Source organism: Cavia porcellus, unplaced genomic scaffold (genome assembly GCF_034190915.1).
Source record: "Cavia porcellus strain 051 isolate PalLab524CR breed Dunkin Hartley unplaced genomic scaffold, mCavPor4.1 scaffold_22, whole genome shotgun sequence".
Lineage (NCBI taxonomy): Eukaryota > Metazoa > Chordata > Mammalia > Rodentia > Caviidae > Cavia > Cavia porcellus.
In genome coordinates this window covers 38,823,038-39,111,395 of record NW_026947505.1, presented here as the reverse complement: position 1 = coordinate 39,111,395, position 288,358 = coordinate 38,823,038, and the positions used below count along the sequence as shown (strand labels likewise).

Here is a 288,358-nt window from a genome sequence, read left to right as displayed (position 1 = left end):
TGAACTTGCTTCCTGAGGGGTGGAGAGCATGCAGCAATGAGGAAGGTGTCAGTGTCTTTTGACCTCACACTGCCTGCTAACTCTGGACTGCAGATATCACACAACTAGCTCTTGATGGCATGATTGCTGAGACTGGTCCTCCTTTTGCACTGAAAGTTTATTGGACTGGGAGTTGTGAAACCAGATTTCTTATTCTTATTGACTCACACGTTTTTTTCATATACAAAATGAGAATATTGGGTTTTTCAATGTGATACGGTTTGAAAAATGATTATAAAGTACGAAGAAAAAACATCCATGCTATTTAAATATAATGTTTACTGAGTATCATTGTGAGATTCATTTTATGCGTCATGCTAGGCTATAAATAGTCTGTAACCATTTTCTCTTCATGATGAAACCTTGAAAGGAGAGGGCCCTGGATAGCTAATTTGTCTCCAAATCACCTCAATTTATGAGTAAATAACCACATGCAGGCCTCTTTTTAGAAATGCAGTGCGGTTTCATATATATCATTTTTAGACACTGTATACTCTGTTATTGAGAAATTCCAAAGGAAATGAAATGGGCAGATGTGCACAGGAGCCTAGGTTACAAGGCACAGCCTGTGGATACTACTGCCACCTTTATCCTAGTAGCAATAGAAAGGGGACCCAGTCTGTCATCTGAGTATGCATTCCCACCAGTGCAGTGAGAAGTTTGATTTGAGGCAAGCACAGGAGCTGTTTCTGCTCTCCCTCGGCTGGGAACAGGGCTTACCCACAAGTGCCAACCTAGGCCCTGCTTTGTGCTGCAGGAAGCTCTCACCAGGGGATATCTGAGCCATTCTGTTGGAGGGCAATTAACATACTATAGAAATGATCCCTGAAAGTATAGCCTTGGAGGGCAATTAAAAGGAATCACTGGAATAAAATGTTCTCTACAAGTATCTAAGACTCAGTGATCCCAAGAGGGAGGTGCCAAAGAGGAGCCCCAGGGTGGCTGATGGTGTGGAGAGACTTTCCCTGTGTGACCCCACTCTCCACGGAGGCCTTCTGGAGCAGCAGGTTTGAGAGTCCTAGGGCTTTGAAATTTTTAACTAAACAGGAAACTTTGGAGGAAGCTGTGGATTGTTAGTGACATCCTGACTTCCTCTCTCTTTGTGTTGGGCCTGTCCCGAGTCCAGAGCCTTCACAAACAGCAGCATTGCCTCCTTCCTGCTGGAGAGGAAGTCAGAGTTGTATGGAAGGAGAAGAGACTGAGTTTTCTCTGTGTCTTTAATGCAGCCTTTTCCAGTTTGGCTCTCACTGCTACAAGCAGAGAAGGAATTCAGGGTGAATGGCAAGGGAGCGATGTTGTGGGTATGTAATCTTGGCAAATGATCCCTCTAATCTCCCTGTTCTCTACCATCCCTGGGCTCTTTCTCAGATGGTCTGAGTAGCCTGGGGCAGAAGAAAAAGTCCTGGGCCACCAGTTCCTCCAGCAGCTCCCAAGAATCCAGCCCTATAAAAATAATGGAGTTTAACAGGATGCAGTTTACCAAGCATACAATACAACTAGCTACTGAAGTCTGCATCCCCAGCCCTCTCTCCCCATACACACACCAGGGCTTGCTAACTCTTCAACACACCAAACAAAATTAGAGGTTAGGGAAATACTATGCCATTTTCAATGGAGTGTTGAAATTTAGCAGCATTTTGAATAATAGCCTGAAACAGTGATCCTGAAGGTCATTATCTAGTAATAAAGCTGATTTTGAGACAAATTATCTGCAAGGGACCATCTCCTTTCAAGATCTGGCTATGTATATAAAATGCCTTCTTAAAATCTTACGGAATGTTCCTAAACTGATATGACACACAAAATTGAGCATCAAAATAATGCTCATCGTAAATCTTGTGTTTAAGTAGTCCATAGTAATAATCATTTTTAAGTCCTTTTTTTTCTAATAGACCAGTGTTAAAATTTCATGGATTTGGAAAGATAATTAGGAGAACTAAATTTTGGAGACTGGTCTAAACCTGGCTGAGGATCAGGCCTGGAAATTAACACAACCATGGGCTGCATTTCAGACTTTAGCCTAGGAATCTCTGGATTTGACAAATGGTTTGTGTAATATACAAGCATTCTTCATAGCATCTATAGAAAGGAGGATTGGAAACTGGGGATCTCTGGGCTGTGGAGATCACAGAGAAGTCCCAGCATCCTGCTACAGATGAGGAGGCTTTTCCTGGTTTTTGCATCCTCATCTGTCAATTTCTGGTTGCCTCCTTGAACTTCTTGTTCTGTTTCCTGTTTTCATAAAAGTCTATTTTGATGATGATGATGAAAATTTCAATCAGCTCAGTAACGACAGTCTCTTCCTACTCCATTCAGTTTGTTTCACAAAAGAGTCCATGAATGATTCTAACCCCCCTAGCGGTGAGGGAACATCTTTTAACCCTTGCATCTAAGTATGTGGCCTTTTATTCCTTGTCAATAATGAATTACTTCTTTAATATAGGTGCCTCAGCACTCACAGCTGTCAGTCTGCAGGATGTTCCAGGATGACAGGGTCCGACATAAGCATTGGTCTGATGAACAGGGAGTAACTTAGATCCAGTTGTCATTTGCATATGGTAAAGGACTCTTTTTTCCTTCCATTTGTTTCTTTCAAGTTGTAACCATGGGGCATACAAGGACTGAGGCCCTGTCATCTTTTCCTTCTTGATATTATGTAAGTGTGATTTAAACAAACAGTTCTGCTTTCCTTTAGAAACTGTTAATTATTTTAAATATTATTATTATACCCTAAATATGTATTTGGTTGACAATATTTGATATGGTGCTGATATTGTGAACAAAATTTAAAAACTACAGCCAGTTCTGGAGTGGACAGGGTCAAGGAAAAGGTCATGAGTCTTTACAATAGTTGCTACAGTACTCCACGCCCATCACCCAAGAATGAAATCAGCCTTCCAAATCATCTGTTTGGGCAGGAGTTTCCACCCAGCTAGAACTCTTTGTCCTCCCTCCCAGAGTCTTTCAGTGAACACTTTATTTTGAATGCCAGATGAGAAAGGCAGATGTTTTTCTCATCTCCACCCACTGCATGACTCTTGGCCAAATGAGCAGGGTTGAAACACAGCTTACTCATGAATGGGTGCTGTCCGTGTTGGCCTGAGGCTTCTAATCCCAGTCAGCTCTGTGCTACCACATGGCCCCGGCACATCTTTTATCAATTAACCATCCAAAATGAATGTGGGAATAAAGACAAGAATGGGCGTGGAGGGATGGGTCAGCCAGTTGAACTTTGACTTCAAGGCAAAGGCGGGTCTTAAGAGGGTGGAAAGAAAGTATTGCACATTTGTAAGTGCTAAATTTAAGTGCTATTTCTACTCTAATATTTTCTAAAGCAAATACAGCTCATTTTCTAGCAAGGAAGTGATTCTGAGATGTAAAAATATATGAGGATAGAGTAGAACCTATTGATGAGGGATGGATTTAAAAAGTTCTCATTAGCTACTCTTTGAGAACATCATGTCTCTGTGAATGACAGGAATTATACAGTGAGAAAGCTGGAAAAATTGTATGTTACCGCAGCCTGACAGAAACACAGCTGTTTTATGCTTGCCTACATCCTTCTTGGCAACTTGGACTGCCCTACAGCTGAGAGGCAATGCTGATGCTTAATTTTCTCTTTTCAGCTGCGTACAAATATAGACCTTTGAAAGTTGTCATCAAACCGGAGTGTTCTGGCCCATGTGCAGTCCCCCTCCTACCCCAGTACTGGAGAAAGGAAAAATACTGATTCCCTGTCGTCTCTTTCAAGGGTGGCTTGGAAGGAAGATAGGCCAGTGGCCCTTGAAATGGGCTTTGATGGAGAACTAATGGGAGTCTGTTACCCCAGGGAAAGTAAGGTGGCAGTGACCAAAAACTCTTGTTTCTCAGCAACTTGGAAGTTGTGTAGACAAGTCTTCAGACTATAAACTGTGTAGACAAGACTTCACTTTGGTTCAATTCAGTCCCCTTTATTGAGTTCAAGAGTTACTTGAGTTCTCAGTACGCACAGAAACAAACATTGTGTAAGAAAATAAAATAAACTAGATTTTTGCCCTACAGGGAACTTACTCTCTGAGAAGGAAGATCCATTGACACCAAAATGAACATAGAACTAATACAGTGATGTTAAGTACCCCGTAAAGGCACAGTCAGCAGTACCTGCTTATTTTTTTTTTTAAATTTCTGGAAGGTGCACATAGCAGGCTTATATGGGTATTCTCCTCTCTGACCTCCTTGATAATCTCTTTCTTCCATGACCTACAGCTTTTCAGTCTCAAAAATTAGATTTTAGACAGATAAAAATGAGAGATTTTCCCTTAATCCATTCAGCTGTAGCTTCTTGGTGTAGGCCACCAGTGGCAATGCTGTGTTTAGAAAAGAGAACTTGAAAAATAATCTGATCCCTATGAGGAGCGAGCCTATGGCCACACAGCAAGTTTTCATGTCTGTCTTCTTATTTCTTAACATATGCAATCTAGAGTCCATGGCACCCTGGAGCATGCAGGCTGAGTGTGTGAGCACCATGGTGCATCTTTATATCTGGGGCATAGAGTTCTCCTGTTAGGTCAGTGCTATTTCCACCCAATCTTCCTCAGGTCAGAACCATCCAACCAAACCTTCTATGGTCTGTTAATACTTCTCTCCTTCCCTGTACCTCTCCCAGGCTCCCTTCTTTCTCAGAAGACTCTTTTCCTGATTATGCCAACACATTCCACACAGGGTCCTGGATGTCTTCCTACATTTTTCTTATAGCTAAATTAGGACAGAACCTTGATTTCTCCATCCTCAGGCATCTGTTTGGCTCTTCCAACCCACAAGTATCAGTTTCAAGTGGATGTAACATGTGACTCCCACTCCTAACTGGGAGATCAAAGAGTGACTTACATTACTCCAGAGTAACCTAAATGTTAGAGAAGATTCCTATCTCTGCAGATTGCTCTCACCATGCTTTTCACTCCTTTCAGTTCTCCCTCTTTCTACTCACCTCTCCTACATCCTTTACCTATCTTCTTCTTCGTGCCTCAACCCCTTCCCTCACCCCATTCTCAGAACTGATGTCCCCAAAGAAAGTCCCGTAAAGAGGCCGAGCTTCTCCACAGAATGGCCCAAGGATCAGGCCTGTGAGGAGGCCAGAATAAGTCATCAGCTTGGCTGCAGGCTAACCCGTGTTCTCTGATGAAGATGTCCCCATTGGTGGCTATATTAGAGAGATCCAGAGGGAAGTAATTAAAATAAAGCCCTGATTTGGCCATGAGAATGTCAAGGATGACCATCAGGAGTTCAGTGCTAGTGGAAGATGAGAATGGAACCAGGTTACAGTGGTTTAGGAGGGTGTGGATGAAGAGGCAGAGGATGCTGTGGATTCAGAAAGAGTAATAATCATCATTGAAAGACTAAAGAATGGGAAAATATGGAAGGAGTTACAGAGAAGAGAATGTGGGAAGCACAAAGATGTCACTAATCCATTGAGAGTTCTTTTGCTCAATTCAGATAGAAATCCCAAATTGGCAAACACTGCTCCTTTTACATTCATGATTCTGAGCTTTGAATGACAGTGGAGCTCAGTCTTAGAAACGGTGCTGCATCATAGGGTCAGTGCACAGAAAGGAGCTCTTCTGAACTGGCCCAAGGAGTATGAAGGCACATTCCTTATACATAGTAGGAGAAGGAGCACAGTTTCCGGCAGTTTAGGGACCTATACTGGGACTTTTGAGGCAGTGATACGTAGGTGGGATCATCTGGAGGTTGCAGTGTGAATTATCAGAAGTGACTTCAGGGTGGAATCAATTGAGATAGCTTCATGTTTCAAGTTTGGTATGGCCAAGACAGACATCTCTTGGAGACTCATGGGGTGTCTAGGACAGTCACAACTATCATGGTGATATCTCAGTCACCTGCAGGAGAGGTTGCGGTTTGATTACCAGCAACTAAAGTTCTGTGAAAATGAAAAGGCTGAAGTTGTGACTGCCTCAGCTTTAGAAGTGTCTCTAGGAGGGAAGGGTTAGGGTTAGGGTTGGCTTTAGGGATTTTGAGTGTATTAGCAATGGACTGCATTCCCTCTGCAACCTTTGACCTTTGTCAGGTAGGTCCTTCCTGCATTGGTCTAAAGAGGTTTCAAAGCAAGGAAGGGATACAGTTAGCAGCCTAGTTGGCTCTGGTTCAGGCTGCAGGAACAAATGGCTAGAGGGTGGCTGTGGAAGGGACCTGCAGAAAGACTGGTGCTAGTTACTCTGGCTTACTCACTAGGAGAAGGATATGACTGCTGCCAGTCAGGCCACACTCCCTTTGGCTATCCAAGGAAAAAGGGAAAGGTTGTCTTTTTCTTTTAATACCTTAAAGGGAAGGTGGCTTTGAATAAGGAGGGTCTCTGTGGCTAAGCTCCATGTTACAGTGAGATGAAGTCCAATTGGAGAATCAGGAGCTGGACACAAGGAAGTGAGAGCAAATTGGAGGAGGGACAGGTGCCTTAGTATGATGATGTCTTCTAGGGGAAGGGGTTGAGGAACCAGGGAAACATGGATTTAAACAAACCCAAGTATTAAATCTCATCATGGTCTGCTATGATGTGAAACTCTCTGTCTTCCCAAGATTCATATGTTGAAATCTTCAGCTCGCAAGGAGATGATAGGAAGAGGTGGAGCCTTTGGGAGGTGATCAGGTCATGAGTATGGAACCTCATGAATTAGATTAGGGTCCCTTTATAGATTTTAGTTTGTATAGTGCATGCAATGCTTTTCCTTGGATCCCATTGCATCAGAATCTGGGATCCCAGACTCCCACTCGTACCTGAGATCCCATAGTTTCCTGAATTGAGTTAGCTGTAAAAAATACCTGATAAAGATATTCAAATAGTTTCTGATTTATTATCTGTTTCTTTATGAAAAAGATGTACTACTTAGAAAGGGAAAAAAAGAGGGATACTAAAATATCTGCTGGAAGTCATTTATTTTGTTGTTCTGTTACTAGGCGTTTCTGTTTAGAGTTTTGCTTATATCCTCTGTGTGTGTATACATTGGTTCCTGCTCAGTGGATGGGGGTGGTTCTTGATGTTCAAGTCTCTTGGGAGACAGACAGGCACAGAGGCAATCTGGAATTTGGAGCCTCAAGACAATTTGATATCCAAAGCCGCTGCAGGAAGCATTTCTTCAGTTCTTGTTAGTGAAAGTTTTAATTAAGTCTCAGATTACATTATTCACTGTATATTTGCATTTGTTGTTCACTGTTTCCACTCCCTGGCTAGAATCCTCTGCCATTCTCTCTTGCTCAGGGCAGAATTGATGAATAAAGAATGTAAACCGAGGCTTCTGCCACTAGCCCCATGCCTATCGCTAAGTGAAAAGAAAGATACTCACTGGTAGCTAAGGTAGTTCACCTGTCTCCGAGCAGAGCTACTGAACTGAGCCCAACTGATATGCTTGGGGACTTTTGATTGCCTTATGCTTTTCAAAAAAGCCAAAAACCAAAACCAAAACAAAACAAAACAAAAACAACTCGAATTCCCATTTCTGCTCTACCTTAAAGCACAGTTCAACTTGGGTACAAGACTCTCATCAGTCACTTTCTTATCCCTGGGAAAAAGCATTGAACATCCAAATTTTAAAAGAAGAGAGGTCTGTTTTGGCTTATGATTTTAGAGAGTTCCATCTCCAGTTGGCTGGCCCCAAGGCAAAAGTGGGAGGGCATGACAAAGGAAAGCTAGGCAGAGAAGAAGACGGGGGTCATGATCAAGAATACACCCTTCAGGGGACAGGAGTTTAGCTTTTAACTCAGTGGTACACGAGCCTGCCTGACAAGAACAAGGTCTCGAGTTCGATTCCTAGTACAAAAAGATAGAAAAGAATACACCTTTCAAGTCACATGCTCAGTGACCTACCTTCAGTCAGGGACCACATTGTAGTAGCACGTTCAGCTGCTGAACTCGCCAATGGATTCTCCACCCATGAGTTTATGACCCCATTATCTAGTCACATTCCAAACTCATGACACTTTGCAGGGCATTTTAGATCTAAACTGTAGAAGGATTTGGAGAGGAGCCTATCTAGCCACTGACAACATTAGTTGGGGAATAGGTTGCCAATGTCTACTGATAAGAATTAGAATTTAGTTCCTCATTACTTCTTTTTTTAAAAAAAATTATTTAAAGAGAAAAAAGCAAAACAGGAAAAAGGTTAGAAATAATACAGAATTTAGACAGGATAGACACTAAGAAAGCATTAGTTGATAAATTACAGATTGTCATCTTAGAAATAGTTATTAAAGTTACAAAATTGGGGCTGGGGATTTAGCTCAGCGGCATAAGTACCTGCCTTTCAAGCAGGCAGTTGTGAGTTCGATCCCTGGTACCAATAAAAATGAAAAATGAAAAAAAAATAAAGTTACAAAATTAAAGTGTAAAAAGTGGACATTCAAACAGTAAGAGTGCAAATATTTCTGTTCAGTGATCCAACAAAATCATAGTAATACAGTTATCTATGTTACACACTTAAACATACCTGCAGTTATATCCTTTGAAGCACTTTCTTTCCCTCTCCTTTTTGCAATGGCATTTGCACATTTTGGGTCTTATTATTGCTACAGTTTTTATTACTTGTTACACTAGAGACACAATGAGATATTTACAAATATGTTTCTTATATATTTCACTTATGAGGATAGTCTCAAGTTGCCTCATTTACCTGTAAGGCCTCATGATCATCTTTTTTATAGCTAAGTAATATTCCACTGCATAAAAATACATCTTTCTCATCCACTCTGCAGTTGAGGGGCATTTTGGTTGTTTCCAAGATTTAGCTATTACAAATTATGCTGCTATGAACTTGGTTTCACATATATCACTGTGACATGACATTTTCAGTTTTTCTGGGAAACTACCCAGGAGGGGAATTAGCTGAGTTAAATGGAACTTCCAATCGTAGTCTTCTGAGAAATCTCCATACTGATTTCCATAGTGGTTGCGCCAGTCTACACTCCCACCAATAGTGGATCAGTATTCCTTTTTCCCTGCAGCCTCGCCAGCATTTGTTATCAGTTGATTTCTTGATGGCAGCTATTCTTTTTGGAGTGAGATGAAATCTCAATGCTATTTTAATTTGCATTTCTTGAATGACCAGTGATGGTGAACATTTCTTCATCTGAGAAATGTTTGTTTATCTCAGATGCCCATTTTTGAATTTGGGAGCTTGATGTTTTTCAATTCTTTAATGTTGTGGATATAAGTCCTTTGTTTGAGGAGTTGCTGGCTAAAATTCTTTCCCTTTCTGTGGGTTTTCTTTTCACTCTGTTGTTGATTATTTATTTTGAAGTGCAAAAGATTTTCAATAATATGTGATCCCAGTTGTTGCTTCTTTGAAGCGTTTCCCATGTGGTTTGCATTATGTTCATGAATTCTCTGAATATCCCTCTGTCTTCAAAATTTCTATCCACCTTGTCTTCCAGTAGATTTAGTGTTTCTGTTATAGTATTTAGATCTTTGATCCATTTAGACTTTAGTTTAGTGCATGGTGATAGGCATGGGTCTAGTTTCAGTGTTCGGCATGTGGAAAATGAATTTTTCCAATACCATTTATTAAAGAGGCTATCCTTCTTCCAGTGAACATGTTTAGACCCTTTGGCAAATATCAGGTGGCTGAATGTCTTGTAGTTGTGTTGTGTGTCTTCTAGTCTGTTCCATTGATCCTCAGGAATACTTCTTTGCCAGTACCATGCTGATTTTATCACTATAGTTTTGTAGTGTAGTTTCAAGTCAGGAATTGAGATGCCTCCGGCCTTGCTTTTGTTGCCCAGAATTGCCTTTGCTACTCTAGATTTCTTCTGTTTCCAAATGAATTTTAGGAGTGTTTTCTCTAGATCTGTAAGGTATATTAATGGTATTTTGATTGCAATTGCATTAAATCTGTATAACAGCTTTGGGAGTATGGCCATTTTCACAATATTGATTCTTCCTAGCCAAGAGCAAGGAAAATCTTTCCATTTTCTAATATCCTCTTAATCTCCTTTTTTAGTGTTGCATAATTTTCAGCATATAGGTTTTTTACATTCTTGGTTAAGTTGATTCCCAAGTATTTCATTCTTTTAGATTCTTTTAGTATTTCATTCTTTTAGATATTGTGAAAGGTGATATTTGCATAATTTCTCTCTCAGTGAATTTGTTGTTTGTGTACAGGAATGCTATTGATTTTTGAGTGCTGACTTTGAATCCAGCTAACTGCTGAATTTGTTTATTACCTCTAGTAGTTTTTTCTTTTTTTCTTTTAAAGAGATTAAGACAAAAGAGGACGTAACAAAGCAGATCAGATCAGAACAATGTAAGCAACATAGCATTTTACTACAAGACAACCCATAGTTAACATTAAATACCATAATGTCTCTTTCTTTGAAATAGTTGAACATAATTTCATAAATGATATTATCAAACATAACGAAATAGTATAAAACCATTCAAGAGAATGAAAGTATCATAGGGCATTCAGAACCAAATAACAGAAAATGAACAATGGCTACTATCTCATTTTCCATAGAAAATTTGTTTATACTATCACACATAATAAAATTCAATAAGATATAATATGATAGAACAAACGGAAACAGAAGAACAAAAGCATGGTAGGACTTCAGGGTAAGATGATATTAAATCATCACTAGCTATTATAATGTCTTGTTTTCTTCAAAATAGCTGTTAATACTATGACAGATAATAAAATCAAACAAACCAGGATAAAACCATTCCAACTAATGAATGCAAACATTATAAGGCTTCAAAGCAATGTAATGGAGAATCATGATTACAATAAATTCTTATGTAGTCTTACCATTTCTTACACTAGTGAGACTATACTGTATTTATTTATTTATTTATTTAAAGAGAAAAAAGAAAGGAAATAAAACAACAAAGCAGTAGAGTGGTACAAATAGTACAGAATTTCAAGAAAAAATACAGTAAGGTATCACTAGTTAATAGGTTACATATTGTCATCTTAGAAACAGTTGTCCAAATTATAAAATTAAAGCATATAAATTATACATTCATACAATGAGATTGCAGACAATGCCATTCAATGATCCAACAAAAGCTCAGTAATATGGATTCCCATCCTACACACTCAAACATACATGCAGTTATATCCCTTAGACCACCTTCCTTTCCTCTCTTCTCAATAACAATTACACTTTTTGGGGTTTTTTTACTCCCACAGTTCTTATTACTTGTTTTGAAAAGAATAAAACCTAACGTGACTAAACAAAACAGAGTTGGTTAGAACAGAAGGATGGGCATAGTACATGATGTAAAAATAGAATATCAGGTGATCAAAAATGGGTAACATTGTGTCTCTTGCTATTTTTAAAAAGAGTTGCCTATATCATCAGGTATAATCGAATTGATCCAAACTGTACAGAACAAGACCAATAAACCTACCCTGGAGACCTTACAAGATTTCAAAAGAAGATAATAGTCAAATCATAATGGGCATCATAGTGGATCTTATTGCCTTTAAAGTGGTTGCCTATACCCTCAAATTTGATACTATCAAAGAAAATAGAATATAGTAAAATCTGACAGAACAAGATGGGGAGAGCGATACTGGGGTTCAAATCAGGTTAATAGGAAAACAAAAAAGTTACTATAATATATCCCGCTACTTTTAATTTAGTTTTCCCTTAATTGAAAAAAAATGTAAGAGAAAATTGATTAATTTAAAAAAGGGTGGAGATTGAGATAAAAGAGGACATTGTATTAGAACAACACAGGTCAGAACCGAACAATTTAAGCATCATTGTGTTTCACCCCCAGATAGTCTAACATAATAGTAGTCACCAGAGTGCCTCCTTCCTTGTATTATTTGAGTATAACTTCATACACTATAGCATCAAGCATATCAAGACAATCTGAAGCTATTCAAGAGAATGAAGAAGTTACAGGGAATTTAGAATCAGCTAACAGAAAACGAACAACGGTTTCTATATTACCTCTTTGCCTATAAAAAATTTTGTTTATACTATGGCATATAGTAAAATATGGTAAGATACCACATGTTAAAACTAGTGGAAACAGATGTCCAACAGCTTGATGGGACTTCAAAACAAGATGATATTAAATCAGCACTAGCTTTTATGATGTGTTGTTTTCTTCAGGATAGCTATTCATACTATCACTGATACTAAAATTGAACAACCCAGGTTAAAACCATTGCAATTAATGAGTGATAACATTATATGGATTCAAACCAATATGATTGAGAATCATGATTACCACATACTTTTATGTATTTTTATCATTTCTTACACTAGGGAAACTATTTGGTATTTATACATGTGAGTTTGATTTATTTCATTTATGAGTATGGTCTCAAGCTGCGTCCATTTATTTATAAATATCTCAATGTGATCATTCTTTATAGCTGAGTAGTACTCCATTGTATAAAAATACCACAACTTTTTTATCCATTCCTCAGTTGATGGACACTTAAGTTGTTTCCAAGATCTGGCTATTACAAATTGTGCTGCTATAAACATGGGTGCACATATATCACTGTGGTATGATGATTTCAGTTCTTCTGGGAATATGCCTAGAAGTGGAATAGCTGGGTCAAATGGTGTTTCCAGTCCCAGCTTTCTGAAAAATCTCCAGACTGATCTCCACAATGGTTGCACCAGTCTACACTCCCACCAACAGTGCAGGAGAGTTCGTTTTTCCCCACAGCCTCTCCAGCATTTGTTGTTGGTTTACTTGATCTTGGCCATTCTTTCAGGAGTGAGATGGTATCTCAGTGTGGTTTTAATTTGCATTTCTCTAATGACTAATGATGATGAATATTTTTTTCATGTATTTATTTGCTGTTTGTATTTCTTCATCTGAAAATTCTTTATTCATCTCAGATGCTCACTTTTGGATGGGGTCTTTGAATTTTGGGGGTCTGATTTTTTAAAATTCTTTATATGTTTTAGACAGAAGTCCTTTGTCTGAGGGGCAGTTCACTAAGATTTTTTTCCCAGCTTGTGGGTTTTCTTTTCACTATGCTGGAGATTTCTTTTGACGTGCAGAAACTTTTTAATAAGAGGCGATCTTAGTTATTGACTCTGGGAAGTATTTACCGTGCAGTTGAGTCTTGTTCATGAATTCTCTAGCTACCCCTGTGTCTTCCAGGTTTTTACACAATTTGTCTTTCAATAGATTTAGTGTTTCTGTTTTAATATTTAGATCTTTGATCCATTTAGATTTTATTTTAGTACATGGTGATAGGCATGGGTCTAATTTTAGTTTTCATATGGAGATCCAGTTTTTAGTTTTCATATGGAGAGCCAGTTTATCCAACACCATTTATTAAAGAGACTGTCGTTCTTCCAGTGAACATGTTTGGCCCCTTATCAAAGATAAGGTGGTTGAATGTGTTTGTAATTGTGGTTGATATTCTAATCTATTCCACTGATCTTCGGCTCTGTTTTGGTTTCAGTATCATGTTGATTTTACTACAGTAGCCTTGTAGTATAACTTCAAGTCAGGGATTGTGATACCTCCTGCCTTGCCTTTGCTGCTTAGAACTGTCCTTGCTATTCTAGGTCTCTTCTCGCTCCAGATGAATTTTAGGAGTGATTTCTCGAGTTCTATGAGGTATGTTGATGGTATTTTATAGGGATTGCATTGAATCTGTATAAACGTTTTGGAGAATGGCCATTTTCACATTATTTATTCTTCCTATCCATGAGCAAGGGATGTCTTTCCATTTTCTGAGATCATCTTCAATTTCATTTTTCAGTGTGTTATAATTTTCCCTGTATAGGTCTTTACTTCTTTTGTGAGAGTAATTCCTAAATATTTCATTTTTTTGTTTGCTAGTGTGAAAGGTGTGGCCTCTCTTATTTCTCTCTCTGTGACTTTGTTGTTAGTGTATAGCAATGCTATTGATTTTTGAGTATTGATTCTGTGTCCAGCTGCATTGCTGAATTTATTTATTATATCTAGGAGTCTTTCAATGGAGTTTTGGGGATCTTCTATATAGAGTATCATGTCATCTGCAAACAATGATAATTTAATTTCTTCTTTTCCTATCTTTACCCCTTTTATTTCTCTCACTTGTCTAATTGCTCCAGCCAGTATTTCCAGTACTATATTAAATAGGAGCAGTGATAAAGGACATCCTTGTCTTGTGCTTGATTTTAAAGTAAAGGCCTTCAATTTTTGGCCATTTAGTATGATACTGGCTGTTGGTTTGTCATAAATGACCTTTATTATATTGAGGTAAAGACCATCTATTCCAATTTTCTGTAAAGTTCTTATCATGAATGAATGTTGGACCTTATGGAAAGCTTTTTCTGCATCTATAGAAATGATCATGTGATTCTTACTTTTGGCTTTATTGATATGGTGGATTACATTTATTGATTTACATATGTTCAACCATCCCTGCATGCCTGGGATGAATCCTACTTGGTCGGGATGTATGATCTTCTTGATGCTTTGCTGCATCCTATTTGCCAATATTTTATTGAGGATTTTTGCATCTGTATTCATTAGGGAGATTGGTCTGTAGTTCTCTTTTTCAATTGGGTCCTTCTCTGGTTTTGGTACCAGAGTAATGTTTGCTTCAATTTCATTGAAGAGTTTTAGGAGTGTCATCTTAGGTGTTCTTTGTATTTTTTGTAGAATTCTGCAGTGAATCCGTCTGGGCGTGGGCTCTTCTTGGTAGGTAAAGATTTAATTACGTTTTCAATTTCATTAATAGAAATTGGATTATTCAGTAGTTTTACATCTTCATGACCTAGCTTTGGTACTTCGTATGCTTCTAGGAATCTGTCTATTTCTTCTGTGTTATCAAACCTTTGAGAGTAGAGGTTTTTGAAATAGGTGTTGATGATCTTCTGTATTTCTATAGGGTCTGTAGTAATTTCACCTCTTTCATTCCTTATTGCATGAATTTGAGCTTTTTCTTCCCTTTTTAAAATAAGGTTGGCTAAGGGCTTGTCGATTTTATTTATTCTTTCAAAGAACCAGTTCTTTGATTCGTTGATTTTTTGGATTGCTGTTTGGTCTCTATTGCATTGATTTCTGCTCTGATTTTTATAATTTCTTCTCTTCTTTTGGATTTGGGCTTGACTTGCTCTTCTTTTTCTAGATGTTTGAGGTGTAACATCAGGTTATTTATTTGTATTCATTCTGTTTTCTTAATGTGGGAACTCAGTGCAATAAATTTTCCTCTGAGGAGATGCTTTCATTGCATCCCACAGATTCCGGTAAGTTGTATTTGTGTTTTCATTTGTTTGTAGGTATTGTTTAATTTCTTCTTTAATTACCTCTGTGACCCACTGATTACTCAAGAGTGTGTTATTCCGTTTCCATTGTTTGTGGGATTTTTGCAGTATCATTTATCGTTAATTTCTAATTTCATAGCACTATGGTCCAATAGCATGCAAGGGATAATTTCGACCCTTTTGCATTTATTTAAATATGTTCTGTGAATTAATATATGGTCTATTTTAGAGAATGACCCATTTACTGCTGAAAGAATGTGTACCCTGTTGTTGTTGGGTGGTATACTCTCTATATGTCTATTAAGTTCATCTCTTCACAGGTGTGATTCAGTTCTTTTAAATTTCTTTGCTGACTTTCTGTCTGATTGATCTGTCCATTGGTGTCAATGGTGTGTTATAATCTCCTGTTAGAATTGTGTTACTGCTAATTTGGTTTTTCATTTCTGTTAGTACTTGTTTTATATAACTGGGTGCTCTGGAATTTGGTGCATATATACTTAAGATAGTTATCTCTTCCTCTTAAAGTTTTCCCCTAACCAGTATGTAGTGACCTTCTTTATCCCTTCTGATCATTATTGGCTTGAAATTCAGATTGTTTGCAAACAGAATAGCTACCCTTGCTTTTTTTTGGGTTCCTGTTGCATGAAGTATTGTTTTCCATCCTTTGACTTTTAGTCTGTGAGTATCCTTTTGGGTTAGATGGGTTTCTTGTAGACAACATATGGTTGGATGTTGTTTCTTGATCCATTCTGCCAGTCTGTTTCTTTTTATTGGTGCATTGAGACCATTTATATTAGTGGTTATAACTGTTATATATTGGTTTATTGTTGACATGTTATCTTTCTGCTATTGCATCTTTATCTTAGCATTCTGTTTAATTGTCTGCTTTGCTTAGTGGTTTTTTTCCTATGTGTATCTAGACTGTGTTTCAGTATTCTTTGCACAGTTGACTTGGTGATCATGAAATTCTTCTGCTGTTCTGTGTCATGGAAGTATCTTATTTCTCCATCCATGTTGAAGGACAGTATTGCAGGATACATCAATCTAGGTTGAAAATCATGTCCTTTAGGTTCTAAAATACTTCACTCCATGCTCCTCTTGACTTCATTGTTTGTGGTGAGAAATCTGCTGTGATTCTGATAGGTTTTCCTTTATATGTGGTCTGTCTTTTGTCTCTAACAGCCTTTAATATTTATTCTTATGTGGAATTTCTGAGATGGTGATTATTATATGTCAGGGTGTAGTTTTATTTTGTTTATAGCTATTGGAGTTCTATGTGCTTCACTAATCCATATGTCAAGTTTCAATTCTCATGTTTGGGAAATTTTCATCTATTACTTCTGTAAATAGCCTCTTGATATCATTTGTGTTGTTGCCTTTTTCATTTATCCCTATCAATCTTACATTTTTTCTTTGCATCATCTTGAAGCTGTTGAATTGTTATTTCCTGATTCATTGTTATTTTTAAAAGATCTTTCTTTTCCTGTTCACTAGCTGCAATCTTGTCTTCGAGGTCTGAAATTTTATCTTCATTTTTGTTCAGTCAGTTTTGACAACTTTCAATGGAATTTTTGATTTCCTGTGTATCTCTTTGAATCTGCTCCATGTATTCTGTTTGCTTCTTATATTGTTTATCCAGGGATTCTACCTTTTTGTTTTGTTCCTCTGATTTTTTAACTGTGTCTTCTTTAGATGTGTTCAGCATCTCTTTCATTACTTTTATCATTTCTTCTTTTACCTGGGAGATTATTTCTAATTTGAATTCCTTTAGAGCTTCCTGGAGTTGCTTCTTTACTTCAGTTGCTATTATTTCATGTATTTCAGGTGTGTGGCATATATTTTCTTCTATGTAAATGGCTCCTAGGCTTTCTTGGGATGGGCTGGTGATTTAAGATTGCATTTTTGTCTTTCATTTTGTCATTTTCCTATAGTTCCGTGTTTCAAGTGTTGTTCCAAGGTTTTCCTGGCTGTGTTGGAAAGTGTCTCCTATGCTCTGGGCTCCTGGGACTGAGTGGAGGTTGCTGAGTATGGTCTAGTCAGGCCCTCAAGCCCTCCCGTGCTACCTCTAGTTTTCCAGGAACCTGGGAGGGCATCTAACAACTGTGGATGATGGTCTAAAACTCTTCCCAGACAATGAAAAATGCCCTGGAATTCACTTCACATGCCCTCAATACCCTTGATTGAAAATCGCTGGGCCTAATCTAGTCCGGTGGCAAAATCTCCCAAGGCTAATCTAGTGTTGCTGGAAGCTGGGCAGGTCTTTGACCACTGGAATGGATGATCTTAATCTCTCCCAGGGCTTGGGATGGTGGGCCTACCTCTGGTAATTTTTTACTGGAGCTTTTTGGGTCTTCTATATGGAGTATCATGTCATCTGCAAGTAGTGATAATTTAATTTCTTCCTTTCCTATCTTTATTCCTTTTATTTCTCTCTCTTGTCTGATGGCCCTGGCTAATGTTTCCAGAACTATATTGAATAGGAGTGGTTATAATGGACATCTTTGTTCCTGATTTTAGAGTGAAAGCTTTCAGTTTTTGTCCGTTTAGTATAATGTTGGTTTGTCATAGATGGCCTTTATGAGATTGAGGTAGACACCATGTATTCTGAGTTTCTGAAGTGTTTTTATCATAAACAAGTGTTGGATTTTATCAAAAGCTATTTCTGCATCTATTGAGATGGCCATGTGGTTTTTGTTTTTGGCTCTGTTGATGTGGTGTATTACATTTATTGATTCACATATGTTAAACCATCCCTACATTCCTGGAATGAATCCCACTTGGTCATGATGTATAATCTTGATGATTTGTTGCTTTCTATTTGACAGTATTTTATTGAGAATCTTTGCATCACTATTCATTAATGAGATTGGCCTATATTTCACCTTTTGGTTGGGTCTTTCTCTGTTTTTGTAAGAGAGTAATACTTGTGTCAAGGAATTATTTAGGGAGGACTGCTTCCTTTTCAATTTCATTGAGTTTAAGAAGTATTGACATCAAGTGTTCTCTAAATTACTTGTAGAATTCAGCTGTGAATCTGTCAGGGCCTGGGCTTTTCTTTATTGGTAAGTTTTTAATTATATTTTCAATTCCAATAACTGATATTGGGTTATTCAAAATTGCTATCTTCTTGGTTGAGCTTTGGTAGTTCATATGTTTCTAGAAATCTGTCCATTTCCTCTGCATTTTCTACTCTATATGAGTAGAGATTTTCAAAATAGGTATTCATAATCTGTTGAATTTCCATGGGACCTGTAGTAATTTCCCTCTTTTCAATCCTTATTGTGTGAATTTGGGTTTTTGTTTCTTTTTTTCTAGGCTAGCTAGAAGTTTGTCAATTTTGTTTATTCTCTCAAAAAACCAGGTTTTTGATTCATTAATTCCTTGTATTTTTCTTAGTTTTAATTGTATTACTTTTTGCCCTGATCTTTACAATTTCCTCTCTTCTATGAGCTTTGGCTTTTACTTGCTCTTCTTTTTCTAGAAACTTGAGATGAAGAATTAGGTTGTTTATTTGTGCTCATTCTGTTTTCCTGATATGAAAATTTATTGCTATGTATTTCCTTGTTCAGACTACTTTCCTTGCATCCCACAGATTACAGTATGTTGTTTCCACATTTTCATTGAGTTGTAGGTGTTGCTTTATTTCTTCTTTAGTTTCATCTATAGCCCACTAGTTTTTCAGAAGGGTGTTATTTAATTTCTATATGTTCATACAGATTTTGCAATTTCTTTGGCCACTAATTTCCAATTTCAGTGTGCTATAGTCAGATATTATGCATAGGATAATTTCAATACCTTTGCATTTACTTAAGAATATTTTATGGGATAATTTATGGTCTACTTTGGATAATGTCCCATGTACAGCTGAGAAGAATGTGTATTCTGATGTGATTACAGAGAACACTCTGTATACATCTATTAAGTCCATTTGCTTACAGGTATGATTCAGTTCTATTATTTCTTTGCTGACTTTTTGTCTAGTTGATCTATCTCTTTGTGACAATGTGCTAATAAAGTCCCATGCTTTAATTGTGTTCTTGTGCATTTGGTTTTTCATATCCGTTAGTATTTGTCTTACATAGTTGGGTGTTCCTGTATTTGGTACATATATATTTACAATTGTTAGTTCTTTCTCTTGAATTTTTCCACTAATGAGTATGTAGTGACCTTCTTTATCTCTTTTAATCATTTTAGTTTTGGGGTTCACATTGTCTGCAAGTAGAATAGTTTCTTCTACTTTTTTCTGGGTTCCCATTGCATGGAATACTGTTTTCCATCCTTTGACTTTCAATCTATGAGTTTCACTTTGGGTCAGATGTGTCTCTTGTATACAGTGTATTGTGGAATCATGTTTCTTGATCCATCCTGTTTCTTTTGATAGGTGAAGTGAGCCCATTTACATTTATGGATATCACTGATATGTACTGGATTGACTTTGCCATGTTATGTTCCAGTTGTTTGCTTTCTGCTTCTCTTCTTCATTTAACTGCTTGTCTATCTGGTGGTTTCTTTTTGTTGTTGTTCTGGAGACTGTGGTCATTTTTTATCTCTATCTAGCATATCTTTAAATACTCTTTCTAGGGTTGGTTTGGTGGATATGAATTTCTTCAGTTGTTCTATGTCATGGAAGTATCTTGTTTCTCCATAAAATTTGAATGAAAGTTTTTCTGGGTACATCAATCTGGGTTGAAAGTTGTTTTCTTTCAGGGCTTGAAATACCTCACTGCAAGCTCATCTTGACTTGAGGGTTTGTGCTGGAAAGTCTGCTATGATTCTAATGGGCTTTCCTTGATAGGTGAGTTGTGTCTTTTCTCTAACAGCTTTTAGTATTCTGTTTTCATGTTGTATATGTGGGATCTTAATTGTATGTCTGGGTGTAGTTTATGTTGGTTGTGACTTTTTGGTGTTCTATATGCCTCACTTACCTGTATATCAGATTTTTTCCCCATTTTGGGAAATTTTCTGTTATTACTTCTGTGAATAGTTTACCTATGGCATTTGCATTGACTCCTGCATCTCTACTGATGCCTATTAGTCATATTGCTTCTTTTGGCATCATCTTGAAACTGCTAGATTGTCATTTCATGCTGCTTTGTTTAAAAGTTCTAGCCTTTAATGATCGCTAATTTTCCTCAAGGTCCTCAAGGTTCAAAATTCTATTCTCAGCATCATTTAAATGGTTTTGCCAGTTTTTAATAGAATTTTTTTTTTTTTAGTCTCTTTGTCTCTTTGAGTTTGTTTCATGGATTCTGCTTGTTTTCTACATAGTTCATTCCTGGTTTCAGTCAGTTTCCCATGCTCCTGTACTTTTTAAAAAATATCTATTTCTTCTCTAGCTGTGCTGAACAACTCCTTTACTAAGATTATTTCTGTCTTTACATGAGAGATTACTTATAATTTGATTTACTTCTATTTTTATTACATTGATTTCCTCTACAGCCTCATGGATTTGGTTTTATGTTTCACTTGTCATCTTTTTAGAGATTTTCCATGTGTGACTTTTGAAGTCCTCTATTTCAATGTCTCTTGTACTTGCTCTTGATGGACTACATGTTTGAGATTGCATTTTGCTTTTTCATTTTGCTATTTTCCCCTTTTGGGTTAATGTTTGGTCTTTCAATCCCACTAGTCTCAACTGTTGGTAGTGTGTATCTTGGGTCTTACAGTAAGGTTGATGTTTGTCCAATTGCTGTGTCCCACAATGAAGAGTTGGCCAGTCACCTGATTTCCCCCTGCAGGGCCTGCTGGGTGAGTCCTATATTCTTCCTAGGCTGACAAGCCTAGGAGTATTGATGGAAATCCACCCTTAGCTCCTGTTGTTATTGTCTTCAGGTTGTTCAGAGTCACCTGATCTCTCTGTTTATAGTGTTTGTCTTGGCTGGGACCCTACTGTGTCTCTAGTGTTTCATAGGCCTTTTTAATTTTCTCCAGGTTGGGGGAGGCCTTATTGGCACCCTCCTCAATGTACCTGATGTTTTTGTGTGGTGTAAGGACTCACCCACAGTTTTGCCAAGCTCGCCAATGGCCTACTTCTGGAGGGGGCTTCACTGTTGCTCCTGTGTTTACCCACTGAAAATGCCAAACTTTATTCCTATTTTAGGGGCAAATCATCTCACTGATGGAAGCCTGCTCAGTTCTTCTGTTTGGATGAGGGGTTATGGATTCTCCCCTCAGTACAGTATGGTTAATCCACTGTAGTTCAAGGTTCTGGGGCAAGGAGTGGGAGCCAAAGATCAACAGTAATACTAGGTCCAGGAGGATGGGGGGTAGTCTCCGACGGCAGTGGTAGCACTGTGGGGATGCACACTACTGGGTGGATTTCCTGGGTATTGAGGTGGGTGGCCAGGATGGCGGGAGTGTGGGAGGCATTAGTGTCTAGCCTGGCCCTGTGTGCACCACTAGCTGGAGTTCCTAGGTCTTGTGAGGTTTACTCATTACTTCTTGAGTGCTTTCTGTGTGCTTAGTATTTTTCTGGATTCTTTATATAAATTAATTCCTTGAATCTTTAGGACATGCCCAAACTGGCCATTTTATTATCCTTCTTACAAAATGAATAAAACTTAACACAGAACTAGCCTGTCCAGGTCATAGTGCCTGTGAGTGATACATCCTAAAATTCATGACCTGGGATAAGGGTCACTTGAAATCTCTTTAAGAGACTTTATTTCCTACTAGCTTTCTCTTTTTTCTCTATTGTGGATCCACTCACTGCTGAAAACCTTCTAATTCTTTTTTTTAAATTTTATTTAAGGAGAAAAAGAAAAAAAAAAACAGAAAAAGGGTACAAGTTATACAGAATTTCAAGAAAAATAAACAGTAGGAATTCACTCGTTAATAGATTACATATTGTCATTTTAGAAATTGTTGTTCAAGTAACAAAATTAAATCATATAAAGTGGACATTCAAACAGTGAGACTGCAAACAGTTCTGTTCAATGATCCAACAAAAACTCAGTAACATGGTTATCTATCTTATACGCTTAAGTATACATGCAGTTATACCCTTTAGAACACATTCTTTTCCTCTCTTTTTTACAATGACAATTACACATTTTGGGTTTTATTACTCCCACAGTTCTTATTACTTTTTCTTTTTTGAAGAGAATAAGACCAAATGTGACATAACAAAACAGAGTCAGTCAAATCAAAAGGATGGACATATTGCATCATGTAAAAACAGAATACAATGTGATCAACAATGGTTACCATAATGCCTCTTGCTATCTTAAAAAGAATTGCCTATATCATCAGTTATAATAAAATTGAACAAAAGAGTAGAGAACAAAACCAATAAAACCAAAACATTGGAGACATTACAGGATTTCAAAGAAGATGATAGTCAAACCAGAATGGGTATCATAGTGAATCTTATTGTCTTCACAGTTGTTACCTCTACTCTCAAACTTGGTACTATCAAGCAAAACAGAATAGAGTAAAATCAGTCAAATCAAGATGGTGAGAGCAATACAGGGTTTCAAATCAAGTTAATAGGAAATCAAAGTTGGTTACTATAATATATCCTGCTATTTTTAATTTTTTCCCTTAATTAAAAAGATAAATAAATAAATAATAAAAAGGAGATTGAGATAAAACAGGACATAACAACAAAACAGCACAGGTCAGAACATAACATTTAAGCAAAATATTATTTCACCACAAGATATCCCAACATAAAAGTAGTTACCACAGTGTCTCTTTCCCTGAAATCTTTGAGTATATAACTTGATATACTGTAGCATCAAACATATCAAGACAATGTAAAATCATTCAAGAGAATGACAGTGTTACAGGGTATTTAGAACCAACTAACAGAAAATGAACAATGGTTTCTGTGTTATTTTCTTGTCTATAAAAGTTTTTGTTTATATTATCACATATAATAGAATCCAGTAAGATACAACATGTTAAGACTGATGGAGACAGAAGAACAAAAGCTTGATGGGACTTCAAAACAAGATGATATTAAATCAGCACTAGCTATTTGGATGTCTTGTTTTCTCCAAAATAGCTGTTCCTCCCATCCAACCTTCTCTCCCTCATTTCTCTTGAGCTCTTTTTCTGTCATTAGTTGTCAGTTTGTGTTCTTTATTTCGCTTTCTGCTCCATTCATTGTGGCCTCTCTGCCACTGTTTCTGGAATCTTGATATTTTTCTCTTTTAGAATGTCCTGCAGTATTCTCTGTAGAGTTGAATTGGTGGTTGCAAATTCCCCTAGTTCCTCTTTATCCTGGAAGCACCTTGTTTCTCCATTAATTTCTAGGGACAGTTGTGCAGGCTATATCAATCTTGGCTGGAGGCTATTGTCTTTCAAAGCTTGAATTATTTTGCCCCACACTCTTTGTGGTTTGACGGTTTGTGCCGAGAAGTCTGCTGTAATTCTGATGGGTGTTCCCTTGTAAGTGATCTGTTTCTTGTCTCTGACAGCTTTTAATATTCTGTTCTTATATTGGATTTCTGGAATTTTGATTATTATATACCTGGGTGTAGATTTATTTGGGTTGTAGGTGACTGGGGTCCTGTATGCCTCATAGATCTGAGTATCTTTACCTTTTCCCATATACCTTCCCCCTTAGGGAAGTTCTCCTTGATTATTTCTGTGAATAGCCTTTGCAGTTCATTTGTTTGTACCCCTGCTTCTTCCTTTACATTCCTAATTCTTAAGTTATAGATCCTCTTATCATCTTCTAGCCTTTGTATTGTTACTCCTTGTTCCCTTATTATTTTTAAGAAGTGTTTCCTTTCATGCTCCCACATTACAAATCTGTCCTCCAGTTCATATAATCTATCCTTAGTTTCTTTCAAGCTGTTATGCCAGTTTTCAATAGAGTTTTTAGTTTCCTGGTAATCTCTTTGAACCTGTTTCATGTATTTTATGTTATTCTCTATTTTCTCCATCAAACAACTCTCCCCTTTTTTTCTGTGCTTTCATTCCACCATCTGTTTTTTCTTGGGAGGTGCTTAGCATTTCTTTAACTATTCTATTTATATATTGCTTTACTTTGCTAAATACTTCACTTTTGAACTCATCTATGAGGCTCCAGAGATCACTTTATGTCTAATGGTGCTGTGCCTGATATTACATATTTTCTGTCCTCATTCTCCTTTGCATTTACCTTTACTGGATCAGTGTTCTCAGGATTGAGGACTGAAGACCCTTTCTTGTTGCTCCCTCTTCTCATACTTTATGTTCCTTCCATATAAGCATATATAGGAGGCTCAGTTTCTTTCTTTGTTGGTTACAGTTTGTTTGAATCATGCTGGCTAAGTGTTCCTGCCCACTGTGGTGTACTAGGGAGACACGGACCTGGGCAGCCTATGCTGGGCCCGCCCCTCCAGATCAGTCAACCTGCTAAAGGCTTCATTGCATTAGGGTGTACTGCCAGGCACAGGGACCTGGTTTGGGCTAGCCTACTGGGTCTTAGTCCATGTCATCACTCAGGTCAGTTGCTCCCCACCAATCCTGCTTGAGAGGGGAATATGTGATTGAAGTCACTGCAGCATTCTGTTCTGACTAGTCTGCCTGGTCCCAGAATGTCCTCTGTTGGAGCCTCCTAGTCTATGGAAGGGTCCTCATTTCTCTCACTCACCACAGGTGAATGCAGGGCTCCCTGCCAGCTCTGCTCTCAATTCAGTTCACCGGTTCCTGCTCTCTGAGCTTGCACATCTCTATCCCTGCTGTGCCGATTCAGATGCCGCAGTGGCAGCAGGAAATTCAAGCCGCAGTTTCCAGAGGTGCGGGTTCCAGTTTTGGCACTGAGACTTTAGCTGTTCCAGTTGTAGCACTGGGATTGTATTTCCAGTTGGTTTCTCTCAGCTTAGTTCGTTCCTGGGTCAGCAGGGTATGTCTCCCCCTGCTTAGGACTCCCCACACTGCACCATTCCTGGAATCTAAGCTGGTTATCTCAGAGAGCCTCCGTGCTGCTGTTATCTATCTGCCATGTTCTCCCAGAAGTTGTCCAATTCTTCTAATGTTTAACAGAGAGTCTTTTTTCCTTTGGCTGATCCCATCATTTCTGTATGCTGCTCTCCAGATCTCTAGGGCCTTCCTTTTCTCTCCAAGACACTGTTGGAACTGCAGTGAATTAGGTTGTGTTCCCAAATGTTAGTAGCTTAAAAAAATAATGTACTTCCTGCTGAGACTGAAATTGGGGACTTTTAGCACCTGGTTTAGCGTGGGCCACTATAACAGATCCTAGGGATCCTCACTAATGTCAACTGCGTTTCCATATGGGTTTTTGTGGCCTCTGCAGAAGTAGACAGGAAATGCTGGGAAGAATGGCCTATTTGCTTTGCTTCTCATTGTATAAAACAGGAATCATGGCTATATCTGATTTCCCAGGGGACTTGCAGATTACTGTGCTCTGGAAGTGGAGGACTGGAGCACATAGAAGAGAATACTTCTATCTGCCTCAAGGTTGTCTCTCTATTCAGGACACTGGAGCCAGCTTTAACTCAGAGCTCAGATTAAGCCCAGCTGACTTCCTGACCAGATAAAGTGAAATAACCACCTGGCTGAACATCATCATATCACTGATTCTCTCTCTTTTGTTTGGCACTTATTGCTGTCTGATACTTTTACTCTTTTGCCTATCTTTGCATATATCTATGTATATATCTGTGAGTGTATGTATATATGTATCTATATTTCTATCTGTCATCTGTCATTCATACATCACATGTACTATCTATCCTTTGCAATTCTGTATGTATGTATTTATGTGACCATCTACACACCCCATGCCTGTCAAATATCTGACCTAAACTCTATCTATCCTTTGCAATTCTGTATGTATGTATTTATGTGACCATCTACACACCCCATGCCTGTCAAATATCTGACCTAAACTCTCTAGGAGATCTGTTCCCTGCAGTGGCTTAGCCTCTAGCCATCCTGCCATGAAGTCACTGCTATATAATTATTGCTGAGTAATGGCATTAATGGCTTGTGTATGGTTGTAATATCAAGAGGCAGAGAGGTCAGGTGCTGTCATGCCACTGTTGCCTGTTCTTTTCTTGCCTTGTGGAGAAATTGGAGAGACTGTTCCATGCTGGAGGCAGAGAAGCAAGATGCAGTAGTAGGGGGGGGAGTATAGACAGTGACTTGAAGGAATTAATGTGTCTGAAAGAAATGAGTACTTCTGGGCCACTGTATTCTATTATTCCATGTTTGTAGGGACACTTTCAAATGCCAGAAATGTTTGGCAATGCGTCAAAGAATTTAAAGTCTAAAATCACCCCTAAGCAATTAAATACTACATGAAAGTAAAACAGTTTATTACTGATTACCTGTAGTCCTAGGCTGCTATAACACAGCACAATTGACCCAGGTGTTTTTAGGGACTAGGTCCAGAGCATCTTTGATACCAAAATCTACAGATGTAGAAGCCTCTTACACAAGATGATATAGCTTTGTAGATTGTCCCCTATATTATAAATTATCTCTAGATGGTATATATTATCAAATACAATGTAAATGCTATGTGAATAGTTTCATGCTACACTATTTAGATAATAATGACAAGAAAAAATTCTGTACATGATTATTACAGATATGATATTTTTTCTGAAAGTTTTCAGTCCTTGGTTGGTTGAATTCATGGATGTGGGACCCATGAATATAGAAGGCTGACTGAATAATAGTCTACATGTGGCTTCAGTAACCTTTGGTCTGGAAATACTAAATGGAGCATTCCAGAACTGCACAATTATTAAGTTCTAAATAATACATATTATAGGATGTTGTTATAATTATTTAACTTTATTATTATAAATCTTACACTGTACTGGCTTATAAATAAAATTTTATAATAGATATGTATGTACAGGAAAATCACAGTATATGTAGGGTTCTCTGCTCTCCCAGGTTTTAGACATCCACTGAGGGTCCTGGAAATAATGGTGGCCTATCTTACCACAGGATATTTGGTTTAAAACAGCAGAAATCTAGTCTTTCACAGCTCTGGAGATAGAAGTCCAAGTTCAGGATGTCAGCTTGGCTGTCATCTCTCTGCAATCACAAGGGAAGATCCTTCCTGCTTTCTGCCAGCTTCTGGTGTTGTTGGTGATCCTGAGTTCCTTGACTAGAGACGTGCCACTTGCATGACTACCCATGTCTTTATGTTATGTCTCTTGTATTTCTATCTGTCTGTCCTCTGAGTGTACCCAACTCTTTGTTTCCTCTCTTATTAGGACACCAGTTATTCCAGTCATATTGGGTTAAGAACCACTGATGGCATATTAAATTAGCTACATCTTTGAAGACTGTATTTCTCAACATGATCACAGTTACAAGTACTCAGGGCTGCAGCTTCAATGTAACTTTGAGGATACACAGTTATTCAGACCATGATAGCCTGCTAGTCCCATTCTTACATGTTTATAAAGCATGCTTCAGTGAGCACACTGTTTTTCTTAGTTGATGCTTGATCATGTGCCCTGAGTTGTACCCTTGTTCATTAGGTCCCCCAACTGCTCAGCTCAGTACTCCATCTGATTCATGATGCCAAAGACTCACACTGGCCCCATTAAACCATCAAAAGTTGAAAATGCCCTATGTGGAAAATACATTGAATACAGATTGCCTACTGAACACTACAATTTAGCAATCTGGCAGAGTGAAGATTTTCCTTGTCATTACCAGACTGGCTAGGAGCTGCATTTTGCTGCTGCAACCCTAGATTATGAGAGAACATTTTACCACTTCTCGGTATCTCAGGAAAAGTAGATTCAAAATCCCAACTACAGTTTCTATCAAATATGTACTGATTTTGAAAAACCATTTGAGTTGAACCATTGTAAGTTGGGGTCCATTTATAGTGAGTTTGCCTGGTTGAACTGAACATCCAAAACCTGGGGCCATATGTGTATACGTATCACATGAAAGTGGTGTGGGTAAGAACTGCTGCTGGCCTCTGTGTGTGTGTATGTGTGTGTGTGTGTGTGTGTGTGTACATAAGAACTGGATGGAAAGATGTGGTATATCTTCTGCAAACTAGGAAGGAGCTCTGCAGTTAGGGTAGGTGGCCTGACTTCTGTTAGATTTAGGGACTAATAAGTGGCTTTGGAAAGCTTCCTCAATCACTCTGGGTCTTGGTTCCCTCATCTATAAAACTGGAGGTGGGGAGACCAGAGAACTTCGAGGTCAAAGCCAGCTCAACAATCAACAAATCTGTGAATTTGGGAAAGGAGCTAGTTCCCAAAATCTTCTTAAGTGGTTCTTTTTAAAAAAAATAAAAATTCATATTTTGATTCATAGAGTCACATAATCAAATTTGAATGACCTTTTTCAATTCCTCACCTTAAATAATATATTTTCTCGAAGACAATATGACTTGGTTTCTAATAAAGGTTTCCAAATTGTCAATTAATTCATTAAATAATTCAGTTACAGAACAAATACCAATCAAAACACAAAGAGCCAAGTGACATATAGTAAAGGGGCAGCTTCTCCTGCAGCTAGGTTTGGCAAAGGTAATATTGGCGTCCTTGAAGAGAAAGATGATGTATGCTGAAGGTATGGGGCCCAGGTGTTCCTGGGGAGCTCTGACAGGACTGTGGCCTTTGTGGGCCTTAGCAACAAAGACAGTCACAGCTGCAGGTGAAGACTGCATTCCAACACAAGTGGGCCTGAGTCACAGGAGGCAGGTGTGTGAATTGTTGGTACTGTGCCCAGCTCTCCTTTCTTCCTGGAGTTCCTGGGACCCTTGTCAAGCATGCTTTCTATCTCAGATCCCTTCCTTGGCCAGAAGCTTTGGCCACGGTGCCGGCTTGCAGAAGCAGTTGAGAAGAAGTGCCAGGGACTTGTGGTGAGTACAGGACTGAACAAAGAGGCCACAGCCTGTCTCTTAAGTTTCTGCTTGCAGGTTGTTGCCAAGCAGAGATTCTTTCTGGTTTGTACATCTGTGCTGATTTTGTCTGGTACTGAGCATATTTTAGGAGTGTTGCCAGAAAAACAAAGACAACTGTAGGCAGAGTTTGAGCCAGGGTTTCTCAAAATTAAATAATGTATACACTTCTTCTAAAGGACCTTCTCTTTTGACTTAATTATGTTTATTATTTTGTCACATCACTATATATCAGTACAAAACTAACTGTGCATCTCTTATACAACTATAAAACCAAAACAAGTGAACAAGTTTAAAGCAGAGAAAATTATAAAACTAAACACATATGAACATTTATTTATGGTGATGACTGATGTTTTGCTGAAAAGATGAGTCAGTGTCTTTGCTTTTAACTGCTAGTTATTATCTTGATAAATAAATTTATCAGTGTACACCAAAATATAATATGAACCATTTAAAAAAAAAACATTTGCCAAAAATCCTTTCTTGAATGTTGACTGTTACACTCATTACTAATGGACTGTTACCAATTGGTATGTACAATGGTTGGATCCAAACAACTCATCTGCTCCAAAAGTAAATATAGTCACTAATGCAAAGTTCAGCATGTGTTACTTCTGTGTTTTGGATAATAGCTCTATTGTCTCACTTTTGTCTGCTTAAACTATTGCAAAAACTTTGTTTGTACAATGAGGTGAGAAGGAAGTATTCACACATGGAGACTGTAGGCTCTATTCTTTACTCACTAGTCCCCAAAATGATAATTAAAAAAATCATATCTTACTGGATCAAAGATGCATGGTGATTTTGTGGATTATTAACAAAGAAATATTACTGCCAATTAAAACACAAAACACCATCAATTATAAGATGTGAAAATGCAAAAAAAAATGTGTTAGAACAAATCCAACACAGCAACTTTTGCAAATATTTGTAGAACTTTATATGCTAGTATTTTAAAGTATTTTTGTACACTAAGTCATTTAATCCTCACAGCACCCTGGGAGGAAATGTATCAGCCAGAACAGATCAGTTTATTCTACAGTGCAAGCACCAAAATCTCCATGGCTCAGCTCCACCAATGTTTGTTTCTTGTGCATGTTAAGTAATTCGGTGGTCTGGGAGACTTTCCAAAACAGCACAAGAGAAGGCTTAGCTTCCTTGGCTGCTTCCCACTTATATCACCTCCACATCAACATCTGCCTCCACAACTGTCTTTCTTGGGAATGAGAGCTTAGAGAATTATGCACCAGCTCCTAAATATTTCTCTCCAAAGTAAATCATATCATTCCCACTGATATTTCAGTGGCCAACACCCTTCACATGGCTATACCAATAGGACATGTACTTGGACAAGAGGAGAACTAGAAATATTTTTCTGAGTCATGTCAGCCACAAGCAAGTTACGCTCATTTTATAATTAAAAAAAACTGAGGTACAGCAAAGCTAAGCAACTTACCAAGGTCTCACATCTAATATGGGCAGCCCTGGGATTTGAGAATCCTACCTCCACCACAGTAGTTCTGGAGTTATGCCATTGCCCATAATTTCTCTCTGTAAGGCTGGAAAGCACTTATACTCACGGATTTCCTAATATCAAATGTAATTTATTAAATAATCTAAGAATTCAAACTTTCAGGGTTTGAGAGTGTTTTTCAGACAGAATTAGCACTTTAACATTGAAATTTCATTTAAAAATTGATCAAGAAAATAAAGCTTGAGCTCAACAGTCAATGTTGGATTTTTGCATGGTTTGACATAAAGATGTGGAAGCCAGAGGCGCATCACAGCAAACCCAAGGTTAGATAGAGCTAGATTATCAATGAGCTGACAGACATAGACATAAATGCAGAGTTTGAAGCACCACAGTGAGACTTAACAATCACTCATCTATATTGTTTGATCCAGATGCTACATTATTATGGTTGTTTTTAAATTTCACAAAGAAGACATGTATTAACTTTTCTGTTTCTGGGATACAATGCCTGACACCCACAATTTAGAGGAGGAGAGGTTTAATTTGGCACCTGATCTGGGACTCTAAGTCTATGGTCACTTTGGTCTAAGTCAGAAACATCACGGTAGAAGGACATGGTGGAGGAAAGTTGCCCAACTCGTGGCAGCCAGGAAACAGAGAAGGAAGGGAGGAATCAGAAAGAAAGTTACACCCTCCAAATGCATATTCCCAGTGACACACCTCTTCCAACCAGGCTCCGCCTTCTAACATCACATTTAACTATGAACTCGCCAATGGGTTAATCTACTGATGAATATGGTACCTCCACGATCCAACCACCTTTCAAAATCTCTGAATACACTAGACTTTGGGCCGATAGTCTAGATTCAAACCATAGTAAAACACAAAATAGAAAAAAAAAAATTCATCCCTAAGACTGATACAGGTGCTTTGGTTTGGAATTTATGACTTATAAAATTTAATCAAACAGATAGAGACTCTGAAAACTCTCTCTCTGACTGTGAGGTGTGGCCAGTATGATCTATTTTCATGCGCCAGTTGGTATTGTCAACTAATTACTATTATTTGATTTATGTAGACAGCACTGTTGATATAGGATTGTCAAAATGCTGAGTACCAATGATATTTTCTTGCTTGTTCCAAATTTGTCATTCATTTATCAGTGCATTTTTTATAGAATTGTCAGGTTGGGGTTCTAAATTGATTTAGAAAATCTCACACCTTAATCTCATGATGCAGCAAAATGACGCGTAGTTGTTATTCTTGGTTGTTAGGCTTTTGATACTGAAGTTCAGCTCTATTCTATTATTATCTCAGAAGTTAAGAGATTTTAAAAATAACTAGTACATATGGAAAGGATAGGCGGATGACAGAGGGTGTGATATGGGGCAGGGAGACCTGTCAGGAACCTCTGCGGAGGGGTAAGCCGAGGACACTGTGGAAGGGAAGGGTGACTACAGGGACCGCGGGACAGAGTGCTTCTCACCTGTTGCTTCTCTGTCTCTAGGCAGTGCTGAACCAATACATGATCCTTCTAAACCAAGCAAGACCAGTAAGTTCCTGTCTTGGGCCTCACAGGCAGATTGTTTTTAATTTTGCTTTAAGAAGGTACCCAATCAGATGATCTATCTTGCAGTTTATAGAAACAAAGTGTGCTATCCTGTGAACAAGTCCCAAAAAGAGGAAACGTACCAGTGTGATTATAGACTATGGTGAATATTTAAATAAAAATTTAAAAGTTTATTACAATATAAAACACATTACCACTAATCTCCGCTAAAATACTCCCTCTCACTTTGAACACCCTCATTCCATGTTGGAGCCAGTGAAGCTGAATACATGTGCAGGGCTGTGGCATGGCCCAGACATGGCTGAACTGAGAACAAGGAGGTGCCTGGGATGGGGGCAAGATAGGCTACAGCTGAGGACACCTAGAGACTTTCTCCTATGATAATTCTCCTTAATTAGCATAGTCTGTTGCTTGGAGGAGTCCTTGAATCCCTCCCAAGGTCCTGCTCAGGTTTCCTGCATTTTCCAATCTAACCCCTTCCTTATTTGAATACTGAATAAATATGGGCCACCCAGGGACACTGTCTGTCTCAGCCACCAGAGTTAAGAACTCTGCAGAGGGTTTTGGCCCTCTTAGAGCCCTAAAGATCATACCACTTGTCTCATTCATTTGGGCTTTCACTGTACACTTGTTTGAGAGATTGGGGATCGAGGCACAGATCTCAATAATTCCCTTGTTTTTACCACTTGCTGAAGCAGTTCTGAAATTCCTCCTGTGTTGTCATGGATGCCTCAATGTGCTGAACAGATTGAAAAAGTTTACTTCTTATGGTCATTTTTGAGACACCCTCTAAAAGAGTTATAAGTTGCACAGTGTCAGATCTGTTGAATAAGGTGAGTAAAGACACCTTGTAATGTCTTTATTTGACAGAAATTATTGTAAATATTTTAAATTGACTGAGGACATTGAGACAGTCATGAAAAGACACTCAGGAAAGAGAATTTCTAGAACTGCTTCAGAAAGTGACAAGAATGACAGAGTAAATGTTTTTGAAGTGAAGGAAACTATTTCGAAGGAGGTTAATGGCAATGTATCTTTTACAGTAGTACATTTTTAATTTATGTATTTACCACACTTTTTGATCACATCTATGGATAGGCCACTATGGTTGGTTCATTATTTGAATCCCTGTTGTGTGCCAACTCAGAGAATCCTTTAAACTCATAATGAGCCTAAAAAGCAGGGGCTATCTTTATATTTATACTACTTCAGGGGAACTGAGGCACCAAGAGGGTAAATTAATTGCACAGGGATGCCACTAAGTGACCAATGTCATGCTTGAAAAGAATACGTCTTCTTATCAATAATTGATAACTCAACAATAACTTTCAAGATATTGCAGTTATTAATGAAAGGCATACTGACATCTCATATAATTCATGCTACAGAATTGTGGGTATGAGTGACATACATATGCTGGGAAACCTGCCTTGGAAAGATAACAGTGTAGTGAGGAGAGGGACATTATACATATATGTTATTATGGTCAACATAGTCGTGCCCTGAAATCAAGTGTTCAGAGAGAAGGAGAGGCCTCTGTCAGCTGAGCTGACCAGGTTTTCTGCACAAACAGGTGCAGGAGTAAGACTTCTGGGGAGACAGGACATGCAGGGTTGTGGTTAGTGCAAGGACATGTGCAGATAGGGACTGAGATGGGGCATTTTCACTCACTACCCTGTAGTTGTGGGGAAATGCAATGATCTTTGGCAGGCATTTCTGGAGCATTCTCCGGGGACAGTGCTAGACAAGGCTACTGCTGTCTAACTGGAGCTCTTGTAGATGCTAAGTGCAGACAGATGATGAAATGAGGGTGGGGTGGGGTGGCCCACTAAGGGATGTAGGGGAAGGTACCCTGAAGAAAGAGTAGAGTGTGAGTGTAGCGAGCTCATAGGGCCACTCTATTGAATGAAGAAGGAGAATAAACCACTGAAAATCAATGTGCTGATCTGAACACATATTCAACATGGATAAGGTGATTATTCCCCCTGATCTTTAGAATTTAGAAGGGCTCTTATAGGGGTAGTTCAGATGATTTGTCTCACTTAATAAAGTACTGTTGAGGTGAGTTTCAGCTTTATTTTCCTTCTTCCATCCTGCAGATGGACAAATCATTTAATGATCTTCTGTTGACAAAATTGTTCTTCTTTTAAAAATGTGGACCGAGCTGTTATCTTAGCCTGTGAAGACACACAGAGGTGGGCTTACCTTGAGGAAACTGAATTGAGGAGCTGTGCATACCCCATGAGTATTGAGTACTGGACTTGTAGGGGGCCCAGGAAGGGTAGGTAGCCAAGTCAAAATCTGGAAGTCTTTCTGTGAAGGCATGAACCACCATTTGATTAAAAATATCTTCTAGGAGGTTAGTAGAAGCTCAGAGCCTTCAGTAATGTGTTGTTTCTTTCTCTTTCTAAATAAACTCTCATGTTTAATTTGTATGCATCATTTTGTGACCTATTTTTTTTTCCAAGAGATCCTCCACTTCTATGAGATTCAGACCCCACTAGATTTGGACATATCTGTGCTTAGGATGTTTGCTGGGATTTGAGGGGCATTTCTTGCCTTATGCTCATGGGTCATTTTATTTAATTTTTCTTTTGTTTTGATGGCAGGGGAGATGAGGCCACAGGGTCTCATCCAGGCAGCAGGGGCGTGTGGGCCTCCTGGGCCTGGAGTTGACATCATAGCTAACTAAAGTCGGGCTCCTGGAAGGCTGGGTCTTGTCTTCATCTTTCATGGACAGAGGCATAGCCTCCCTGCTTGTTCCCATTTTGCCCCATTGAGTCTTTCTGTCCCTTGGTGGCATCAACAAAATAAAACTTCTCAGTGAAGAGTGAAGAGGGGACAAGTTGAAGGTGCCCAGAGCTCAGTGGGCTGAATGTGCCGCTCTGCTGTGACAGGAGCTCTGTGGTCTGCTGCTGCACACACTATTATCATGATGAATTGCTTCTTAGATGACAGTGTCTGACCCTTCTGCCTTCATTTCTTTTGTATTTGTTGGCATGTGGTACAGTATTATCAATAAAAACCTTATCAATAGGGAGGCATCAATAAGCCAGCCGTCAGCTCAGCTGCAAATACAGACATTTGAGAATGCTGGCCAGCCATGTACCTGAGAAACTCACTGCAGCCTGGGAAGTAGCTATTCCTTTCTTCATTACTGATGGGGAAATTGAAGTGCAGAGAGGTTAAATGACTTGCCAGAGTGTGTGTAACTAGATTAATTCATTTATTCAACACATTTTGAACTTCATGGGGGAAAACACCAAGGAATCATAATGCTTGGAACAGGGGCTGATCATGCCTGGTGGTTACTGAGCAATGAATATTCGGCTCATCTGGACCATGGGGATGTCCCCGTAGGGTTCATCTGGAGGGACACTGCAGGCTATGGGCCTAAGGGGAGATCACGTTCAGGCTAGGGCAATGTGAAGAGACTGAAAGTGTGTGGTGTGTGTGTGTGTATGTGCATGTGTGTATACATGTGCCTGTGTGTGTGTCTGCATGCATGTGTGTTCACTGGGTATCTGCATGCATGTATATCTGCACACACTTGTGTACATATGTGTGCTTAGGTGCATGTGTAGGGAGAGAAAGGATTGGAGAGGCAGGTAGCAAGAGGGCACAAGACCATACCCTGCCACCATTCAGGGAGGCTGACCTGTGAGAATCCAGGCTTTCTGTTCACCATTGCATTCCCTCTGATCTCCTGAAAGTTCTGGAAATAAAGGATCCAGGAAGGGATTGTGACTGAGATGTTTGGCTCCTTTTTTTGACACCCTGAATATGATACACATAGTGGGTAGAACTCTGGCCAGGTGAGAGCGAAACGAACCACGAAAAACAATTACTCAGTGTGGGCAGTGAGGCCCAGAACCTGCAGGAAAACCAAGATCTGCCTGCAAGTTTAGGGAGGAGATTTCTCAAAACCAAGTAATAAATTGGAGAAATTGGGCCTGCGAAGCAATCTGTGTGATTTACCCATAGTGCCTGCCAGCAGCACCGCCGAGCTGCTGGTTTGCACTTTGCTGAGCATATGGAAGTGGTGCGGTGGCTGGCTGCTTTCCAGACATCCAAAAGTGAAATTGATGGGTCCCGCCATGAGGGGTGCTAGCTAATGGGAAATGTGAAGAATGAGGCCTTCTTCATTTTTCCTTGTTCTCTTTTTTTGAGAAGAGAGTTTTTTTCCCAAACCCAAGCCAGAAGGCACCATGTTCACCGTGTCTCCTCTGTCTCTTCCTTCTGGGGAAGACTCACGCCAACTTGCTATCTGTTTCGCAGTCTGAGCTCATCAGTTTATTCAACTAGCTTTGTAAATGACCTCATTTTTCCTGATGTGGGGAAGAGGCAACAGTGTATTTTTAGGAAAATGACTGGAGGCCCTTGCCTTGAAGGATACCATAAGCCCTGCTGATCATCACCATGGCCACTGGGCTTCTCTGGGTGCCTCTGCTTCTGTGGCAAGTTAGAGTATTAGTAGGCCAATGTGAGGTCCTTGGCAGCTCAGAGGGTCACATCAGGCTTTGTAAGTGTCATCCCTAGCCTCAAACTGAGAGTCCTCCACAACATCACTGTGGGCAACAGGCTCCGTTTGAGCTGGAGGCAAGGAGTTAGGCCAATAATACGGAAAATTTGAATTTTCTGTCTGACTTGGCTTTCTTCCTTTCTTGGAAATACAAATATGAGATGTGACTAAAAACTATGGTGAATACATAAATTAAAAATTTATCACATTAAAAGATGCAAACCTTTAACCCTCCCTTGAAATACTCACCCTTGCTTTGAAACTCTCACCCCCACCCTAACCACTTTCTGAAGCAGTTCTGGAAATCCTCTTTCCTGAGTGTCTTTAGTTGCTCTGGCTTGACTCCCTTGGTGTCCAGAATCAATCCAGAACATTTACCTTTTATGGCCAATTCGACTTTGTGGAAGAGCCAGAATTTGCACGGTATCAGATCCACTAAATGAGATAGATAAGGATATGTGGTAATGTTTTTACAACCTTGCCTTTCTGTTGGGCATCAGCACTCACTATGTAAATATTTTTAATCACACCTCATAAATACACTCACAAAAAAGTACTTCCAGAATTGCTTTGGAAAATGGCAAGGATGTTGGGATAAGAGGGATTAATGACAGTGCAATAGCTTCTTAAAAATTTTTAAACATTCACTGTGTATTTTTGTCACACCACAGACTGCCTTAGAAGGCAAATGAGAAAAGTGAATTGGTGGCAAGTGCTGACACATGGATGCTATCAGAGTCAACCTTCTTGTTGCTGAGAAACTGCAGGTGAGGTCCTGCTCATATCTTTCCATGTGATTTTGTCCCAGAACTCAGGTTGCCTTTTCTTAGCATGATAAAGGCTATAGAAGGCAGTCAGACTCCAATATTTCAGACTGAAACCCTGCCTTGCCATTTCTTCCCCAGGTACTACTTGGAATATCAGCTTTCTTATCTAAAAATAGCAATACTAATGTCAGTTTTGAAAAGTTGGTATAAGTTGTGTAGATGTGCACTGCCCACAATGGTTTTGTGTTTTGGAGCAGATAGGCATGCATAGAAAAACTCTTTTATTCTTTTTCACAATACTGAGGATTGAAAACAGGGCTTTTGTGCTGAGCCATATCCCTAGACTTTTAAGCAATTTTAGTTTTGTGACAAGGTCTCTAGTTGCTAAATTGTCCAGGATGAGCTCGGACTTGGTGATCTTCCCTCAAGAATGCTGGTTTATAGGCATAAGCTACCATGCCCAACATGAACAACGTTAAAAAAATTATATGGGGGAAAATATTTCCAGAGATCAAAAGGCTCTGTGCATTCCTGAGTAAAACTCGGGCAAATATTCTGTTAAACAAACAGTATACACTACATAGATTCTAATCTACCTTGAGGAAGACTTAGCATCAAAGCAGGCAAAGACAGACAAATTAGTCTCATATAAATGGGTGTTTACAGGCACATCTCAAAGGCTAGCACAAAACTCTAAAACAGAGTCCTGTTTTTCAAAATAAACTATAATGTCTTATTATGAAGGCCGCCAAGCATGCTTTTAAAAATCTGTAACTTTATATTAAAAAATTGATCATTTTGACAAAATGTAGAGGCTTCTATATTTACTTACACTTCTGATTTATCTAAAAATGAGGCAGGTTCTACAGTTTAATAGCTCCTTATAAATATACTTTAATCTTCTTCCTTTTAATTAATTATTAGTAATTCTGATTCAGTGTCTCATATTTTTATCCATAAATATCACACAGAAGCCAGGCAAGGTGGTACATATCCATAACTCCAGCATTGAAGGAGGCTGAAGCGAAGCAGGAGGATGGCAAGTTTGAGTCCCACCTGACAACTTAGCAAGACCCTTCTCAAAATAAAAAATAAAAAGACTGGGGATGTAGCTCAATAGTAGAGTGACCTTGGTTTTGATGCTTTATATAAAAAAATCACACAAAGTGAAGAGCAATGTTTAGGCAATAGAAAATAGGTTTTATTGGTCTTGTACTCTACTGTTTTGTTCAACTTTATAATACCTAATGAGACAGACAATTCTTTTTAAGGAAGCAAGAGGCATTATGGTAACCATTGTTGATAACCTTGTACTCTGTTTTTACATCATGTGCTATGTCTATCCTTGGTTTTGACTGACAGCTTTTTTTTGCCATATTTGACTTTATTCTCTTCTTAAAAAAAAGTAGTAAGAACTAAGGAGTAATAAAACCCAAAATGTGTAAATTTTGTTGTTAAAAAGAGAGGAAAAAAAGTGCTCTAAATGATACAACTGCAAGTGTGTTTAGGGGTGTTAAATAGCTGACCATATTAATGTTTTTGGTTGGATCATTGAACACAACTGTTTGCAGTCTCACTGTTTGAATGTCCACTTTGTATGCTTTGATACTGTGACTTGAGCAACTATCTCTAAGATGATAATGTGTAATCTATTAACTGGTGAGTTCTTACTTTTTTTTTTTTTTGTAGTTCTGTATTACTTGTACCCTTACACCGCTTTGTTTTGTTTTTTCTCTTTTTCCTTTTAAATAAAATTTTCAAAAAGAAAATATGACACACAAGAAATTTGTTAATATACAAATAGATTTCCATTTCAGTGAACAAATTAAGATTGAATAAAAAAGATAGCTGCTAGATAAAAGAAATATTAACCTGTGAACTACAAACAAATAAGTAATTGAGAGTTGTGGTTTTCTGGCTTACCAACTGTGTGAATAGCTAATCTTATCCTGTTCGTATTTTAGGTCTACCTCCACCAAAAACCAAGTTCATGGTGCCAGTGATAGTGGTGGAAATTATTCTTTCAGTTAGAGGTTATTAGCAGATTGTATTGTTTATTGTGTCATTATGGATTAATCCTGAATAAGTATTCATGATTAAAGTTTAGTCACATAAAACTCACCAAATGTTTCAACTTTGTTTATCGAGAATTAATCTGTACCCACTACTTCAAAAATGCATTAAATTTAAAACCATGAGACCTCAAGGCTGATACAACTGGGCCCTGTTGCCAAGATGCTTTTAGCAAATTGCCTTTTCTCGTGTCACCTTGAAGCATTTTCTTTTAAAGATGGTCTGAGTGTTTCCTAGTTTACAGATGTACTTCTTTGTGGAGAAGGGTTCAAATTAGTGTAATGACTAAGAAAACGTTAGAAAAGCTCTGCACACTCTAACCCACATTGTAATTACATAGAAATGGAAGCATATCATAAACATATGTGCCTTGCTCTTCTTATTTAGCAAGGTCTTGGGGCCCATAGCATATACAGGCCAGGTGCAACAGGAATCTTGTTACGTAGTACAGGCTGTCCTTGAGTTTATTTTGTAGCTCAGTCTGGCCTCAAACTAGAGGCAATCCTCCTGCTTCAGTCTACTGCACACCAGGATTACAGGTAGGTGCCACCATACTCAAGTGGGTCTGATGCATTTTTATAATGGTTTCTAAGGTAGTACTGGATGTGTGTGACTAATTTTAACAGTGTCCTTCAGGTAGGCAGGCAAATGTATGGTCGCCAGTCTGCTACTACAAATAAGGCTGCTATGAGCTTGCATCTTTGCCTAGTTTATTTCAAAGTGAATTTAGTGTCCTGAAAAAGCCTTTCTCTTTGTGTGAGGGTACCTTGGTTGTGGAAGACTTCCAATCAAGAGAGACATCAGGATGCTGAGTTTACTATGATTGAACACTGGGTGGTACCCTGTGGGGAGCCCATGTTTACCTTGATTCCTCCCCAGAAGAACCTTCTCCCTTCCTCCCTTGCCTTGTACAGTGGTCTGTGCAAGTGCTGGACCTAGGACCCATGATGGTCATAAAGATCCTGAATCCAACATCTATGAGCTCCAGACACTACTGTCTGGTTTCTTGGTCACATCAGGCAACATTTTCTATTTTCTTCTCTTTAAACAAGTAGTTCTCTGCTGGTATAATTTTGCCTTCAAGAGACACTTGGAAGTGTCTGGAGACACTACTGATTGTCACAACAACAGGGGACATGCCAGGGATAATGTAAAACATCTGTTGTAGTCTGGCTATTGGCCCTTTCCAAAATTCAGGTTGAAACTTAATCCTGAAAGTCATATGTTAATGGAATTTGGAGGTAGGAGCTCTGAGACATAATTAGAATCAAGTTAGGTCATGAGAATAGGGCTTCTATGATAGCATTTATGGCTCTATAAAAAGAGGAAGAGAGACCTTGTTCTGTCTCCAAATATGATGCGTTCACCATGTCTTGATGCAGATCCTTCATATTGGATGTCACAGCCTCTATAAACATGAGCTACATAAACCTGCAGTTTTTGTAAATTACCAAATCAGTGATATTTCATTATAATAAAAGAAAATGTAGCAAACCACATCTGATAATGTGCAAGGTGACACTTGCCAAAAATAATCTGGTCTCAAATGTCACTGGTGCTACTGTTGACAAGCTTTGCTCAAATCTTACTAACAGACAGATGGAGAACTATTTGCAGATCCAGAGGACACCAGGAACTTGGGATTCAGGTCTCAGTCATTAAAAAAGCAGCTGATCACTTCCAGTGTTAACAGTGGCTCCTAGGGTCATGGTTTGGACACCTGAAGTGTTACTGTAGAGTCTTGCTGACTAGTATGCTGTAGGAACAGGGTTTAGTGATGAAGAACACTATTCATTTCAGGCAGAAGCTCCACCTTTCTCCCAAGAATAGGATGAGAGTAAAGAAGAGAGACTCTCAGATCTTGTTATTATAGCGGGACTCTCAGCTGGAGCTGGGGGAGTTATATGGTAAGCACAGGAGAAGGGTAGGAGGAAGGAGTGGGCAGCAGAGGCCAGGGGGTTGTGCTTGTCCCCCATTCGGAAGCACTTTAATTCTCAGAGAAGGGAGTTATAACCTTCTGGGTACTGTTTTGACAGGGCCGTGGAGAATCTTAAGTGGAGAATTTAGGGCCCAGGTGGCAGAGAGAAAGATAAGGCATTAGGCAAAATCCCCAAGGGCCTCTTCCCTTCCTAGGCTTCTCAGACGAGGGAGGATTGCAGTTGCAGATTGGATGTGGCAATGTGGGCCCTTTCTGTTCCTGGGGGAAAAATAAAAAGATTCTTCTATTCTCCAACTCACCTTCTTCACTTTTCATCTTTCTTATCAGAGGTAATTTTCTTATGAGATTTTTGGGGAACCTGGACAGCCTCTCCATTTATAACTCATATAAAGCAGCTGAGTTGCTAATGATTACTAAAAGCTAGATCAAATCTCTTGGTGCCTATTTTGCTTTGTTTATAATTATACAGAATAAGCTCTTCATTGGCATAATTGGACTGTGTATTTAGGTTTTTGGTGGGAAGAATTGTACAGAACTGCAAGGACAAGACTGGGGCTTCCCAGAATGTAGTATCTGCATGATTCTGAATTGCAAGATATAGCTTTCCGTTCAAAATATGTGAGGGTCAGAGACTAATTAGCACTCCCCACAAGGTAGGGAGGTCATATGTGTACCTTTGCCTGTATAACCTGCTGGAAATTATTCAAAGATGGAAAATTTATTAATTGTTTTTCAGGAATGTTCTTGCTTTCCCCTAAAAGTGCTCAACTGGAAGTAGCATTTGATAGGTTACCCCAAGTGTGAGATAAATCTGTTTCCTGAGATCACCATTAATTATCCTCAGGGTTCTGGTTAGGGAGACGAGATGAGATAGACATGAAACAGTTTCTCTCTTGCTCTTCTGTGGCCTTCAAGCCCGAACTTTGCACTGAGGGAACAAGGAGAAATAGATACAGTGTTTGCAGGGTGTATTAGCTGTGTTTCCATCAGTGGGGCAAATTATCTGACACCTGTAATTTAAAGAAGTCTATTTGGCTCACAGTTTCAGTGGGTTCAGTACATGGTTGATGACCCCAAGATAAGAACAGCATTGTGAAAGGGTCTGAGTAGAGGAAAACTGTTCACTTCATTACATCCAGGAAAGAGAGTGAAAGAAGGATCTAGCTATAAAGAATGAACCCTTCCAGGGTATATTCCTAGTGATCCACCTCTTCCAACCAGGTCTCACCTTGTAACAACACTTCGAGCACCATTGTGATCCAGTCATCTTCCAAAAGTTCCACTTCTGAACACATGGAGCTTTAAGGGGACAATATGATCTATATCATAGCACAGGGTTTGGATGAGAATCAGCCAAGTATCTGGAATCTAGGAAATGCAACAAATGTGTACCACAAATATCTTCAAGTATACCAATTCTTTCATCAAAGTTCTAGGAGAAGGCTGACAGAGACCCTGTTGACTATGGCCTTGAATTTTGGGTTTTCTTCATAGGATTCTTCAAGAATTGGATAAGATGACAGTTGCAGGGTTCTGGTTGGTTTTTTGCATCTATCTCTGCCTCTTCCATGGCCCTCATCACTTTCTGGAGTCCCTTCTCTGCTTGGCCCAAGGGACACAGACTGGGCCTTGGTTTCTTCCTGTGGACTTCCCTGTGTCCAGCACAGGCCCATCACTCCATGCCCAGCACCTACATGCTCTGCTACCTCCACCTCCTGCAACCCTTCTCCATTCTTCCTTCAGGCCTTCTCCTTTTCAAAAGTCTCCTAGCTGGTCCCTGAACTCAGTAGGACCATGCAGAGACCATTGCAGAAGGTCTGCTCAGTGATTCCCTTATCAGTTTTGGGGTTTTGGGGTTCCTCTCCAGTACCATCTTCTCAGAAGGGCTCCCAAGTAATATGTTCTAAGGTGGTGATGTCCACCCTTCTTCCTCTCCCTCCTTGTTCATTGCTGCCCTCTTTCTACTTGTGGTGGACAGAATAAATTCCAAAAGTCATGAATTCAACTCCCAAACAAGTGACGATGTCATCTTACATTGCAAGTATGATCTGGTTATGGATTTGAGGCATGGTTTATCTTGGTCCTCTGGGTGAACTCTATGTATCCTTAGGATCTTTATAAGAAAAAGACCAGACTCTCTGTAGGGCAGGATTTCAGAATAGACATATAGGCCAGAGTGATTGGGGGAAGATATTCTGAGCCTTGGAATGTAGGTGACCTTTAGAAGCTGGAAGAGACAAAAGAAAGCAGATTATTTTCCAGATTATTAACTTCCAGAAGTCTCCAGTCCTGCCAACAATTTTGTTTAACCTCCTGAGACCCACACTAGACTTCTGATTTCCAGAATTTCAAGATTATAAATTTTTGTTGTTTTAAACCAGCAGGTGTGTGGTAATTTGTTACAGCAACAATAGGAACCTATTACACTGTTTTGTTTGTCTTCTTACCACTTACTTCCCTGCAGACCTCCTGATGCTTGCCTTGTAAATCCTGTTACCCTGTCTCAGTCGCCAGAACACACGCTGCCAGCTCCCCTTGTCTGCCTATGTCACTGTGACTCTTGTGCAGTGCCTGTGCAGTTAATGCTTGGTGATGAATAGAAACTGCAGCAATGATTTACTTTCTTATCTTTCTAGCTCATCTGCTGACTACCTGTCTGAATCTGAGGCTATACTTTGGCATGGGAGAGTCAAAGGTGAATGAGCTGCCAGCACAGCCAGGGAGAAGCTCAAATCTGAGGGGTCAGGCATGGACCATCCCTGTGGAAAGTTGTCCTGTGGGCTATGTGGGAAGCAGCTCCTCCTCAAGGGCACTGAAGTGACAGAGGCTGGTGTGGCTTGGGTCTAAACTAGGGCCACAAATATGTAGTATGTGGGACTTGACCATATCCGGTAGATGAACCTGGGCCCCTGGAATAAGAGGAATGCCGGGTGCAGGAAGCAAGAGGAAGACTGACCGTCCTGCAGAGCCACTGCTTGGGAAAGCTGCAGCACTCTACAGGGCTAGGGCGGGTGATGAGACCCAGGTTGGAGCGTTGAGGAGGCAGTCCATAGAGGACTGGAGACCCTGTAGATCAAGACTTATTTGTAAGCAAAAGAAACCTCTTCCTGGGGTTGTGGGAAGAGAATGTAGGCTCATAGGCATGATCACACCCTGTGTACAAAGTGAGCTTGTGTATGGACATCTCGAAGCCTTCAGTGACATGCTCTCTGCACTGCCTGTGAGAGAGAAACACCGCTGTCATCATCTTCTGTTAGGAGATGGGAAACTGAGGTACAGTGAGCTCAGGCCACTGGTAAGTGCAGTCCCTAGAAATGTAGAGGTCCAGGGTCAGATCAGAGAAGGTGGCCTAGATGCTGCAGAAGGATGAAGTCTGAGGCCAAACAGCAACAGTCGAGAGAAGAGGGGGAGATAAGTGAATAACCAGGAAGCACTGGAAAGGCTGCTTATCAATTAGATGGAACAGGAGGGCCACAGAGGCAGCTGTTCAGCTCCTGGCCCTCAGCCAGCACATACATCGCCTTCCAAGGAAAACCAACTGGTGTGAGCTTCAGAGAAAGAGGCTGAGTATTACTTATTTATGAATTTACTTATTTATGCATGAGTGCACAGTACTGAATTAATTTTTTCCTACCCCATGAAACAGAGAGCAAATGTTGGTTCTCTATCCAACCTCTGTTGGACAGCCAGCGCTTCAGGCCTTGTGTCTATATTGGCCATGTGCCCTCACTGATTACATCTGAGAACAGTTCTGTCTGGACTAAATTAATGAACTGTGAGAAAATCATGTTGGTTAGAGTGGACTGGGCACATAGTAGGCATTCAGTTTGCTAATTTCTTTCAGTTTGCTTGCCTCTGAACACTTGTTATGTTAGTTTAAAAAAGATCACCTCGGTTATTGTAGAAACAAGTGTCCTTTACTGCCAAAGTGGGATACGGGTGGCTGTGCTGTTTCCTCACTTGCCAGAGCCCCTTGGATGGTCAGAATCAGATTCTGTGCTCAGTAGCTCAACCCATCTTCCCCATAGCTCTGCATGCTGCTTTTTCATTTGATTCCTTTTATTCCTTGTTTTTTTGCCTTGTCCTAATTATTTTGACCTAAGCATCTGAGTATTTATTGCTGCCTCAAATCTCTTTTGAGAAGTAGAAAGAACATAGAAACAAAAAATTTAAATATAGTTTGACAATCAGTTCTCTGTCCCACACATTCAGTAAATTATATAATATTAGGAAGAAAAAAACAGTGAAAATATTTGTGGACTTTTGTGTCTCATTTTTCTTATTTTGCTCCCACTGAACTATTTTCCTCTCACGTGGCACATGTTTAAATTTGCGATGGTATTAAATGAACAAAGACAGAGATCTGAGTGCCCTGATTTACTGAGCAGATTGGAACTATCCTGATTCTTTTCCACTTATCTCTTTCTTTCAACTACTATTGATCTTGTTTTGATTTTGGTTTTCTCTTCTAAAACATGGAAGAATGGATCTCAACCATTCCCACGTTCTTTCCTAGGTCCATTGGCTTGAAATATAGGGCCAAAGTTTGTTATTTGCCCTACTTCAGTTATGTACTTCTGAAAAGGCAGAGTTAGAGTCTATCTTTCTGTGACTTTTCTCCAGGTGAACCAATGGAATTCACCAGAACTGAAGCAAAAGCACCCTGCCTCACAACTCTGTTCTGAAAGATGGGGTCTGTGCTGTAAGACTGATGGTTAAACTCTTTATTTTAGATGAGAGCAAACTTGAATTTGGAAGGTTAACAAGTCCAGGTCACCTGTTCAGAAACTTTAAAGGAAATGAGCCCAAACTTGCTCCAGACCTTGCTTTATTTTGACCCTCACAGTTTCCACTTCTGCAGAAGTGACACAGGAGCCACCTCAGGTTTCATCTGTTTACAGGTTGGGGTTCCGTAGGAGAGTTTTGTGATTCTTACAGTGAATCATCAGCTTGATGGGTTTGGCACCTGCTTGTGAGATAGGTGAAGGACACAGGTGTGTCTGGGTGGGTCAAAGGCTGTGATCCTCAGGTCTATGTCTGGTCCCTGGCCCCTTCCTCTCTGGGGTTCCTCCCCTCCTCTGCTTCCTGTCCTTCAGAAACTAGGCAGCTTTGTTTGCCAAACCCTTCTGGCCTTGAAACCTACCAGCTAAGGGCTGAATCCTCTGAAACCAAATTAAGCCTCTTTTTTAAACTGTCATGTTGGGTGTTGTATCTCCACAGTGAGAAAGCTGACTGATACAGTTTTGCTTTGAATATTCTGAAAATAATCATATTGCATACTGGTGGCTCCTCATTTTCATTTCTGCTGGAATTAAATTAAAACTCACAATACCAGGTAGTGTTCATTTTTCCTCCAAGCTCACCACCCAATGCTACTGTTGGGAACTTCTTGTCAGCTCCCCGTTGAGACCTGCCATCCACGGAGTCCCACATTCCCATCCTTCAAGCCTTGTTGCATTCTTTATCCAGGAAATCATGACACGTGTTACACATGTAGCCTCCTGATAATAACAACTGTCCTGCCTGTACCAAGAACTCCTTTGCTTATACACTGACATGCTGACATCAATTCACTTTGGAGTTTGTAATTCTGACATTTGATATGCTTTAAACAGATTTTGAGATAATTGTAGACTCTCATGCAGTTGTAAGAAACAAAACAGATAGATACATATGTACTTTACTCTTTACAAAACAGTTAGATACATATGTACCCTGCCACTATGTTCCATGCACAATTGCAGTTCAGTTGGAGATTGTATTGATACAATCTATTCACTTTCTTAGACCTTGCCAATTTTACATGCAGGCAGAAATATACGTGGGTGGTGTGCAGGTGCACCCGCATGTGTGTGTGTGTGTGTGTGTGTGTGTGTGTGTGTGTGTATGTATGTATGTGTATGTATTTCTATATGAGCACTGCACAGACGTTCCATATGAATTGTTGTGTATCTTGAAGTGGTTACACACAAACATATACATGTGATAAAATCACATATGCAATGCAGTAAAATGTTGGATTGTGAGAAACTGGGTCTGCGTGTGTTTTATAAGACAAGCAAATATTTTTAATAAATTTTTTACTTGATAAATAATTGATATCTTGCAGTATGAGGAGCATGTGATGCTGAATGTCATATGACCACAACTGAGCCAATTATTCTCTTTTTCTCTCTGGCTCTGTCTCCTCTCTCTCTGTCTCTGCCTTTCTTTCTCTCTCTCTGTTTCTCTTTCTGTGTGTCTCTCTCTCTCTCTTTGTCTTGCTGCGGGGTTGTGTTTGATCATCTCCCAACAGAAGAGGTATGGTGATCACATCTGAAACGGGTAGGAAAAAAGGTGAATATGTAAAATGTGAGAAAAATGTAAAATTTTGTAGAAAAGTACCACCCAAATGAGGTTGTAGCAGTGTGAGTGATTAATTTAATTATGCAATGTCACATTTCTACAAAATCTTCAAAAGGAGGCAAAATCCAGTGTCATTAGATAGCCTGCTTGTTAAAGTTCCATAATAAGAAAAATGATTCCACTGAGCCAATAGATGGAAGTGATTCCACTAGTGACAGTGAGAGCTGTCCTACACAGTAACACTCCTCTCTTTTTTTTCTTCCTAACTAGCCACAAAGATTTTTAAAGGTAAATGAAGGTTAATCTGCTTATTTTTTTTATATTTCAGTATTGTAATCTTTTCTATATGAGTATTTTTGGGTTGTGGAATGAATCATCTGAGTTTCCATTATTTCTTATGAGGAAATTTGCTTTCATATATGAGTGTTTTAGATCACACGTATGTTTCTTGAACAAATTATTCTCTCAAATCAAGGTTTTACAGTATTTTTATACTTCTCATGCTTACGTCTTCCTTCTGATGTCAAGGGTTGCTAGGAACATTGTAATGCTTAATAAATATATATTACAAATAGATAACAATAGGTATGTTCTCCTTAGAAAAAATTGCAATGACTCATGATCTCAAAAATTGCATCTCTCTGGAGAGGCCACTGGTCCTGGAAAAATGAATTCTACCTGCAGCACAAAACTTTCATTCAAGGACTGCTTTTGTTACTGTCCAGTTGAAAGGATTCATTCATACATTAGGCTTACGTACCCGTGATCTGTGAAATAAGGAAGATGGATTAATAAGTTTTCTAATTTTAAAGACTTTATAATTCTATAAATAATGGCATCCTTTAACATTTTAAAATTGTCTTTCCCTTCTTAAATATTTCATCCTGTTATTTGAATTCACCAGCTCTTAGTTTAATTTTCATGCTTTTGAACCATGTATTAAAAATTACCTACTTGATTTTGTACTAACTCAGAGATGACATAAAAAATTTCATTTGTGTAAACTGTCAAGAGCAGGGTTTCAGACCAGGAATGTCTTAGTTACTTTTCTTGTTGCTGAGACAAAATACCTGATGCTCAAAGGTTTATTTGGCTCACAGTTTGTAGAGGTTTCAGTCTATGGTTGACTGGCTCAAAGGCAGCATGACATGGCAGAGGGCATTGTAGAGGAGCTATAACTGTCTATGGCAGGCAGAAGGCAGGAAGGCAGCAAGCAGCAAGCTACAAGTGATAGTGAACCTCTTTCTGTCCTTTAGATCCTATTCAAGCTACCTCCTTAGGAAAGGTAGCACTCACACCCAGAGTGGAGCAGCTTTAATTATAGCATTGAACTATAAATCAATCCCAGGATCACATCTTTGATCCCAGTATCATACACTCTAGATCCAGCTACCTCTGAAAAGCCCTACCTATGACTGCATGAGCCTTTGGGAGAACATCTACATATAACGCATAACAAAGCATCATAGGAATATTTGGAAACTTTGGAGATCTGTGTGGACTGTGACCCAGCCTGTGAAGGGGTAGGTTTTTGTCACTAGGGTGACCTCAGTGCTCAGTGCTACAGAACTCTTCCTCCTTCCCATGTCTCAGAGGACGTCTGGGCCTTCTTTGAGTAGTTGTCCTCTGTTCTTGGCTGCTGTGACTGTGAGGACCCTCCATCCACAGATGCTTTCCTTATTTCTGTGGCAGGAGGAGAGACTGATGGTGAGTATAGCATTTCAATTCAATGCTCTAGATTCAGTGATCACATGGGGCTTTTGCTTGTGTTTTTCTGGTGAGCTAATTTCCACTCCCATGCTAATTTCCAGGGAGTTGAGACCAGTTGGCAAATAAGTTTGCCACAGAGTTCCTTCTGTGCACAAGAACAAAGGGCCCTCTCATGGATAGATTCCACTTGGGCTTGCGTGTTACATGAGAAACTTCTCAGAGTTGGGAGCCTGTATGATGCAGAAGCCAGGATGAAGCAGAAGCGTCCAAGCAAAGGGAGAGAAGGACACTTCCTTGCTTGAGAGGTGTGCTCAGCTGGCCCTGCCTTTAGAGAGCAATTCCATCCTCCTCTGTTTCCATTACCTAACCTAGAGGGTGGGCATGGTAGTGTTTCTTCCTACAAAGGACTGTGAGATAGTTCACCGATTATACAAGGAAAGAGTGTGGAATAGTGTCTGAGGTACTGATCAAAGATACAGTGAATGTTTAAATTAAAAAAATTGTTAAATGAAAAACACATTGCCAAGAACAACAGGATAGTGGTTCGAGCAAGATGGAATATTTTGAGGGGGATTAATGGCAATGTGGCTTTTTTGTAATATATTTTTATATTTAAGAATTCACCATATTTTATGAAAAATCCTTATTGATGAAATGCCTATGGCAATTTCTGTCAGATAAAGCAACAAGGCATGTGTCCTCATCCACCTTATTCAACAAATCTGGCACCATGTGACTTCCAGCTCCTCTCCAAAGTTAAAATGATCATTAGAGATAAAAGATTTTAGTCAGTTTAGCACATTGAGGCATCCATGACAGTGCGACTAAAGATGCTCAGGAAAGAGGACTTCTAGAACTGTTTCAGAAAGTGGCAAGAAAGATGAAATAGGTGCTCTCAAAGCAAGGAAGAGAAGTTTGAAGAGGATTAATGACAAGGTCCTTTAATGTAATAAATTTAAAAAGTTTAAAAAACATTTATTATATTTTTATCATAGTATGCGTATCAAGTACACAGTAAATGTTACCTAGGAGCATTATACTTTCTGCTTTACTTCCTAACTTGGCTGTCATTCTTCATGCCTTCCGCCTATGTGCTTGGAAATGTGAGTCTCTGGGGGTCTCCCTCAGGGGAAGAGCGTCATCTAGAAGCTAGCACAACACATTTCATCTCACCTTTTGGCTTTAATGTGACATTGAGCCCTGATGGAATGGCAGAACTCTGGAGGGCGTGTGTGTGTGTGTGTGTGTGTGTGTGTGTGTGTGTGTGTGTGTTGTGTGTGTGTGTACACTTTCTGGATCGCTCAGGATACAAATCCTTCCCTCCCATCTTTGACCTGCGAGGGTTCTTTCACAGACTTGGAGACTCTGACAGCTTTAAGAACAGGATCCATGGAAAGGGCTCATCTAAGAAGCCTGGGAAATGGGCCTGTGTACTCTAGAGAGGAATCTTGCTGTGTGTTCCTATAGGTAGGAGATTTAATGGGATTTTGTAAGTTACTTGCAGCATCTGAGCACCTCAGACTCTTAGATGAGCCCTGCAAATATGGGCTTTCATACTTTAACATTCTCTACCTAGGACTTTCATAATGTGTGCATTCAAATGTTGCTGCAGCAAAGCTATGAATTTTCAAATTTTGTCACATCTTGATAAAATTAAAAAAACAGTTTTATGCACCCTTGTTGGCTGAACTGAAGACATAATTTTTTCATACAATTGGTAGATGCCTTGCTCAGTGGGACAGGAAGTAATTTATCAGTTCCCATTAGCTTCAGTCAACAATCAAGAGAGTATTTTTGGCTTGAGTCCTTTTGTGAACATGGAAAATTTACAGCTCACTAATTTCTCAGGCTGAAAGAGACTCCACAAAGCAGAGTTCTTGATGCTGATCCTTGGGGCCCCAGTCAGCAAGAGATCTTGGATCCAGTAGGGGATGCAAATTAGTCCTGCCTCCAAAATGTTTGGAGGGAAGTCTACAACATTGAGGAGGAAATTAGATCTTTTAAGATTTAAAGTTGTAAGTAAACGGGTGACTTTCCAATTTTTTTCTGTTATCAGAAACATCCAAGAGAAAATTTCTTGTGGTTATAAATTTTCAGTGGGAAAATCCTTGCTAGAAGTCCTGGTATACATTTTGGTTTATATTCCCTGATTTACAAACAAGAATTCCAGACTTGCCCAGGTTCTTGCCTTCATACTGTAGATTTTTCATCTCCCTGAAGATTTTCCCTTTAGAATAAATCCATGTGATAACTCAGTCTTCTATCAAACAAGACCTCGATTTGAGAATGATTTTCCATAAAGAAACTTGGGTTACGTTTACTTAAAAGTCTGCATAGCGAACAGTATTCTAAAGCAGTGGTGGCATTGATTTCTGCCTTTAAGGGAATCAGTAGAAAGCATATATTTATTGAAATACCAGGGATTTAAAATAACAGATTGGAAAGGTTTCATTATTATTGCTTTTAAAGATCTCCTGTACTTCTTTTAGAAAGGAAGACAGAGGCTCTTTTAAGGAGAGATTTTGTGTGCTTTGGGGGTAGCATGTATGACATTAAGTGAAGCATTAACACAGCTGTCTTTTTGTGAAGAGCCTCCTGGTCTCTGCACAGGTGGGCAGGTCTCTGTGCCTTTGTGTATTCCATGTAGGCCTTCAATACTTTGAAAACAATGTTCTCTGGTTTGTTCAGGGCTGTGGTGATGACACATTAGACATGAAATGCTTGAGGCAAGAGTAGACTGGCAGTGTAGGTCCATATTTAGAAGAATTTATTTATATTTCAATGAGTTTCCTTAGGCATGATCTCTCTGGGAGATGCTGAGAGTTTGCATGCCACGTGTGGCTGAAGGACTTGGCATTTAAGGCCTGAAATGGGGAATCTGTCCCCACCTTAGGCATCATGCCTGGATGATCACAAGTTCTTCTGATGAACATGCTGATTGCCTAGTGTATATGAACATATGTAATTCTAAAATGATCACCTGAGTGAGTCGTGAAGGACAGCAGTGTGTGAAGGTGTGGGGCTGATCTTCATGACTTCTGTAGGGCTATAGGATAGAAACATTGCTGGCCTGTGAGGAGAAAGAGAGGCTTGAGGAGTTTGGTGCTCTGAGGATGGTCAGAATTGGGGAGAGTCAAGGGCAGCTGCAGTGTGGTACCTCCACCAGGTCTGCTAGGGAAGTCAAGGGGAGACTCCTGGAGCAGGTCCCAAAGTACAACATTAAGGTGATAAGGATGAACACAAATCCAGGCAAAGGTGACCACTTAAGTCTAGGTGTGTGGTCACCCACACCAGCTTCTGTCACACTAGGATATGAAAAGGGGTCTCATTCACACCAATATGTGTCACACTGGGACATGAAAAGTGAGGTGTCCACAGCAACATCTGTCATCTTTGAGGAATAAGAAGTGGTTCAGCCACACCAGTTTCTGTGATACTAAGGCAAAGTCTCAGAAGCAGAAACAGCCTAGGGTCCTAGGAAACTGGCACTCAGAATGGGAGGGATTTGCTGGGCACCAAGTGAGCAAGGTGGGAGAGATCTGGAGCAGTTTGGTTGCTCCTCACAGGGCTGGATGCCTGGTTCTTACAATGCTCTCCTGTCTTCCACCCTGCAGTGGCCTCATGAAGCCCTCCTGTAAATGCCAGGGCTCAGCTCTTTCTACCTTGGCAGCTACCATTTGGTCTTTACTCAGTGCTTCACAAATGTGATGTGGGCTCTAGACCTCTTCTTCCTTGAATGCTTCTAGATACTTATTTGCTTTGATGATTTTCCCTGTAAGACAAATTAATGTGGTAACTATTTTGGGCATCAGGGGTGACAGGAGAAGGAAATAATGTTGAATTAGACTTAAGGGAGACCGAGAAGCTTCTTTGTCATCTGGAGAATTCCAGATGTCTCAGGATTCTGTTCAAGGTCTTCCAGGAATCCTAGCTTACAATTCAGACCAAGGCTTCTGCAGTGTGGATGTGTGGATACAGTGTACAGAGCCCTGAAGGTCCTTATGGTGAGGACTTCTTCCTAAGAAGAAGTCTGGAGGTGGCCCATGAGAAATGGTGGGGCATCATGTGTGCACTCCAGCGTTCTGTAAGTCATGCCTAGTTCTTGCTTCCCAGTCACCCTGCAAACTCAGATTCCTCTTCTTTTTAGACTCCACGTCTTAGCAAGTACCTAATACATAACTGATGCTTATTATTCTTTAAATATGTGCTGTAAGTAAGAACTCTATAGAAACAAGGCTCACGCTTTTATGTGTCAGAGCTTCATTAATTCACTTTTACTCAATTCACACCTTGATTAGAAACAGGGGTCAAGATACAAAGCCTCTATGGACCCCACTGTTTTTAGAAAGTTTTCATTTTCACTTAGTAGACAAAGTATGTCTTGACCTGAGACCTAGCCAGGGATTCTTGGAGGAGGGCAGGATGGAGTTCAGACTCCTGGGTGACACTCTGAGCTGCTCTTTCCTCCAAAGACTAGGTATTCTTAGGTGGCTCCACGGGGCCTAGAGAAAAGTGATTTCTACAGTGGGACAGGCTCTGCTATTCCTTGATCTATCCAGAAGCATTGCAGGTCAGATGTTTGAGATCACAGGGCAGGCAATTCTAGAGATTTTAAAATAAATGATACAAAGTAATACAGTGGTGTCTTGGTTGACGAATTTTGTCCCACGATTTTGGAAAAGTTGACCACGTTGTTGTTTGTGTAGTAAGATTGCTTCAGTTGTGTTTGTCATCAGACACAGAGCTCATGAACAAAACCAAAATTTTTCCAAAAGCTTCTGTTTGCAAACCGGATTGTTTACAAACAAAAGGGTTCATGAACTGAGGCACCAATACACTGGTATTTTAGAATCTTGTATTGTGCCTGACAGGGAGAGGAGCAGGGCCATGTCTAGGGGAAGAGAGCAAGGGGTTTGCACATAGATCAGTGTTCAATTCAGTTCTATTAAAAATTTTTATTAATGAACTGGAAGTGGAGTATAAACAGAACATTAATTAAATTCCAAATTACTAAACTGGGAGGTGTTGCCAAAAATGGCCTAATCACTTTATCATCTACTTAGCACACAAAACTTGAACAGTTAAGTATATCTAATGATTAAAAGTGGGTCAGACCTATCTTTGTTGAAAATATTTGCTCAATTTGTAGATGCATTCCAGTTGGCTTTCTTCACATGTATATTCTTATACTTGAAGCCTTTTGATTTATCTTAATTTCTGAATGATGAGTCATCCTACATGTACATTCAGAACTCAAATACAGAGAACATATTTTTGAAAGAATGGGGTGTCATAAACAAGAGCAAGGACAGGGAATAACATGAAGGGAGACACTGGGCTAGCTAACCTAACTGTGTGGAGACCAAAGTCTTATGTCCTGACCCTTGTAGAGTCTGTTTCATTTTCTCAGTGTCTGTCTAGCAGGTTATCTCTTTGGAAGAACTTGGAAAGAACAGGCTTAGGACTTAGCATGCCCTTTATAACCAATTTTTAAGTCTAGATTTGAGATCAGAAGACTTGATTTTAACCTTGTGCTGAATTTTTCTGGTTATGTTGTGTGATGAAATCGTTGAATCTCTGAGTCTTGGTTTCTCTATTCATGAAGAGGGAGTAGATACATGTTTGCCTGGGTCATGCTGTGATATGAAATGCCGTGATATTCTTGAAAGAATTTTGTAAAGGGTAAAAGTGTGCAAAAGTTTGGATGATGTTGGATTAATTCTCAAAGAATAGGGAGTGCTATCGGTGATGCCTATAAAGCATTCCAAGTAATTATTAGCAGAATGGCTAAGAACATTTAGAAATATGGTTAGGATATTCAATCTGGAAAAATGTTAGTAAATACTCAGAGACAGTAAAAAATTGGCAGAATATTGATCTGGCAAAATTAATAAAACTATGTTTCAAATGCTTGGGTTCAACAAACTAAAATGAGTTCACTAGGCACCTTTCCTTGTAAATTTTGGATCCTTTGTTTCAATTAGAACATGATTCATAAATTTCTGATTCATTTGTGCTTAATTTGCTAAAATGCTATTTTTTTTCTTTTTCTTTTTCTTTTTTTTAGCAGTAATTAGATGTCCCAGCAGCTTTCTGGGTCTATGAGTTTTCAGATTTCTTTCTTCAGAATGTTTATTACCTAAATATAAAGGGGATATGAGTTCTTTAGATTCCATTTTATTTAAAATCACATTATTTAAAATTTTTAGTTATGCTTCATGTATGCATCAGTCCCAATATTTCCTAAGAGAAATGTTATATTTGTGTATATATAGGATATATTCTTATAATAATACAATATTCTATATTATAGAAGATGATGAATGTTGGCTAATTAAGATGAAAATTACTGCTTGATTTCTATACTTGCCCTTTTCTTCCCAATGATTGAGACTAGTAGATGTGAGCTCGTTATAGATCTGATCATGACCTTTTCAACCGGAAGTTAAGTTGTGAAAGATAGATTGAATGCAGAGACCAGGAAGACCTGGCTGTTATCTGGCCTCTATGGAAAATGCCTTACCAGCCCCTCAAAGGCTGAGTTTATAAGAGCCGTGTCCTGGCCAGGGTCTCCATCTGTCCTTCTGCAGTTGTGGTTGATGGAATTGTTTTGGTATTTCCCACTTATTCTGGCCTGTCATTTCTCCTCTCATCTTCCAAGGAGAGGGGGATATTCAGGTGGGGCCAGGAGGCAGAAAGCTTTACTCAGCATTGTTCCATTTACCTTAGCTGCATGCAGAGAAGGGTGGAGTAAAGAGAGGCAGAGAGAGTAGAGGTCTTCAGGGGAGGCTTTGCTGGTATCACCACCTCTTGGGAGTCCATAGGTATCTTTCCCTGCTTTGGATCTGCTGCTGCTTCCATTTTTCCTCATGAAATGGCTCAGGGTTAAGGGGCTTCTCTCCTAAATCTGAATATGGCACCCTAAAGGCAGAGTACCTGAAGCCAAGGATCCAGCCTTCAGACTTGCCTCACGGGAAGCTACTTGGAAAAATCAGGAAGGAGAGAGATGGGCTGGAAGAAGGGCAACCTACTTGTATTCCGTGTCTCCTGTGGCTGGACTCTGAGCCAGACTTATGCTACAAATTAGGATTTAAAGTAGTGTCACTAGCTTTCAGGTGTCCTCCAAGGGATCATGTAGTATTTTCTCTGTCCCCATCCTGAAGATCGGAGGAAATCCATACTGTGAGGACTTTCTTCACATCTAAGCCCCCCACCCTGCCTTAGTACCGGTTGTTAAACCCAGGACTCGCACACACAGCTGTATCCTCTGCTCTTTAAATTATTTTTTCTTATTATTTTGACACAAAATTTTACTAAGTTGCTAAATCGTCTAGGCTGGGCTCAAACTTGCAGTACTTTTGACTCAGCTTCCCACAGTGTTGGGTTATAGGAATGTGCCACTGTGCCCAGCTACACTGCGAAAATTTCATTATTTACTTATTTATTCTTTACACTGTGAAAATTTTAGAGAATGCTATAAAAAGAAGTTAATTAATTAATTAATTAAATACTGACCTATAACCTACCTGTTGACTGGCATCTTTATTTCTTTTAAGACCAGTTGCTAGTAGTGTGATTATCTTAGGGATAATAGCATAAATTTACATAAAATTAGGCCTATGCTATGTAAAGAGCTTTGGTTTTTATAGCATGAGTCCTTTGCTACATCTTTAAATATTTCTCAAAAGCAGCTTAATATTTTATTTGTTAGGTTGCTTCCAAGTTTGCAGTGCTATAATAGCTACTTAAGTAATATCCTATATACATTTAGTATGAGTCTCTTGTCTTTTTATTAGTATAAATTTTTAAGGGTAGAACTCTCTTAAGCTCCTCTTCCATAGCACACAATTAACTTGACATAACAAGGTCGCTACACTTTTGTTTTGGTACCAGGAATCAAATCAGGACTTTGTGCTTGCCAGGCAGGTGCTTGTGCCACTGAGTTATATCCCCGCAATTTTACACTTTGATTTGACAATGTGTGTTTCTCTGCACACTGGGTAACATTGTGTATTATCTTGTATTCAGCTTCTAATATTAAAGACGCTAAGATAGTGAGGTCAGGATGATGGGCCTGAAGAACAACCAGCAGAGGGAACTGGCCATGGCAAGCAAGCTCCCTCCAATGGGCCTTGGAAGTGCCATCTGCTCCTGGGAGCAGGAGAGGTCCCTCTCTGCCCTGTGTCTGGTGCAAGACCAGCCCAGCCTACTTTTCTTCCTGTGGCTATTTACTGCGTGGCCCCATATCTGAGCAGGTGAAGGCCCCTGGGACATTTCACATTCATGCATCCCCTTGGAGCTCAGGTTTGTTTGCCCAACAACCAGGTCTCTCTTTTCTGGAGGAAAGAGAGCTGGTTTGGAGAATTATATTTAAGATGATGCTTGGAGGCCCAGGAGAGCAATCTGAGTTGTAGCTGTCCCCACAGATGCCCTGCCAGCAGCCCGCAGAAGCACCCTCATAGAGCTTGTAAATCAGGGTCCATCTGTGAGTTTAAGTGGCCTCATCCATTCTGTGCCTGAATTTTGTCATGTAGGGCGATGCTGGCATCTGGAGACCACAGCATCTGCAAGTCCTGTGTCCCTTCCACCTGGATGATTGGAGGAAGGGAGTTGCAGCTCCTCCTCCCACCACCCCTAGCCTGCCAAACACAGAGCTTTCCTTCTACTTTGTATGTGAAATTCTTTGCAAAATATGACAGAGCAGCAACTTCAAGGAAACTCATCCACCCAATCAAATCATACAAGTATCTTCTATATATTAGGTGGGAACTAGATTTAAAATATATTTGCATGTAATATGTATAAATATGTATATTTACACAAGTAAATGGGACATGGTGAAGGCTGCGATAGAAATTTTTTCTCTATTTCCACTTGGATTCAAGGGCTTCACTTTAAAATACTACCCCTTGCCAGACTGTGCTCCCCTTACAAGCTGTGCATCTTATACCTCTGTACTCTGGGCAGGACTGTCAGCTTTCCTTACTCTTTCTGGGAGATCCTGTGTGGCTTTCTGATTTTGTCACAGTCCTTCCTTTCTCTGTCATGCAAAGAAATGCACTGTGGTGACCCTGAGCTTCTGGCCTGGCTTCCTCAGCCTTCACCTTCTGAGTTCACCAACATTTCTCCCAATTCTGTTGTGCCATCTCTTTCTCCCACCCCTGCTGGGGACTGAGGATGGGTGAAGGAAGACGTATGGATTCTCCTCCCTTCTTTACTTTTTAGTAAGTGTGCACAGAATACATTTGATACCTATCCCAAACTTCTTCCTAAGGGTATGAATAAAGGAACTGGACTATTTTATCTTTGTGACTCCAAATGAATTATGCATCTGGCAACATTTCTACTTTAACTGTCCTACTTAACTTTCCCAATGGGGAAAGAATTTCTAGGATTCCAAATCAGAAAAATAGTTTAAGAGGCTATTACAAAGTATTACAAAGAAATATCGAACTTTTAGATAAATGAAAATTATATTGGTGGTATGTGGAACTGGAGGGTTTGGGGTGTAAAACTGTAACAGAAAATTCCCCTAACCCCCAGCCAATATACTGCAGTTCCTTAGTTGCCCAGGTAACAGTTCCTGTTGCAGTTCCGGTGGCTTCTGTCTACTAGAAATGGCTGGTCACTGTGATGTATAGCTGGTCACTAGTATGCATATTGTAAGAACTGATCCCCAATTGGCAAACCACTCTGCTTTTGTACTTCCTGTTTGTTTTTTCCTAGACCACCAGAGATCAGGGCCTGATATTTTGGGAATGATCCCGATCAGTACTCATTAGTGTAAATAAATGTGCCTCCAAATCCTGGGTGTCGTTTCGATGTTTCTGCTTGCTACTGCAAAACCACCTGATTTGTCTTTACCTATATTCTGGCCTGGATGTAGTCTGACTCAAGCCACAAGAGTCCAGTCCTGTGGTGGAGACATTGAGCCATTTTAGGATTCCCTTGGGCAAAGATGCTGGATTGCTTGGAACTCCTTATAATTAGCTTGGAGCCCATCATTCAACAGATGGTCCTTGAGACAGGAGAAGTAGCCCTCCTGAGCTTAATATCTTTTAACAAGTAGTTAACTACAATTCATTCAGGGTAGAAAGCTTCATCTTCATTAGTTGAATGCTCCTTGAAGTTTATTTCATTTTTATTGTGATAAAATATGCATGGCATAAAGCGATTTTAAGTCTCTTTAGGTGACAGTTCAGGGGCATTATGTACATTCACAGTGGGCAGCTATTACTGCAATCTATGTCCAGAACTTTTTCATCATCCCAAACTGACACTTTCTTCTCACTAAGCAGTAACTCCTGTTCCTTATACCCCAGCCCTTGCAACCATTTTATGCTTTCATTCAATAGTTTCTGAGGCAGTTGAATTAAAAGTTTGAGCTCAGCCAGAACAACTTGGTGACTTATTGAAATCTCATATGAAAATAAAAATTAAAAAAGGATCTGGGAATTCAGTTCAGTACAGAGGTCCCAGTTTCAGTCTCTAGTATTGTATAATACAAACACAAGCAGGAAAATAAGCAAAAAAAGAAGACCTTTTAAAATGAGTATAGATATCCAAGATTTTGTCTTGTCTGAAACTGCAAGGCCATGGTAACACTATGCCACCCCACGCTGGCACCCTCGCCCTTAGGAGTGTGCAATTACCAGTGACTGTGGAATCCTTATTTAGTAATGTCCAGCTGGGATTTGCCTACCTTCTCTCCATTTTCAAGGGGACTTGGACCGTGATGTGAGGTGGGCCTGAGTAGTCAGATTTGGCTTTATGACCATATCCTCGGCTCTCACTTAGAGATCCATCAGCTGTGACCCTGCCAGCACTGGTATATGAATGTGGGTCCAGCTTTGGAGAATCAATGGATCCATCAGTCTCTTCTGGCAGGAATTTGGAAACTTAGAGCTTGAGCCAGTTGCTGAGGCTCTGAGGTGAAAATTCTAAAAGGAAAGTGTATAAATCAGTATGGGCTTCCATGAAAAATTTCAAAGACAGGATGGCTCAAACAACAGAAAACTATTTCCTCACAGTTCTGATAGCTGAAACTCAAGACAAAGATGTGGGCAGAGTTGGTTTCTCCTCAAGCCTGTCTTCTTTGTGTGTAAGCTGCCTTCTTCATGTGACCTTTTCCCTCTGCGTATCCATGTCCTGATATCATCTTCTTATAAAGGCAGCAGTCAGGTTAGATTAAGGCCCATCTGAATGACCTCATTTAACCACAGATTCCTCCTTAAAGGTCCTTTCTACAAATACAGCCTCATTTTGAGGACACAATACAGCTTGTGTGGAGTTGGGCCCAGGATGCTGTCATGGCTGCTGCAAGTTTGGAGGACACCAGTCAGGTGAGAGGAGAATGGAGTCCTCTGATGGAGAACAAAGATGGTATCTGTGACCCAGAGACCTCCAGGAAATAGTATGGGGAGGGCACAGTTCCTGAGAGTTTTCTGGAGCTGGTTCCAGCTGACTTCTGAAGAAGCCAGGAAATGGATCTATCTTTTTCTCCCAATGGGATGCCTAATAGGTACCCTGCATAGCTTGCCCTGCAGAGGAAGCTGCAGCTGAGAGGGATTTAGAAAGTGATCTTTTGGTCCACAGAAATGTGCTTCCTGGTTGTTTTCCTGTGCAATTCAGTGTGTGCTGAGAGACGAGATAAGGTTAGTCCACAGACCAAGTCTCCTCAGATGCCTCAGGTCTAATTTGTGTTCATTATGCTTTGGGATCAGGGTGATTAGTGCTGTTTGTTGAAGGCTCTGCAATAATTCCACTTTTATCCATTTTTCCTGAAATTTAGTCTTTCAGCCAAATAGTGTGGAACTTTCCCTCATGTTTGTTAAAAAGGTTAGGGAAAATGTCATCCAACCCCCAGCTTGGAGAGGAGCTCTGAGCTGTTGGCAGAAGCTCAGTGGGTGTTTGACAACAGGCTACAACAAAAAGAGACCATATTCTCACCCATATTGGAAGTGCCAGAGCCTTGTCCCTGAAGTCACACACTTGGGTCTTCTATTGCTTTGAATTCTCTAGAAGAACAGACTCAATAGAATATATGTGTAATTATACAAGGGGAATACAAGATCAAGAGGGATCAAGGAGGCAGCACCAGTCCAAAGTCAAAGGCCTGGAAGTTCACTGTAGGGTGAGTGGCTGCTGGTTCAAGTTTTCATAGAAAAGCTGAAGAAACTGGAGACCGATGTTCACAAGTGATGGCAACAAAAGAGATGGACTCACTCAAGCAGAATGAGGCTTTCCAAAAATAGGCACACTTGCTGGACATGGTGGCACGTGCCTGTAATCCCAGCACTTGGGAGGCTGAGGCAGGTAGATCATTGTGAGTTCGAGATCAGCCTGGGCTATAAAATCAGCTCAAGGCCAACCTGCACTGCATAGTGAGACCGTCTCAAAAGGACAAAACAAACACATAAAACAAAACAACAAAAGAAAAACACAAAACACCCTTCCAAAAACAAAACAAAACAAAGCAAAACAAAACAAAACAACGAGAATAAGAAGGGGCACACGTTGTCCTTCTTACCTATTCCATCCAGGGTACAAGGTTACTGATAGGTGCCAGCCGTGACCAGAATGGCTCTTCCACCTCAGTTTGATAGTTTACTTGCCAGTCCTCTCTTCACAGACACACCCTGAAGTGTGCTTTACTAATCTGTTAGGCATTCCTAGTCCAATCAAGTTGGCAGAGTATCATTATTGGACATAAATCTTCTGCACAGAGTTCAGAACCATATGCCTATGTTTACTGTCCTGTGTCCATCATACCCTCTGCCTGGTTGCCTTTCTCTTGTTCCATTGTTTCAACTGAACTTCCTTATAAAACCTTCTGTTAGATTTGAAAACCATCAGTGAAAAACATCTATATTCAAAATTTTAAGAAGAAACTATATTTTATGTTGTTTTAATGAATATATAACATTCTGATGCTAGAGTGAGAAGACAGGAAGAGATGTCTATAGACAATTATTAAATTAATAAATGAGAATGCTAGCATGTGAATATCTAAAATGAGCATTTTCTGTGTGATGCTAACTGTATCACATACATAGCAAATCTGTTTTTCAAAGAGAGTTCAAAGGCATATGGCAATCTGGTTCTCAAATTATGTACATACATACATAAACAACTTCTGAATGACTAGAGCATGCATTAATAAGGTTTTACTAATCCTGGCTATAGACAATATTTAAACCAGTTGTGTTTGACCTTAATAACAGTGGGCACAAAGAAATCCATTTAAAGTAGTGTGTCTAAAAATGATCTTTTAAATGGGTTGCATTAGGCAGGCATGTCAAATGCATCTCATTTTAAAATGGGAGCTCTACCAGTGGGACACTAGGATCTTGAGGTAGAACTTTGGAGGATATTTAATTATGTTGATTGCAAAACAAGCATCAGTTTGATAGAACTGGCTTGGAAGAGGCCCAGGCCTCCTGCGAGGGCAGGATTAGTGGGCAATGGGCAGCACCAGGCTCAGTGCAGCCACTGAGAGTGAGTGACAGTGATTTCCATGGGTGATCTATGTGCGGAGCTATGAGTGAGCTGTCACCAATCACAAGGACACTTGCCAGATGTCCTGCATCTCTGTCCTATTTTCATTCTGGCATGCTCTCATCAAGGAAGAATGCTATCCTTTGTGATTAAGCCATGTATGTGTCTGAAGGTGATGAAAGGCAAGAAGTCACGTACAAGTGACTTTGTCATTATCTGGGCTCAGGGCTTCTGGCCCTGAGGTGATGAAGTGGTGCGGGGGACAGTACTGGATGAGACCCTCAGCTCTGCCATCCTGTCAGTGTAGGACTTTAGGGCACTTATTAAATCTTTTGGAGTCTCAGTTTCATAATTTAGAAAGTCTAGAGCAAATAGATAAGAAGCCCACCATGACTATTTTGTTATATCATAGATACACAGTACACCCCTACCCTAATGCCTAAAATATGGGTGGCGTTCAGCAAATGATGTTTCCATATCACTTGTTCAATATGGATTCATGTTGTTTTGTGTCTCTTTCTATATATCATTTTCCTTGTTTCAAGGTTGAGACTCCCTTCCTGCAGAAAGAACAGGTCTGGCAGTTGGAGAGCACTCTTGGGAGTGGGTTTGAGAAAGGAGTTCTTGTCCCTGAGCTGGTGTTAGGGTGATGAGCAGGCATTCCAGATTCCCTGTACCACCAGACAAAGGCAAGACCACTCCAAGGATCCACTCTGCCCTGAAAGCCTGTGAGAGTCCTGCAGTGTGTCCTAACTGAGATTTTATTTAGTGTTGGATAATCAACTGAAAGTTAGTAAACTGAACCGTGCCATCTTGGTCTGCAGTGCTGGAATGTGGTGGACTGTTTTGTCTGAGAGCCCCCTGGGACTTGTGCTGTGGTTGTACCTCACAATTTTGTACCTGTTCATCTGTGCCATCTCTTATGTGAACCCCATGCAGAAGAGGGCATCAAGCCCCAGAATGGGAGCATCTGCTTCGTCTCACAGGAGGGAAAATGTAGTACTGCTATCTCTGTTCACTTGGTTTCACAATGAAGGGTAGTCTTTAAAATTCAGAACATTTCCAGGTGAAACACATAAATTTTGTGATTCCCCAGAAAACTTCAGCAAAAACAAAAACAAAAACAAAAATGAACAAAGCCCACCACTTAACTTTGAAACAAAAATGTACCTGTCTTCATCCTTCAGTCTGATCATGCTGGAAGAAAGAGGCAGGCAGTTTTTATTTTCAAAGCTCAAGGGTGAATGAGAATTCCACGATGGTTATTATTTTAAAATGTCCAAAAAGTTATTTGTTCCATTTAGGACATTTTGAACTTAAAATTCAGGAGAATGGTAACGCCATGTACAAAAGAGTCCCTTGGGATAAGGGCTCCAAAGACTGCAGCTTGGTGGGTTGGAAACCTTTTTGTCCCAATCACCCTCTCATGCTTTGGGGATGCTGACCTGTGAGAGAGTCCTGGGTCAGGAAAGAAGGGAAAGTAGTGCCATTTTCCCCAATGTGAAAAGGGACCTGAGTCTTGCTGGACCCCAAATTACCACAGCACATGTGTCGCCTAGGTGGCTTCAAAAAGTATATCATACACAGGGACCATTATACTGGACTGCCACTTGGTGTGGCTTCCTGAGTTACAAACTCCTAGCCTAATATGTCTGTTTGGTTCCAGGAATCAGCTGGGATTATAAGCATACTGTGACAGAGACACAGAAAACAGGCATGAGAAACAAGCTAGAAGACTTCTTAGATCTTTCCTGTGGGGATGAATGTGCACTGATCTGTGTGTGCATACATTGCTTCAGATAGTGTCTGTGTAAGACCTCTTAATCCCCCAGTTTTTTTAACCATCCAAGTAGAATAGAGTAGCCTCAGTGGTGTCCCGGACTGTTGTGAGAACTGTGTCAAGTCGTGAGGTACACGATGGCCTGTACACCATAGGAACGCAGCTGGAGTGCGGATGGGGTGGGATCTCAGTTGAAAGCTAAGTGTTTATTTGAACACTGCTGCTGGGAAGAAACAAATCTAGTTTTCTAGGGCTTTTGGGGTGTAAGGTTCTGCAGGGAACTCTGCAAACTCATTATAAGAAAAGAAGGGGTGCTAGAGAAATGTCATGATAAGCTAAGGGGTGACATAAACAAGGGAATTCAGAATGTGAGACTTGGTATGTCTCTTCCCAGGGCCTTTGCTGTGCCTTGGTTCTACAGCACACTTGGAGGAATGGCCTCAGCAATAAAAGAGCAGAGAATAACTTCTTTTCCTCCCTACGGTGGGAGCTAGCACACCACTGGTGGGGACCCATTGATGGTAGAGTGCTGAGATGGCTCATTTAGAGGCTCCCACAGGGCACAGCCTGGAAGACAGAAGCGAGGCTGTGCCTGCCTTCTATGGCACACCAAGGAGTGGCACTCCCACACCAAGGAGGAGGACACTGAGCAGGGATGGAGGGGGGTCTGACCACTCCAAAAGCAACAAGAAGGAGTAACTTGGGCATAGACATTACCGTCCTTAGAGGAAGTAGAACCAGAAATCTTAGAGTTATGTGGTGTGATTGAAAAGTCCCAGAAAGGTTTAAATTTTAAACATTTCAGCAAAAGACACATTGTCATTAATCTTCTTCAAAATACTCCCCTTCTCTTCAGACACACCCATCATTCTCGGCACTTTCTAAAACAGTTCTGGATGTCCTCTTTCGTGAATGTCTTCAGGAGGCATGGTCCAAATGATGATGCATGCTGCTCCACTGCCAACCAAGGAAAAGATGGGCCGGTAAAATTACTACTGTGTGCTCTTAGTACCTTCTTCCTAGGGTCAAGCACCGTGCCACTTGTGTCTTTTCACTAAAGTCAAAATGATCATGAAAAGGGAACATTTTGAATGAGATCCAGGGTTGACGGTGCAATTAAAGACACTTATGAAAGAGAACTTTGGAACTGCTTCAGACAGTGGCAAGAAAGATGACAGAAGTGTGTTAGAAACTGGAGGGAGTGTTTTGAGGGGAATTAATGAAATAGATCTTTTACTTTAATAATAATTTAAAAATGTTTTAGATGTTCATTATGTATTTGATCATCGCTTGTGTAAGGGTGCAGGTGAGGTGAGGGGCAAAGTGAATATTCCTGCATTAAATGGCACCAGAGAAGACCAGGGAGGCGGAGGAGGCAAATGGCAGTGCTGTTTTAAGAATCTGCTCACCCTGAGGAGCAGCAAAGGAGGGCTGGAGAAGACACAGTAAACGTTGCTCATTTCTCTTAAAAGCATTTCTTCCTGTGAGCCCTGCTTGGGAAGCATAGATTATATATCATTTGTTACAAATACCAAAGCTCCCAAAAATACTTTCTGCCTTTCAAAAAGACATAAGTATACATAACATATGTATCATCATATGTTCTTGTCAGCATTTGAAACTTCCTGCCTTCCAGTAACACACAGACATCTGGATGGCTTTTACTTAACTGGCAGGGTTGGAGGATGGCTGAGTAGTGTGATGTCATGGGGATTCATGGAGAAACTGACCAGCAAGGCCTTGACTGCTTTCACTCAAAAGGAAATAGAGAAACTTAGGGAGTAACTGATTCTTTTTGCAATCTGGTTGGGAAAAAAAACTGTATTTGCAAAAATCAGTTGACATTTGCTTTGAAATTCAGACCTGGCTGGCAATATGAAAGTAACCACCTAAGTGTTGTTCAGCTAATGCTATAGAATTTAGGGAGGGTGGTACTCACCGTCACAGCCTTCCTAGCTAAGAGAGACATATCCTTGCTGCTCCCCTGTGCGCAGAAGGCACAGTTTCCAAGGAATTCTAACAGAGTTTCAATGAGGTTTAAATACTTTTTTTTTAAAAAAAAAATATTGTCATCGATCTGTTCCCAAATAATATTGAGAATTAGCTGCATATAAATGCACTTGCATCACATATTTCTAATAATCACGTTGTTTCATTTCTAGTTTGTCATTTTCTCTCTGCTCCTCTTTGGTGTATATTTAACATTCACGTTATTTCACAGCAGCCGGGGACGAGCCACTTAGGATCATCTCTGTTCCCATTACACTTATGTCTCTTATTTAAGGATGCTAATTTTCCTAGCAACTCCTCATCTGCCTCTTTACTCCTCTGGATTCTAAAAGCGATGCTAATCAGCACTCTCTCCAAGCAGCTGTCTCAGCATCCTAAATGGCAGTAAGGACATCCTGTATTAGTGACAATCCTTCAGGCTTGCTTCCTTTCCAGCCTCCCACCTTTTTAATTTCTCTCCAGTCAAGACTTCTTGGAGAATTTCTTAGCATCCAGTATCCACTGGCCTACTGCCTTGCCATTTTTTATTGCAGGTTGTCACTGATTGGCATTATATGTGGCTGATATTTTCAATAATAAAAAATGGAAGGGACTGAGCAAGTATAGTATAGTGAGACCATTACAGTGTATGTAACAGATAAACATGAATGCCCTGTATCGGTGTAACAAAACAATGCCAGCAGAACAAGGATGTTCTATATTAGTTCTTTTCCTGTCATGGATTCCCAATACCTGACACCAACAATTTAAAGGAGAGAAGGTTTGTTTGTCATATCGTTTCAGTGGGTTTAGTATTTTACTAGCTGGCTCCAAGGAAAAAAAACAACATGATATAAGGGTCCGGTGGAGGAAACTGTTTTCTCCATGGCAAATAGGAAGCAGAGAGTGAAGAGGGAACGTAGGGATAAGGATATACCCTTCCAAACTACACCCTCCATAGCTTACCTTCAACCAGGTCCCACCTCCAACCAGCACCACTCAGCTACAAACTCATCAACTGACCGCTGATGAGTACAGCACTACAATGATTCAATTGCTTTCCAAAAGATCCACCTCTAAATACATGAGACATTTGGGAAGCGTTTTAGATCTAAACTATAACATGCCCTCATTGCTGCCTGCCTCTGTGTCGGCTTCTTTCATAAAAAGCCCCAAATCGCTGGCTCAGCACTTGTTGCTGAGACTATGGGTTCATTTTCTTTGGAAGCAGGTCCTTCGTTCTCGTTTTGTTTCTGGTTCCCATCTCTTAATGTTTTGCTGACTTTTCACCATACTAACAACTGCAAAAACAGTATCCACCAAATAGATCCTAGGCGATTCCTTCTTGGAATGTTTCAGGTCATGACTGCAAAAAGGAAAAATAAAGCAAATAAGTTCATGTATTATTCAGCTTTCCTGTCGTTGGGACTAAGTACCTGACACTCACAATTTAAAAGGAGAGAAGTTTCACTTGACTCATGTTTAGGGAAATTGAGTTCATAGCCATTTGGCCCTCTGGCAGAAAAGGTACAGTAGAAGGAAAACTGTTAGATAATGTTGCCCAGGAAGCAGAGAGAGAAGGGAGGAGCCGGAGAGGAGAGATACTTTTCCAGATACACTCCACTGACATACCTCTTCTAGCCAGTCTGTTATAATTACTTTCTCTTAGTTACTTGCTAAGACAAAATACCGAACATCCAAAGCCCGAGGAGGAAAAGTTTATTTCAGCTCACAGTTTGTAGAGGTTTCAGTTCATAATCAGCAGGCTCCAGGCAGAGTGGCATAGTAGAGTGCCTCACAGAGGACAAACAGTTCATGGTGGGCAGATGGGAGTGAAGCTATGAAGGAGCAAAGCAGCAATGGGTAAGCAATAGCAGCCTTTTCTGTCCCTTATGTGAAATCCAGGCTACACACTGTTAGGGTGGTTGCAGTCATACCCAGGGTGGGCCTTTCCTTTATCACTGCTTCCTGTTTGCTGATTTTCCTGCCTTCTGCCTGCCATGAACTGTTTCTGCCCTGAGATTCCACTCTGCCAGACCCCCAACCCCACGCCTTGGAGCTGACAACTATGAACAGAAACCTCTATACACTGTGAGCTAAGTAAACTTTTCCTCCTTTAACTTGGTAGTCAGGTATTTTGTCTCATCAACAAGTAAAGTAACTAAGACAAGTTGTGGATTCACCAATGGGTCAACCTGATGAGTACAATGCCCCAGGATCCAGTCACCTCCCTACAGCCCCACATGTGAACACATGAGACTTTTTGGGGACATTCCACATCTTAATAATAACAATTTCTTACAGAGGAACCCAAAATGTTGCAGTTGGGTGACAGGTCATTAGATGATGTATTTATGAGTCTAAACATTTCAAGGTTATTTGCAGATAAACATAAGAGGCATGGGAGGGGAGTGAAATTATCAACCCAGGCAGACCAGTGTTCAATGAGTCCACACTTCTAATCTGTGACTTTTCTTGAATACTAGAAGCGTTTTCCCTGCTTGAGTTCCCACTAATTTAAATCAAAACTAAAGTTCATAGTGTCTCTTCTCTCCTGGTAACATTTTCCACTTCACACGTTGTCAACCTCATTTAACACGTTGTTCTTTGGGTTCAGTCACCTCGTGAGAAACTGTACACCCCAAACAGCAATAGCTCTTCTGCCTGCCAATGACTCCTCTCTCCCTGCCATGCTCCTTTTCCTGAATCTACACCATCTGCCTAAGCCCTGAGCCAGGTGTGATTAGTGACCCAGCTTGGCAGGCACTGACACTGTCAGTTGTGGAGCCAGTCCTGTCCAGGCTTGGCCTCTCTGTGCTTCAGGGTGTTGCCACTAGTGAGCCACTGTAGACTCAGCAATGACTGGGACAACCTGGCCGCGACTTTGACTAAAACAGCCAACTTATGCCGTAGAATATACCCTGCTAGGAGAAAAAGACTTTAGTAAACTTCAAGGAAGAAAGAGGGGAGGTTAGAGTCCTAATGAGCAGATAGCCCATGGGCCAGAATCACATATTTTGCAAGAATTCATCTTCAGTTTTAAAAAGTATGTCTGGGGGCTGGAGGTTTAGCTCAGCGGCATAAGCGCCTGCCTTGAAAGCGGGCAGTCGTGAGTTCGATCCCCGGCACCGATAAAAAGGAAAAAGACAAAAAAAAAAAAAAAAAAGTATGTCTGGAGACTTATTTAAAAGTCCAGATTTCTAGGTTCCCTGGCAAGATTGCTTTGTCAATCCAGGCCAGAGTCTCCTCACAAAAATGGGTAAGCTGCTCCTCAATGGGCTGCATCCCACACAGAACCCTCCAGTCCATTGTGGACTGCAGTTGTCCCTTAGGCATGTAAGTCTTGGATTCATTTAAGCCTTACCTCCTACCCATCTCCATGTTACCTTTGTTTTGGGTCCAGAAGATTTGCATGTCATGTACACTAATTATATATCTAATTATAGGTGCATCTAATTATACATGTGAGAGTTAATGCTACCTTTGGATGTTTCCCATATGAAGAAATACCAGAAAACCAACTTCAGGAAGCAGACTTGGTTTCTTCAGGTAGCCAAATGTCCTACCAGGAGCAGAATTCAGTGGACTCAGCATCCAGGCACTGATGGGAATTCTCCACCACTCTGATTCAGGTGCTTTCCCCCTTCTATGTCACCAGGATACTAATTTCCCAAGTCAGCAACTTTGTCTCAACAACTGCCACACCCTGGAACTTTAGAGGGACACACATAGCTTATATGTTGAGTGAATAAGAACATGTCAAGTCTGAGAGAGCACCCCTGAAAAGGTGGGTGTCGCACCTGTCATCAGTAGGCAGCAAGCATCAGGGTTTCTTCCAGCACAGGTGAGAGTGAGGAAGGTGGGACAGAGCATGTGAAAGTCCTGGAGTTTGAGCAAGGGACATATGTGGGGACAGCAGGTGCTTGGGGTGGTGGACGGCACTGGGGATAAAGGATTGGCTGCCAGTGAGGAATGAAAGATGCAAGTTTAGGTAAAAAGCAGCTGGCCTACATCAGGGGATTGGAATGGCTCTGCAAGGAAGGTGCTGGGTAGTGGCAAGAAGGAGAGAAGTCAGGTCAGGAGAGAAATAACCCAGGGTGCAAGGGGAGAACATAGAGAAAGACCTCTCTGCCTTCCAAGAACCCAGAAGGCAGCTTCTCTGGAAGGTAGAGGGTACCCATTTCTGGGTGAAGTCTGGGTACGGGTAAGACTAGAGCTTGAGAAATAAAAACTAGGGGACCATTTGTAACATGAAGAAAATTATGCTTACCTTCTGTAGTGATGGTGAAGAATTATGAAATAAGGTATATACTTCTCTAGTAGTAATGAGAAATGAATATGCATGAACTTTTTCTCGGGACAGACAGCTCCTACTACCTTGCAAAGCACTCTTCAGAATATGAGAAAACTCAAGATATTTCTGTTCTGTGAACTCAGAGATGATACCTGAGAAGATAAGAAATCTGGGTCTGAGATGTACATGGTATGATCTAAAAATACAGTATTTACATTTAAAAATTTATTAAAGCAAAAGACACATGATCATTAATGCCGCTCTAAACAACAGCCTTTTACTTTGAACACTGTTATTACATAATTTTTGTCACTTTCTGAAATCATTCTGGAAATTGTCTTTTGTTAGTTTTTAATTGTGCTAAAGTGGGTGACTTGATATCCTGAATGGACTCAGAATGTTTACTTTTCACAGTCATTTTGATTCTGCGAAAAATGCAGAAGCTGAATGGAGAATTAGATAAATGAGAACACATTGTAATGTTTTTAGGATCAGCCTGTCTTTCTATTGGGTGACATTTAGCTGTATTTTTAAAAAATCATATTGTATAAAGACATTCACAAAAGACTTTCAGAATTGCTTCAGATAGTGGCAGGAATGGTAGAATTTGTGTGTTCAAAATGAAGGGAAGTATTTGAGGGTAACCATTGGCAATGAATCTTTTATTACAATACATTTTAAAATTTAAACAATCACTGGGTATTTTGGTCACATCTCATACACTCCTCAAAGTTGTTTTATACAGTAGGCTTGACAATAATATGGTACTGCAGATTGGGTGACCTAAACACCACAATTTTGAGGCTTCAAGCTCTAGATCAAAGTGTGCATCAGGCTGGTTCCCCCTGAGATTAAGGGGTAGAGTCTGCTCCCAGCCTTTCTCTCAGCTTTTCTTAGTTAGCTGGCAGTCTTTGGGGTCCCTGTAGACTTGTCACCATGATCTGTGCCTTGATCTCCTCTTTTTGTGTCTGTTTCCATATTTTTCTCCTTTATAGTGACATCAGTCATTCAGAATTCCAGATGCATAGTATCTAATTGTCCTTTTAACAGATCCATGTGTCTATCTTAAGGATAAAGAATTGACTTGTTATCTATCCCTCAAAAGTTGTCCCTCTATCCTGATCCTTCATTCACAAAAGGCACCATTATCTATCAGGTCACCATACATCTCAGAGTTTGATATCATTCTTTTGCTTCCTTACTCCCTAAGTCCTGAGGCGTTCATCTTCCGAGTATGTGAAACATCTCTTGAGGATGTCTCTTTCCCACTTTTTGAGTCAGCTCCACACATTACTCTTCATAGCATGTGTAACTCACAGAGTGATCTCTCTAGAAACACACATGGGACCATCTTGGTCTGTTCTCTAGGATCCTGTTCTCTAAGCTCTCCTGCATTCTTAAAGCCCAGTGAAGTGTCTGCTAGAGAAGGGAGATAATAGAACACAGCAGTTATGGGAGGATTGAACTCGAGAGCTCTAACTCTGGAGGTGTAAAGAGCAGGAGGACCCAGGAGAACTTGAGATAAAGAAGGTGAAGAAAACTGGGAAGGAGGGAACGAGGGCCAGTGCAGAAGTGATTGAGTAAGAGTAGGCGGGGCAGCCCTGCTCCTCAGATGGAGTCCTCACTCAACAGGCAGAGAGAGGAGGACAGGAACATGGCTGCCTCGAGTAGGGGATGGACAGGAGATGAGTATGCTCATAGACAAGAGATGCCATTCTATCTTCCTCTGCAGAAATTTGGGGACCAATCCTGCTCTTTTGTCTCCCAATTTCCCACTTTCCTTTAGGTCACTTAAGACGTCAGCTCTTTAGACATCACTTCACTCATCGCTGGGCTAGTTGTTACTCCAGCATGACAGTACGGTGCTACAGCACTGAAACAGGTTTCTTTCATGGCTCCAGAGAAGTTTCTGTCCCTCCACTGCTCCTGTGGCCAGCTGCCCATGACTCAACATATTTTTGTCTCGGGTCCATATTTTGGTAAGTTCTATGAATGCCCAAGTTTTCAGTAGAAACCAAGCTGTTCGAACATCTTGAAAACTGACTCAAGTTATTTTAAGTCCTTCAGCAGCTATCCAATTTCCAGGAGACCTGGAAAGTGAACAACCAGGAGTTTACATGTCCTTGTCACTTAGCTTCCAGGAAGACCCTACATCCTTAAATAAAGGAACTTCTGTGGAAGCTGAGATGAAGAATGACATTCATGATGTGAAAAATGTTTTAGACTTCCTTGTTAAGTGAACTCATATATTTATACATATGAGGGACACTGCATGTGACAAAATGAGTCTTATTTGGGAAATTTCCTTCACACTATAACCTGCACATTTTGTGCCTTCTGTACTATCTGTGGAAGACATTATCGTTTCCAGTAATAGCTACAAGTCCCTCCCTTTTCCCTAGAAATAGGAAGGCTTCTTCTCATTCTCCTTTCCAAGTGGTTGAGCTCAGTTAACTTCTTCAGGATTAGAATGTGACTCACTGTGTCGTCTTCCTTATTTTTGATAACACTGATGTAGTGTGTTGCCTGTATTTGCACAGCCTGAGACTGTGCTCACATGGCCAATATTTTATCATTAGCAGCTTAAGTATATTCAACAATCTCAAATGTAAAATATCCTTCAGAGAAATTCAAATTGTTTAACTTCACTTGTCAAGGAAATATCAAGGACTAGGTGGAGAGTACACAGAGTACACTCTCAAGACACAAGAAAGAAAATATTTTAAATTTCTTTCTCACCTGTTTTCCAACCTCCATATTTGCCACAAAGAAAGCACATGCTTTGTAAACTGGAGCTCTCTTCACTTGCTAGCAGGTATTTGTCAATGTGTAAACACTGAATTGTCTCACTACTGTAAAAATCTGAAACAGTAAACAAAATCCAAGAGTTTCAGTGGATATCATAAAAGAGAGAGAAACTTCTCAAAGGAAAATTTTATTGTTCGATCAATCTTGCATGGCCTGAGCAATTACTTTGAGGATAGCAATATGTAGTATAACAACCACATTAAATTTCTATCATCTTGTTTTGAAATACTTCGTTGTCATTTTGGTTTTTTAAAATTATTTGCTTCTTAATTTTTCTGTTTTTTCCCTTTAAAATAAAAAAATTAATTTTGCAGATAAGAACCTGGAGGAAGTAAGGAAACAAGAAAGAAAGGAGAGACAAGAAAATGAAGTATGGAGAGATCATTATTTTTCTTTGAGTTGAGAGAGCAAACTAGCTTTCTGCTCCATTTTTCTTGAATATTCCGTTGAACAACTACCTGCTCTTCTTTGTTTTCAGGCTCATATTAGGTATCAAGTTAGGTCTTGATTTTTAAGAGTTAACATGAAACGATTCGGAAAAATAAAATATGGGTGGATACAGTCCAACAATATCCTTGAATATAATTAATCGAATTTGAGCATTTGGCTGATGGATTGATATTTTCCAAACATTTTTCTTACTTACAGAAAATGAGTGGCATATTAGTTTCCAAGGGCCATGACAAAATATCACAGATTTGACAGTTTATACAAGAGAAATAAAATGCTTTGCTTTTTGGAGGTGGGAGGCTCAGGATCAAGGTTCTGGATGGAGTGGCTCCCTCTGGGAGAATATCCTTTTGCTTTAGATGGTTGCCTTCTTGTTGTGCTTAACCTAATTGTGGGTCTGTGGGCAAAGGCCTGGGGTCTCTGTATCTTGAGCGCCTCTGTTTACAGACTCCAATCAAAATGGATTAGGATTCACTCATGGCCTTTTTTTTTAAACTTAGTTTCCTCTTTTTGTTTGTTTTTCCCCTTAGTTTTAATTTTTTGCGACAGGATCTTGCTTCAGGCTTACCTTGAACTCACTTGGTACCAAGCTTGACCTCGAATTCACATGATTCTCTTGCCTTTAATCACCTCTTTAAGACTGTTTCCAAATGTAGTCACATCCTGAGTTCCAGTGGGTTATAGAATACATTTTGGGAGTCCAAAATTTAATGCGTAGTAACTACAAAGCCAGAATACACTTTGTCAATTTAGTAATGTGTGGATATTTTTGAATATAAGGAAATCCATTGTTTTGAAGTGCAACAGGCTCAACAGAAACTCAGTAACATTACTGTGAGCTTGAATCACATTCCATGGAATTGGAAATCACTCTCCTCTGCTGTATTAGGAGGCTGCAAAAGTAGACCTCATTATGGTTCATTTTACTTATGATTTAATGATGAACCAATGCTGTATCACTAGCTCATAAAGTCAAATGAGCGAGTTGAACTTGGGATGATTTTTTTGGAGCTTGGCTATTAGAAGCATGCCTTGTGAGGGAAATTAATAATGCTTTCAGGAGAATAAACACCATACTCTGAACCCAATTTAAAGAAGAAGAATTAGCACTGAGTTTAAGGCAGAAAGATTTTAGTCTACAACATGTTCCAAGGCTAGAGTATTTACAAATGCTTTGCCCTCAATATATCCATGGGTTTTTTTGACACCACCTTTGTTAGAACCTACTGGATATTAAAAAAGGAAGACTTCAAGCTATTTTCTTCCTACTGAGCACTATTTCACAGTGATATCAGCCATTTTGGGTTGGATATTTTCTGCTGCTGCTTCTGTCTTTGAAAGCAAAAATGAGAAGCCTAGGAACTCAAATTGTTATGAGAAGTGAGAATCTCAGGTGGGATGACCAGAGTTGATTATGACCTTTATTGTTCTGTTGGCAGATCTGGACCAACATGCAGGCCAAGGTGTGGATAATGATGTAGTTCTGTGTCCCCTTATCTGATAATCTCACTTTCATGGAGACATCTTCAATCTTTAACCACTCTGGTAATGTGGTTAAAGTGGCTGGGATGAAAGATGAACAGGAGAAGAGATGTTTTGGTTAGGGTTAGAAAATGAAGCTTAAAAGGCAAGGTCCCTTTTCCCATGAAACAGTGACCTGCATCTGAGGGCAGAGACAACCAAGCATCTGGTTCTTCTTGGCCTTCAAAAGTATCAGTTGAAATTTTGGATACTTCTGGTGATGATTTCTTCCAGACACAATTTTTGTAGCTCCTGAATTCTGTTGAAAATTATCTTTGGTTCTGGTGAATAAAGTCTTTCCCTTTAAAAACCTTTGTCAGATTTGTTCAATTGTGGAATTTTAAGTTTATTTTGAAATTTTCTGTAATGATTTTATAATACATAGCTTTGCTAAAAGTAAAAGGCTCTAAAAATAATACTCACATTCATGGTTTATTCCTACTGGCATCCCTAAGTACCGAACAGCTCTTTCCTAGCTCCTTTCCTCTCACCTGACATCTGGTGGCTTTTTGTTTATAACTGTGTTATCTTTCTTGGGATGCACTCACTCTGATCTCTTAGGTCCTTAGTCTAATCCTTGGAGCACAGAATGGTTTAAACTGGATGATCTGTCCCCAACACATAATTATGATAAAAAGCCTGCATGTTCACCTAGATGAGTTTAAGGTATCATTTTGATCTAAAATTTCTATAAACCATTGTTTCATTGTGTTTGTCAGCTTTCTGTTACTGTATCAGACAACTGGGATGGTCTTCATTTTGATTTACAGTTTTGGAGGTTGCAGTTCATAAGTGATAGGCTCAATGCAATGGATCTAGCAATGTAATGCAATGTGGTGACCTAGCATGGTGGGAATGTGTGGCACAGCAAAAGCGTTCATCTCCTGGGGTGAATGTGAGAGAAAAGGAAACATCTGGGTCCCACAGTCCCATTGGAAGGAATGTCTTCAAGGACTGGAAGAACTTTCCTGGAAACCTACCTCTTAAAGAGTCTACCACCTCCCAATAGGGTAATACTGTGGTTCAAACCTTTAATACATAGGCCTCTGGGGACATTCCAAATCCAAATTACAGTGACCATCTTCACATGCATTTCTCTGTCTCATCCACCAGGACAATATGAATCTTTCATTCATTCTTTATTCAAGGAAGCATTAGTGTCCTGTGACTGCTTATTGGTCTTGTTTGATCCCTTATTTATTGCCAATGCTACCAGAATTGTTTTACATAACATATTCTTTGTTTTTTTCTTTTAGTTTTATATTTTTAATTTTTTTTAAATAAAGTAAAACAAAAGAGAAAAAAAGCAAGTCAGAATAGAACAGTGCAGGCAACACAGCTCTTCACAACAAGACAACTGGACACCAACAGTAGCTACCGTAGTGTCTCTTTGCTTCTACATAGTTGAGCATACCTTCACACACAATAATATCAAACATAACAAAATACTATAAAACCATTCAAAAGAGTGAAAGCATTACAGGACTTCAAAACCAAATAACAGGAAATGAACAATGGCTACGATAATATCTAATTTTCCTCAAAAATTTGTTTATACCATCACACATAATAAAATCAAAACACAACAGGATAGAACCAATCAAAACAGAAGAACAAAAGCATGATAGGGCTTCAAAACAAGATGATAGTAAATCAACAATGGCCGCCATAATGTCGTATTTTCTTCAAAATAGCTGTTCGTACCATCACATATAATAAAATCAAACAAAACCAATCAAACCAATATAATAGGAAAACATGATTACCATAAAATATCCCATATAAATAGCTATCTCTACCATCTGACAGCATAAAAATGTAACAAAACAAGACAGAACAAAGCCAAATCTAACAAAATTATGTAAACAATGCAAGAGTCTAAGATAAGGCTATAAGAAATTGACAGTTTTCACCTTTTCCTCCCAGGTGTTTCCTCTCCTTTGCTCTTACATCAACTATTTTGCTTTTGGATCCCATTAACTCCTTCTGTTTCTTATGCTAGGGTTCATACCTATGAGCTTGAACTGTTTTGGCCATGAACATGATCTCTAGTTGCATCCATTTACCTACAGGAGCCTTGAGGTTATTCTACTGTATAGCTGAGTAGTTTCCCACTGCATAAAAATACCGTATCTTTCTTTTTCATTCTGCAGTTGATGGGCAAGTTACTCTTGCTTTGCCTTCTTTTTTTTTTTTTTTCTTTTTTTTTTTTTGTCTCTTGTCACATGGAACAACTGTTTTCTCTCCTTTGATTTTCAGTCCATGAATTTCCTTTCCAGTTAGATGTGTTTTTTGTGTACTCTATATAGACGAATTCACTCTCTCTGTTTCTTGATTCACTCTCTCTGTTTCTTTTTATTGCTGACCTGAGGCCATCTACATTAATGGTTACAATTAACATAAGTCTTGGAGATACAATCATGGAAGAAATTGGAAGTCACACACCTGTGTCCTGCTATCCTCCTGTTGTTGTCCCTCCTCTTTTCTCCTGCATTCAATTGCCTGTCTTATTTGGTGATCTTCCTCTGCTGCTGTTCCTGGAACCATGATCATCTTTGTCTCTCTCTAGAATATTCTTTGGCTTGGTAGTCATCTGTTCCTTCAGTTGATCTTTATCAAGGAAGTATCTTATTTTTCCATCAATTTTGAAAGATAGTTTTTCTGGGTAGGTCAATCTGGGTTGGAAGTTCTTTTCTTTCAAGGTGTGAAGCACTTCACTCCAGACTCTTCTTGACTTGATGGTTTGTTTTGACAAGTGTTCTGTGATTCTGATTGGTTTTCCTTTATAGGTGATCTGTCTCTTTAACAGCTTTTAATATTCTTTTTTATTATTATGTCATTTTTTAAAAATTTTATTTTGAAAGTAGTAAAAATACAACAGAATAAGACAAAACAAAGCCACTCAAGACAATGCAGTGAAATTGGTACAGAACTTCACAGTACGATACTGGCATGGTAGTAATAGGTACTATAGCATATCTTGTTATTTTCACAATAGTTGTGAAAATTGACTGAACAGTCAGTTAGGTATAGCAAAAGCAAACCAAAAACAGAACGTTATAAAACCAATTGAGACAACTGAATAGAGCAAAAGAAACATAACAAAACAAAAAAGTAAAAACAATCTTTGCCTTCAAACAGAAGATAGAAGGAAATCCTGCATATTTGCTATCTTGCATATGGTCATCCTCCCAAGAGATGCTCAGATATCTATCCCCAGTTACTATGGGGTGGGGGTGTTTGATTTTCATCTGTGAGCCGGTAGGCTTATGGGAGCCACTGAAGCTCCTCCTGGCCCATGCTGAGGGTGCTTACCAAGAGGGTGGGTGAATAAGCTGCCTAAGTTTCACCATGTCTGGATCTTGGGAGCACTGCTTCTCCTCCTAGCCCATGCTGGGGGTGCTTACCCAGCTTTTAATATTCTATTCTTGTGCTGAATTTCTGGGATCTTGATTGTTATATGTCTGGATGTAGATTTACTTTGGTTATGGCTATTGCATTCCTATATGCCTCACTTATCTGCATGCCAGATCAATTTCCTGTGTTTGGGACTTTTTTTCTATTACTTCTGTAAATATCCTTTTAATTTCATTTGTGTTGACCCCTATTTCTTCATTGATACCTATCACTCTTTTTTTGAGATTTTTTTTTTTTTCTTTTTCCTTTTTATCGGTACCGGGGATCGAACTCACGACTGCCTGCTTGCAAGGCAGGCGCTTATGCGCTGAGCTAAATCCCCAGGCCCCTATACCTATCACTCTTAAATTATGCTTCTTTGTATCATCTTGCAGCAGTTGAGTTGCTATTTCCTGATTTCATGTTATTTTTCAGAGATCTTTCCTTTCACAATCACTAGCTGCAACCCTGTCTTCAAGGTATGAAAGTCTGTCTTCAGTTTCTTTCAGGCGATTTTCCCAGCTTTCAATTGAATTTTTAATTTCCTGTATCTCTCTGTGAATCTGTTTCACGCATTGTAATTCCTTTCTACATTCATTTAAAGTTTCCATCATTTTCCTATACTCCTCTTTATTGTCTATGTCTTCTTTAGACCTGCTGAACAATTCTGTCAGTATGTTTGTGATTTCTTCTTTTACCTGAGATATTATTTCTGATTTGACTGCTTTTACAATCTCATGAAATTGTTTCCTTCCTTCAGTTTCTATCTTCTCAGAGATTTCAGGTGTGTGGCTTTCATTTCCTTCCATGACCATATCTCCCAGGCTTGTTCTGTGTGGGCTAGAGGTCTGAATTTGCCTTTTGGTCCTTCATCTTGACATTCTCGTGGTTCCTTCCAACAAGCTGGTTGTGGGGTCCCGGACACTTCCCATGTTAGCTGCCCCTAAGCAGTGTAGGAGGATGGGATAGGCACCTGGGTTCCTCTAATTCCAGATTTACAGGGAGGCAGCGGGATGTGGAGTGGGCTTCTCTAGAGCTATGCAGCCACACTGGGGCTTCATTGTCAATCAGGGGTGCATGTAGGTGGGGCTGCTTCTCTCAGCCTGTGTGTCTATTCTGGGATTCCCACAATGGTGGCAGACACACAGAGTTGTGTTTGTCTGATTCTGCTAGTGGATGATGGCTGTCTGAAGGAACCAAGGGCCTCAAATGGTGGCCTTCAGATACACAGGGCTTACCTGGCAGTGTGTCCCTGTTCCTGTTGGCTACCTGCAGGAAGGAGCCTTCTGGTGAAGCTCCCTGAAGATGAATGTGAATCTGCTGGTTCTCTCTGCCCACACTGGCCAAATGTAAGACATGGCCTTTTGGTGGTAACACACAGTAGGCAGAAGTGGATCTGTCTGTCTCCTGCGGCCTGTGCTGGGCATATGGAGGAAAGGGCCTTCAGGTGGTGGCACCTGGCAGGCAGAGGCGGGTCTTCTCCTGGTTCTCTCTGCCTCTGCTTTTCTTGTAGTTTTAAGGCGAGGAAAATTTTACAGCATTTCCAAACAAAGTTAGTCTCTAGTATCTCAATGGGCAAAGCATTCAACAAATCCCAAATTTAAGATAATCTGTGAAATATGTTCTAAATTTTTCCTTGTTTCCCTCTTACCCTGTACTAGTAAGCAATTATTTTTGCTATCCTTTCATCATATGTTTCCCCTGAGGCTTGTGGCCAGACATTACAAAGGTAGTTTTTCTGAATGATAGCCTGTGAACTGTCAGTGTTTCCCAGGGAGGGGCTGTATTCTCTTTACAATCCAAACAAGCAACCCAGAATAAAATGTCAGCAATGTTTTTAGCCTATAAACAGAATACCTTCTTTGGTTCACTTCCTGACACCTCCCCAGGCTGTTTGGGTTTTTGCAAACATCCTTACTGGCTTCAGGAAGGGTGGGATGAAATTGTTTAGTAGTTCAAGAAGTTCTGAAATCTCTCTCATCAGTCAGCAGGGTTTTTAAATAAGCAGGACCAAAAAGAATGGGCAGTAATGAGAGGAAGATAAGAGCATGAAGAAGATGGTGACAGAGATGAGATCTTGCCTGCAAGGTGCAGACTTGGAAAGATTTGGTGAAAGTGATTGTGTTTCACTTCTAACTGTTGTGCTCACATACAGTCATTAAAGGAGACAGCACAAGCATGTTCTATATATCTGCAGCCCACTCAGCCCTTCAGTGTTCGGTTCAGAAGAGCAACACTGCAAAAGCCACACTTACCAAACAGCAGTAGGTAAGTGCTCCAAGTGCAAGGGCCAAGTCTGTCTCTGTTAAAGGGTGATGGGAGACAGGGAAATCTCTAGCTTAGACCATGCAATGCTGCTTTGTGGGTGTCAAGATTAGGCTAATATAAGAACGTATCATATGCAAGAAAGAACACATAAATCACACTTCAAGGAAAAACAGGATCCCTTTTCCTTGATTTTTTCTGTCCTTTTTCAATGGAAGAGCAAAGAACAAAGACTACATGGGCTGTCTTTTTGTTCTTTGTCTTTCTTGTGACAAGAACAGCTGTGACACTTTAAATGACAAAGAAGGAGCAATTTGCAGAGACACTCAGCCAAATTATCAAAATTGAGTTCCTAATTTATACATGGAAAAAACGTGACTTTGAGGAGGATTCTTGGAACAAACACAGATTTGCACATGTGTAGCAGGGAATTTATGTGTCCTGGCATTCTGCCACTGCTGTTCTTCCCTTGCAGCAAGGCACCTTCAAAGCCACCAGACAGGGCACAATTACCAACCATGCGAGAGTTTCCAGATCTCTTATATTTCACTGTTGAACATTTCTGCACTGATAACTAATTTCTAAAAACACAAGATGATTTATAAAACCATCCACATGTATCTCTTCATTTTCAGTGTGTGTCCATAGAATTTTTTTGTTTAAACGGGATTGAACTAACAACCTTATACTTACTAGGCAGGCACTGTGCAGCTGAATTATAACCCTGGCTCTGTGGCATGGTTTTAATATGATATTGCTGTACAATAACATCTAACAAATTGATTTAACACCCTTGCATAAGTTTATAGTAAAAGTGCCTTTAACATTCATGAATCTTAGAGGTCTAAAAGATAGCTCAGAAAAAAGCTCAGAATGGTTTCACCACAGTCAAGCAGATGAGTTCTCCTCCTGGTTCATAAGCCACTTTGAAGTAGGAACCCGTGTGTATCAGTGATTGCTCTGGTTGAGTAGTTTCCATAACACATACTGAAAACTTCAAAGTAGTCTTTGTTTTCCTACTTCTTGAATTCTAAAGATAACATTGTTTAGGGAGAAGTTGTCAGGTAACTAGTATTGAACCATTCTCCCAGAGAAAGGGTACACTCGGCCTGAACTGTAAATGCCATATCTTTGCCAAAGTGAGCACTGGTCTCCGGGACTACTAAGACTTCATACGAAGAGGCAAGCTCAGCCATAGAACACTTAGGTCACACTATGTTTTAACATTGTCACTTTCACCTTGGCCAGTGGAACGGATCTTCAATTCTTTCTAAGAATGCTGAAATGATGATCATTGCTTACAGCTCACAGGACAGAGTCTGCAGAAACTTGGCTCAAAAGCCATCACTTTACATATCTGGGCAAATAGAAGTTCTCTGTATCTCAGAGCTAGTTGGAGGCTTTGGCTGCACCATGGAGTGGCTTATTGGGAAGTCCTACTGGGCCCTTGGTGGCAGGGTAGTGAGAGAGTGCAGTGGACACTAAGCACAGTCACGTGTTCTCTCAGTGGAAACCAGGAGGGCCATGCTGCTCTCCGCTTCCTCAAGGGTTTGAGATGGGAGGAAAATGAATGCACAGGAATCATCAGTAGACAGACAATTCAGGATCTGGGCCCATTCCTTCTGAATGCCGTTACAGGTGTGTTATCTCTTTACTTCTCACCAGAGCTAGTGAGTCTTAAATAGACTATAATGTTAGGTTTTACTGGTTTTCAAATACTTTGATGTTGGTCTTTAGTAAACCTTCTCCACTCTAGTTTTGTAGCTTTTTTCCTGTTATAATATTAATAAAAATGATGATCTCCTCCTGCAAGTCCTGTTCTTATCAAAATTGGTTGGCAATTTTCATTATTACGTAGGTAATTATGTCCTTCTGTATTATGTTGTTACTTTTCTGGTTGTCACTGCTTTTATGCTGAATTTCCCAATAGACGAAGTTCTTTTCCATTTGGATTAATTAATATTTTTCCAATAATTCAATATTTTTGAGTTCAGAATCTCATTTGATAGACTGAGACATCTGTTTCTAGTAATATCTCTGACTGACAGAACTTACAACAAAAAAGTCCCAGATATATGATAGAAACCATGACTTTTAAGGCTTCCTCGAATTCAGTAGAAAGTCAGCTGACTATGTAAAGCAGGATAAAATACCAAAACCAAAGAACAGGCAGACAGAATCATAAGAGAGAGCAGTGAATAGTAAATGACATTTGGGAAGTGGTCTTGAAATCAAATGCCTAGCACTGTCCTGCCATGCAGAAGGTTTTGAGACCATGAAAGGAGGAGGCATAATATTTAAAATTTCCATATTAGCATTGTCTTCTTAATTGGGACTAGCTGGCAGATATAATTGTTTTTTTGGAAGAAATATACACAACTCTCCACTAGATGAGGGCCTTATGAATTAAAATGGTGAAATCATTTCATAGTAAGTGAAACAAGACATGGGTTCATAAGTGAACAGCTGCGCAGGAAAGACATTAAACCACTGTCAACATTGTAAAGATGTGTGTTGTTTTTGGATCAGGGTTCGAACTATTGACCTCACATTTGCCAGGCAGGCATTTGTGTCGCTGGTATAAATCCTTGGCCCTACGCCATTGTAAAGAAAAACAAGCCAAAAGAACAAATGTCATATAAAAACTTCACTTTAAAATAGTAAAATATGGAAACATGAAGAATAGAATAAAGAGAATAGATATGTCTAATTAGTTTGAAGGAGAAAATAGAATTGAAGAAGGGTAATGTTCATAAAATCTTGATTGGTAATTGTTTCTAAGAGCTAAGAAAGACTCAAACCCGTGACAATTCAAAACAGCACTACGTAACACTGAAGGCAGAATGAATTACTTAGAATTTCAATTTTAAAAAAGTAAGAGAGAAGAAACGAAACTTTAAAAAAATGAAAGCAAATAGAATATCTTATAGAATATCTCTATTCTAAGAGATAGAAACCAGTTCTTATTTATCTGTAAACACAACAAACTTAAATGAGTTAACCTCACCAATTATATGACATTTAATTAAGAAAAATACTATTTGGTTGCAAATATATACTATTTGCAAAAGACAATCCTACAGTGTAAGAACATGGAAGATTACAAAATGAAAGATGTAAAAGATATTTCAAGGAGATGCTCAACAAAAGACATATGTCATCAGATAAAAATATACAGTTTCATAAAAAGTAAAGATTCTTTTATAATTATAGGATGTATAATTGAGCAGGAAGGTAAAATAATTTTAAACTTATATACTCTTAATAAAATAGACTTAAAAACATATAAAGCCAAGAATGGCAAATTTATTAGAAGTAATCTACATATTTGACTTCTACTATGAGAACGTGTACTAAATTCTCAGTCATTGATAGGGTGAAGTAGATTAAAATTAATAAAGTCAAAGAAAACTTAAGCAACCCCCTTGGCAAGTTTGATTTAACAGACAAATAAAAAACTTGTCTTTGAAAGTTCAAGGACATACATTCTTAAAGCGTATATGGATATATCTTCTTAAAATATTAATAAACGTGGAGCACCAGAAAGTCATTCTTATTGTATCTCAAATAGTTGCTCTCACAGGACTGGACCATGCTTGCTTACAATGTAATTGTATTAAAATCAATGATAAAAGATAGAAAACAGCCCCTAATATTTAGAAATTTAAAGATATTTTAAAGTTATGAATCCAAGAGAAACAAAGTAGAAATTTAAAAATTTTTGGAAGTAAGTGATAAGCTGAAATACACCTAGAAAATATTTGTAGTCTTAAATGTGTGTATTTTAAAGGAAGATAGGTAGAAATTTAAAGAGCTAATCATTCAAGTTAGAGAGTTAAACAAAGAACAATGGAGTGAACTCAAAGAGAATAGAATGTAGTAGATACTAGTGATAACATCAGAATCAGTGAAACAGAAAACCCAGATATAATGAAAAGGATCATGGAAGTCAAGAGCTGACTTGGAAGAGAAATAAAATAGAACAGTATCTGATATGCAAGGGCAGAGAGGGAAGGAATAGGAACACATAAATAATATTAGGAATAAAAAATAAGGGAAGAGAAGAAGTGCTTACTGCAATACAACCATATAAACAATTGTATGATGATCATTTTGGAATCCATGATGAAATGTACATATTTCTAAAATATATACATACATATATAATTTATCAAAATTAACTAAAGAGATGATATTAAGAAGAAATAATCCTATAGGTATTGTAGATATGGAGTCAATAATTGAATGTATGTTCATAAAGAAAGTATCATGCAATATGATTTTACAAATGATTACACCAAAAATTTTTAAAGATGAATGATTTTAATGTATCATTTTTAGAAACATAACATTGAGAGGGAAAAGATGTCATAGAAAATGTTATTATATGTAGCTTTTTAAAAGTTAAAACAGAAATAATAAGTAATTTGGGGGTACAATTCTGTATGAATATTTGTATGATTCTTTTAGAGCATACTGTTGACACCTAAATTAAAGGATGATAAGGAGCTCTGAGAAGATATATCTTATCGCTCTAGAAGGCTTTGTGTACATTACAAAGGGCTGTAAACAATTATTGACATCCTCTTCTTCCCTAGAAACATTTGCTTACATGAGATAACAAACGTCTCTCCATCCAAGGTGAGAATGAGCACTTGTGCCCATCATCCTACATAAGTCTATGATAGGCACCTTGGTTGCTGGCTTGTGGTACAAAACTTTCTGTGTGTGCTGCCTGTATCCTTTTTCACCTTTGAGTGCCTCAGGTATGAGGGCTGAATGTCTTATGAAGTCTGTGCCTAATCCAGAAACCTCCTGTTTCCCACAAAAATGAATAATCAATTAAATATATATTGAAAGAAAAATAATTGTAACCCTAAACAAACTATATGTTAATGCATTTCAGAGAAACATATGCTTGGGTGATAAAACTATGAAGTTATAAATGCAAGTTATAAATTCAGAAGTTCAGTACATAATTTTTTTACAGACTACGTCTTCGTTGGGCTTTTGAATTTTTATTATTTATAGTTGACTCTGGAAATGTAAATATTTTACATAATCAAGGTATAAAATTGAAAGGAGGAATCAGCCCCTGGAAGTCAAAAAAGAAGAGTTTAATTAGTAATTGTGTTGTTATTGCTGGCATAATAACACAACAAAAGCTATTTCAAGTGATCTAAAGTACAGCAATTTAACTTCACTTCTTTAAGATGTAAACACACACACACACACACACACACACACGCACATATATATAGGATGCAAACTTTATTTGGATTATAAATTGTACTTAGTAATCATTTAGCTAGTGAAAATGATACCATTTTAATACAAACTATTCTAGCAGTATGGTATGGTTAAAGTAGGTGGACAATTATGTGATATTTTACTATTTCCAGTATCACTATGAACAACTATACAGTGGAACAAAGATTAGACATATAATACAAATAGTTAAAGAAAGATAACTGACTTGCAATATCAATATGAATACAGTAAAGATTTATATTTTAAAAACTTGCTTTTCTCTAGATCTGGTCACTTGAAAATTCTAGAATGAATATGTAATCTAGTAACAACAAGCAGCACTAACACCTGGTTTGTGGTCCCTGTGTACTGTGTCCCTAAATTTTCCAGAAGAATGGAGCTGATGTGTTAAACTATAAAATAGAGAGAAAGCTTGTGAGACCATATGGAAAGGAGTCTGTAGACTAACAACTTTAGAGATTTACATATGGACCAAACATACATGTGAATCATATTAGATCTTGATTCAAATCAACAGTTAAAGAAGCCAAAAAATAGTATAAAATGATTAGAAATTTGAGAACTTATTGTGTATTAGTATTCAGTGAATAATGATTAAGGCATATTTCAATATAACATTAATAAGGAAATACTGACTATGTGATGAGACTCTTGTTATGTTAAAAAAGAATGTACTTATGTTTTTGAGAATTACCCTTTCACTGGTTATCTATAACCACAACCACAAAGTATCAGTGGCGTACCACAGTAGGACTGTATCGTCCATCACAACTTAGGGATATTGGTGAGAAGGCTCTGACATAGGCTTGGAAGAACAATTCTTCTTGCAGCTTGAATTGTAGCGGTGACAGATGGCTGTCTACTAATCTAGGATGGCCTGAGGGCACAACCAGGAAAACCATGTTGTTCTTCTTCAACAGGGAAAGACGGTCATGTCTGAGTGGGAGCAACTATGTCTTACAAACAAATTCCAAGGGAGCCTCTGCCTGTGTCTCATTCACTAACATCCCATTGGCCAAGGTGAGTCACATCGCAGAGCCCAGTGTTAGAGGGCAAGGATGCATGGAGAATGTGGCATCCTTTTGGTAGCATGCCATCATGCTAAAGTAAAGAAAATAGAGATTTCTACAGGGAGCCAGATTATTTGTGAACTGATCATTGTTGAAACTGGATAATGAATACATTGAGTTTGATTGTGTATTATGTGTTTGAAATTTTCCATGGGGAGATTCTAGCCCCTCCATTAGGAAAGTATATTTTCTTGGGAACTTTGATCTTCAGATCTTTCTTATCTCCATTAGGTTGAATCAGAAGTCTAGGCACTGTGGGGAGGCGAACATGGGTAAAGGGTAGCTGGGAAGGTAGAGGGCTCTTGAATATACTGATATATTTTTTCTTTCTCTGGGAAAGACATTTCAGAGTAGTTCAGTTTTTATTCACTAAGTTTCAATAAATGCCTGCCTGTCTTCTCTTATAAAACTTTGACAGAAAAATTGGGTCCTTTATGTGTCACATACTATTGGATAGACACGAACAGATGTTTGTTTGGGCCTACAATTTCATCATGATTAGTTTGATATTTCCTTCCTCCTTTCCTCCTCCTCTATTTCTTCCCCTCCCTCTTTCCTCCTCTTATCTCTCTTCTTTTATGCACTTATTTTAAAAATAGTGACTTAATGTTTACTATGGTCAGGAACTATGCTAGATACTGGTGATGAATGAGTGAGGAGAAAAACAGATTTAATTAAGCCTAAAATTTATTGTACAAGCTAAAATTCATAATGCATGCAAAAACTCTAGTGGTTTACATTCATCAGAATATGTTTTTATGATATTTAAATGATAATTGTCCCTTTTTAGCAATAGAAATCCAGTGTAAACTGTTTTAAAACTAAGCAACTACCTCTTGTAAATTCCAACTTTTAATTATTCTTGTCTTCTAAAGCTTTGTGTTTCTAATTATAAATAAATTATTTTCTAAAGATAATTTTTATAGCCAAGTCTCTGCAAATTGCATATTTGAGCCACACTAAGCATTTCATATAAGTGAGATAGTATACACTCAAAAGCGGAGTGTAGCATTTGAGAGCATATGAAATTAACTGTATCGTTTCCTTAAGACAGGTTCAGTCTGAATTGTTTATACATTTTCTAAATGTCTTGACCAGAAAATTGCATTTGTGGCCTTTTTTGTCACAGTAGTATGGTGTCTTCAGCAAGTAGAGTTATCCTATGGAGAAACAAAGGGCTTGCCAGAGATGATAAGAGTAGTTTTAGTTTACATTTGGCCTCAGGATTCACTGCCAATTTATTGAAGTCCTTGAAGAGTCATTCTGGACTTTGGGAAAATGAGAAAGCCTAGTTTGGGACAGCCAGCCCCAGCGAGACAAGCTAGACTTGTCAAGGAGAATTGGGAGAGTAGCCAGGTCCTACTGATTCCCAGGCATCTCACTGGAATTCAAATCCCCTTATGACAATTTAGACGTGTTTGCTTGCTACCATTATCTATTTGAGACTGCTCATAGGGGCTGGGAAGATCAAGGACAACTAAAATGACTTTGCATCACTTAGAAAACCGAGACTATTGGAGATTCCAGGCAAAGACTAGTGTTTTTGCAGTTTTTATTTTAAGCTGCATTTTACTTCTGGCGGTCTATGAAGAACTCAGCCTTTGTGATTGTCTCCAGAACAGATTCTGTTTTGTACTAGGGCTATTTTCAAGAAGAAAGACAGTTCCAGATGAGAGCCTTGAGTGTGTCTCTCCCCACCCCCAGCTGACTTCTTCTGTAATCTCCTTGGAAAGAGAGGGGAAAAAAGTCCACAAAAACAAATGTAAGAGGCTGGTGAGGTGATGCTATACATATGCATTAAAAGTGTGAGGGCAGTAGGTCTTCCCAGCTGTTCACTAAATGCTTTGGCTGCAGGCACGATGGGTGAGCTTGTTAACCCTTCACCTCTGCAGAGGGGAATTTGCAAGGGTGAAGTTGCTAATGTCCTTTCAAATCATCAGCTATTTGTGGTACCAATAAAGTGCTCATGATGAGCCCATATGGTGACAAGGGCTTTGGCCGGAGCTTCTTTGAGCAGCATGCATGTGCCATGTTGCAAACTAAGGAGAAGCACTGGAGTTTTACTCATGAGAATAGACTTTGGATGATAAAGTCCCTAGGTTTAAATATGGGCTTGCGAGTTTCCGGTCACATGACTGACATCACTGAGTCTCAGCTTCTCCATCTGTAGAATGAAATAGCGTTGCACATCACAGGAATGATGTGAAGATGAATTAACACTATGCAATGTGCAGAGGATGGTGAGTTAATTAGAGTACCTTTAAAATGTTGATGATGAAGATAGTGAAGAGGAAAAGGAGGAGGAGGAACAAAAGAAGAAGAGGAAGAGGAGGCTTTTGTATACACAGTTAGGTCCCCTGGGAAAACAGCCCAGCAGAGGGGAGACAAATGTTCCCCGGCACCCACATGCCTCTTATTTGTTCTGCAGCTACTCTGCTTTTCATCTGCCAGGGTTGGCTTCCATATCTGAGTCTCTTTATAAATTCCCTTTTCATGATGTTAGTGTGTACAAATGAGTTCTTCCAGCCAAGGTCGGCAGGCTATTGACACAGCTGTTGGTATGTCTTCTATAATCGTCTCTTTACTGAATGTTTCTTCAACTGCTTCCTTTAACTTGAGTGATTGATTGATTGATTGTAATGTTGGTAACTGAACCCAGGGATTTATGCATGGTAGCAAGTACACTGCCTTTGCATCCCCAGCCCTGACAGTCTTTTAAAATATAGTCTCCAATAACTTTCGTAGGGGTGTATCCTTTAGGATGAAACTTCATCTGAGTATGTTCTTGTGCTTTTGCAGCACTGTTATATGGATAGTGGTGGAGGTTTGCACAGTTGTGATTCTTGCTGGTTATGATATGTTGGTTTAGACCAGGAATCTGAAGTCTCCTCTGGCTGTAGCCTGCTTCTTGTTTTTGTAAATAAAGTTAAGGAGAACAAGATTGGCCTATTTCTCACATGGTCTGTGACCATATCTGCCTACTATCATAGTGTTGAGTAGCTGCAATATGTACCACAATATGTACCCTAAAACAACAGCATTTACTACCTGGGCCTTTAAAGACAAAGCTGGCCACCCTGGAAATAGAAAGGGTAGTTAGGTTTTCTATCACAGCTCTGGGACTTTGTGTCCTATTACTTAGTATTGCAAAATGGGAATTTTTTTTTTTAAGGTGAGAGGAACATGGATAAAAAGTTAATCACTTTCAAGTTAGGAGGTAGAAATACTGCCCATTTTTTCCAATGGAGAAGAATAAGTATGCTTAACAAAACATTTTATCAGGAGATTTATATCCAATTTCTTTAGATGCTTTTGTGATACTCAGTTTTCAAATAATTTGGCTAAATCCACTAAGCTGCTAGGGTGAGTTAATAAAAGCTTCAGTAAGAATCACATCACTGGCTCTGTGTCCAGCTGTCCCTGGAACCAAATGCTGCAGCTGTGTGTAAGTAACAGAATAGAAATAAATCTCAGCATAGAGTTAAGTCTGGTAATATGCAAAGAGAGGGAGATTAGTGAGATCACATATAGAAGACGTAAGTGAAACAAAGAAGGATCAAAGGAGAACATCTTTAAACACAGGGAGAAGCTTGTTGAAACATGAAAAGAAATCTCAAATTCTTATATGTAATAATTTCCTGAGGCTTCTTAGATGCTGTAAAAATACTAAGAAACAAAAGAGAAGGGAAAATGACAATAATGGAGATGGAGGGATGAGGTTGAAGAGATACAGGATGGAGGGAAACAAAGCACATGGCTGGCAAGGGGGCGGCAAGAGCTCACTGTGTGCTAAGAGAAAGCCTAGCAAACAGTGCTGTGCAATTCATTTCTGTTCTGAGGCACTTTTGGAATGGAGTTTCATTCAGCTGGAGCCAGAAGATGCACCATAAGCTCTGTGCCCCATTGGAGGGACAATAGCACAAGGCCAGCAGAGGGTAATTGGCTGGTGAGAGCTGTTTAGTGGTTATTGGTTTAGAAGTTATTTTCGTGGCTGGAAGAGGAGATGATAGGGAAAAATGGAACCATTCTGGACAGTAAGAGTTCAGAGTGGTTATAGGAATATTGAATATTACACTGATGAGGATATGGAAATTGCTAATATAAGACTTCAGTTTATGAGAGAGAGAGAGAGAGAGAGAGAGAGAGAGAGAGAGAGAGAGAGATGAAAGGAATGATTTCCAGGTCCCATTGGTTCCTAATGATCTGTGTGGAAAGGACAGTCACTTAATGTCTGATAGGCTTAGCTTTCTGTGGCATTGGGTTATGTGAAACAGGGCAGAGATGTGAAAGAATCCAATGTTGCTCCCAAAGGTGCACAAATGCTATAGCTTTATGTCAGTATTATGTCTACATTTAAATGCTAGAGGCTCAAGTCTACCATCTGTCTGTCTATCCATCCGTCTATCTATCCATCAATTTATCTATTAGCCTCTGCCTTATCTGTTTACCATCAATCATCTCTCTGTAATCTATCCTGAACAGTGTGGTCATTTTTTTGTATTGCCTTAACCAAAATAAAATGCTTTTGGGGGATTTGAAAATGTTCACTGACTTTAAGCGTCTGATCTGTCTACACAGCCTGGTGGTGGGGAAAATTATTATTGAATGATTTATGTGTTAACTCATGGTAGAGATTAAATGTAACAAGCAGTGAAAAAACTTCTAGCAAGTCATAAATAAAACCCAATAAGATATTTGACATGTTTTGTTAAAAAGCATTTATACTCCAAAAATCACAGAATGCATGGTTTGGTAGCAGCTGTGGGCAGAGGTGGGTTGGTGGCACCAAGATGGAGGAAGACATGTGGGCATCTCTCAGGTGCCGAGTGTGGCACCTGCATTCCTGCCTTTGGTCCTTACAATAGCTGCAGGGCCATCACTGTTCCTTTCCCTGGGGAAGAGCAGAACTTTAGGTTTCAGGGAGTTTGCTGCTTGCCCGATGAAGAGTTGAAGCTCCAGATTCAGGCAGGTGGCTCCATCTACGTCTGCCTGGTTTCCATCAGCTCCTCAGTGGAGTGCTCCCTGACTTAACTGCCACTACATCCTCTGATTTGGGCTTTGGTTGGTGTGGGAAGTGAGAAGAGCACAGGCATGGCTGTCCCCCAGTCTTACACTCAAAGTTCTGCTCTGTCACCATCAGCAGAGTGAATTTGTGCAATTTACTCAATGTTGTTTGCTCATTTATCAAATGAAATATGGACTTTACAGGACTCTTTTGAGGCTTAAAGACATCACTTATTAATTGTGTGGCACAGAACAAATGTCCAGGTACTGAAATAATATCTTCTTTAGTCTTTGTGACATCCAGAGCATCTGCAGTACTGTGCTGGGGAATATGGAAGGAATGGCAAAGGCTGGACCACAGGGCTCAGCAAGTTTTCAGTTTAGCTGAAAAGAGAAAAGGCTCATGCATCATGACAGGCGGTATTGATCTGTGCCTGTGCTTTATTTATCTTGAAACCTGAGGTCTGAAGCTGACTTGATTTCAGTAAGAGTACGTTTCCTCAGATCATTGGTAAGTTTTATAGGTGATTTTAAGTGGCTTCAGAATACTGTCTTTCCTGTTGCACGCATTGATATTTGCTTTGTTTTAGCTTTAAGTGTGTGTGTGTGTGAGTTAGCGACTCTTAAACACAATGGAAATTTTTCTTTTCAAACAGAGGGAGATATTGGATTGGGGAGTCTGCTTCACAGCGGTGTTTAACTCTTAACAGGTTAGAGATTAAAGAGCCGATGCTCAGAAAATAAAACCTTCTAAGAATGTGAAAAAAAACTACACCCAAGGAAAGAAAAAAAAATGTATTATCGCGTGGTTCTCATGAAATTCAATGTGACTCAAAGCAATATTCAAATTTGCAGAGGTGCTTTGAGGAGTCTCATTTTGCTTCCCATACATCCACTTCAGGTAAGATGACCTCTCATTATCAACTACTGGATAGGCTGAATATGTTTCCCTCAGTGAAGGTCATCCTAATTATTAGGCCTCACCCAACCAAGAACTTCTGTCTCCCTTTGTGTTGAAATAGCTGACCACTGAAAACTCTCTGCATAATATCCTTTGTATTGCCCTTTTCCTGCCTGATATAATCAATCACCCTGTTTCTTTGGTTTTTAACTAGGAATATTTATAACTTCTAGCAAGTCAACTGCAGTGGGAATACTAAGATAGGCGAATGTTTGATACTTGCAAAGCCCTTCTAGAACCTTAAATAAACAATGTTTTATAAAAGAATAGTATTTTCCTGTTTAGGTCAGAACTTTCTACTTTAATGAGAAATCAATTTTGCATAGTGTATTTGGACTCTGATTTCATCTCTCTGCTCTCATGGCTTTAAGGAAATAGCTTAGTGTGTATTCTCGTCCTATCGCAGAAAAAAGTTTCCTTCTTTTTTTTTTTTTTTTTTAAACACATAGGGGAATTGTGCCGTAGTGGGGGTAGGCAATGGGGCTTTAGGTAAGGACAGCTGCAAGTAAGTGGACTCCATTTGGTCTGTGCTTCAGATGTATTTGCTGGTCTGGACAGACAGCTGGCCAGTGGGTGCAGTCTCTAACAGCAAAACTGACTCCAGAAGTCCTGCTCCTCAGAGTCGGAAAATTCTGGGCAGGCGGAACATTTGCTTTAGGGAACAACTGTTTTGAAAGAATAGCCTGTTTGACACTCCCAGCTGTGAGAGCCATTTGTGAGAAAGGCTCCACACTAGGCCGAGGGTCAGGAACAGCTGTTGCCTGGAGCTTAGATTTCCAACCAGAATAAATTGTTGGCTCTTGGATGGAATTTTGATCATATATGGATTTGTTGAAATTCAGCTGTTGGCTTCTATAGGATATGATTTAATATACCAGTCCTGAAGTCCCTGGTCATTTCAGCCTTTAGCAGCTGAAAGCAGACCCCCTCCTATGTGAGACACCTGAGCTTTGCTCTCTCACTGTTACAACTTTGTATGGGATGTCTTTGTATACAGGTTCCTGCTGCCAGACAGATAATGTCCACAGCACCTGATACAACACATGTTATCCAACAGTCTTAACTATACATTCACCAAGTAAAACAGTACTTATCTAATCTAGATAATTATTTTTAAAAAGACCTATATAGGATGAGAAAGGGAATTTCAGAAATCAAATGATCGAGTAAATAATATGGAGAACAAAGAACACACACACACCCACATCCCAACTTTGTGAAACTGTAAGAAGCTAGCACACAAAGAAGCTAAGATATAGAAAGAAATACAGCATGTCAAATATGCAGCCTGAAATATACGGTAAAGATGAAGTTTCAGTTTCTAGCATAGTGTGGTTCTCCAAAGCACAAGGAATACTTCAAGAGACAAGCCCAATATTCTTCTTGGAAAAAGGAGCTCCTTAAAAGATTTTTGCCTGGGGAAATCAGGAATATTGGAAACAAACTAGATATTACAAGGCTGGCTACAATTTCCAGAAAAAAAGTTATTATAAATCTCAGTGGTGTCGTGAGAAACAGAAGCTCAAAGAATTTAGGATGTATCTTAAAAAGAATTGTAATTAGTTTATAGTAAAACCTGCCTTGTGAGCCTTCCACAAAAAGCTAGTCTGTGACAGGAGTTTGGAATCAATGAATTAAAAAAAGGCATATCTGGAATGCTGTCACTGTTTGATTGTATGGCCATTTTTTTATGCTTTGATTTTGTAACTTGAACAACTACTTCTAAGATAACAATATGTAATTTATCAACTAGCGATTTCTTACTGTTATTTTTTGACTAGTCATTTCTTGCTGTTATTTTTTGAAATTCAGTATCATTTCTATCCTTTTTTCTGTTTGCTTTTTTTTCTCTATCATCACTATGCAAATACATTGTAAGAAAGGCAAATTCCATATAAAGGCAAAGGATAAAACAAATGGTAGGTAAAAAGAAAAGGTCATAAGGAAGACTAAATTTATACCAAAAATGTTAATGGATTTAAAAACATAGAAGCCAAATGAAGATAAAATACTGTAAGCAATAACCTTTACAAACTAGAGCAGGAAGCAGAGATCTGAGAAGCCAAAGAAGATACGAGGCAGTGGAAAGTGAGGAGCAGAAACTCTGAGCTCAGGCTTCAGGGAAGAGACAAGAAGAGAAAACTGTCCCTAAAACAAGGGATGGAGTACAATGCTAAGGATGATGTACAATAGGAGAGAAGGACAGGGTTGGAAAGCACAGGGAACCAAAATGCAATTGAAGATGAAAGGTCAGGTAGAGATTTACATATTTTGCAAGGCACATGATGTTCAGACAGTGTATGAATATTGGTACTCCTGAAGAAATAAACCTAAATAAAGGAGTAAAATACTTAAAGAGGATTCTAGAAGACGTTCCATAAAAAAAATGAAATAAAAATCTGTAGATTCAAAGAGCAAATGGAATTCCAACAGAAACCAATAAACTAGATATATCCTAGTAACGTAATAAAACTTAAAAGAAAAAATTATTTTTTGGGAACCTCAGCAAAAATATCCAAGAACAAAAACATTCACAGTGGTCTTGGGTCTCTCCATGACTGTATTTAATGCAGCTTAGAGAAGTGGGTACATTAGAGACACAACTAAAATGAAGGAAATCGTAAATGTTTAACATAACAGGAGGAGTACATTCCTGGGAGGTTCAGACAAAAATAGATCCAGAAAATATGATTTTATATCAGACTTTGGGGCAAAGGCATTATACAAGCATTTAAAATAGCAAGGAATACAATTAACAATGGAGGTTTCATAGAATAGGAATACGGAAACTACAAATTTTAACCCAAATCTGTAAGCTTTACATAAAAATTGAATCATTAATTTTGGTTACATAAAATCTTAAAAAATTTTACATTGTGAAAGTATCACAAGTGAAGTCAAAAGACAAATTAAAATGAAAATATTATTTCAACTCACTTGACAAAGACCTTAATTTCATTACTATATAAAGAAGTCCTATAGTTAAGAGAATTATCCACAACCCATTGTAAAATGAACCAAGGATAATATCTGTCACAGTGATTTAAAAAAATCAGGTGGCTCTCAAACATAGGAAAATATGTTCAACTTTACTGATAAGAAATACTCAAGTTAAATAGAAGATGATATAACATTGTCCTCCTATAAATAAGCAATGACCACAAAATTTAGTCTCAATATTTTGACAATTAGATACAGGCATTATTTTGAAGAATGAATGAATGAATATATATGTATATATATGTATATAATTTTTTACACATTTTCTAGAGAACAAGTAGAGAACATTCTAGCAAAATTAGGAATATGCATACCTTCAGTGAACTAATAGTTTATCATTTTTAACTTTTAGGAATTTATCCTACACACATTGTCATCCTTATGCAAAACAACATATGTGCAAGAATACTTTGCTGCAGGACTTATTTTTATGGGAACAAAAGTCTCACTTGAAGAGGAGACCATCTATGGGAAACTGGGGAATTGGTGAAATGGATTATAATATATCCCCATAAGGGAAAACTTAAACATCTGTTACAAAGAATGACACAGTTCTATATGTGCTAATAGGGAATTATCTCCAAGAAATATATAAAAAGGCAACAAAACAATATGTTTACCTAGTTACCATCTGTAAATATTTATTGGTTTTGTTGAAGGAGATTATTTGTTTGAAGTGATTCATAAGAACCTGGAAGCAACAGTTATTTTGATAGGGAAGGAAATGTTATTTTTCACTAAGTCTGATTTTGCATCTTTAGAATTTTGAAGCATATGGACATAATGCCCATTGCCATGGTTTGGATGTTTTGAGTTGTATGCAGGGTCCTCAGTGTGGTGATGTGAGAGGTGATGAGACCTTTAAGAGGCAGGGCCTACAGGAAGAGTTTTAGATCACTGTGGGCATTTTTTTTTTAATAAGGAACTAACACAGTGTTGTGGAATCCCAGTCCTTTTTCGGCTTCTTATCAGGTCTCCCTGTCTTGTATACTCTCCTGCTGTGGTAGTGCCTGGCATCTACCATGAGGTGATGCAGCCAGGAGGCCTTCATCAGAGTGAGTGCCATAATGTTTGCATTTGCTGTCTCCAACTGTGAGCTAAGTATACCTCTCTCCTTTATAAGAATCCAATCTCAGATTTTTTTTTAAAACAAGAGGCTGACTAATCTGCCCTTTGACTATAAGTTCCAGGAATACTTCTTTTTTTAAAATTTAGATTAAAAAAAAAGCAAAACAGAAAAAAAGAGTAGAAATAATAGAGATTTAAAAAAAACAGTAAGAAATCACTAGTTGATAAATTACATATTGTTATCCTAGAAATAGTTGCTCAAGTTGCAAAATTTAAGTACAAAAAGTGGACAATCAAACAATGACAGTATAAACCATGCCGTTTGATGAACTAACAAAAGCTTCGTATGATTATCTATCTTGCACACTCACTGGTCATTCTAGAAATGCAAATTCAAACAGCATTGAGATTTTATCTTACTCCATAAGAATGGCTGTGTAAATTTTGTTGTAAAAAAGAGAGGGGAAAAAAGTGCTCTAAAGGATACAACTGCAAGTGTGTTTGGGGTGTTAAATAGCTGACCATATTAATGATTTTGGTTGGATCATTGAACACAACTGTTTACAGTCTCACTGTTTGAATGTCCACTTTGTATGCTTTGATATTGTGACTTGAGCAACTATCTCTAAGACGATAATGTGTAATCTATTAACTGGTGATTTCTTACTGTTTTTTTTTTTTTTTTTTTTGTAGTTCTGTATTACTTGTACCCTTACACCGCTTTGTTTTGGTTTTTTTCCCCCTTTTTCCTTTTAAATAAAATAAAAAGAAAAAAAAAAAGAAATCAACTGATGACAAATGTTGGCTAGTCTATAGAGAAAAAGGAACACTTCTCTACTGTTGGTGAGAGTGTAGATTGGTGCAGCCACTGTGGAAATCAGTATGGAGATTCCTCAAAAAACTAGGATTGGAAGTTCCATTCAATTCAGCTTTTTCCTTCCTGGATATTTTCCCAGAAAAATTGAAAAGGTCATATCACAGTAATACATGTGCACCCATGTTTATAGCAGCACAATTTATAATAGCTAAATCTTGGGAACAACTAAAATGCCCATCAACCACAGGAATAGTTCTTTAATCGTTTCTTTTGAGGCTCATTCTCAGAATTAAGAGGGCCTTTGTCATACTTTAAAACATTCTATGATTATGGACAGCATCTCTACATTTGACCAAGTATCAGCAACCTGAAAAGATGTACAAATGAGCATATTATTTCTTTGCTTTAAAACTCTCTCAGTTTCTCCCTAATATAGACTCACATTGAAAACCTCCAAATACGGACTTGCAGGACTTTGCTTCGTACTTTGTATCAATTCCCAGTACTTGCTATCATCTTTACTCCAACTTCTAGCCTAGGTGAAGCAGCATGGGTGGGTCGGGCAGAAGATGACCTGAGAAAGAGAAGGGGAAACTCTCTCCTTCCCATTTAATGATCTTGCTGTTGGCTGCTGCTGATTACATATTTAAAATGATTCACTTTTCCTCTCTCTGAGTTTTATACATTGTATATTATTACATTATATTCATAATTATATTTTATATTATAATAAGATTAAAGGCAACCTTAATCAGAAACACTTATCTATAATCTCTCCAGTGTATTCATTGTGGGTATTTTTGCATTCTTTGTCCACTGGTCAGGCTGTGTCCACAACCTTTTACCAATTCCCAAATTCCCTACATTTCTAATCTCTGAGTTGAGTCTTTAGGTTTAATTTACAGGCTTTGATTGTCATTCTTCAGACCACGATGGTACACTGTTTAGTACCTGGTGCAGAGGTTGGCTGGTTTTATGTTGTTACTCATTAGACACAAAAATAATTGCTTCTTGAAATTTTCATTTAGTATCAGGGGAAGTTAATAGACTCCTTTAGTTTCTCATATGGCTATTTAATGAGCTGAACTCTAAGGTCTATTGTGTTTGTTGTAACTACATTGGCTAATAATATGCCTTCCATTTGTTCAGTATGCAAAATAATTATTTATTGTAAATCCTCACCTCTTTTCACTTTCCTTTCAATTCCAGTACTTAGATAACAACAGACAATTCATAGGGAAAATTATTATTGCTTTGACTGAGTGTTGTAACATTTTTTAAATAAAAAATGTATCGTCTAGAATGTCTGAAGAGTCAAGCTAATGTGCATCATGGGGAAAAACTTGTAGGCTGTGGATGTCTTTTTGTGTAAATTTGATTTAAAAGAAAAAGCAATAACTTACAGGCTCAGAAAAGAATAAACCTTATATTGGGAAGGATCAATCATCCAGCATACATAAAAAATCCTTACACAACAACTGTAAGAGACAATCCAATTAAAAAGTGGAGAAATTTTGAATAGATACTTTTCCAAGGACAACATGCAAAATAGTCAAGTGAACTCAAGGAAAGACAGTCACCATTGCAAGTTATTAGAAGAATAAGCATGAAGACTACAGTGAGAGATCATTTCATACTCACTGGGATAGCAGTGATTTTAGCAGCAATATGGCATTCAGACAGTAAGAAGTACTGATGAGGATATGGAGAAATGGGAACTCTCATGCATTCCTGTGGGAATGCCACTGTAGAAGCTTGCAAATTCCTCAGGATGTGAAAGAGAATTCCCATGTGACCCAGCAGTTCCTGTCTTATATATATCTAAGAGACTTGAAAGCTTGCTGATGAAGAAATTACACATTAATGTTTATAACAGCATTCATAACAGCAAAAAGTAGAAAAAAAGACTCATGTTCCCATCATCTGATGAAAGAATAAACAAAATTTATCTATTCAATGGGATGCTCATCTATAAAAATGAATGAAAATGAATAAAGATGAAGTAGAGATACAGGCTACTTATAGATGAACCTTAAAAACATTAAGTTGATGAACAAAACTTATATAAATGTCTTTCAGACATATCTGTATATCAATATATAGTCACATATATAGATATGTCTGATGGAAAAATCCACAAAACCATCAAGAAGCTTAGTGATTACTAGCAGATGGGTGGGAAATAGGAATTTGAAATGACTAAAAATAGGTACAGGGTTTCTCTTTGGTCTCATGGTAATATGGAATAAGATAATAGTGATGATTCCACAACATGGTGAGCCTATTAAAATCCACTGTAATTTACCCTTTAAAATGAGTTTTATGATATGTCATATCTCAATCTTACGAAAAGCCTAATTCAATATGACTCTTGTTTGAGAAACTAGTACCTTGTTTAAGATACTAACAAAAACTGAAAACAGAAAGGACATTAGAAAAAGAAAAATTACCCTGCAAGAGCTAAGAAACTGAAGGAAAAAATGAAGTGATTCTTTATCCAGACTTGTAAAATACCCTGTTAATTAAGGAATGAAATAAGGACCAGAAACAATAGTCAAAAGCTTCATAGAGAAAGCTTTCAAGTCTTATACCAGTTCTTACAACACTCCTATCCTCCTAATAATATAAGTAGCTGTGATTGTACCAGAAACAAAACCAAATACAAATGAACCAAGAAAAACCAATACAGGTGGCTCCCAATTTAAGGTAATTAATTTACAATTTTTCAATCTTACAGTGGTGTGAAAGCAGTAGAATTAAGTAAAAACTTTATTTTGGAGTTTGGAGTTTAACCATTCCTGGATTAGTAGGCACATATTATATGGGTCAAGTTAAAACGTGCACCTTTAGAAAAAGATTAGAGGCAAAATCTGTTCAGATCCACATAATAAATCTGAGAAGGTTAATTCTATATATTAATACTGCTAGTAACTATTCATCAGGGGAATGCTATTGTTATACTGCAATTTGATTAAGAAATATCTGCCAAAACCTTCAAGTGTTTGGAGATAGGCTTTTGGAAGGTGATCATGGCGATCATGGTGATCATTACTGATGGGTGCTATACTTATCATTGATAAGTTCTGAGTTGAAAGTATTATTAGGAGATGGGGCCTGATGGAAGGAAATTGGCACTGTGGACATGACTTTGAAGGATATATTCTTATTTCTAGCCATTTCTTTTCTCTCTCTGGTTCTTGGTATTCTCTCTGTTTCTTGCCTGTCATGAGGTAAGCAGCCTTCTACACCCTTCCACAGTGATATTCTGTCTTGCCTCTGGACCTAAAAGCAATGGAGCTAGCCAGCTGATCATGAGCTGAAGGCATAGCTAAAACAAGCCTTTCTCCTTTCAATTGTGTTTGTCAGGTATTTTCCCAACATACCCATGATCATGAGATGCTTTAAAAACAAAAAGCCTGGGATTTAGCTCTGCAGTGAAAGTGCTTGCTGGCAATCTCAAGGTTGTGAGTTTGATCTCGGGTAGAAAAAACAAAAAACAAAAAACAAAACCTCAAACCAAACCAAACCAAAAAAAAGTTCTTGACCTTAGCAGAAACTCAACTAAGAATAATCAGAAAATTAAAGAATGTTTGTGTGTTCTGAGGGTCTTACAAAGGTAACCTTCATACAAAATAGAATAACGTGGAAACTCAAGGGAATGTTGTGGCTTTGATATCAGATCTATTGAGATCTTAATCCTCATAATATACCAAGACATTAAATCTTTGAAAAGGTCCAAAAAGACTATTGTAGTCAAAAGAGTAGCTTTAAAGTGAAAAAAAAAAAAAACCCTCAAAGTTCTAGAACTTTCAAGACCTAAGATATTATCATTGGCTTTAATGACAATGATTATGTACTGTACCTAGCACTATCTGTTATGCCCATGAATCAGTGATACGTAAGCCACGTATCTGTGTGTGTTGCTTCCAACTCTGGACCCCACTCTACTGTAGGCAGATAAGGTCAAGGGTTATTGAGCTTTTGCATTACACCCTGCTATTTTATCAAAGTGTTTAAGCTGACTTTCTCCAATACCTTTCTAAACAAACTTTACATGACTTAGAAGTCAGCCACTCAGTCTTCTGGAGGAGGCAGCCAAAGACAGCTCCCACCTCCTAATGGAAAGAATATTATCAAGCACTATTAACAACCAGCACAGCAGTACAATTTTTATTCATTCTTCATTCATGTGTTTCTCAATTAAAGAGGCAAAAACTATGCTCAACTCCTAGCTAAATTTCCCTGTTTTAGACGTCCAAATGAAGTTTCTTAGGAACACTGAGTAGCAGATGATCTTCATAAGGAAACCTCTACTCTTCAAAAGCTGAATAATTACATCTCTCACCTAAGGTCCACAAGAGTATAGCCATTTATGCTTTCATCTCCATTCTTTTAGTCTTTATTTTTCAAGATATGGTCTTTCTTGTCTTGCTAGTTAAAGACTACTTTGGTCTATGTTATACATAAGGCTCAGTTCTGAATGCTCTCTGAAGCCAAATTCATTATTTTGTGTGGCTCCAACATTTGACTACAACTTAAATGTGAGCTGGCTAAAGGGTACACTTAAACTGAATGCTGGGTTCTATACATTTTTGGGAGCTATTCACTTCTCTCTTGTTGCAAATTCTTGTAATGAACCAGTGGGTAATGGGTCCAAATGATTAATGGATTACCTAGAATGAACCCCTATATGACTCTAATAGATAAAATACCATGGCAACTAGAATCTGAAAAATAAAAATAAAAACTTTTCTCTTGTCAACTAGGAAAGGACCATATCTCCACTATAGCAATATTTGGGGATTTTTTATGTGGTAAGTACAGAGTAGTGCATCTGAAAACGTAGTAATAGGAACAATAAAAAATAGAGCACGAGGGCAAATACTAGAATAAAAACATCAGTGGCCTGGGAATAAGCATCAAGGAATATAATGGATATTTACTTGGACTCCCCAATGGGATAAGAGCACAGATAAATATATTTAAGGTGTAATAGTAAACCATAATGAAAATTATAAGTATGCAGATTCAGGAATCATAACAAACTTCAAGTACAGAAGAAAATTGCTCCAAAGCACATCACCATAAAATTACTAAAATCCAATAAAAAAATCTTAGAAGCATCCAGCAAAAAAAAAGGACACGATATTTCCAGAAGAACAAAGATAGGATGACAATAGATCTTTCAGTGGAAACAATGCAAATGACAAGATAGTGAAGCAATACTTTCAAAGAACTGAAGGAAAAACTCCCCATAATTTGAAAGTCTAAACCAGTAAAAGTAGCTTTAAAAAGCAAGCGTAAAATAAAGGAATTTTACGACATATAAAACCTGAAAGAATTCACCACCAGCACTGACCTGACAAGAAATATAAAGGAAACCCTTCAAGAGAGAAAGAAAATGATTGTGAATGAGAATCTGGACCTATAAAAAGGAATGAAAAGAACCGAAAATAGTAGCAATGTGAATGAACATGTAAGAATTTTTATTAATATCTTTTTGATAGAAATTTAACTAAAAATTATAAAGCACGTTGGGTTTATGATATGAAAAAGTAAAAATGTATTAAAGCAGTAGCATAAAGTTAGAGAAGGAAGAAATGGAGATATATTATTTGTAAGGTTTTTAATATTTTACCCAAAATGGCATATTATTATCTAGAAATGGATGTTGGTAAATTAAATATGCTTACTCTAAGCCCTAAAACAATACATTAACATAGCAAATAGTTAAAGAGCCAACAAAAGAGATAACATGGATTCCTAAAAAGATTCAGTCAAAAGAAAGAAAGAAAGAAAGAATACGGGCTTAAGATATAATCATGAGTAATGAATGGCAAAAGGATAGATTAAACACTAATCAAGTTTTCAGTTTTCATAATCACATTAAGTGCAAAGGAGTTTATAAACTTAATTATGAAGCAGAGATTGTCAGATTGGATGGAAACGCAGGGCCAGTCAAAAGAAATTAATAAAAGGGACAACTAATTAGTCAAAAGGATTTTAAAAAAATAAATACTATACCCCTAAGAATAGATTGTTGAAATATATGAACTAAAATCTAAAAGATCTGCAAGAAGAATTACAAATGCAGAATTATAATAAAATTTCAGTAGCCATTTCTCAAAATTAATAGCATGAATAGACAGAAAATTCCACACAAATACAATCAATTTGAATAGTACTATCAATCAACATGAACTGGTTAACATTAACAGAGCATACCACTCTATGGTAGCATAATGTTCAATGTTATTAGTTGTTAAGAAAATGAAATTAATACTATAATGAGAGATCATCACACATCTTGTACAAGGGTTAAAATTTTAAAGTAGTGATTATACAGGTCAGGGTGAGGATGTGGTGAAACTGGAATTTCATATGCTGCTGGTGTGAATGCAAAGTGATTTAACTTTGAAAAATACTTGGGCAATGTCTTAAGAAAATAAGCATCAAACATATTATTCAATCCTTCTATTAGAAGGTTTTTGTCCAGCAGAAAGCATATGTCCTAACAAAAAAGTGTATGCAAATATTCAGTATCAGCTTTATTAATAAATGCCCAATACATGAATGGATAAACAAATGGTGGTATATTTATATAATGAAACATTTTCTATCAGTAAAGGGTATAAACCACTGATACCTCACTCTAAATTAATTTCAAACAGTTTTGTTAAGTGAAAAATATTAGACAAACTGTCTGTAGTATATGATTCCACTTATGTCAAATTGTAGAATCTATTTACAGAAAGCAGAACAATGATGAGGAAGAGCTAGAGAGAAGGATTACCCACTGTGGTGGATTGATAACTGGTGGTCAACTAGTAATACCAGCTGAACTGAATCAGTGTGGTGTTAAGGGTGGATGGCTCACCTGAGGACTGTTGCCAACATAAAAGGGAGGACTGGAGAGGAAGAAGGGTACTGTTGTTGGTTCTCTGTGGTGGTATTGGTTCTCCTGTTACCATTGGTTCTCCTGGAAGAGCTGGTTGAGCTTCTTTCCTGATATGAACTTGGCTGTTCTCACTGTCAGAGGAGCTCGGGACCTTGGTGTCATGGCGAATGGCTGCCGTTCACTTTGGGGGAGCTCTGGTCTTTACCACTTGCTGTCTCTGGAAGGGAAGATGGTGTCTTGTTCAGTCTCCAGGTAAAGCTTGTCACACTGGCTTCCTGATATGAATCCAGCTGTTCTCATCATGGGAGGAGTTTGGGACCTTGTCTTCACTGAGGATGGTTGTGGTATTTTTCAGGGGCGCTCTGGTTCTCACACTGAACATCATTTCCTGGCTCCAGTGCAGAACCCTCGATTTACTGGCACAGACTTTCTAGCTTCCACTGCTGACATTTGGGACTTCCCACCACAGATCTGTGAAAAAGACTTGAATGAGTCATTGTTATGGGTCCAGCCTCCTGCTGGATTTGTAGGAGATATTGTCATGGGCTCTAGATCTTCAGCTGAACTCGTGGGATATTGCCATGGGATCTAGGGCTTCAGCTGGATTCTTTGGGTCTTAGCGTATGGACAGATTTCCTGCAGTCTTTCTTTCATATTTGACTCTTTAGGTGACTATTATAAAATAACACTAAAACTTGTGTGTCCTGTATATAATTGTTTTCCCTGTGGTCCCTGACTAACACATCTGGAGATGATAGATATGTCCGCTATCTTGATTGTGATAATAATTTTATGGGTGGGTTCACAGACCAAAACTCATACAATTGCCCAATTCAAATATATGGAGTTTATAATATGCTAATTATATCCCAATAAAATGGCCACAAAATGAGCTGTTTTACAAGGCCTGAAAACAGACAGTTTTAATTTTCAGATCCTCCCCTAAATGAGTCAAATCTCCAAATTAAAAGACTCATCTTGAAAAAAATCTGTTGGAAGACAAAATAGATAAAACTCTTAAAGACATAGCTTAGGCAAGATTTTCTGAACAGAATCCTAATTACACAAGAAATAGTAAAAGAATCAACAAATGGGAACATGTCAAATTAAAGAGTTTCTTCTCAACAAAGGAAAAGGTTGACAGAGTGAAGAGACAACTTACAGACTGGAGAAATTTTTCCAGTTAGTCCTTGAATAGAGGACTAATATCTAGAATATATAAAGAATTAAAAAAAACCTCAGACTGCCCCCAAAATAAAAGTTGGGCAACTGAAACAATAGTTATTTCTCAGAAAAAGTAAAGATGACCAATAAATACATTTAAAAAGTGTTCAACATGGCTGGCCATCAGAGACATGCAAATTTAAACAACGATGAATTTCACCTTACTCAAGAAAGAATGGCTGTCATCAAGAAATCAAATAACAACAAATGCTGACAAGGCTGCAGGGAAAAAGGAACCCTTCTATATTCATAATTGGTGAAACCATTATAGAAGTCAGTATGGTGATTTTGCACAAAACTAAAACTAGAAATTCCATTTGACCCAGTTGTTAAAGACATAATATTATAGTAATACATTAATGCCCATTATTAGAACAGACCAATTCAAAATAGTTAAATCATTCACACGGCTTGTATGCCCATCAATGGGTAAAATGATAAAGAAAATATGGTATTTTTATGCAGTGGAGTGCTACTTTGTCATAAAGAACAATAAATATGAATCTTTTGCAGGAAATAGATGCATCTAGAGACCATAAATTTAAGTGAAATAAATCAGACACACGAGCTTAAATATCTCATGGTTTCTTATATGAGAAACTCACAAAATAAAGAAAGATTAAAATAAAGTAAAATATAGCTAACACGAAGTAGGGAGATAGATCTTGTCCAAATGAGATGGAATCAAGAGATGAAGAGTGGTCTTGGAGGGGTAGGGCAGAGAAGAAGGATGAGGAAGGGAATGGGATGCATTGTGTACCTGTACCAGCTCCCCACAAGCACTGTGGTATAGTGCAGTACAAACATGAACTAATAAAAAGCAAAAGCTGAAAAAAAGAAAGACTCATTTTGAACCAAACTCCGAAAGTTCACTGAACACCCTGACTCTGCTTTTGCTTTTCTGAGATGCGGCTGGTTCCATGGAGGTGACTGCCTGCTCCAATTCCATCTTGCTCCACACAGCAATAAACTCATTTGATCAGCAAGTTGGTTTGGTGATATTTAGCCAGAATTTGATAGTGCTTTATTTAACATCATAGAATATCAGGCAGATATTAAAGTAGAGATTTAGGTCAGCCGATAGAGAAATTCCAGGATGTCATTTAAGTGAGAAAATCATATGTAGAACAAAGTTACCAATTTTTGTAAAGAACTGATCACATAGGCCAACATCTCAAATGAAAGTACACACATAGCCAGGTGTGGTGTCTCATGCCTGTAATCCCAGCACTTGGGAAGCTGAGGTGGGAGGATCTTTGTGAGTTCGAGACCAGCCTGGGCTACAAAATGAGCTCAAGCCCAGCCTGAACTGCATAGCGAGACCCCATCTCAAAAAGACAATAAATAAATTAATTAATTAGTAAATAAAAAGAAAGCACACACATAGAACCCATGGAGAAGACTATGACTTGAATTTTGTCAGTTAGTTAACATTAATGACATATTTTGAAGTAGGAAAATGGGAGGCCAAATGAAAGAGGATGTTTAGTAAGCAAAACACAAGTGAATAAGCCAGAAAAGATAACCAGCTATTTCAAAAGCAGGTGTCCATCATCAAAGCAGTATTTGCATTATGAACCATTTCTATGTCTAAGGGATAACTGCCAACTGCTAATGGAGATAAGGTCAAGTTTCTTTGATTTATAAAAAGTATTATTGTGTTACACTCTGTTACCTCCATCTTTAGCCATACAGGCATAATATCTCATTAATTATAATAATTCCTATGTAGTAAATATTAAATTTTGGAGTAATCAGATCTCCTTATAAGGACCTTTTTCGCTAAAAAATCTTAACTTTTGCTTTGCCATTTGCTTTACAGAGTTTCATTAAAATCTTAGTGCTTGATCAATGTTTCATGAATCTTTAAAGATATAAATCTTCTATTATATTTTTAAAAGCAGACTGTTCAAGTGTTCATGTTTTTTTCTGCTACAAAACTAGCCCAATTCCATACAAATTGAAAAGACCTTGGTACCGCCTTTGTCTTCAGTGAAAAATGAGCCTCATTTGATGGCTGACCTTCCACACAACTGTGGCTTCCACAGAAATACAGAGGCGCGATCGGCCCACAGCTGTTACCTGATGAGAATCATTACTTGAGTGCTCAAGGGAGAACTCGTTCTACTATAAGGCCAAGCTGATAGAACTCTCAAAAATACGATAAAACAAAATAGACACATATAAACTGTAGCGGGGACTTGGATTAGCAGTGAAGAGGCATATATTTATTACTGAAGGTGGCCTGAGGAGTGTCAGTGTTAGAGAAAGTTGGCCATTTACAATGTCACTTATGGGAGAGACTTACAATGGATGCTTTTTATGACTCTCTCAAAACAGATGAGGGACAATTTCAAAAAGGAGGAAATTTACAAAATAAAGTAGAGCTGAAAATGTTTTGGGTTGTCTGAACAGGTGAATTAGCATCTTTTGTCCACTGATGGTCTCTGGTGGACATCCAAGAGGGCAGCGGGAGAAAATAGCTGAATTTCCTCAAGAATTACTTCTTCGTGCTGTGGGGATGGTTTGACAGCCTTGCTTCTCATCCCCAAATGAGCAGACTTCCTCATCCTGTAGCTTTGCCAAATAGCTATCTGCCACCCGGATGACAAGAAATCAGTGCTCCCGCATTTCCATTAGAGGAAGGCATTTGGAGTTCGATAGAGGAGATAAGCAGATTCATCTGAAACCCTCCAGTTTCTTAATTTCTGATGCTCCAATCACATCACAGTTGTCACCTTGGGAAGTTTGAGCAAAACGCTTTATGTTTTGTTGGAATGAAAAGTTTGACTAATGCCTTTTTAATCTAAAATGAATCATCTGTCTCTTGAGTGTCATCTTTATAGCATCTTTTTTGTATGTTCCAGGTTCTCGCTCCCTAATGGACCATTCAGGTGATGCTGGATATTTGTGTTATTGTTCAACTTCAAAGGGAAATCATATGATGCAGGGAATTCAAAGATTAAATTGCTGGTATACTGGCAATCAGCCCTTGTAGATAAGCATTGGAAAAAATTTAATTAAAACCAGTTAACATGAAATTAGAGTTTCTGGTCATTAATTGTGCACAGTCTGATTTAAACTTCTAAGGCTCTTTGGGTTTTTGTACTGGTAATTGGATCCTGGGAACACGGATGTTCATGGTTTTTGTCTTTGCAAGTGACTTTGCTCAGAATTTCTTTGAAACTTTTATTTCTACTCTGGAACTAGCCAGAGGAAATATGCTTGGGAATGAAGTAATTAAGCACACCAACTATATTTCCCTGGACCTCGTAAACAAAACCTTTTCTGGTGTCTAGTTTTCTTTCACCTTGGTAAATAGGTTACTCGCTGAAGTATTCATGGCCTTTGTAAAGATTTTCCAAAGCCATTTTCAAAGGGCACATGACTTCCCTTTGACCTCTCCAACCTCTCATGCACAACAGTGTCTCCGTAATGGGATGGAGGGAGTGCAGAGCAGGGAACACAGGCACCTGGGTACAGAGATCAGGGAGGCACAACTTCAAGTCATGGCCCTGCTAAATTAGGGTGGTCATAATTCAGGGCTCTGTGGTGTGGAGAGGCTTAGCCAAGAAGTCACAATCCCCAGAGGTATATGGGTACCTAATGCAAGTCTTCATACTTCATGATCTTCATTTTATATCACCAGTGGAAGACAGATAATAGTGTTTATAAAGTCTACACTAAATAAGTCCAACTGACTTGTTGGTTCTACTGATAAGAGTGAGAACCGTGCCAAAGTGACTTGGGGAGGACAAATTATTAGCAAGAAAAACTAATGAGTTACTGGTGAATTTAATAGGAAAGTCCAGGGAAAAAGAACTGATAGACTGTACCGATTATACATCATGTGTTTATGTATGTTTGCATGTATAGTGTATGGCTAAACTATACCTGTGTGTATACATATATATGTATATATAAAGTGTGCATATATGTGTTTTGTATATTGCATATGTACGTGTGTATATATATGTTGTGAATATACAGTGCATGTGTATGTATGTGTGTGTAACATGTACGTGTATACAAACACAATTTATGTATACATGGTTTCTTTCTCTTTCTCGCTTTCTTCCCTCAAATATTTATGGTAAAGAATTTGTTCACATAATTGGGTCCGGCAGAGTTGAGCTTTACATCTGCCAGACAAGTAAGCAGGCCACAGTTCTGGGAAGAGCTGATGTTTCAGCTTGAGTCTCCATCCTCTGTGAGGCCAATCATCCTTCTCTTGAGATCTACATCTGATGAGATGAATTCATTCACAGATGATCTCCTTACTCACAGTCTGCCGATATAACTATTCTTCTCATCTAAAAATAATTTTATTGCATCAGCCAGCCTAGTGTTTGACCAAAGATCTGAGTATCTGGAGGAGCCAAGTTGACACACGAGAATCTACCTCTTGTACTGTCTGTTTCAGAAGCATCTCTATGTGGGAGGGCTAGCTGGACATTTAGACACATGGAGGAGGGACCCTATTGGTCACTCTGTCCTCTTCTGCTCTGTGGATGTTGATGCCACCACAGCAGTAGTGGTCTATGCCCTTCCCTAGGCTTGGATCAGTGGACTTGTGGGATTCTAGCAATGTTCTGGGTGAGCCATTCTAATCTGGAAGTGATTCTTTGGGAATCCTTGGTTTGTAACCAGGTCATACAAGTGATTCTTTGGGAATCCTTGGTTTGTAACCAGGTCATACAAGTGATTCTTTGGGAATCCTTGGTTTGTAACCAGGTCATAATCTGGAAGTGATTCTTTGGGAATCCTTGGTTTGTAACCAGGAGGGGACTGTGATTTGTTTTTTGACCCATTCACCTCTGAGAGTTTCTTTAATTTCTCATTCCAAGCCCAGTTTACTTAGGAGACATGGCACAACACCCTCTTTGTCAAGGAAGGGTGCATTTGAGGCTTTACCCTTGCCAGGATTCTCCAATCTTCTCCAACATCTGGCTAGGGAAGACTCGTTCCTTAGTACCTGGGCTGTCTAGGAAGAGATCCTGGGTTTGAATAGCCAGAAATGTTTGATATTTTTAAAACAAAGATATTTACCCCTGAATACTTCTGGCTTTCTAGATCTGGGTGGTGTTATAGCTTAAGAATGGCTCCTTTTTTAGTAGCTTAAGACACAATTTTATCACATATTTGCCTACAAAACATTGCATGATACAAACTAAATATTTTTATTTCACTTCACCCATGACACAATTTTTTCTTGATGGATACATCCTTCTACATTTTCAAGTTAAAAAACATAGGGCATAATGGCTAAATATAAACCTCCAGCAGTACTTGACTATATATAGCCATTTATGTGATATCAAAATTAATATTGAATAAGGAAAGGCTAAAAGAAAACATATCACAATATAAAGGAGAGATTATTCCTGAGTGGAGAGATGGCCAGTGTCATTATTTTATAACTGTTTTGAATTTTACTAATATCTCTATATTGGCATGTGTTACATTTATCATTGGAAGACTCTTCTCTATTCCACTCTAAAACATCAAGCCTCTTCATTTTTAAACTCAATTGAATAGAGTGGTCAATTTACAGATTAAAATGGATTCTAGCCATAAGGGACCTGTTAAGTCTTTTAAATAAATTATCCACAAGGTCCAAGCTAATAAGAGGAAAAGCAGGCTGAGTGCCAAAAACAACCCAAGACCATTTAGAAATAAAATTCACTTTCATTTACAGAAAAGGAAATTTGGACTCCTTTCCCCTTCACTTGACAAGGCTGTGCCTTCTGCTCAAGTGCAGGGGAGGGCAAGAGAGTAATAAAGATGTTAACAGTTAACATTTCCGTAGGATGCAACATATGACATTCAAATGTCCTCTGGTAACTCAACGCCTTCTTCAGATAATCCTGTTTCTAGCTTTGTGTCTCCTTTCCCCAAACACCGCTCATTCTTCACATTCATATTATGGCAAGAAGCCCTTGGGTTTCCTTGGAGTTTTGTTAAGATCTTCAGTTTCTTAGAAATAATTTTCAAGCATCAAAGCTTCTGCAAAGAACATGTGCAGCTGAGGTCATGTATCATTTATCTGATACAACCATTAGGTTATATTTGTACATTAAAAAGCACTTGGAAATGGACTTTCTTTTTTCTGGGATGCTAAAATGTTGAGAGTGATAGATACCTTGTGAAGATATAACAGATGAGAAGGAAAGAATGGAACTCGCGTCAACAATTACAAAATGGTACTGAAATCTAGTGATGATTTTTCCAGTCTTTTATTTTGTGGGTAGTAGGAAGAAAGAATCATCCACAGTGTCCAACCTATTAGACTTCTAATGGATTTTTCAGGTAGGTGAAACACAAGTGAATTGAAAAAATGTATACTCAGCTAGTTAGGAAAGATAATGATCTTTATTTTCTCTCTGGGTTTTGACAAGTGTGCTTCAGAGTGTGTGATGCATGGGGGAATTTCTAGTGGGGCAGGCAGGGAATGTTGTTTAGCCCTGGACATTCTGGAAATTTTATTAATCTTTGGCAAAAAGTTTTACAAAAATATTTTTGAAAATAAATTGACAAAAAATAATGTTTCCGTCATCCTTCTCTGTCTCAGTTGCATGGTACCAACAAGGCATGATCTGACGAGGAACAAGTGTGGAGAAACCTGCGGTGGCTGCTGTCCCAGAGGATATGGAGGGCTGTGCTTGGAGAAATGAGTTTTCTTCCTTCCTTCTCTGAAACAAATAGACACCAGAAAACACACAGCCAAGAGAGAAAAATGTGGCCCCCAGACTCTGTAGGAGACTTGTATGCACTTCTTTTTATAAACAGAGGACTCCGCAGGCCCAGCTTGGTAGTGTTGGCAGCAAAGGCTGAAATTTTTTGAATTATTCTAGGGATGGTACATCATGGCTATAAATGTTCTAAAGTGCAGTCCTCAGTAGAGCTATGAACAAATCAAACACTTTCAGACACGTAGGTCTCATAAATATAGTCTTCTCTCAGTATTTGCAGGAGATTGGTTCTAGGACCCCTGAGGATACCAAAATCTGTGAATGCTCAAGCCTCATATAAAATGATGTCAGATTTGCATATAACCTCTACACATCCTGCTTCGTATCTTTAATCATCCTGAGATTACTTATAATACCTAATACAATGTAAATATTATGTAAGGAGTTGTTATACTGTATTGCTTATGGAATAATGATAAGAAAAAAATCTCTACATGTTCAGAACGGATGCAGTTTTTTAAAAAATACTTTTGACTTGAGGATGGTTGAGTCTGTGGATGTTGTACTCAGAAGTATGGGTATTTCACTGTAGTTAAAAGTATAGTGAAGATTTATTCAGCCAAATAATCTTCCTTTTGAGCCCTGAGTGCATACAGCAAAAGCAGTAGTTAATATTGATGGTTTATGAAGGTACTGTTTCCTATATAGGATTAAAAGGAACTATTTGTGCAGATTCTGTAGAATATGGACAAATTACATTGGGTGATATCTTGGTAATTTTGATGCAGATGGCACTTGGTTAAAGTTAGAAAGGCAAATAACATCCAGTAGGGTGTGTGTGTGTGTGTGTGTGTGTGTGTGTGTGTGTGTGTGTGAGAGAGAGAGAGAGAGAGAGAGAGAGAGAGCGTGAGAGACAGACAGAGAGAGAGAGAGACAGAGAGGGAGAGAGAACTTTGATGGAGGGAAAGGAGGCTTTGTGCTCAGATCACTAGATAATCTCAGTCTTTAAAAGTAGTAGAAAAATCTATATGAAGATTATTGAGATCCACACATGCATACATGTGAAACCTGAGTGTTGTTTTGTTTACTGTCATGACAGCAAATGCTTCTTTTTTCCACCCTCAACAGTGTAATCCTCTCCAAAGATCAAGCCTAGGACAAGTGATCTGGTATGTCTTACGCTGGGGCTGGCATTGCCAGCAGGTGTGCAGCTCCTTATAGCAACTGCCTTTGCACACATGCTTATCCACTGCTGCCCCTGTGGTCCTCACAGAGTTAGAAGTCCGGAGTGGGGTGGACTCCTGAAAGTGATGTTTAAACCAGAGCAGCAACCTGGGTGACTGTTTTTAATTGCTGGAATGTATACAGGAGAAATGATTTTACTTTACAAAGTTAAGGACTTGGACAGCACTTAAGAGAATGGGCGTTCTGACATTTAGGTTCCTGACATAAATTTAATATTTTCAATTATTACTTTGGGGAAATGACTCCTGTAATTGAGGCTAATGGAGACTATAAAATTTTACCCAATATATAAACAAAGACTTTATGGTATTTATAGTTTATGTTTACTTTTTCTCTGTTCTCTAAACAAAAGGAATGAATTTCTTCTTGGCTTTGACATTTAATATTAGTCTGATCTTTTTAGGCCATTTTCTTTCCCCACATTTACACACACACACACACACACACACACACACACACACACACATACACACACACACACACACACACACACACTTTTTATTAAGTCCCAGCCATGCACAGTTAGAGGTCAAGGATGAAGTTCTGGAGGAATCGTTCACTATTCTCTCGAATCATACTGGTCAGCCTCATACTGGGTAAAAATAAATGATGCTGCAGATTTCAAGGACTGCAACTTTTGGTGCCTCAGATGCTATTTAGCTACTCAGAGGAAAACTTTTCCTTATGGCTGAACAATTTCTTGTTTTTGAAGCAAATTTAAGTGATTGAAGGCTAATATTTAAGTGTGATTAAATTAAATTTATTATTTTTTTTCAAAATTTTCAAAATTCTTCACCTTGTCTATGTGTAGGATTAGTGGGTGACAGAAGTCACAGAGTCTGACCTCATCAGTCCAACTTTAGTCTTTGCAAAGCTTATTTCTGCCAGGTTCTCTGGGCTCTTACTAAAGTAAGATTGCATTGCATACTTTATTAGTTGATTCATTTAACTTTTTTCTCACTTGAATATAAGAAAATGAATGAATTCTATTTTATTTTTATTCCCTCTCTCTCTTTTGATCTCTCTCTTTAGTATTTGTTAAGTTCAGAGCTTGGCAAAAATAACAATCATTGAACATGTGAAATGGAAAAATGAATCTATCTCAGCTTTTACAAGCTGTTACTAATTAATGTTATGCAGAAATAAAGCTCCACTGCCAAGTTAACCTAAAATGTATCAGATTATATTAAGCATATGGGTTTCTTTGCTGTGGAACCTATCAGAGTCTAAAATGCCAATGTGTGTGGTGTGAATAAAAGAGATATACAACTGCATAAAATTTGTTCTCCCTGAATTCATTTGGTTCTTAGAACAGTGTGTGGTGGCTAATTTTGAGATAACCTGACTGGAATAATGAATACCTGGATGATTGGTAAAACGTTACTTCAGGGTTTGCCTGCGAGTGTTTCTTGAAGAGATGAGCATTTGCATCAGTAGATGGAATGGAGGAAGTCTGTGCTCCCAGGGTGGGAGGGATCCTCACCACTCCACGGAGGGCTGTGGCCTTTAGACTCAGATTGAATCGTGTCACCGGCTGCTGCTTCTCCACTCTGCAGATGGCAGGTTGAGGGACATACTGCCACCATAATAATGACAGTCAGTATTCATGATAAGTCCTCTGATTTCTCCCTCTTTTCCTTTTTCAGTTTACATATACACATGCACATTGTATGTGTACATTTATATATGTACATGTATGTACATATGTAATATATATGTGATCCTGTATACACACACATATATAGATAATATATATTTTCTATATATTATTGGTTATATTTCTCTGGGTAGACTAATATACATGTGGTAATATATGTGTTTTTGTTGTTATTACTGATTTCACTTTTTTAATTGTTACATTGTCTCTAGAACCCTTTTTTAAAGAATTTCTTTGGACTAGGTTTCCCAGGAATGCAGGCATGGGAAAGGCTGGCATATCCTGTCTATGTGAGGGAGACTCATTGGTTTATAGTACATTAATTAGGAATTTGTAATAATATATTGGAGTTAGTCTGATGTTTATCTTTGTGTTCTCTAAATAGTGTGATTTGTTAAGAAGACAATATGAAAAGACAAGCTTCAGGGGGAACACTCAACTTCAAGTGATGAAGTCTTCAATTGGCTCCTGAGATCTTCGGCAGCCCCATTTGTTTCCTTAGAGGAGTTGATGGGTCAAAGACATCTAATCATGATGGGCTCTCTTCAATACAACATTTTATTATTTTCATTTTTTTTTGTATTTAAAGTAAATACATAGCATATGTAATTGTCTCTTGTCAGTGTGAACTAGTGATAAAGCCCTCCAAAATTTTTCTTTGCTCACTGTGCTGTGTCAGTATTGCATTTCATCGTGGCTTTGAGAATGATTCATTATTTTAACCAAGCATGTCTTCTGGGTTGCAGCATGTGGAAGTCTGTCATCTCTTATAAGCATGCCAACCATCCATTTAGCTGGGTGATCTCTGTGAGAAGGACCTATTGCCCTCCCTGACTGCTCCACAGAGAATCACTACTGACCATGTCTTCACAGGCAGTGAAAGTCTTAATGTCATAGACTATGGGCTTTCTGCTTTATTTCCAAGACTAACATTTCTCCTGGAGCTTAGGTAGATCATGCCCATTTCTTAGCCTCTGTCTTGAGGTCCTTTCACAGGAAGAGAAGGAGCTACCATTATCTAATGGGATTTGTTCCGTTTAAATTGTTTTCTTATTTTAAAAAAGCAAAACAGGCAAAAGGATAGAAATAATACAAAATTTTTAAAAAACAGTAAGAAATTGACACTAGTCAATTTATTGCATATAGAAATAGAAATAGTTTGGGTTACAAGTTCTAGGCATAAAATATGATCAGACAATCAAGCAATGACATTACAAACTTTTCTTTTTGATGAACTAACAGAATTATTAGTATAGTTATCTTGCATACATATACATACATACATACATACACAATATTTTCCTTTCTTCCGTTTCTCATTTTCTCCAGCCTTATCCTCATTTGGGAAGAAATTTTCATTTGGAATGAATTCTAATATTTCATAGACTATCAGACTTGATTGGCCTGTAATTAATTAAGTAGGTCTTCACTCTCCTTTCCTTTCTCCTCCTTCCTCCCCCTCTTTTTGTCCTTTCTTTCTTCCCCATCATACCATCTGCTCTGTTTGAGATCTCAGGGAATCTACCTGTCCTCTATATCAAATAAAATAGTGCTTGAGTAGCAGTTAATGATTTGCCAGCACCACCCCCAATTTTCAGAGTGTTTCTGGTGTTCTCTATCTGTCAAGAGAGAAAGGCCTTTTATGTTCTGGCTTGATGTTTGGTAACCTCAAAATAGTTATAAATTCATACGTATGATTTTGTAAGTGGGATTTTAACACTGACTTCCTCTTGTTAAATTAAAAAAAATTGATTAAAGTTTGGTTGATTGCTGGTATCTTTGGTATCTGAGAGAAGCTGGAGAATCATTCAGGACAAATATTTTCAGGCTTGGAACAAGTGTGAGGTCACTGTGCCCTCTCAGAAGCCGTGTAGTGGTGATGGTGACTGGTAACAGGAGACGGAAATCTGGAGTCTATTCCTGGAAGCGTCTCTGCTCTGACTCATCCGTTATCCAGGGGACCAAGCATCTGATTATTTCTGCCTTGCTCTTCGTTCTATAAAATGTGGATGCACATTCAGGCTCTGACCTTCAGGCATCATTGAATCTGGAGATGTCTGCTGGAATCTGTCCTTTAGTAGCTGACTGGAATTGAGCCTAGGTGGATAGGCCAGCGGTCAGAGGTGTGAGGCGCTGGTGGGGTCAGGATCTTGGCAGCAGAGCCTGGAGCATCACAGTGGTTGGCGATGTTCACTAGGCTCTTTTTGGAAAAGCATTGGGATAGGGTGCTCTGAAATGTTTCCTGAATTTAGTTCTAGGGCATCAGCCAAGTGATTAATGTGTGACTTTTTTTTTTAAACAGTTTAGAAATGCTAAGTACATGTGCATTTTCAAGCTTTTAAAGAATTGTAGTTTCACTGACTTACAGGAAGTTGGACAAGGAAAAGAGATAAGGCCCAAATGGGTTCTTGCTAGGTGGGTCATTTGTGCAGAAGTCCAGCTACACATGCTCAGACATTTGAGATCAGCTAAGTGGAGCATGACCAGATATTATTAAGCTGAGTCCTGCCTGTTTTCTCGGTGTCTCTCTGCAGTCTTGAATTGTGGTTCTACTAAAAACTGCCGATAACAATGCTGGAAATTCCTTCTCAGATGCAGTGGTGAAGGGGGGCCTTAGGAAACAATGTTTGATTGGAAGGGGCAAGAGACATGCACATAGCCATTTGCCTGGCAGCACATGAGTGAAGATTCTTTGGCAGTGAGCGATTTCTGTGACATGTGACAAGGCTACCTCTAAAAATAAAATGATGCGGATAAAAGATACCACAATATACTGTTGTGTGTTGAGACCACACATCAGCATCTGCTTCATGAAATGAACTATCTCTCAATGGTAGAAAAAAAAAAGGAAAAGAAAGGAAAAATCTATGATTTTAAATGGTCTTTTAGTATTCTTAAATATATTTGATTAAGAAGTGAGTACAAGAGAAAAAATTGCTATTTGTTATTTTTCTTGTCTTGCAAGAAGTGATTGACTCCAAGACTGGCTCTGAATCATTATGAAAGGATAAGGAGGTGGGACTCATTTCCAGGGCCCAGGTATTTGTTCTGAGCAAATGATGTGCTGTAATTAAGTACTAAAATGCAGAAGATATGGACTTCAAAATTATTCCTCTGGTCAGTTCCAGTGAACACGTGAAAGCAACTAGGGCAGGAATCATTATCCCTCCCACTCTGCCCAGAGAGGGTGTGCCATGCCCAAGAGATACACATTCCCATTAAATGTCTCTCCAGTCTTTCTCTGATGCTTTCTTCCTCCACAGCCATGAACTTTAAGATGCATGAAAATGTGTGGTTCCTGCCAAGGGAAGTAGTTCAGGGACCACACATAGGAGAGGATAAGAGACTGAAGAATGGCAAACAATGAAGTCCCTGAGGATCTGGGAGCTTCTCTGCTCCTGAAGCCCTGTCTAGGAATTTTAATAACAATGGTTGATTTTGTTATCATTGAAAACTTACAGTGCACAGTATCAGGAAACACATGTTATGCATCGTTGTCATATAGTTCAATGACACTGGCAGTGTTAAAAGCCTGTGTGGCATGGTGTACATCACAGCAAGATGTGTGAAAGCTCTCAGTCAGACCACTTTGGATTTTAAATCTCAGCTCTGTCACCTATCAGTGGTGTGCACACTTCTCAATCCCAGCTTCTCATCTACAAAGTGGGGATATTAGATGTTCTCTGTTCCTAGGGCTGTTAGAATGAATTCTTCAATAAATGTCAAGTGCTTCACTTACTGTCTGATACTCAGGAACTAATTTCAACATGCACCAATAGAATGCCTTTTACTGTGCTTAGGATTATAAATTGGGACAAGAAAATGATGCAATTCTGGTTCTGCCGGCTTAACCAAAGACTTTCCAAGGAGATGTGAGGATAGAGTTGGTTAAACTTCGTTTCTTCAGAATCCCTTTGAGGCTGTATTTGGCAACCATCCAAGATGCTTGCAACTGGACCAGGGCCCCTGGACTCCAAAAAGTTCCTTTGGCTAGGAATGAGTTGCGAGTGACTTGTTATCCACTGACCAATTTTTTTTTTCTGGATCTCAAAGTACTTTGGGGACTTGGAGAAAGGCATATGCACAGCCATTTCTTCAGGGTCTGTGTTGCACTTTTGGGGTTCTTTGGTTCCATATGTGTGCCCTCAACTTGTAAGTCTACAGTGCAGTAAATTTTGGTGATGGCAAAGAGCATCCATTCCAATTTTCACTGAGGAATCACCTGTTGCTTTAACAGATGCTACCTGTGAGCACAGGTTCATATCACAACCAGGTACCAAGGGCAGGCTTGGGGGTCCCAGTCAGTGATGTACCTAGTGGGCCATGAGGTCAGTGGGGCTGTGTAGGAAGGGAGTAGTAGTGGACACATGTGCCATGACTGCTTTCTTGAGGCAATTTTCACTTTAGTATCTTCAGAGGTTTTTTGAGTTGAACAAAGGGATAAAATTCAATGATTTTTTTGATGAATATATATGTTAATTTAACATTTCTCCTTTTCTTAAAATACTCTGAGAATTAGAGGAATATATACTCACTGAAAAACATTTAGGGGAAATCGAAATTATAAAAAGAATGTTACAAATTCTAATTTTGCTACCACAATGGAATTATTAATTTTTGGATGAATTTGTTTAAATTTTACTTTCAATACATGTACATACATTTACTTTTGTGTAAAACAGGAATTATGCAATATGAGAAAATGGATCTTGTTTTTATACTAATAACAATTGTAAACATTTCCCTGTATCATTCAACAGTCATTGAAAGCAAATCGCTTCCCTGAAATGTTTCTATAAAACACTACATCATGAGCCTCCACCTCCAACCAGCTCTGGGAGAGTGTTCTATTCCCATGTCCATCTCTGAAGCCCATCCCTCTGTTTCCCTGTGCCTGATTCCGAGAAAATGCTGAATTAACTCAGGAATGGGTTGACAGTTTCTGTACCTCCCCTTTAACAACCGTGTCTTTATTCACATCGTCCCCTTAGACTGGGATTCTCCCCTGATCTCTGGTTCTTTTTTCAGAGAACGTTTCTGTGCTCCGTCCTCCTAGACCCTTGAGCCACATGTGAAGCTCCTTTATGTGAGTCTAGTAGCACCCTGTGCTTGACCCTACATGTAAGCTTTGCTCCATATTCTGCGGTGACTGCCTTTGTCTACCTTTTTCTGTTTTCTCATGTCAGTGTCCTGGGGATGCAAGTGATGTGTTTCTTCTACTCTTCCAGCCTGCCTCACAAGCATGATGGTGATCTATAAACACTTGCTTAGTTGAACCCATTCCTGCCATCCTGGTTTCATAGTACTAATAAAAGCACTTCATGAAGTACCTGCTGTTCTAGTTCTCTCTCTTTAAAAGAAATCTTCTGGTCTCTCTGTGGTTAGACCTTGCCAGCCTCCCAGTTGTGTGCAATGGAGGAGGAAGGCTCTGGATTCCATCTAGCAGCAGGCTTGTTCTTTTTTCTGAACTCAATGCTCATTAGAATATCTATGGAAACAGTCCTCTGGCCTTTAATTTTTTTAACGTGACAAATGCCCATGGGCTCTGCTGGTCTCTGGACATGTACTCAAAGGCTGTCATATTTCTAGCTTTTGATGAATCTAATGGCTTGCATCTGACACCTCAGAGCTTTGCAGTTGGTGACATCACCTCAGAGTGTCTGGGTTCCATCAGAAATGACAGGCCTGACACTCAGTCCACCCCTGAAGCTGAAGGCCTGGGTGGGAATGCCTGCAGGCAAACCTGGTGGGGCAGGGTATACTCAGGGCTCCCAGGGGCGACGAGTGTTGACGACTGGGCAGTTACAGGAGGGGAGAGAGATACTGTGACATTTTCAATTGCTTCCCTGAAATCTTTCTATAAAACACTACATCATGAACCCCCACCTCCAAACCAGCTCTTTGATTTTACTAACACTTTAGCTCTTCCGCCAGAAGTGATCTCAGCTCTCTCCCAGGGCCCCTGATCCTAAATCCAGGCCTTGAAGAAGGCAGCATAGATTAAAAACAGTGTTTTCCCCCCTAATTTCCTTTGTCATACTTGACTGTCAAGTTTCAAACAATATAATTTTATCTGCTACCAAGATGCCAATGTTAAAATTACTCTTTTTGACACAGTCATTATTTTAGGCCTTGGTAGAGAATTTACTTCATTTACACATGTCATAGAATTGACTTTTGCATTCGTGAATGCCTCACACTTTGCACTTACATCCTACTGTTTAAAAGAAAGGAACTGTGACATGTATACAAGGCACGACAGCTGTGGGCACTGGAGGAGAGGCAGGTTGAGGAGCAGGTGTGTGTGTGTGTGTGTGTGTGTGTGTGTGTGTGTGTGTGTGGTGTCACTGTTGTCTAAGACATAGATTGGTAATGGCTGATAAAGTTTTGCTTCTCACTTTCTCATTCACTCTTGTAGAATCTCCATTGTTTAAAAACACCTATTTCATGTGTGTGTGTGTGTGTGTGTGTGTGTGTGTGTGTCTAAGGAAAACCACTAACCTGGAGGCAATAAGCAGGCTGGTGTGTGAGAATATTAAAAAGATGCATCCATCAAAAAGGTACTGAGGGTAGCATCTGTCTGGTGCATGGGACTTGGAGCAGTTCTGTGTGGCACACTCTGGAGCCCTGAAAGCTTTGATTACTCAGAGGTCTCAGAGGATTATCGATTAGCAGCACAAACCCAACAACAAAGCCAGCTTACGTTACCTAGCATTTCCAGAAGCACCTATGATGGGCTCGGTGCTCACTGACAGGGAACTTGGGTCACTCACGATGTGGAGGTGCCATCACTTCATTTTATAGAGCAAATGCTTAGATTTGAGTAAAGAGATAAATCATCCAAAGCAGCCAAGGTACCAAAATGATGGAGCGGAGGTTCAAAGCCAGGTATGTCTGATTAAGAAATCCTTCAAATTCATGACCACAGGAAGTGTCTCAGGCCAAGGAATCAAAGAAAAATTCTGTCCTTTTGTGTTTGGCATCATCAGAGACAAATAACATTTTCTGGACTAGTTCATGGAAAGCAAACAAAACAAAATCTACACACCAGGGAGAGGACTCCCAACAGCACCCAAATGGAGAGACACCATCATCTTGGACTTCTGGCAATTTGGAGCAGAGTTTCAGGAGTACTTGTACAATGAAGTGTTCCCATTAGATACTGTCTTGGCAAAGTCTCACTCAATCAATAACTTAACCACCTGTGTCTGAGCCTTGAGACACCTCATGTGACTGTTGTTGCCACTGTAACCCTACCAATATATACAAATGTGTAGTAATAATATATATTAACTCAGGCCATTCCAGAGCAAACTATCCTTTGTACAGGGGTGGAAAGGATCACGGTACTACACAGGAGGAGGAGCTCTTTGTTTTTACACTAGTGGGTCAGTATGGGGCGGATTGATAGGGAGAAGGTGCATGTGGGTAGGACAGAAGAGTGCTAAAATGGTCATGTTTGGATAACAAGGCTGGGAAGCAAAATGCAAAGTTCTCAGAGAATCTTTGATCTCAGGAGTAGAAGATAAGGCTGGGGAATGCAGTGATCTCAGGGAAAGCTGATACCTGGAGGCTGATTTTCAGTTGACCTTTACATGAATTTTTCTACTTTACTGGGTTACATTGTCAGACATCCACAAGAATACACATGATTGAATCTTTTCACTTAGAATGCACCCTGAAAAACACCAAATGCTTCTTGAAAATTTAATGATTTATTTATCAGGAACACATTAATGAATTTGCTCAATCGAAGGACTTTTTTCCTAAAACTTAGTTGTTATTGACTGCACTAAGAAGATGGCACTTTTACTTAGGCAGAAAAAAAATGAAATCTTCAAACAGGTAGATAGAAAACTAACCTTGACCAAGTGTTTTCCCTTGTACTACACCCTCAACAAAACCATCTATGTAAAGAAGATGTTGTCTTTTATGTGGCAGAGGAAGAAACTAATATTCATTGAGAGGGAGAGCAGCCAACCAGGAGACAATTATGACACAGAAGCTTCTAGAGGGTGAGAGAGGTTTCTAGGGATCACTCTTCTCTCTCTCTACATCATGAAAGTACCCTCCTGAGCTGCTACTTTCTGTCAGTCAAAATTCAGTGACTGTTATGGGCTAAACATTTGTTTTCTCCTAGAGTTTTATGTCAAAACTCTCACTCACTGTGTGGTAGTGTTTGGATGTGGAGATTTTGGAAGATACCTAGGATTAGATGTGGTTACAGGGGTAGAGTCCTGTGATGGGATTCATGCCTTCATAAGAGAGGAAAAGATAAGAACTACCTTTCTCCAGCATGCGAAGACATAGGGAGAAGGCTACACACCAGGGAAAGGACTCTCAACAGGACCCAAATGGAGAGACACCTTGGCAATGGTGTCTTGGACTTCTGGAAATTGGACTTCTGGCAATTTAGAGCAGAGTTTCAGGAGTAATTGTACAGTGAAGTGTTCCCATTAGATTCTGTTTTGGCAAAGTCTCACTCAATCAATAACTTAACCACCTGTGTCAGTAACTGTGCCAGAGTTGTGGGGCTTATTGCGAGCCACACAGTCAGAATCCATTAAGAGAAGCAGGTGTGTAAGTACTGAAAATTGGAAGCAAAAGGTGATTACAAAGCCTACTTCAGGTAGAGAGGGCTTCTCAACTGCAGCATATTTGCCATTTGGGGCCAAATCATTCCGTGCTATGAGGCTGTTGAGGGATGTTAGCACAATCCCTAGCTTCCATCCATTAAAAGTTCATAGTATTATCCCGGCTTTGATAACCAAAAATATCTTCAGGTATTGCCAAATGTCCCCAAGTTAACCAGATCCTCCCTGGTGAGAACCCCTGGATGAAAAAGGGGAAATTTTGAGGACTGTGGAGGCATCAAAGAGGATATATGTGGGGAGTGGGGAGATGGGGAATGAGAAGGACATGTGAGCACCGATGTGGAAGCCAGAAAGCTCTTTCCAGGGAGCAGGAAAGCTCAAGAACACAGAATCAGAGGTGGAAATTGTATGTAAAAGAAGTAATTTTGAAAATAAAATTGCCACTATGTATTGAATGCTAAGTTTTTGTCAAATGTTTTAAGTGCATTAGCTCTTGTAATCTTCATTATCACTCAGTTTTTAAACATAAAAATCTAGTCTTGGAAACATGCAGTGGCCTGATGGATCTGCAGCTTGGCATCAATAGACACAGTAGTTTCCATCTGGGCTTATAATCAATATTCTAAAAATGGATCTAAGTTCTGTTCTTGGCACTATTCCCACCCGTTCCTTGTCTTTCATAGACCACTAAGAAAAAAGCACTTAATGGAAAATTACACAATTGAGGCAAAAACTTCATTTGTCACTTAGGAGATAGAGGTAGGAGCAAAGTTTGTTAGAGAAATAGTAACTTCTAATAATAAGGGCTGGAGTTTTAGCTCAGTGGCACAAGTGTCTGCCTGGCAAGTGTGAGGTCATGAGTTTGATCCTTGGTACAAAAAATAGAAAAAATAAATTAAAAAATAACCTTCTAGCCCCTTCATGGTTGTCTGTGGGAGCTCCTCAGTGGCCTGCTGCCTCATGCAGATGAAAGCCTCTGTCCTTAGAGGGACTATCCTCTTCTCAAACCCTCCTCTGACCAACCATCTGCTATTCAGTCACTTCTGCTTGGTGGTTCTGAAACCCCCGGGCCATGTTATGGCTTTTACATATGCTGATTCTTTCACCTAAAATGTTCTTAGTAGCTTCTTGGCTAACTTCCTCATCTTTCCCAAATATTTATTAAAACAGCACCCTTTTTTTCCTGTACAACTTCCCTTTTTTCATAGCAGTGATTTACCACTTATTAGTATATTTTACTTATTTTATTTATATTTTGAGTTTTCTTCTGGGAAAAGAATTCCATGCAGGTTAAATGTGTGGTCTGTTATTCTTACTCCTTGATATAGTTTGCATTTAAAACTTCTTCCAAAGGCCCATGTATTAAAGGATTTGTTCCCAGCAATTGTGCTGTTGGATGATGGTAAGGCCTTTTAGAGGTGGGGCCTAGAGGGAGAAAGTTAGGTCACTGAGGATGTGTCCTCAGAGAAATTGTGGGACAACGCCCTTATTTTTCTTCTTCTTTTGCAAGAGGTGATCATTTTGCTCTATCCTGTACTCTTTGGTCTAATGTGCTGTCTTTCCACAGCCCCAAAACAATGGGACCCATCAATCATGGACCAAAACTTTTAAAACCATGAGTCCAAAGAAACTGTCCTCTTTTCAAATCTATTATCTCATGTATTTGATTATAGTAATGGAGAGCTGACTGCCAGCTTTCTCATTGCTGGAACAAAATTCTCGATACTCACAATTTTAAAAAGGAGGGGTTTAATTTAGCTCAAAATTTTGAGGATTTTAATCTATGGACTGCTGGCCCCAAGGCAGGAATGTCATGTCAAAAGAGTACCATGGAGCAAAGATACTCATTCATGGTGACTGGGAAGCAGAGCAGAGGATCAGTGCTGGCAAGAATGGACTATAGACCAAGTCACACCTCTGTGGCCAACCCAGACACTCTCAGGAACACGCTTTACTACTCAGCTAGGCATTTCTTAACCCAGTGTGGATGATGAGTCAGGATTAATGATCATACTGACTAATGCCTTGCTGAAAGCTCAGAGACCTTAAGACAGTGTATGGAACCGAGTAGGTTCTATGGCAAACAACTTTGAATCAATGGGTAAATTTCCTTGTAGGATGGTTTGTTGAGTGGAAAGGAAACATGTGGCGAAAAGAAGGGTACATTTGTGTGCATATGGAAGGCAGAATGTCATCCCAAGAGCCATACTTACACTGCCTGAATTCAGTTGCTACTCTTTTTTCCTGGTCCTGAACAGAACCAAAATGATGTGACTTTGTGCTTATTTGAATAGTCATGGTCTATTGGATCCTTGTGAGACTGAACTTGTCTTGGTATGGAAAGAATGATCGCATTGGGGGAATAAAAGTAATTACTCTGTATTGCTTAATATACTTAATAACTGTTTAATAAAGGATATAAAAATTTCTCTGCTTTTCACCTTTGTAAATGTCACTCAATCTATAACCTAATTACTTCAATTTTCCATTTAGAAATTAATTCATTTTGAAGGCATGAAAAAGCAGCTGAGGAATTTTCCTTTCTGGCCAAAGACTCAGAAACTCAGATGAGTTCATAGACCTCTCAGTTCTTGGAGGTCAAGAGCAGAGGTTCCGAGTCAGCTAAATGGACTTCCACTTGTGTTCCTGCTCCTTGAGTTTGACCTGAAGTAAATCAATTAAACCAAACACAGGATTCTCAGATTCCCCTCCCTCTTTCCCTTTTCCCATTTCTTCTTGCAGAGGACTTGCTTGATACAGAGAGATCTCAGAAAGTGCAAAACAGGAGAGAACTGTGTTTGAAAAGGGAAATGAGAAATGAAATAAATTGTGTTATGCACCCTTTTATGTGTTGAGTGTGTATCTTATTGAAATTCTTATTCGTTTGTTAGAAGAATAGAATGAATTATGATGCCATTAATATCGTCTAGTATTTAATACATCTTCGTATATTCCAAATGTTATGCTGAATAGTTTGTATTAATTATTTCAATTAATTCACAAACTAAGACTATAAGGTAGCATCATAATTCTGTCATTGAACCAATCTTCTGGTTCAGAAAGTGACTATTTAGTGAAGGCAAATAATTTGCCCCAAATCTTGTAGCTTATAAAGTACATGTTGATGATAAAATACATGTTGTTTGTTCCTAGTTTAAACAAAGCTCAAAAATTTTTAATGACTTTTTTGAAATCACCATGTTAATATGTTAGTGTGTAGTAGGTCACACTGCAAAATTGCCTTCGTTGCATTACAAGCCTATCTTCCCCAAAGAGGTTTCATCCTTCTTTTGTGACACTCCATTTAATGCCGAGATAATATGTGGACACAAAATTGAGAGTGATTGGAAAGATATCTGCTCAGTGCAGTGCACATGTGTGAACAGAGTGGAGATTCTATGGTAGGGGCCTTCCTGCAACATGGTCCATCTTCACCCATGGGGCTGGACCTGCTGTACTTCCCAGTTAGAGACTTTCTCCATCCTTTGAAGTTCAAACCTAGAGGCCAATGACTGAGGGGAGAGCTGGCATAGGGATTGCTGTGGTTCCCTTGGAGAAAGTCAGACACAGAGAGGCCTTTGGAAACTTGTCCTTTGGAGGAGGATGAGGTGTCTAAGGTGCATGAGACCCTAGGTCTGGGAAAGTGACATGAAGATAACCCAAGTGACCAAGGCCTACAAGGTGTTTTTGTTTGAAATGAAACCTATGTCCTTTTTTTTTTATTTAAAGAGAAAAAAGAAAGGACATAAAAAAACAAAGCAGTAAAAGGGTACAAGTAATACAGAATTTCTTTTTTTTAAATTTTATTTAAAAGGAAAAAGAGAAAAGACAAAACAAAACAAAGCTGTGTAAGGGTACAAGTAATACAAAACTACCAAAAAAAAAAAAAAAAACAGTAAGAAATCACCAGTTAATAGATTACATATTATCATCTTAGAGATAGTTGCTCAAGTCACAGTATCAAAGCATACAAAGTGGACATTCAAACAGAGAGACTGCAAACAGTTGTGTTCAATGATCCAACCAAAAACAATATGGTCAGCTACTTAACACCCCTAAACACACTTGCTGTTGTATCTTTTAGAGCACTTTTTTCCTTCTTTTTTACAACAAAATTTACACATTTTGGGTTTTATTACTCCTTAGTTCTTATTACTTTTTTTGGAAGAGAATAAAGTCAAATATGGCAAAACAAAGCTGTCAGTCGAAACCAAGGATAGACATAGCACATGATGTAAAAACAGAGTACAAGGTTATCAACAATGGTTACCATAATATCTCTTGTTTCCTTAAAAAGAATTGTCTATCTCATTAGGTATTATAAAGTTGAACAAAACAGTAGAGAACAAGACCAATAAAACTTAAGCATTGTAAACATTACAGGACTTCCAAAGGGGACAATAGTCAAATCAGAATGGGCATCTTAGTGAATCTTATTGCCTTCAAAGTAGTTGCCTATACTCTCAAACTTGATACTATCATACAGAATGGAACAGAGTCTAATCAGTCAAAACAAGATCGTGGGAGTATTACAGGACTTCAAAACAAGTTAATAGGAAATCAAAAAAAGTTACTATTATATATCATGCTAATTTTTAAAATTTTTCCCCTTAATTAAAAAAATCATAAAAAATAACTAAATTTTTTTAATGAATAAGGGAGAGATTGAGATAAAAGATGACATAACAATATAACAATACAGGTCAAAGCATGACTGTTTCAGCAACCTAGTGCTTCACCACCAAATAACCCGACTTAATAGTAGTTACCATAGTGTCTGTCTTTTTCCTTGAAATATTTGAATAAAACTTCATATACTATAGCTTCAAATATTTCCATATCATAAAGCCTTTCCAATTAATAAGTGAAAACTTTATAAGACTTCAAGGCCACATAATGGGGAATCATGATTACCACATATTTTATATATTTGAATCATTACTTACATTAGGGAAACTATTTGGTATTCACACATGCGAGATTGATTTATTTCACTTATGAGTATGGTCTCAAGCTGTGTCCATTTATTGATAAATATCTCAATGTGATCCTTCTTTATAGCTGAGTAATACTCCATTGTATAGAAATACCATAACTTTTTTTATCCATTCCTCAGTTGATGGACACTTGGGTTGTTTCCAAGATCTGGCGATTACAAATTGTGCTGCTATAAATATAGGTGCACATATATCACTGTGGTATGATGCTTTCAGTTCTTCTGGGAATATGCCTAGAAGTGGAATAGCTGGAATAAATGGGACTTCCAATCCCAGCTTTTTGAGAAATCTCCAGACTGACCTCCACAAAGGTTGTACCAGTCTACACTCCCACCAACAGTGTAGGAGAGTTCCTTTTTCCTCACAGCCTCTCCAGCATTTGTTGTTGTTGGTTTTCTTGATCCTGGCCATTCTTTCAGGAGTGAGATTGTATCTCAATGTGGTTTTAATTTGCATTTCTCATATGACCAATGATGATGAACATTTTTTCATGTATTTATTTGCCATTTGTGTAATACAGAATTTCAAGAAAAAAATATACAGTGAGAAATCACTAGTTAATAGGTTACATATTGTCTTCCTAGAAACAGTTGTCCAAATTATAAAATTAAAGCATATAAAGTGGACATTCATACATTGGAGACAGTTTCATTCAATGATCCAACAAAAGCTCCGTAATATGGTTTTCCATCCTACACACTCGAACACACCTGCGGTTATATCCCTTAGACCATCTTCCTTTCCTCTCTTTTTTACAATAACAATTACACTTTTTGGGTTCTGTTACTACCACAGTTCTTATTACTTTTTTTGAAGAGAATAAAACCAAACATGACCAAGCAAAACAGAGTCAGTTAGAACAGAAGGGTGTGCATAGTACATGATGAAAAATAGAATAGCAGGTGATCAAAAGTTGCCATTGTGCCTCTTGCTATTTTTAAAATGAGTTGCTTATATCATCAGGTATAATAGAATTGATCAAAACAGTACAGAACAAGACCAATAAAACCTACACTGAAGACCTTACAGGACTTCAAAAAAAGAAATAGTCAAACCATAACGGGTATCATAGTATATCTTATTGCTTTCAAAGTGGTTGCCTATACCCTCAAACTTGATACTATCAAACAAAATAGAATATAGAATAATCAAACAGAACAAGATGGGGAGAGCAATACTGGGGTTCAAATCAGGTTAATAGGAAAACAAAAAAGTTACTATAATATGTCCTGCTATTTTTAATTTAGTTTTCCCTTAATTAAAAAAATGAGAGAACATAGATTAATTTAAAAAGGGGGGGGGAGATTGAGATAAAAGAAGATATTGTAACAGAACAACACAGGTCAGAACTGAACAATTTAAACATCATTGTGTTTCACCACTAGATAATCTAACATAATAGTAGTCACCATAGTGCCTCTTTCCTTGAATTATTTGAGTATAATTTCATATGCTATAGCATCAAGCATATCAAGACAGTGTGAAGCCATTCAAGAGAATGAAAGAATTACAGGGTATTTAGAACCAACTAATAGAAAATGAACAACAGTTTCTATATTATCTCTTTGCCTATAAAAATTTTTGTTTATGCTATTGCATATAGTAAAATATAGTAAGATACAACATGTTAAAACCAGTGGGAACAGATGTACCACAGCTTGATGGGACTTCAAAACAAGATGATATTAAATCAGCGCTAGCTTTTATGTCGTGTTGTTTTCTTCAAAATAGCTATTCGTAGTATCACAGATACTAAAATCGAACAACCCAGGTTAAAACCATTGCAATTAATGAGTGAAAACATTATATGGCTTCAGACCAATATGATTGAGAATCATGATTACAACATACTTTTATGTATTCTTATCATTTCTTACACTAGGAAACTATTCGGTATTTATACATGTGAGTTTTATTTATTTCACTTATGAGTATGGTCTCAAGCTGCGTCCATTTATTTATAAATGTTTCAATGTGATCATTCTTTATAGCTGAGTAATACTCCATTGTATAAAAATACCACAACTTTTTTATCCATTTTTCAGTTGATGGACATTTAGGTTGTTTCCAAGATCTGGCTATTACAAATTGTGCTGCTATAAACATGGGTGCACATATGTCACTGTGGTATGATGCTTTCAGTTCTTCTGGGAATATGCCTCGAAGTGGCATAGCTGGGTCAAATGGGGCTTCCAGTCCCATTTTCTGAGAAATCTCCAGACTGACCTCCACAATTTTTGCACTAGTCTACACTCCCACCAACAGTACAAGAGAGTTCCTTTTTCCCCACAGTCTCTCCAGCATTTGTTGGAAACTTATGTGCTTTTTGGCAAACAGAATTTATCTGTATTGAATTCAGAGTTTTAAATCTGGTTCAAATGATTTCACTGATGACTGGGTTAAGCTCCTGATGCAGGGATTTAATACAGGAAGCCAACTCACTGTGGGCTGGAGTGGCATTATCAGACCACCACAGTCTCCTTACAAAACTGACTCACCAAATACTAATTACAAGTTTTCTATGAGTCAGAAGACTTTAATAGATCCTTGGCTTTTTGTTCTTTTCCACTCAGTGATAAAAATTGATTGTGACTAAATCTGAATAATACTTTTTTCCTTGCTCTTGCTCTTTCTAGACAGTAAGGGCACAGCTACTGAAATGGGCAGAGTGGCCTGCAAGATGGACCTTATTCTAGGCTAACACCTTTTCCAGGACCAGCTGACTTTCCTGCTTTGAATGTTATGCCAACTGAGGGCCACTGCTGTGTGGATGGTGATATCTGGTCACCTCTGCCCATGCAAAAAATCTTAATAATCTTTCTTTGCCACCTGATGCACTTTCCAGGGAGGATGTGTACGCTGAAGGAAAGAGGCATGAGATTTGTGGTCAGGTACCACAGAGTACAGCCTATGGCCAGCCTGCAGTCTTGACAGCCAACATAATTCAACCTCCAGGTCTGGAGACTGGATATGACAACTTGTTTCACTCTTGAACCCCCACTTTTGTGGGGGTTTCTAGGGATGGACCCAGTACCTTTGTACTCAGCTACATCCCCAGCCTATTAAAATATATTTGTTTATTTTCTTTTTAAACAGGTCATGCCAAGTTACTAAGTTTCCCAGGCTCATCTCAAACTTGTAATCCTCCTGCCTTGACCTCTGAAGGTGCTTGGGTTACAGGCATGCACCACCAAGCTAGGCTTGAGCTGCTCACTTCAAACAGATCAGAGAACTATTGTTAAAAAGAAAAAGTGTTTTTTCTTGAAGAGGAAAGATATTTTCAAAGTTTGATGGGTCACTTGTTTTAAAATTACTGGTGAGGAAGACAAGGAAAACTCTCTCTTTAATTATTCAGCTGTAAAACTTCAAGATTTATGACTAGATGCAGAAGATGAGTGGAAAGTGCTGGTGGGCTCTAAGGTTGCTGAGCTGATTCACGCTGCCCAAGGCAAGCACTTCTTTGTCCTAGTCTGGTTTCCCAAGGTTCTCTATTGGTGATGCTCCTACCACACTTTGAAGAAAAAAACCCACACAAAATGGCAGTGAAACAAGGTAGATGGATATTGTTGAATAAGAAAAATGTTCTTTACAGTGGCAAAGATGAGAGTGCCACACCTATCTATCTGTAACTGTTATATTTTTGGGGAAGCATATGTCCAAAACACTATAAAATTTTAACATTTTAAGGCAAACAAAATACTTGTAATTCATTTTCATCAGAATTTTAACCTTTTCAAGAACTGTGTTGGGACACACCTATAATCCCAATATTTAGTGGGTTGAGAGAAGAGGATCACAGCAAGTTCAAGACCAGATTGTGAGTTCAAGGAGAATCTGACCTACAGAGTGAGAAGAATCATTTGAGTCATGGGAATAGTGTCAAGAGTAATAAGAAATTGGTTTCCAGTTTTATGTAAAAGCAATCAGGAGCCTGGGTGAACACCCAATAGGGTCAGTACCTTACATGTGAGATTATTTAAAATTGTTTCATTTCTTGAGTACATTTACGTTATATTTTATTCCTTGGTGCTTTAAATTTCTTTTTTTATTAGTACCTGCTTGTGGAACATAAAGGTTACATTTATTGTGCATAGTTGGTATGTGTCCATAACACATCTGAATTCTATATATCTCCTTTCTGTCTGCTCCCTCTCAGCTCCCTGTATCTATTGGACTCCCTCCCATTTGCAAAAAAATTCTTTCCATTTTGTATGATCTATCTTTTATTTTGCTCTTTATACTTTGAGTTTCTCAAACAAGAGAAACCATATGATATTTAGGCTGTTCTCATTTATTTCACTTGACGTTATGGTTTCAAGATACATCCATTTCCCTACAAATGATTCAAGTTTGTCCTTGTCTTTCACAAAGTAATATTCCATTGTGTATAAATACCACATTTTCTTTATACATTCATCTGTTGATAGGCATGTAGGCTCCTTCCAAGATTTAGTTGTTATGAATTATGCTGCTATAAATATGTAAAGAACTCAAAAAATTAGATGCTTTGAGATAAATTACTTTTTATGGTGAGAATTTATTAGTTTTTAAAAGAATAATTTGTTATATAAAATATATGATACATATTTTGTATCTATCTCAAAATGTATGGTGCACATTTACATGTGGATGTTTACAGTGAAGAAGGGGGCAGTGGATCTGGGGAAGGAGGATGATTCCTTTATCTATGTGACTGTGGCACATATTTCAATGCTCAAGATGTAGCAGGAATTTAATGAGCTGTAACTGTCATAACGTAGGTATCTTGTCTTCCTCATTTGTAACTATCTCACATTTCATATTGCAAGTCAAATTTTGTGAAATTGCTTGTATTTACCTATTTTTTTTGTCTAGAAAAACAACAGTCTTATCTGATCAGCTTCATAGAAATGGGCCATAGTAATGGCAATATGTAAATATGGTACTGTAATTGGAAGATTGTTGCCAGTGTCTGAGGAATCCCGGTAGGAGAAGGTGTAACTGGAGAGAGTGGAGCCGGGCTAGTAGAACTGTAATTTTTGGTAGTCCTCCATGGGAGAATTTCCTGATGCCTGTGTGTGTCCTGAGGGCACACAGAGGGTTTGAAAGCCTCAGGGGGAGGAACTCTGTGGGTGGAGTCAAGAACCCTCATCCTCCATTGGTGGAAGAGGCAGGACCAGGCTTTGTGGACAGTGAGGCTGAGGTTCCTCCCTGGATCTGATGTTGGTGCAGAGCCAACGTGAAAACAGCTCCATAAATGAAAGGAGGAGAGATTTACTTGGAAGCAAGGCTTCCAACTGATAGGACAGTTGAGTCCCAGTCGGTTTCTAAAGACTAACATTCTATGTCCCCCACAAGATGCTTCATAGCATCCTTGATTATCCTCCTCATCTTGTAAGCCTAACACGAGCTTGAAAGTATTTTGGTGCAATGATAACTCTGAAAATGACTCCCCCAGTATTCTAAATCTCAGCTGATATACACGAAGATCTCTTGAGAATTATTGTTTCCTAATCATTACATTGCAAATAATACCATCTGAGCTATGCTTTTTTTAGCAGCATTTTTCTGAGTTGAAATTTGGAGGATTTGAAGCTGATTTTAGAAGGTATCTTCTAGGAACAAGATGTTCTTCCTTAAAAAGGTCCTGTAAAATCAATATTGATTCTTAGGGTGAACCATATGTTCTGCACCTTTTCAGCCCTTTCTGTATCAGAATCAATTCCAGGACAAGAGACACAATTTTGAGCTTTAAAGATTGGTGACCTTAATAACTTTGGCAAAAGAGCCTGTGAAAAACTATTATAAAGGATTTTTTATTGCTGTGCACAACACATGAAAATGGCAATCAATTCTCCCATCCATGTACTTATGAGTATTACTGCCAAAGCCAAAAAGCTGTCAGGTGTGCTTCTCTTAATTTTTTGAATATGTGCTTTAAGTATGATAAAGCTACCAACTATAAAATGTGAACCCTGAAATTTCAGTTGCCCTGCACATTTAAACTGATTACTTATATGGTAGTCCAATGAGTATGTTGGCAGATGGTCTTTTTAGGCAGTGCAAGAATCCAAGCTTCTTCCCTTTATGGTTCCACTGTCTTCTATATGTGGCTTCATGTTGTCTTTGAAGAGGGAAAAGGCCAGAGATGGTGCATTAGCTTCTTAATTCAGCCCAGAAAAGGCATTCATTAATTCTTACAGTCTTTTAGCAAAAACTAGTGTCATGGCTCCATGCAAAAGAATTGAAAAAATATGGCTCTTACCCAGACGTTCACTTCCTTATATCATAGTTTTGCAAGAAAGAGCATATCTTTGTTGGACAGCTAGCTGGCTGTCCCTGTTACCACACACTTTAACTTTTCATCTATTTTGTTGTGATTAGATAATCAAGATTTTCTGATGGTATATGCTTGAAATCTTTTTCTGAAAGATTTTGAAGTGGACCCTTTCTTAAGAATATGGTTCTTGCAGAATCTGCCATATCCCCCAGGAATGGATAATCCACAAAGGCACAACCTCCACAGCCTCTTCTGGCCTTGCATCCTTGACTTGAGTTCTTGTGACTCTGTGGAAAGCAGTCACCAGCCCTCATATTATAGGCAGCATTTCTATTATAAATGTCATCTTTGATTTCTGTGACACACAGTGATGGGGTATCATTTGGGAGAGGCTTTTCCCGGGCCATTATAGATGTCAAATTTGGTTGGAGGAATTCACTGTGAATGCTGCATGCAAGGCAATTCCACACACTCATCTAGGAAATCTCCAATATTGCACGGTGCAGGCAGTTGACATGGCTTTTCAATAAGCCAGAGATGAGCTCACACCAGGCTCTTGGTTTCATTTGTAAAATTTAAATCTTAAACAATGATTGATGGCTCTGGCGATTAGTGGGCCTTGATTTCACAAGCATCTTACAATTTTTATTCTTTAAAATAGCAGAAGCATTCAGGCATCCTTGGGTAAAAGTGTAAGTGAGAAGGAGCTGGAGCCTTTCAATCAAACCTTGTGATTAAAGCAAACTTGGTTTACTCTATCAGTGGAGATAATAGTAGTGCCCACTCCATGGGAAACTGTGATGACTAAGCTAGAAACTCAACCCAGGAATTGGCACATTAAATAGCCAATAAATTGCAGTTCTTCCTTTTCTGCTTCTCCCTCCATTTTAATTTTCTATTGCTATTGTTGCCTTGCAAGCAGGCAGTTGTGAGTTCGATCCCTGGTACCGATAAAAAAAAATTTTTTTTCTATTGCTGTTGTAACAATTGTCAAAAACACACATGTTATAGTATTTTCCAGTCCTATCAGTTAAAAGTTCAACACAGGTTTCAGGGACTGACATCAGGGTGTCAGAGCAGGTTCCTTCTGCAGGGTTTAAGAGTTCCGAACGTCATCTACAGTTCATGGCTCAGGGATGTTTCTTCCATCTGCAAAATTGGCATCAGCAGATCAAACCCCCTTCTATCCCACTGCCCATGACACTGTACTTACTTTCCTGCTTCAGTCAGTCTTCCTTGTTAAGACCTCTATGATTTCATTGGCATCCTTGTATCATCCAAATAGTTGCCTCACTCCAAAGCCAGCAAATGAAGAAGCTTCCTCCATCCGCATGTGTTATCCAATCTTTATCCTTCATCCATCCAAATTTTCATCCTGCCTTTCAACCTTCCTTTGCCCAGTGGCCTGCTATATTCAGAGAGTTTGAGAACCAGGGTGCAGACATCTGGGGTTGAATGGTGATCAGTTCTCTGTCTCTTCAACTTTTTTTGTGGGTTGTAGTTACTGAAACATTGGGATCTTTATATTCTGACTTATTTGTTGCTTTACTCTGTCTTTTTTGCTTTTAAACTATTCTCAGTTTGGAAATCTTACAAAGTAGTTTTTCTGATGCTTAATTCCTCCTTTTGCTCCAAAGCAACAATTTTAAGCACGATGGACCAGAATAGAAATAATGTTCTATTATTTACCAGTAGCTATTAAGAACAAAATAATAATGCATAGTATCACTTTTTTTTTCTCCCTGGAGGCTTTGATGTCACTAGAAAACATTCCATGATAAGAAGCCAGCACAAGCCAGGAATGAAAGGCATCTTTCCCCCAAATGATTCTAGAATGACTATAAATTAACTCTCTGCCATATGATAAATATGCAAAAGGAAGAAAAAATTAAAATTAAATTATACTGTTGTGAAAATTGTTGTTGTCTCACACATGCTGTCTTCTTGGGTTATTTGTTCTAGTGTTCTAGTTGGTTCTTTATACAACCAACATCTTTGGTTGTATAAAGGATGATTTGAGGGACCTTTCCAAGCTGTGGGTGGAAGATCTACAGGCTCTAGATCATGAGTTAGGGATGCCTCAAGGGGCTCATGCATGCCTACTCCATTCCTCTTCCTATCCTATCAGGTCTCTTCTAGAATGTTGACAGGTATCTCCTTGTACAGGGAGCTGGTTCTGCTCAGAGGAGAGGAAGGCCATGTTTCCCAGGCTGTAACATCGTTCCCATACTCCATGCCCAGCCAGAGTGCATCTATTGCCCGGCTAGGGTTGAGCCTACTTCCACTGCTCTTTGGGCTGACTCCTCACATCTTCTATGCAAAGGTAGAGCTGTGCATCCATACCAACCACCCATTCAGTGCTTGGAGAGCAGACTGAACTCTGGGAGGAGGGTACAGCCTGGGCCTTGCTGGGAGGTACTGGGCAAAGAACAGAAGGTTAAAAGAGGGGCAGAGCCTTGAAGAAATAGGGAAAATTTCCATTTGGCAAACAGCACAATATGTGTCTGGGCACAATGGCTTTTTCTACAGGCAGATTATTCCAGCCAGTGGCTTTTCTGTGTGCAAAACCAAAGGAGAAAAGAGCTGGGTGCTGCAGAAAGAGAAGGGCGGGCCAGGCGGCAGCAATCAATGCTCTCCTTTGTGCCGCCTGACATTTGAGGGGCTTGTTATCGGCAAGTGCTGGCTGTTTTATCTAAATGTATCTCCCTGACTGCCAGGCGCTGCTGAGAGGTGGGACGTGTGATGGCCCTGGGAGATATGACCTGCAGCTGCTGTCACACTGGAGAGGCAGCCTGTCCCTTTCTCCAGGTCTTGGGAGGGGCAAAGAGAGGCTGGGAAAGCATAGTACTCCTCACTATTAAACGCAGTGTTGTTTCTCCTGGGGGCTCAGGGAAAGAGCCAAACAGGAAACCCTAACTCCAAACCCCTAGTTACTCTCCCAAACCAACAAAGCCTGTACAGGGGCAACCCAAGTCCACTGAGGGACAGATGAACAGGACAAGGAGCCCATGTGACTGTCCTTAAACCAGACCCAGTGCCTACTGCTTGTCCTCTTGCCATGGGCCTTGCAAAGGCTGTCTCCCTAGTGCTCAGCTCTGCTCTCCACTCCTCAGACCTGGCCATACCATCCTATAAGGGGGATAATCTGCCCTGCAAGTCCTTATTCTGGATTTTCTTTTCAAAATCTATACTTTATGCAGGTCAGCACTTATAAACATATTTACTCCACCCAAAACCTAGCACCAAACCTAGCATCAAAACCTGTTGATGCTCGATACATTGTCCTCCACTGAGTATGTTTTGAATGATATTTAATGCTTATAGGACCAGGCAATGCTTTTATGGACTCACTAGTCTGACCTGAGACAGTGCAGTACTACTAACAATGAGGCAGAACCTCACCCCTGCCAGGACAGCTGTTATTAAAACAGGACCAATGTCAATAATGGCGTGGAGAAACCGAATCCTGTATGCACTACTGGCGGGAATGCAAAATGGCATAACGATAATGGATAATACATGGGGTTTTATAGTAAAGTGCATTCAGACATTTATCCAAAAAGATTGAAATCAGGATCTCAAAGAGATGTTATTTTTCCTGTGCTCAAAGTAGAATTATTCATGATGGAGAAGATGTGGAAACAAACTAAATGTCTATTGGCAGATAAATGGATAAAGGAACTGTGGTATGTTTATGCATAGCAGAATATTAATCAACTTTTAAAAAGAAGGGAATCAAGGCTGATCTTTGAAGATATTATACTAAATGAACTAAGCCAGTCTTAGAAATACAAACCTTGCATGAAATCTATTCATTTGGAGAATGTGAAACAGTCAAATTCATGCAACTCAGGGTTGGAATGCTGGCTGTCAGGGCTAGAGGAAGAAGACCCAGAGAATAGCTGATTGCCAGACATAAAGAGTCAATCAAGGAAGATGAACCAGCTCCAAACCTACTGCTCAGTCCTGAGGGTAGGTTCTTGGTTACCTGTTCTTCCCACAATAAATACGTAAATCAGTAACTTGACTAGGGCCCAGAAAGTTTCTTGTTTACAACTTCTCACTGTGACTTACCCTTGAGTCTCAGGTAGTCACTTAAGCATCCAAAACCTCAGTATTTCCATCTGCAAAGTTCTCATAATACCTGCAGTTCTAGGTGTTTATGAAAATTAAATGAATCTTCATTTTTCCTGGTGCCTGGCACACCAAAGTTTCTTAGTGTAGCTACAGGATTATGATCTTGCTCGTTTTCTTAGGAAAGGTTACATGGAGGAAATACTCTTTATCCAAAATGCTTAGGACAGAAGTGTTTTGGTTTTCAGATGTTTTAGGATATTTATATAGATGCAAATGTTTGCACCTATACATAAAACATTTTAACAAATTAAACAATTATAATTTTTCTGATCACCCTTGTTGGAGTAATTATTTTTTATTTCTTCTGGATATTTAGCTTTCTTCAGTTCTAGTTTGTTGAGATTATCTATCATAATAATATATGCCATCTTGAGAATGGGTCTCGAACGAACACATAACTCATTTTTATTTTCAAGTATGCATCATATCCATAATCTGAAAGTAATTTTACACAATATTTTATATAATTTTGAGGATAGAACATATTTTCCTGATGTGGAATTTTCCATTTATGGCCTCATATTGATGCTCAAAAAGTTTCTGTTTTTGGAGAATTTTGGATATTTTGGGTGGTTATGAATGCTGAAGCTGCACTAAAATTCTTTGAAGCATGTTGTTAGATGTCTGCTCATCATTTGGCTACTTCCAGCTAAAGAAGCTTTTCCAACCCTATATAGATAAATCTCTGCAGAGCAAAAGTGATGGAATTGTACCCTGCCCAATTTTCTGCCTTCTCTTGCCCAACATTTGACACTTTGTCCATTTAAATTATGCTTTGTCATCTGGGTGTAGTGGCGCATGCCTGTAATCCCAGCACTCAAGAGGCTGAGGCAGGAGGATTGTTGCTAGTTTGAAGCTACATAGCAAATTCAAAGACAGTCTATACTACATAGTGAGACCTTGTCTCAAAAAATAAAAATAAATAAAAAGAATAAAGTATGCTTTGTGTATCATTAACTTGCAAATTGTTATAATGTTAAACAATATTAGAAAAAATGAAGAGATAACGTACATTACAGAAAAATATCTGTCAGGTACATAGAAGGTGAAGGAGGAGGCTGAGAGTTTATAGCTGAGATGTCTCATAGCTGATGGCTTTTTACCTAGAAGGGCTCTTCCTGTTGCAGCTGTTGATGATGACTTCTCCTTTGGAGGTATGATTAAAAGCACTTCTACCACTTAAAAGTTCTGAGAAGCTGCATAGAAATTGCAGCTTAGAGCCCAGCACAGATATACACTAGCCTAGAGGCAATGGATTCATCAAAATGGTTATTATTAGCGAAATTAAGCAATTTTTTCCTAATATGAGTTTTTGTTATGGTGTCGTTTCAGAAAAGCATCATTTAACAGCAACAGAAAGTTTCACAAGTCCACAGACAGAGTGGTATTCATCATCTCTATTATCTCTAGCTACACAGTCTTCTTTGCCAAATATGATAATTAATTAGCTCTGTGCTTCCAGCTCTGGGGTGATTGTCTCTCATTAGAGGCTAAAGTGGCCCCCGTGTGTGGCTGTGCACTTGGCTCAGTTGCATGGTGCTTGGGAAGCTATATAAAGAAAAGCAACATCAGTATAATTATAAGCCTCCAAAATCAGATGTTTGTCATGTGATTTTATTTATAAGGCTGATGTTTCTTCTTGAAACCTAGCAAACGGAAGGCATGAGACTTTGGCTATTATTGAAATAAGAAAATAATACCCTTAAGATCAATATCAGTGACAGAATCCTGAATTCAGGAGAAAAATAAAAACCAAGCCCTTTAAAACACATGTGGCATTTTAAAATGTTCTGCTGCACTGTGCTCTTCCGTAATTCAGTTTTTCGACGGGGCTGTAGGATCTGATTTAGTTTGGAGCTGGTGTTTGTATCATTTTGTTATTGCTAATGCTATGCCTAGGACAAGTGGAGCGTAAAAGGCCATCTTTGTTCTCAGGGCAGCAATGATTTCTATGTCCTTAAGGTAGAAGAAAAAAGAGTGTATTCTTATTTTTTTTTTTCTGCAACACTCAAAAGAATAAAATAAACAAGTAGTAAGAACATAATAGTATGAGTGTGTGTTTTAAAGAGCCAGAGACTGATTGCACTATTTTTTCCCCTCTTCTGTTGGTGTTTAGTCACTTCAGTGCAAAATCCATTTCTGGGGGGCCCTACAAGTCCCTTTCCTCCCTGCCACCCTGTTCAGACACATCATCTTTGTGAAGCTCTCTGTATCAAAGCCAAAGGACAGAAGGGAGTCCACTCTTTCTGGGATCATTTTTCTATCAACCTGAGTTTCCTTTCATCCTAAATCATTCTGATTTTTACAGTGGACGTGGAAGCTGATCAGGTTACCCCCAGCTCCTGTGCTATATCGATGGAGTTTGTGACCCTCCCCTTATCTATTCTCTTGCCCATCCCCCTGCACTGACATCGACATTTGTCCCAAACCCTCTCTTAATGCTGTAACATAATTCATCAGGACAGCCTTAATGAGCTGATAATTAGTCTGGTGGGAGGAGGTGATGAGGAAGGGGGACAGAAATGCCAGACTCAGGGAAAGTTGAGCAGGCGGGGGCACTTTAAAGATCCCTGAGAGAGCTTTTTGTCAACAAAATGGATCACACTTGCAGGCAGTAAAACTTTCCAATGACCTTCATGTCAAAATATTAGGCTGCTATTTTTCGCTGGATGGTAGTTTCATAAACATAAAAAGCACACATATCTTTCAGAGTGCAGCAAAATTTGTCTCAAATATGTGGAGCTCCTTTTTTTAAAGAAAGACTAATGTAGCTCTGTGTGTTGGAGAAAATGACATAACATCCCAGCCTTTCACTGCTGCTGAAATAGATATTTATGGCAGACTTGTGTGCACCCTTCAGCCTCTCTCTCTCTCTCTCTCTCTTTCTCTCTCTTCTTTAAAAGGAAACACTTAACTATACTCACTGATATATAAATAGATATAAGACCAATCTTACAGAAATTTTCTTATTTTCATTCAGGAAAATTGCTCATTGAGATTTGCAATTTACAAAAAAGTCAAGGACATTAATGGTACATACACAGAAGACACAGCCACGATGAACTGCTGAATGTAACTCTTGAATAAGTGAGAAAATTATTGGAAATATGGACAATACATATTTTTTTCTGAGATAATTTCTTCTCAAGGTTAAACTTCAGGAAGTCAGATAAACATTTGAATTTGTACTGTCTAAATGACAGGAAAAGTAAATAAATATGTCCCAAAGAGTCTGTAGTTTGTCTTCTGCCAAAGTTTTGGTGCCCTTCCTTATCTCAGGAACAGCAGCCTGAACGGGTGATAGGGAGCTAATAAGGTGTCGTGATTTAAAATATCAGGTTTAAGCAGCAAATCCTATGATAAGTAACCAGTTTGGAGAACTGAGAGACAGCACTGAATGGAGAGAGATAGAAAATCCAGTAACTGATAGAGATTAAAATAGTATTTATATGTCATTTTCTAATAGTGTTGTGGTCACCAGTCAATAAAGATAATGTACATTTAAAGTGCTTTGCCAAAAAGAAAGCACAAGACAAATGTTGTGTTTTATTGTTGCTTTTAGAATTAAGAGGTGATTACTTCACTTGGGTTTCGGTGGCATAAATAAGAGCAGGCCCTCCTCTTTATGTCACCTTTGTCATCTCTGGATCAAATGAAATTCCTCCCTGCCCTTAAGATTTGAATGGGCCAAATGTACTGCTAAGTAATCATGACTCACAGTCTTTCAGTTAATCTCTTGTCCTGCCCAATGCTTCTCAAACTTCTCAAACAGAAACGACAGCAGTCGTTTAGTGGGCGCTGGGTGAGGTGCCCAGGCTTTGAGCTTTTATCAAGCTCCCAGTGATGTTGGGCTAGGGGTTGAGGGAGAAGCCCCTGATATTCGCGGTCACCTTGAAGGTTTCATCTCAGGAAATCAGTTTTTTTCTGGGCTCCAGTTCGGACCCTGACAGCAGACACATGAGAAGGATGTGGCTGATTGCTTACAGTGCCACATTATGCATCAACATGAGTGCCACATATTGTTCATGATGACCCTATTTTACTTTTATAAAATTGTAGTATAGTCACATCTTATTGTTTATCTACTTTTAGGTTTTAAACAAGAATATGCATTTCTTTGATGTGCCTAATAAAGTTTTTAAAATACAATATGCCTCTGTTTCCAGTATTAGAATTGAATTACTTTTATTAGATAGAATTATTATTAGTTAGAATTATTTTATTAGTTAGAATTATTATTAATTACAATTGAGTACTTTTCCACAGCCTGGGCCAGTGTCTGAGTTGTGGGTCAGAGTAGGGATTGTCAGGGGAAGGGGATGCTAGTCTAGGCACATTCACAAACTCAAGCTGAGACTGGGGCTTCCCTGGGGGAAATATGACCTTTAAAAGACACTGAGATCCATGGATATGTAACACCGTGAAAGCCAATACAGATTTGTAACATTGTTCATTGACTGGATCATGTTATTAGAAAAGTGATTTCACATCTGGGCAGTGCCATGTTTTTCTCCAAGTCACCCAATATGCTGTATATCTTTGCGTTTAGTTCATAGGATTGCATGTAATCTACATTTTGGACACAAATGACATTGAAGGTTGCAGAGATCTTGGAGCAACTTCCCGGCCAGCTCCCAGGCAGAAAGCTGAAGGACACTGGGGTGGTTACATGCAAGAGGCTTATTCTCCAGCCATTGTCTGGGCATCCATCATGGCCTCTGTACAAGGTCTTCCCCCATGACTTCTATCCACTGTTGATGATCCAAAACATCTCACGAAGAGAAATTATTTTTTGTGACTAGATATTCAGCCCAACTCTTTTCAGGATCTTCCAAGTATTTTAGAAGCACCATTTACCTAAAAACAGTAGAATCAAGTGGTGCATGTCTATCATCTCAGCACTCTGGAGACAGAGGGAGGACTGAAAATTCAAGCCCAGCCCTGGCAACTTATTAACTTAATGAGAATTTGTCTTATAATAAAATTAAAACAAGCTGGGGATGTAACTCAGTGCAAAGGACTGAGTTTCAACCCCAATGTAACCATAAAACTAAAACAGAACAAAAACCAGAATTGTTGGGACTGGGAGTTTAGCTCAGTGGCCTAAGTGTCTGCTTTGCAAGTATGTGGCTGTGAGTTCAATCCCCAGTACCATAAACAACCAAGCAAACCAGAATTGTCAATAAATATCACTTTAATATATTTGTAGAAATAGTTCACTCTAAAAACCTGAGTCATCACCATATGCATCCTTGAAATGCATTAAGTGTATCTGAAAAAATAATAAATTTGCATATTTTGAAATAGAAAATGCAGACTTGCTTCTCTTGATTCCGACTCTTCATCTGTAATTGGTCCACACTTAGCTCTGTTTGCTGTGCTGCTGGTGGCTTTGTTTCAGAGCTGAGAACTGTTCCTGTAAAGTGCTGTTCTCCTAGTCCTCGGCCCCAGCAAGTTACCAGTCGTTGGAGATGGAAGTCTACATCTGAAAGGCAACAGGAAGCAGGCAGTTTTTAACAAACTCAGAGCAGATAAAAAACATTGAAGACATGTATTCTCCCCAGATTTTACATTTAACCCAATGTGACCCCTGTTACGTATGATCCAGTAAGATGCTTTAATCATTGAATGGTCTTTGGCCAGGGACATTTCACTCAGTCCTGTCTGAGCCCCTTGAGGTACCCATGTTCACTGTTATTATAGTTAGAGACTTGGTGAAGTCAATAGGACTTTATTAACTAGACTCAGCCAATTGCCCAAGCTGGGATCAACCTTGTAATTTAACTTCCTAATCTTCTGAGTGCTGAGATTTAAATTTATAGGAGCGTTGCTCGCCAGTAATGACAAATAAGGGCTTGGAATATGAGCAGATATGATCAGGACCTCTCTTCATTAGGTTGGTGCAAATATGCTAGAGATTTTGTTTTTGTTTTAATGAGGTCAGATGTTGGTTTCAAGAGAGTGCTTTTCCACAATTCTCACTACATGAAACCTTAATCTTCAGCAATGAAAGTCAAATGAGAAACTAACCAAGTGAGCATCAAATTCTGTGTGACCCCTCAACTGCAATGGGAGTTTATTTGTTCCTTATCCACTTCAACCAAACCCCACTTACTGTATATCTGGGCACTCCAATCCTCACCTAAATGCATTTCTATTATCCAGAATTTCTTTCTGGTCGTGTAAATCTTTTTAAGTTCATCTTATAAAATCTTTCCATACCTAGCTTCTTCATTGAGCGATGATTATATCCAAGCCACCATGACACTGACTTGGCTTTGTTAGATGGTGGAACTTCTGTGATATTTCAGTTAAGAATCTCCCTGACATTTCATGAGTGGAAAAGGACAATGGAAATCTGGCCATTCTGGAGAGGGGAGCAGGTGTCATGGACATGTCTATATACACACCTGTGTGTGGGTACTGTCTCCAGACTATCCTTTTCTTCCTTGGTCTTGCTAGGTGTATCACAGATTCTCCCAAAGGCTCTCTCTAAAGCAGGAACTAAGTGATTAGAGAGAAGAGACCATGTGTGAATTCATCTGAGGATTGTCCTCGCGTGTGCCGTCTAGCTGAGGAGCTTGTGTTTCTGCTGTTGTTACTCCTTCATTTTCTCTGTGTCTTTCCTCTCATTCATTTTCATGAGTCACAGGATCTTACTTAAAGCCTGTGTTCTGGAGCAAGTTTTCTAAGTTACATAATATAGGGAATCAGGGTTGGAGCTTGAGGACAGTGTATGTATTGATGTATTCCAGGCATAGAAACTCTTTTTCACATGGGCCTGTGGGGAGAGTTACGTTTAGATTGGGCCATTTCTTGCTTTGGGACTTCCATACACATAATTTCCCTTGTCAGTAGGGCACAAAAGCCTGTACAATCTGCAGAGACAGATTGCATAAGTCATCTCAGATTGGATAAGTCACTGCAGAGGATTTCTGCTGGCCTGGATCCTACTCTGTGGTGTGAGTGTGTTAGTCAGAGACAAATCTACTTGACATCAATAATTTAAAGGAGGAAAGTCTTGTTTTGACTCATGGTTTCAGTTCATGTTCTTTTGGCCCTATTGCTGTGGTCTTTGGTAACATAACATACCATGGTGAAGCACATGGCAGGGGAGGCTGCTCACCTAAAAGGGGCCAAAAATCAATGAAAGAGAAAAAGGGACTGATGTTCCAATGCCTTCCTTAAGATCGTGCCCTTAATGACCTAAGTTCCTTCAACTAGACCCTACTTCCTAAAGATTCCACTGCTTCCCCAAAGTGCCCCAGGATAGTGACCAAACATTTGGCATGAAGCCTTTGGGAGACACTTAAGAGCCAAATCACGACACTGGGACTCTTATGACTGTACATGAAGTCTAAGAAGTCACTAAATGTTTTCTTTCAGAATGTTTTCAGTCATGATGATGTGCTGAAAATGGCACTTTATGTACAGGTAAAGTTTTATGGCATGATTATAAACCCCTGGAAGTGTGTCCTTTAGTAGTGATGTTGCTTACATCCTATTTCTCACAGTATAGGGGCTTAAAGAAGTCTGATGGTGGGAGTGAAGTGAGAGGAAATCTTCACAAAGCAATAGAAGTATATTAGTTTGGAGATGTTAGAATTTCTCAGCTGGAATGCAGGTATCTGACTGAATACAATACATAAATTACATAATAAACAGAAATTATAATTTTCAAGCACTGAAAGGCATAACTAAGTTACTCTCCTGGTTTTTGCTCCACAGGCTGCATCTCACTCTCAGAGGAGCTATATACACTTAATGTTGAGTAAAAAAAAATATAGGAAAGCCTTCAATGGTCAGCTGTACTAAAGTCAAAGGAAGATTAATTTTGTTCAACATAGAGATGGAAAGAAGAATCTTTGCGTAGTTACTCCTTACACAAAACCAAACCAGAATTCTGTATTATCAATTCTCAGAATTTTCACAATCCTAAAGAGGTGTCAACAGCAGATTGATTTTGCAAGTATGAAATTATGGCTAAGTTTTTTATTTTATTTTGTTATGAAAAGACGCTAGAGGCCTGAAATTCTATCATTTTGCAAAGACTGATATTTTTTCATTGGACTTTGGAAGTGAGAAGGGAAGGAGGCACTTTAAGGCCTGATCCAATGGCCATGGGTACTGAAGTGAGACTTGAGCTCCTTGGCTGACTGGTCAAACCTTTGTTGCATTTGTTATTTACATATGCCTAGTTCTACACAAAAAGAGATCCACTCAAGTCCAATACAAAATTGTAAAGTCTTAAATTCTGTTTAAGGTTTGTATTTAGTATATTAAGGGAAATTTATAGGGGAATTTTTGTGTACTCACCTTTTATTTGCTCACCATGTGCGGTTACAGAAACTTTTCTTTTCTTTATAGTTGAGTAGTTATTTCTTCCTGACATGCATGTATTGTATCACATATATCTGTGGAATTATCTGTCCACTTAGACTGGGAGGTCTGCCCATTAGTTACAAGTATAGGATTATGAGTTTCCAATTCCTCACCAAATTTGTGTTTTATGCCATGCTATAGGAGTAAGATTCAGGGGTACCATAAAAACTTTTGCATGCATTTAATGTAGTGAATATCCTCTACCAGGTAAAACATAGAAATTACAAATGTTTTTCCCCTAAAGATATAGATTGAAAAGCAATCTGTAAATTTTACTTGAAAACTAAAGGAAAACATTTAAAACCATACTTCATGTATGACTGATATATGAAAACTATATATATTTAATGTATATATCTTTATGAGTTTGAAGATAAATATATACTTGTGAAATTATCACTACCATCAAAGCCATAAACATTTCTATTACATCCCAAATTATTTCATCTTACTCCCTTTATATTTATTTATTTATTTTGATTCGCTTTTTTATTGAGAAAACTCTTAATACAAGTTCTACCTTCTTAGCAAATTTTAGAAATATAATCCATTCTTAATAGCTACAGGCTCTATACATTTACAAAAATCTTTTGCCAAGACTGACAATGTGGAAATTTCTTCCTGTGATTTTTCTAGAAGCTTAATGATTGACACTCTCAGTGCATCTCATAACTGTTTACTTGCATGTATTTTGGATGTTCTTCTTTTATAAAGCAGAATAATATTCTGTCATGTATATATACCACATTTTTTTATCTAGTCTTAGCTGACAGACATGTATAATGTTTCCATATATTGGCTATTGTGATTAATATTGCAGTAAACATGGGTGTGTTCCTTTGGATATATACATAGAATTGTATTAAAACAAACACGTAGAATAATTGCCTCATTAATTCATTAATTTTCAAGAAGCCTTTCTATTGTTATGTACAATGATTGTACCAATTTACTTTCTTACCAACAGTAAGACTGTTTTGCCTCATTTTGGCAACACACACACACACACACACACACACACACCCCATCTGACAGGTGAGGTAATATCTTGTGGTTTAATTTGCATTTCCCTAATGCTTAGTGATATCAAGAGTCTTTATATACCTGTCTTTTGAGAAACGTCTATTTAGTTCTTTTACCCATTTTAAATTTGAGGATTATTTTTGTCATTCAGTTGTATGGGTTACTTGTATATTTTGGCCATTAAACCTTACCAGGTATATGGTTTTCAAGTATTTTCTCCCATTATGTAGATTTCATTTTCCTGATTATTTCCTTTGCTATGCAGAAGGCTTTTTAGTTTCATGTATTTCTAATTGTTTTAATTTTCCTTTTGATGTAGTTCTAAGTGTTCAATTTCCCTTTTGTTGCCCATGCTTTTGATGTCATTTACAAAAATCTTTGCCAAGACCAACACTAGGGAACTTTTTCCCTGTGCTTTCTTCTAGTAATTTTATGGTTTCAGCTCTTAGATTAAAGGCTTTAATCTATTTTGGGTTGATTTTTGTATATGGCATCCAATTTCATTCTTTTGTATGTAAATATAATTTTTTCCCACACTATGTATTGAAGAGACAGTCCTCTCTCCATTGTGTATTTTTGGCAATATTGTTGAAAACCAGTTTGCTGCAGTTTATGTGGATTTATTTCTGGGCTCATTGTTCTGTTCCATTGGTCTCTGCATCTATTTTTATGCCAGTACCATACTGTTTTGCTTACTTTGTATTATAATTTGAAAGCTGATGCCTCCAGCTTTCTTCATTTCACTCAGATGACTTTGGTTCTTTGAGGTTTTTGTTATTCCATTTAAATTTCAGACTTGTCTTTTCTGTGAAAACCATCATTGGAATTTTGATAGAAACCACAATGAATTAGCGCATCACTTTATATAGTATGAAAAATTTAACAGTGTTAATTCTTGCCATCCATGAACATGGGATATCTTTCATTTGTTTCTTACTTAATTTCTTTCATCAATGACATTGTTTACAATAATAGAAATTTTTCTCATTTTTGGGTAAATTTATTTCTAAATATTTTATTTTTAATGCTATTATGAATGCAGTTACTATTTTAATTTTTTTTGATAGCTTTTCACTAGCATGTGGACATGAGACTGATTTTTATAGTAGATTTTGTGCTATTCAACTAAATTCATTTATTAATTCTAAACTCCTTTAAACTTTTTACATGTAAGATTATGCCATTAGTACACAGATACAATTTCACTTCCTTCTTTCTGATTTTGATGTTTTTTTTTCTTTTCTTTTCTTACTGATTTGTCTGGAGAGAACTTCCAGTGTTAAATTTCATAGAAGTGGTAAGAATAGCCCTGAGAACTATAACTAAAAGAGAGCATGGGTGGTTAAACTTTTATAAGAGAAAATAGATCTTATGTTAAAAGCTTTCATAGGTGATGACAAGGTCATAATATAATGATAAGAGGGACAATTCTTCAAGAGGATATAAGAATTATAAATATATATGTACTTAACACCAGCACACCTAAATATATAAAACAAATATTAACAAAACTGGTGGGAGGAAAAGATAGCACACAGTAACACAAGGGTAATTCATTACCCTACTTTCAATGATGAATAGATTATCTACACAGATTTTTTTTTTTTTTTTTTTTTTTTTTTTTTTTTTTGTACTGAGGATTGAACTCACAGCCACACACTTGCCAGGCAGGTTTTTGTGCCGAGCTGTATCCGTCTTTCCACACAGAATGCTAATAAGTAAATAGTCTTAAACAGCACACTAGATCAATTAATGTAATGGACGAATATAGAAATTAAATCTAATAGCAGAATTAACATTCTTCTGAAGCACATATAAAATAATATTCAGAATAAATGGTGTTGGAAAAATTGGCTCTCCACATGCCAAAGACTGAAACTAGATCCATGCCTATTACCGTGCACAAAACTAAAGTCAAAATGGATCAAAGACCTAAATATTAAAACAGAAACACTAAATCTACTGGAAGACAAGGTAGGTAGAAGTCTTGGCGACGTAGGAGTAGGCAGAGAATTCATGAACAAAATGCAAATTGCATCAAAAACACTTCAAAGAATCAATATATTATTGAAAAGTTTCTGCACTTCAAAAGAAATCACCAACAGAGTGAAAAGAAAACCCACAGAATGGGAAAGAATTATAGCCAGCAACCTCTCAGACAAAAGACTTATGTTCAGAACATATAAAGAATTGAAAAACATCAAGCCTCCAAATTCAAAGACCCTCTCCCAAAATGGGCATCTGAGATAAACACAGAGTTCTCAGATGAAGATATACAAATGGCAAATAAATACATAAGGAAATGTTCACCATCACTGGTCACTCAAGAAATGCAAATCAAAACAGCATTGAGATTTCATCTCACTCTGGAAAGAATGGATGCCGTCAAGAAACCCACTGATAACAAATGTTGGCAAGGCTGCAGGAAAAAGGAACACTGCTCCACTGTTGGTGAGAGTGTAGACTGGTGCAACCACTATGGAAATCATAATGGCAAATTCTCAGAAGACTGGGATTGAAAGTTCCATTCAACACAGCTATTCCCCTCCTAAGTATTTTCCCAGAAAAACTGAAAGGGTCATATCACAGTTACATATGTGCACCATGTTCATAGCAGCACAATTTGTAATAGTTAAATCTTGGAAACAACCAAGATGCCCATCAACTGCAGAGTGGATGAAAATGATGTGGTATTTTTATACAATGGATTATTACTCAGCTATAAAAAAGGATGATCTTGAGGCTTTCATAGGCAAATGGAGACAACTTGAGGTTATCCTCCTTAGTGAAATAAATAAGAATCATATTTATAAATATCACATTGTGTCTCTAGTGTAAAAATTAATAAGAAATGTAGGAGTAATAAAATCCAAAATGTATAATTGCTATTGTAAAAAAAAAAGAGGACAAGAAAGTGCTCTAAAGGATATAACTACATGTATATTTAAGTGTATAGGATTGATAACCATATTACTAAGTTTTTGTTGGATAGTTGAACAGAAATGTTTGTACTCTCACTGTTTGAATGTCCAGTTTGTATGCTTTACCTTTGTAACTTGAACAACTATTTCTAAGAAGACAATATGTAATTATCAACCAGTGATTTCTTACTTTTTTTTTGAAATTATGTATTATTTCTACTTTTTCTGTTTTTTTTCTTTCTTTTTTTTTTTTTTTTTTTTTTTTTTTTTGTCTTTTTCCTTTTTATCGGTACCAGGGATTGAACTCAGGACTGCCTGCTTGCAAGGCAGGCACTTATGCTGCTGAGCTAAATCCCCAGCCCTTTAAATAAAAATAAAATAAAATAATATTCAGAATAGACTAAGTCACAGAATAAAACTTAACCAATTAATCAAGATAGAAATCATGAGGCATCTTCCCCAATCATTATGGTATGAAAGTAGAAATCTTATTGAGTCTTGAAAAACCAGAGTCAAATAAGATATCAAAATATAAATTTACAAAAATTTCTGAAGCAAACAAAAATAGAAACATGAAATGTCCAAGCTTGTGGAGTGAAGCAAACATTTCTAAGAGAGAAGTCTACAGTAACAAATGTTTGCAATAAGAGAAGAGAAAAATTTTAAATTAACATTCTAATTTTTCACCTCTATGAGTGAGAAAAGAAACTAAGCCCTCAATTAATAGAATGAAGGAAATAATAAAGTTTGGAGCAGAAATAAATGAAATAGATACTAGAAAAGCAAGAGAAATGGTCAAAAATTGAGTTGACTTTGTGATGATAAAATAAGTAAATCTTTATATAAACTAAGAGAAAAGAAGACTCAAATAAATAAAGTCAGAGATAAAATAGAGTGCATTATAAATGATACCCTAGAAATACCAAGGATTACAAAAGAATATTATGAACAATTTTTCATCAGTAAATTGGACAGGTCAGAAGAAATGAATAAATTGCTAGAAATGCATATTATAGCTAAGATGGAACCATGAAAAAACAGAAAATCTGAGCAGAACAATAATGAGTAAGGATATTGAATTAGTAATGAAAAATTTCCCCCCAAAACAAGACTTCAGGATCAGATAACTTTACTTATAAATTAAACTAAAAATTTAAGTGACAGTAACAAACTTTTCCAAAAAATTAAAGCGGAAACACTTACAAATGTATTCTCAAGATCAATCTTAATATATAAATGAGACAAAGACACACACACACACACACACACACACACACACACACTCACACATTAGTCCTGATGAACATAGATTCAAAAATGTTCCACTAAATACTGTTAGGCAAAACTCAATAGCACATTAAAAGAATTATATACTGTGATCAAGTAGAGTCAATCCTTGAGATGGAAGGATGGCTCAACCCTTGAAAATCAGTAAATATTGTGCTCCATATTAGCAGGATGAAAGCTAAAAGTCATGTAATCATCTCAATAGAACAGAAAAAGCCATACAAAATTCAATATTCACCTATGATAAAAATTCCGAACAAATTAGTAATATAAGAAACGTACTTCAAAATAACAAAAACCAACCACGAAAGACCCACAACTAACATGGTAGTCAGTGATAAACAGTTGAAAGCTTTTCTGCTAAGACCAACAACAAGACGAGGGTGCTCATTGCTGCCTTGCGGGGGAGAGCAGACACGGTAAAACTCCTCTGCAGGGTTCTTCTCACTGTACTCACTCATCTCACCTCTTAGTTGGACTCTGGGAATTTCACAAGACATTTTCTTTCCCTTGAATGGTTGCCAAAACCAGTGCTTCTTTGATAAAGGTGTAAAAAAAGGACTTCCATTTTCCTGATATTCCCAACAATTATTAGTTACTAAAAGAACATGACTCAGAGGGGATTCTCAAAACTTTTAGATAAAATGCTCCATTGTGAAATAAAAGTTACCTAAGGACCTTGCTATAAACTGAATGCGTCCCCTTAAATTTATACTTTTTTTTTCTTTTTGGTCTTTTTCGTTTTTTATCAGTACCAGGGATCAAACTCATGACTGCCTGCTTGCAAGGCAGGCGCTTATGCCGCTGAGTTAAATCCCCAGCCCCTTAAATTTATACTTTGAAGACTCCCGAGCAATGGTACTTGGGGACAGGATCTTAGGAAGTAATTAAGAGATCTCAAGGTTGGACCCTTATAAAAGGAGATAAATTAGAGTTATCTCTCTCCCATGTGCAGACACAGGGAAGGTGGCTAGCTGGAGTCATAAAGAGAGTGCACCCCAACCAGGCTCGTACCTTAACCACAGACTGAGTGGCTTTAGCAACAGAAGTTTATTTTCTCACAGTGGTGGAGGATGGAAGTCTAAGACTGTGGAGTCTTCAGGGTTGATTTCTGGCAATACCTGTATTTCTGGCTCATAAATAGTCATCTTCTTCCTGTATCTTCACATGGCCTCCTATGTGCGTGTGTGTGTGTGTGTATGTGTGTGTGTGTATGTGTGTGTAAATTCTTCTTATAAAAACACCAGTGTGATAAGATTGAGTTGCACTCTTATGATTTCATTTAAATTGAATTACTCACTAAAAGAAGGAAAAACTACACATATAGAGAAGTCTCCAAATATAGTCGCAATGATGATTAGTGCTTCAATGAATGAATTTGGGGAGACATCGTTCGCTCTATAACAAAAGGAATTGACTGCTTAACTCATATGAATGACATGATATTTAAATGGGTTAATGCATTAGAAATACTTGGAATAGTCTTGTAAAAACTAAAGGCTTAATAATAATTATTTTTATTATTAGAAATCATATTGGATATTCCATCCTTATTACGACTGTGCCACATTTTGAAAGACAGAGTTGATTTCATGTGATTTAATCCAGAGCTGCCTTGGTAAACATTCTAACTTTTGTCCTTTTTTCTTGTAGCCTAAGCCTGAACTCTAGGTCTCTGACTCTCAGAAATTATAGATGTATTAATATTGTTCCTTGGCAGTTGAATAGGTAGCTCTCTAGCCATCATCAGCTTTCACTCGTAAGCAACACAAGCTGCAGGACATCATTAGGAAACTTTGATGTAGGGCTTGTCCTTGTCTGAATCTTACCAGAATAACAAGTCTGGCTTAAGATAATTGAGAGTAACAAAATCAGGAAAGAGGTAGGGGACAGAAGCTGGGTTCATTAACCTCCGTAGACTCACACCTTTTCTAGCACCTGGTAAACCTAAGCATTCAATAAAATCATGAATAAGTGAATGGATGATGGTTGAAAGCACTTTTCTTTTAAAGGTCTTGTGAGACACTAAACTTTGCCAGCTGCTTCATTCCTGAAAAAGAGTAAAAGTAACATGGGGGGAAAAGCAAAGGAGAACCCAAGGATAAAAGAGAATGAGAAAAAAGGAATGAAAAAAATGTGAAGACAAGAATAAAAAAGGAAGACAGAAAGAAAGAAAAAAAGAAAGAAAGAAAGAAAGAAAGAAAGAAAGAGAGAAAGCAAGAAAGGATAAAAGAAAGAAGGGAGCAGGCAGGAAAGAAGAAAGAAGCGAGAAAGAGAAAGAAAAAGAAAAAAGAGAGACAGGAAAGAGCTTAGGCACAGTCACAGCTGTCTGGGGAGACAGACACATCCATTGCTTCTGAGAACCTGGCTGTCGTCGGCTCACACCTGCCTCGCTTATCATGTGTGTCACCAAATTAATTATTCTCCACTGTGACATCTACTCTTGTATGCCCCTCGGCTGAGCCAAGACTGGCCCCACCCAGGTCCTCCTGACAAGGAAGATTGACTGGCATGTGAGAACACACACTATGGAAGTTAATTAGCCCAGGCAGGAAAAAATAGACACAGAGAGCAAAGCTGCTTTACTGTTTCCATCAGCAGTCTTGTCATTGCTCTTTCCTTAAGCTCCTCCTGGGCTTTTTGCAGGAAAAAGAAACGTGACACAGGTAGAATACATATGCAGGAGAATCAAGCTGGCCATGAAGTAAGACCAGTGACTTACATGTCTGCTTCATGTGGAGTGTCCATTTTTTTGGTCATGCTCTGGGGGAGCTGGACTGGACATGGAGCCCAGGTACGCCAAAAAAATCTAGATTAATATGCAAAATTTCCAGGAAGTTTCCTCGTAAGTGGTTGTAGGAAGAGCACGTCTCAGAGCCCAGAGGATATCAGGTTGAACACAAATCTCTGCTCCTTGTCGTTCAGATCTTTGGCGTCTAGTGTTTCCTTAGCATTGTTTATTTTGGCATCTTAATTTTCTCACTGAAGATAGAAAGGTTGGTCCATCCCAGGTCTCTTCTGGCCCCTACATCCTATGATATCCTATGGCCCCTAGTTATAAGGTGTGGCTAAAAATTAATGAATGTGAACATTTAAAAAATTTATTACAGTAAAAGACATATTGCCATTAATCTCCTCAAAATACTCCCTCTTGCTTTGAACACACTTATTGCGTCGTTATTGCCTCTTTGTGAAGCAGCTCTGGAGTCCTGTTTCATGTCTTTAGTTGCTCTGTCCTGGAGACCTTGGTGTTCTGAACTGATTCAAAACATTTCACTTTCACTGTCCTTTTGACTTAGGTAGTGCTGAGGGGTCACCTGGTGCAAAATCCCACAAATAAATTAGAGGAGAACGTACAGTCATATTTTTATGAGTCTCTCTTTTTACTGGAAAGTACTCAGAGGTGGCTTTCACTATGTTTTGATCACACATCATAAAGACACTCAGGAAAGAAGACTTCCAGAAAGTGGAAAGAACACTGGGCTAAGTGTGTTTGCAGAGATGGTGAAGGTGAGTATTTTAAGTGAGATTAAGGGCCATGTGTCCTTTGCTATAATAACTGTTTTAAATGTTAGCATTCCCTGTATATTTCAGCCATGCTCATGCCTTTGCTGAAAGGATCTTATCACTACAGAATCTATGAAGGAGGCAGAGGCTTTGTAACAGCAAATGGTGGCAAGCAGTTGAGAACTGGCATGCAGAGTTCCCTCAGTTCAGCCTCCCCAGGACCACTCTGGATATTTTAGCTAGATGATGAAATGCTGCATCCCCAAATGACAGATATTTTAGTGACCAAGTCAGGGAAATAGAATCCTGTAATGTTTACTTAATGGACTGAAATCTGTGTAAAAGGGAACTGTGAAGAATAAGAATGAATACATAGAGATCAAAGTAGAATCCCTGAAGATTATGGGTGTCTGCCACCTCTACCAGTGGCCATGAGGTCAGATGCTCAGATAGGGGACTAGAGTAGTAGATTATCACTGATCAGGGCCAGAATATACATGAATTGTTGAGACATACAAAAGCAACTTGCGATTTAAAAGGTTAAAATTTCCAGTAGCTTAAAAAAATCTTCCTCCAAATGAATAATAATAATAAAAAAATGGCCATTTGGTCATAAGTAGAGCAACCCAATGCACAAGAAATCATGCCGACCATGCAGGGAAACATCAAAGCTCTGAATAATGTATTAGCATGTCATCTAGAAAGAAAAAGTGCTGAAAAAATAGTGTAAGAAAAATAAATATAACCATATTAAAAATAAACGTGTCCCATTTGGTCAGTTATGTCAAATGTAAAACAACAAAAGGCACCATTTGGAAGTTAACAACATTTTTAATTTTACAGCTGCCTTCTCTGTTATAAACTATGTGAAGGTATGAGTGGTTCCCAGTCTGAAATACTGATTTCTATGTCCACATCGAATATAAGTATATTTTCAAAGAATTTGCATGGTACAATGCATATAAAATTATTAAATTAGAGCCAGCAGTCCTTTATCTACCATAATTTCCTTTAGGAAATAACAGATTTTGCAGGGACCTTTACTCAGCAGATATTCAGAGGACTAGACTCCAGTTCTAGGCTAGAACTTGGGCTTTAAGTATATCTTATTTATTATTGCTAACCAAGTAATTGCATGTCTCTGACTACTATAAAAACCTGCATACACTGAACTGAATATCACCCTGTAGTTGAAGGGATAAGATCGCAAACATGAGGCTGTTGTGTCTTTGCTGGAAATATCTTGCTTTTAATCATTTCAACGAAGAACAAAGTTTTCATATTTAACTTTGTTGCTGTCATTCTTATTGTGACTGGTGATGCTTTTGAGTAAATCACTGAAATTTTTTGTCTTGCATTTTAAGGAGAAAAAAGTCACATGATTATGAAGAACATCACATTTTGAAGTACTGAGTTCAGTTGCTGGTACAGTTTAAGATCAGGGAGTAGGAATCATGAGAGGCAGAGGAGAGGATGGTAATCAGCATTTTGTCACTGTGACTAAATATTGGAGACAACCTGAACAAGAAAAGTTTCCTGTAACTGATGGTGTCAGAGGTTTCAGTCCATGACCGACTGACTCCAAGGCAGAACAACATGGTAAAGTGGTGTGGCGGAGGAAAGTTGCTCACCCAGTGGCAGCCAAGGAAGCAGAACACAGCAAAAGAGAAAGAGCCAGAGACGAAGGGCACAGGGGCCAGATATAGAACCTGTGGTCATACTTCTATGACCTGTACCCTTTAAGTAGGCTCAAATTTCTAGGTCTCTTTCACCTTCCAGGTATGCCACCAAATCATGGTGTCATCACTAGGTTACTCCACTGATGAAATTAGAGTCTTTGTGCTGTAACCATCTCCAAAACATGCACGGATGCACTCAGCAGCTTGCTTTACTAATTTACCAGGCTTTACCAATTTCTCAATCCAATCAAGGTGACAAGATTGTCTATCACAGCAATGTCTTCACTGATTTTTTTATTTTTAGGCTTTTTGAGACAAGATCTCATGTGACATGTAGTTTATGCTGGCCTTGAACTCACTATGTAGCCCAGGCTGGCCACAAACTCACAGTGCTGGGATTTTAGACTTACACTACCAGGCCTAGCTTTTCACTGATCTTTATCCCAGGAACCCTTTTCTCATACCTTATCTCTATTTTTCCTCTCATTTCAGTCAGACTTTGATGAGCAGAGTCAGTATGTTGGGACTGATTTAGATGACCAGAACTTTAAAAACATGTTCTGTACCTTTGTAACTATTGCCCCAAGATGATGATGGTGTTTCACCCTCTACTATTAATGGCTCAAATTTCATTATAGATTTCTTATGCACTGACATCTTGATTAATACTGTACACCAGTGATGGCCTTTTAGAGTTTTCAATGATACAAATAGCTTACAGCAGCATGAGTGTCGTAAGTTTGCCACCACTCCTTGTGATGCTTTAACTGTGTTGTGATTAAATATGAAGACCTTATCCAGGTGCTCAGCTGATGTTGGCATCATACTCTTCTTGGACTGTCCAGCCAACTAGAAATATAATCAATTAATATTTATTCTTTATACTCAATATTATCTAGTCTTGAGTAAACTGTGATAGCCACGGAATGAACTAAGATGAATAAACTTTGACTAGACTCCAAAGTGTCATTAATGTCTAGAAATAGTCACATTCCCATTAATTGTCTATGGAATAATGACAAATGGATGTTTTTCCTGGTCAAACTCCTGGAAATATACAAGCCACGTCCCTTTCTTATAGTTTTAATGGCTAATTGTGATGAGTAGAAAGAATGAGATTTTCACTCTTCTAGTGTCAATTGCCCCATCAGTTTTGTGATAGAGATAATTACTTCACTTGTTCAAATTCTTATAATTCACTCTACTGTAAGAATTTGAAGACATCAACTTAACCTTGACTCTGGTGTTAAAACAAGCAAAAGTACCTATTATTTTTAAAATCAAGAGTCAGAAATACTTTTTTGGAGGTTGCTATAGTGCTGTTGTAAGAAGGCGAGATTTGAAATAAGTTCAGGTATTTGAACTCTCGTATTGAATAGGTCACATGACCTCTATAGTAGTGTCGTCCTCTGAGTGAAATAGAATATTTGTAACTACCTCAGTTATGGAAAATTGTTGGCATCCTTGTTGAGATGAGAAATTCATCATCAAGAGACACAAATAAGATATGAAGCTGGTACTCTAATGATTGGGTAGGGTGTATGCATGGGTGTTGTATTTACCTTGATTTACATTTGACTCTCATCTGGCTCTTTTTCATTAAATCAGTCACCTGCCCAACCAAATCCAATTTATTTCTTTTTGGAGCACTGAATTCAAAACCTTATGTTCTTATAAATAGATAAATATGTAAAGTATGTACAAATATACTCATACTGATTCACCATGGCAACTTACTTAATGGATATCACTGTTTATCTATATGATATTACTGAGTCCTCACGACAAACTCTGGCCCATTTATCACATTTGCTACTATTTTCATTGAAGATAATAAACAGATGAATAATGGAATTGGTCTCTAAAGTCTTTCTTTAAAGATATTATATCACCTAGACAGAGCATAGCCTCACTGGGTTCCCTCAGCATTATTTATTTTTCATTCCTGCTGCTGCCATAATAAGTGTGTTTTGGAAATAGAAACACTGCAATCAGGTAAGTGAGTTAATTAATAACAGCCCTAGTGTGTGCTTCAAACTAAGGAGGATGCTGTGATCACCAAATCTCCTGATCAAAATCCACATCTGTCAAAGCGAGAAACATGATGGTCAAAGCAGCAAATCCTCATTTGTTTTTCTAATAAACATAGTGTTGAGTGTTTTGCTTAAGATAAAGGAAATCATCCCTAATGGCTGGCATCAATCATTCTGTCATCTATTGGATGTCCTTAAAAGGGAAAATGCAAGATAAAATTTTGTTCAGTTGTAACAAGAAAAGCAAATGTCTCATCTGAAGTTTTATTCACCCAAGAAATATCTTGAAAGTTTTCATTTAGCTGACTAAAGAAAAAAATGTAGTAAATAACTAACGGAAAATTACTGAGAAATGCTTAAAGAAGGCTTAGGTTAGCTGCTTGGGGACTAGCGAAATAGCAATTAAGTTTATAGAATGAAAGGATTAAAAGTAACGTAAGTGAAAAGTAGAAGGAAATGAACTGCATTCTAATCTCTAAAAATGGCTTAAATAAAGTGCTCATTATAGGGTGGGTTTATGAGGCACGTCACTAGCTGTGAGGATTAGGATGTGTAGATTTAAAAAGCTAGGAAGTGACTTTTGACGATGCTGGCAAAATTCTGTGTAGTGTGTTCCTTTCTTGGGATCTCTTTAGCCCTTCAGTGGGAATTCTATTTGAAAGCAGGTTACTTTTCAGTTTGAATTCATTTTATGAATTCAAAACGTTTTTCAACTGACTCACGCTGGGTGAAATTCCAACATATATACATGTATGTACACACACACACACACACACACACATACACACACAGTGTTGTTGAAAGAAGATGAGCTTTGAAATTTACTTTAAAGGTTACCAAATAATATACTGTAGAATGATTCCTGAAATAGAGTTCCTGCAACTCAGGGCCAGAAAGTAAATGAATAACCAAATGTACCTCTAATCTTGACTGGAAGGCATTTCCATAATTGACGCTCCCCAAGCCTTCTGTGAGTGATGGGCTTGAGAGCTGAGGGATTTAACTTGAAAAGACTCTGACACTTAATGATTTATGGCTGTGTTGCTCTCTGAGCAGGGGCCTAGTGTTTGCTCTGCACAGAACATAACCAGGGCAACAGGAGTCCAGACCTCATTTAGCAGTACAAGGAGCGTAAATGGTGTAAGCGCGCCAAGATCAACCAGATTTAAATGGGAAGCCAGTGCTCCTGGGAGCAGCCAGTGGGGTCATTGAGGTCACCAGGAAGAGCTCTGGACCAAGGCTGGTACCTCCGAGGTGGAGGAGACAGGCCCTCCTGTAGTTTCACTACCTGGAGAAAAGACCTAGTTATCAGCAAGTGCTGCAGATTCCTTGGGTAGCTATTTTGCTGTCTTGAATATTTCATCACTCTACAACCATTTTTCCTTTGGTTTGCTAAGCACTCCTATTAAGCAAATCCCTAGGTGCTGGAAGATCTGAAGCCAACTCACCACCTTGTGAACTCCCTGTTTCTGTATCAAGAGAAATTTCTGCCTACTGAGGATATATTGGTAACATGTACTAGTGCCAAAATAACCTCAAAGTTGGTAGCAAATCCAGAAATCTACCAATCTAGAAATCTATGATTGAATAAATGGTAAAGCAATTAGATGCACAATTTGATTCAATTAGATTTTCATCTTTTGGAATAGGTGTCAAGCCAGTGACATCGGGACCAATTTTATCTTTTTAGTCTGCAATGAGAAGTCTTGCTCAGTATGTAAATCAAGTTTACCGGGAGAATTTTAAACTGTTAAGGAAAAAATTTTGCAATTTAAGGAGCATCTAAGCAGTTATTAAAGCCCATGTAAAATTCTGCTAATCAATACTTTAAAAACTGAGTCATGATTATTTTATTATCTAGAAACTATGAAAGATCATTTTTTAAAATAGTATTTTAAAAAAGTTCAAATTAGCCTTCTGGGAGGCTGAGGGAGGAGGATTACAAGTTCAAGCCCAGCACGGACTATTTAGGGATTATGGAGAAACTGTCTCAAAATGCTGTTCAGTGTGAAAGACTTAGGTTTAGTCTCAGGTTTAGACCGTCTCCATCAAATTAGTGAGGCTTCACTGAATTGATATTGACTGTAATCAGTCCATTTTTAGTCACACAAATAGTGCACCTAAATTAGGTTTTATTTTAGTAAAAAAGTGAATATTTATTGTTTATTTGCTATTTTTTATCAAGGTTAGGCACACAGCTGGATCAGTAGTGATTTCTGGGAGATGTTCACAGTTCTGCACCTTCTTCACTCCCTCCTGCACCCCATCTCATTGGGACATCTCATGGGGACATTCTCCTGGCTCAGGATTCCAGAAACCCAAGGCCCTTTGAACACAAAGCATTTACGTGCAAGAAGCTTTGTGGATCAGAGCAAGGCTATTTACTCCAGCGGGGAGAGGCCATCTGGGGCCGCACTGGCGAGGAGCCACAGTGGGGAAGATGGAGTGGTGCTGGGAGAAATCTCCAGAGAGCTATAGGTGTAGTTCGGTAGTAGAGTCTGCACCCCACCCCTGTACTCCGTGTCCACAGAAGATGAGCAAGACAGACAATAACTGGAGAGTGTGTGGCAGGGATTTATGTCCCTATCACCACCCAGAAACCAGCTCTGAGTCTGCAGAGTTTAAAATCCTGAGGGGGAGGCTAACAAAGCTAATGGGCGTCAGGGTTGGTGAGATGACAGTGTGGGCCTGAGTGAACATGAGGAGTCCCGGTGGGACAGCCAGTGACCTAGAAGACGGCCAGCTGGGTAGCAGACCTTCCAGACTAGAGTGTTACTACACTCAACACACAGAGAAAAGTCTTTGGTATCATACAAATTGATACATAAATTCCATCAGACAACTGAGACTTTGAGTTGCTTAACTTTGCAAATTTAATCGACTTAAGTGTGAAATATACTTTAAAAAATTCTAGTTCTTTATATCTGAGTTAATGGATAGACACACAGAACTGCAAAGGCAGTTATGGAGTTACTTCAAATGCACGGCTTCTCTCTTATTATTGAACTGTGTTTCTAAATTATTACTCATATGTCAGAGTTATTACACTCAGTACTTTATTTGAACCTAAGGCTTTTGCAGAGGTGACCAAGGAAGTCTAAGGGACACATATTAATCCAGTATGAATGGTGTCTTTATAAAAATGGGGAAATTTTTGGTTCAGAGAGTCACATACAAAGAAGGAAAATGATGTGAAGAGACACGGAGAGTACCACGTGAAAAAAGAAGTCAAAGTCCATGTGTCCATCTACAATCCAAGAGACACAGGGATTACCAGAAACCTCTGAGAGTCAGGGATGGGACTGGAACTAGTTCTCTTTCTGAGGCTTGAGAAGAAACCAACTCTATCCACACCTGAATTATAGATGTTTAGCCTCCAGAACTATGATAGGGTGAGTACCTGTGGCTTAAACCAGTTTCTCTGGTGTAATTTGTTATGGCAGCTTTAGAAAAGTAATATTAGCCTATTTTATGGGTTTGCCAGAATTCAATTTTTTTTCTAAGTAGACTACTTAATTAGTACACATTATTTTAAAAAATAATTCATTTTAAAATAATTCCACTCTAAAAATAATTCCACTCCAAAATCTGTGAGGCATGGAAATGTGCCAAAATAGAATAGAAACTGTTTCGTGACCCAGATCTCCTCCTAGATTTTGGGATTCCTGAAGAGTCATTTGAGCTAAACCCATGTGCTGCCCCGAGGCGTAGGTGCTTGCTTCTGCCCCTCTCAAGTTCACAGACAACAAACCACCCCTGTCCCACTTTCGTGGAGCTCAGGTTTTGCTGTGATACTGGAACAGAGGGACGTGGCTTGAGAGTCTTCCAATGTCTGCTTTTGTGTCCCATGGGTGCTTCTTTGCTCTGCAATCTGATAGTGTCACCCAACTGACAGGAAAATGGTCATATTCACCTTGATCTAGGCTGTTTTGAGAATGGTAGACACAAAAATACAGTAAGCTATGAATATGAGATACATATAGTTCTAAACTTTCTGGCCATGAAAAAACAGACAACCTATTAAAAAGGAAACAGGTGAAATTAATTTTAGTACTACTATACGCTCACTCATTTCTCCTTCTTCATGATGGCTTCCTCCAAGATTTCCAGAGGATGGCCAAACCTGTACATACTAAATGTTTTCATATAGACCCAAATCTAAGGTAAATAGACATAAAAAGTGGTTAACAATAACTAATAATAAAATGCAACAATTACAACAATATACTATAATAAAGTTTACATGCCTGGTCTCTCTTCCTCTTTCAAAATCTTACAGTGCTAGACTTTTATGGTTTAGATCTGAAATGACCCTGTATCTTCATGTGTATGAAAAGTGCTTGGATTATGGGGGCACTATATTCTACTTGCCATTAAAGGTGGGATCTGGATAGAAGAGGTATTGGGTCACTGGGTACTTAACCTAGCACAGTATATCTGCTTTCCTGGCTCCTCTTTTCTCTCTCTTCTTCCTATCAGCCATGAGGTAAGCAACTTTCCTTTGCTAAGCCCCTCTATGCTATTTCTACTCTGGAATCAGCAGTCTGTGGACTGTAATCACGAGCCAAAATAAATCTCTGTTTCTTTAAGTTATTGTTGTCAAGTATTGTCTCAGTGAGGATCAAACTGACTGAAACATAGCCCACCCTTGTGATGTTCTGTGATGAGGTGAAGTGAGGTTAGTGACACAGGCACTGTCACCTAGTGTTTAGCTACCATGACGGGTGACTTGAATACAAGCATCACCAGAGCATGACAGTCTACCTAATACCTTAGACTGCTGCTTTAAGCAAGTTGCACATCCAGGATAAACATACTGGACAGAAGGTGAGTTACAATGCAAGACAGCATGAGATTTCATCATACTTCTTGGAATGGTATACAGTTTAAAATTACAGAATTGCTCATCATTATGGAATTTTTCATTTAATATTTTCAGAGTACAGTTGACCTGGGATAAGTGAAAGCAGGCAAGGTAATGGTATGGGCAAGACAAGGACATCTGCATTATCATTTATTCCCTAGTCAACCAATACAGGAATATTATTGAAACATTTAAATCTTTCTTGTTCAAATTTCTGTGTGCGCTTTACACTGACATCTCATTACTGTTCAAATAGCCACATGTCTGGAGCTCCATAGACACACAGGGAATTAGTAGCCAGCATGGATGAGTGAAAGCCACTTCCAAACTTTCTGCTTTATCCCTGCATGTCTGCAGAAGTCCTGTCTCTAGATGTGAGACCTAGCCTCCATTGCTGTGATGAAATACCTGAGATTATGCACTTGTAAGGAGAAAAAGTTATTTTGGTCCCTGGTTTCAAAGGTTTCAGTCCATGGTTGTGTGGCCTTGTTGCGTTGGCCCTGTGGTATCACAGTGTATCACAGCAGGAGAATGGGACAGAGGAAGGCTGTTCAACTCATTTTGGCCAGGAATCCAAGAGCTAAATAGGAAGGGGCTAGGTACCGAACATGTTCTCATTGATCAGACTGTTTCTACCAGGCCCCATCTCTTGACAGTTCTCCTCCCTCCTCAAAGTGCCATAGGCTGGAGATCCAGTTCATAGGGCCTTTGGGGACAAGGGCTCTGGCAGGAGCACAGAGATGCTCTGGCAGTCTGAATAATGAGCTTTATCCTATAGGCACAGCTCTACTCCAGTCAATGACGTGGGGCAGGCTCAGGCCGTTTTTTCCTTTGGACAAGTGCTTTTCTGGTAACTTAGTTACCTATCAATTAAAGCACCCTTGGTGAAATGGTTTCTTTATTACTTTCATTTTTTTAAACTTCTATTTTTACATGCATTTAATTTTGCTCCCCAACAAAGTTACTGCTATTATTCTGTATCTCTAAAAATATAATTTCCTAGTTAATTGATTTTCATTGTGCTAAAGTAACAGTAGCCTGGCTTCTTGTTACCTGAAAGAATCACTTGAGTAGAAATATTTGACAAGAAGACACAAGGCTAGCTATGACAGTCTCTACCTTCCTAAGCTATTATTTGATCTACCTCTTTATTTTCCATCTATTTAAAAGCTTCCTTGTATGTTTCACTCTATCAGGAAAGACAGTGCTATAGATTCATCCTTACATGTGATTTCCTCTCTGGGATAACTCAATTATTCTGCCTTCTGGTACTTCATTCCCTATTAATAGGGTTGCTTGAACTTACTGTGGTGTTTTTCTTAGTTTATTTCTTTGATTTATTGGCACTATTTAAGTTCCTGTTTCACACTAAACTCGTCTTTCTGATTCCATCTTATGTCTTGTCCCCATAACTTTGTTCCCACCAATAAATGTTGACATTTGTTAACTACTGAGACTCCCAAAGCAAAGCTACAATTCATGTCACCCATTAATCAGTCAGACTTAGGGATGAGATTTGTTTCTCCAAGCTTAGTTTTGAAGCAGAGGATGGTGCTTCTCCATTCTATTTTACTCTTGAATTCTGGCAAGTTTGATATGATTGTACCTTGACTGGCTATTGTGTGTTGTGCTCATTAGATGACTAAGAAGTAAAGTTTTGGAAGTTGATTCCCATATCCGAGGGAATTCTTTTCTCTTTGCACATCGCTCTTGTGATTGTCGGTAGAAACTGGTGTGTCTCTCTCTCCTCTTGTAACTGTGATGAAAACTCAGATGATGTGTTAGTTGCTTTGCCGAATCTGGAAAAGAATACATACCACCTGTGACTTAAAGGAAGAGAAACTCAATTTGGCTCATGATTTTAGTGGGGTCATTCCATGGGCAGCTGGCTCCAGAGTAGAAATATCACAGTGGAAAGGCTGCTGGAGGAAAGTTGCTTATTTCATGACATCCAGGAAACAGAGGGAGAGAGAACAAAGGTGCTGGTGACAAGAATATAACTGGGTCATATCCCCAGTGATCACCTCTTTTGAGTACACTCGGCTTTGAATCCATGAATTGATTAATCCTCCGATAAATATAATGGAGTCTCCTATCTTAACAGAGGAGACCTTCGGAAGATGTTAGATCTAAACTATAAATAGGTAATTTTTATCTTCTCACCATGTCAGCAGGGTACAGGATGCCTCTGTCAGTCTCCTGTACCTCCTTTTACAGCAAACTGTGAGTAAAGCCATATCTCCCTAAGTCACTGTTCCCTGTCACTGCTTCTGCAGTGTTTCAGGTCTGGGGATTGTGTGCTCTTCACAACACAACACTGCCAACATCCTGCTTTCCTGAATGAGTAGTGCTTTGTGGAATCACAATAAATTTATGCATTTGAAAAATAAAAATGTGCCAGATACAGGGGGCTGGGGATTTAGCTCAGTGGCATAAGCACCTGCCTTGCAAGCAAGCAGTTGTGAGTTCGATCCCCGGTACTGGTAAAAAGGAAAAAGACAAAAAAATGTGCCAGATACTAGTATTTTTATATTTTTCTCCCTAACACTGGCAAACCATTATGCTGTGCAATAGTAATTTACAGTAATGTCACTTTCCACTTATTGCTGTTTTCATGTGTATATTAGGTAACCATGAGAGCTGTAGGCAATAATGCCCTCCGCTACACGAAACTCTACTAAAAGCTCAGTCCATCAAACTCCAAGGCAGACAGGACACTCAGCTTCCATGGGAGGATATGTGACAAAGAACTGTACAAAAAGCAACAAGTAACAAAGAAGTTTGTCAGTCTTAATTTCCTTAGATCATCCTTGGGTGGTGCCTCAACTTCCAGGCTCACTTTCCTGGCTATCTAGACTTTTTTGTGTAGTAGACCTGACATGTGAGTGAGCTTACCTGGGTTAAAACTACACTCACTGAATTTTGGCTTTGTCATCTACTAGCTGTGTAATTTAGGCAAATTGCTTATGCTTCTAAATGACTCAGGGTCTACATCTTGAAAATAGGTACAACAATGCAATTCCTTGTAGAATGTAATGATGGGGGGCCAAGAAGTGTCATGATTTGCCATCTAAAAGATGGAGCACCACAAAGCTTCATTGAGGTAGTTACCTTCATTGAGGTAGTTACCTTCATTGAGGTAGCCATGCTTGAGAATTAGGGTAGATGTGGTAAGGAGCAGCTGTGGTATAAACCCAGGAGTCCAAGGCTTGACAGCTTATGAACACTGATGTCCAAGGGCAGAAGAAGATGGATGTCCCAGTTAAAGAGAGAGTAAGAGAATCACACTTCCTGTGCCTTTAGTCTGGTCTTGGTCCTGGATGGATTGGATGGTACACATCTGCACTGGGAGGGCTGAGAATTACTGTATCTACTGACTCAAACCATCATCTCTTCTAGAAGCACCCTCACAGATACCCCTAGAAGTAATGCATTACCAACCTTATCAGTGTCCCTTATCCTATCATGTTGACTTGTAAAATTAACTCTAAAACCAAGGGCAACTTGGAGAGAGCAGGCCATCCCCCTACTCCCAGATCTTTAGAGAAGGAAAAAAGACAAGAGGAGGCTGGCCAGAGGGAAGGCCATGGATGCTTGCTGGAGGAACAGAGCACCGAGAGATACATGACTTGTGACTACAGCAAGGTTCCTGTGAGCTGATTCTTTTACAGGGACTTGGGCTCATGCAGTGAGAGACAAGAGATGATCTAATGCAGAAGCCATATGCATCTAGTGCATATGGACCTTATCAATGTTTCTGTTTTAGCTAAAAAAAAAAAAAAAATAGAAATAGGTGGGACTTCCGACAGTCTCAGAAGGCAGTCAGAGGTCACATAATCAGACCCCATGGAGATATTAATGCCTGCAACTTATATTGACATCAATACACAGATCCCCAGAATTCTTACGACAAATGGCTTGGTCAGGAACACTTGGCAGCTATATTGCTCTCTCTAACTCTATCAGAGTACCAAAGGCATACACCTTAGCCTTAGTTAATAAATACTGTTCTGAGACCATGTAAAAGAGCTGGGGAGTTACTTCACTGGAATATGTACAAGCTAAGTCTAGTTTTAAAAAATTCACAAGGCTCTTGATACAAATTTATTCTAAAAACAAGCTCCACTCCATTTCCTTTCAAAGTCCACGCTTCCTGTGAGAGGGGAAGGACAGGTGAATGAGGGAGGAGTCAGCAGGAGCTGGGAGGGAAGTGGAGGCAGCCCAACTACCTCTGGAGTCTTCACACTAAGAGCTGGGAGTGGGCACCATGAATGGAGTCCTGAGAGTCTTCAATTGTGTGATTTGTGAAATGAAAAATAAATGTCTTTTCTGAGTTGGGTATGTGCTTGCAGACTCAAGGTGTTTTCTTGTATTTGAGATTTGACCAAACTCGTTAAGTCTCATCTCTGAATACTTGCACATACATGTAACTCTGTTCCACATTTCCACAGAAAGTATTGGTGCTTCAGAAAGAATCAACATGTATAGTTTCTTTGCATAATCGTTGCCTTTTTATATGTTATTGCTTGGGGTTTCCTTTATGAGAAAAAAATTTGCATAGCTTTGTGCTTAAATTGCCCACTTGGGAACAAATCTGGGCATGATATTTTGGCATGAGCCTTTTTATTGTAGACTAATTCTGGTACAAGTGATGCTTCAGAGCACAGATTTATATATAAATACCAAGCTACATAGAACAATGTATACATGATTCTGAATGTATTTAGTCAGAAAATGTGGAAATCTAGAGGGCATGAGGGGCTTCTATGGTTTTCTTTGTTTTAAATTATTGTTTTAAATAAACATACCATGTTTTGTCTGAAGAATTTTGCTTTTCTATTCAGTGGAAATATCTAATTGAGCAAAAGTTAATCTTCTGTTTATATTTGTATAAAAGTTATTAATAATAAAACAAACTAAATTTTCTTGAATACTATCTGCAGGTTTTACTTTGCAAGGCAGAGACAAATGTTGTATTTCCTTTTAATATTTTAAAGAAATTTATTGTTAGGATAGGACATCTTCAAATTTTGAAAGCCACAGTATCTTTAAAAGTTTCAGCAAGTAGTTGGTGAAGAACAGGGATAGTTCTCAACTTCTGTTGGAAAACAAAAATTCACACCAAGCAGCTAACAGCTTGTACTTCCAAGTCATGAGACTTCATTGTTCATCTTTGGAGCTTTAAAAAAGATAAAAGTAGTCTTTTGTTGTTTTCAGGACTGAATTTCATCTTTGAGAGTCCTCTAATTAGCTTCCGGTGTCTGAGTTGGTTCTACTCTTTCTCAAAGTGGAAAAAGTCTTGGAGGAATCCTGGCCATGCAAAGGAGTTGAATAAACCTAAGTCTTCTCTTTTCTCTCCTTTCCTCTATGTCCCCAACACTCACACAAACCACATCTCTCCACCTGAAAATAGTACTTTCATAGTGCAGAAGTCACTCAACTCTCAGAAGGACTTAGAGGTCTCTGCCATAGTTTCCATGAGGTAGTTCCTTGTCATTACCTGATAGGTACAGAGACTCTGAGACTGGTAAGGAAGCCAGATGCCATCAGTTTTTCACTTTGGACAACTGTTACTAGATTCATCACAGTATGGGGCGGCCTTTTGCAAGTATTATTAAGATGGTGAACTAGACATAGAACCATATGTTGTCTGAGGCTGTGAGCACTACCAAGATTATCAGACACTCACCAGACAACACATCACACCTGTATAGAGTGGGAAGTATGTTGCATCTCTTCACCTTTTTCTATACCAGACATGGACTTGCTTTGGAAAGTCGATTCTCCCAAGAATACCTCCACATGGTCGTGGCTGGCTCCAACTCAAGCTCCAGGAGTGTTGTTGGTGATGAGGTCTAAACTAATCAGCACACATGCTTCCCAAAGCATAACAACTGGCCTTGGGAAAGGCAGCACTCTAAGGTGACCCAGTTGCTTTGCATCTTGGGACTTAGGGATCACGAAAGGAGGATCTGTATTTGAGAAGGTCTAAGCATCTGCAAAAGCCTCCTTGTCCATACTCAGAGAGAAAGTGTAGCAGGGAGTAAAAGGATGGGGAAGTGAGTCTTGGTGATATGTTAAGCCTCTGGAAAGCTTTCTACTCTGAGCTTTTCACCTACATATATATGTTTAGGTAACTTGGGTTTGGATGACTTGTTGCTTGTATACAAAATGTACCAACTAATCAATATTGTAACTTCATTATCATATGTAATTGAAAGAATAAAGGCATCATTTCATGGGGTTTTGCATAATCTATGCAATCAAGATAGTCTTTGGTTCCAGCCCTGGGTTGGGGGAGAGTGGCAATCTAAGGTACTGAAATTAGAATAATCACTCTATCAAATGGTTAATTCATTTGGACTCCTCCAGCTTTATTGAGACAAAGATTTTATGATTCTTTTCATTTTCTGTATCCTGCTGTCTCCAGTGATTGCTTTTGGCAAGGTTTAGGTACATAAAGTGCTTGTTGGCATAAAGTAACAATTTTTGATAATGTGTTAGAGTAAGTGGCTAATCAGCATTTAAGTTTCCTCTGTAGGAAAATTGAACACAGTGACATATTTTTTGAACTCTCAACTTTGTGAGATTTTGCTAATAATTAGCACCTTTTCTTTCTCCAAAATGCAAAGCATTATGGAAGGCAGTAGGCTGTAGGTTTTAATGGTTGTGATCATGGTTCAAATCTCAAGTCCCTTCTTTCAGTGATGTGACCTTGGCAAGAGCTCTTAATCTCCCTGGGCTCCAGCTTCCTCCTAGGAAAAGGAGGCTAATAGTGTTAATCTCATGGATTTAGTATAAGGATTAAATGCTTTAATGCTGGAGGTCTTCAGCAAAGTGTCTCCTGTGAAGTGATTGCATAAACTGTAGACTAAATTGTGATAGAACCAGACAAATCCTGGAATCTTAATTAATGGGAATGACTTTTAAAGTTATAAAAACATCTCATTAGCTACTTACTCCTTTTTTATATCACCTTCCCAATAAGTCACTTCAAGTTATTGTGACATTATTTATATGTATTTATCAATTAAGCTTTACTTACTTTGAATCATAAAACAATGCATTTTAATTGCAAATTTATGCAATATAAAACTTGTAGGGTAAAAAGTGACAGCTTCTTAAAATCTCTACTCAATGCCTTTTCCATATTTCAGATATAGCACTATTAGTAGTTGGAATTAATTCATCTTGATATTTTTGAATGAATTTAGAATGTATGGGTGTGTGTGTGCACATATGCGTGTACATGGATGTGTGTCTCTTACTAAATATGTAAATCTCTAAGTTGTGTTCCCCAAAATAGCATATCATAAGCATTTATAAAAATGGAATATACATTGGCATGTTTAGGAATTCTCATTTTGTTGAAATTTGCAATGAAGATGTCCTGGCATCTGACAGTCACACTTTGTCAGCAATGGAGATAACGCCCTGGGAGCTTGGATCAGCCCTAATGTGGAGCACTGTGCCAACACTGAGGACCAGTTAACAGATTTAAATGTGGAACTGCTATATTCTTAGGAATACATATTCCAGTTTAAAAATATATCTTAATTTTCTAAGAGGAAGATGTGAAACATAATTTTTTTCTTTTTACATTTAGGAGGACTTTTTTTCCTTGTTTGCTCTGGCCATGTTTATGAGAAGCCTAGTTTGTTGCAGTTTCTTTTTTCTTTTTTTCTTAAGTCGCATAAGCTTGTACTAAAAGTGAAACAAAATAAACAACAACAAAACAATAAGGCTTAATACAGACAGTTTTAAACATGTGGTAAACTACAGATACAGTTTTAAATAAGTGTACCATATTAAAAATTTAAAAAATAAGAATAAAGAAAAATTTATATTAGTTTAGAAGCATATTCAGAAAGACACTGAAGAGTCAAAATTAGTTATAGCTGATCAGATATTAAAGAATTATGATTTTAAATTAATGTCACATTTTATACCTGTAGTGGTTTGTGTTGGGATGTCCTCTCCAAGCCTCATGAACTTTTAAATGGGGCTTTTTCAGAGACAGTTGACTCTAGTTTGTGACTGACTCATTGTGCAAGACTGGGATTAGAGGTGTTGGGATGAAGGCTGGATGATTGCTGGATCAGTCTGCTGATTGCGTTCGCACCGCCTTTTCCTCGCAGTCTGGATAAGATAAAAGGGGAAGAAAGAGGCTTGTTTCCCCCTTTTGCTCTTGCTACTTTTGCTGTCATCTGCTGCCATGAACTGTTTACCTCTGTGGTGTGCTGCTCTGCCTTGAAGCCAGCTGATACGGACTGAAACCACTGCAAACTGTGAACTAAACAACCTTTTTCCCCTTTAACTTTGGGTGTTGGGTATTTTATCTCAGCCATGAGAAAAGCAACAAAGACAATACCTTAGAAAATCTTTTTAATTTTTGTATTTAAGCCTGTTCTATTTATGTTAAAAGAACGAAAAAGACTGAAACACGTTATGTTATTAAGATTCATCTAGCAACCCACTGATTCAATTGACAGCAAAGCCTAAATTACTAGGACAATAAAGATGATGGTGATCATAGTGTATGATGTGGAGTATAAATGCAAATTATGGGATACATTACTACTGTACACTGATCATCATCTGAGACTTTATATTCAGTTTACATTTCATGAGTACTCTGAAAGGGAGATATTGTTTTCCCATTTTTTGAGAACGGGAGGCTGAAGATATGATGGAGGTGTAATGTGTGGTGGTATTTGACAGGCACTGCATTTGAACCCAGGTCTAATTAACTATAAAACATGAACTTTTTCAGAACAGAAACTTCCCATGTAGATAAGAAGGTGTTGAAATAATAAGATATTTTTTCCTTCTTTATATTGTTGATATGGTCATTATCCATAGAAACAGTTATTTTCGCACATTGGGGTGTGAAGTTCTGTGCCTTTCATTATTCATGTGTCCTCGGTTGTATCTAGAACCAAATATTCTGACATAAAATGGAAATGAGCATGTAATTCTGAGATACAAGAGAAGAAATTTATATTCAGAATAATATGCTTAGAAAGTTAAAAAGATTTCCGCTTCACAGAGAAGTACCTGAAAGGTAACTCCTTTAGTGAAACACACAGCTGAACAGGTGCGCCCCACGCCTGCCGGGCTGAAATCTTGTCACGCTATCTTTTCTGCCTGCGATCACCTTTATCTTTTTCTCTAATTTTCTCCCAGCCCTTAAGATTCTAATCCCTCATTCTCCATCCTTTACTCTTAAAAACGTCCCAGACACAAAAGTGTATCAGAAATGTCAGATCTTGTTGCTGCTTCAGGGAAAAGCTCCGCTCTTTCCCTCCCTTCTTCCCAGCTATGGAAGCACAGTCTCTCTCTCTCTCTCTCTTTTTTAAATTTTATTTAAAGAAAAAAAAAAACAGTAAATGGGTACAAGTAATGCAGAATTTCAAAAAAATAAACAGTAGGAAATTACTACTTAGTAGGTTATATATTTTCATCTTAGAAATAGTTGTTCAAGTTACAAAATTAAAGCATAGAAAGTGGACAAACAGTGAGACTGCAAACAGTTGTGATCAATGATCCAACCAAAACTTAGTAATTGGTCATCTATCTTACCTATCACCTAAACACGACAGTCTCTCTTTTAAAGCTGGTCCTCATCTCCACCTTAGATCAATCAAATTTTCATCTCTTTTTTGGTCCATATTTTCATACATTCTTGTCCATGTTGTCACAGCTTCTTCCTGCAGCACTTAAATTTGTTCAATTCTCTTTTATTTTAGCCCCAACAATTCCACACACAGAACTGCCCTGGCTCTTGTTCCCTCACACAAGTAATAACCACAGTGTCTGCCATGTCTGTACCTCAGTCCTGAGGCTCCAGGACTATCCCAGTCAGGCTGAGCTTTTGCCTAGTTAGTGCTTCAGTTCTACAGGCACTTACCCTTCGAAGGACTGGTACAGCCCCTTTCCTGCAAAGCCAAAGGATGCCTCTCCTTTCTGTGATACTACATATCCCCTCTCCATATACATGCAGTGGTACTAGGAACTGACCCATCATTTTGGGCTACATTCCCAGCCCTTTTTACATTTTGAGACAGGCTCTAAGTCACTAAATTGCTCAATCTGGGCTTGAAATTGCAATCCTCCTGCCTTAGCCCCCCAGAGTTCTGAGATTCTTGGCATGCATCACCACACCTGGTTTCTAATTCTTGAGCCACTTCCTCCTGTTGCTTCCATCAATCCAGGTCCTCCTGTTTTCCTTCCTGCAAGTGTAAAGCGCTGTTGATGTCCTTCCTTCCCCCACCTGTCTGCAGAATGCGTTGGTGGCCCCATTTCATCTTCTCATCACTTTTGTCCTTATCTCCATCCTCAGAGGTCTCCATTGCTCCATGACCGTCAATTCCTCCTCCTTCAGTCTAGCCCTCACCCAGGCCCCCAGCTGCCAAGCAGGTGTCTCCACTCCAGGAAAACTCTGCAGAATTCCTAAGTCAGCAGGTTTCAAACTATTCTTCCTTTAGTTTCCTTCTCAAATACAATGCTGAGTCCCTAAGCTTCATTTTCTACAAAGTTCTCTTTAATCATCATTTGTCAACTTTTCTTGCTGTTTCCCCTTTTCCTCTTATTTTTAAGATAACCATCATCTCTTTGTTTTCTCGCAACGTTGAAACTGTTTAAACCACTGTAATATGAAAAAATAAATTAAATACAGAAAGTACATAAAACAAGAGTATAGAGCTAAACAAACGATCACCAAGACAGGAACGTTGCCTGGGACCCTCATAGCCTGTTCTAGAAACTAAACTTGTCTTTTCCTGCTCTTATGCTATTTTCTTCTTTCTACATGATTTGTGTACATTTTGTGTTTTCCTAACTTACTTGAGATGGATGTTTAGCCTCCTGGTGTTTTGTAGCCTTTTCTCTGGACGTGATATGCTACGTCTCAGTGATTTACCTCTCCCAACACTGTCCAGAAGTAGGAGTTTCCCTGGAACTGGGCTCAGACAGAGTTGTCTCTGCACCTGTTTAGAGCTGCTGGCAGCTCTTGGAACACCTATAGGGAGAAAGTGTCGCTGAGCTTCAGGTGTTGTCTGGTAAAATGGTCTGTTACCATAGTGTTGTCATAGGGGCTAGTCTTGTCTGCTTCCCTCTGATCTGTCCAATCTTTCGGTTTGTTTTGACTGTGGGCAGATCTAGTAATATCTCAAAAGGGACAATTTTGCAGTGAATGGATATATTTTAGTGCTGGCAGGAAGTTAAGAGAAATTAAAGTGGAAAATGTCAGCATTTTGCTTGGGGTAGGCATTTGGTGATGCAGAAAACCAAGTCGGACCCTCTCCTGGAACCCTGAGGAGTCTGCACACGTCAGCGTGCTGTTTCCACAGTCGCTCTCTTCAGCATCTGGTGTCACTGGAAACAGGAGCCAGCAGGTATCTAGTTTTGAACTAAACTGTCTGCTGCTGCCCAAACACTGACTATGAAGCCGATTTGCTGTCTTTTGAGGAGTGCAGTTTTGTAATAAGAACAATATAAAGTTCTGAACCAACCTATTTATTATTTATGCAAGCATTGTTCAAATGCAAGGTCAACAAGTTAAGCCCTTTTGATGTATCTGTCTAGTGTGACTTGGTGAGATTCTCTTCTTATGCTTCCAAAAAGAATCTTTGAAATTAAATTTTTAATAGCAGGGCCAGAGAACCTTTGCAGCACAACAAAGTAGATGAAATAGGAGCCACAGTATTTATAATATTTAGTAGTAAGGGCTGGGAACTTGTGAGTGACTTAATAGGATATTCTGATTCTAAATGGGCTCTGGCATGCAGTTCACTCTGGGATCCCATAGGAACCTCCAGCCTCAAATGGCTACAGCTGAAATGGCTTGCCTTTGGAAGCCTTTCTTTTTCTATCAAGCTAGGCTGGTCTTGCCTATCTGGTGGCTGGACAGAGCTCTAAAATAATAGATGGACTCTTAAAAAAAAGTGTCTAGCATTCTAAACCTGAAGCCAGTATGCTATCAATTTTTTTTAATGGACCAAAGCAAGTTCCAGGATCAGTCTTCCTTTAAAAACAAAGGAATAAATTCTAGTTTCTAATGGAAAGAGCTGCAAAATGATTTTAAAAATGACAAAGACACAAAGAGGAGGAAAAGGACTTGAATGTTTTTGTAATACACCACAGATGTAAAAAAAGTCATAATGCACACATAAAGATAAAGATGGAAAAATGGAAATAAATTTGAGGTTGACTGTGTGTGTGTGTGTGTGTGTGTGTGTGTGTGTCTGTCTGTCTGTCTGAATAAATGTATTGGTTTTTGATATTATGTGAATATCCACTAAAATGACTTAAGCAAAAACATTACAAGGTAGAGGGGAGAAAGAGCAGAGCAAAAAAGAACAAACTTGGGAATATAGAAACAAATGAATTTGTGGAAGAAAAAACAAACATTAATTGACCAATAAACAAGAAAACCAGAAGCACAACATGCAACAGCAGCAGCCGTGGAGAAAAGCAGATAGCAAGCAGAGCCACCAGATTTTTAGGGATTGAAGATATCAGAGACCTCTGAGAGTGGAGATGAGAAGGGAAAAAATCAGGAGGGTCAGTGACCTGTTCCAGGTCCTCCTCTCCTGTCTTGGGCAAGTGAAGGGAAAAGACATTTTCTGGAAGGCTCACAATAAGTATCTGGACTCAGAAATGTCAGTCCATAGTTCAGGTGCTACTGACACAAGAAGAGTAAAGGAAAATGAGCCCAGGAATGTACAACACTTTCCCTCCCTTGACTTCTAGAATGGTGGCAGACACTCAACTCTAGTAGAGAAATTTATTTGCCCTCCCCTGGGAATCTGATCTGTCCAAGAGAAAAGACATCCCCTGCCCCTGCCAAGTTAAAACCACTGACACTGAACCAGCTTTTTATTTTTCCAAAGACTTCAAGATTTATTATTATTATTATTTTACTCAGGATCAGACTCACAACCTTGCACTTGCCAAGCAGGTACTTACGCCACTGAGCTAAATACCCGGCCCTGACCCAGCTTTTCATAACTCAGGGCTTCCATTCAATTTGTAGAGTAAACTTGCATTATAAGCAGATGGCCAAGATCACTAGATATCTTAATTAATCCTGTAATATGAAAGATAAATACCAATATAAGCATAAATACACACACATACACACACAGCATGGGCTGGAGAGAGAGAAAGAGAGAGAAAGAAGAGAGAGAGAGACTTTAAGGATATATAAATTGTGACAGAAGAAAATGCTGTAAAAACCCAAATATCCTCCATTAATATCTTCAGAATGATGAAAAATTGCACAAAGCTTTTACCAGATTCTAGGGCTGCTGTATACTGCTTCTAGAGATACTTTCTATCATGAACAGAAAAATCAGACAAGCCAAGCAAAATACATAACAAGGACTTATATCTATTGAAGGTATAAGTCATAAAGAAGCATACTCTGCATGGTGCCTGGATGCCAGTAAGAAGTAGGCAAGGAAGCATGGTCCACAAGTGAGAGTAAACCACAGCAAGAGAAAGAACACAGAGGCCAAGAACACAATGGTGGCTATCTTTTGTACCCCTTACTACCTAGACTGACATCAGATCTCAGTCATCCTATCAAAAACCTGCTTGAGTTCTCGGAAGAATAACTGAATGCAGCATTCTCTGTTTGGTTTAAAGTACAGAGCTTGAGTGTATATCTCCTGGATGTCCACTGATGGACAGGTCACAGCCAATTGGCCAACTGGACAGTCATACCCTAATGTACCTCATTTCCCTCTGAGAGACATAAATCCCCATAATTCTATGACTAGAATCCTCAGAAAGTCAGCCTAGTCATTTTATACATTGATGAATATATGAAACTACAAAAGGGACTTGGACACCAGTAGTCCCCTTTGCCACTAGGACTTTTCTTAGGGGCACGATGAATTAAGAGTTAGAGGAGTAGGGAACATCACTCTGAGTGCATCCTGCAGGGTTTAAAGCTATTGGAGGAGCATGATGATGGGCTGGGGGATACTGAGCTCCTCTGGGGTGGTAGGATTTGGGGGAGTTCCTGAGTGATATAGGGAAGGGATTGAGGACAACTCACAATGTGATTGTTTTCTTCAAAAGAGAAAATTTACATCTGCTGAGAGACAGGTAAGGGCCTGAACACAGGATCACCAATGATACCATCCCTTCTTCTGCAGTCTAAATACTGTAGTTCTTGTGGTATTCCAGAGATAAAGAGACACAAAAGCCTGAACATAAGGGAATTCACTCTACCTTTTCTGGTTTTATGCAGGAATGATTTAACTGAAAGCTAGTATTGTAATTTAAACTGCCATCCTGAATGCATCTTTTGTCACACTCCAGCTCATACTAAACCCAAACCTTATTAGTAGATCAGGGTCAAAACACTCCCAGTGTTGAAGAACATAACCTAATTTTGAAGTTCTTAAGATCTGTGGGATGTTATTCATTGTGTTTTCCATGGCTTAACTTGGAGCCTCTGGAGGGAGAGAGAACTACTTCCTGAAGATGATGTGCCATGCAGAAGTAGGAGCCCTGACAAGTTCATGAAGTGTCCCTTGTGAGACTCAAGTACTACTAAGCAAATCTGCTTGAAGCTGTGGCAGCACTGATGCCCCCAGGAGGTCACTTAGCTTTAGGACTGTCTGTACTGTAGCCTACTAACTCCCTGGGGAGAATGGTGGAGTCCTGTGGGGACTCCCTTGGGTCAGGGTGGAGTGCCCTCCTCTGAGTCTCCCTTAGCCACTTGAGAAACAGTACACTCTTAAGGAACTAGGGTGCAGCTCCTTGGGTTTACCTAAGAGCATGATCCACTGACTCCCTAGAGAGAAAGGTGGAGCTCCCTAGGGCCTCCATTCAACAATCCTAAAAAATCAAGGTGGAGCCCTCTGGGGCCTCCCTTAGCCACTTGAGCCCGAGAGATCAGGGTGGAGTGCAACCCTTACCACCCAGAGGCTTCTTAGCTGCCTGAAAAACAATATCCTCCACAATTATCCCAATAATAAAATCTTTGGTACTTTGTTTAAAGTAGTGAATATAAAAATCTCTTTTTAAAACTTACATGAAAAAGATCTAAATAAAAAGCTCTGCTTTTACACACTCACAGACCTTTACTAGTTGTTCTTTTTTTTTTTTTTTTTTTTTTTTTTTCTGCTCAGGCCCTCAGATACATATTTCTAAGTTCCCTGAATTTCTGTCAGAAAAAAATAGGGAAGGTATCTGACCTGATTCTGAAAAGAATTCGCCAAGAGGCCCATATATTTCCTAAAAGTGGAGGCTTTAGCTCTTAGCTATAAGGATGAGATTTCCTAGTGATCATGAATTTAGATGAAAAAAAGAAAATGTGAATAAATATGGTACAACCATGTGACCAACTCATTTGACCAACCAAAATTGCCAAAAAATATGTCTGAATATAGTTGACTAACCCACAGGGTGACCAAAATGGCCAACAAACCTTGGACAACTTATGTGATTAATTCATGTGATGAGCCAAAATGACTGCCACGCATGGTCACCCAACATAAAAGGACTTTGTGACAAAATGGCCACCAAACCTAGTGAGATTATGTAACTGACCTTCATGATGACCCAAAATGACAGCTAAACTGGTAGAAACATAGACTGGGATCAAACGAGGTCCTGAGAACGTGACTTACAAGGATACCCAGAAATAGAGACCATGGAAGGGAAAAATGTAGATGATACTTTGAGCACCAAAAAGGGTGAATTGGAGTTGGTAGCTATGATGTGGTAAATAAAGTTACCGATAGCTATTTTTCCTAAAAGAGTGAAAAAGCTAATAAAAGTATCATGGAGTATAGAAACACAGGGGCAAAAAGTCCTCCTAAACTCTAGGTCACGCGTGCAACATGAATATGTTCTGCAAACTGGTTTAATTACAGTCTCTCTGGCTGCTCTTATATGCTTTTATATGGGGATACAATGAGTGACCAAAATGGGAAGAAGAAGGAGGAGGAGGAGGAGGAGGAAGAGGAGGAGGAGAAGGAGGAGGAGGAAGAGGAGGAGAAGGAGGAGGAGGAGGAGGAGGAAGAAGAGGAGGAAAAGAAGAAGAAGAAGAAGAAGAAGAAGAAGAAGAAGAAGAAGAAGAAGAAGAAGAAGAAGAAGGAGAAAGAAAAATGGAAATAAATTTGAGGTTGACTGTGTGTGTGTGTGTGTGTGTGTGTGTGTGTGTGTCTGTCTGTCTGTGTGCACATCTGCATGGGTAGAGGAAAGAGTGAATGTATGTTAAGAAGGAAGCAAAGTGGATGGAGGCCTGGGTGCTCTCAACAGAGCATGTATGTAACTGACCTGAGGTCACATGAGCAGACTGCAGCAAGGAAAAAGAGAACACTTCAAGAAAATGAAATTGATAAGAATTCTGCTTAAATTAAGATTTTTAATATGAGGTAGAAAGTCTAGCCCTGTACAACTGATAAATAGGTAAAAAGAAGGTCAACATCAAAAAATTATCTACTCAGATATAATTGAAAGTGGAAAATTTATCAATACCTTGTCTCTGAGTCAAAAAATATGGTCTGGGGATTTGGACTGGTAGCTCAACATGAAGTTCTGAGTTCAATACCCAGTACCACAAAAAAAGTACAGAAAATAAAATGGAATCATCTCTGTATTATGTGATTAGCATTTGTTAGACATCATGATGCACACATGTCATCATGGTCTGATACCAGCATGTTTATACTGAGAGAATGGAGATGAAAGGGTGGAGATTTGCGGAAGGGATATGAAGTTTCCCCATGCCAGTCCTGGCGGGATTTATGTAGGGGTGGATTTCATAGAGCACTCATCTGAGAGGATGCTTTGTTAGGGAATGAGGAGAGGCTGGGACTTGCTTGGACTTGTACCATGGGAGTGGAGAGGAGACTACATATTCATATTTTGTAGTAGAAAGTTACTTATGTTGACTAAAGCTAAAGATATTTATAATGAAAACAAAGAAACATTAATATGTTTTAGAGATACAGAGCTAAGTATCAAAAGACTAGCATGAGAAATTTTAGCATGTTTCCTAGGAGATGGAAAAATAGAGAGGGAGAGTTGCTGTTCTGCAGTGAACTTGAGGACTCTAACTTTCTGTGTGTATACCATGTATAGGTATAATTGTGATAAAATAAAACCTTGAGAATGTTAAGAATGAACTGCACTATCTTTCAGGGAGCAGTGCATGTTTGGATAGAGCTGGGGGAGACAAGTCACAAAATTCCCAAATCTGTTACAATGTCTTGCTCTGAGCAAATGTGATCAATATGAAAAGAATTAGGAATATGCTGTCTCAGGCACTAACTTTTTTTTTTTTTTTTTTTTTTTGCTTCCAGTTAAGCTGGAGATGATTAGGTAAAAAGGAGGAGGGAAACAGACTCATTTAGCTCTGTGTTTTGGTAGCAGGAAATTCCAGTTGCAATTGGCTCAGTCCTATTTAGGATGACTGAATCATTGAGGGCTTTTGGCAAGGTTCCTTGAGGTCAAATACATCTGTAATTCAGTATTTCATGCCCTCTGAACGAAATCTCCACTTTCACAAACTGAAAGGTAGTTTTTTGAGGAATTTCCTTTGTACAATTACAATAACTGCCAACAATAATGTATGAATATGAAGTAAAACTAATATTTTTCTTCTCTAAAAGCTTATAGTTAACATCTAAGGATTGTAAAAAGGAAAAAGTTGTAAATAAAAAGTAATTTTGAGTACAAATACACACTTTTAGGGAAATAAAATATTTTACTTTTTACTAGTAACATGCGATATGTTCTTGATATATATTATTTTTCTTAATGGTACCACTAAAGATATGGACAAATACATTTCCATCTGTAAATTTTGATAAGTAAATAGTTTTACCATTTTAATCATGGAATGCAGCTATAAACGCAGTCTATAAACTATGTAAGTTTATGTAACTATTTTGTTTTTTTAAGTCATGCACATGAAGAAATTCAAAATAGAGATCAGGTTGGAGCTCAGTCAGCCACACAACTCTTACAGGGGCTCAGTATCTTCCAAGGACCTTTATAGAGTCAGTTTAGTGACCATGTGGCCTGAGGTCAGATATCCTTCTTGAATACTTGGTAAGCTGACCTCCTGGCACAAGAACAAAGGTTATACTTCCAGTGCAGAGGCTCACTTACCAAACCCTGAGACCAGATGTAAAGTCTGAAGGCCAGTTTAAAATAAACAAATAATTTTAAAGACACACTGATTCTTCTACATTTGGCTAAGATGAAATATAAGACATCTGATATTTTCTCCTTCAAGAAAATGAAAAACATGAGCAAAACATTTGAAACTGTGGTTTTTTGGTATTAGATATGGGGAAGCACCGGCAATGATTCCAAAGAAAAGAGAAACTAGCAAGAGTATCCTTACGGTTAACCTGGACAGAGAGCTTCCGACCCATTGCACAAAGAAAAGGAACCCATTTGGAGCAGGAAAGACTTTCTGTGCTCAGGAAAGGCAGATGACGGGAGTCCACACAGACCAAGGCATTTACAGTCCACAGAATAAAGCACTGATGGCAGAAAGTTGCATACAGAAAGAGCTCTAGAGAGCTACAGAAGAGCCCTCTCTAGGTTTCTTCTAAGTGTTGATCAGCACATGTGTGTGAGAAAATTATCCCCATCTGAGAGCGTAACCACATAAAAGAAAAAGAGGGAACAATCCTTGAAGCTCATGCAGGGTCAAGAATAATGCTGCTCACACCAGGCCAACTAGAAAGCCTAGGAATTCACAAGGCATTTAGTAGTGTGCTCAGAAGAATTATATTAAAAATACTCAGTTCTTGCCTGCAAAACTTAAAAAGCAAAGCTCAAAAGAATCAAATTATTGCCAGATAACCATGTCTCACACAAAGCTCAAGTTATTTATAGGAATGAAAAAATTATATAGCATTCAACAAAGAAAAAAATCACAGTATTTTGGCATTCAATAGAGAAGTTCTAATCACACAAAGAAGCAATCCTTGTGAGGAGACAAATCAATTACTAGGCTAGATAAAGAAGTATAACTATGTTACACATGCTTAAAATTTAGAGGCAAGCTTAAGCATGGTAAACAGAGATACGTAACATATAATAGAGAACTTAATTGGACTTTTAAAAAAAATGTTGGGAGAGCTGAGGATTTAGCTCAGTGGCATAAGCGCCTGCCTTGCAAGCAGGCAGTCATGAGTTCAATCTCTGGTACTGACAAAAAGGAAAGAGACAAAAATAAATAAATAAACAAATACATAAACTGAGTAAGAGTAACAGTAGAGTAGATATCACAGAAGAAAATATTCAATAACCTGCATGGATTAGCACTATGAACATATAGTAAAGAGGTAATATAAAATAAAGCACAAAGTGAACAAAAAATCTGGATATTAGTGAGTTGTGGAACTCTGGGACATCATAAAATGGCCTAATGTATGTGCAGTTTAATTGATATCCCTGAGTGAGAGGGAACAAAAATAAAGACTGAGAATTTTCAAATTTGAGTATATCTATAAACTTACTGCGCCAAGAGTTTCAACAAATCTCAAGTAGAAAAAAATGTGAGGAAAATTGCAAGGAGAAATCATAATCAACTTGTTTAAAATAAGTGACAGTGAAAGTGGCAAAGGAGAAGGAGACGTATCATGCACAGAGAAACTCTGCTAAGAATAAAGGTTTCCTGCCAGACACAAAGCAGGCCAAAGACACTGGGGCAGTATCTTTAAATGATTAAAGGAAAACAGTAACCAAATCTATAAATCAAGAACAGAGAATCTTTCAAAAGCAATCAAAATAAAGTCTTTTGTAGTTAGTCAAAGACTGAATTTATCAAGCAGAATTGCCTTATGGAAATGTTAAGAAAGATTGTTAACAAAAGGAAAGGGATAGCAGATACAAATTTTCATCCAAAAAGACCAACAGCAATGAGGAGCACAGAAAACAGTAAATATTGGGGTAAATATCAAAGCTTTTTTCTTTAAAAGACCCTTTTAAGAGATTAATGTCAGCAAATATGATGGCGCATGCCTATGATCCCAGCTCTTGGGAGGTGGAGGTAGGGGGATTGCTGTGAGTGTGAGGCCAGTTTGGGCTACATTGTAAGTTCAAGCCCAGCCTGGAATACGTAGGGAGACTCTGTCTCAAAAAATTAAAATTGGATAAATAAATAAAATTTTTAAAAATACATGTCTCACCAAAAATATATGTGCCTGAGTTTTAAAATAATATCCTGACAAATATTTAAAAATTGGATTTTTAGGGAAAGAAGCGTTAATTTGCAACGTTTGCCTATTTTCATTTGCTGGTTTGCCTACTTCCATGGTACATTTGTAGCATTTGCCCTTCTCACAGTACCTGATTTTTAAATACCAAATTGAGATTTGTAAGGTGTAGCACAGTTGACTTTTATGAGATGACAAAAGTAGCCACAGTGTAGTCAAAACATATGTGACGAAAATAGAACAAAGACTGAGAGGGAGGAAACAGATACTTATTATTTGCAAAGCTCTAAGGCAAAATATACAATGCTATAAGGCTATTTGAAGATAGATTGCCACTAAACAGAAATATTAACACTTCTGCAATGAATATTATGATAAAATGATGAGAAACAAAAAATATAAATAAAGAACATGGGAGATCTTTTCAAGTGGGAAGAGATGGAGGAAGTGGGGAGGAAAGGAAGAAACATAAACAAGATAACTGAATTTAAAAATTCAAGTAGGGCTTCTGTGAAAGAGAAGAAGAAGGAGGGTTGGAGGGAGCATGGAGGGTCGGGCAGGGAGGAGCACAAGAAAGAATTAAGTTGTTTTATGTACATGAACAAACTTTCCCATGATAAATGAAATAATTACCTAATGTTAACAGGAACTAATAAAAATAAAAACAAAACAAAGAATTATAGCTAACGCGGCAATAAATATGTATAATCAAGAAGCAATACACAGCGATGCTTTTATGGGAGAGTTTTAAGCAGTCAAGAAGCAGATAGTCCTGAAGCCATGCTATCTACATTTACAATGCAGTAGTCTCCCCTTTCCAGTGGAGGACACAGCCACAGACCTGCACTGAGGGGCCTTAAACACATTTATTAAGGCTACATGAATCAATATGGAGAAACCTCAGGGAAAAAATATTGGGGAAAAAGAAACTAGATCGTAGTGGAAAATGTACCATGTAATACTGTGTATATGAAGTCTTTTAATATGTAAAATACTATTATGTGTGGTATGAACACATGAGTATTTCTTGTCTTGTTTTGAAATCCTGTGTTGCTTGCATCGTTTTGTTTTGTTTTATTCTCTTTAAAATAAAAATGCTAAAAAAATACATAGGTACTGCTAAAATATATATGGGAAGGCCGGGGATTTAGCTCAGCAGTATAAAGTGCCTGTCTGGTAAGCACAAGCATACAAGAATAAATAAATAAATAAATAATAAAATATATCTGGGGAAAACAAGCATGAAAGTCAGAATAAGCACTTCCTGTATTGCAGGAGGAGGAGGAGGAGGAGTGGCTTGGGAGTTTTGTAAACAGAGGGCAAACCTTATCTGAAATATTTTAGTGTCTGAAGTCTGCAGCAGATGTGAGGGCGGTTGGATTTGATAAGTGTTTATTATACTGCATCTGCACACTTGCAGCGATTTAGCCTTTCATAATAAATGCACACCAATGACTGCCTCCATCCTGAGTCCCTGCATGTTTGTGCCTGCAGGCTGTCTCCTTGCAGGCAAGCGTGTCACAGGCAAAGCCTGGACACCCCGTGCAGTTCCCATGGACACAGGTTCTGGGGAGAGAAGGTCAGTTAGTGAAAGGAGCTGAAAAATTTGCTGGTTTTTACCTGAGAAAAGCTGATGTAAAGAAAGTCTTGTTGCAGGGACTGCCATTCTGCAAATTCATTGTTAACTTATTACTTAATATCTGCAGTAAGATATTTTAGTGTATCCAGTAAGGTTTATGCAAAACCTTGTAGGTCTACCTGGTCTTTCTCTTTCTCTCCTTTCTTTTTCTTCCTCTTCCCCTCCTTCCCTTCATTTTCCCCTCCTTCCAGCTCTCTCTTTCTCCTCTTTTTCTTCTTTCCTCCCACTTCCCCTCCCTCCCTTTCTTTCTTTCTTTTCCTCTTTCATTTTTGTTTTGCTCTTTCTTTTCTATATTAATTGCCAATAATTTTGGCATAACTGTAACTGATTCATTTCATACAAATATTTTCAATGTAAAGCTCATAAGGGAGCAACTTTTCCACATTCTTAGCACTTAAAATATGAAAGTAGTTTATAAGATGCAGTAACTTCAAGTATTTGCCAAGTACTGACAATATAGTCTATAGTAGATTTAAAATTCTTATTTTATTTTAAATTTAACTAAAATTCTATTTACAGCTAGATTCCTGTTTATATATGGTTGCTTCTCTAGGTTATATATTTTAGCATATAATTTATTTTTAAACATAAATGATTCATTTTTTGGACCTAAGTTATAATCTGTACCTAAGTTATAAATGAAGAATGTAGAGTTGAATTCATCATAAAAACATGACTAACTGTCCACAAAGATATTTTCAGTGAGTATAAAGGCTTTGAGTGGGAAGATACAGAGGTTCTGGGATTGCCTTTGCTCTATTCTGAATGTATTCTTTAATCCAATTAACTGTCTTTTATTTTCCTCAGTAGTAAAATGAGCAGGATAGACCTTCTAAAATTCTGTAATACTAATATCACTCGTTTTGTGTCTCTAATGTCTCATGAACAGCTCTATGTCTTGACTTGTCACACACCAAATGAGTAGAGACACGTCAGCCAGTGTATAGGAGTCACCAAACGTGACCCTTGCAGATGATACTCGGTGTGCTCTTACCTGAATACCACACAGCAGGATCTGGGGTAAAGCTTTGTTGCTAAGGCTGTTGCTAGGATGGAATTCCAGGGAGTGCTTTCCAGTCTCTGGTGAGCTACACCAGAAATATCTGGTGATATTTTCACTGGAATCACTTTCTACAGTTTTTACTTTTCACACTAAGAAAAGAGGAAGCAAATGTTACACTGTTTCCAAAGTTTCAGAGCCCAGGGAAAACGTGATGGACCTAAATACTGAACTCAATTTTATGAGAAATGGAAACATGGGCTACATAGTTCCATGTTATTAAAACACTGTATGCAACTAATTTTGAAAGTTTCAAACTTAAAAATGAGTAAAATGTGTATAAAAGTGGCTCAGCATCATGCCTAGTGTCTGAATATTAGAGCAATACTAAGGACTAATTGAAAGATACATGGAACAGACATCATACTGTATTTTCTAATGTCCCAATAGAAAATATCTGAGAAATATGGGCCGCATTTATCCCTTCACAGAATTACATTTGGATATGATTAATATCCAAATGTCCCATCCTACGCAAGATCTAGGAAACCAAAATATACAGGTAGAACTTCCGTGAGTGTCTTGACAGAGCTCTGGAATGAGTGGGATTGCACATCACAAGCTGGCGTCACACAGCTGACTCCTCCTTCAGGAAGGAGCAGGTGGCTCCAGAATTGAGTTATTTAGATGCCTTTGTTGCTTTAACTCCAAACGTAGTGTAAGAAAGAATTCCCCCTAGATTGTCAAAGTCACTGGGCTGGGACTATATCTCAGTCAGTGCTGTGTCACTGGAGTTTAAGAGAGATCTGACATGTTGTGTCTTTACAAGATGTGATAAAAAGTGTATGAATGCTGCTCCTTAGTGTCATCCAATGGAAAGGCAGGCTTGTTCAAAAGCAGTACAGTTTGATCTTATCTACTTTATTTGCTGGCTCTGGCACCATCCTATTTCTGAATCTTCCCCAAATTCAAAGTGACCATGAAAGATAAATATTTTGAATCAATTTAGGACATTGAGGTAGCTGCAAGAGCACAGTTAAAGATATGTATTAAAAGAGGACTTTCAGAACTACTTGAAAAAAGTGCCAGGAAGAGTGGGAAGTGTGTTGGAGGTGAGGAGGACTACTTTGGAGGAGATTAGTGATAACTGTCACATACTGTGAGACATTTTCTAAAAAATTTAAACACTCATCCAATTTTTGATCAATCTTACAGATTATCCTTTATACTGCCTTTATTCCATGTAAATAATAGTTGATTTTGATAATGATAAGCATTTTGTGTGAATCTTCTAACAACCTTATAAGTCACATGTTTTACAAGTTTCCTTTTTACAGAGGAGAAACTTGGATAAATTCGGGTATAACTCTCTCCCTTGTGTTCTGTCCTTGTGTTTATATTCCAATAACTTGAATTACTGAGCTATTCACATGCTAATATTGATGCTGGGCTGACCTTGTAGATGGTTCCTTGTTCTTACAGCCTGTCTTTCTGGGAGACTAAAGAAGCTGGGTAACGTGGTAAAATAATTTGATGGATGTTTGAATGAGACTGAAAAAGATGAAATGCAGTAAAAAATAATCCCAGAACCCAGCTTTTAACAGAAAAGAAACCAGTCAGTTTAAAAGTTTGGTGGTGATGAGGCTGGACAAGTTTCTCTGCTATCTTTTTTGACCTGGATTCTTGTTTTCCAAATGCCTTAGAAAAACAGTCCTTTTTGCTTAATGCTCTATTTTGAAAAGTTCATTCTCTCCTTGGCTTTATAATTTTAATTATTTGCATTATAAATCACCTTAGTGACCATGGCTATAGATATCTTTCCAGAGCTTATGAACTCTATGTAGTCAGTAATGGATTAATTTATTCAAATACTTATACCATTAGTGCTGAATATTTTTGTTAATTTCATTTGACTTCTAACAGAGGAAATTTCTCTGCACAGTATGGTGATACTGATTTTTCTCCCAGTAAGTTCCTCTAATTAATGTAGGACCATTACAATGATTACTTCCTTGTACCCAAAGAAAAGAAAGTACTATTTATTATGACCTTATCTCCCAGATTTTTAAAAACAGTTCCAACTTTATATAATTATATTCATTTCAATTAGGGAAATTCATTATATGTCAAAAAATCATTATCTAATTTTGTGCTCCTTTAGGACTTTAATATGAACAATTTACTTATAAAAATAATATGATCTCTTAAAAAATAAGATGAATTATTTATGTGAAAAATCAAATGAATAATTTATACAAAAAATCATGTAAGTGGATAAAAATTAAATCATATTTAGTTATACATTTAATAACCCATGATTACTGAAAAGAAGAAAACTAGCCAATATTAAATCTGTCTTGGCAAATTCAAGACATACAGTCCCCATACATAATCTTGCATTTGGAAATGGGTAAAGATCTATGTGGGATATATTCCCAGGTGAACCACTGTGCAATAACAATCATCAGACTGAGTGTGATGGTTCAGTCAGAAAGAAAACTAAAGCAAAGCACTACAAAAGTTACTCAATTTGAGAAAAATGAAATTGCAAAATTTCATTAGAGGAAAAAGACTCCAAAGGGATGTAATTTAAAAGCATGTAAATAACCAATGGAAAATGTAGAGGTGTCTTAAGGAATACCTTCTTTTCCTCAAAGGATTGAAAGGCAGTGAGTTCAAATCACCAAAATTGTAGCTTCCTAACTGGGTCAATCAAGGAGGTCATCAGAGGGGCAAATAGCACGTAAGCCAGAAGAAAGACAGCTTGAGCAAAAGGGAAAGAGAAACAAAAATATTGTGGGTTGTTCAGGCCAAGCAAGAGGAAATTAGTATTATTTTGAGCACAATTATTTTCTAAAGATTCAATTATGGGGGACTTAGACATATTATTAAGGTTTAATTCTCAGAATTATTTTGCAAGAAAGGTAAAATACCCTCAATGATCATTGTTACCCAAGCTATGGAAACAGAATTTGAGTTTAGGTCAATAAACCCCAAAGCCTACATTCTTTCCAAGATATCATACTTCTTCTCTACAGACTTGTATGTGTCAGATTTGTTTTTATAGCCACTTTCTTGTTTAGTCCCCGGGAGAAAATGATGACTTATTGTCCTTTATTTTTTAGAGCAACATGTTTATTTATATACTATCACAATCTTAATTCTTAAAACCTGTTTCTTTTTACCTTACTGTTCCTTTATAAAATGTTTAGTTTTAATGATAAAACCAATACTACATGCAAAGCAAAATTAAAAAGAAATAACAGAGAAAGACTGAGAAAATCATATTTGTATTAGAATGGGACATTTAGCTGATTGATCTCAATAGCTGATTGATCTCAATTTTAACCTTCTTCAATAATGTGGCCCAAACTGTGATTCCAAACATTGGCCATACCACAGATTTGTCTGAGAGCTTTATAGCATTGCAGTGTTGTGAATCCCTCACTGGAGATTTTATTTCAGTAATTTTGCAGCAAGATGTTTGCTTTCTCAACTTCCTGCTTTGTCTAAGCTTCAACTTTTCTCATCTGCAAAATAGAAACGAAAACACGAATTGCACATTAGAGATGCGGCTGATGAAATGATAGACATAAAACATTTTGGTAGCTCTCAGCCATCAATGCCTGATAACATTTACTATTCAAAGCATGTGTCCCTCCTGATTTATGGAAATGTGCCCTTTTTGGTAATGTTTAGTGGTAAATGTTATCTTCATTTCTTCTAAATTTTTATTTACTTTCAGTTTTGATTTCCTTCATTTTTTTGTTAGTATATGTTTGTAACACATAATAGCTGCATTCATTTTGAGGAATTGGTGCATATATATCATTTCATGATCATTTTTGCTTTCCTCCCCTAGTTTCTCTCGTCTTTTTCTCTTGGGTTGCTTTTTCGAAAAGATTGCTTTTCTTCCTACAATATCTCATTTATTTTACTCTTTAATTAAGTTATAGTTTGGTTTTCTCTTATAAGAAAAACCATATGATATTAACTTTTATGGTCTCAAAATGCATTAATTTTTCTGAAAATGATATGCTTTCATTCCTCATTTCCATATATTCCACATTTTCTTAGTCCAGTCATCTCTCAGTGGGCATCTAGGCTGTTTCCAGACCTCAGCTATTATGAATTGCGCTACTATAAACATGGGTATCTGCTTTCTGAAATCTAGCCCTTATAAAGCATGAGGCTTATCTTTTTTTAGGCTGACTGGATGCTGCTTAGGCTCTATCACTTGTGATGAACACAGAAATATCCTCCTCCCCCTTAAAGTTCTTGCATTGAATCCATGGCTGCAAAGTGTAAAATTTCACTGAAATGAGTCCTTTCCAAGAGATTTTTCAGTAGTGGGCGCAAGTAGCAGTAACCGATCTCCCCAGAACTTTGGGGATCACTTCCTTGTGCCTCAAGTTGCAGCCACACATCCCTCATGCCAAAGGCCAGACAGACTCCTCAAACAGCATTCTTACCTTCTTACCCAGAAGTAACCTAGCCAGGAGTCCCCAGTGCTGGCCTTGAGGATTTATTAAATTGGCTTTTTTTCTTTCTTTCTTTCTTTTTTATCGGTACTGAGGATCGAACTCACGATTGCCTGCTTGCAAGGCAGGCGTTTATGCCACTGACCTAAACCCCCAGCCCAGATTGGCTTTTCTTGTTGGGAGTGAAATGAGAATTTCCTCTTCTTTTTACATTTATATTTTATTTTATTTTTCTTTACTTTTTAAATTAAAAAAAAAATTTTTTTTGAGACAGAGTTTTGCCTTACAGTTCAGACTGGGCTTGAACTCACTGTGTAGCCCAGGCTGACCCTGAACTCACATACTGATCCTCCCGCCTCAGTCTCCTGAATGTTAGGATTACAGGTACATTTATATTTTATTAAATAACATAGCGATGTAGTCAAGTAATGTAGACATTACTTAAATATTTAAATTATTAAATTCGCTCAGTTTGTCCAGGGCTACCTACTTCTACTATTCCCCCTATTCTAGATAATTCTTTTAGCTTTCACTTCCATATTCTAAATAGTATGAAATTATCTTTAAAAAAATTTTTAGATAGTACATGTTGATTTTTTTGTCAAGTGAACCATAAGCATCCAGTGCTTAGTTCATTCCCTGTCCCTGTTCATTTCCCTGCTTCTCCTCTTAATGTATTTGAAATCTGATTTGTGAGCATTCAGTATTTATGCTAACATGATGTCAGTTTCTAGATGATTGCGATGTCATTTGTGCATGGCATTTGCACATACAGGGGGGACAGCATGTGTTGACAGAGACGGATGTTGGAACAGTACAGCTGCAAGCCAGGGAGCTCCAGAGGGCACAGAAGCCAAAAGCAGTAGGGTGAATTCTCCCCTAGAGCTTCCAGAAAGAGTATGGACCTGCTGAAACCTGACCTGTCAGATTCTACCCTCCACAGTTGGGGAAGAATAGATTTGTGTTATTTTAAGCCACCTCATTTGTGATAACAAAGGAGGCAGCCCTAGGAAAATAATACAGTCCCATTGATTCAGCCTCTTTAATCTCTCTCTGTATCGATCCCTTTATAATCTAAGACTAATGTTCTTAGGTAAGGCCCTATTATTTCCTACCTGGATTACTGCAGTGGAAATTTACTTATTCTAGAGCTGTTCTTGCTTTATCCTTCCATTTTGATTTGCTACTCTCTCAACTCATAATTTTGTGAACTGTTTCAGTGTTCTCTGTAGTGGCCTATTATACACTGACGGCTTTCAGCAGTGACTACATTCAACAACATTTATATGTACTGCTGATCTCAAGATAGAACCATGAACGGACATAAGCATGGAGCACCAGTTGAGGAACCCTGAACCCTAATCTCTCAGGCTCCCTGGGTGTGGAAACTGACACTTTTGAGGTGAGCAGTGTTGTAATCTTCTGACATTTAACTCTGTGGCTTTCCATCTGCTAGGCTGCCATGATTAGCAACTTCACTTGTGTATGAGTCACATCCTGAGTAGAGCATAATTGTTGAAGGAGCCAGAATGCCTAGATCAAGTGTCTCAAACTAGCTGAACCTGGGGAAGTGCACACAGGTTATCTTCTCTGCAAAAGGAAGAGGGGTAAACCCAGTAACCACACATCCTCCACACTCCAGCCTCAGACGAAGATGGTGATAACATGGATCAAAACAGCAGCCAGTGTTTGCAATGGTTCTATGTGATGTACAGGTTGTCTGGCTTAATTCCAAAGCCATACACTCTCTCACCCTGTAATAACATTTCCCTGAGGCAGGCTAAAAGTTTGCTGAATTTGATCTGTGTGTGAAAGTAGCTCCTTTCGGGCAGCTAACATGCTTATCTTATGGATATAACAAGGATATATTTTTAGTCATTTTGTCTAAATTAGGAATTGCAATAGCCAGCATTAACTGAATAATTACTGTACTGCAGAGTATGCTAAGGGACTCATTTGCTTTGCCTCTAGTTAATTCTTATCAAAATTTATTCATTAATTCTATACATAATCTAGTCTCCCCTGACTTTTGGCAAAAAAAGTACCAATAATAATAATAATAATAATAAAAGTGGCATTAAGACTAGTCTCTTGGAGCCTTGTAGCTATTATCTCCACTTTACAGAGCAGTATACTGAGGTTTAGCAAGGTTAAATAACTTGCCCTCAATTTTGCAACCAGCAAATGACAAAAGACAAGACCAAATGCTACTCTGAGAATAAGCCCCATGCATTTTCTGATGAGCCACAATTATTTATGCAATATCACAGAACAGAAAGAGAACTATTTGAAAACCCAGGATATAGGCAACTAATTGCGAATCAAGCATTCTGAGTACTCAGTTTCTTTATTCTACAAAAGACTTGTCAAAATGTTGGTTTTCAGATTGTAGACGTTACGAGGTAATATTCTGGCTAATATTTAAGGATGACTTTCTAATATTAGAAGCATAGCTATTCCTTTTTAGAGTTAGTAAAGGCAGAATTTGAACCTATAATTGATGGCAAAGGCAATATATACACTCTCTCTGCTCTGGTGTGAAACTTTATATTTTCCCCCAATCTTCAGTTCTTGTAACCTATGCCTCGATGAATATGACCTGAAGTGATCCAAGCAACATATTGTAATTTGGGGTGGTATTCCCTACGGATTTATTTTCTGGTCAGTCAAGTGAGACAGAAGGTAGGTTAAGATTTAGAACATGCATGTGAAAATATAGACAAATATAAGAGGGAAAATAAGCATTGCTTTATATGTCAGAGCAATAACTTCTGAAATAACCACAATTACTCTTGCTTGGTTTCCCAGAATCAGACCTGAAAAGTGGAGTGAAAATATCCTTGGTGAATAGACATTTCTCCTTTTTATTTTGATAAAAACTACACTGGAAATAGTGGTAGTTATTCTTATTTTTGGGATAACCTTAATTTGTCCTCATTCAAAGCGTTAAAATTTATGAACAGTGTTAATGGAAAGCTTTTTAGTCTAACGATGCAGTTGCTATCTCTTTAACCTCTAACCTCACCTCTGTGAAGGGAAATCCATCTTCAAAGCTTTTAGAAGAAGGAATATATTTCTCATGAATATTCTTTTTCCTCCTCTCCCATATTTTTACATGATTATTTTGGACACTGTTCCATTAATAGCATTAGTATTTTGTTTTCTGATATAAAAGAGGAAAAATCGGGCCCATTATATCTGTAATTTATCAGTTTCTCTATCTCAAAGAATGCCCCCCCCCCCGTTTCTGGCAGCTTGTCTCACCCTGCCAAGGGGAGACAGAATGCTTTATTCTTTTGAAGAGTTCACATCAGAAGAGAGCACCACATGCCTCTAAGATTTCACCTCATGAGAAATTCCCCTTCAAATCTGTGGTTTTGCCTCTTCCCAGGGCCTTTTGAATTCTGTAATGGAGTCATGTGTTGGCTGTGGAGTGGGCCCCTTTGAAGCACTTACAGATGCTTTGAGTTTCTTTTGAAAGAAAAAGGGTTGGTAGTGATGCTGGAGGAGGGGTTGGAAATCCTTGGGTAGCCAGAAACCAGTCTCTGAATAATTCAGGGCACACTGTGGGATGGTGTTAATACCAAGCCTGCCAAGGCTTTGGGACTATTAGCACTGGTGTTTCTGGTCTCCGGAGAAAGAGATTGTAGTAGCAGCAGTGGGCTCTCCTCTCCTGGGCAACACAGCGTGATAGGCTGTCTCTAACTCTGGCTATACATTTGCTTGATCTAGAGGAATCTCAATACATTCCATCTCCCAGACAGCTCAGCAGGCCAACGAAATGAGAACTTCTGATTGCTAAGATCAGGGATGAGTCTTTTTAGTGGACCTCAAATGATTCCAATACACATCCAGGATAAAGGATTCTTGCTATAGGCCCAGCTCATTTTGTTTCATGGTGCTGAGAAGGTTCTGGGAAAACACAGAAGACAATGTGTTATCTTCCTGTCCCTCCACACTGACCTCTCTTTCTTGGGCCCTTTATACATCTCAAGCCTTTGAGAAGAAGTTGCCTAGAGAAGGGAGCAGGTGGGTGATCAAGGTAGAGAAGGCAGTTGGATGACGCTTAGACTGAGACCTGACAGGCCTTTCAGTGGCTGAAGAGTGTGCAGGGTGCTCCAGTGGGTCATCTGTAGGAGGAGGACCTTATCTCAGGTCTTAGCATTTCCCTGGCTTCTCTGTAAGCAGGGGGCTCCATAGCAGCTCTGCCTCTGTAGTTCTGAAGGATATTTCAGCCCACGTGACGTTTGGGTGCAAAGCTCTTCATTCATGGTCACCTTTACCAGATACAACGTTGGCTGGCATCTGCTGTTCCATTTGGAAAGACAGCATTGGAACATTCCTGCCAGTAACTCCATAAATGTATTCTACAGTGGAAGAAGGGCCTGGAGAAAAGGGTGAGGGAGGTAATATTTCCTGTTCCACTGGGCTGGTGCTCAGTCATGACATAAAGAAAGGAATATTTGATGAGAAAATCAAGAAATGTGTTTATTTGGTTACTTTGATTATACTACTTATCTCAGGTTTATTGCTTTTTTCCTAGATTGAATATAATTTTTTATAGATTACAGTGTCACTAAAGAATTTCATGAGCCTCGGAAATAGACTTCAGTATGCTTTCCCTAATACTTCTTTATGTTGCTGGCCTTTGTTGTCATTGTTTCTCTGTTATCAATTTCTCAGTATTAAAAAAAAAATGCTACCAGGAAATAATGTAGACTCATGCAGGTGGTGATGAGGACCATAGATGAGCATGTCCTTTAAAATGAACCCATGATGTTTTCTTGGTAAAGTGATGTACCTTGTAGAAAAGTTAGCAGATATAATAAACCAAAAACAAATAAATAAATCAAAAACTCATCCAATTGAATGTTCCAGCTGAGTTTTTTCTCCTATTCTTACCCACCTCTGGGACAAAAATGTATTTATGTTTTAGCAGCTACTTAGTGACATGATTTTTTTTATACCAGAAAGTCCTGTAAATTCTGTTTTTCCCTTCCTATGATTTTTAGAAGTTGTGTAATATTCCTGAATAGATGTTTTATAATTCATTTAATTGGACATTTATATTGTGCTTTTTAAAAAATCTCATTTTTCTCTTTCACCTCTAATATTCTGCAGTGAGTTCACCTGCACTAAATATCTGAGTTCGTGAAATGTGTGCTAAAAATGTTTTGTGGTGCTCTAGAGGAAAAAGAGAAAAAAGCCCCAATTGTAGCCACTGCTGCCTTATTGACACATCTTGTCCCACCTGGACAAATGTACCCTGCCAATGAGACTGTCATGCCTGTGATGATTAGAAGGACCCCTAGCTGATCTCGGGAGCCTGTATGACCTGGCTATATCATATATGTGAATATTCAGAATAAATTCCTGAAAGTGTAATTTTGGGGTCTGTTATGGTTGATAAATTGAGTCAACTTCAAAAGCTTAGAAGTTTAACTGAGAGACTCAGCAGGGAGCCAGGATCCTTACTTTGTAAATATCCTCATCCTGTGCAAGAGGAAGGCACAGAGATTTTTGTGAGTGCCACATCTGCCTAGGGGCTAAGGAGTGGCCTGCACACGATATAAGGGAGGAAAAGAGGCTTGGTGTCCCTGCATTTTGCTCTTGCAGCTTGCTAGCTGCTGCCTTGAAGTGTTGTCCCAGTGTCATGCCACCCAGCTAGTTATGGACTGAAACCTTCCTAAACAGTGAACCAAATAAGTGTTTCCTCTCTTCATTTTGGGTGTTGGGTATTTTGTCCCAGCAACAAGAGAAAAGTAACCAAGCCAGGGTCAAAGGGTATGAACATTGCACATGATTTACATGTTTTATCTAGTGGTCCCCTGAGGCCTTTCTGACTTAAAATGGAATGGACCTCTTCTCAGAAGTGACACTGCTGTCTCTGCAGTCTTCTCACAGAAGCCAGACAATCACCCGAGCAGCTGTGCTTTCCAGCAGGAAAAGGTAGCTGCACTGAGTTTACAGAGGTCACTTTCTACACTCAGATTTTAGAATAAGTTAACTCATAAAATGACAGAAGCAAATGAGAAGCCAAAAGGCCATTCACAGTAACTGCCAAATGCCAAATGCTGTAAGTGTTCTAAAGAGGGAAAGAGACTTCGTGGGGCCTGGTTAGGGAAAGCTTCACGGAAGAAAAGGTCCTTCCAAAAGAAAAGAGAAGGCTTTAGCTGGGACTTGGATTGCAATTCCCTCTCCTTCAGGGAAGCCTGGGTTCTTCACATCAACAACAGCCTGGGTAGAGGCAGAGGGAACCATGGAGGAGCTCAGGAGTTCCTCCCTGCAGGGTCTATTGGGAAGGCTGGTGTTGCCACCATCTACGGCATGAATGTGAGTTAAAACTCCAGAATTGTCACCCTGCTCATGTTTTAGTCCCTTGCTCTAGGCTGACCTCCACCTGATTACCTTCCCTGATACCTTCCTCTCCATATTGAGATGTTTAGAAAAATCCAAATCGTAATTTATTTTTCTGTTGCACAGAGGGCTATGCTGATGGGCAGAAGTACAAGGTACCAATTAGATCTGCACTTCAGTTCTCTGCCTGGGATTAGACTTCTCTGAAATTCACTTGCGTTTGTACAACTCAAATATCAGATAACATTAAGGCTTACATTCTCCGTGGAAGGCTGTCCCCAGAATTTATTGATGTTTGCAGCATCTGATTACTCTATAGCCAGAGAAGGCCAAAAAGAGAATCTTATATTTTTTCCTGTTGACCTTTGAAAAGTAGCATCCTGTGACCTTCTCCATAAAACCTGTGACCTTCAAGCATCTAAACCTTCAACTTTTCCACAAATTATGCCTCTTTTTCTCCCAATGTTGTCTTTAACAGACATTAGGATGGCACCAATGTTTGCTTGTACTGAGAGGGAGGGGAGCAGCTGGCAGCCCTGCTCTGCCCTCCCTAGATGGCCCCTCGCCCTTGCCTGTGAGGTACTGGGGTTGCTTTCAAATGAGACAGGAAACAGTTTAGGGTAAGAAATGCTTTTCAAAAATCATTCTCATGCCAGATGAAATCTCAGATCTTGCAATTTTGTTTGTTTTCTTCCTTCTCAGCTGTTTCCCTTTGAAGTCAAAGACTGCTATTTCTTTGTGCAAATGCAGCTGTGACTAGTTGATCATGGTTTATTTTAAGACAAGAAAAGAACTGGAGCAGAGAAATACCTATTGTTACTTGTCACCCATTAGCAAAATTCAGATGCAGCCAGTCTTGTTCAAATATGCAGATGAATTCTCTATACATCAAGACATTTAGGAGGGGTGCCTTGCCCAGATGAATAGGGCAGTGGGGGCGGAGGGGGAGCACTTCCTGCCAGTCCTCACTTAGGCATTGTGACGACAGTGTAAGCCTGGATGTTTGCATTATCCTTTCTTATCCATGCTATGCCTGGTTTAGAGCTTTATTTTTGTGAGTCTAAAAGATTGCAATTACTTCCTAATAAGCTTTCTTTAGAATCTGTATTTCCGACCAATCTTTTCTGGGGACTGTAGCTGGACAAATCCTGAAATGTGAAGACAGTAGTGTTATTTCTTTACCTAAAATTTTCAGTGGCACCATGTTTTCTATGGGATAAATAGTAATTCTATTGTTTATCGTTTAAACTGTTTCTTGATTGGCACCTACCAACATTTCCTCCCTTACCTACCAGTTTTCTTTCTAAATCACTCATGACCACCAAAATTATGTGCTCACCAGCAAAGCATCACGGGCCAGGTCCTCAAGCAGTCTGAGACAGCCATGAAGTGTGTGTTGGACTGTGACCCATGGGAACTCTCACTCGTGGGGATGCTTTTCCTGTGCTGAGTTACTTTTCTCTCCATTTGTACTATTTATAGATTTTTAAGGATCAATGAGGTCTTTAAGATTTCTGTCTGATCTTCCGGCTCTTTACATGAAAGAACAATGTTCAGAGATGCAGTAGATGACCCAGAGACAAAAATAGCAAGGAGAATGGCTACTACATATTGACAACCTTTACACAGGGATGATTGAAACATATGCTAAATCTTTAAATTAAAAAAATCATTAGAGTGAAAGACATATTTGCATTAACCCCCACGGAACTCCCCCTTACTTCAAACACACTTATGTCATCTTTCTTGCCAGTTCTTGAAGAAGTTCTGGAAGTCCTCTCTCATGAATGTCATGAGATGCGATTAAAAAAATTTAGTGAATGATGCTGTCAAGTGCTATCCAGCAGCAGGCTCAAAAACATTAACAGTGTGTTCTCATCCTCCTTCATTACTGGACCTGGAATGATGCAACTTCTGGTTCTTCCCAAAACTCAAAGTGACCATGAAAGATGAATACTCTGAATGGATTCAGGACACTAAGGCAGCCACAACAGCACAATTAAAAATAGTCACAGAAGAGGAGCTGGGGAACTGCTTCAGAGTGGCAAAAACAAAGAGATCAATATGTTTGAAGAGAGACGGAATATATTGAGGACTACTAATGGCATTGTGTCTTTTATTATAACAAGTCTTAAATACTTCAGCATTCACCATATATTTTGATGAATGCTTATACTATTATGCTATATTTATGAATGTTTCATATTTATTCAACTACATTTATAAACTTCTGGGTGGAGACCTTATGTTATCACCCCACCGTACAGATTTTTTAGCACATGTGTTAGTACTGGCCCTAACTCAGAACGTGGGGATCCTCGGTGAGTGGACGATGCTCTCAAAGTCCCAATCTCTGGTGCAAATAGATTAGCAATGTGCTTTTCCCCTCTCACATACACAAGCAGGCCATTGCCCAACTCGTTACCTCTAAACATACGCTTACCTTTCACCCTTCTGACGCTTGTCACGCAGAGGCTTCTGCCAGGGTTATGCTTTGATTTATATACATTTCGAGCTTGTCCCTCCATACTGAAGACCTAAATCACTGGGGAATCACTATTTAAAGACCTAAATCACTGGGGAATCTGCTTTCACCTTACCCACCACCATCATAATTCCCAATATTATAGTATTTATTCATCCCCCTTTACCAACCCTGGGCCTTATCTCTAGTGATTCCCAACTTAGTGTTTTGTGCACGTATGTGAATTTTATCCTTCCAATAAAACTATAAAGTAGATACAAACCAAGAAGCAATTATCTCTCTCTACTGTCTGAGACTATGGAAACTGCCTAGTGGTGCCTGCCAGGGTCAGGGGAAAAGTGGTATTTTGATTTCTTCTTAGAGTCTGTTCTGTGCCAGCATCGTGTGAAGCAGTGACACATTACATCATTTTGTCCTCATAGCAACCCTGAATGGAGTGGGGTGCTTTTTATCTTCACTTAACTGAAAAGAGAAACTAATGTTTCAAAGATCCATGACTCATTCTGGCCACACAACAGCTAAGGAATAGTACCAAGATGTCAACTCATCTTCATTCTAAAATCCATGTGTCAGACTCTCACATATCCTCAAGGCTCTGTTGATGTGTCCAAGAAGAACGTGAAGTCACACATCACTGAGTGGCTGACTGCTGTGCTCCTTCAGCATTGGATGAATTAGGGATGGGTGAGCTTAGGGAAGCTACAGTGTTGACAATGAGACAATTCCTGTGCTCCTGGGTAGTCAACCAGGAAAGTGGGCAATCACCAGGTGGATGACGGGGACAGTGAGAACAAGCCACTCAAAATTAACTCCCGTTCATTCGGTGTAGGAAGCATAGGCCAGTCTGGGAAGTGCCGGGAACACCTCATGATTAGGCTTTACCAAATGCCTGTGATTACTTTGTAACTATGTGAGAAAATAGAGTCCTATGATGTTACATCTAGAAGTTTTCATAATTGTGTCCATAGTAGTATTGATAACAGGTGGTGAGGATATTGATGGGATTTACCTTTAACAGATTGTTGTTCAATGTTGTAATTAGATCTTGGAGGAAATACTGGAAGTTATGCATAGCTTATTGATATGGGTATATAAATTGGCACTTCTTCAAAGTCTCCCCTTATGGGGGATCCATGGTGTAATTACCTTACTTTTGTGAGCATTAGCCTTCTTTGATGTCTTTGCAAATTCTATCTCTTTTGCTTGTTCCTATGCAGCCCGATCCTCCAGGTCCCTTCTCTAGTCACTGCCTCCGGTCACACTGTGGTTGTGTCCATGTTCTCTCCTGACTTCAGTTTATCATCTTTCAGGAGGACTCTTCCAGACATCTAAACGTAAGTGACTGCTGGATATCTCTGTTTCCCTGTCTCATATCTATTTCATTTTCAAACAAGCCCAGCTCACCTCTTTTTTCCCTCCAAAGCTTCTCCACCTTGTAGATGGTAAATGTACCTCCTCTCTGCCATTTTTTTTCTTGCTAAATTTCTGGTCATGGTGTTTGATTTCACTCTCTTCTCCAAACTCTCATAACAAATGTGTGGTTTTTAATTTCTGCAGACTTTCCCAGCATGTTCGTCCTCTTCCACTTCCATTACTATGGTCCTCATTCTTATATCATCGTGTTCCTAAGAGGTTACAGGACTGTCTTATCCTGGTATCCCATGTTGCCTCCTTTACACCCACTGCTGCAGCCTGAGCGATCTTTCCAATACAAAATAAGGAAATCCAATTGTTCCGGTACTGTCTGACATCTGCTCTGTCTGTATTTCTGTACATGTGCATTTTATAGATTCATCCAGCAGAATCTCTGTGTCCAGACACAATGGATTTGCTTATGTCTCAAGTAGCGGATGCTTTCTCTTGTTTTCATGACTTTGTGTATTCTGTTCTCTTAGTCTGAAATATTTTTTCCTCCATTAGGGCAGGTCATTTCTGCTCATTTGTTCCTTCTTATTTAGATTTCCTTTTCTTCAAAGCCTTCTTTGATTCTCCAAGCCTGAATTAGCTGTTCCTTTCATGTGCTCAGCCAGCTGTCATTTATGAAGTGTGATGGAAAAATACAGTTTTGTTTAAATTTTAAAATGTATTATAGTACAAAACGTGTTACTATTATTCTCCCTCAAAATACTCCACACTTGATCCCATCGTTCTTGCCATTTGTGTTTTTAATTGTCTGCCTCAGTGTGCTAAATTGATTCAAAATATTATCTTTTATGATCATTTTGACTTTGAGGAAAACCCAAAAGTCATACTATCCCAGAGTTGGCAAATAAAGTGGACAAGGACACACTGTTTTATTTCTGAGCTTACTTTTCCATTAAATGGCACTTGGCACTGACGTTTACTACATTTTTATCATAGTCAGGAAAGAGTACTTCCAGCACTACCTTAAAAGGTGGCAAGAACAATTGGATAAGTTGTAAGTGAGGGGATTAATGGCAATGCATCTTTTATAGTAATAATTAAAGAAATTTAAACATTCATTGTATTTTTGGTCACCTCCTGGATATAGAGATAGAATGTCTAGAAAATTACGTAACTAAAGATTGATGGGGGACGATACTTTGGACTCAAATGCTCAAGAGATAAACAGATTTGACAATGTTTGATGTCTTATTAATGAGAGGAACATCATCTACCTAAGTGGGAGGGCCACCTGGTAGAATCATTCCCAGATGAAGGTGATGTACCCCAGAGATTTTTATATTGCTCCCTGGCAACGTTCCAACGTTTTTGTCAGATTCTATACCTTTCACACTCTTCAGAGTTTTCTTAATTAAACAGATTTTCATTAAACCAAGCAGACTCTAACCCTAGTATTTAAGTACTTTACCTGTTATTCTATTGCAATATGCTCATGACTTTGATTCCTCATTTTGTTCTGAAGACTTTGGTTTGTTTAATTACATACATCACAAGGGCTGTAACTCTGGAATTGGGAAGAAAATGAAAAATTAACAAAAATATGACAAATAAAGCTGATGGCTCATTTGTCAATGCCAGTTCTATTGTCCATTCCTGGTTGGTAGGTGAAGAACTCCATAATTCACATTTGTAATTTAAGGCTGGGAGGCAGTTAATATTCATATTTCTAGTTTGTGAAAACATTCCTAAATGATTCTTTTTTTCTTTGAATGTTCATTGATATTGTGCCAATGTTATTATTTTGTTAGAATAACATTTAGAAAGACGTAGATAAAATCACATTATGTTGAAGGGCACACTATGTTATAAACCATCTTATAGTAACTAAAATAACACACTCGTGCCTTGTAGGTTCCACATAATGTTTGTTAAACTGAATAGTATTAGTCAATGTATTAATTGATTTTTAACTTCAGAGAACTTGGTTTTGTTTTGTATATAAGCATTTATAATTTGCTTTTGTAGTTAACAGAATTTCATTTCAATGTATATTAGCTCTTTTCCTTTATATTAATGACAAAAATGCGTGCAAACATTGTCTTGACAAATATAAAACCACATATTAAGAAAACATGATGTTGATGATCTGAGGAGAATGGTTATTTTATCCAATTTCACTAGTTAAATCCCAACTGTAGACCATTTAATTATTTATTCTATTGTTCTATCTTAGCTGAGTCTTAAATAATCAAGGAGGAACAGACTTGTACTATTTTATTTAGAATAAATAGCTCTTCTCCACGCAGGAGAAGCACGTAAGAGAATGTAATATTCTATTGCTAATATAAAAGAGTTATTAGCTCTGCACAAAATAACAAGAAAAACTGCATCCTATAGAATCATGTTAGTGTATATGCTACCTTAGCAAGATGCAAATGGTGAGTCCAGAAAGAAACGTACATGACTAGAAGTTTCTGGGTGTGGCAGAACGGCTTCTCAAGCACAGTATGATTGTACGTTATGCTTTCTGTTCATTCATGAAAATAGACCCATTTTTCAATCAAGGTTTTAGTGGATAACTGAGAAACTTTAAAAGTAATTCTGGAAAGAAATCAGTTTGGAGTTTAAGGTGAACTAAAGATGTACTTTACTTGTAATGTTTAACTGTTACAGGTATTTTGGGAACTTAGGAGGAGTCCTAAAATCTAGATATTTATATTACTGCAAGTGTTTTATTGAATTTGGATAGGCCCTTTGCTAAATATATTACTAAATATTGGAAGTTTTCAGTCATTATTTCTTCAATTATTTTCTACTACCCCATTCTTTCTTTCTTTTGAGACTCTTGGTATATGTATGTGCATATGTCTGTATGTATATAACAGTCCAAAAGATGTCTGAAGCTCTGTTTATGTTTATTCAATTTTCCCCCCAGATTTATAGGTGAATTACTTGTCTATCCTCAAATTTACTGAATCATCATCATTTTTAATCTGTTATTAAGCTAAGTCTATAAATTTTCTTTTTGATTATATTTTTTTAACTCCAGAATTTGCTTTAAAAACATGATATCTATTTCTATTTTGGACTTACACATATATGAATGTATTATTAGCATCCTTTCCTTTGAGTCTTGTTATTGTTTATACTTAAATGTCCCCAAGCACTTCACGAATTCATAGGTAGGGCTTTTGACAGGATTATGACAGCATCATAGCTAACTTCTGTAGGGAGGTGGATCCTGGTCAGAAGAGACAGGTCACTGTGGGTGTGACCCAGGAGGGTATTGTCTTCCTGCTCTGTTTTTCTCTCTACCCTCTGCTTCCTGTCTGCCATGTTATTAACAACTTTCTCCTGCTGCCCTTGTACCATGCTATCCTGTCTTGGAGCCAGTCATCTCTGGACTACAGTATGAGTCAAAATAAACTTCTGCTTTCTTAAATTATGGGTGTTGAGTATTTTTTCCTAGAAACTGGGAAAGTGACAAGAGTCCAGATATATTTATGATAATTTCCTTGAGATCTTGTCTGCTGATTATAACATGCAGATAATCTTGGAGTTATTGCTGATTGTTTTTTCCTCTTGAGTTCTGGCCAATCTTTCCATTGCTTTAGAGGTTTAGAGATTTAAACTCCAGTTGGATCATGTTACAGAGAGCATGGATCTTGCTCTGCCCTTCTAATGAGTATTGACTTCTGTTCTTGCAAGCAGTTCAATTGTCTGGACTTAGACTCCAAACTCTACCACCTGTAGTGGGTGAAGCTGAAATCTCTCCCACACTATTTAAGCTTCCGGCTGCCATTTTGTTGTGAGCATTGCAGGGATATTTTTGCAAAGACACAGCTCAGGAGTCAGCACTGCTCACCTCTGCAGCTCCTTTTTCCCAGGATTGCCTTCTATTTTTGCAGCTGCTTTACGTGCTCTCTTCTTCAACACTTTCGTTTTGTTTTTGTGATAAGACAAATCAAACCCAGGATCTTCACACTACATCCTCAACTTTTTTTCCCTAAATTTTGAAACTAGTTTTCTCTAAGTTGCTAAATATCCCTGGTTGGCCTCCAATTTTTAATCATCCTGCTTCAGTTTTCCAGAGTGCTGAAATTACAAGCATGTGCTACCACCTTTAGCTTGTTGGCCTCTAACATCTTTATTAGGTTGAGAATTTCTGTCGCACAGAATGCATGGGTGGAGAATACCTTTATGCAAAAAGCTTCAATCCCACCCATTCATATTTCTTTTAAAGCGTCAACTCTGATCCATCTTCTGCTGTTTTTTTTTTTTTTTTTTTTTTTTTAATAAAAAAATCGTATCTGTACTTTCTATTTCTGCAGGAAGGATATCTGATCTTGCAACTCCACTATTACTGACTTTTGGTTAAATTTTGATGACTCAAAGTGTTTCCATAATTTGAGTAGAACATGTTAGTAAGTGATCAATCTTAGAAAAAGAGGTTAATTTATCGTAGGACTAACAAAGCCCAAGATTATAGTAAAAAGAAAATGTGGTGGCATTTTCTCTTGTTGATAGATATTTAGGTTATACTCTACTTTTTACTTGTTATAAATAATGATGTTATGAGTGCTTCTGTACAGCTCTTTGGATGCATTAGAAGCTGCATCTCTACGTATGACTAGGCATGTCATTTCTGAGTGTCAGAGTGAAGATGTATTCACAGTGTGTGACACTGCCATAAAATTTCCATAGTAGTTGTACATATGTATATTCAGATTGGTGAATTATGAGTGCCAGTTCGTAGATTTGAAACAGCCATCGTGTCCCTATATCTTCTTTTAAGTTTTCCTTCAGACTGAAAATAAAAAGTTACTTTCGATTAACATCTTTAAACAGGAGCAAAAACAGCATCAAAGTCAAAAAATGCACTACTATGGAAGCTGAGTAATTATTGAGGACATTTTCTTATTCAATAGTTTTCAACATGTTCCTTTTTGTTTATTTTTCCCTCTTATTAAACAGTGATTACGATGTGGATTCTGGTAGGCTTATTAAAATCCTTAAGTTTCTTTTTTACAGATAATGCCCTTATTTTGTAGATCAGTCTCCTTCCTGGCTGCCAACACCTGCTGTCACCTTCCTGGGGGTTATTGTTAACAGAATGATTTTGTGGTGGGAATTTTTTAAGTATGTGACCTTGGTAGATAGCAAGATTCTGTTAAAATTTTACTTCTGTGTTTCATATTTCAAAGTAATTTTCAAAACTACTGCAACGAATCTTTTCTTGTTGATATGAAGAACTGTCACTCAAAATTTGTTTCCTGGAATTGAAGAACATTTTCTAAACTGTCCTGAGCAGACACCTCACTGTGCATTTCTACTTTTAAGAGAAAGTGAAAAAGGACTCGAAAGGAATTTGTTGATTCATGATAATGAAGGACAGTCTGGCATTGTGGGGAGGTTCTCTTAAGTGTTGAAATTTACTATGCATGAACATTTATCCATTTAATTGTCAATAAATATTTATGAAGTGTTATTTTATGTCATGCACACTCCTAAAGCATTGAGGATACTATGGTGAAAATTGTCCTCATTGAACTTACTTGGTGATTAGGGACACTGGTAAACAAGTGCAGTTTTTGAGTTCTTACAACGTACCTAATAGGCACTCAAAAAATAGGCATGCTTATTGCTACTTCTGTTACTACTATTATTACTGATGATTCTGTTCTTCCTATTGTTTCTGTTGTGCTTCTATTATTACCATTATTACCACTATTTCTGTTCTGGTTGTTACTATAACTATGTTGTTACTACTCCATCACTCTTTTAGCTTTGCTACTGAGAAAAGATATGGCCTTGGACAAATTGCTTAATTAATCCACTTGAATATTTTTCCTACCACATAAAATTGAAAAACAGAGCTAGATAAACTCTTTTCATCTACAAGGTGGTGATAAGCATTTCACTCAAAATAACAAATAAAACTGGTGAAGAAGATTCTTAAACAAATATTTTGGAAACACTCAAGCAAAGTTTGCTTGTGGAAGAATGTCTTTTTAATGTGTTAATACAGATCTCCAAAATATGCATCAAACCTGGTGTGATGGTACATACCTGTAATCCCAGAACATGGGAGGCTGAGGAAGCAGGAAGACCACAATTTTGAGGCCAGCCTGAGCTGTATAGCAGGATCTTGTCACAAACAAACATACATATAAACGTACAATATACACCAACATATTTTAGTTACAAAATAGTTTTCAGAGACAGTATCTCTTTTTCTGAGCAATACTTTTTCTCCTTTAATGACTTCTTAATCCTTCCTAACTTTAATGTTCTCTGGCTCTTGTGTTTTGTAAGATCTCTTGGTACTAGGGTGATCGTACATCTCTGTGTGAGATAACAATACTTGCTTTTCTTTAACATACTGTCAATAGGTAAGTTGTTTCACTTAATGCAGTGTTCTGAATTCATTCTCATGGGTTGTGCTTAAAGCAACACTTCAGTTGCCCACAGAGCTTTTGCATTCCAAATATCCACTGAACATTAAATAGCAAGAGCATCTTCCTTCTCTAACACCATCTACTTAATTTTATTAACTACAGGTAGAGCAGTATTTCTTGAGCGTCTTTTTGCTTATCTAGGCCTGAAATATTGGTATAATATAAGGAGAAAAGTCTGAGGCATTGTTTTTTTCATTTTAAAAATAAAAACAGGAAAAAGGTTTAGAAATGATACAGAATTTCAAGAAGTTAGTAAGAAATTAACACTAGTTAATATATTGCATATTGTTATCTTAGAAGTAGTTGTTCAGGCCACAAGATCTAGGCATAAAAAATGATCAAACAAACAATGATGGCACAAACTGTTCTTTATGATGAACTAACAGATTAGTAGTATAGTTATTTATCTTGCATATGTATACATACATACATTTATAAATGTATACCTATATGCATGTAATCTTTTTCCTTTCTTCCTTTTCTCCTTTCCTCATCCCTGTTGTTGTTTTGAGGCATTATATTTTGCCTTCAAGGAATTTAAAAATCTACCATTGCTGGGTAGTTGCATGTATTTGGCAAAACACTTTAAAATGTAATAAATGTATGGATTGACCAATAACTCCATGATAGTTAATAAGGCAAGTCAATTATATTTATCATTGCTGCTGTGAGGGTATTTTTAACACATGCATCAATAATCTGAATAGTGGCGTATGAAATGGATGATAGCTAATTGGCTCCTGAGTGACCATATTTAATTTGTGATATTGGCTTGATATTAAATTATTGGTTTCCCTGTCCTTTGCACTTCTCATCTTTCTCTGCATTTCATTGATATGCACTAGTCACTATAGGAGGGAACCAGAGTCTGGAACAAGGGAGGAACATTTAATTTTGGATAGATATTTTAAACAAATAACAGAAACAACAGCCTGAAAGCCAAAATGATTTTATTGTACAACAACAATATTTTACTGAGAAAATAATAAAATATTGTAAGAACATCTGAGATTTAAACACCAAGATCTAAGGTTAGCTTTAAAGGAAAAAGGAAATTAGATGACATTATAGTATTTTTTTTCCCCGAAAGAAAATTCAAATTCATAGTAGGCTGGTTGGAGAGAGTTGGGAAGAAATGAGTGAAACCTGGGTGCTCCTGTGCCCATGGTGACTTCTGCCTTGTACTCCTTGTCCACTTAAATCCCAGGAGATGGAGGGAGGCTGAGCAGATGTGATGGGAGCACCCAGGCAGGAATTCATATGTGCTTTCCTTGGGCAGCCAGAATCTACATTTTGATGAGCCTTGGAGCTGCAGAAGTATGAATCTGGACAATAATTGTGAGGGAGCTTTCCTCGGGCTTGGTGGTAGCCAAAGGAAGTTCTACTATCCCTAGGATGGCGCAAGGAACACACGTGAAGGTGTTTGTTGAGGGGTCAAAAATGTAAGGTTGGGAGTGTCTGATGCCGGATGGAAGACTGAGGGGCTTGAAGAGCCAGGGAAAACCCCTGCAAGTGCTGAATAGAGCTCATGCAGCCCATGGGAAGGGAAGAGAGAGTGAAGGGAGACAAATGCACCTGTCCTGACATGGGTCAACATGCGAGAAGGCAAGGGAGTGATAGCGTGGAGGGAGCATTCTGAGTCAAGATTAATTATTCAAGGGAGACTTACTTTAATCTGCAAGTAACTAAGTTTTGTTAAATTGAAAATTTTGAATAAAATTTTTAACCTCTCACTGGTTATCACATGCTATAGTTTGACCCCCTAGCTCATTTCTAAGAATAAAATTCGATGCGGGATGTGTGTGTGTGAGTGTATGTGTGATTTCTCTAGTACTCATAATTTAGCAAGATCTTTCCTCATATCCTGATTACCATGTCACTCATTTTGAGGCCCATGGATAAAATGAAATCTTTTGATGTTTCCAGTTTTCCATTTGCTTTCCTTATTCTTAGTTTGAAGGTACAGTTGCCCAGTTACCGAGACTCCTTCCCTGTCTAACATTTCCTTTCTTCTACCCTGATCTACCACCTTGAGTATGGAAATGGTCAAAATCACCATCTTTCTGTTCTTCATCTTGGAACTGAAGGGAAATTAGAGTTCTGAACTACATGAATTCAAACTGATAGACACAGCTAGTATCAGAACTGGCTCTAAGAATTAGGTCTTCAATTGAAAACTAAGTGTAAATTGAATTTTTTACAAATGAAATCACTTAAATTTATGCTAAAGTAGCCTGATGAAAGAACCTAATTGTGAGTTCTTTTGAAAAGTAACAAATTGCCTTGTGAATTGGTTAATCACCATATTTATTCTTCGATTCAGTGAAGTGCTTTTGCTAGGCACTGTGTTAGGTGTTTCATTTATCTTGGGTGAGAATCCATCTTGCTAAATACAGCTTTTGTTTGGACTAAGACATCCTTGAGGCTGTCCTCTGAATGGTGACAGTTGAGTTCCTTCTAAAGTTACCCAGAAAAATAGTGAACATTTGTATTTTAAAGAAGATGGTACTTATCCCTTTCAGTGCTTTAAAATCCCCCACTCATTATTTTGATTTTCATCTGTATTCCAAGTACCCCTCAATTTCTAGAAACTCTGCTAAGGCACCTACTTGACCTTAAATTTGTATGGCTCTTCAAGGGGCACGCTCTCAAAGGGGACACTTTCCACCTGGTATTCTTTCTGTAGGGAGAGTGTGAATGCTGGAAAGGGGCAGCACTTTGGCCAGCCATCAATACCAGCAGGTTGAATTATGATTTTTGAAATGTTAGAAGTTTTTTTTTTAATTTAGTAATTTTTTATGATAATCCTACTATGTGCTGAACACTATTAGATGAGATAGATATGTCTAAGAACAAGACTGTTTCAGAGTTCATGGGCCAATTGTTGCAGACAAACACATACATAATTTAAAAGCACTATTTATTCATCCAAAACCTTTATTGATGTTTTTGTGCATTCAAAGATAAATATTTTACTAGAGGTTATTTATAAGGTGCTTGGTAAAGAGCAACATTCACTTGGCATACAGGATGGGACAGAAATTGGAAAACACTGTTAGCATTGGCTTTTAGGCAAGACAGATATTTACACTGAAATCAGATGGGGAGCAGGATAAAGCATCAGATTCTAAACATAATTGTGGTGTGGAGAGGGAATGCAGATGATGGAGGCAAATAATGCACACCCAAATCTCAGGTTGAGATAAAGTTACGGCTGGAAATTCTAAGGATAAGCAAACAGGAAAGGGAGTTCTGCCTTATCATTATGATGATGATCATGATGATGATCATGATGATGATTAGTGTTGGCTGACTTGAAAGAAACCTTAAATACTACCTTTAGTGGAGCAAGCTTTTGTTACCTCTTATTACCTAATATATACCATTTTGCTTTCCATACAATGCATCTGGACAAGTTGAAGAGAAACTAGAAATTAAGTGTTTCAGAAATGGGTCTGGGTGAGTTTTGGTATTTGTTGCTCTTTTACTCAGCCAGATTCACTTCAGAAACAATTTCTAGTTTCTCTTCAACTTGACCAGATGCATTGTATGGTAAGCATCCATAAGCATGGTGACATTTCCCATTGAGACATTTTGGTTTCTTGATATAGATCTGAATTAGGTTATAGGTCAAAAACTTGATGGTTAATAGGCAGATTCCTGACATCTCAGATTCACTGAAACATTTCTGAGTTTTAATGGAACCAGAGCATGAGTTGGAGATACTCCTACTAACATGAGCAGCCCTGTCTTCTGCCCCCTACCGTTATCTATATTATCTGTATAATCTTAGCACGCTGAGAAAACGCTAGAAAGAAATTAACAATCAGTGTAAACATTAGAGATAACAGAGCATTTCTGTTTTTCTATGTTCTCTTTAGCTCTCACCTTTCTTCCCTGGGTAGCATCTTCTTGGCTACATTGGAACAATTTTCAAGCTATATTGCTTTGTGGTATATCAGTATAAGCCAGTGAAAATATCACCTCGTAATCAGATGTAGCATTTGGCTCCAAGGCTTGATCACATAGTCTGAGAGAAAAGTAATCCACATTGCTTAGAAGAAAGAGCTACAGTTGGGCAAAGGGAGTCTGATGATTGTGGAGAAAATGAAAGAAAAAAGGATAAAATAGGTCCCTAATGGAGATGAAGTGGAGTAAAAATGAGCCTTCATTAGTAAAGGAAAATGAAGAGACAGAATTAGTTGTCTAAAAGAGTGAGCTAAGGGACCAAGTGAGCCAGAAGTGCATGTGCAAAGGGGGACAGGTGACATGTTGGGTGCTCATGTCCCCAGTCTGAATCGGGCAGTGGACAAACGGTGGTTGTTCTTCCTAGTTTGCTATTGCACCTTTCCTGCAGAACTAAACATGGGCCTTCCTCCTTCTCTCCCCCATTACTCTTCCTCCTCTCCTCTACCTCCACTCTTCATCCTGCTTCTTCCCTCTTTCCTTTCACACCTTGTCAGTGTCGCAGTCTTTTTGATTAAAAAAGACATGAAGCTTACTTGCTCTGGTGTTGCTCTACCTATCAGATTTATTGATATACATTTAAATCTTACTTTTATTATATTCCAGAATAAAAGAAGATACTAAATTATGTTGCATATTTGTAGCTATTACATAATTGTGGCATACCATATCAGGCTTTATTACCAATTGGCTGCTTTGCAAGCTATACTACAAGGAGTTTTTAAAAAGTAAGAACTGGTATTATTAACAATTTGTTGCTGAGACGTTTAACATCATCTCAAAACAAACTTTGAATTTCCATTGCAATATTTTATTTAAAGGCGCTTAAGCATCCCTGAGTTTTGTGCAGCTGGTTAATTTGATGCATTTATGGGGGAGGTTCTGTGAATGCTTCATTACAGTGCTTCTCTCCCACTCATGAATGTTGTGCATTTAAATGGCATTTAAAATCTTCTGGTGGACCCGTGGATTGGAGGGTGCTCGGGCTGCTTGCGAATGCCTTTCAGATGGCATCCTCCAAATCACTGGGTAAGGTATGTTTCTGTCTTAAAACACAAGGCCAAAAAATTCTATGTCTGAATGGTTATGTCTCTTCAAAATTAATTTATCCCCCAAGGTGATGGTACCAGGCAAAGGGCTCTTTGGGAGGTTATTAGATCATGAGCATGAAGTCTTTTTATGAAACAGGCCTAGCACAGACCAGGTGCCTTTTCAACCCTGTGAGGCTGAAACAAGGAGATATTTGTCTGTGGGAAAACAGACTCACCGGATGGTAAATCTGCGAGGCCTTGATCTTGGACTTCCAACTTCTGGAATGGTGGTGGAAGAAATGATAACTTATAAGCCACTCAGATTCTGGTATTTGCTTATAGAACCCTGAACAGACTGCAACAACCAGTAAGAAAAATGAAAAATAGATTCTTTCCCAGGAATTTGAGGAATCAAGGAATCCCAGGAATCAAGTGTTTCTTTTTGTGATTATTAGATGACTTTTTAAAATGTATTAATTTATCCCTCATTTCTACTTTTATAGTACTTCATATAGGTCTTATCGTTGAACTTATAATAGTTGTATCCTTTATTTACTTAAAAATAAATTTTAATAGTCCTTTCTTGATGATCTTCGTGAGTTCTTGGGATGAAGGGTAAAGTTTGGTCTCATTATGGTTAAGAGGATAGGAAACAGTCTTTGAGAGATCCCAGGCAACCCTGGTGGCCCTCAGAGTGGCTGTGTGGCTTGGGCACATTGTTAATCTTACACAGAACATCTGTCTTCTGTGCAAAATCAAGCCAGTACCCAATGCTTCTGTGTGGGGTGCACATCCAAGAGGGAATCTGAGCTTCTCATCCCAGAACCTCTCCACAGTTGTTAGAGGAACTGAACTGCATTAAATGGACAATATGATTTATTCGAACACAGACCATTACCAGTTAAATGATTCTAACAACATCAGAATAAATACTGAAAATGAAAAATCTTTTGCCTTGAAATAATGGTTTATCTTGCATTTTAGAAGACTTCCTTGTTATATTATCCTGTAAGAAATTCTCCAGGAAGACTATTTGATCTGTAGTTTCAACCACCTAGCTCAATTTCTGTAACCATACTTTCATTTTTACCAAAATTATATGTCTTTTATAAAATATTTCATGAGTTGTCCTTGTAGCCTAAATATATCAGTTTTTATTAACTCTGAAAAATGCAAGTAGAGGGTATTTTACTGAGGGAAATAGGATTTGATACAGTGAGCTACGAAGCTTTGACATGCTGGCATTGTTGCTCAAGAGAAAATTGACCCTGATGTGATTTCAGCCAGAAGAGACCTCTAGGGGCCCTTCCATCTAGCAGGATTGTGGGCTGTCTGCAGGGGGTATAAAGGTTGCACCATCAGGAAAAGAGAATGCTTTTGAGAATAAGGTGAGCATATTTGCAGACGTGAGCACACTTTTTGGCTTGTTCTTTGTTTTTCATTCTGGCTCAGTAGGTCACTGTTGGCTGCTTGGAAACCCAGCTGTAGAGCTCTCTCACAGGGCAATTTTCACTCAGTGAGTTACTGAGCACTAATGGTAGCTGCTTTTGCTAGTAAGAAAGCATTCTTTCTACAGAATGTCCAGTGAGACACTGGAGGATGGCTGGCCACCGAAGAGGTCGAATCAACCCCTGAGGGGTCACAGCAACGCTACTCGGCAGCCATCAGAAGAAAACTTTGGTTAGTTCCAGATGGTGATTATGCCAGCTAATTTTGTCAATCTGAATGGATTGAGTGACTCTGGGTGAAGTGACTGGATTATAGGGTACTATACTCATTAGTGGATTAATTCATAGATAGTCAGAGTTAAACATGCTGCTAGAAGGTAGGGCCCAGTTGGACAACATGGGTCTCTGGAGATGCACCTTTGGAGGGTATAACTTGTGGTTCTTCCCCTGTGCTCTACTTCCCAGCTCCCTGAAGTGAGAAGCTATCCTCCATCGTGTCCTTCTGCCATGAGTTTCCTTGAAATCAGCTAACCAGAGACTGAAACCTCTGAAACTATGGGCCAAAACAAGCCTCTCCTTTAAATCGTGAGTACTGGGTACTTTGTCTCAGTGATAGAAAAGCTGTACTTGCTTCCTTGGTATGCCACTGGGAGTCATTTAAAAATTATTCCCTTGTTTGCTTACCAGGTCAAGACAGAATTTTTCATAGTGCCTCTTCAGTGATTAGGAGTTACAGATTTTCTTCTGTGAAATTTTCCTGTGGGTTGTGGTTTATTTGGCAGAGATTTGTTTTTCTGTGCCTTTTTTTTTCCTGGCATTTCTTTCACAACTAGTGATCTGTAAGCACTTGTCTGAAAAGTGGCAACCTTTTGTGGTGGAATTTAAATTCATGATTCTTTTTCTCCATTGTTTGAAACAGAACTACATATAAGGTTCATTTGAAAGGCATCTACAATGTTGAGTATTCCTTTCTGAAAGGGTCCAAATTCACCTATTGTGAATGGGTAATTAAAGACCAAATTCTATACAATTTTCAAGTTTATTCATTTAAAAGTCCTAGAAAAGTTCTTAGAACCAGATGCTAGATACCAGGAAGCAAGCCCCCTCTGGGAACCAGAGCCATGCATGGGTCACCACCAGACTGGGAACAGCCAGACCCAAGCCTCCCTTCATGAGTCAATGCCATTTGTGGACTAGGGGGAGAGAGAAGAAGGCCACATCAGGAAGTCTGGGAACTAGCAGCATGTGCAGGCCACCGCCAGACAGGGAACAGCCAGATCCCAGCTCCTTCCGGCCCCCGGGACCTGGCAAAGAAAAAGTACTAATTCCCACCCCGTAAGCGACCTGCTGATCCAGAGAAACACAGGCTGTGATGATTGCTATCGAGGTGAAATGCAGTTAGATACCTGTGGTGATTTGGTGTCTCACTAAGGGTTGCAAGTCTAGGGCCAGTGGTCTGATCATAGATTCAGAGGATAGTGATATGCAATGTGGCATCTAGTGGGAATCTCCTTCTGAGGGTTGTAGCCATTGTTTATTTCCTATGGTCTTATTTTGAAGTCCTATATCATTTCCATTGTTTCATTGGGTTGTGTTTTATTTTCTTTTGTTTTGTTAAATCTGATGGCAGGAGCAGCTATTTCAAAGACAAAGATAGATATATCATGGTAGAAATTTTGAACTTATTATTGGCTTGTTTTGAAGTCTTTTATTGCGTTCATTGTCTTTTTTTATTGTTTCTATTCTTTTCCATTCCATTCTATTGGATTCTATTTGACTTTTACTGTGTCCCAAGTTATCTGCAGCTATTTTGAAGACATCAAAAGGCCTTATGGTAACTACTGTTGATTTTGTAATGTTATGAAGTCCTATATCATTACACTGGTTTGTTTTGATTGGTTTTATTGTTTTATGCTCTTTAAAATTAAAAAAGAATAAAATAAAACCAGACACTAGCAAAAACCAATAAAGAGACAAGAAAGTTTCTATACCAAGGAAAAAACATAAAAGAAACAATGCAAAAGAAAAATAATAAACAATGTGTTGAAAAGACAGGAAGTCTTTCCAGAAAACCAAAGCAAATTATAAAAGGAATTCATTTGCTAAATTTTGAAGAATTTTTATCCTAATAAAAATAGCAACTAAAGAATTAAATCTGCAAGAAGTTAACTAAAACGAAAACTTGTGCATGAGCCCCACCAAACCAGATTATACAGTTGCTTATGTACAACAGAAGCTTCAGGTCTAAGGAGGTCTCAGAGGACCTGGAGATCAGTCCACCACCACAGTCCTTTCTTCCTGCACTCCCAAAATGCCAAGTGCTCTTACAGCTTATTGAAACTTGCTTGGTTGTAAGGGCTTTATTGTGTGTCTGGTATATTCAAAGTATACAAATACAACTAAGCAAAACAAGGGAGAGGAAAAAGGATGGAGAACTTTTTGCTGGGGTTGAAGTTTCAAGGACAGTAAGCCCCAGAAGGGCAGTCTAGAGTCCAGGTTTACCTGTTTCTTACAGAGCATGTTGATGAAATTCCCTTTCCAGGAGTGGGTTTCAGCTCTCTCTAAGCAACCTGCCTACTTCCTCATTAGCTGTTGTTTAATGAATGCAAGTGTAGGCTTGAGAAAGATGCCTTCCTAAGTCACCTGGGGAAGGTTATAAGTAGGTCTTGATGGGCAAGGGCGTCACAGGGTCTCCTGCGTCCTCCTCAGGTTTATTCTCCCATCCTAGTCACACTGTGTCTTGTCCCTAGAGAAGAACTATAATCAATTTCACAGGGGCACTGCTCTCAGTCATTTTGGGGCTCTTTTAGTATTGCTCCAGGATGCAAAGATGTGACGCTGAAGATAAAAATGTTATGGGGAAGCTAAAAAGAAAAAAAAAATAAGAATACAGGAAGAGCTTTTTCTTTCCCAAGCCCTCCCCCAAACCGTTGAATTGCATTCCCATAAAGGAAAATGGGTGAGCTGCCAAACATAGCTTGTTTCTTCATTTGAGGTGAGATTCTCTATGCTTGGGGTTCTAATATGAATTTTTGATTTATAGTTAGCATTTGAAGGATGATTCAAAGAGTTGACTGTACGTGTGTGTTCCCTGGTACTTGATTTTCAAGGATGCATGTGTAGTCAGCAAAGTCTGTGAAGTATCTATTTCTACTCCTGTCTTAAGTGCTTAAGAGCAGAGAGCTGTACAGACAAGGCCAGTGGGGAAAAGCCAACAGTATAGGAACAAGGCAGTGCAACAGAAGTACCAAGTCATCAAAAGAACCAGAAGACACACTGGCTGTCTATAACATGCCAGGATGTTAAAGTGGTGTGCTGGGTTGTGGCTTTTTCTAGGGGAGATGTATGAAGGACAAACACAGGACAGCCAGAAGGAATCAGCAGGGAGACAGGGGCTGTTGCTGATCCCAGGTGGGAACTATTCTGTTGAGCGTGAGGAAAGGAGTCAGGCAGGTTGATTGGGTATGAGCGAGAGGGACACAGGAAATGAGCTCAAGAGGTGGGCAGCAGCCAATCATAAGGGACTCTGTTATAAAACTAGATTTGCAGATGATGATTAATTAAAGCCATAATAAAAATCTTTATCTGGAGCTACCAATATTGGACAAGGATGGCTGTGGACAACATTAGGCCCTTTATGTTCACAACTTCTAATCTTCAGGACATCCGTGGTGGGTATTAGAAAGCTCCTTGTGCAGATGCAGAAACCGATTTTGAATTCAGTTGTCATTCTAAGTCACCTTGCTGTTAAGTAGCAGAGCTGAGATTCAAATATAGGCCTCTTTGACCTGCAGCCTCAGCTGAGCGCTCTGTAGCAAGGCTTTCAGGTCACTGAACAGCTGGCTGAAGGCTGAGTCTCGCTCTTCCCTGGAGATCCTGAGTCAGTAGGTTGGGATGGGGCGCAGAGACGAGTGAATTTTCAGATTCTCCCCATAACATAAAAAGCCAGCCACAATTTATAGCAGAACACTGGTTCACCTTTATTCCAGAAAACTTTAACAATCAAGAAATCACATAGGCAAGCAGGCAAAGAAAGCTTTTAAGTCTGAGAGGAGCCAGCAGTGCTCTGTTCCAATCTGGAGTCAGATGCATCATGGAGGATTCTGCCCTCCTCACTTAATCTGCCACGGCCATCAGATGCTCGATCCAATGATCATTATCCCTCATCTTCTTAAAAGTCTTTTTTCTGTTTTTTGTTTTGTTTTGAGAATTTCCAGGTGATGCAACAGATGCACAGGAGCCGATAAAAGAAATTTCTAATTAATGAGCTACTTTTGTGCAAATATGCATGTGTGAAGCAGTTATAGTGAGATGACAGATTTAAGATTTTCTGCATGGGGTGTCTGTTCATTTTCTCTGGACTATCACATATGGTACTAGGAGAAAAATCTCTAAATAACTGCAGATTCTTAAATAACCTTAAATTTTATATATATATATATATATATATTACAGGTAGATCTTGGGCAATTAGATGCATATTTACATATATGATTTTTACAATTCAATCTCTTATCTTTAATTACTTTGTAAATATGTTATCTCCATTATATAATAGAAAAATAGCCAGAGGTCCTATTAGTGTTTTGCACTGGGTAGAACTAGGCAGCTTCCCTATGGTGATCTATAATCACAGATTTCTTAAAGGATATGAAGGAAGATGCTGAGCAGTGTCAGAAGAGCTTCCTGTAGAGGGACCTTGTAGGAACTTCCTCTATGAGGCGGCTCTGCAATTGTTTGGATGACAGAAACTTGTGGACATGACATGTTTAACTGGTTTAAAGACTTTATTGATGTCCAAGAAGTAAACAAAATGAATAGTTTCCCTTTTCTTCAAAAAATACTTCTGAACATTGGTGTGTAAGACAGTCTTCTAAATGTTGGGGAGGGGACAGATATGAATCACTTATGAATCCTCTCAGTAACAGACAATGGTCTAAGAAGAGAAAAGACAAAATAATCACCTCCTGAGACAGAAGGCCGTGCCCAGAGAAGAGCGATTTTGGTGACAGTTGTTGAGTGTGGAGGCTGGGTCCTGAGGATGCATATCAGTAGACACCCCAGATACCCACATTCAAAGCTGAACTCTTATCTGAGCTTGGTGTCACAGGCCTATAATCCTGGCACTCTGGAAGAGTGAGGCAAGTGCATTGTAATTTAAGTGATTCATCGAGATTCTGTCTCAAAATGAAAAATAAAAAAGTTTTAGGAATAAAAAAAGTACAGAGGCTTGGGGTTCAATTTCCATATCAAAATGAAAGACAGACAGACAGACAGAAAGAACTATTCTGCACTTCCTGCTTCTCTGCAGTCCTCCTGTTACTTTGTGGGAACTCTGTCCTTCTTGTGGCTCAGGCTATAATCTTGCAGTCATCTTTGAATTCTTGTTTTCTCTTACATCCTATTTTCAATCCACCTGCAAACTGTATATGCTATATCTTCCCAAACTGTCCTGGAGAGACTTAGATGGAAAATTACCTTGTACAAACTTTGTATCCCTGGTGAGGGGGCATCTGAATGTGAGCCCCCTGCAGCCTGCATCTTCCATGCTTCTGCCCACGGCCGAGGTGGATGTGGGAATCTATCTTGTATGGTGCAGCTGCCCCAGGAGAGCAGGGTTAGGAAATCAGATACAGGATATAGGTGAGGATCAGATCACAGAGGGGTTTAAATTCCAGTTAGAGTTTGGGTTTTATTCACAAGCCACAGAGATACTTAACAACTTGGGTTGGAAAATGCTGGAATTTAAACTGTACCACAGGGAGGTTCAGCTGACAGAAGGGTGGGAGATGGGAGAAAGGCAGACGCTCTACAGGGTGGTGGCTTTTTCTTCAGGCTGATGGCAAGGCGCTGACACAGTCAGCATTGGGGCTGGAATTGGGCAGCAAGAGTAGGCATTTCAGAGGCTAATTAACATGAAGTAGCAATTTATTGGCTTTGGAGGAAAGAGAAAGATGCAAAGATAATGCCTTTCTCCCACGTTCTTTGACACATACTTTACATACATATATGCACTGAAACTGAAGATCTAAATTTGTGTGTGGGAAGACAGTGATGTCATTAAAGAATTTTATTTTGAGAGGAAATGGGAAGTTTGATTGATGTTCAGTTGCTTTGGGTTATTTTGTTGAAGTTATCAAATCAGGCTTGAAGTGGTAGAGGCTCAAGTTAAAGAGTTAGTAGTCAGTTTACTGTAATATCAACAAGATTTTTGACTACATGATCTGAAATTGCTCCTTCAGCAAACAGAATTGACTACATCTTATACGAATGTTCTTTTAATTGCAGGGTAGGGATTGCAAAGCAGTGAGTGTTGAAAACTGAATGAAGGTAGGAATTAGGTCTAAGACTATTAGCATAAGCAAGATCTATAAAACCCTGTTTAAGAATGGACAATTTCAACAAAGTAAAAATTCATCCACAAGGGATGGAGACCACTAAGAAACTTAATGCATCTTTCTTTCTGCATGAAAAACAAAACAAAACAAAACAAGACAAAACAAAACAAAACAATAAACCTCTTAAGAGTTTATCACCATGGTACTGGACTCATTATTTTTATAGTTGAAATATGGACTAGTTATAGAGTCTAGGAATTCACAGAAGCCAAAAGATTATTTAAAAAGTGAATTGAGGGTGGCAATTCTTCAGAACTGTTTGGAAAAATAAAATACAGTAGAACTATAGCTCCAAGTTTCCACCAGCCTCCCCCAGATAAAGCCCAGGTGACCAAGAAACTATGTCTCAGGGTTTTTTTTTTTTTTTTTTCCTTGTCTTATAATCTTTTCTACCAGTAGAAGAAGAACAAATCTCAGCCTTCTAGTAAAAAATCTAGGAAAGAGAGGCTTGGATGTGAATTCTTCAGGTTCAGTTCTTGATAGGTTAAAAAGGAAACTAAGGGGGCTGGGGATTTAGCTCAGCGGCATAAGCACCTGCCTTGTAAGCAGGCGGTCGTGAGTTTGATCCCCGGTACCGATAAAAAGTTAAGGAAAAAAAAAAAGGTTAAAAAAAAAAAAGGAAACTAAGGAAAATAGCATGACTTTTCTGCCTCAACAGTTCAAGGGCTGATTAAAATATAAGGTGAAATATTTAAATTCTAGAACATATTAGAGTAAAAGACATATTACCATGAACCCTCCTCAAAATACTTTCCCTTGCTTTGAAAACATTTATCCCATTATACTTTTCAGTTCTGAAAGTCTTTGTGTTTTGGTTGCACTGTTGTGGTTTCCTCAACGTTCTGAGCTAATTCAAAGTTTACCTTTCCTGGTTATTGTCCCTTTACAGGAGCCGAAAGTTACATGGTGCCGGATCTGGTGAATAAGGTGAGCGAGGACACACCGTCATGTTTTGATGAGTCTGTCTTTCAGTTGGGTAAATCCTGGCACCAGAACTCATTGTATTTTTAAATCACGCTTCATAAAAATAATTAGGATGGAGAACTTCCAGAAGGTGGCCACAATAATGAGCTAAGTGTGTTTGAAGAGAGAGGGAAAATTTTGAGGGGGACTAATGATAAAGTGTCTTTTACTGTAATGTTTTTTTTTTTTTTAATTTAAACACACCCCATGTTTATTGATCAGCCTTTGTTCATACTCATTTTGTAACCTAGAGGTCAACTTGCCAATAAAATTCTTTGTCTCATCTTTGTAAGCATGAAATTGAATACACTTATGTCAATAATTCTGGTTAATTAAATGATGAAGGACCTGTCTGTGGGACAAACCGAAAAGGAAATCAGGAATCAAGGAAACTTTAGTTGTACAACTTGTAGGTAAGGTCCCTTTGATGACCAGGAACCACTGGTTGACAGTTACAACTGCGGTTCAGAGAGTCACAGAAGCAAATCAACCTCAAATTATTTCAGCAAAGGGATCAGAATAAGAAGTCGCTTCTCTCGAATTCTTAGTTTATGGATGCCAGGCATAGGAGTTGCTTTTTGTGTATAAAATTATACTCACAGCTGGGCATGGAAGCACATGTTCATAATCCCAGCACTCTAGGAGTGCTGAGGAATGAGGCTAGAGGATCACGAGTTTGAGCAACCTGGAGACTTAGCAAAACCTTTTCTCAAACTAAATAATAATAATAAAAATATAAGTGCTTCCGGGTATGGTGGCACACACCTCTAATCCCAGCACTTGGGAGACTGAGGCAGGAGGATCCTTGTAAATTCGAGACCAGCCTGAGCTACAAAGTGAGCTCAAGGTCAGCCTAAACTGCACAGTGAGACCTTGTCTCAAAAAGACAAATAAATAAATAGATAAATAAATAAATAAACAAACAAATAAAAAATTGCTGGGGATATTGCTCAGTGTGAACTCCCTGGGTTCAATCTCCAGCACCAAAAAATACAAAAGAAAACAGAAAGAGAAAACAAAGAAACAAACAATCACAACAAAAACCCCACCATGATTCACTTTTTGGAGTAGGCAGCCACATTCCAAAGAGTTCTCAGCTCTCTGGAAGGGACCTGGATGCTGTGTCTAGTCCTGTGCAGAGGTCCCTGAAGCACTAAGAGCCTTTCTTGGGGCCGATGGTCCCTCCTGGGTTCCTGTGCTCCAGACCTCACTGGACCACCACACACAGTAACCTCCCTTGGGAGGAGCTTTAACTCATCCTGTATGCTTCTGCCTTGTTCAGCACAGACCATGTTTTCTACTCCAACCACTGCTACTCCGGCCAGCCGTAGAGTTTGCCACATCTGTGCTGAAATTTCAAGCTTGTGGCCAAAGATGCTGGAGACCGTACTTGTAGCCTGGCTTCAGGAAAGCTGGGTTGAAGCTCTGTCCCAGCATATTCTGTGCTGAGTCTACCTTGATCAAAGCCCTAGGCCTATGTCCATGGCTTCACTTTACCCCATGCCTGCCCCAGAAGCTCTGGTGTCATCCGCCATCCTGTCCTGCTGGTCTCCTGCCCTCTGGTCTATGTGCCAGGCCAGATGATTGCCGTTCTTAATACTGTAACACCTTCTACTTTTTTCTTGCATTTTAATTGTAATTGATCACTTTAAGGAGTGTTGGTTTGATTTCTTTGCCTCTGCTAGACAGGAATTCCTTCCAAAATGCTGAGACCTCATTGCATGCTTTCTGCAACTTTGTCCTGTTGCTTGCTAGTCATTGTGGCAATATTTTGTTCATTTGTTCTTGTTTTGTAATATTGGAGATTTAGTCCAGTGCCTTGTCACTGAGCTACATTCTCAGTAACTTTTTTTATTTTTCATTTTTACACAGAGTCTCACGAAGTCATGAAATTATCCAGATGGGGTTCAAAATTTAATCCTCTAGCTTTAGCGACACTGATTGTTTGGGACTACAGATGTGGCCCGCCAGGCCTAGCTGAGGTACTATTGTTGGGTGCATGCATGCATGTGTTTTAGAGTCCCCATTTTCCTGAGTTTCTTATGGATCTATGGTATGTTAGGCATCACTAGGAATTCAGATTGAGCAAAATAGACCTTATTTTCACAGACTATATGCTTCTAGTTTTGGGGAAGTGTCATATTTTGCTTTGACTGAGCTTTTGGCTGTGTAAATCTCTGTTGGGAGACCTCCTTCTTTGCAGAAGAAACAGCTGTGGGTGATAGAATAGAAGCTGAGAATGGCTGAGCAAAGACAATCCTTATTCACCAAGGTGGAAATGGGTTTGGAATTACATGAGAAGACTGAGCAAAGGGAAGAAGATAAGTAAGGAACAAGGAATGAAGAGTGCAGTGAGACAGGAGAGAAAGGACAGAAGTCCTTGGAAAGAGCCTGAGGAGCACAGAGTAAGAGAGAAAGCTAGATCTCCAAAACCCTAGAGCACACCTAGTTCTAGTAATCAGGTCCCAGCTGGGAAAGACACATGCACTGTGGGCTTTTAGGTCCCAAGACTGCTCTCTGAAGCCTTCAAAGAGCTCCCAGCCCTAACAAGGAGGACTCATTTGTGGGGAACCTGTGGCCTGTGTGCTGTAGCTGACACACAGAGCCCTCTCCACCAGCACGTGAGCCAAGTTGCCCACACAGCTGAAATCAGCTTATAATTTTTTTTCTAAAGTAGAACTTTAGGTTTAATTGCAGAGTTGGAATTTTGTGATAGATAAATGGATTTGGAGTTGAAGTCTCAGAATTTGGTCTCTGAAAGGTTTGCCATCACTGAACTAGGACCATACCTGCAGATGCATGTACTACAGAATATTTTAGGCAACCCAACGTAACTGCAAATTAATTATAACTAATTACAATTTAATTTGCATTGTGTTTTAAAGCTCCTTGATGGGCTTTGAGCCTCAAAATAATTCCTTAAAAGTGCAGATGAGGTATCCAACAGAAAGAAGGAGATGTGCCCCTGACTGGTGTAACATACTATTCCAGTCTCACCATGTAAAAACCGCAAATAGATTCTTGACACTTGTCTTCTCTAGAGCCCAGAACCCTCAATGGCTCACTCCTGTCTTTTGGAGTGTACTGATCTTTGATCATTGCTAAAAAACCATGCGTTCACTTCAACTTCTGGATGTTTTACTCAATTCTTTGTTTGGGATCCCAAGAATCTAGACCTACGGCAACCCTTAGCAACAGAAGGGTTTAGGAAGATACAGGACCAGGGACAGAGATGAGGCAGCAGAGACCATGGATATCTGGGGAATATGGAGTGGCCAGTGTGGTAAAGGGCACAGGGCAGCAAACTTGAAACCGTGGTGACTTTCAGGAATGGGGTCAGGATGGGGGCATGCTGGTGGAAATAGGAGTTGGGTTGAGATCAGCCTTGCAGACCATCCACAGGCAGTTCCATTGTGCAAGGAGTGGGGAAAGGTGGCTGCTGAGGACACCTGGGCACACGGTCAGTCTGTGTGATGACACAGTGCCCATACCTTTGTCTGGGGTAATCCTGTGATATCTAACTAGAGCAGACATAAAGGGCATGCAGTGGAGCCTGGGGAGGGGGGTACACTTTCAGATGTGTGGGGGAGAGATGGCAGCTGCTGAACCAGGTTGTGCACACAGAGGATGTAGCTGAGGGAGAGAATGCGAAGGACCAGCACTCTGGTCAGACCTATCTAGGTGGCTTCTTTCTTTGGAGTGCCTTCCCCACCCCCCTTCAGATGGCAGACTCAACACATGGAAGCTTGAGCTGATAACCCTGCTTTCTATCCTGATGTGCCTTGCCTCAAGAATGGAACTCCTACTCCCCAATCAATGTCTGTGGGAGCACAGTGTCAAGGCAGGCAAGATGTAGGGCAAACAGGTGGGTGGCTTGCATGGCTTTTGGGTTTTTGGAAAGGGTAATGAAAAATATTTGGAATTAGTGCAAGATGCAAATGGTTTATTTCTAGTGCATATAGCAGAAGAGCAGAGGCTGTTACTAATCATTGATCAATTATTTTTAACTGCAGATAAACATGCTTTCATCTTTAGAGCTCTGTGACTTTGATTTCTTTGGTCTTGGAAGGTTTGTAGGAAAAAAAAAATAAAGAAAAAAAGGAAAAGAGAGGAGAGGAGAGGCAAGATATGATGACCTTAGACCTTAAGTGGCATGCTTAAAGTTTTCACTCTGCTTAACCTGTTGTGAAATAGTGTTTCAACTGAGTCAAGATAATTCTGTGGGAAAATAAAACCAACCAACCAAACAAACAACAATAAAAACCAGAATAGGCAAGTTTTAAAAATATCTATATGAGTTTCCAGTATCTTTCTGATAAAATGAAATGTTCATAGATAAGTGGGAAAATATGAATTTAAAGATGATTTCCAGCTTTTATGAACAAATTGTATTTCTTACTAAAGGTTGAAATGACTCTCAATCTTTAATAACTTCTTTAATGCTGCGTATCCCAAGATGCTTTTCAAAACTGAGATTGCAACCCCGTGGCACATAAATAGGTTAAAGTTTTTTCTACAAGTTTAAATTTAAAGGATGAAAATTGACATTTTCATCTTACAAAAGAAAATGAATTGCAGATCTCCAAAGTAAACACAAACACAATGCAGCCGCCTTGGGATCTGAAAGTGTGCTTGTGAGTGACATTCACAGGCCCTGTAGACTTCTGTTAAGCTTTTAAAGGAAAAAAGTGTCTTTGAAGGCCAAGAAACTTGTAGCACTAAATATTTTAGTGATGATTTACGAACGATGTTAAGAAACGTGCCCTTTCTTTCATAAAATGAAATGCTGACAGTAAAATACGAGGATTTATATGCTAAAATGTTTTGCACGGCAGCTTTTGAGTAATAGATTCATAAATATTTCCCTTTTTAAATTTAAAAGTCAAAATGTTTTAGAAAAAAGAGCCAAATTAAAGGTGCCTCATCAATAAGAAGAGAAGCACTCTGGGTTTGGTTTGACCTTATAGTTTTTGAACATGGAAATACTGCTCTCACAGACAGGTAGGAGGGACCCACTTGGAGCGTCTGTCTCTCATTCTATCCTCTACGCAAGAGGCAGTCAAATATAGAGTGAATAATTAAATTTAAAAAATTGTTACAATAAAAGACATCTTCCCATTAAACTTCTTCAATAGATATACTATGGCTTCAAACATTATTTAGGCCATCATTTTTCTTACTTTCTGAAGCAATTTCTGAAGTCCTCTTTCCTAAATCTCTTTATGAGCTGCGACAAAAATGTGGAATCCAAGTGCCATCCCTGGGAAAGCAGACTCATACAAACCTGGCTATGTTCTCACCCACCTTCTTCGCTAGATCCGACACTGGGGCTCTGGCTCTTCCTCAAAGTCAAAATGACAATGAAAAGTAAAAGTTTTGAATCAATCATGGTTGTAGCCATGACAGTGCCACTCAAAGCACGAATGAAAGAAGACTTCCAGAGCTGTTTCGAAAAGGGGCAGAAACAATGGGGTGGGGATAAGTGTGTCCAAAGCTAGGGGAAATATTTTGAGGAGAATTAATGGCAATGTACCTTTTATTTTGATAGTTTTTAAATTTAACTTCTTCGAATACTACTTTTGCACACATGTACAAGCATGACAACAATACAACACTTTAAAGATTTAAAGTTTGCTTTAAACCATACTTTTCTTCACTTGATCATCTGTTCTTTAGATTATTACTATTATTATTTGACTAATACTATCTTGTGTACCCATAACATTTTATGCACGTGAAAACAATTTAAAACTTGTATTATGTGTGCTGGGCATGAAAAGTGTTAAGAAATTGTGCTTACTTACTGCTTGAAGGAGGATAAAAATGAGGCAAGAGACAAAATGATAGCCCTGGATCTCTGGCAGCGCGCTGGACTCAGTTGCCTGGATACTTTTGTAGCCTGATTTAATTCAGCCCAGATGCTGTGCTGTGAGCTCTTTTTTTCTCTTCTTTCTTCTTCTGGGGCAATGGGTGTTGTTGCTAGGGGTGGGCAGGGGCAGAGAGCGTGAATGAGACAGAAGAAAAGTTGGCCACACAAATACAATACTGGGACAGTGGGCCATCCCTGCTGGGGAGCAGGAGGGGGAAGTTGCTGGGGCCTCACAAAGCCATTCCCGTTTCCATAGAAACCAGTGTTTAGCGCTGAATGAGTAGTTTGACTCGGCAGAACCCCCTTCCTCTTTCTTTTTTAATCTCTGTAGGAGATTCATTGTTTTCTTGTTTTTCTTATTTTAATAAAACTAAAGACTAAGGAGGAGAAAACAGCCCTACCACATGGAGCCCTGTGAACAAGGTGATGGCATGTATTCTGTGCAGCTCTGAATCCGGCTGGATCTCCTCATCTAAGATCTGGTGGCTTTTCTTCCAGACGTGTTCTGACAGCCCTCCCTGAGCTGTGCCCGGCTGGGATTGGCAGTTTAATTTGAATACCAGTGCTGCCTGGGCTGGCTTCCAGGGACAAGGCAGAGCTGTGAGGGCAGGGAGGGTGGGGCACTGGCAGATTCAATAGAGGCCCAGTAGGCTCTCCCATGTCAGGGGCTTCCTGCTTTCCCAGTCCCAGGCCCTTCTCTGCTGGGTTACTGGCTCTGCTGCTTTCTATTCTTCAAGGATTAATGCCTCAGTGCAAGGGGAGAATTTGCAATTAAAAGAAAAATCTCAAAGCCTGGGATTTCTATCTCTTTATCATTTCCCAGTTAAATTCATTAGGATTCTGCTGTAGAGAGAAGTTTAGGGCTTTTGTTGTTGCCCTTGTCAGAGTTTTAAAGTGCTAACAGGATGTTTTTATCTTTTCTAGGAAAAAGACAGGCAACCTTTTGTGCTAATGGAGCCTAGCTAAACAGGGAGGATTTCTAAAAGGAAAGTCGGTTCCCGTAAGTCTCAAACAAAATAATTTGTTAATAAAATGTAAGACAGTTTCCTGTCCAAACTGCTGAACATAAGTTATTGGGTACATTTTTGTATTTGAACATTTTAAAAATCAAAGGTTATTTTTACATCCACAATAAAATGGATTAAATATAAGAAATCTGGGTACGGTGGTATATGCTTGTAATCCCAGCATTTAGGAGGCTGAGACAGGAGGATTAATCCAAGTTCAAGACCAATGTGGGCTACAAAGTGAGCTTTAGACCATCCTGAACTGCACAGTGAGATCCTGTCTCAAAAAGACAAAAACAAACAAAAACCAAAACAATAACAATAAGAATATATGTATATATTAGGTCTGGATCTTTGCATTTTGAAATACTTTTGATCTAGGAGACTAATTGAATGTCCTAGCAGATTAAACCTTGACTTGTCTAGTACAAGTGCCTTGAGAAGTCATCCTCTCTAGTGGGTTGTGTCTTGAAGAAAGATAAAGTCCTGTAGGCTTTCCTTCCCCATAAGCCCATTTTGTTACTCCAGCACCCACCTGTTGCTAGTATTTGTGACTTGAGTGGCTTATACCTGCAGCATCAGGTCGTCTCTGACTTGGGCAGATTAAATTGTTATCATCAATGAATATTTATCAAGTGTTCACAGAAACAGGGTACCTCCCAGGAACAATCAGTGTGATACCAGGAAACACAGATGAAGGGGTTTCATTCTTGAGCGCTGAGGTGTCTTCTGCTACCATGTGTGCACCAATTTTCTTTGTTAAGTGTGTAAAATGTGGCTTCTGATTTCTGTACTGTTATTCTACCATGGCTAACAATATTCTGGCCTTTATTTCAGAAGAAGAGCTCCTCTCGTTTTTTCAGAGCTTAGTTAAAAGAATTTTCCATAAAAACTGATGATAGCACAGACAAGTTCTTATTTCTACACTGTTAATAGTGATTTTACCAAGTGTTGAAGGCATGTCCAAAGGGAAGGAAAAAGTCAGGAAAAACTCCTGTTCAGGGAGTCTTTTCTCTGTTGCCATCACTGATACTGCTTTGTCTGTATCTGGTGACTTCTCTTTGCTCAGTTGATGAAATTCATTGTTTAGTGGAGAAGGAAAATTCAGCCTCGGCATTTAAATCTTTAACTTAACGGCCACACGGAGGCCCAGTATCAGTTTCACCCAGATTTCCGTCCACAGCAGCACCTGAGTCCTGAGCCTCTCTCTACGCAGCAACTTCCCAGTCACGAAAGGGTGCTGAGCAGCTGGAATAGTTCAAACCTCTATCAAATGGGCTCGAATGTAAAGTAAAGGATCCATGGGGCAGAGAGCTTACAGGTGTAATTTTATTTCCTCCAGCTGTGGCCTGTGGGTAGGGATTCTACCTCTGATGGCCTTTAGGGGACACCTTCACCTTCTGGGGGTCTCACTCCTGAACGTTTCACCACCCAAAGCCTCTATGGATAAAGCCAGTATTTTCTGATTTGCATATGTTTATTTTTTTCTGCTCAAGAGATTATAGTGCCTAAAGCACAGGGACAAAGTTTAGTAAAAGAAAGAAAAAAGACCAAAGATTTTTACTTTTCTTAGTAGTGGAATAGTAAGAATAGGCTCTTTTTTGTTTCTGATTTTTCTTATTTTGACTTTTCAGCTTTGCCCATCATATTCACCTTCTTCTGTGTGGTTTGAGGCTGGGTTATATTATTAGCGAATAGGGAGGGCAAAGGAGCAGGAACTGGTCCCTTGCTTTGCTGGGAGTGTCTGTTGGGACCAGCGCAGTTTCCCTGCGTTGCATAAGGCTGCTGTGGGGTTGTTGCTTAGTGTTTCAAGTTATTTAGGCCTTGAGATTGTGCAAACCTTTGGATCCACTTTAGTGTCATTCCACAGCATTATTTCCAACTGCTGCCCAGCGACAGAAGCTCTCCCCAGGGTTTGTTAATGAATATAATTTTACAGCAACAAAAGAAGCTATGAGAACCGAAAATTTAAAGGGAAAAATGACACTTTCTTTCTTTTTTCCAAGTCAGACTTTTTGTAACAGTTGTAACTGTCTAACAGTTGTAACTGTTTTCTCCAGCAGGCAAACATTCACTAGCATCCTGATTTAGTGAATAGATACTTCTTTGAATTACCCATCTATCAAGACATTTGCCTATACACAAGGGCTCAAAATCCTCATTTAGGATTCTTTTCAGCAATAATATCACATATTATGCAATTTAGAAGGATATGTGATTCTTTTAAAGTGTATCAAGCTACAATAATAAGAAATTAATATTACTCTGGTCACAAAAAAATAGGGCTGTATAAATTATGACAGTGCCAGCGATGTAGACCTTGTCATTCAGGCTGTTTTCATCTCTTTTTTTCTCTTGTATTTTTCCTGAACTTTAAAAAATCTTTCCAACTTTTAAAGTGGCTTTTGCACCAAGGAAAAAGAGATCAAAACATGAAAAATGGGAAGTAGTTGGACTTTTTAAACTGGAATTTCTGCAATCTTAAGCAATCAGATTTTGGTAAATACAGACAAAGGGCTGACTTGTTAGGCATGACAGAGATCTTCATTTGTGTGAACTCGCTCCCTGAAATCTGGGAATAAAAGTTTCTGTGCTGGCAAACAGGACACATTAGAGGCGCAGCCCTAACAACAAAAATCTTCACAATTCTACTTCTCTGTCCACAGCAGAGAGTGGATCTAAACCCTGCCTTTCCCACCTCAAGAATGGAGCGATGGCAACTTCATTGCTTGTGCCTAGATTTCTCACATGGCTGTGACATACCTGAGGGTTTTACTAGTGGATGGTGTGAGCTGTGTACCTGTGAAAGCTGAAGCGTGCTCATCAGAGTGTTCATGCCAAAGGTTTACTGGTTTGCTTGTAGAATGTGGGTGGATCATGTGAAAAGATCACATGTGGGTGGATCAGACAGGCCCAGGCTTGCTTCTCCTCAAAGTGCACAAGGGCTGACCAGAGTAACTGGTGCTAATACAGAAATTACTGTCATGTGGATAATCAGAGTGCTATGGAACCTAGGAAAGAAAGATTTTTGGGTTGTTATTGGGCACACTAAAAAACGATGAAATGCCTTTTACTATAAAAGTAAAGTGGGGAGAAAGCAGAAGTCGTATTAGGCTTTAGGAGAGGGAGAAGACAAGGATGCATTGCTTCATCTGTGGTCCTGAGTGATTGTACTCTCTGGTTTCTTCCTTAAAATGATTACATTAATAATTACATTGTTCTTGGTACAAAGATGAACATATTAATATTGCTTTTTAAAGAATTCTCATTGACTCAAAAATTCATTTGAGGTGTATGTTATAAACAAATTGAAATAGTTTACAGGGACTGAAAAATATGGAGGGCCTTATTTTATATATAAAATACCTATAGTATACCTACTTTGGCCCTGGGAGAAGATGCAGAAGAAGAGAAGGATGAAAGATGTGCACAGCAGAGAGTGAAAGAAGACAAGGAAAGAGCCTGTAAAAGAAACAAACCAAGTATGAGGTGAGAGGAGATCACCGAACAAAAGATAACGAAACCACCAAACAAAGGGTAATAACAGCTCATCAAAAATAGAGTAAAAATAAGAAAGTAGAAAATAGGAAAGTGAGACTAGACAGAGAACAGTCACTGAGAACCAAATGCAGTGGCACCCACAAGCTCCTTTCTTGAGCCCTCAGCCTGCAGGGAGAGTGGGAGCATCTGTCTTCCTCATGATTGCTCGGTAGCATGGATACAGCCGGAGCTGGATGGGCAGGAAGGTGAGGCCACCTCAGGGCAGTGACCTCAGTCTAGGAGGTTCTCAGGGGTAGCTCGTCTCATAATGCAGCTGGAAGTAAAGAGCCTGACCCAAAAAGCTTGACTTTGCACATAGACAGAAATAACCTGATCCTTGTACATACAGAGTCCTAACTCAAGCATTAGACAATGGTAGAGCCATGTTAGCAGCAGTATGCTTCCAGTGGAGCATTTACACGGTGGCATTTATCTATAACTCCTTATCTTTTCATATCTTGGATGCTGTTACTTTTATTTTGTTGTTGTTTCCATTGCTTTTCTACACAGAAAGCTGATCTTAGGGAAGCAGAATTTTGTGGCCTTATTCATTTTAGTGTTCACTATAGTCTTGTAAGGATGATGTTACTATTTTCACTTAATAAATCAGGTGCCAGGCCCAGAGTTTATGACTTACCTAAGGTCACACAGTTAATTTTTGAGGACTTGACTCTAGGTGTGTGTGTGTGTGTGTAGTGCATTTGTGTGTAAATTCACACCTGTGTCTGTATGATTAACTGGCACTGCTTTTCTGTTCAGATTAAGCTTAAAAGAGAGAACTGATTTCATGCTGATTAGGGTATTCTTATATACTTTCCCCATTTGTCTCATGCAGTTATTTATGCATTCTGAAATCTGCCCAATATTTTCATCCTCTTTAATGAAATCGCCGAACTCATCATCCATCATCCAGTTGACCCAGCTGACATCTGAAATTCAGAACCAAGAGTAAGTTATTCCTTTGATACTTAGACATAAAATTTGGCATACCAAATGTTTATGTTTATAAAGTTTTTCTAACACAGCTTGGAATTTTCATGTATCTGTTGATGACATGCAAATTGTTTCCCTTAGCATGCAGAAAATCCAAATGTAATTTAGGAAACGTTTCTTAGAAACATCCAAATGTACCAAAGGTTGTCACATTCAATGCATAAACTTGGCAAGTTCTGTTTTTTTTCCATGTAAAATATCATTTCCAAGGAATCTAGTGCTCTGAAAGGATCTTTATGCATTGGGCTTAAGTACAATTTTGTGGAAGTTTGCCTTTGATGAGTTTAAAGCTACAGCCATTGGCTTTGTTCTGTTTTATGTCCGAAGACAGATCCATAACCAGTTGTCATGTGCTTGGTTCAAGTCAGTGAGAAATTTCTGAGAGAGCATGAATAGGTTATTGTTGATTTATTGTCCTACAGAAAAGCAGCTGATTCAGATTCCACCTTACCACAGTGGCTAGTGACTGAGTGGTGGTATTGTTCCAACCTTGTTCTTCTTTTTTGAGTCTAACTTGACTGGGCCACAGGATGTATGATTTAATGTACTATTATTAACATGAACATTCAGTAAATCTTGGCTTCTAACTGTGGCTTTGTTGTTAATTCGCCAAGAAAAGCCAGTAAATTAGTCTAGCTTTTATGTGTTAATGTTTTCTCATGTAAAAAAATGAGCATGATAATAATATGCTGTGAATCTTGCAGAGTTTTTCTAATGCAAGTCCTGTTGATACATTTTCCTGCTTACAGAAAGAAACTGTGTGCTCAGGAATTTTTGAAAAGATACACATCATCTTTATGTCTACCATTTAATGGACAAAGTCTACCAACTTCCTGGTAGTCTATGAACTATCAGCTCTAGGGGCTTTGCATTTTTTTTTTAATCTGCAAAATGGATAAATATTAACTTCGAATTATCAAACTTGGAAATGTATAAGATTGCATTTATTTGGCTAACAAATACTGGCTGAGAACTTAATTGTGTAACTACTAAGTACAAAAAGAAATAAATTACAGTATCCCTGTGTCCCAAAGACTGCATCTAAATGGATATAGATTGGTGATGAGTATGATACACTATATTTTAAACTTATAAGCAGGAGAACTTCTAAACTTGGTACAGTCTTTCTAAGACAGCAGTGTTAGTAAAATGTGGCAGAAGCACAGAAGGAGAAGAATTAATTGTATCTGAGACAGCAGAGCAAGGAGGTGGCGTTTAGAAGTAGTTGAAGGATACACAGATCAAGATCTTTGTAGAAAAAACGAAGAAGAGACAATGAGCATGGGTGGGAGCTCATGGCATGACATGGAGCACAGTGATGTGACACTGAGTGCCATGGCTCCGAGCTTCGTGTCCAGGCACAGCACAGGATGTCTGGAACTGCCGAGTGAGTGAAGTACAGTGAGCTGGGAAGTGAGACAGCTTGGGCCTGCAGAGTGGGCCCAGTGGGCAAAGCGTGTTTATAGTTCCGTCCACATAATGTGGATGAACGCTGGAGCCATCCAAAATTTCAAGTAGGAGACTAGCTTGGTCCAAGGTGCTGTCAGAAATCTGTGCTTGCCAAGGGGCAGTGTTGAAAAGTAATAGTGATGAACCAGGGGACTAGTTTGGAGGCCTTTGTACTCCTCCTGACAGACATACGGTCACCATGATGACATAAGAAAACACTGTCCATAAGACCAAAGGGACTTTTTGGCAGCTAGATGTTGTGTTCTGCCACACACTCCAATGAAACTGTGTCTTTCCTTGTGTAGCACACAGACAACTCTGACTTCCCCATTTCCATGATGTTCTATCACTGGGAAGAGGCAGGAATACCTGGGTGTTATTCTGAGGTCTTGGATACTTAGATTTACCCTAGCGTTCACACAGAGGTGGCTACCTTTGTTGGTGTGTCTGCTATGCTATGCTATGCTATGCTATGCTATGCTATGCTATGCTATGCATAGATATACCTAGTGCTGATTGCAAATTCATGGTGGGCACAGCAAAAGGCCAATTGTGGATGCTTTGTTACACTTAGTTACCTTTTCCTTCTGCTTTTTTATGTTCTTCAGTTTTCTGGACTTTGTAGCTGATTTGTGGTACTAAACAGCTACAACAGCCAAACTCCATTAGCCATTAACTGGCAATGTGGGTTTTCTCTTTCAGAACTGTTTTAACAAATTTCATTTAGGTAAAACTTCCAGAGATTCAGAAACATGAAAAAGAAGGAAAGCAGCTACAGTGGGCTTTCACCTTGCTCTTCCACAGATGTCCAGTGATACTCCAATTGTTGTGATCTGTTTGTCTTATGAGTCTTTAAAGATGTACTGTTTACTTTATGCACTAAAAAGACAGAAAAAACTGTAACTGCGGCTCTTCCTGTCGGTTTATTTTTCATACAAACGGAATCATGTCCTGAGAACCCATTTCCCACTCAAATTTATCTTGATTGTTTTGTTCCCAAAAGTAGTGACCTTTATTGTTAATTATTCTGAAGTGAAGTAACAGCAATAGTTTGTCTCCTGGTGTTACCTTTTTATTTCCTTAAAATTTCCTTTAGGAAATTTTATTGAAAAATTGGAAAATTCTTAAATGAAGTTGGTACACTTTTATTCCCCTGTGTCACATTTAGTTTGTGACAGGTATTTGCTTGGAATGACATTTGCAATTTTATCATTGTTTCAAATTGTAGCTCAAGTAAGTAATAACAAACAGTTTTTTGTACATTCACCTAATTGTTTAATTTTAGTTCTTGATTTTTAATTCTTGATTTTTTTTTTTTTTTTTGTTTCTTTTGAAAGTATCTTTTTTGTGGTGCTAGTGTTGAAAATATTTTTTTTTCCTTGGCCAGGAATCAAACTCAAGATCCAAATATTCTTGATATATAATTATCTTCATTAATTCCTTAGTGCTTAGATTGTTACAGACTGTTTTTTGTATAGTTCATTGTGCCTTTTTTTGGACTGTTTTCTCATTTTTTTGGTCACTGACTGTAGTACATTGATTATGCAAAATCATTTGAGATCTTAAGACATTTATGTTTTATTCTGAATGCCATTGTCAAAATTCACAAAATTCATTTAAATCTTACCTTATGATCAAGTATAAAAAAAGAATCTATCACTTTGGCATGCCCAGAATATTTTGAAAGCTAGAGATTTTTTTCTTCAAACACAAAATATATTCAGGAGTATAATACAGCCATAGAAGCCCAAAGAAATGATAATTGTATCATTGTCACTTATTCTTCTGTTCAACATAATGAAATAAACCCCAGAACAATATGAATAGTGAAAAGTTAAATGAGAGTTTGGAATTTTTGTAGGCTTACTTGTCTTATTTATCATTATTTGGTGATAATTCATCGCAAACTTGCATGATATTGGTGACAGTTGATTAACAATTTTAACAAAATATAACAACAAGATCCTCCTGAGCCAAAAGAATCATTGAATATTGAACCTCAGAGCCCTTAAAAGTGTCTTTCTCAATAGCTCATCTTTCTTTATTCTCATATGCAATATTCAGTAGACTGCACATTTAGTTACATAAAATCTTTAAGAAATTTAAATGCTTTGAAGTTCATATGGCCACACAAGAGATTTATAACTGTGGGGCATAGGAGAAATTTAATTTTGACATGGCAGTGAGGGACAAGAGGGTAAAAGATTGTGGAAACTTGGAGGATGGCATAGGCCAGCATATTGCTTTGGGGTGGGTTTATTGCTTATGGTGTGGGTTTAAATAAAACTTTTATTGTACTAAAATACACATTGCTGTTAATCACCTTCAAAGTATTGTGCTCACTTCAAACACACCTGTCCCATTGCTCTTGCCACTATCTGAAGCAGTTAAGGAAGTCCTCTTTCCTGCGTACCTTTACGTGCTGTCATGAATGACTTGGTGTCCAAAACTGATTAGAAACTTTTACCTTTCATGGTTTTATTGGCTTCAGGGAGAGCCAGAAGTTGTGTGGTCAGGTCCAGCAAATAAGATGGATGAGGACACACTGTGATATTTTAAAAGCCTGAATTTACTTTAGATGGCACTTGGCAGCAGCATTTACCACATTTTTGATCACTTCTCATAACAGCAGGAAGAAAGACCTCCAGAATTGCTTCACAAAATGTTAAGAATAATGAGATAACTGTATGTGAAATGAGGAAGAGGACTTTGAGGGTGATCAATGGCAATGCGTCTTTTACATATTAAAATTTTAAATCCTCACTGTCTTTTTTGATCACTCCTGTACAGCTGTACTATACTGCTGCTGTCTTTCATAGGCCTGTTTTTCATGGTGGTCTCAGGACAGTCTCTGTAGAAACATCTTAACAGTAGTACATGGTTTGTCATGGAAAAGTTATCTGGAAGATAAAGTACTTTTAAAATACGAAATATTTTTGCTTAGGGGGCTTAATAAACACCAAGTGCTTCTTGCAATATCTCTCCTAAACAAATACTAACTTGGGATAAATAGAAATGACTCCAATGTAGAGTCAAGTCTTCTTAAACCAAATTATTTTTGAGTTCAAACAAAGTGCTCTGGAGCTGGAGTCTGGAAGCCTGCTTGAAAACCTGGATCTACCTCTTCTGGCTCCAGGGCCTCTTTGGTCTTTGTGGTGGGCCAGTGCACCCTTGACCAGCTCCCAGGGGCTGTTCACATGTGTTGTCCTCCTCATTCTGCATCCAGGGATCTTGAGCCGCTGGCACATGGGCCAGAGTTGGATCACTAAATCCAGAAGGTAGAGGCAGAAAATCCCATTTTGCTTGAAAGAATCCATGGTTAGGTATTTGCCAGCACACCTCGCTTCTTAGCTAGTATGTAGGGCAGTGTCCTCTTGAAATTTTTATGCTGATTTGATTCTATAAAATAGTTACTTATGTTTTGTTCTTACTTTCCTCTAACTCTATGACATGAACTCCAGAAAATCATTGTCTCCAAGCCCTGCAAGTGGATTGACCAGCTGGGGCTGGTAATTGGTCACATGCTCTTGGATGAGCCCTGTAACTCTGACTCTTTCCTTTAGTCAGGGATATGTTATTCCACTTAGAGTCCCATAATTTGATGCTAGAAATAGCTTCCATGTGGCCTTCGGAGCCTTGCCTGGGTGAGGTAGGCCCAGAGGAATGGACATTGCTACCCTTTCTCTGCTGAAGTCACATTCTCAGTGAAAAGACAAATCAGACAACCCATCTTCCCGAATGTTCCCCTTGTAGGCGTATTACTCACAAGTGTCACATTCCCTCCAGACTGGCTCCCCATGCAGTTTTTAGTGCTCACCTGGTTAAAGTCCAGAAGTCACTTTCCCGAAGAAAACAGAAGTTAGTAAAGCCACAAATTGTATGAAAATAGCATCTTTACATGGCATTGTTTTAAATGAAATCAAAATGTAGGGTGAAAGGAGTCACATTCTCAGAGACAGCAGCACAGGACTGTGTAAACATGAGACTGTAGTCTCTTTATTTCATTTATAGAGCTAATCTGGTGTTTCACTAAAAGAATAGCAAAGGCTTGACCGTTTTGTGAGATGTTCCATGTGCGTGTGTGCCTGTGTGAAATGTAACCTTTTTAAGAGCTGGGAAGGCAGGAATTGTTCCACTGTCTTCTAGATGCTGTCATTCATTAACTGCTTGCACCTGTCAGTCCTGCTGTACATTGCTTTCCCAGTGGGAATGCAAGCCCCTTCCAGAAACCACCATCCCCCGTGACTAAAGCAAGAGGGGAATGCTGTGTGTGTCAGTTAGACTCTATTTTGAGTCTTTGATCTTTCCTATTTTATTTGTTGTCTTTCCAGTTATTCTGGCTAAAGTGATACAGTTTACACTGTGAACCAAGTTTTTTCTTTATAATACAAACTGTAAGTTTTTAAATGTGGCTTTTGGTTTTATTTTAGTTTCTGACAGTGGAGATATATATGAGGAATAAGAAAGAAGAGGATTAAGAGGAAATAATTCAGATTATGGAAGGGAACTTCACAAACTGCTACCTACTTAAGGCAATTTCCTTCCCCACTGTGAAGATACTGTTTTCCAAGTACTGTATTTGTCTGTCATCTCAATGGAAGTAATTTACCACTATTTATTTTTAAGTTTCATATTTTCTACACTATTTTTCTTATTGTTTATTGTTTTTCTTTTTTTTTTTTTTTTGAGACATGGTTTTACTCTGCAGTTCAGACTGGCCTTGAACCTTTGATGATCCTCATACCTCAGCCTGGGGATTATAGGCATGTACCACCGTGTCCAGCTTTCTGCACTATTTTTGATGGAAAATTCACACGTGAATTGTCAACTGTGTGCAGAGACTTTTAAATATTTTTATATTTTCAATGTAGTCAATAGCTTGGTAATTATTTTATAAAAGTACTCTTTGGTTTCTGATACATATATATTTTTTTCCTGTTCAGATCTTTTTTGTTATTTGAGAATACACATACGATAAACCTAATAATAAAGCTCTAAGGACAGATTTCTTTCATGATAACATTCTTGGACCATGGTTAGAAATTTATGCTGCTGTGTCCTTGTGGGTCAGATGACATTCCTGGCTCCTTATTTGTTGAGCCATTTTGACCTTGAACCTCCTTCAAGCCTGTCACAGTCTGTGCTAGGGTACAGAGCCCCCTGCTGGAGGTTCTGGAGACCCAGCTTTCCACTGGTTTCTGAAGGTCACAGAAGGCTTAGATCAGAAGGCAGAAAACTGCAATCCTGTAAAAAGTGGATAGTGTGATCTTGATGGACAGCACATGTCAGTATACTCTCAAATTATTTTTTCAATAGCACTTCGTTTCTTTCTGAGTTTGAATAAGGAAGAGAAGCACTCTACCCATTTTAACCATTGTTCCTCAAATTAATACTTCCTGAGAAACTGTTCTTTAGATTGATAACAGATGTGTATAAGTGTGCAAGATAGGTAAACATACTACTGACTCTCTGTTGGTTCATCAACAAGAATAGTTTGATTGTCCATTTTTAAGCTTTGATTTTGTAACTTGAGCAACACTTCTAAGATAACAATGTGCAATATATTAACTAGGAAAAAACAGACATACTATCAGTGAAATGTGGAAGTGGTGAGTTAGATATAATTTACAAGATTCTTTGTTGCTAAACTTTTCAGGGCCTTTAAATGCAAACAATATTTCAAATGAGTTTTCCCTAAATTGTTTGAACATGGACCTCTTTACTTTCAGTAAATATTTTATTATTATTCACTCAAGTCTTCATTATTTTTGTGTTAATCTAATTAATAACTTTGTTTAGATCTAAGTTCATCTATTTTTATAAAGATCATTTCTCTATGTTTATGCTTTGTTTAAACAACTTGTAATTTTTAAAAATAAGGCTTAAGAATCATTTGCATCTTAGAAGAAATATTCTATCCAGGGATATTGAATAGGCCTTATATAGCTCTTCTGAGATTAAGCCCTTTTTATAAAAGCAGCAGAAGGTTTTTTTTTTTTTTTTTGTCTTTTTCGTTTTTATTGGTACCAGGGATCGAACTCACGACTGCATGCTTACAAGGCAGGCGCTTATACTAAATCCTCAGCCCCAGCAGCAGATGTTTTTAATGGCACTGTCTTAGTTACTTTTCTCATTGCTGAGACAAAAATATCTGATGCCCAGAGTTAAATGAGGTTAGGTTTATTTGGCTCACAAGTTTTAGAAGTTTAAGCTCATAGTTGGTTGGCTCTAGGCAGGGTGGCTTGGTAGAGAGGCATCACAGGTGAGAAATAGTTCACAGGGGGCAGAAGGCTGGAAGGCAGCAAGGTAGCAAGCTACAAGTGACAAATCTGTCAATAGCAGCCCTTTTTTGTCTTTTAATCTTAGCATTGTACTGTGAATCAATGATCCCATCGTCATACTCCGTAGGTCCAGCCATCTTTGAAAAGCCCCACCCATGACCATAGAAAGCTTTGGGGGGACAAGCCGTGAGATGAGGCCTATTACTATTAGTGTTATAGTGGATAACGAAGTCGGTTCCCTTTACTTTAACATGATTGATTCATGTATTGCCTTAGCAGATACTTTGGAAAATTATATTGATACCTCTAGAGGTTCCTCAAGGGATCTTTCTTAAATATCGACTGCTTATTGAGCATGCTAGTACATGCCTGAATTTCTAGCACCCTAGCAGCTGAAACAGGAGAATTGCAAGTTTGAACCCAGCCTAGGAAACTTGATAAAACTGTATCTTAAAAGTAGAGGGCAGCAAAGGATGTAGTTCTGTAAATGTCTTGGGTTCAGTCCTTGTACTGGTAATTTTTTTGCATCTACGACTTGAGATTCTCAGTGGCCAGACCACATCTGATCAGTCAGGTTCCCTCCTGGCACCTGAGGCCTCCTTACCTGAGTGAGTACCCACTCCTAATGCTTGACCTCCCATGGTCACATCCTGGAGCCTCCCCAGGCTGGAAAGTGCTCCCAGGGCACTTGGCATCTTTCTCTGGCTCTCTCCACATTGTACAGTGTTCTTAGCGAGTGTTTAATAAATGCTTCCTGAATGAATAAAAATGTCATTCCGACAGAAGTTCCAGTCATCCGCTCAAAAGATTTAGCCCTACAGCCTGAAGAATAGGTTAAAGCCAATTTTTTCTTTAAAATAACAGACCTTACCAATGGCTTTTATAATAATCCTTACAAGGGAGAATTTCATAGCTTCTTTTAATATCAAGAGGATAATCCCTCAACCCTCAAGCCCGTTCTGTGTTCCATTTGAGGCTCTTGTTCGATGAAGTCTGGCAAATGCCAGAAGCTGATATTTTGGGGGGTGGGTGGGTCCAAATGCTCTACTTTGAATCTATACATCTGCTTTTATTCCTACAAATACAAAAGGCTGCTTCAGCAGGCACTCCTGGGCTTACTACTGTTTCTCCCACCACTTAATTATGGCACCTTCCATTTCTTTTTTCTCACTAGCAAGAAGAAGCTGGGAGAATTCTGGGTTGAGCCTCAAAAAGGCTGAGTTCAAAATCTGGCTCATGGTTGCCACTGCTTCCTTGTCTAAAATCTGGACCATGGCACCTTCCTCATGAAAATTCCTCAGCCTGGAATTGCTGAGGCCCGAAGCAGCACCTTAAATGGTGCTGGCTTCATTTTCTACCCTGCTCCTTGTTCCCATTCTCTCCACAGTGCTTGGTTTGTGCTCAGGGATAGGAAGAAGAGTTGGGGCTAGGGCTCCTAGGACATGCTTGGAGAGAAGAGCGGGACTATCTGAGAGCTTGGTGTTAATCCTTCAACTGTGATACATTTTTTAGAAAGTGGTCTTTTTCTGTCTTCAATGTTTGTAGAGATGTAAGTACTGCACATACTGTCTTGTGCCCCTTCAGCATGGCTCACTACTTGGCCAGGTTACTCTTGTTTTCTGTGGTTATCCTTCCACCCCTTCTGTGCAGTCTCTCTGGACACCATCAGTCAGAAATTGGGATATGGATTTCCCAAGTTGCTCAGGGCTGGGATATGGGTTATATGTGGGAACCGGTAGTGAGTTTCTTTTCTGTGTGTCTGCAGAATACATGTTTGTCCGGAGGACCATCCCACCCCATGAGGTCAAACTTTTTACAGCTGATTCTCAGGGTTGAATATAGGGTGTCTAGAGTGTTCATTTGTCATTTTGCTGTCACTGGACATGAAATGATAGAAGAAATGATGTGACAATTTCTTTTTGCACTATTTTTATTAGCTAGGACAACTTTTCTTAAATGTTACAGCTTGCATTTCTTATGGGCCAGCTGTTTTTAAAACTTAGAAATTCAGAAAAAGTGTTCATGTCATTTGAGTTGAAACTATGATGGATGAATTGGCCATTATTGACAAAGCAGTGGGTGAGGTCTGCTACTGTCAGTACTCAAATCATTACCTCTCTTAATCATGCAACTCCTCCCAGGGAAGTGCTTCTGGTGTCTCCATCCTGGAGATGGAAGAGTCAACTGAGATTTAAAATATGTCTGTTGGCAAGTGTGGTGTAACAATCTCCCCGAAGTTTAGTAGCTAAAATAGCCACTGTTGAATTTTGAACCCATGAGCCCATGAGTCTGAGGTCCAGGAAGTGGCCCTTCTAGATGAGGTTCAGCTGATGTACAACTTGAAGTCTGGCTAGAAAGGATTTGTGCATGTGAGGAGAGCTTGGATAGGCAATAAAGATAAACAAACCTTGTCCCATATCATGTATGAAGTTGTCCTGATGTGTAACATAGTGACAAGGAGGTGACACGACAAGCTGGATATATACATCTCCTTGGACTGGTGCTTTCCAGTTCCAAGTTGTGTTACTTACTCATTGGCCAAAGTAAGCCCCTGGTCAATAGCAGAGTTAAGTGGTTAGAGGAAAGTGACCAGTAGGGTGAAGGGAGGGCCATACCACCTGGGTGCCATGACTCTAATAACCTATGACGGGGAGTTGGATCCCTTGATTTATGAGAGTACCATCTGGGACTCGAATCCAGTGCTCCACGTTGATGACTGAGAGATGATGACACAGGCCTTAGGGAGGCAGAGCTCAGGACTCTGGGGTTGCCTTGGACAGCTTGGCTTAGATGTTCCATTACCTGATTCAATCCCTTTTCTTGCTATTCAAAATAGATATCAAAAAAGATACCAAAATAGATTTGGTATGAAAATCAGTCCCGAGTAAAATCTGCTGGAAGGCTTTGTTCTAACTCATCTTGGCCAAAGCAGCTTCCAGAACCCTGTGCCACTTGTTGGTTTGACTAAATCTGCCCTTCCCCCATGAATTCTTCACATCTCCCCACTTGTGACAAAATGCAAATGTAAAGACAGTTCTGAAGACTCTGCTTGTTACCCACCTGTCTTGAAGGGCAGTGTTGGGTACCCAGGATGGGTGCATTTTGGTACAGTTTTTGAAAGACATGGTCAGGCATATGATAGGTTACCTTAATGACAAAATTTTGTCCTTCTTGCACACATTTTCTGAATCTAATTATAGTGAATGTGACATCCCGTGGCCAGCCAGGAGCCAGAGATTAATATAAAATCACAGCAGGATAGTTTACTCCCTGGAGCAGTTTACATGGCACTGGCAAATATGCTTCTCCAGGATTTGATGTTCATATTTGGACACATTCATCATGGCTTCAGGATGCATAACAGGTGATTTCCATGCAGTTGAAGCCAGCTTTTGTGGGAGGAACAGCTTTATTCATTCCCATTGGCTCCAGCAGCTTTTTTCCTCAAATTTGATGTTTGTACAAGCGTTTACCAAAAATATGGTGTATTTAAATAAAAAAATCTGTCACAGTAAAAAAATACATTGCCATGAACCCCCTTCAAAATACTTCCTTTTACCTTGAACACATTTATTCCATCATATAAGCAATTTTGGAAGTCCTCTTTCATCAGCATCTTTACCAAGTAAGATAAAAAATGCAGCGAATGCTGCTGGTACTGTCATCTAATGGAAAAGTAGACTCATAAAAATGTCACAATGTGCCCTCATCCACCTGACTCACAAGATAAGGTACCGTGTAATATCTGGCTGTTGCCCAAAGTCAAAGTGACCATAAAAGGTAAATATTTTGAATTGATTCAGGACATTAAGGCAGCCATCACAGCACAACTCAAGTCACTTATGAAAAGAAAACCTCTTCAGAAAGTGCCAATAACAAGGGAATGAGTGTGTTCAGAGTGAGGGTACTTTTAGGAAATTAATAGCAATGTATATTTTTCTATAATACAATTTTTACTTAAATATTCACCATGCTATCTGATTACTCCTTGTACTATGATGTTTGACAGACATTCTGACAGTTTTTCCCCTTTACTGACACGTTCAATTGTGTATCCCATTCCTCAGAAAGAATGTGCCAAGGACCCACTAAACTGTGTGTCACTAAGCAGGGCTGCTGGCCATTCTCCTGAATGTCTTATCTCTGCCTGGATTGTGCCTTCTGGAATGGAAACAGCTCTACCTCTCTCTCATGCAACTTTGTTTAGTTTGATTTGCTCACTGGCTTCCTCAGGATGGGATGTGAGCAACCAAGAGCTTGAGAGGTTATTATGGCTTGTATCTAAATATTGCCCAGAGCGTCATATACTCAGAAATGGAGTGTCAGAGGTGGATTTAGGGTGAGATTAAGGATGCTGGGATGAAAGATGCTCCTCCCTGGGTGAGTGCCATCTATCTAAAGTAGAAAGTAGAAAGGGAGAGAAAGAAGCCTTGCTCCTGCTTCTGCTGCCTCCTGCTTGCTTTCCATGGACTACTTCTCTGTGATGTTTCCTGCCACGTCACCCTGCTTTAGAACTATGGTGACTACAGACAAATCACTATAAACTGTAAGCTGAAATAAACCTTTCCTCCTTTAACTTTCAGCATCAAGTATTTTGTTTCAGCGAAGAGAAGTTGAGACAGCTGCCCTTTCCTTCCTCAGATGTGTGGATTCTATGGTATGCTGGCGGATTTGTGCTGATCACCCTCAAATTACATTACTGTTCTTCCCTAAAAAAATGTCTGGTGTACCCAGTCCACCCTGGCATCTACCTCAGGCCACATGTCCTCATGAAGGGCAGCCTTGTGCGAGGGAATGTGAAAGGGAAGTCTTGAAAGAGATACCCAGAAGGACAATACAGCTTAGGAAGAAAATTTCAGTTAGAGCATGTGTAAACGCTCTAGCACCCTGCAGGAGAAGGTGGGTGGGAAATCTGACACTGAGCAAAAGAATGAGAACTGGAGAGTGGCAGGTGACATCCATTTGTGAAAAGATCTAAGACACTGCCGCAATCCCAAAGCCCTGCTCTTCCTTCTCCCCCTGATTTCAGCAGAGTTTCGAGATCTTTTGCCTAGCACCATGATGATAATTAATAACAACATGCTGTCTATTTCAAAACCACTAAGAGCAAAATTCAAATGTCTTGCCACAAAAATACTGAGTGAGGTGATTGACGTACTTATTAGCTTGATTTAATCATACATACTATGTTCTGTGTCAACACAGCCCATGTTGCCATACACATAGGTACAATGACTTTTCTTTCATTAAAGCTAAGAATGAAAGGAAGCTGCTCTTCAGGCTAGTCTTGGCAAGGCTCTGAAGGTCACTCCTGTGGATCCTGAAATGTGAACTATGCAGGGACACCAGGTTCAGGCCGGTGGAAACTTGCTAATGGTTTCAGCGCTATCTATATACTAGTGGAGCCTGAACCATAATAGACTAAGCCACACTTATGGGCACTTTTGTGGTGTAGAGCTCACCCTGAGTACAGTGGGCCTGCAGTCATAAAAGCAGCTTTATGTGGAGTCCTAGGGTTCTCTGCCATACAGGTCTCAGGTCTCAGGTGCCTCAGGCCTCTCTGCTGATGAGGTTCTCCACACAGGGAGGCAAGGTGTCAGAGACTCCCCATAGGATTATACCCTGGGGTCCTCAGTAAGGTCCTTGTTGCTCTGATGCACGTTTGTCTGTTCCTCTCTTGTGGATACCTAGGAATGCTACCTAGTATGAGATGAGAGAGGGTATAAGGAAAGGACTAGCTCACACCCTCCAAAGGAACTGTAGTTATAAGACCATGAAGGGAATGGTGCTAACCTCCCTGGGTCCCAACTGTGAAAGGGAAAAGGAAGAAAAAAGACTTGCAATGAGAAAAGAAGATAAACAGGCAGTGTCTTGCTCTGGGTTAAGATTTGATGCTCAGCAAAATTGAGATGGTCAGATATTCATTCCTACTGACAGGGTCAGACCAAAAAGAAACTCAGCCTAACTTCAGGCTCCAGTCTCTGGCTAGCAAACATGTCTATCGCTTTGTCAATGAAGTACATTTGATTCAAAGTCAACAAGAGGAAAAAGAAATTCAACTTTCTTTCTGTCGCTGTTAATATAATAACACTTTAATAATTCTGACTTTTTAAATATTATTCCTCAATTTTAAGGCTTACCTTCAACCTGAGGTCCTTTGTAAATGGATATTTTTATAATTAACACTTTTAGGTCTGTGTGTGTTGTGTGTATTTGTGTATCCTCCACCTCTTTTTAAATGGCCTTAAAACTTGATGTTACTGGAGGGGAAGAGTGGTTAATGCTTTTCTAGATCCAAACTGAAGATTCTCTTCATGAGTCTTAAATATGAACTCAGATAAATTTTTATCACTGACCCAAAGGCATTCAGATTATTTTCAACTGAAAGGGCATCTGGGTTTTAAAATGCACGCCAGCCCTTGGAGGACCCTGAGCCCAGATAGGAAGGGTGAGGTTGCTGAGTATTGTTACTGGAAGACATCTTGAAATGGTGAATGAAGTAAACATCTTTTGAATGGCTAGATGCCAGGGGGCCTATGTGACATCTCTGGATAGCTTCACTGAGACATGCAACTGATTAGATATTAAGGTCAGGTGCTAAAAAATCAAGGTCATGCCATGCTGCATTTTTCTCAAACAGTTGGGCCCAGATAAGTCCAGCAGTGGGAGAAACCAGCAAGGAGATAAGGTGGCATTTTTTAACAGTCTTAAAACATTGTTACAGCCAGGGAGGTCATGATAAGATCAAAGGGTTTGGAAGTATTCAACTGGGGCTGAGATTTCTTTTGTTTTCTTTTTCCCTGTCGCTCTTCTTGCTACACACACACACACACACACACACACACACACACACACACACATGCACACACACAGCACATGCAGGACTACTGACACATCCCAGAATATGCTGTTCCACGGACAGGCTTTTGAATATGAATGCAGGAAGTGCCTGTGATTTTTTCCTCCCATCCTCAGAACGGGTTGATTTATGGCCTGGATTACTGGAAACAGTAATTCTTTGCTCTTTATGATGTTTTGGTGGTAGGTGCTGTAGCCTGCAGTCAGAACAGTGTGATTTCAGCTACGTTTTTACAAAAAGGTCTCTGCAGAAAGGGTGGCTGGGAGTTGGACAGCTTCTGTACCAGACCGGTTAATAAGACACTAGCACATTAATCATATGACAGCTATTGGGCTTAGCAGGGAAAGGCACTGGCTCTTAAAAACAGTAATTTGGGTGACTACTGTGTTGAAAGAGCTTGGCTGACCACACTGTTTCTAGCCTATAGTAACAGTTTAATTCTGTTGGTGCTTTCCGCAGACATTTTTTCATACATCTGGAATTTTCAATAAACCTAATAAGCTAATTAATCTCTTTCATTATCATTTGTCTATTACCACTTGTCAATGCGTTGAGGAATTAAGTGATTAGTAATTCTGGAAAAACTATCAACATGTGATTCTCAAATTGTGTGGACCCAATGCATGAACTCTCCCACTTTATATGGTAACTCCATCCATTTTATTTTTAGCAGGAGCAGCAGCAAAACCAAAGACACTATTTGCTAGTAAAATTGCTGACTCTCAGTATCTGAGTCAGAAATTTATTCCAAAAGTTTGATCCAGGTAGATATTGAGATCTAGAAAAATATCAGAATTTCTGTTCTTTGGACCCATAGAGGTATAAAACTTCAGAAATAAAATTAATGTGATTTCTTGAGTGTGTCTACAGGAACAGCAAATAATCAGGGTGAATCTTGTAAGAAACAAAAATACTACATGCTCAAATCAAGCAATGATTAGCTTTTGTTTTTTCCATTTATTGTATTTCAATTATGCAAATGAAGTTGCATTTCTAGGGCAATTACAGTCTATAAGAGGCTGTGAAAGTACAGTTAGATTAAATACATCTATTGTCTGAAGGAGAGGAAATTATTCTAGTGAAGAGACTGGTATTTTGATGGTATTAAAATCATGGCTGCTGGAACTAGACCTATCTAGGTACAATTTTTGGGTCCAGCGCTCACTAATTTGTTAATTTTAGGCAAATTATTATGCAGCATTCTTGTGTGTCAGCTTCCTTGATTTAAAAAAATATATAATAATAAATCCTAGTTCAAAATAATTCTCTGAAGATTAATGAGCATTTTGACATAATAGATTCATTTTTAAAAAGTTAAAACTACCTTTCATGCAGTGAAGTCTCAGAAAGTATGTTTTGACATGTTCGTATTATAGGTTTAATACATTAACCACAAATGATGGCGAGCCATCATTTAAACACAAATGAAAATGCTAATGTCGGCCAGCTGAAGGGGACCCAAGGGAGATTTTTGAGAGTGAGGTCTCAAGGTTAAAGAAAGCACATGTGCAAGACATCAGCAAAAGCAGCAGGCAGCACATAGCAGAGCAGGACAGAGGAGTGCAAGACCTCCTGCGTCTCTTTTGTATAATTCTTATACAAGTTGTTATCTCATATTCACATTCTTACATAGTGCCATAACCAGCACATGCATGTTTACTTGTGCTAAGTGGTTACATAACTGTATTGCACTGTGCACCTGCATTAGACAAACAAGGCCATGTCCTCAACTATCCTTAGAAACCTCTGAGCTTTGAAGGCTCTGAGTGGTTCCTTATGGCTAATGATGGATTTTTAAGAGAAAGAGGCTACAAAGCAGTTCTACGTTTCATGTATTTGAACTAGCCATGCATGTTTTTAAAAAAATATATAGAAAGTATGATTTACATAACTTTCATATTGGCAAAGATCAAAAAAAAAGTTCACTCTTACCAAAGGCCACAGATAATAATTAACATCTTCATGCATTTTGGTGGAAAAGTAAGTTAATCTTTTCTGAGTATGGTTGGAAATATCATTCTCCTGCAATTTGAATTTTGATCTATCAAATTCAGTTCTTCTGTTAAGAAAATTATCATTGACATACAAAAAGATTCATTTATACAATGGAATATGTACTTCAATTTAAATGAACAAAATATAGCTATATGAAATAACAGATGTGTCTCAAAATCGTAAAATTTGGCATGAGAAGCTAAGCTAAAGAATGCATATCCTATAATGAAAACCACTGAGTGATTTCATAAAGTTCAAAAGCAATCACAAATGGTGCAAAGTATTAGAAGTCAGAAGAATAGTTATTACTGGTGGGATGGATAGGGCAGAGAGAGGTTCTAGGAAGTGGTAACACTATTTCTTGATCTAGGTAGCGATGAGCAGGTATGTTGACTCTGATAATTCCTTGCACTGTGTGTGTGAATTAAGGGTAAATACACATTTTGCATTGCATACTGCTGTAGTCTCCTTACAAAAGAGAAAATTTTCACACTAAACATCCCCACTTGTCTAGTCAAATTTTATGTCTATATTTTTTATTACTATACATTAACTAAATTATTAAATTTAACAACTTGAAAATGTCTACATTAACTACTTTTGTATGTATCAAAATGGAAAACTGGTAATGATACTGTAAGCAAGAAAAATATCTTACATAATATATATATAATATATATGATCTCATTTCATTATAAAATTAATAAGTAGCTTATATATAAACACAGGCACCCCCAAACTCTAGAATGCTATAAGAAGACATACAGGATTCTCTCTTACCTGCAGTTTTGTTCTACATGGGAAATTTAAAAAGTAAATAATTAATGAATTTTGAATAAGATTTGGTTCTGAGTAGTGTGTTAGAGCTTACTGCCATTCTGTTTTTTCCTTCCTTGGATATTAATCTTCCTTCATTCAGTGTATCTACTCTGTATATACTACCAGTACATTAATCTTGATTATCAAATCCACAGCCAAGGTATCACAGTGCTTGTGCTCGAGTCACAATTATTTTACTTAGGAAAGTCTCTAAAGTAAGAGTATTAAGACAAAAGAGCCTTCCATAAATCATGGAAGGACAAATAGACTGAATACTATGTAGCCACGCTACAGTGGATGTAGGAAATTCATAATACATGTAGACTTCAAAGCTTCAGGTATGCACTGGGATTTTGGACCATATCCTTTATAGATAAGGCAGTACAATTGTATTAACAAATTATTTTAAAACAGTAGAAGCACAGATGACTTTTCAGGGGCAATTGAATGTTTCATAAAGATCACAGCACTGCCATCTTGCAGACCACTGTGGCGACCCAGAAACTGCCATGTCACTTCTGCCCTTCTCCTCATGGATACCAAAGTAATGTTTCAAGTCCCAACTCTGTTGCTCATTGTCTTATGTAAAGCTATTTGGGGGCCTCTCCATTGCTCAGCTCTCCTGCCCATAGTCAACTTCCTCTGTCCTCTCATCTGTCCCAAGTCCTGTCTGTCCTCCAGTGCTCAGTTCTATGTGGGTGCCCTGCTTTTCCTCCTGGGCTCAACTGCTTCTTTGAGGATTACAGTCAACTATTTTTGTTCTCTCCGATTGTTTGCTCTTCTCTGAGGCATTTGTTAGCAATTACAATTTTATCTTTAGTGTGGAGTTGGCTTTTTAAATGTTTGCATGACACTTTCTTCCTTTCAGCCTTCTTTTCCTTAAGATGGATATAATGGACTTTGTTCTCTGCTAGATTCCTACTGCCTAAGTAGTTATCAACAAAAGTATCAAAAATATAAAACCAAGAAGGTATTTGTAAGAATTGCCAGTTGCTTATTGAAATTAAAACTGAAACTTGAGCTTGTAATAAAAAAGAATGAAATGAATTCAATTGTCAGAGAAGAATAGCAAGATAAATTATTAAGATGATATACTAGAAGAAATTTTTACAATATCGCAATTAATTTGGGATGTATTGTTAAAGTGACAAATAAATGTGACAAATGTGACTTGTTTTTTGTGAAAAAATATCACAGTTTATCTAGGCAGAGAGCAGTCTGGCAATAAATATAGTGTTTACAGGAGCAACCTCTGCACAGCAAAATAAAGGATTTTATGTTTTAAAAAATTGGCTTATTTTTATTCTCTCAAACATGCATTGTTATAGTAATGAAAAACAACGAATGCTATTTTTAATTAAAAATACTGAAGCAAACCAGTTCACCTTGTGCTTAAGGAACAGTAATCCATTTAGAAAGTGTTTCTTCTACAGCCTGTTACATTAAACGTATGTAAGGTTATTTGGAATTCAGTTACAGCAGATCCTGTCAAAGTGAATCCACATTCTTTGAAGCAGCACTGGGCAGCTTTGGAACACCCTCCTGCAGCTCCTGGGACCTGATTGGAGCCACCATCCTGGCTTCATCGGGTCTGGGATGTTCTTGTTTCACAGGGCAAAACTCAGCCCAGTTACTAAGAAGGTACCCCCTAGAATTCCATGCTCTGAACGATTGGTAATTTTCTGAGATCAAAGATGGTGACCTCCTCTCCTCACCTCACTTTGATGGTCCTCTCAAGGAAACAGAGAGCTGTGCAAACTTCTACACACTGATTGCCTGGTCACAGTTTCCCTGGGATGAAGGCACAAGAGCAAAGTAATGTCCAGCTCTTTCTCCTCTTTAGTGCCAAAAGGGGCTTTATGATGTTTGAAGAAATTGACTGGCTAGTAAATATTGTAAAATATGAACCATTTTGACACTTTTAACCAATTACAGTCTTATATAATCAATCTTCACAAGTAATTCTCTTAAGAGTATAAAAACTGCTACATCCATTTCATGGGCCGTGATCCATTCCCTTATCCTCTTACTTCCTTTGCAGGTTTTGTTAGAATTTTCTCTTCTATGTAATCATGGAATTTGTTTATTTGTGGTACCTCTCCAAACACTTTCCTGGACAGCAAATTCTCACGACTTGTGTATCTCAGGGCTCCTCACTGGCTAGGGACATGGGACAGTATTTGCCTTCTGTATTCTGGTGCACAGGAAAAAAGTTCTTTTGTAAAGAGGGGAACAATCTGGTGTGTTTGCTTTGCTGCAGCAGCACTGTGAGCCACTCAAACCCAGTAGCCTACCAGAGTCAAGGCTGATCAGAGGTGGCACGGTGGCCCTGGAAAAGCTCATCAGCATAGTCTCACCTCCTAGGTGCTAAAAGCACTTGGGAATTTGCTTGATTCCTGAAATGCTTCCTACTAACTGGGCAATGGATTTGTGAGTATACTTGAGTGTGTCTGATGAAAAGACTTTCATCAGCTTTTGTTATGTTTTCACAAGAGCCAACTACTCGAGACAATGGAATACAGTCAGCCCTGACAACTTTAAAACAATCTTTCTCCATATCCTCTTAATCTATAAAACAGAGATATGTCTCACAGAGTCATCAGGCTAAGTTCTAATATTCCCTGATCTCCTTCTGAACACAGGTTTGTTACAGTTGAATCGGCCAAAAATAGTCCTTGTGTCTGATAACCTTCACTGTGGTAGGCTGCTGGGTTTGAGTGGCCCTCAGTCCAGGTTCTCGTGCACATCAAGGAAAGACTTGTCAAGCATGTATATTGTAGTAACATTTATTGAAGATCACTGCACAGCAGCAACAGCAGGAACAGGTACAAGGTTAAAAGGAAAAAGGAAGCAGAAGAGAGAACCTCAATGAGCTCTAACACAACTCAGCCTTCCAGGATTTAAAGGGTTAGAAACCTCTAATTCCAGGTGCTTCCCGTTGTGGACAGACACTTCTAACTCTAGGTGCCTCTCATTCCAGTCTCTCAGTGGTGCTGGAACAAACGACCTGCTGTCTCAGGCATACGATCTCTTAAGCCTACACAGGGGTAATCACCAGGGTAGAGCTGTGTGCTTAGCTGAATGAAGAGAAGGGAGAGGCTCACTCAATTCCTCTGTTCTGAACTGTTTCAGAGTCAGTGTATCCAGCAGGGGCCCCTCTCTTCTGCATGGAACTCTATCATCCTTACAGCAAATTTCAGTAGCATGGCATCAAAGTCACTTTCATCTCATTTATAATTGTATATTGTCTGAGAATGAGTCCATCTCTACGCGTCAGAGTGAGACTGTGGATGCCTGTGGAGGCTGAGGTGCACAACAACTCTAGAATCATTCAAGGGCAGGCTCCCCTAGTACCACAACCACCCTCAGAGCCACAGCCACCAGGATGTGGAGGGAACCGAGGACTGAGCAGGGCTAGAGACCACAGCAAGAAACTTTTAATTTCATTGTGAATTACTTAAACATCAAAACCTGGTAGAGTAGCAAAAAACGTAGAATTAACCTTACTACAAGGATAGATACAAAAATTTTAAATTAAAAATTAGCAACTGATATTCATGTGTCCTCTAAATTAAAATTTTTAAATAGGCTGTTTCAGAAATGTGAAATGATTCATTGTTACGTCAACCCAATTTTCCACATTGATGTAAATAAATAGCAATAAATATGATCATGTCAACAAATCATAAATAAATTATTAACATTTAGCAGATCTTCTTGTAATGTATCTAAACCCATCAAAATTAAAAGAAAATAGTTTACATTGAAATAATTTATAAAGAAGAAGACATTATTCTAAATGATAGCAAGCTAAACTTAATTCCATGATAATTGTGAGCAAGACTAGAGACATTTACTACTCCTATTACTATTTGAAATTTTTGAAGAAAAGAAAATAGTGATAAAAATACATGGAAAAAACAGATAAAATTGTTCTTTTTGCTGATAATATGAGTACAAATCCATGAAATCCAAAATGCTCTAATTTTTAAAATGCATTGCAATTCATATGAGAATTTGGTAATTAAGTTTTGTTTTTTTTTTTTTTTTTTGGTGGTACTGGGAATCCAACTCATGACCTAACACTTGATTTATTTCACTTATGGTCTCAAGTTGCATCCATTTACCTATAAAAGCCTCAAGTTTATCCTTCCTTATGACTGAGTAATCCTCCATTGTATAAAAATACTGCATTTTTAATGCATTCCTCAGCTGATGGGCATCTGAGTTATTTCCAAGATTTAGCTGCAAATTGTGCTTCTATAAACATGGGTACACATATATCATTATAGTATAATGTTTTAATTCTTGTTAAACGATACCTACAGAGGAATATCTGGGTCTAATGGGACTTCCAATCCTAGTTTTTTGAGGAGTATCCCCACTAATTTCCACAGTGATTGCACCAGTCTACATTTCCGACAGTGCAGAAGTGCTCTGTTTTTCCCACAGCTGCTCCAGCATTTGATATTGGTTGATTTCTTGATGTTACCCATTCTTTCTGGAGTGAGATGAAATATCAGTATGGTTTAAATTTGCATCTATCAAATGACCAGTGATGTTGAACACTTTTTCACATATTTATATGCTGTTTGTATTTCTTCATCTGATATGTACATATTCATCTCAGATGTCTTATTTTTTAATTGGGTTTTTTAATTTGAAGGGTCTGATTTTTTTCTGTTCTTTATATGTCCTAGATAGAAGTCCCTTTTGTGAGGGAAGTTGACTAAATATTTTTAGTCTCTGGGTTTCCTTTTCACTCTGTTGGTAATTTCTTTTAAAGGGAAAGAAAGTGCTAGAAAGGAAACAACAACATGTAGATATACACATATAACTGAATCTATGTTTAAGTATACAAGATAGATAACCATACTACTAAGCTTTTGGTAGTTCATCAAACAGAATAGTTTTTGCTATCATTGTTCAATTGTCTATTAATTTTTATGCTTTGATTTTGTAACTTGAGTACTTCTGCGATAGCAATATGTAATATATCAACTAGTGATGATTTATTAATGTCATTTTTCCTTAATGTTATTTTTTAAAAATTCTGTATCATTTCTACCCTTTTTTCTGTTTGCTTTCTTTTTTAAATAAAAAGTCTCTTTTTAATAAGATAAGATCCCAGTTGTTTCTTTTGAAGTATTTCTCATATATTATTCTCAGTAAAGGAAAGTCATCACAAAAGACAAATAAATATGACAAAGTGTACTGTAACAAAATGTAGACTAGATCATTTATAAACAAGAGAAACTAATTGCCTACAGTCCTGATATCAAGGTATCAGCAAATCTAGTGTCCCAGCATGGCCATCTTTGCTTCAAAGATGGCTTCTTCTTGCCAAATCTTCATGTAGAAGAAGAGTTAACACAGTCTCTTGGATTCTCTATCCGTGAACCACCTTTTAGATATAGCATTATTTCATTAATAATTACCAAGTCCATTAATCCTATTAACAAGGGTGCAGCCCTAATGGCCTATTTTTCACCCTGAGTCCAATTTCTCAATACTATTTCCTTGAGATTATGCTTCAACATAAGAATTTTGAGAAGAATACATACATTCAGAGTATAGCAGGATGAGTCTGTGTCTGTGAAGTGCATAAAAATCAAACTTATGGAGAATGGAATGTGGCTACTAAGACTTGGGAAAGGAAGCAAGAGGGTTTATGGCATAATGGGTATAAAATTTCAGTTTGGGAAGATGAAACTGTTGTGTGAGTGGATGATGGTGATGGTTTTACAATAATGTAAATATACTTAATGTGAATGAAAGGTACTATATGTACATAACACAATAAGACCATAAATTACTTAATACAATTGGACTGTATACCTAAAAATGGTACGAAGGGTACATTTTAGATTATTTCACCAAAATAAAAATGAAGTCATGAAGATAAGCTGCATAATTTGTGAGACCCAGTGCAAAATGGGAATGCAGCATCTCTTGTCCAAAAATTATTAAGCATTTCAGGATACCAACAATGGGATCCTGTGCAAACACATAGGTCACACTCCAGAGAAACTTGCTCAGGCCCAGAGCAATTCTCTCTTTTGATTGTGGTGTGGTTTCATGGGTTTACACATAAGTCAAAACTTACCAAAGTATGAACATTACATATATTTGTTTGCTGGTGGTCAATTATACCTTAGACAAAATTGTTTTAAAGGAAATTGCCAAAAAATGCCTTTGGAAAGGAGTTCTACCTGTGCAAGTAAAATAGCCTTATTCGCAGTATTTTTTTGTGTGTGTGCATTTATGTATGTGTGTGTGTGTGTGTGTGTGTGTGTGTGTGTGTGTGTGAGTGAATGTGAATTAATTCATATTTTTGCTTACTGGTATCTTATTGATAAATTGAATCTGCTTACCTTAAACCCAAAGAACACAATTTGGAGAAGAATCATGGTTAAAACATGGGCTTGAAGTAGAAGACTACTCTACCAAATACTGACCTACTAAATTAGCTCAGCCTTCCTAGTAAATTGGGACTCTAATGAAATAATGCTATATCCAAAAGCACTCAGACCAGAAGTGATTCAGAGTTCTGATTCTTTCAGATTTTGGGATATTTGCATACATAGTGGAATATATTGGAGATAGGACTCAAATCTAACCATGAAATACACTCATATTTTATAACTGTATAACTTTTGTGCCCAGTCATGTTAATTTTTTTTTATTTTAAAGTACAAAATGAAAAAGAATAAAAATGATGCAGAATTTCAAAACAAAATAATAGGAAATTAACACTAGTTAATATATTACATATTGTTATCCTCAAAATAGTTGTTCAGATTACAAGATTTAGGCATGAAAAAAATCAAACAATGAAAACACAAACTGTTGTTTTTGATGAACTAATAGAGATTATTAGTACAGTTATCTATTTGGCATATATATACTTACACATGTATAAATGTACACATACATGTATATAATATTTTCCCTTGTTTCTCTTCTCCTTTCCCCTATCCCAGTAGTTCTTTCATTTTGAGCACTTTCTTTCTCTTTCATTTTCATAATATCTATTGGACATTTTGGAACTTATGTCCTTGTTCTTTTTTTTTTAACTAGAGAGACAATATGATGTTTACACGTGCAAGGCTGATTCCTTTCACTTATGGGTATGGTCATAAGTTGCATTTACCTATGGAAGCCTCAAGTGTATCCTTCTTTATAGCTTAATAATACTCCACTGTATAAAAATACTACATCTTTTTTATTCATTCTGCTTTTAATGGACATTAGAGTTGTTTCCAACATTTAGTGACTACAAATTGTGCTGCTATAAACATGGATGCACAGGTATTGCCAGAACATGTTTTCAGTTCTTCTGGAAAATACTCAGAAAGGGAAACAGCTGGATTGAATAGCACCTTCATTCTTTGTTTTTTGAGGAATCATTACACTAATTACCACAGGGAATGTTCTCCACTGTTGGTAATTTTATACACTATTTTTAGTGCACTTTTGTTTGACAGTGACCTGATCACATGAGGTCTCATGGAAAATTTTCCTGAGTCATCATATTGGCATTCCAAAAGTTTCAGATATTGAAACATCGTCTATTGATTTTGGGTTTATAGATTAGAGGTGTTTAACGTATAAAACACAAAGTGCTCATCATGGTCCTAGGCCATTTATGTTTCATAAGTACCCTGCAGTGGCATTTAGTACATCTTCTTTTCCTGTTGCCTTTGGATGCAATGCCTCAGTCTTAACTGTCAGTATTGTTCTCAGCAAGGTGTGGGTTTTGCATTAGAGCTTGGCTTCATCACTTGCAGGTGTGCAATCTTAGAAATTCTGTTAGCTTCTAAAGCCTTGGTTTCTTCCTCTGTAGAGCCACCACAATAATAGCACCTACTCATCATGGGTGTCCTGGGAAGTAAATGAAATAGCATATGAAAAACATTACAAAAGAGACCTACACATAGTGAGTGACGAGGATGAGTGATTATTTTATCATTTGTGGGTGAAAACTATATTGTCCAGGAGAAAGTTTGGTTTTTTGCATAATTTCTCAAATAAGCTATTAGAGAGAATAAAGCTATAAAGTCTCAGTTTTTACCAATTTTTATTTTAAAAAATTATGTCTATAAAAAGGATCAGATCAAGGTAGCTAAATAGTAAATGTTCCATTGAGTTCAATTCCAAAGTAACAATGGAAAGCTTGAAAATAAGTTGGTGAATGTCGCAAGCTCAGTGATTAATTAAGAACAAAATCTTTGTAATGAGGTTTGATACTAAGATCACTTGCACATTCAACTAACTAGATTTTTAAAAAGATTTTTAGAGGTGGTTTTTTAATGATGCTTTGTTTGCTGTAGTTTCTGTAAATCTGACAAAGGTTCTTTTACAAACTCATTTGAATGTCTCTTTAACAGAGTGGGAGTTGTAAATGATCTGATAATTTTTGTTATTTTCATATTTAAGAATAATATGCCCTCTAAATATTTACATTCAAGATTTGTTTTTCTTCCGATGTGTAAATAACACATAGTAATTTGCATCTCATGCATAAATCTCACTCTACTGAATACAAATATTCAGGAAAGTTTGCTGATCCTCTGCTGTTGCTTATGGTAGTTCAGATGACTAATACTTCTGAGAAGATGGGGTTGGGGAGGACATTGATAGTTAAAAACTGATCTCTTACTATATTTTTCTGTAATCATTGATGGGAAATTGACATTGGAATGGCCATCTCTCTCTTATAAGATTGATAAAAATATTTGAGACTTTAACATGTCCCAAATGAGCATACTAAATATGACTGTGGGTAGTGATGTGTGTGGAGTCTGCCTGTCTAGGGATTTATCCATGATGAGCTGTCTCTCAGGTTTCTTGCAGAAAAGCACTTAATTTATTTACACAGTGTGATCAAAATATACAGTCTTGTTTAAATTTTTAAAAATTTATTACAGTAAAAATACATCACCACTAATCTTCATCAAAATAAAAAAAAATCCTCCCACTTTGAACACACTTATTGTTCTTGCCAAATTACTGAAGCAGCTCTAGAAGTCATCTTACCTGAGTGTCTTTACAAGGTGTAACACGAATACTGTGAATGATGCTACTTTCTAATCATTGAATAGAAAGGCAAAGTCTCCTGTCCACCTTATTTTAGTAATCTAGTGCCATGCTACTTCTGGCTCTTCCCCAAAGTCAAGATGACCATGAAAGGCAAGGGTTTCGAATCAATTCAGGACACATATAGCCTTGACTGTGCAACTAAAGGCATTAAGGGAAAAGGAATTTCAGAGCAGCTTCAGAAAGTGGCAAGAACGTTGTTGTCAGTTCAAAATGAGGGGGAGTATTTTGAAAGAGGTCAATAGCAATGTATCCTTTACTATAATTAATTTACAATGTTAAAAAAATTCACTGTGTTTTTTTATTATGCCTGGTAAATCAGTTCCATTTCCAGGTTCTCTGAAAGGCTGTGTTCATGCAGGGAGCACTGCAGGCCTCGGCATGGTGGCATCCTGGTCTCACATGACACCACACACAACTTCAAGTTGCTGGGACCCAAAGTTACAAGGAGTGTTCCTCACTGCTGCACTGATCAAGTTGTCTGGCTAAACTACTCTGAGGCTTGTTTTATGCTGTGAATTTTCCGCATCACTGGTTCCTTCCTACTCATTTGCTGGCCCTCAGCCTGGCAAAGAGACAACCGGAAGAGCTTCGCCCCCATTATAAAATGTGGCTGAAACATTTCATTGAGTCATCTGCCCTTGATACAACTGACTCTTTCAAGCAAATGTCTGTAATGCTTTGAATAAAAGATGCTGCATGAAAATAAATCTCAGTGTTTTCTGCATATGGTGTTTTTTATGTACACTCTTCTACTATGAGAAATTTTTCTTATTTACCTTTAAGTATTCTCTTGCTATAAAATGTGCAAAATCTGGTTTTCTAAAATTATTTATTTACTCAGTCTTTTCTCCCTGACTCCTCTAAACAATTTAACTGGTATCTTTGGAGCACCTGCTCTGCTTAGCACATGTGAGGAAGGGATGAATATGGGCAGGATTCTGTTTCTTAGGAGAACATAGGCGTTTAGGAAGACACATGTGCTGGTATAAACAACTTAGCTGCAATTCCAGGAAACATTAGGCAGAATTAGATGACAGGAGCTTTCAGACTTTGGGAAATGGAGATGGGTAGGAAGAAGACAATAGTATGCAATACCATTTTTAAATAAGGATAACAGAATAACATTAATAACAATTATCACCTGTTACTAAGTGCCGGGAACTTGCTTTGTGCATATCATCTTGAAAATGCCTATCGGGGCTGGGGATTTAGCTCAGCGGCATAAGCACCTGCCTTGCAAGTGTGCAGTTGTGAGTTCGATCCCTGGTACTGATAAAAAAATGAAAAAGACAAAAAAAAAATTAAAAAAAGAAAATGCCTATCAAAATTTCTGAGATAATCTATGGGAGAAAAGACTTACTTTGGTTCCTAATTATGGAGATTTTAATCTGTGTTTGGATGGACCAATTGCTTTGGAGTCTGTGCAGAACACATGTGTCATGGTGGGAGTGTGTAGAGGAGGCGCTGTACACTTCATAGCTAAGAAATTGAAGAGTTGTGAAAGGAGTCTCAGTATCCTTTCATTAGGCTCCACCTCCATTGGCACCACCGATGGAGATCAAATTTTCAATACAGGGGCCTTCAGGGGACTTTTAAAATATAAACTATAGCAAAAGATCTTCCTGGAGCACAGTGGGACTAAACAGAATTTCAAAGAAGTACAATGTAAGGAGGTGGGAGGCAGGGAGAAGGCATTTCCAGGGAGATGGTGGATGGCACTGTCAAAGGCTTGGCACTTAAGTATCTCTACTATTACTAGTATGTCTCTAGTGCCTGGCTGGAGAGAGGAGCTATTTGTGGGAGTTATAGTTGAGTTTGGCTAGGTAGGAGCCAGTAGGGGGTAGTAAATCTTACCAAGATGACTTTAGGAATTTGGACTGTATACTCTCAGTCTGGAGATTCTCAGAAAGCCCTGGGGTATGTGGCCACCAAATAGGAGTTTATACACAACTGTCATATAGTTCAATAACTGCAACATTGTCTTTATCATTGATTAATTTTTATTGGCTCCATCAGAACATGGATATTTGTAGAGGCCTTGAGCAGTGGAATTTACTCTGGCTGAGTGTGAGGTCTACCATTCATCTGTGTCTCAGAGATTGGATTCTGGTATCCCTTCCTGCTCTTTCACACACTCATGCACACACCACATACTCACCTGTAAATCACACAAATGCATGCATCCACACATGCCTATCCTACGGGTACACTCATGTACACCTTCTCCATAAAAGTAGCCAACAGCAGCCATGTTTCTCCTCTCACACTAACCAATCACAGCTGTGCCAGGGGCTTTCTCTCTCGGGTATTTGGAATCTGGAAATTTAGACACAATGATTCTATATGTTAGGAATTTTCTGTTTAACTGATATATTATGATCTGTATGAAAAGGGAACAGAGGAGAGCAATTACGTATGTTCCACTCTATAAAGTTAGCATCTTTGAAGGTAAAAATGCTTGAATATTGTCCATTTTCTATCATCTAAACAAGAGTACATGTATATGAGTGTGAATATGGTGGCATATGGGACACACATATAGGTGGCAAGTTACTTTTTCAGATCATTTTTCCACAAACTCCTATATTTTGAGTTATCTGAAGTGAGTTTCTCTCTCCTTGTAACCAGAAGACCCATGACAGAAACCAGATAGAATCTCTGATGATGAGAAATTTGCCGTATAATGGAGATAGGTTCAGGTATTATCAGCTCACTTTCAAACAAGTGAGGCCACCAGAAGTGTTATCGCCTATTAAGGAAATGCAAGGCTAATGTGCCACATTCTTGGTTTTTTTTTTTTCCCCCTTTTTTCTATTCTACCCTTTCTCTCTTCCTCAAGCTTAAGAAGAACTGAGTCTCACTCTTTAATTCAAGAGTCTTTCTGTCGTCCTCCTCCCCACTCAGTGCAGCACTTCCAGAACACAACCGCCCAGCGTCACCAACCTTGAGGCTGCCTTGAGAGATCTGGTCTCACAATTTGAGCCCCGTGCCCCAAAGAGAGCCTGCCTTGCTCCTTTCCATCTCAACACATCTAATCTGTCTGTTACCTAAAAGTCAGGTTCTGTGATATTCTAACAGTCTCCGTAGTGTATTAAAAATATGTTTACTCATTTTCAAAAGAAAATGTGCATTTGAATAACTGAGGAGCCCACACCAGCCACAACCTCAGTGCCAGGCTAGCAGGGGAAACATGCTTAATGCTGTAGATGTTTTTAATAGTACATCTCAACATGATTCTCCATTTTTCTACCCTTAAATCTGATAAGAAATGAACAGATGAATTAGTGGAACACTCATCTCAAGAAACCATTGCCTATGCGCTGCATTTCCTTCACTACTGTCCCTTCTGCCTTTGCTGTGTGGCAGTAAGGGACATGGATATTTCTTCATTTAAAACATTTTGGCAATTACCGTTTTCCTCTTGAGGAGACAATGGAAGCTCCCCCTCACTTTAAGAAGAATTGAAAGCTTGTTTTATAAAAGCAAGGATAATTTGAAAAGATAATGAAACTCATTTTGATTGGAATTTTCTAACAGTCATGCTGCTGTGTGAGCATGGAAGGGAACCTGGTGGATGATAAGGCAGGTGATGATGCCACATTTAGGAAGAGGTAGGAGGATGAAAAGCACAGGAGCAAGAGGAGGAACAGGTCATAGCAGTCTGGGTGTGGGATGACTGAAGTTAAGGCTTTTGAATAGATATAGAGTTTAAATACAATCTGGTTAGACCTGTTGTTAAGGCATACAGTGTTTGCCTTGGATGATAGGTGGAGCATGAGGCCTGTACATAAGAGATCTGCAGTTACTTATTGCAATGTTTCTTTGATTTTGAAAGGTAGAATAGAGTGAATATTTAACTAATTTATTATTTTAAATCACAGACATAGAAAAAATGCAAAAAGCAAGTAAGATGAAGGGTCTTATTTATTGATTGCCATCTAGGTACTTGGATGATTGTTATCTTTGAAATTACTCAAAAATTATTTTTATTAAAATTCAGTGCCATGAAGAAATTTCCTGCCTTTGTTCAATTAGTGCTAACTATACTATTGGAGCAAGGAGAGAGACTGAGAGTAAAAAAAGATTAGTTCATCTGTTTGAAAGAAGACTGTCTCAAGGAGCATTCAGCCAGGGATCACTGTAGTGTGGTCTCTCACTTTTTGGAAAGGAACTGAGTGTTTAGAGGACAGACTGTGGTGACCGGTTGGATAAAGGCACGTGTAATTCTCTGGAGCATTGTTCCCTGGAGGAGCATATCTGGAAGACATGTTAATTAACGGCAGCCATTCCTCCTAGGCTGATCTCATCCAGTTTTTAGGCAAATAGCCAAGGATTTATTAACTGGTCAAAATAGTGTTGTCACACAAACCCACACTTAGCCATTCTTACTCCTGTTGCAACTCTATGCCCAGTGTGGGCATCAATAATCTGTTCTTTGGGGACTACTGTGGTCTTGCACTCAGCTAATGAAAGGAGAATGGGCCAAGTCTGTCATCCCAGCACTTTGGGAAGCTGAGACACGAGAATTGCAAGTTTGAGTCCACCTTGGGCAATGTAAAGACTTAGTGCACTGTTTTTTAGAATAAAAAACAAAATAAAGGCTTGGGATATAGCTCAGTGTGAAAGCCCTAGGCTCAATTCTTAGTACAGTGAGAAAAAGTACAGAGAGATATAGAGATAGATAGATACAGAGAAAGAGAGAGGGAGAGAGACAGAGAGAGAGAGAGACAGAGACAGAGAGACAGAGAGAGAGACAGAGAGACAGAGAGAGAGAGACAGAGAGACAGAGAGAGAGAAAGAGAGAGAGACAGAGAGAGAGAGAGAGAGAGACAGAGAGAGACAGAGAGAGAGATTTGTATACCAGGCCTCACTGGTTCATTGGCCCTGGAATATTCTGCAGTGAATGGATGCGTTTTGGATATGAGTGGACCCTTTAGAAACTTGAGTCTTCTCCATACTATGTTTCTTTCTATATCCCTGGGTGATCAAAAGGTGACCTACTCCCTTCTGCCTGAATCCTGTGGATGCCCAGAGTTTATCCTTATTGAATCCCTTACCCCCCACTTGAAAGAGGTTTGTTTTCTACTGTCTTTCTGTCCCAGTGTCTGGGGAATTCAGCTACATCTACCCTTCTTTGATTGTCTTGAATGAACTTAAGCCCAGCATGATGCAAGTCAGAATTAGACAGTCCCCTCACCTCTTTCTGACCACATTGGAAATGACCTTTTCCCTTGGGTTTGCTCCTCAGGACACTTGATCTTGATCACTGGCATGAATGAATTGATTACATTTTGTTTAAGTTGGTGCTCTGGTTTGTTTGACCATCCTCTTATATGGTGGCCTCCATTTTGTCCTCAAACCTGACACAGAGCACAGTGGGACCGCCACTGACACATCCTGCTTGGGGTTCAACATCATCCAAGACTGATCTGCAGATGGGCAGTGGACAATGCAGGAAGCAGGTAGAGGTACATAAACCACTTTTCACAGAAATATCTGTGCTTCAGACTTAGCAACTGGGTTTTACCAAGAGCTAATGAGTACTACTGGGATTGGATCATAAAGTAATAGCAAGTTAGTTGTGGGTTTATAAATGATCCTTTTGAAGGTCAAAATGTGGCAGCCACTTATTTAAATAATCTTCTTGGATTTATTTTGGAAAAGATGCTATTTATAAACTGGAAAATCTCATACACATTATGTACGTGTGAAGGCTTTGCAAAAGTATAATACTTACAACACATCACATATTATCAGTAATTTGCTGCATGATGTGGTCCTTACACAGTTTAAAATTAAATGTGAAGTTTTATGCTGTCTTTTGACAGACTAACCCCAGCTGGATCTGAACTTCCTAATAATGATGAAGCTGTGACACTCCCTTAAGCAAAGTCCATAAAGCAGAAGTTCTCTATTTTCTAGAAAGGCAATTTTCTAGAGAATTGATGTAATTTTCTTTCTTCCCCGTTAATCCTTGCACATGTTCCTTCTGATAATACAATATGTTTTCAATAGCAAAGCTTCCATTTTTATATGATTTAAATGGAATTGATGCCTGTGCATTTTTCCTGGTTTCCAAGTGATTTACAAGTTAATTCAAATGGAATTCTATAGTCCTCTAGACAAAACTTCTTTGAGAGAATCTCCTTGTGAGGGAGAGTGCAAAAAGGCTCTGCTTGCTCAGTTTGGTTGTTTTCCTTGCTTCCTGCACCTCTGGCCTGTTCTAAATCCATCCATTAGCAGGGCTGACCACTGAACTAAGTGTTGTACTACTGTACAAGCTGTTAACTGTGTTAATTCGATGGGATTAGATGTTTTCTCTTCAGTGGAACCTAAATCCCATCTTTGCTGTGTCTATTTCTTCCTGGGAAAGTTTGCAGACATCTGTGAACTCTATAATCAGACTCTCCTCTGCACTCAGTGAAGGGTGGTAATTACCTTTTTGTGGGGTGGAGAGAGATAACCTGTGAGAACTCAGGTTAATTATTTTTTGCCGCTGTGTTCTATCATAACACTGATGTTTTAATGACTGCAACCTTTTTATGTGAGAGGTCCCTTGAGACCTCAGACTGGCAACAATAAAATTACCTACCTTCCTTTCAACAATTACTGCAGAGATAATTGTACAGTAAAGAAATGCCGCAAAAGGGCTGCCCTGGCATCACAATGCTGCTGTCCACTGATGTCCAGTCCTTAGTCTCCATGTGGGCACTGACAGCATTAATCACTTGCCCTCATTTTGTTCCTTTCCCTGTGATAATCTGGAAGTCCCGCATGCTGAACACCAAGCTTAATGAATGTCGAGATGCCACAATAATGACATTTTATTCCATTATTATAATTTGTTTTCAGGAGGCATATTCTTAATTATTTGCCTGAATAATGCCATTATGTATTCATGCCAATACAATTCTGACAATTAATTTACATGATGGAAATTTCTTAATGATTTTGATGTCAGTGTTGATAGCAACATCTGATTGTTGATCTGCAGATGCTGACATAAATTTGACTTTTAATATAGTGTTGCCAACACCACGAGCAGTATAAAATTACTTTGAAAGAAAAAAAGAAAATCTATTTAGGAAGAACTTCAATGAAAAAGACAATGAAGCTAGCCTGGGGTTTGTAGGTTCAGAACCAAATATTCACACCCAGATGTGATAAATGACTTCATTGGACATCGGCTGGTAGAAATGACACTGTCCAAAGCACGTGGCTTCATCTAAAAGAGCTAGCTATGAGAATATTGTACCTGACAAGGGAGGCAGCTTTGGAAACTACTTTTAAAAATATGTTGAAAAATCTTTCAAAAAGTTTTCAAAGTTTTTTAAGGGTTACTTTTGTGTTTTTGCCTTTGATTGCTAATTTAAATGTTTCTTGGAAAATTTAACAGAGAATATCATCTGCTACTGTAATTTAGGAATCAAAAGCATTGCTTATGTTGAGCACAAAGTCTACTTGTATATGTTTGGGTCAGTGAACTGGCACAGATGCTGCAGTCTATGCTTAGAGAATAGACCCCTTGCCCATGAGGAAATTATATAGTTTTCACATGACAGCTTCAGAGCTGAGGGTTGCAAACAATAAAGGAGGCTTCACCCTGCAGATATATGTGTCTTCATACAAACATGTCCATTGATAAATGTATAGTACTCACATCTACATTTATGCATATCTACTGTACGTATACGTGCGTGTGTGCGTGCGTGCGTGCGTGCGTGCGTGTGTGTGTGTGTGTGTGTGTGTGTATTTTACTCCTGGTTTTAAAATAATGGACTTTCAAAGATCTGTGAACTTTTTGGTGGAGATCCCTTGAAAATGCTGCTTGACCAAGTCTTCTGTCCTACTGTGGCATAGCTATGTCACAGGCTCACTCTTCCAGTACAGTAAAGATATCTTCTTCCCTAACTCCTAATGTGGTGTCAACACCATGTGAAACACTCATGACTAGGTCACAGATGTCATCACACTTGCCTCATCATTCAAAGTTACTGCCATTAAGTTATTGATGGAAACTAACCTTCAAAACACTCAGAAAAAAGGGATCACTTGTAAGGAGGGATTTTCAAGGTCAATTATAATTTTAATTTGCTTATTGCATTTTGAATGTTGGATTATGGTGACCTCAGCAGAGAGAAAAATTAATCACAGCATTCTGTACAATGGACTGGCTACTTACAGTCACTTTTAATTAGAAAAAAAAGGGGAAGGAAGTACTTTTCCAGTGGTTGGCACATATTTTGTTTGCCAGAGCATACTCCACATCCCCTCCATCTGCAGCAGTGACAATGCTACCTGTTAGCTGAGAGCTAGATGATATTAGCTATTTGTGGTTTGACAAGGGTTTTCCGAGGGCAGTAATTAGCCTGGAGCAGATATGAAACATACTTCTCTCCTTGTTGGATAAAGTCTGACTGCTTATCAAAAGCAGAAAGCATTCACTCTATCTTTATCTTTCTCCTATTTTTGCTTGCACAAAAAGCTAGAAAAAAAGGGAGTATTGAATACAGTTGCAATACATGAGGATGAGCTGATTCAGTTTAGACTGGGTTCCAGGTTCTGCCTGCAAACTTGATTCTAATAAATATTTTGAGAGCATATATTTTGGTTGATTGGGTAAAAAAGTTCGTGGATACTGAGAACTGAATATGATTTTGAAGGTTCCTGAGCAAAAACTTTGCATTACTGGATTGTGCAGAATTTACTAAAAAGGTGTGAAATCACTTCTTGTAACCTTTGCTGTAATAGATCTTGATGATTTTATGGTGTATTCTTCTGGGTTTCATGCACTGTATCTTTCAGTGAAAAAGTTATAATCAATACTTCATGACTTTTCAACACTGTCATGCTTCTTCACTTCCCTGATTTCTAATTGCTTTGTAAAATGTATTATGCTTATGAATATCTAGTATGGTTTTCACTGCATAAAATATTTGAAATATATTTTGGCTAAATCATGGATTGAAGATGGACAGTAAACACTTTTGTTTTAGATTTCCACATATATGCTCCTTTCAATTATTTGCATATGTTGGAATTCCTTGCACTTAAATAGCTAATTATATAAATATTTAGAAAATATTGAAATGTTTATTTTCTTGACAACTTATGCTTGATCAACTGAATTAAGATGATGTGTTAATGTTGACTGCTATACTTTATATTAGATAAAGAGTGAATAGATATGAGAGCTTAGATCAAATCACATTTGATCTTTAGGAAGTTAAAGCAAATTGATATTTTACAGAGATATAAGTAGCACATTCACTGGTTCCTGAGAATTCTGGGTGATATATCCATAGGTAAGTAGCTTTGGCTTTGCTAATCTTCTGGTACAGAAGTTTTCATTAAGGAAGAGCTTTTAGCAGAATAATTATCATGCATTTATAGGTGGGACATTGGGTTTTTTTTTGCCAGTTCAGTGCTGGTCTTACATTTGGGTCTAGCTGAGTTCCTGGAAACTAGTAACCAAGGTGGTGAGGACAAGTCCAATGTTTTGGTTTTCAGATGTTTGGTAATCTAGAATTTAGGCAAGTAGCATTTATACGGTTCAGTCTTTGAGAATAGCCCCTTTTGTTTGCACATCTTGATGCATTTAGCCCTCGCAGAGAACAATATCAGCCTTACAACGTCCAGCTGCTGGCTCAGAATCCAATGGGCTTGATCATGGACCAAATCCAGGGAAGTCATAATTACTGGAGTGGGATGAAAAGCTCATGTGGAAAGTGCTAAATTTGAATCCAGGAAATTGGAATTCTTGTCCTTGAATTTATGACTCAAGTGTAAGAATCTTGTCTTCCCTTTGAACAGAGCAGGAGGGACCCAAAGACTACTGTTATTTTGAGTTATAGAAGTATAGCATCCTATGACCTTAAGTCTTTTGGAAAAAGTAATTACACCAAAAAATAAAAACTGCAGAGGATAGTGGTGATGGAAATGTCCAAGCTACATCAATTCTAGAGAGGTTGCATTGAAAAAGAATACACAGGAGAATGAAGCTGAATATAGCTCAACTCGCGTCCAAAGAAGGGGTATATTTTGTCCTGAGAATTTAACACTATTAAAGGTTTATCTGAAAGACAAACTGCTTGAGTGGGATAATACACATACATCATTTCCATGGCAATTGCTCAAAAGTGGTAGCTCTGTTACCATGCTGTCATAAGAGAAGACAAAGTAAGCATCCCACATTAAAAAGTCTTTGTCCTTTTATCCCTTTGTATTCCCCAGGCTGGTTTCTCAGGTTGAACTACCTGTTAATAGTTGGTGCTGGTTTTGGCAAATTTCATGCTTATTAGGTGTTTTTGACATACTAATTAGAGAGATGGTATTTAAGATTGTTTATCTCTCCTGTGCCTTTTGTTAGCATATTCCTAAAGCCATAAAACTCAAACACATTGGAGGGTCATAACCTTGAATCAGGCTAACAACCTTATCTGTGTACCCAGATCGCTTATGTATCAAGAGAAGGATGCTTCTGCACTCCTGCCTGGAAATATGTACAGGCTGGGGACTTTATGTCTATAGATGGTGTGCTTTTATAATAGAAGATTATAGAGTCAGAAGAATGTCCATCTCCAAGGAAAGACACAATGAAAGTTAATTTTTGTAGAGTTTTATTTTAGAAAACCATCTAGATCTCTAGCCTTTATTACCGAGGTATAAATGGATGAAAAAGTAGACTTACATGGGTTTAAAGGTGGCACACAGGTAAAATCCTAAAATACTTTTCTCCCCCACATCCACTATTTATGAGTTAACTGAAGAATTATACCTCATTCAAATGCAAAAATTTCTTTGGAGAATAGTGGCATTGTTTTCATTAAGCATATAAACTTCTCATTTGCTGCTTTCTGCCTTTTGTTCTCTACATTTTTCCATGGGTCTTTTCTTGCCTCACCGTCAAGCTTCTCAGGTTATGGTCCACATGTTCCTTGCATCCTCCATTTGTAACTAACCCTTTTTTAATTTGGGATTTATTTTTACCATTTTGAACAAAAGTCTCTCTTTATACACTCACAAATTTATCCTCTGCCACATCAGTTCTTTTTGCCAGACCTCTTTATCACTCTCCAGCATTGGAGTTGTGGAATCTCTTTTAAAATTTGTCCTTATGCTTAGTATCTGATGTCTGACGCTCCTGTCTCCCTGCTTTCTCTGGTAGGCTCTCTTCCTGGATCTCTTTCCCTTCCCTCCCTCGGAAAGGCTTGCTTCTTTGAGTTTCTGGTTTTCTTACCCTTACTTATTTTCTTGGTGGTCTCTACCAATTTCTCTGATGTAAACTTTCAGCTCTGTATGAACTACTCCTGTATATGTCTCTGTAGCCTTGTTCTTTCTGCTCTCCTTCAAACTTGTATTTTAAGTTTCTTCTGAGACACTTGTTGCATTACAATTACATCAATAGAAACTGATACAATAAAGTATCTGTGGAAATGAGAATTTGAGAAATTTGAACCTTCTAACAAATTCCCTTTAGCATTTTGAAGCTGATGATATGGAGAGGCAGGAGAAGAGACAGTCAGCAGTAACCCCACTTGCGGGATCTCAGTGGCAGTCTCTGAGGTCTTGTCTTTGGGCCTCTTCTATGTTTATCTAAGATTTGTTTTTTCTCTCAGAAATCTCAACTCCTTGGTTTCCGCTTTTTTGAAGGTGGCTACCAAAGGTGGTCTACACCAGCTCTTATCCTAGGGACAAGAGCAGCAACTCCAGCAAATTAGAAACTACTTCAGATCCAATTAAATTCCTTACACAACCACATTCATTAGTTCAACTAATCATTCTTAAATTTATTTCTGCCACTCCACTTTCATTTTAGAAATAAAGATACATTATAGTTTTAACCCAAACATCCCCATAAGTGAAAGCCTGTGAAAACACTATGCTCATGTGAACAGTGTGTCATGCCTTATCACATTCCTTTGGGCTTTTAAAGAGGAAAGTTTCATCCACAAGTAGAGGTCCTTAAGGTGTAAGTTGGGCACCATTGAACACAGTGCTTAGAATAGCCGAGATCCACCCATGCTATCCTAGAATATTTAAGCCATCAAACTCATTCTCACTATCTGGGAAACATCTGTTGAACTTTTTGTCTGGGAAATGTTTTTTGGGTTGGTTTTATCAGTGTTTTTTTTTTTTTTTTTTTTTTTTTTTTTTTTTTTTTTTTTTTTTTTTAAACTAGTGAGATACCAAACACATCACTGGACATATTACTTAGCTTAGGGAAAACTTAAAACTTTCACAGTGCTTGAGGAAATTATCTGAATCTTAGAAAACTAGAGCAAATGATTCACTTTCTATAACAAAACATTGGGCACCAGGGCAAGCCATTACCCTAGACTGGGGAGATGTCTGTAGCCCCATTTCCTCCTGTGCTCCCTCGAACTTCTTCTCTTTCCCTAGAGTTTCACTACATGAGATGCCCAAGCCAGATGTAGGCACTCTGAAATCTGAAGGGCTAAGTCCTGTGCCTTATTCTTATATGCTCTGGAAAAAGACACGTAGACAAATGAACAGTTTCATAACTACTCAGTGAGTACTCTGCCTATCATGTCAGATTTGATTACTGTGCAAAAAATAAAAATGCCTGCTTCTATATGGTAGATTCACCAACCTTGCTCAGGAAACTGAGAAGTGGTAGGACATACGTGTCTCTATATGGAAACATTTGTTGTGACTTGTAACATTGTGCCTTTCCGTAATGTACACTAATTTTAAGTGACTCTCCTCAATACACACACACACACACACACACACACACACACACACACACACTGACATATCTTAGGAATGTATATATACTTAACTTTATATTTCTGCCACTGTTGTTTGTAAATAGGAAATAAAGTTACAGTCCTTGAAAATTATAATGGCAAGCACACAAAGACACAGTTGCTGGCACAGAATTCAATTAACAGATAACAATCAGCCTCGTGTGACTGTATGAGGTAGAAATATACAGGCATGCTAATAAGGAATATTTTAAAGCCACCACGTTTATCAGCCAGCAGCCAGACATGGACGCAAGTGTGGGCAGACAGCGTTGCTCCAGGATATTTAATAAATACCAGCTTTCTGCATTTAAGGATTTGTGTTTAATCATTCAGCAACATTTTAAAACATCCTGGCTAGCACGCTTCACAACTGAACTACTTCGGTTGAAAACTGCAAAAAGTTATTTTACTCCACTTGGTTGACAAGGGTGGGAGGGGTACTATACTAGTACATGTAGGAATACTCAATCTGCGTTTGTTTTTCCTGATGATTTTCCTTGTCATTTCCTGATCTTTGAGCTGCTTGGTGTACATCTGCTAGGTGAATCATCTAATGTTTCATCTAATGCAACATAAAGAAGGCATTCATCAATGCAGAATAGCCAGATGACTGACTTCCTGTAAAAGACCATTTTCCCTGGTAGAGGCTTAGTGCTGCTCATAGCTATATTGTCCTAAGAGCAAAGAGGGATTACAACAGGAAGTGGCCTTAAGTTTTTCAGAAGGGGTGAGTAAATTTATCCAAAGAAAGCAACTCCTTATATTTGACAAATAGGTAAATTGTCTTAAATTGAAATAAATCAGAACCCATGTTTATAGTTGGCAAGATCAAAGTCCTTGCCATACAGAATGATCCAAGAACAGCTAGCGTATTGGCATTCAGACCATGCAGTTTGCCCAGAGATGCTATGTCATATTTGGTACAAGCAGATGTCTGGGGGAATCAGACTGTGAAGCAGATGGCTTTGCTAGGAGAGGATCTTCTACATTTTGTACTTTGAATCAACCAAATCTTCTGTAAAATCCTTAGTTCTTCAAGGGATAGAAGGAAGAGAGGACAGAAAAGATTAGAATAGGATAGCTGCACTCCAGACACAGCAAAGGAAAGTGTGTGTGATGGGGTTGTAATACATGGTCAACATTTAAACTTAAGAAAATTATATAGTAAAATACACATGACCATTTGCTTCTTCAAATACTCCCCCTCACTGAGATCACACTCCATCTTCTCACCACTTTCTGAAATAATTCCAGAAATCCTCTTTCATGAATGTCTTTAATAGGTATGTTCAAAGAAATGGTGAGTCATGCTGCTAAGTTCCATCCAACAGAAAAGCAACCTTGTAAAAAGAACACAATGTGTCCTCATTCACCTCCCTCACCAGGCTTGACACTGTGCAACTTGTGGATTATTCCCAAACTCAGTATCACTATGCACGTCAACTTTTTGAATTGATTCAGGACAGAGAGGCAGTCACAGTAACACAACTAAAGACACAGAATATTTACTATATTTTTTCCATCCCACTGTCTGCCTACATATATTTTACTTTAATTATATATTTTTAAGTTTAATGTCTTTTTGAGTATTCTGTTGGGTTCAAGTTTTTACTTTTTCAAGTTAAGAAAACCAAATGAAATCAAAACAAAACAAAACAGAAACTGCTGAAGAGTCCAGACACTTTAGTTTTTCAAGTGAAGTTCTTAAGCACCCAGATGTTAAGGAAATATGTTAAGACTGAATAATTGTGTACAGTTTCCAATATATTTGACAAGCCAGACCCTGAGAGCAGAGAACCCATTTCCTGCCCTGACTATTCAGTATCCATTCCTCCTAAACTGTTACCTTGAGAGATTCTTCCTCCTGGATAGAAACCAAAATGATCTCTAGAAGAAACTCTTCTCAATTCATGTCCATAGGGAAACCAGCAGTGTGACATCACCATCTTATGGCATCTTCCATGATTTCTTTCCTCCTCAGCAATGTGGTTGGGCGAGCCCAAGATACAAAACTCATATGATCCTCTGAAAGATGTAACAAATACCCTGGGTTTTGAAGTACCTAAAAGTGATGAATTAAAGTATAAAAATGTGCAATAGGCCTACTCTTGCTGTTGCATGTTTGTAAACCCCATACTCTGGGAGGCTGAGGTAGAAGGATTGCAAGTTTTAGCTTAGTTTGGACAACTTAACAATTTAGTGAGACTTGTCACAAACTCATTAATAAGTAAACAAATAAGAAAAGGGAAAAAAGTGTTGAGGACCTAGTACTTCTGCAGGAGAAAGAAAGACCTGTTATTACTCGCAAATTAAACTTTGCTTTGGTGGAAGTAGTTTTAGATTTAATTTAGTATTTTTAAATCATTTTAAAAGAATTTTTGGATTTATGTTTAGATTTAATTTTGCACAGATGCACATGAAAACTATATTAACAACAATGAGATTGTGAAGGAAAAATTAGATTTAAATGCAAGAAAAATACAAAAAGTAAACTTAAGAGAACGTAGTAACTGATTTGTTAGTTTGGAGCAGAGGAGTTGCTGAGTAGGAAAGCCACAGTTTTGTGAACTACAAAGTAGGAGAGAGTGAAACAGATTCTGTATTTCATAATGTTAGGTAAGCTGAGAAAATGAGAGCACGCTTTCTACTTTTCAAAGAAGTTTGACTTTTGAATAAAAAAGGAAATGAAGGATATAGGGTCTAAAGAAAAACTCCACCCTCCACCATAGAATTAAGTTTCTTTGAAGGCAAAAAGGAAGCTGTCAGAGTCACATATTGGGGAGACAAAAGCCTGTGTAATTGAAGGAGCAAGTTTTGGAGGTGAAAGTTGAGTCAGCAATTAGGCCGTGGCTGGAGGAAAGTCTTTCATCCTCACAGTTTGCTAACTAGGTCAGCTTGTGACATCCTCTACCTCAAACCTGCTTCTTGCTCAGCAAATTGGGGGTACTAAAACATATTAAAAAGCACAGTTAAAATGAAACACAAATGTATGTAAAGTATGCTTAGCACAGTGTATGAATGGCAGGCAGACAATAAGTGGTCCGAATGAGGACAACAGCAATATCAGTGAAAGTCTTCATGTGACAGTGCCCAGGAGAGGGCATAAGGCACGGAGCGTGCTCAAGACCAGGAACTGGTGCTTGCGGAGTGGAACGGTGAAGATACTGGATAAGCTCAGTTAGAGGGGATACTTTTCTTACCTTTCTCTTATTATAGTTAGCACAGGATATTAGCATCCTGGATCGTGAGTCACCTCTAGAATTCAAAAATAGAAGAATTGGGAAACAAAAGTATGTTCTGAAAAAATTTAGGCTCAAGTGAATCAGACTGAGAGGGGAAGAGGGAGACAAAGGGGATACAAATGAGCATAATGCTGGGGAAGAAAGGGCGGTGTTCTTTTGTAGGGCACTCAGAGTTTGACTCATAGGGGAGGAAGGAGCCGTTTTAGGTAGTGAATCAATGTATGCAGCTGTGTTAAGGTGACTGTGAGGAATGCAGGGACCATGGACACTGAAAACAACTCAGCATGGTCATTAGAGAAATGAAAATCAAAACAACACTAAGATTCCACATACTCCAGTAAGAGTGGCTATCATCAGGGACTCAAAAAGTAGCAAATGGTTGCAAGGTTTTGGGGAAAAAAGAAGCCCCTCTATATTTCCAATGGTAATGTAAACTAATACAATCACTGGAAATCAGTATGGAAATTCCTAAAAAAAACACCTTAAAATACAAATTCCATTTGACTTAGCTATGTATCTTCCCAAAAGAGTAAAAGTCATCCTTATAGTAATATGCATTTATTTATGTTTCTAGCAACATAATTCTCAATAGCTAAATTATTTAAGTAGTTTATATGTCCATCAACAAATGAATGGATAAAGAAAATGTGATGCATATATATATTTATAATAAATTTGAGTCACTTGTAGGAAAATAGATGCATTTTGAGATCATAATGTTAAGTGAAATTAATCAGATACGGAAGAATAAATATACATGTTTCTCCAAAATGAAAAAGCCCAAAGCACAAGTAGAGAAGAAAGCAAGAGAGAAAGTGATGCAGCAGCGGGGAGCAGACTCTGGTGGTGGGCAGGGATCTGGAGGAGGCGGAGAGGAAGGAAGGGCAGAGGTGAAGAGTAAAAATGACCAAAATGCCGTGCACTAATTACCCTAAATGAGTAGAATTATTATGTATTTCAAACTTGTACTAATAAAAAAATAGGAAAATGAAGGAAGAGGAAAAAAGCAAGGAAAGAAAGGGAAGAAAATGTAAAAAAAATTTAAAAAAGGGGTTCATTACTGGAGAAAGTTTCCCAGGCGCTTAGTTTGTATATGATTACTCCTATGTTCTCTCTGCCTTGAGAACACAAGCATCCTTCAGTGAGTGAGAACAGGGACTTGCCACATGGCCATCCATCAATGGACACTTGCTTTGTGCATTTTCTTGGGGAATTGGCATATCCTTTGGGATGGTTATGTGATGCCAAATATATTTCTTCATTTTTATAAAATGCTGAAATTTGCGCAGGAAAAAGGTACTATTTTTTAGTGCATCCTGACTGGAGTCAGGTGTTCCTTTAAGAAAGTCTACTTTACAAAAAAAGGAAGGCTTTGGTCTGTTCCAGCCCCCCTTTATGTGGACATTGTTTCCTCCCCTTGGTATACACATGCCATATTTGTTTTCTATATTTATGTAAAGAAAGATCCTCCAATGAATGCACAGTGAAGAAAGTGTTTTCTGCTATGGCTTTTTATTCTTTCCTTGTCTGTAGGAATAAGAGCCAGAGTTCATATACACCTTTGTCCAGATTCGTATTTGCCTACTATTTGCTATAACGTTTTACCCTTCTTTCTAACTCTCACATAGTTGGTTTGCAATCAATTGAGTAAAAAAAAAATCTATTGAATGCATTCATGTGCAAGAAAAAAGTGGACGTGCCAGGGACACGTTTCCAAGATGGTATTGCCTATGTTGCCTTTAAATTAGTTATTCAGAGTATAAGATACCTGCATTTAATTGTCTAAACATTAGTGCAAACCTTTATTTTAAATGAATAAGAGAAATTAGTAGCATAATAATCTTAATGCAGACACACATACACACACATGTATAATTTCTATATAATTTCTTTCAGCTTTTCACTAGGGAGACAATACAGTGTTTACACATGCAAGTCTGACTTATTTCACTTATCAGTGTGGTCTCAAGTTACATCCATTTACCCATAAAAACCTCAGACTTATCCTTCATTATGACTAATATTCCATTGTATAAAAATATTGCACCTTTTTTTATCCATTCCTGAGTTGATGGACATTTGGGTTGCTTTAGTTATTGCAAATTGTGCTGCTATAAAACATGGTACACATATATTACTATAATATAATGTTTTTAATTCTTATGGGAAGATACCCATAGAGGAATAGCTGGGTATAAAGGGACTTCTAATCCTAGTGGTTTTTTTGAGGAATGTCCACACTAATTTCCACAGTGATTGCACCAGTCTGCACTCCCATCAACAGTGGAGAAGAATTCCTTTTTCCCCAAAGCTGCTCCAGCATTTGATACTGGTTGATTTCTTGTTGCTAGCCATTCTTTTTGGAGTGAGATAAAATCTAAGTATAGTTTAAATTTGTGTCTCTCAAATGATCAATGATGTTGAACACTTTTTCATATATTTATCTGCTGTTTGTATTTTTTCATCAGAGATGTACATATTCATCTCAGATGTCCATTTTTTGTTTGGGTCTTTGAATTTGGGGAGTCTAATTTTTTCCAACTCTTTGTATGTTCTCGATAGAAGTGCCTTGTGTGAGGGACAGTTGACTAAAATTTTTTCCTAGTCAATGAATTTCCTTTTCACTCTGTTGGTGATTTCTTTTGATATGCAAAATCTTTTTAATAAGATGAGATCCCAGTTGTTGATTCTTTGAAGTATTTCTTATGCAGTTTATGTTTTGTTGAAGAAGTCTATGCCTCCACCTAGGTCTACAAAATTTCTATTTACTTTCTTTTCCAGTAGAGTTAGTGTTTCTGTTTTACTATTTAGATCTTTGATATATTTTGACTTCAGTTTAGTGCATGATGATAGACATGGGTCTAGTTTTAGTCTTCTGCATGTAGAGAGCCACTTTTTTCAGTACCATTAATTAAAGAGACTATCTTTCCTCCAGTCAACATGGTTAGTGCCTTTGTCAAAGATAAAGTGGCTGAGCGTGTTTGTAGTTGTGTCTGCATCTTCTAATCTGTTCCACTGGTCCTCCAGTCTGTTTCGTTGACAGTACCGTATTGATTGTATCACACTATCTTTGTAGTATAATATCAATTCAGGGATTGTGATGCCTCCTGCCTTACCTTTATTGCCCAGAATTGCTTTTGCTATTTTAATCCTCTTTTGGTTCCACATAAATTTTAAGAATGTTTCCTCTAGTTCTGTGAGATATGCTAATGGTATTTTGATCAGAATTGCATTGAATTTGTATAACAATTTTCAGAGTACAACCATTTTTACTATGTCAGTTCTTCCTGTCTATGAATAAGAGATGTCTTTCCATTTTCTGTGTCCTCTTCAATATCCTTTGTCTATAGTCCTGTAGTTTGCAGTATAAAGATCTTTTACATCATTTGTTAGAGTGATTCCTTGTTATTTCACTTTTTTGAATGCTATTTTGAAAAGTTTTGTTTTCCTGATTTCTCTCTCAGTGAATTTGTTATTCACATACAGGAAAGTTACTGATTTTTGAGTGTTAACTTAATATTCAGATCCTTACTAAATTTGCTTCTTAAATCTGCCAGTTTCTTGATGGAGTTTTTGTGGTCTTCTATGTAGAGTATCATGTCGTCTGCAAATAATGGTAGTTTAAATTCTCCCTTTATAATCTTTATTCCTTTTATTTATTTCTCTTGTTCAATTGCTTCAGCTATAGTTTCCAGGACTATGTTGAATAAAAGTGCAGGCAGTGGACATTTGTGTCTTATTTCTGATTTTAGAAAATTTTCATTTTTTGGGTCTATTTTAGTATGATGGCTGTTGGTTTGTCATAAATGGGTTTTATCAGATTGAGATAAAGACCATCTATTCCAATTTTATGTGGGTTTTTTAAAAATCATGATTGACTGTTGGACTATATCAAAAGCCTTTTCTGCATCTATTGAGATAATCATGTGATTTCTGTCTTTGTCTCTATTGATACAGTATATTTACTGATTTATGTATGTTCAACTATCCTGGAACTCCTAACATGAATCCCACTTGATCCTGGTGTATAATCTTCTTGATGGTTCCCTGCTTTCTGTTTTCTAATGTTTTATTGAGAATTTTTCATCTATGTTCATTATGGAGATTGGCTTGTAGTTTTTTTGTTTGGGTCTTTCTCTGATTTGATATTAGAGTAATACTTACCTCTAAGCATGAGTTAGAAGAATTTCTTCCCTTTCATTCTTAGTAAAGAGTTTGAAGAGTATTGGCATTAAATCTCTAAATTTCTTGTAGAATTCATCATTAAATCTGTTAGGACCAGGGCTTTTGTTTGTTGGTAAGATTTTTTATTTGTATCTTCAATTTGATTGAGCAATATTGGTTTATTTAGAATTTTTATATCTTCTTGTCTCAACTTGCATAATCCTTATGTATCTAGAAATGTGCCCATTTCTTCTGCATTATTAGAATACAAGTTTTCAAAGTAGTTATAGATGATCTTCTTAATTTCTTCAAGGTTCGTTGTCTCCCTTTTCATACCTAGTTGTGTGAATCTGAGCCTTTATTTTCTTGATTAAGTTAGATAAGTGTTTGTCAATTTTATTTAATGTTTCAAAGAACAAACTCTTTAATTCACTGATTATATTTTTTAAGTCACCAATGCATTAATTTATGCTCTGTCTTTATAATTTTCTCTCTCATAAAAGCTTTCGGCTTAGCCTGCTCTTCTTTTTCTGAAAGTTTGAGATTCACCATTAAGTGGTTTATATGTACTTGCTCTGTTTTCCTGATAAGAGTATTTACTGCTATATTTTTGCTCTTAGGATGGCTTTCACTGTGTCCCATAAATTATGGTATGTTGTATTGTCATTATCATTCAACTGCACAAGTTGTCTGATTTCTCCTTTAATTTCATCTGTGACCTGTTTGTTGTTCTGGTGGAGCTATTTAATTCCTGTGTGTATATGAAGTTTTTGTGGTTTCTTTTGCCATGGATTTACAATTTCTTTCCAGTATGATCTGATAATATGCATGAGATAATTTCTTTCATTTGCATCTACTTAAGCAGGTTTTATGAGTTAGTATGTGATCTATTTTGGAGAATGTCCTGTGTACAGCTGAGAAGAAATGCATATTCTGATGCGGCGGGGTGGAACACTCTGTAGACATCTACTAAGTCCATTTGTTCAGAAGTTTGGTTCAGTTCCAATATTTCACTGTTGAGCTGTATTTTTGTGACAAGGAAGTACTGAGATCCTCCAATACTTACATTAGGGCTTATTTCATTTTTCATGCCAGTTGGTATCCGATTTATATAATTGGATGCTCTAGTATTTATTGCATATATATTTATGATTGTTATCTCTTTTTCTTGGATTGCTACCTTTACTAGGATGTAGTGACCTTCTTCATCTTTCTTAATCAGTGTTGGCTTGAAATTCACTTTGTCTGCAAATAGAATACTTACCTCTGTTTTTATCTGGGTTCTTGTCACATGGAATATTGTTTTCCCTCCTTTGTCTCTCAGTTGATGAATTTATTGTTGAATTAAATGTGTTTCTTGTATGCAGTGTACTGTTGAATCTTGCTTCTTGATTCATTCTACCAGTCTGTGTCTTTAGATTGGTGAATTGAGACCATTAACATGGATGCTTATATTTGATATGTGTTGACTTATCCTTGTCATCGTATTTTCCTGTTTTTGGCTCCCATTTTTTTTTCTTCCACTGTTTAATTGTTTGTATTTCCTTGTGGGTTCCTTCTGTTGGAGTTCATAGAGTTGTAGTCTTGTTACCTTTTTCTATAAAGTCCTTCAAGATATTTTGGCCTCCTGATTTGGTGGTTGTAAATTTCCTCAGATGTTCTCTGTAATGGAAGTATACTATTTCTCCACATTTATGAAAGATAGTTTTGTGTGATACATCAATCTGGGCTTTTCTTTTGAACTTGAAATACTTCAAGCTCTCCTTGATTTGAGAGGGTGTGCTGAGAAGTTAGCAGTGATTCTGATTGGCTTTCATTTATAGATGATTCATTCTTTTTCCTAACCATTTTAAAGATTTTATTCTTGTGCTGAATTCCTGCAATGTTGACTATAATATGCCTGTCTATAGATTTTTTTTTTATGATGGCTAATTGGAGTTGTACCTGCCTCACTTATCTGACTGTCAAATTTTTTTTCCTACTAGAGATTTCTGCCATGATACCTGTGAACAATTTTTTATTTCACTTATAACATCTCCTGTTTTTTTCATTGGCTCCAATCAATCTTAAGTTATTCTTCTTTGTCCCATCTAGAAGCTGCTGGACTGATTTCTCATGGTCCATTGCTATTTTTGAGAAAATTTTCTTTTTGTGATCACTAAATGAAAGCTTGACTTCTATATCTGAGATTCTCTCTTCACAATGGTGGAATCTACTGTGAATAGTTTCAATGGAATTGTTTTTCCCTTGGATATATACTTGAATCTGTCTTATGAATTCCGTATCTTTCCTCTGCTGAGCATTCATGACTTCTACAAATTTCTTAAGATTGTCTGTTTTTAAATCTCTATTTGTACTAGAATCACTAAGCATGGTCTTCATTTTGGACATCATCTCTGTAGTTATCTGAGAGATTATTTCTGTTCTGTTTTTTTTTTTTTTTTCTCAGAGCCTCAATCAACTGCTTTCTTGTTACCACTTCAAAAAGGCCAAGTGGGAGACTTCCAAATTGCCCTACCTCATCGCCCCCTTGGTTTGTCTTTGGTGAACTGACTGTCTGGAATTTCACATTGTTTTAAGTTTCTTCTCTTTTTTTAATCTTCATTTTCATTTTAAATTTTAATTCCTCTGGTGATGCTTATAAATTGCCTATGGTTGGTTGCTTTATTGATATTATTAGGACTCGTAGGTAATGATTACTTATCTAAGGTATCTTACAGGTGTAGCTGGTTTTTGAGTTTTGAGTCGATTCATGTATCCTACCCTTCAATTTGTTGGAGATGAGAAGTTGCTGCTTGTTTGGCCCAGTATCTTGTTCTTTGGCAACATGTCACAATATTTTCTCGGCCCTTAGTTGATCTCAGTTATGGAATACCAAGACAAACAGTTGTTTAAAACAATGATGTCATTTGGGCTGTAGTGGTATCAATAGAATCAAACATAGCCTAAAAATGACAAACTGAGCTAACCATTAATTTGCCACTTTTAACCATATGAACTAGATTTGTCATTATATAACAAAATCTAAAACAAACTAGAAAATTATATGCAGTATACAAGTCCTTAATATGTCAAGATTGCCCTATGGGATTAAAATTTAAAATGGGTTAAGGAGAAAATAGGGAAATTGAAGAAGAGAAATAGAAGTAAAGTTGGAGGACAAAGGAAGATCGTGTTTGAGAAAGTGGTGCAGAAGACTGGAAGGAAAGAGAGAAGGAAGTGATAGAAGAAGAGAACAGAACCACAAAGAGGCTAGAAACCATCTTCACAGTCATATAAAGTAAAATAAAAAAGGAAAATAAAAAAGGAAAACAAAAAGTAGAAAAGAAAAACTCATCACCATAACAAAAGACAAATGAGAAAGAGAATGGGAGAGGAAAATAGAAAGTTCACTTCCATATTCGTCTCTTTTTTCAGTGGTAGATAATCTATAGAGTCTCAATCTACGCTGTTCTATCCCAGCAAGCCAGAAGTAGCATTTTAGTGGGGTAGTGGATAATCTCAAGAAGCCTGTACTTTCTGGCTGAGAGCAGACTCATTCTCCTCTCTGTCATCCAAGCTGCTATATAGAACCTGCAGCCGTTCTGAGTTTTGATCTCAGCACCCAAATCTCCAATATGGCTCCCGACCATTTGCTCTCTCTTGCAGGAGGACTAAGCCTTCTGCATGCACTGACAACCAGTGCGGTCTACTATTCCTCTCCACTGACACATCTCTTTGGAGGACTCCAGGGTCTCCAGCCATCACTGCATGTTCGTAGGTTGAATAGTTCCTCTCGTTCAGTAAGTCCTGTCTCCAGGAGAAGGCACCACTGGTTACCTCTTCCTTCTTCATTGAAGTTTCTCTTTTTATTCTCTCTGAGGGCTTTATTTTTAGCTTCAGATTCTTTCTGGGTCCAGAGGACTCATTTTCCTTCTTCTTATCTTCCTCACATTGCTATAATCCAGCATCTGGACAGCAACTTTCCAAGCAGCTCTTGGAAAGGCTCTTGCTGCTTACTGTTCCACCATCTTGGTTTCCCCAACAAAATCTAGAGCTTTTTATTTGTATCTCAGAAAGCATTTGTCATGTGAAATTGGCTGCTAGTTTTTCATCTTCAAGGGAAAAACTGGTAATATTTGTCAAGATAGTCTCAGTTCCTGTTATAAAAAGTTAATTTGGAACCATTTTATACTAGTAAAATATATTTGGTTTAAGCCTCATTTCAGTACCAAATTATGAACTTTAGGGAGTTTTAAACAGCTATGTTTAGCTAATATCACATGTATAGGTTCAGCAATAATGCATTTATCTTAAAATATAGATTCTACGTTTTTGGAGAGTAGTACTGAGATTTGAACACAAGCAATTTAAATTGAGCTAAGAAATTTTTTAAATTTTGAGGTAGGTTACTTGAGCTGAGCTCAAATTTAGGATCATCTGGCCTCAGCCTCTCAGTGAGCTGGGATTATCTGCAAATGCCATTACTACTTGTTATTATTCATTGCTTTTTTTTTTTTTTTTTGTCTTTTTCATTTTTATCGGTACCAGGGATCGAACTCACGACTGCCTGCTTGCAAGGCAGGCACTTATGCCGCTGAGCTAAATCCCCAGCTATTCATTGCTTTTATACAGAAGTGTCCGAGTTGGACCATGTATGGTTAAAACATTCCTTCACATTGCCTTCCAACTTCTGGTAAAATATTGGCTAATCAGAGAATCAATGAATGGATAAATTTTGCTGCCATCCAACCAAGTCTGGCCAGGGGACTCGCTGTCAACATTTTGAACCAGTGCCTGTTACAGTGTTACCATTTTGATTCACCATTGCTGTTTATGGGAGAGGTTGAGGCATGTACCAGTTTCTCCAGTCTGAACAGTAGAAGGCTTCCTGGCACCAGGGCAGGAAGGGAAGGAACATCAATACTGTTGGAGGCTCTAGGTGACCACCATGCTCCACTATAGTCCTGGAGGAAGAAGACTTCAAGAAGAGGCTGACCCTGGACAGTTTGTTCAAGCTCCAATGAAGTTTTCCATCCCAAAGCCTATGGAGACACAGAGTTGCCAAGAACACCAGTAACAGCTGAAAAACACCCAGGGCTTCCTGTTTACATGAACTTGCAAATACTAGGCCAAAACAGACCTCTAGGCATGACTTCCAAAGTGAAGTGTTTCATTGTGAAGTTTAGGTATAGGAATGATTAATTCATCAAATGTTGATATCATGAGGGTATATATTTTATTCTTCATTTCTTCTCTGTAGAATTATTTAAGTTTACCCAGATTCCCTTTGGGTTTGCTTGTTGTCCATATGGGCTTGCACCTAATAGAGAGAGCAGATCTGGGGGGATCCAGAACTAGGGCTCACCTCGTTTGAGGTCTGCCATCCTGCCCCTGCTTCTTCCCTGGACTGTGAGTGTGGAAAGAGCTGTGCTGAATCCCCGTTAGGCTTCTGTGCAGTCTTCAGGCTGAATTGTCTGAGTTGTCACCTCTGTCTATGGCTGCCTGTTCTAATGGGGTTATGAAAATGTTTGTTGAGCCCATTCTACAGGACTACAAGTCGAGAGAAGGCCAGCTTCCCAGATTGTAAATGCACATGAACAACTTTGCCATTGCATTCATTTTTTTAAAAAACAGTACTGAGAACTTACCCAGGATCTTCACAAGGATTTATATCCCTACCCTTTTTTAAATTTTGAAATAGGGCCTAGTTAAGTTTCTAAATCACCCAAAATGAGCTGGAACTTGTGATTATTTTGTCTCAATATTCCAGATGCTGGTTCACAGGTATGAGTCACCACACCAGCTTGCTATGGCATTGTTTTTCACACATACCTTATTGTACGTGGACCAAAGGCAACATCTTAGAACACGACTGCCAAAGGACACACTGCCTATACTACTTCCTATGCCAGATGATTTGTCTATTACATGCGTGGATCATTGGATGTGTTTATCTATTCTTGTCTTTCTGTTCACTCAACATTTTCCTTCTTCTTGTTGCCTTTCTTGCTTTTATTTTTTTCAAATCACCGAATAATGCAATTCTGACAATATTTTTTGGGCAAGGGTTTCTATTAAGTGCTTAACAAACTTGATTCCTTTTAATTCTCAGTATAACCTTGTTACATGGTCAGGAGCTCTGGCACACTCATGGTAAGATAAGAAGCTAACAATGAGACACCAATATTCTTTCCTGAGGTCACACAGAGTAAGTGAAAGGGGGAGTAGCATCTGTAAACTTGTCACCTCTGTGCTGCTCAGAGTTAGTATTCCACATGCCAGGGATATTTAGCGGAAATGGAAAAAGCACCTTCTATAGGCCAGAATAACTGAAAACATTATGGTCCAGTCTCAAGACTTTACTATTAACTACAGCTACAAGGCAGAAAAT

At 38.5% G+C, this 288,358-nt stretch overlaps 1 long non-coding RNA gene across 4 annotated transcripts; it reads left to right on the top strand.

Annotated features, from left to right (window-relative positions):
* Positions 1-87,701: 87,701 nt before the first annotated feature.
* Positions 87,702-262,530, top strand: LOC111755787 (uncharacterized). Of its 4 annotated transcripts, XR_010041973.1 has the most exons (8): positions 87,702-87,801; positions 203,481-203,597; positions 216,997-217,116; positions 223,819-223,856; positions 225,765-225,874; positions 230,686-230,761; positions 235,144-235,256; positions 262,126-262,530. It is a non-coding gene; the product is annotated as an uncharacterized LOC111755787 (long non-coding RNA). The 4 variants fall into 4 exon arrangements; XR_010041970.1 differs by lacking the exons at positions 87,702-87,801; positions 203,481-203,597 and adding an exon at positions 216,505-216,763; XR_010041972.1 differs by lacking the exons at positions 87,702-87,801; positions 203,481-203,597; positions 225,765-225,874 and adding an exon at positions 216,505-216,763.
* The last annotated feature ends 25,828 nt before the right edge of the window (positions 262,531-288,358 follow it).